The sequence below is a fragment of the Microtus oregoni genome, unplaced genomic scaffold (assembly GCF_018167655.1).
Source record: "Microtus oregoni isolate MIOR12 unplaced genomic scaffold, Mior012 000005F_ref0000423, whole genome shotgun sequence".
Taxonomy (NCBI): Eukaryota; Metazoa; Chordata; class Mammalia; order Rodentia; family Cricetidae; genus Microtus; species Microtus oregoni.
This window is the reverse complement of record NW_024543064.1, coordinates 11,994,318-12,198,622: the sequence shown is the minus strand read 5'-3', so window position 1 is coordinate 12,198,622 and position 204,305 is coordinate 11,994,318. Positions and strand designations below refer to the sequence as shown.

At 48.0% G+C, this 204,305-nt stretch overlaps 6 protein-coding genes and 1 non-coding gene across 11 annotated transcripts; 5 read left to right on the top strand and 2 right to left on the bottom strand.

Annotated features, from left to right (window-relative positions):
- Window positions 1-11,450: 11,450 nt before the first annotated feature.
- Window positions 11,451-35,177, top strand: Spata21 (spermatogenesis associated 21). The gene is made up of 13 exons (XM_041652626.1): window positions 11,451-11,576; window positions 13,796-13,941; window positions 16,446-16,635; window positions 17,920-18,185; window positions 19,907-19,955; window positions 23,015-23,463; window positions 23,974-24,065; window positions 25,237-25,374; window positions 27,822-27,893; window positions 28,005-28,122; window positions 33,802-33,980; window positions 34,542-34,725; window positions 35,120-35,177. Exons 1-13 carry the CDS (start codon window positions 11,451-11,453, stop codon window positions 35,175-35,177), a joined length of 2,067 nt encoding a protein of 688 aa, XP_041508560.1.
- Window positions 35,178-35,613: 436 nt separating this feature from the next.
- Szrd1 (SUZ RNA binding domain containing 1) lies at window positions 35,614-63,626 on the bottom strand. 4 transcript variants are annotated; one of them, XM_041652384.1, is made up of 4 exons: window positions 63,554-63,626; window positions 43,061-43,110; window positions 41,252-41,506; window positions 35,614-38,534 (listed from the first exon to the last, which is right to left on the bottom strand). In XM_041652384.1, exons 1-4 carry the CDS (start codon window positions 63,602-63,604, stop codon window positions 38,432-38,434), a joined length of 459 nt encoding a protein of 152 aa, XP_041508318.1. In that variant the 5' UTR covers window positions 63,605-63,626; the 3' UTR covers window positions 35,614-38,431. The 4 variants fall into 4 exon arrangements, with proteins under 4 accessions (XP_041508318.1, XP_041508319.1, XP_041508321.1 ...); XM_041652385.1 differs by having other exon boundaries at window positions 41,252-41,503; window positions 63,554-63,625; XM_041652387.1 differs by lacking the exon at window positions 43,061-43,110 and having other exon boundaries at window positions 41,252-41,503.
- Window positions 63,627-75,829: 12,203 nt separating this feature from the next.
- On the top strand, window positions 75,830-141,496 carry Fbxo42 (F-box protein 42). The gene is made up of 10 exons (XM_041651742.1): window positions 75,830-76,081; window positions 99,484-99,749; window positions 104,287-104,403; window positions 113,840-113,974; window positions 128,534-128,687; window positions 129,647-129,757; window positions 134,992-135,088; window positions 135,474-135,530; window positions 136,167-136,283; window positions 136,703-141,496. Exons 2-10 carry the CDS (start codon window positions 99,500-99,502, stop codon window positions 137,816-137,818), a joined length of 2,154 nt encoding a protein of 717 aa, XP_041507676.1. The 5' UTR covers window positions 75,830-76,081; window positions 99,484-99,499; the 3' UTR covers window positions 137,819-141,496.
- Window positions 92,640-92,746, bottom strand: LOC121448989. Its single transcript, XR_005974449.1, has one exon. It is a non-coding gene; the product is annotated as a U6 spliceosomal RNA (small nuclear RNA).
- A 6,074-nt stretch (window positions 141,497-147,570) lies between the features above and the next one.
- Window positions 147,571-152,176, top strand: Cplane2 (ciliogenesis and planar polarity effector 2). 2 transcript variants are annotated; one of them, XM_041652705.1, is made up of 6 exons: window positions 147,571-147,784; window positions 147,945-148,094; window positions 150,376-150,528; window positions 151,003-151,127; window positions 151,383-151,519; window positions 151,691-152,176. In XM_041652705.1, the coding sequence occupies exons 2-6, from the start codon at window positions 147,983-147,985 to the stop codon at window positions 151,938-151,940; spliced, it is 777 nt and encodes a 258-aa protein (XP_041508639.1). In that variant the 5' UTR covers window positions 147,571-147,784; window positions 147,945-147,982; the 3' UTR covers window positions 151,941-152,176. The 2 variants fall into 2 exon arrangements, with proteins under 2 accessions (XP_041508639.1, XP_041508641.1); XM_041652707.1 differs by lacking the exon at window positions 150,376-150,528.
- A 1,327-nt stretch (window positions 152,177-153,503) lies between these two features.
- Window positions 153,504-154,361, top strand: LOC121448533 (cortistatin-like). The gene is made up of 2 exons (XM_041652617.1): window positions 153,504-153,548; window positions 154,155-154,361. The coding sequence occupies exons 1-2, from the start codon at window positions 153,504-153,506 to the stop codon at window positions 154,359-154,361; spliced, it is 252 nt and encodes an 83-aa protein (XP_041508551.1).
- Window positions 154,362-160,001: 5,640 nt separating this feature from the next.
- On the top strand, window positions 160,002-172,427 carry Arhgef19 (Rho guanine nucleotide exchange factor 19). The gene is made up of 16 exons (XM_041652545.1): window positions 160,002-160,114; window positions 163,352-163,798; window positions 164,136-164,417; window positions 164,569-164,677; window positions 164,745-164,821; window positions 165,007-165,269; window positions 166,149-166,309; window positions 166,391-166,543; window positions 166,682-166,811; window positions 167,352-167,426; window positions 167,516-167,605; window positions 167,935-168,095; window positions 169,344-169,502; window positions 169,811-169,890; window positions 171,227-171,331; window positions 171,659-172,427. Exons 2-16 carry the CDS (start codon window positions 163,381-163,383, stop codon window positions 171,814-171,816), a joined length of 2,421 nt encoding a protein of 806 aa, XP_041508479.1. The 5' UTR covers window positions 160,002-160,114; window positions 163,352-163,380; the 3' UTR covers window positions 171,817-172,427.
- Window positions 172,428-204,305: the final 31,878 nt, after the last annotated feature.

The window sequence follows — 204,305 nt, the reverse complement described above, 5'->3', positions numbered from 1 at the left end:
AGATGGATACTTAATATTAGCTATAAATGCTCACCCATATCTTAGGCTTATACCATTAGCTCTTTTTTTTAAATATGTATTTATTTATTTATTTGTTATGTATACAATATTCTGTCTGTGTGTATGCCTGCTGGCCAGAAGAGGGCACCAGACCCCATTACAGGTGGTTGTGAGCCACCATGTGGTTGCTGGGAATTGAACTCAGGACCTTTGGAAGAGCAGGCAATGCTCTTAACCACTGAGCCATCTCTCCAGCCCCATCCCATTAGCTCTTATAACTTAATTTAATCTGTTTCTTTTCATCTATGTTTTGTCTTGGGGCTTTTTACCTTTAATTTTTTATGTCCTACTTTTCGAACTTCTTTCATGTCTGGATGGATGGCATTGGCAGCCCAGCTGGCTGGCCAGCCCTGGTTGTCTCCTTCTCCTTCTCCCTTATTCCCTTCACTCTTCCTCCCCAACCCAGATTCCTCCTCCTATTTATTCTCTCTGCCTGCCAGCCCCACCTTTTACTGTAATGCCTAGGTATTGGCCATTCAGATTTGTTTTTTGTTTTTTTTTTTTAGATAGGTTTCTCTGTATAGAACTTGCTTTGTAGACCAGGCTGGCCTTGAACTCGCAGAGATCTGCCTTCTGAGTGCTGGGATTAAAGGCCTGTGCCACCACCATCCGGCTCAAAAAAAGATATTTTGATAAAGGCTTAAGGACAAGGGTTAGTGATGGAGGAAGGTCATTGGTTAATTAATAAAGAAACTGCTTGGCCCTTTAATAGGACAGAAAATTAGGTAGGCAGAGTAAACAGAACAGAATGCTGGGAGAAAGAAGCTGAGTCAGGAAGTTGCCATGATTCTCCCACCCGACACAGCCTCAGGTTAAGATCTTCCCTGGTAAGCCACCTCGTGGGCTACACAGAATATTAGAAATGGGTTAGCGGGCAGCCGGGTGCCAGGGACGCAGCCCCACTGCTCCTATCACAACAGGTTAAGTGTTGGCAAAAAAAAAAAAAAAGAGTTCCACAATTGCCAGAATAGAGTATAACAAAGGTTTATTTATCTGGGGATAAACACACAGAAAGGATAGCAATCCATAGTCCTCTGAGAGCACTAGGAACTGGAACGGAATCCAGCAGCCAAGATAGCTGTGCACACTTTTGTCTAAATTTATAGTAAATGAGCTCATGCCCAAAGTGGGCTGGTATCTTAAATGCTATTGGCTGAAGGAGTTCCCACATCACCTCCACCTTTTGTCTAAATAGGGAAATTCCAAGCCTAATACAAAACTATATACAATAAGAACAAATATCAAGTATTGTCCAGGGAAAAGAAGAGGCAAAAACATACATAAAAATTAGAATTACAACCAGCATGAACAACATCAAACAAGACACATATGCTAAATGTTTTAATAGTTATCCTAGCTTAAAGAGTCTAAGTCTTATATTAAAAATGGCTTGAGCCGGGCGGTGGTGGCGCACGCCTTTAATCCCAGCACTTTAATCCCAGGCAGAGGCAGGCGGATCTCTGTGAGTTCGAGACCAGCCTGGTCTACAAGAGCTAGTTCCAGGACAGGCTCCAAAACCACAGAGAAACCCTGTCTCGAAAAACCAAAAAAAAAAAAAATGGCTTGGCTAAGTCATGAGAGGAAAGTAACTATGGCTATCTAGTCTTCAGCCCCTTCAAAGACCTGAGAAGGGAAATATTACTTGAGTAAACAGGAAGTGCATCAAGCAACATACAAAAGGTGCAAGAAATGACAGAGACAACTGGCTACCTGGGCAATCACCCAAAGTCTCATTTGCAACATTGGGGCAACCAACTTTGGCTAAGGCCTAGAGTAACTGACAGACCCTTTTCAGAAGCAGGAAATTTTCAAAACCGTCTTACCCTGTCTTGGCAAGGTTTGGCAATCTTTTTGCCTGTATCCTGCTTGTCCTATCCGGACACTGTGCATTTTGTCATTGGTTGAGGCAGGGGCAGTTCTTTGCCCAAAGGCCAGTTTTGTCAGGAAAAAAACAAGCTCCAAGTGGTGTTTCTTTGGTGCCCAACATTCTCTCAGGAATAGATAGGTGCTGCCAGGAGCAATCGCGTCTTACATCAACAGAACCCTAAGTTATTTAAATACTATTTTCTACAGTTCTCTGAAGTGTTTGCAGAATACCTATCCATCTGAAATATATCTCTTTACATCTAGAAAACCTAACTAATATGACTACAAGTTTAACTATTATAAATGACAACCTATTAATCTTTTTACCTATTACCTTTTTAAATAAGCTGCATAAACACAATACTTTAAATAAGAGCAAAAATGCATATTCATAGTATAACAAAATCAACCTTAAATATGTATCAATAATGAAGATCCATTTCAAGGCCAAGTATTCATCTCTATATCATATTCACCTTATTGGGTTTTTTTAATATTTATTTATTTGTTATATATAAAATATTCTTTCTGCGTTATGCCTGCAGGCCAGAAGAGGGCACCAGACCTCATTACAGATGGTTGTGAGCCACTATGTGGTTGCTGGGAATTGAACTCAGGACCTTTGGAAGAGCAGGCAACGCTCTTAACCGCTGAGCCATCTCTCCAGCCCCCCTTATTGGTTTTTTTAGAAACTGACTGTGACCATTAATCAACCCCCTTTAAATGAAAATCAACATTGATAAAAAATTATTTTGGGAATTTGCACATTGTTTTCTCCAAACTGCTTTCTGCTGTTTGTTGGGCAAAGTATTTTTAGGGTTCATGGAGACCTTTCGGGGGACTCTATGCACATTCCATCTTTATATGGCGTATCTTTCTTTACTCCTTTAATCTATGACTGTATGAACTCTTTTTTTTTTTTTTTTTTTTTTTTTTTTTTGGTTTTTCGAGACAGGGTTTCTCTGTGGTTTTGGAGCCTGTCCTGGAACTAGCTCTTGTAGACCAGGCTGGTCTCGAACTCACAGAGATCCGCCTGCCTCTGCCTCCCGAGTGCTGGGATTAAAGGCGTGCGCCACCACCGCCCGGCCTGTATGAACTCTTTTATATCATTTTTACTGTCTCTTTAAAACTATTTACTTCTTTTTATAACTGTCTATACCCCTTTTCCTCTCTCTCCTAAGTCTGCATACATTCTTTAACACACCATGTCTTGTTTAGAGGTCTTTTTGTCTAAATCTGTCTTATTGTGTATCTCTAATCATTTTATGACCAAGAGAGCCTTTTTTTTTTTAAATGCTAAGCGGGCATGGCTAGGACTAACTCTGCAGCCCTGCCTGTTTGTTCCACCCTATCCAACATGGTGGAGGCATGTTCACCACCTCTGCAAGCTGTGCTCACTTCTCCAGCTCCAGGGATGCAATGGGTCTATGTTGCCATTAAGCAACTAGTAGCATGCTTCTTACAAACCCCACTTAAGTGCAGGACCTCCCAAAAGAGCCAAAGTCCATGCTGCCAGCACAAACCAGGAAGCCTTCCCTTAAAGAAGCCATGCAGAGCCGGGCGGTGGTGGCGCACGCCTTTAATCCCAGCACTTGGGAGGCAGAGGCAGGCAGATCTTTGTGAGTTCGAGACCAGCCTGGTCTACAAGAGCTAGTTCCAGGACAGGCTCCAAAACCACAGAGATACCCTGTCTTGAAAAACCAAAAAAAGAAAAAGAAAGAAAAAGAAAAAAAAGAAGAAGAAGCCATGCAGTTTTTGCTGCTAAAGCTGACCCAGGAAGCCATCCCTTAAAGGAATCAGGTCTCTGCTTGCCTCTAGCAAACAGAGCCTATCTGGAAAAAAAGCAGCTTCCAATAATCTGCACTTGGCTCCCATTTTTGTGGGTCTAGAGGCCCTCTTTTTTTTTAAGCTATTTTTTAAATATTTATTTATTATGTATACAATATTCTGTGTGTATGCCTGCAGGCCAGAAGAGGGCACCAGACCCCATTACAGATGGTTGTGAGCCACCATGTGGTTGCTGGGAATTGAACTCAGGACCTTTGGAAGAGCAGGCAATGCTCTTAACCTCTGAGCCATCTTTCCAGCCCCTTTAAGCTATTTTTTAGGTCTTATGTGCATCCATGCCCCAGATGGTGGTGCTAATTTGTTGGCATACAGAAGAGTTCCACAATCACACAGAATGGAGTATAACAAAAGCTTATTTATCTGGGGATAAACTCACAGAATGTAGCAATCCACAGTCTTCTGAAAGCACTGGGAACTGGAACTGAATCCAGCAGCCAAGAGAGCCATGCACACTTTTGTCTGCATTTATAGTATGTGAGAGCCTGCCCAAAGAGGGCTGGTTCTTAAAGGCTATTGGTTGAAGGAGTTCCCACAGCACTTAGGAGAAAGAGAGGCAGAGAGAAAGGTGGGACTCATTCGAGGGCCTGAGGGTGGGCTTCTTAAAGAAAAACTGTAGGGAGTAAAACATATCCAAGGGTGGGTACTAACTCTCTCAAGTTGTATCTTAAAAGTTTGCCTGCCGGGCGGTGGTGGCGCACGCCTTAAATCCCAGCACTCTGGAGGCAGAGGCAGGCGGATCTCTGTGAGTTCGAGGCCAGCCTGGTCTACAAGAGCTAGTGCCAGGACAGGCTCCAAAGCTACAGAGAAACCCTGTCTCGAAAAACCAAGAAAAAAAAAGTTTGCCTAACAGTTCTTTCTCACTGGGCAGTGATGGCACATACCTTTAGTCCCAGAAGTCAGGATACAGAGGCGGCAGATTTCTGTGAGTTTGAGGCCAGCCTACATAGAGAGTTCCAGGAGAGTCAGGGATACAGAGAGAAACCTACCCTATCTCAAAAAAACAAAACAAAACAAAAAACACACAATATTTTCTTTATAAAAAATTGTTTCATGTGTACAGGTATTTTCCTGCATGTATGTCTGTTCACCTCATGCATACCTGGAACCCTTGGAGGCTAGAATAAGGCATCAGAAGCCCTAGAACTGGAACCATGGGTAATTGTGAATATCCATGTGGCTTCTGGGAATTGAATCTGGTTCCCCTGTAAGAGCAGCATTTGGGGACTAGAGAGATGGCTCAGTGACTTAAAACACTTTTTTTTTAATTATTTATTTATTTATTATGTACGCAGTGTTCTGCCAGCATGTATCCCTGCAGCCCAGAAGAGGGCACCAGATCTCCTTACGGATGGTTGTGAGCCACCATGTGGTTGCTGGGAATTGAACTCAGGACCTCTGGAAGAGCAGCCAGTGCTCTTAACCTCTGAGCCATCTCTCCAGCCCCCGACTTAAAACACTTTTAGCTCTTGCAGAAGAAAGGGGTTCAATTCACAGCCAACTTGGTGGCTTGAAGGTGGTGAACATATATACATGTAGACAAAACACTAACATAAGTAAATCTAAGAATTTTTTTTTAAAAGAACAGTAAGTTCTCTTAACCAACAAGCCATCTGTCCAAACCAATTTTTTTCCCTTTCTCTCTCTTTGGGTGAGACCAGAGAGTTTTGTGACTACACTTTGGTCAGGGATATTATCTGATAGGGTGAAGCCAGGACTCACTCTGGTAGCACAAGGGGCTGTGTACATATTCTTTCCCATAAATGGGGGTTTCTGAAGAGATTCCTAGAAAACTGGTTTATATCTTGGAAGAGAGCAAAACCTTAAGCATTGGTAATGTAACTGGAATTATTTTTTCTCTGCCAGTGAGAGACTTCAGGATTCCAAAAGGGGAAGGATCCTTTGACTCATGACCCTTAAATGTCTAAGTAGCAAGTTCAAGGCCAGGCAGGGGCTAAACAAGATCCACTCTCAAACAAAACATAAACAAAAAGAACGTCCACCATAACTTGAATCTTTTTGTTTTCATTTTGGTTCTGGGTTTGAGGTAGGGTCTCACGCATCTCAGGATGGCCTTGAACACCTGAGCCTCCTGTCCCCTGCTCTCACGTGCTGGGAGTCCAGGAGTTACCACATCTGGCTTTAAGTTGGAATTCTCATACAGTACTCTAAGGAATATGGTGTCAAATCCTCAAAACCCCTTTTACTCTTCTTTTTCTTTTTCTTTTTTTTCTTTTTCTTTCTTTCTTTCTTTTTTTTTTTTTTTTTTTTTTTGGTTTTTCGAGACAGGGTTTCTGGAACTAGCTCTTGTAGACCAGACTGGCCTCGAACTCACAGAGATCCGCCTGCCTCTGCCTCCCGAGTGCTGGGATTAAAGCCGTGCGCCACCAACGCCTGGCTCTTTTTTTTCTTTTTTGGTTTTTGGAGACAGAGTTTGTCTGTAGCTTTGGGGCCTGCCCTGGAACTCCCTCTGTAGACCAGACTAGCCTCAAACTCACAGTCTTCCTGTCTTTGCTTCCTGAGTGCTGGGATTAAAGGTGTGCACCCCACTGCCTCCTCCCCTATTCTCTTAGTGCACCTATTTTCATGGCACATCTACACAGTGTGCCGAGTCTTATCTGGGGTACTCTAACTGCAGTTGGTGATTCCCCAAAGACCCCTAACTCCCTCTGCTCCCCTCCACCCCATTTTTGGGAAGGAGACTAAGTCTTTTGTTGTTGTTGTTTGGTTTTTCAAGACAAGGTTTCTCTGCGTAGCACTGGCAGTCTTGGAACTCACTCTGTAGACCAGGCAGGCCTTGAACTCACAGAGATCCGCCCATCTTTGACTCCTGAGTGCTGGGATTAAATGCATGTGCCCCCATGCCCAGCATTATATAAGTTCTATAAAATAAGAATAACCTCACCTAGATTATTGGGGGAGGGGTTGCTAAGGACCCAACCTATGGCCTAACACTGGCCTAAGAGACAGAATTAAATTCCCATTTTTTGGAGTGGGGAGAGGGGTAAATGTCTTCATATGACTTAGGTTGCTCTTCTAGTATGTGTAGTAAAGGCTGGCCTTGAACTTCGGATATTCCTGCCACCCAGGTGCTGGGATTCCAGGTATACACAACCCTGTCTACTTTATACAGTTTGAAGACTGTGTGGTGGGCAAGCACTCTTACAACTGAGCTACATCTCCACCCCTAATTTTAAAAAAAGACTTATTTATTATGTATACAACATTCTGCTTCCATGTATGTCGGCATGCCAGAAGAGGGCGCCAGATCTCATTACAGAGAGTAGGAAAAGGGGCTGGAGAGATGGCTCAGTAGCGAAGAACACTGGCTGCTATTGCAGAGGACCCAGGTTCGGTTCTCAACACCCCAAAATTTCACAACCATCTGTAATCCAGCTCCAGGGGTTCAATGCACTCTTTTAGTACCTTGATATCTGCATTTACACACACACACACACACACACACACACACACACACCTTCAAAATAAATCTTCTTAAAAGGAATCATCGGGCTGGAGAAATGGCTCAGAGGTTAAAAGCCACTGTCTGTTCTTCCAGAGGTCCTGAGTTCAATTCCCAGCAACAACACAGTTGCTCACAGCCATCTGTAATGAGATCTGGTGCCCTCTCCGGGTCTGCAGGCAGAACACTGTATACATAACAATTAAATCTTAAGAAAACAAGGAAGCATCATTTGGATGCTTGCCATCACATCGATGAACCATGGGAGCACTAAGTTGTATGAGCATATTTCTGTAAAAAACCCAGAACAGCAAGTTCACAGCGCCAGAAAGATAATAGTTGCCAAGTCCAGCAGGAAGGCTGGTAGCGATGGCCAAGGGGTTTGGGATTCCTTTATGGGCTGAGATAAATGTCACTGGGAACCCAACCCTGTGACTGTGCTAATAGCCACTAAGTGACAAGTGGGCTTTCTTTAAAAATATATATATATTATATTACTTTTTTTTGTTTGTTTTCAAGACAGGGTTTCTCTGTGTAACAGTCCTAGCTGTCCTGGAATTCACTTTGTAGATCAGGCTGGCCTCGAACTCACAGAGATCCTCCTGCCTCTGCTTCCCGAGTGCTGGGATTAAAGGAGTGTGCTACCACCACCTGACTATATATTTTATTTAGTGTGTGTGTGTGTGCACATGTGTGTGTCACAGCACACTGGGTCATCTTGCCAGCCTGATCGGTGGACTTTCAATGATCATACTGTATGGTATGTGAGGTATAGCTCAAACAAAAATGGGGTCGGGTGTTCTGAAAGGAGTATGAAGCCTGTCTTTGCCACCCCACCCCAGTTCTTTCCCTGGAGTATGTGCCCCTCAGCCTGGCCAGAGAGTCTCCTCCTTGTCTAATCTGTCAGCTAGCTCCTGATGGACCTGGTCTTCCTTGGGGACTTCTGTTCCCTTAAAACTGTGGTTTGTAGGGATGGAGAGATGGCTCAGTGGTTAAGTGCACTGGCTGTGCTTCCAGAGGTCCTGAGTTCAAATCCCAGCAACCACATGATGACACATGGTAATGAGGTCTGGCGCCCTCTACTGCCTGCAGGCATACTGCTGGCAAAACACTGTATACATAACAAACCTTGGGTGGGGGAGGAATCTGTGGTTTGTAGAACACTAAGACCTGAGGATTCTGGGGTTGAGATGGAAACAGTGGACAAAGAAAGGTGTGTCTGGGGCCTGAGGAGATTTTTCCCAGAAGGGTCAGCCCCCTCTGGAGCAGCACAGCTCCAGAGAGGAGGGATGGTTAAGGGGTCCTTAATGGGAAAGAGGTGGGGGGAAAGTGACAAACCACAGGGGAAGAAAGGGAAACTTAGCCACAGCCACCTTTTCTCGTGCCATTTGAGAACCTGGGTCGCGTAGGAGCTGGGGTACAGGGTTTGGCTCACTGTGGGAAGGTAGGTGAGATAACAGAAGGGGTTTGGAGGGGCAGGAGGAGAAAGCTAGGGTCTGTGTCAGCCGAAATTATCTGTATCCCTGGGGTGTGTGAGAGGGCACCCTGGCACTTAAGTGATACAGACGATTGTCTTTAAACAGTAAATAAGGGGCCCATGCTTTCAATAGGCAGGGTAACCCTGTGAGCAGTGCCATCTGGGGAGTTGACAGATCTGGGTTTTACTCCACTTGGAGATGAGCAAGGTAGTGCTGGGCAAAACGCTGGGCGACTCTGAGCTGCTGTTTTCTCTACTACAGGAACCTCACAGGGCTGGGAAGAGAATCCTGCTGAAGAACTTCCAGTAGCGAGGAGGTCATTCCATGGACAGTAGCTGGCCTGCTGAGGCTTAGAAGAGAAGGTCTCCGAGAACCTCCAGGTCACAGGCTCTCCCTGTGGGGAGGGGGTATTGACCTCTGAGAACTAGTGGGTATGAGAAGCAGCCAAGGTGTTGCCATAGAAACGATGCTGATGTTGCCCTAAAGGAGCTTGGGCTGGGGAGATGGTTCAGCCAGTAAACAGCTTGCTTTGTAAGAATGAGGACCTGATTTCAGTTACCAAAACCCCTATCTTGATTTGTTTGTTAAAGGGGGGATATGGAGGAGTCAGAGAGGTAGGTGGTTTGGTGGTTAGAGCACTGTGTGTTCTTGCAGGGGACCAAGGTACAGAGAGAGACAGACAGACAGACAGAGAGGGGAAGGACTCAGTGACTGGAAGCCAGGATGGAATGGGTTGTGGGAGAAGCAGAAATGTGGACATGGGCACCTGGGGAAGAGGATGGAGACCACTTGGACTAGAACAGAACATGCCACCACTTCTGCCCTACGATATGGCCAGAAGTGAAGTCCCAGAGGGCAGGAAGTGGGAGATGCCTGTCTTCGTCACCATTCTATTTCTGTGAAGAGACACCATGACCTTATGAAAAAAAAAAAAAAGCATTTAACTAGGGCTTACTTATAGTTTCAGAGGCTTAGTCCTAGAGTGTCATGGTGGCAGGCAAGCACCAGAGCAGTAGCTGAGAGCTACATCCTGATCCCTAGGAGGGGAGAGGAAGGGAAGGGAAGGGAGGGGAGGAGAGGAGAACGGAGGGGAAGGGAGAGGAGGGGAGGGAAGGGGAGAGAATGGGAAGGGAGGGGAGAGGCAGGGAGAGGAGAGGAGAGGAGGGGAGGGGAGAGAATGGGAGGGGAGAGGAGGGGAATAGAGAGGAGGGGAAGGGAGGGGAGAGAATGGGAGAGGAGAGGAGAGGAGGGGAGGGGAAAAGAATGGAGGGGAGGAGAGAGGAGGGGAGGGAAGGGGAGGGGACAGGAAAGGAGGGGAGAGGAGGGGAAAGGGTAAGAGAAGAGAGGAGAAAGGAGAGGAGGAGATACTCCAGGCTTAGCTTGGACTTTTTTTTTTTTTTTTGAGACAGGGTTTCTCTGTGGTTTTGGAGCCTGTCCTGGAACTAGCTCTTGTAGACCAGGCTGGTCTCGAACTCACAGAGATCCGCCTGCCTCTGCCTTCCAAGTGCTGGGATTAAAGGCGTGCGCCACCACCGCCCGGCTAGCTTGGACTTTTGAAACCCCAAAGCCCACCCCCAGTGACACACTTCTTCCAACAGAGCCACACCTCCTATTTCTTTTAATCTTTTCAAATAGTGCAACTCTTTGGTGACTAAATATTCAAATATACGAGCCTATGGGGACCATTCTCATCCAAACCACCACAGACCCTAAGGAAGTTTAATAAAAGGGGGCAAGGCATATGGGTGCTGTGTTTGACAAGTTACCGTTGCCAATGGAAACTTGGCATCCAATGGACGTATGTCTCAGCTGTTTGTAGAAAAATGGGGTTTTCATTGAAGCAGCAGTGGCATCAAGGTCTCTCTCTCACATGTGTTCTCTCTCTCTCTCTCTCTCTCTCTCTCTCTCTCTCTCTCTCTGAGGTCCAAGCTGGCCTCCAAATCACTATGTAGCCAAGGATGACCTTGAATTCATTTTTTTTTAATTTTTTTTATTTTTCGAGACAGGGTTTCTCCGTAGCTTTTGGTTCCTGTCCTGGAACTAGCTCTTGTAGACCAGGCTGGCCTCGAACTCACAGAGATCCACCTGCCTCTGCCTCCCAAGTGCTGGGATTAAAGCAATCACCGCCCGGCTTGACCTTGAATTCTTGATTCCCTGTCTCCACTTTCTGGAATCATAGGCCCAGGCCACCACATCCGGTTATGAGGGCTTGTGTAAGCTAGGCAAGCACACCACCAATTTTGCTACACCCCAGCTCCTAATGGGCAGGCTTTTAAGTGTCCACTAGGGTTTTAAAGGTTCTGAGATGTCCTGCAAGACACTCTATGCTTGGTTTCGATGAGGCCAGGCTTCCATTCCTGCTAGCTCAGGCCGGCTTGAGGATGGAGCAGGACAGAGCTGTGGGAAAAGAGCCCAAGATCTGGCGTTTGCAGCAGTCCTACGGCCGAACCTATTCTAGACCTTGGGCGTGTTTCCTGAGCCTCTTCCTCAGGCTAACTATGGAAATTAAAGAATCCGATGAGCTCTTGCTACATAGGACTGGCTCCTACTTAAGTGCAGGCTCCTTTTTGACAGGCTGGGCCTGCTCCTTCTAGTCCAGACCTGCTCACCCCAGGCTTCAGGTGCAGCACAGATGCAGCCATGGGGTCTCGGGCCCTGTAAGTGGGAGTTTGACTGGATCTCTCCTTGGTAACAGCAGCTCATGCCCCTGGCTTGGGAATCTTGCTGGCTCCAGAACGATGGAAAACAGAAACATCCAGATACACCCAGAGAACAAGGAGGAAGCTCCAGCGGTCCAACCAAGTCCTGGCCTGAATTCCACCAAAAAGAAGATGGATTTGGAGTGCACTGTGTCAGTCAGTCAGGTGGGTGGGCCTTCACTTCCAGTTCTCATCTCCATCCCTAGCGCTGGTCTCCTCCTTTCCTTTTGTTGTTGTTTGGTTTTTCAAGACACAGTTTCTCTGTGTAGCTCTGGCTGTGCTGGAATGCTCTGTATACCAGGCTGGCCTCGAACACACAGATCCACCTGCCTCTGCCTCCCGAGTGCTGGGATTAAAGACCACGAAGCACCCCATCGAGCCCCCAGGCATTTCTTCATCTGGTCAAGCTGACAACAAGTCCACCCTCTGTGGACACCTGTCACCTGCCATCCAAGCATGTCCCTAACCCTTCCCACAAAGCCACCATGTTAAATATTCCAGCAAGGCATGACTCCATTAGGGGAAGCAGAGCCCTCATGATCCGGCTGCTTTCCTGAAACCAACCAGCTGTTAATCCCAGATGGGAGTCTGTGGGCCACACGTCACACATGTTTAGTCTTTTAAAGGAACCCTTGGCGAACACTCTGGGCCTTCTTTACCACCTCCTACTCATTTTCTCAGCAAGCAAACATGGGGTTCTGACCCTGCCACCTAATTAGCTCTGTGACCTCGAGGCATCTCTGAACCCCTTTCATCATTTTGTGTGTGTGTTTGTCATGGTAAGTAGAACCTGGACTAAGTGTGTTGAGGCCCTGCCTCGCTGTAGTCACCCACTAGAGTTGGCTCCCACCAGAATCATCTGGAAAAAAAAAACAAAACGAAACTTCATTCATGGGGCTAGAGAGATGGCTCTGCAGTTAAGCGCACTGACTGCTCTTCCAGAGGACCCAGGTTCAATTTCCAGCACCCACATGGCAGCTCATAGCTGTCTCGAACTCCAGTTTCTGGGGATCTGACACCCTCACACAGACACACATGCAGGCAAAACACCAATGCACATAAAGTAAAAACAAGTAGATAAAAGAGAAAGTTCATCCATTAGTTAATGAGCTACGTGAGGTTCGCTGACCTCTGAGGCTAGGAGTTATGTTGGTTTACGCTCCACCCTACTGGCAACTGATGGACAAGATGGAGATTAAAAATAAAAAACCCAGGGGTGGGTGTTGTAAAATATTATTTTAAGGTGTGTTGCTTTTGTTTATGCTCTGGAATGTTTAATGATGCAAAGATGTGTTTGATTAAATAAAATTCACCTGCAGCCACGAGGCTGCGTTAGCAAGTAGCTGACGGGAAGTTGTAGGGAGGAGCCAGGTGGAGAAGAATTTTTTGTTTTTGTTTTTTGAGACAGGGTTTTTTTGTGTAGCCCTGACTGTCCTGGAACTAGCTCTTTAGACCAGGCTGGCCTTGAACTTGCAGAGATCCACCTGCCTCTGCCTTCTAAGTGCTAGGATTAAAGGTGCTTGCCACCACCACCCAGCTGGAAAAGGTTTATAAGGAGGGGCGAGGAGAAGCATGAGAACTTCTTGGGAGACGTGAGGAGGTGGGCTGCTTGCTATTTAGCCCCTCTGAGGAGCAGAAGTGTACTTCAACCTTTGAATCGTGAGTTCTTTAGAAGGACAGAGATTTAGACAAGTTTGTCTTTGAAAGAGTTGGTGCCTGAGGGAACAAAATGTCGTCAGCTGCATCTTTGCAGCTAAACTGCTGCTGATAGCGGCCAAGGGACAGTTGCTGGCTAGGACAGTTGTATCTTAAAAGGCAGCAATAATTAAAAAAGAAAACAACAGGTGGGCCATGGTGGAACACACCCGTTGCCTTAGGATTCAGGCTGCTGCAAAAAGATGGTCAAGTTTAAAGCCAGCCTAGGCTATAAACCACAACCACTATCTCAAAAAACTAAAAAATGCTGGGCAGTGGTGGCGCACGCTTTAATCCCAGCACTCAGGAGGCAGAGGCAGGTAGATTTCTGAGTTCAATGCCAACCTTGTCTACAGAGCAAGTTCTAAGACAGTCGAGGCTACACAAAGAAACCCTGTCTAAGAAGTCCAGCATCTGGGTCATGGGACGATGGTGCTGTGTGGGAGACATCACTCTTCAACACAACCCTTGGGCTCATATTCCAGTTGGTCTACAGTTTTATGCCAGAGTTCACAACGCTAAGCAGCAGGGCCAGGCCCACCACCTACCTCCAGGCGCCCCTGGTCTTTCTTGTCCTCTCTCTCCAGCATCTCCCCAACATAGGCAGACACAGGAGGATGCACAAAGAGGAACAGAAGATGGCCCCAGCACCTCACCCTTGAGCCAACCCACTCACGTCTCTGTTTCAGGCTGGGCTTGCAGATGCCAAGGAAAAGGAGAGAGAAAAGCAGCCTGTAGCTCCCAGAGGACCAGAGGAGGAGCTCGGACACACAGGATCACTCCAGAAGGGGCCAGGGGAGCTTGAGACCCAGGAACAGCTCTCAGCAAGACCAGAGTGAGTTGCGGGGGACATCCCAGAAAAGGGGGAGACTGAGATCTAGTGGCTGCAACACTCCATGCTTCTCCCCACCTTCCTACTTCTCCCATCTCTTCCCCACCCACCCCTGCAGAGATCAAACCCAGTTGTTAGCTTGGCAAGTGTTCCCTCACTGATCGGAAGCCCTTGACCCAGTTCAGAGCACCAATCAAACTAAATTCTTTTTGTTTTTGTTTTTTTTACATAATTTATTTTTACTTTATGTGTGTTGGTGTTTTGTCTGCATGTATGTCTGTGTAAGGGTGTCAGATCTTGGAGTTACAGATAGTTGTAAGCTGCCATGTGGGTGCTGGGAATTGAATTTGGGTCCTCTGGAAGAGCAGTCAGTGCTCTTAATCACTGAGCCACCTCTCCAAACCTCTTTTGCTTTTGTTTGTTTTGAGACAGGGTTTCTCTGTGTAGCCCTGGCTGTCAACACTATCTCGAAAAACTAAAAAAAAAAAAGAAAAAAGAAAAAAGTAAAGTGCACATAACAGAAATATTTCTAAGTATTTCAGGCTGGAGAGATGGCTCAGGAGTTAAGAGCACTAGCTGCTCTTCCAGAGGTCCTGAGTTCAATTCCCAGCAACCACATGGTGGCTCACAACCATCTGTAATGGGATCTGGTGCCCTCTTCTGGCAGGTGTACACGCAGAGCACTCATAAAGATATAAACAAATTAAAAGAGAAGAAATGTTTCATTATTGCTATATGTTAAGATATGGGATTTTTTTGGTTTCGCTTTGTTTTGTTTTGAGGCAGGGTTTCTATATTATGTAGCCCTTGATGTCCTGGAACTAGCTCTTGTAAACCAGGCTGGCCTCGAACTCACAGAGATCCTCCTGCCTCTGTCTCCCGAGTGCTGGGATTAAAGGTGTGTGCCCACCACTCACCTAGGATATGGAATTTTATATGCTCACTCAAAAGTGTGTTTATTGCAGGGAGGAGGGACTCGTGAGGCCCCACTCCTCCTGAGGACCTTAGGCAGTCCATGGCTGCCAGGGAGGGAAAACATTCCTTCAGTGATGTCGCTGATGTGGAGGTGCCCGTGTGTCACCTGTGCTCCTGTCTGCAACCCTCATGAAAGTCATTCAGTCATCAACAAAAAACAGACCTGAAATGAAAAGGGGGACTGGGTGCGGGGAGAGGGAGTGGAAGGGGAAGAGAAGGTAATGAGGGGAGAACATCATCATTTTTATATCCATGTATCAATGTCAAAACGAAACCCGTTCCAATGAATTTAAATAAACTTAAAAATATACTAATGGTTTAATCCCAGCACTCGGGAGGCAGAGGCAGGCGGATCTCTGTGAGTTCGAGACCAGCCTGGTCTACAGAGCTAGTTCCAGGACAGGCTCCAAAGCCACAGAGAAACCCTGTCTCGAAAAACCAAAAAAAAAAAAACCAAAAAAAATATATATATACTAATGGAAACATAAAAAGGAAAGTATGCAGATGAAGGCTTTTTAGCATGCTAATTATGCACTGTGAATATGTAGAATACGAAGTCATGTGAAGACAGCCATTTGTTGAATCCCCTGACAGTGGGTTATGCATTAGAGAGAGCTTCAAGGAGAAAGCTCCAGGCAGGCAGTGACACGCACCTGTGACCCCAGCACAGAGGTGGCTAAGGCAGGAGGACTAGGAGTTCGAGGCCAGCCCAGGCAACAGAGCAAAACCCTGTCTAAGGAAGGAAGGGAAGAAAGGAGGGAGCCAAAGGGCTGGTGAAGAACAGAAACTCAGAGTAAAGAGGCTAGGGACACAGATTCCAATCCTGAGGCTACCTTCAGCTTTATGACCCTGTGCCCAAGTCTCTTGACCCAGTTCGTGTGTGTGTGTGTGTGTGTGTGTGTGTTTGAACCCAGGACCTTGTGCATGCCAGGCAAGTATTATACCAAAGAACTATATCCCCAGTCCAACATAAAGTCCTCTCCTTCTTTCTCTCCCTCTTTCTCCATCTGTCTCCCTCTCTCTCGATCATAGTGAGAGTATCTCATGCATTCAGGCTGGCTTTGAATTTACCATGTGGCTGAGACTATCTTTAGATCCTGACATTCCCCCCTCCACCTCCTTAGTACTGGGGTTACAGGTGTGCACCACCAGAACCCCCTTCTCTTTCTAAAAAAACACTGGAGAGATGGCTCAGTGGTTAAGACCACTGACTGTTCTAAAGGACCAGGGTTTGATTCCCAGCACCCACAAAGCAACTCAAACTGTAATTTCAAGATCTAACATCCTCACACACAGACATACATGAAAGCAAGACAAAATAAAAATAAATCTTTTTTTTTTAAAAAAAAAGATTTAGAGTGTAACCACCTCAACATTGACATTAAGGTGCTGAGACTCAGGTGTGTATCCGTCCCTCACTTATTCTCCCAGGCAATAAGTATGTAACCCTAAGATGCATAGTCCTGGACAGAGTTCTGAGAGAGCCGCACCCAGGCTGGGGTGAAGTATCTGTTGTCTGTTCTTTCCACAAGGAGCCAGTCATCTTTGGAAACTGAGGAAGGGCCAAAGGATCTACAAGCTGACCAGGAGCAAGCCCAGCCTGGCGAGGAGTGTGTGACCTCAGAAGAGCAGCCGCCACAGCCAACCATGCCAACCAAGGACCAACAGGAGGGATGGCAGAGCGCCAAGGCCAAAGAGATTCATCCCACTGAGAGCTGCCTGGTAACCCTGGGAGATCAGGAAGAGGGAACTTGTGTTGGTGGAGGCTGTGCACTGGAGCTGGCAGATGCTCAGTCTCCCTGGGTCTCTGGATGGTTCTGGCAGTTGGAATCACAGTGTTCCCCTCAGGTCTTGTTTACAGAGAGCCCCTCTGGGTGTCTTGGGGACAGGGCAGGACGAGGGTTGTATGACGGATGATGCTGGGTTTAAGAGAATGACTGTGACATATCTCACCCCGTGTTCACTGAGCCTTTGCAAGACATGCTGGCCGTTCCAAAACTTATTAACAAACAGACTTTTTACTTCCTTATTTTTCTCATTTCTACATTCATTTATAGAAGAAAACAATGTAACACAGCCCAATACAATACTCTTGGTTCTTCCTTCTCCCCTCCCTTTTTAATGAGACAAGGTTTCTCTGTGTAGCCCTGGATGTCCTGGAACTTGCTCTGTAGACCAGGCTGGTCTCACACTTACAGAGCTCCGCCTGCCTCAGCCTCCTGACTGCTGGGATTAAAGGCATATATTCTTGGTTTTTCTTCATATTGAAGCCTAGCCCCAAATCCCAAATCAGCATCATTTTTTTTTAAGACAGGGTAGTGATGGCGTACGCCTTTAATCCCAGTACTCGGGAGACAGAGGCAGGTAGATCTCTGAGTTTGAGGCTAACCTGGTCTACATAGTGAGTTCTAGCACAGCCAGGGTTACATAGACCCTTTCCCAAAGCAAGAACAAAACAAAAACAACGAAATATATATGTGTGCATATATACATATATTACAATACAAAATACACACACAAACACACACATATACACATATGTATAAAATTGGGCTGGAGAGATGGCTCAGAGTTAGGAGCATTGGCTGCTCTTCCAGAGGACTAGAGTTCAGTTCCCAGAATCCCACACAGTAACTCATAACCACCTGTAACTCTAGGATCCAATGTCGTCTGGCCTCCAAGTGCACATACATACATTCACACAGATACATACACATAAATAAAACATCTTTGGGCCAGGTGGTAATGGCACATGCCTTTAATCCTAGCAACTGGGAGTCAGAAAGCAGGCAGATCTCTGAGAATTCAAGGCCAGCTTGGTCTACAGAGTGAGTTCCAGGTCAGCCAGGGCTATGCAGAGAAACCCTGTCTCGAAACCCACCCCCTCAAAAAAAAATGTTTAGAAAAAATATACCATATAATAGAAGAAGTATGTGGAGGTTTGTCCTTCGAAACTCCCTTTAGGAAGTCAGAAGTACTTCTCAGGTCATCATCTTAATTTCCCAGGCTCTCCCCACTCAAGGAGACACAGATCATCATCTGGAAAAGCCATGCGCCTCCGGCAGCAGGAGTCAGCCACTGGAGGATGACCTCCCCAGTAACGCAAGCCTCCCACAGGTCAGGCTGCAGAAGCCCATGCCAACACCCAGCTTGGGGACACACAAGGACAGTCCCCAGGAGGCAGTGACACCCAAACCCACTGCGACTGTGGAGGAAAAAAAGGCCCGTCCTGTCTTGTCATTGGCACCAATCCCTCGACCACACAAAGAGGGGTAAGTCATCTTTCAGGGCCACCTCTGCCCTGCTTGCTGCTCCCTCACCTGTGGTGACTCTTCAGCTAAGTGACACTGGAGATGGGACCAGGGAGCCTGTAGTAGGAGCGGTGGGCTATGTTCCTGGCACCCGGCCGCCCGCATGGCTAGCTTTATACCAGAAATAATTACATGGAAACTATATTCTTTTAAACACTGCCTGGCCCATTAGTTTCAGCCTCTTATTGGCTACCTCTTACATATTGATCTAACCCATTTCTAATAATCTGTGTAGCCCACGAGGTGGCTTACGGGGAAGATCTTAACCTGCGTCTGTCTGGAGTGGGAGAATCATGGTGACTCCTTGACTCAGCTTCTTTCTCCCAGCATTCTGTTCTGTTTACTCCACCCACCTAAGGGTTGGCCTATCAAATGGGCCAACGCAGTTTCTTTATTAATTAACCAATGAGAGCAACAGATTAGAAAGAAATCACTCCCACATCATTTCCCCTTTTTTGTTTAAACAAAAAGGCTTTCATTTTATTTATTTATTTTTATTTATTTATTTTTAAACTTTTTATTTATTTATTTAACTTTATTATGTTCGTTGGTGTGAAGGTGTCATATCTCGTGGAACTGCACTTTCAGACAGTTGTGAGCTGCCATGTGGGTGCTGGGAATCGAACCCGGGTCCTCTGGAAGAGCAGTCAGTGCTCTTAACCGCTGAGCCATCTCTCCAGCCCCAAGGCTTTCACTTTAACATAGTAAGATTACATATAACAAAACAGTTATCAAGCAAGAATTATCCCCACATCAGGAGCCAGCTCAGCTGGTCAAGGGCTTACTCTGTAAGCATGAGGACCTGCGATTAATTTCCCAGGAAGAAAGCTGGGCCCAGAGGCACATGCTTGTAATCCCAGCACTAGAGAGACGGCAACAGGTGGATCCTGGGACTATGACTGGCCAGCTAGCCTAGCCAGTTCCAGGCCAATGAGAGGCCATGTCTCAAAACAACATGGAGGTTGAGGAGATGGTTCAGTGGGTAAAGACACTTGCTGCTAACCTGAAGACCTAAGCTCAATCCCCAGGAAGGAGGAAACCAATTTGTATAGGTTGTCCTCTGACCTCCACACTTGGGCTGCGGAATGTGCATGTGCGCGTGCACACACACACACACCTGCGTCAGTGAGATGGCCCAGAAGGTAAAAGTGCTTGCCACTAAGTATGGTGATCCACTGAATCCCACTGTCTGTCTGTCCTCCTCTGATTGACACCCTACAGACCCACTGAATCCCACTGTCTGTCTTTCCTCCTCTGATTGACACCCCACAGACCCACTGAATCCCACTGTCTGTCTGTCCTATTCTGACTGACATCCCATAGACCCACTGAACCCCACTGTCTGTCTGTCCTCCTCTGATTTCCACATTTGTGCTCACACAAGATGAGCAAACACATGTACTTTTTAAAAAGCTACATATATAAAAACAGTATGGTGTTTTCCATTTCTGGCTCATGAAACACCTTGGTTAAGTTGCACGCTGCCAGGCCTCAGTTTCCCCATCTTTGGTCTGTGGGTCTGTCTGCATGCAGGTAAGGCAATGAAGGTGCACTGAGGTGAAAACAAAGGGGCAAGGCTAGGGTAGCAGGCCTGAGTGTGCTGGGGGTTCGGGGCCAGTGTAAGGTGCAAGCCCTGACTTGAAACCCTGCCCCTCATGGGGGGTGGGTTCTTCTTTGTTTAGAGGTGAAGCTGCGGAGACCAAGGCAGCACCAAGGCCTCTTCCTCCACCAGTAAGTCGAATCAGAGTGGGGATGGGAGAGGGGGGAAGGAAGTTGGGGAAGGCTAGAGGGAAAATGGTAGACAGAGAAACATTTTCAGGCAAACTGGGGTAAGTGTAAGTGTAAACCTATGCATGTGTTATGTGTTTGATCTATAGTTTATTCATTTTTAAATTACAAATCCTAATGTCCTATTGTGCATGTACAAGCTCACCACATGTCCATACCACAGGAGTGGAGGATCTCTCCCTCCATCATGTGGACCCTGGGGATCAAACTCAAGTCAGGGTTGGTGGCAAGTGCCTCTACCTGCTAAGCCATCTCAAAAAGTCAAATTATGGGTTTTTGAGATGGATCTCCTATAACCCAGGCTGCCCTAAAACCCCCTATGTAGTTGAGAATGATCCCCAAACCCTAACCCCTCTGGTTTCTGCTTCCCAGGCGCTGGGAGTATGTGTGTATGCTACTGGGGGCCTTGGTGTGTCTGCCTGGAGTTGGCAGTCAAAATGGATCACACTCGAGAGCCCTTGAGTCCATCCCAGAACTGCTCCACATTGGCATAGAGTCCTACTGCCCTCTGCCCTCAGTTCCAATCTGCTTCTCTGAATATCTGCTGGCTTCTAGCCAGCCCCATGCCACCAGGTCTGCCACTTTTCTTCTGGTCTCTTGAGTTGATGGTACAAGCTTAGACTTTCCACCTACCATCATCCTCAGCCCTTACCACACCTGCCTATCTTCACACCACATCCCCAGCCACACCCCAGCCCTGAACATTCCAGGTGCAGCACAATGTACAAGGCTTGCCACTGGCTTCTTTCTGGAGTTACCACGTGCGTGATTTATTTAGCTGATGCCCAGCGACGTCACCCTCTACCTCCATTCCACCATGTCCTTGCAGCCTCCAGCCATTGCCACTGAAGAAAATAGGATGAAAAGATCCAGCTTCAGGGTTGAAAAGATGGCTCAGTGGGTAAGAGCACTGGCTGCTCTTCCCGAGGACCTGAGTTCATTCCCAGCACTCACAGGGCATCTCACAACTATCTGTAACTCCAGGATCCAACACCCTGACACCAGAGGACCTGAGTTCGTTCCCAGCACTCACAGGGCATCTCACAACTATCTGTAACTCCAGGATCCAACACCCTCACACAGACATAGATGCAGGCAAAACACCAATGCACACAAAATAAAAATAAATAATTGAAAAGAGAAAGAAAGAATAAAAGAAAAGAAACAAAGGAAGAAAGGAAAGGAAGGAAGGAAGGAAGGAAAAAGAGAAAGAGAAAGAAAGAAAGAAAGAAAAGAAAGAAAGAAAGAAAGAAAGAAAGAAGGAAAGGAAGAAGGAAGGGAAGGAAGGAAAAAAGGAAGAAAGAAAAGATCCAGCCTCAGTCAGGCCTTTAATCCCAGCACTCAGGAGGCAGATCAAGACCAGTCTGGTCTATAGAGTTCCAGGACAGTCAGGGATACACAGAGACCCTGTCTCAAAAACAAAAACTAAAGAAAGAAAAAAAAAGAATAAAGAAACAACCATGAAGCCTTGAAACTCCCAGCTTAAATATCCAAGCTCAGATGGCATGAGCTCTCCTCAGATCACAGACCAGAACAGGCCTTGTGGCCCCCACTGTAGTTGTTTGATTTTTATTTTTAACTCTTAGGGGATCCTCTACCCATTTCCCAATAAATACACAGAGACTTATTCTTACTTATGAATGCCCAGCCTTTGCTTCGCTTGTTTCTAACTAGCTTTTTTTTTAAAAAAAAAAAAAAAACTTTAATTTTTTTTTGTTTTTTTTTGTTTTGTTTTGTTTTTTTGTTTTTTTTCGAGACAGGGTTCCTCTGTAGCTTTGGGGCCTGTCCTGAAACTACCTCTTGTAGACCAAGCTGATCTCGAACTCACAGAGATCCGCCTGCCTCTCCCTCCTGGGTGCTGGATTAAAGGTGTGCGCCACCACTGCTGGCTACTTTTCTTTTCATATCTTTCCTTCTTACTCTGTGGCTGGCTGTGTGGCTGGCCTCTGGCGTCCTCCTCTCCTCCTTTTCTCACTCCTCCCTGAGTCTAGATTTCTCCTCCTATTCTCTCTGCCTGACAATCCTGCCCATTTGTTTCTCCTGCCTAGCTATTGGCCGATCAGCTCTTTATTAGACCCAATCAGCTGTTTTAGACAGGCAAAGTAGCACAGTTTTAAAGAGTTAAATAAATGCAACATTTTAAAAAAAAAGGCAATACATCTTTGCATCATTAAACAAACATTTCACAGCATAAAAAATGTAACACACCTTAAACTATATTCCCTAATACTAGAGTTACAGATTTAGAACCTCCAGTAGAAGCTGGGATTAAAGGTGTGCAGCACCATGGCCAGCTTTGCTTTACTTTTACAAAAGAGAGAACTAAGGATGGGCCTCAGAGGTGCAAGCACTCCTATCATCAGCCAGACCTTAGGCTTGATCCTTAGCATCAAGAAAAGGATACTGACAGGAATGAGTGATGGAAAAATGCCAGGATGCTGATGGGAGTAAGTGATGGAGAAAGACTGAGATGCTGACAGGAGTAAGTGGTGGAGAAAGACTGAGATGCTGAGGGGAGTAAGTGATGGAGAAAGACTGAGATGCTGAGGGGAGTAAGTGATGGAGAAAGACTGAGATGCTGAGGAGAGTAAGTGATGGAGAAAGACTGAGATGCTGACAGGAGTAAGTGATGGAGAAAGGCTGGGCTAAAGAAGGTATGTTGACCCAGGGATGGGAGGACCAGATGTAGGTATGGTTGGCTCTATGGAATGAATGAGGAACAACAGTTGAAGTGCTCATATGTGCTGGGACACCTGTGTGAAATAGGCATCAGGAGTGAGGCAAGGTCACTGCCAGCTGTGTGAGCTGCAATGAAGGAACTTGGCTCACTCAGGAACATAGCTTGGGTCCCGGGGTGGCACATGGAGATCTGGAGTATCTCCACCACAGTTTTGGAGAGGAAAGGACAGTCTGAACATCCTCAGTCGTTCTGCAGGAGGTTAGCAGCTCTGTAGCCAGTCTGGCTGGCTTCTGGTATCCCACATGCCTTCACCTGCCCTCAGGAGGAAAGAAACATTGAGAAGAAGGAGCTGGGCCAAGGGCAGAAGCAACGGCAGCAGGCTTCAGCAGCTGCAGGAACTCATGCATCTGGGAACTCCCGTCGGGGCTTCATGAAGTGCCTCCTGGAGGTGGAGGAGCAGGAAGAAGTCACCCATCGGAGGACTTTGAAAGCCCGGACCCTGACAACCCGGAGGTCACCCAGGACTTCTGTCTCCACCTCAGGCCCCATCAGAAACTCAGTCCCCACCTTGCCTCTGACCTTGCCTGAACCCTCCACCTCAGCTCCAACTACTGTCCCACTGTGGGTCAGACCACCAGCCCCTGGGCAAGCCCCTGCCTCTGTGGGGTCCCCTAGTTCAGTCCTGTCAGCTCCCACCCAGGACCTGAGCTGGAGATGGCCAGAGTTCTTGCCCCAGGGCAGTGAGAGAAGCCTGAACTATGCCAAGACATGGTAGGAGCCACCTCCCCATCTAGACAGGGTCCCACGCTTACAGTCTATGTCCAGCGTGGGCCCTCGCATCTCCTTCTACACTCTCAGGAGTCCCCCCCTCAACTCTATCTCCTTTCTGTGCTTCCCAGCAAGGGTCTCCCAAGTTCCAGGTCCCTTTTCCAAGCCCTCCTTCCCTCCTTTCTCTTCTTCCTGGTGCTGGAGGTGAAAGCCAGGGTTTCACACATACTAGACAAACACTCCACCCCTGTAGTGCACCCCCAGTTCCCCCCACCATCTAGTCTCCCCACTCCTGCCACCACCACCATCAAATGAACCACCTATGGCTTTGCCTCATTCCCTTGGGTCTGCCTCTCCTGTCACTTGTGACTGCTGACCACCAAAGTCCCTCAGAATTTCCCTAACCTGTGCTGCCCTGGCTTCCTCTCCCCTGCCTTGGGTAACCTGGGCAGAGGCAGGGGCAGAGGCAGGCAGGAGGTGGTTGCAAACTTTCCTGGGTCTATTGTTCTGCAGGCAGGAGCCAGAAGAGCATGGCCTCTTCAAACTCTACCAGAGTTGGGAGGAGCAGCGGTCTGAGGAGCACCTCACCCTGAAGCAAGAGGAAGGTGAGCACCTACACCACTGCCCTGCTGACCCACTGTCTCATCACACCAAGCAGTGTCCCCAGCGGGGGGTCAACTGCACTTGGCCTAGGACACAGAAGAGGAGGTGGGCCACCTCCCCCACTCCAAGCTACTCTTTAGAGGCAGCTTAGAGGAGAGACAGGGTCCCCCAAGAACCTTGCCCATCCTAAATAACCCCTCTCCATTTAACAAGGCTACCAGCCCTGAACAAGCCCCTACTTCCCATCACACCCTGCCCCACTAACAAAACTGAACAGTGCTGAACTCCTACCCTGGGTAAGGTCTCTATGGTCCTTGGGGATGCCCTTTGACCCTACTTTCTCATCCTGGGCTGTCCCTAGAAGAATGGATGTATACTATTGTGGGATATTTGATCACACTGTAAACCCCAAGATTGTGTTAATAAAATCAACCTTGGGTCAAGAGGTGGAACCAGCAACTGGTTAACAAGAAGTAGCCATAGAGAGTAAGAGGGAGTCCAGAAAATGGACTAGAAATGCACAGGAAGTAGGAGGGAGGGACTTTGGGTTTGGCGGTCCTTTTTGGTGTGGGACTACAAAAGAGAAGCTCTCTTTCTGAGATGCTAAGGAAAACGGTTGGCTGGTTGCTCTCAGCCTCTCTGAGCTAGCAGGTTTTCTCCCCAGCATCTGACTCCTGAGTCTTTACTGGTAAAATCTGTAAGATTCGAGATTAAGTTTAAAAGCGATGAACCCTCCTGTTTCACACTTCCTTCCCAAGGTCTAGAACCTTCTTGGCCAGAGCAGCTCTTTTCCTCAGATCTTCCAGAATGTTGTCATTGACCCACGGGAATAAAACCGAGGAACAGGGCTGGATACCAACATCTTCCTTGTGGCACACGCACGCATGCACCAAGCACACCACGCATATTACACACACCCCACATGCCACACAAAAGCTAAAAGAAGCCGGGCGGTGGTGGCGCATGCCTTTAATCCCAGCACTCGGGAGGCAGAGGCAGGTGGATCTCTGTGAGTTCGAGGCCAGCCTGGTCTACAAGAGCTAGTTCCAGGACAGGAACCAAAAGCTACGGAGAAACCCTGTCTCGGAAAAAAAAAAAAAAAAAAAAAAAAAAAAAAGCTAAAAGGAAGAAACGCAGGAGTGACTCACTTGGTCACCCTGTGTCCCTTGACAGCCTTCCGCAGCTACTTTGAGATCTTCAACGGCCCTGGTGAGGTGGATGCGCGGAGCCTCAAGAACATCTTGCTCCTAATTGGCTTCGCCCTTACCCCAGCACAGGTGGAAGAGGCCCTGATGAGTGCCGATGTCAATGGTGAGCAAGGGGTCTTCCCTGAGTTCCAGCTAGGGGCTGCACCCACATGTGGGCTCCTTGATGGAAGGATCCTTCCTGGCATAAACCCTCAGGGTCAGCGTCCAGTGACCCTAACATCTGAACCCATTGGGTTTGCATTTTTCTTCCACCCCGGGGCTCACCAAGGCTCTAGCAAGCTGGGCCTGGTTCCGGAAGTTGATGTTCCCAAAATCACTGTACAATGCCATCTCTGGGAATCCAGAGGTGACCAGGACCCCCCTCTCCTGACCAATGGTGTAAGTGACCTCAGCTGGCTCTGCACATCAAGTGTCCTCCATGACCCTTGCATGTCTTTTACCAGCCTTATGGCTTTGGTCAAGTCACTACAGCTTGCTAGGCCTCAGCTTCTCTGTGCTATTGGGAGCAACATCCTCATCAAGTTCTCTCAGATAAAATGGGGGAGCCAGGCCGAGGGTGGGAGCCAGGCCTGCGGGTCAGGAGGCAGCAGCTGTTAGCATTACCCACGTGACGAGTATGGAATGCCTTCTGTGGCTATTCCTGTGCAGGGCTCCGAGAATAGAGATGTGTAGGACAAGCGAGCCCTGCGGTCCTCAAGGATTCCCAGACAGTTACTGCCACAGGGCAAGAGCTGACACAGAAGCAAAGCAGAGCAAACAGAAACAGCAGCTTGGAAGATGGGGGTCAGGAAGAAAGGCTTCCTGGAGGAGGTGCCACTCAAGCCAAGTGGTAAATCAAATAGGAGTCAGGCAAAAAGGAAGTAGTAGCTCCTGAGAAGTGAGCTTGAGGCACTTGTGTACGGTGGAGTGGAGTGTGGCCTGACACAGGGAAGAGAAGGGTCATGTGGGACCTGCATCCTGACCACCGCTCACGACTGCTCCTTCCGCCACTGCACAGAGTCCTCACACACATTTCAAGGGTGTGTGGCGAAGCAGCAGACTGTTGACCTAGGAAGACAGAGGTTCTGGGACTCAACCCTAGCTGACCTAGCTCTGCCGATGTGGATGGGGGGCAAGCACCTCAAGCCCTACCTGTGACCAGGGTTAAGTCCAAAGCATCCCGTCCCTGTTTTTACACCTTAGTCCATTGTCAAGAAGCTCAGAGAACATCAGTGGAGTTCCCATCAGATTGAACCCTGGGACTTGGCGTGGGACAAGTTGTGCAACTCTTGTCTCTCAGGGTCTTAAGTTCCAGGTGTCACATGTGTGACAGGGATTTAGGAGACAGTCTGGCGAGGGATCTGACTCGGTCTGAACCTCTGAGAAAGGGGAGGTGACGTGGCTTAGCTGCAAACACGCCCTGAGTTTGAGCCCTAGAACTCACATGTGGGAGGAGAACACCAACTCCCAGAAGATGAGTTCTCACTGCCACACCTGGGATGTGGCAAGCATATCGCCTCCCCTCACATAAAAGAAATAAAATGGAACAATGAGGAACCATGGCAGGAAGGGGGAGACATCTGTGACCAGGGAGCAGCACAGAGACCTCGAATGGGAGGAATATGGGCTTCTGGGCAGTATATCTTTCCTGCCAGGGAGGTTGGCATGAGATGAGGCTGTTAACAGAGTCCAACGGGTACTGCAGGGCCCTAAAGTCTAGCTAGAATCTGGTAGGTCATTCTCAGTAATGACAGTTGCTGGCCTTTAGTGGGCACATGCTATGTGTGCAGCCCTGCTGACTATCTCCACTCCATAGCGAGAAAACTAAACCATCCTGGGATTCAGAAACTTGACCCAAGTCACATGAATGGGAAATGGTGGACTTGGGTTTTCGACTCATAGTGCTGTCTCAAGAATGTAAGTACAAGCTGGGCAGTGGTGGCGCACGCCTTTAATCCCAGCACTCGGGAGGCAGAGGCAGGCGGATCTCTGTGAGTTCGAGGCCAGTCTGGTCTACAAGAGCTAGTGCCAGGACAGGCTCCAAAGCTACAAGTACAAGGGCTGGAGGGATGGCTCAGTGGTTAAGAGCACTGACAATTCTTCCAGAGGACCCGGGTTCGATGCCCAGCACCCACATGGCAACTCACAACTGTCTGTAATTCCAGTTCGAGGACCTGACAACCATGGCAAAATACCAATGCACATAAAATAAAAATAAGCTTAAAAAAAAGTACAAGATCCAGTAGTTTCTCATATTCCTTGACACAGTCTGTGTAGCTAAGGCTAGCATGGAGCTGGCTATGTAGCCAAGGATCACCCTGAAGTATTAACCTTCCTCCCTCTACCTCCAGGTTTACATGCATGCTAGGCAAACACTCTACCCACTGAGCTACAAGCCCTGTCCTGGTCCAACAGCCTCTAGCTACAAGATTGTAGCTTGAACTGGCACTGCCATTACAATTTGCCCCCTGGGTTGGGGTGGGGGAAGACACCAGGGCCACACCTAGCTTGCAGTACCTGGGCCTGTTGCAGAGGGTCCCTGTTCACCCTGTTATTTCTCTGACACTGCAGGAGACGGTCATGTGGATTTCAAAGACTTCTTGGCAGTAATGACAGACACCAAGCGTTTCTTCTGCTCTGTGGGTGAGCAGGGGTCAGCCCAGGGGAGTCAGAACTGGAAGCAGGACCTGGAGGCTGATGGGGTACATCAGAGGCCACCTAAGAGTAACAGCAGTCACTATTCCATGTCCCCAGAACAGAATGTCCTGATGGATATGTCGCCCCCGAACCCCTACACACTGTTCTTTGAGATCCTCTCTCTGCTGGTGGAGATGCTGGCCCTGCCGGAGGCGGCCCTAGAAGAGATCACAAAGTAAGAGGGGCCGGTTGGCTGAGGGTGGGAGACGGAGACAGAAGCGGCAGCTAGTGCTTCAGCAGCTAAAGATGATTGAGGGTTAAGACACTCAGGAGTCCCAATTAAACAGCCTTAACAGAAGAGGAATGCATCATTCAAATAGTCGGCCAGGGCCTCAGGAATGGCTGGATCCAGGACACTGGATGATACCATTAAAGTTTTATTTCTCCACCTCTCTATCTCAGGGTGCTGGCTTAAAGCTCAGCCAGGTTCTCCCAGTGGGAAGGGTGGTGATGGCAGCCCGATGCTCACAGTCCTCCTGGTTCAGCAGTTTCATCAGGACCACAGTGAACCTTCCTGAAGCACTAGAACACCCTCAGAAAGAGAATCTTGCAGGAAGGGTGATGGGCAGGCAGTGGACAGTTCAGCCTCCCAGAAGGGTAGTGGACAGGTCAGCCTCCAGAAAAGGGTAGTAGGCGGCTCACCCTCCAGGAAGGGTGGTGGGCAGGTCATGGACAGCCCAGGAAGATATGACTACAGGCTAAGTAAACATGATGTCTCTCAGGCTGAAAGTGACGGGTGGAGGTGGCAGGCCCAGCTGATCCCTGAACCTTGCCCTCACTTCCTGACCCTAATGAGCATATTTTAATACTTGCTGGTCATGTGGTGGATTTATTTTTAGCCTTTTGAGAATTCTCCACACTGATTTCCATCCCACCAGCACTGGGTAAGGGCTCTCCTTTCCCCACGTCCTCACCAGCATCTGCTGCCAGCTGTTTTCTTGGTCTTCATTATTCAAGGTGAAGTTCTCAAATTGCTGTTGCTGCTGCTGCTGAACACACCGAGGTCTTTCATAGCCACTTGTATTTCTTTTGAGGACTATTTACATCCTTGGCCCAGTTTTTAACTGGATGGTTTGTTTTCTTGACTCAGTTCTTTTTTGTTGTTTGGCTTTGTTTTTTTCAAGACAGGGTTTCTCTATGTAGCCCTAGCTGTCCTGGAACTCACTCTGTAGACCAGGCTGGCCTGGAACTCACAGAGACCCACGTGCCTCTGCCTTGTGAGCCCTGGGATTAAAGGTGTGCACCATCACTGCCTGGCTTTTGAGATCTCTGTATATTCTGATTATCACTCCTTGGCAGACGTACAGCAGGCACAGTCTCTCCAATTCTGCATGTTTCCTCTCCCCTCATCGTTCCCTTAGAGGAGTTAGGCAGGATTACAGCACTGGCATAAGACATCACAAGGGGGTTGGAGAGATGGCTCAGAGGTTAAGAGCACTGGCTGCTCTTCCAGAGGTCCTGAGTTCAATTCCCAGCAACCACATGGTGGCTCACAACCATCTGCACTGAGATCTGGTGCCCTCCTCTGGCGTGCGGGCATACATTGAGGCAGAATGTTGTATACATAATAAATAAATCTTAAAAAAAAATAAGACATCACAAGGGTCTCAGGAGACATTTTACTTTGTATAGCAGCCAATGTGATCAGCTAACATCACTCATTTTTGAGAAAACATCTATCAGATACCAGAGGATAACCATTGGTCTTCCTCCCGTTTCCTCCCACCCCCTTGAGACAGGGTCTCATGTAGCCCAGGATGGCAATCTCCTGTCTCAGATCCTCTAGTCTCTCAGGTTACCCATCCTGTCCCCTGGAGTCCCTCCTTCCCTTTTCACTCCATCCCTAAACTACACCTCTAGCCCAGGAATTAGTGGTTCTTTCTATAATGGAAGGTGGCCGCTTAGCTCCCAGCTTGTTTGCACAAGTGCATTTACTTCAGAAAGGACATCTTTACAAAATGCCTACAGGCTCTAAGAGACTGGGCCCCAGGGCACGAGGTGAGAGTTAACTTTTTCTTCCTTTTTTTGTGATAGGATCTGTGTTATCCCAGCTGGGCTGGAACCTGAACTCCTCCAGCTTCAACCTGTGCCCATAACTCCCAAAGGCTAATAACCTTAAATTGGCTGAGACTTGGAGATCAAGCTGGTCTACACAGTGAATTCCAGGCCAGCAGGGGCTGCAAAGTGAGACACTGTCTCAAAAAATAAAATAAAAATTCAAGTTTCACTAAGGGCACATGTAGCTCAGCTTTGACTCCAATTAGATACAGCTGAGGATGACCTTCAAATTCTGATGCTCCTGTCTCTAGGATTACTGGTGTGCACAACCATGCTTGGTTAATTTGGTGCAGAGGTCAAACCCAGGGGATTCATGCACGCTAGCCAAGTACTTCAAGTACTTCATCAGCTGACCAACCACCCCACTACACATATACAGTCAGACTTTTTTTGGACTGCCAGCTCTTGAATAATGACACAGAAACTTTTTATTAATTATGAAAGCTTGACCTTAGCTTAGGCTTGTTCCCAACCAGCTCTTATAATCTTATAACCTACATTAATTTGTTTATATTAATCTACATTCTGCCATGTGCTCCCCCCACATCAGATACTTCCCAGAGTTCTTATCTCTTCCCAGAAGTACTGCCTATCCTCTACCACCTAGCTATTGGCTGTTCAGTTCTTTATTAAGCCAATCAGAAGGTGTCTCAGGCAGGTGAGCTAAAACAGATATATCTTCACACAGCACGGCATTCAACAGCCTGCAACAGAAACACCTTTTCTCACTCTAAATGCAAATGAGTTCAAGCCATAAAGCTCAACAACTCTTACAATTTGGTGATTTCTTTGATCCAAGACTCATAACTGTTTCTGTGGCCACTATACAAACGCCAATACAAAGATGTATTCCCAGCACTCAGGAGGCAGAGGTAGGCGAATTTCTGAGTCCGAAGCCAACCTGTCTATCGAGTGAGTTCCAAGACAGCCTCAGCTACACAGAGAAACTGTCTCAAAAAGACAAAAAAGCATATCCCTACTTTGCTCACAAATTAGTTCCTGTCGCTTTGCAAGCCCTTCCCACGGAGCTACAGTTGGTCCAGTACGTTATTTTCTTGAACGACTCACCCTTTGGTTCTGCAAGTCTTCAAGAGAGTTGATTTTAGAACTGACTCCCTAATCCTAGCACTCAAGAGGTGGAGGCAGAAGGATCAGCAGCTCAAGGCCATCCTTGGCTACACTGAGTTAGAAGCCAACCTGGGCTACATGGGACTGTCAAGAACTACAAAGGCACAAGCCAGCTGTCTGTAGTGTGCACCAGGCCCTTTGCAGGGGCAGTGTGTGTGTGTGTGTGTGTGTGTGTGTGTGTGTGTGTGTAGGTACACCCAGGAGGCCAGGGAAGGTATCTGTAGCTGCAGTCACAAGCAGTTTTAAGCCACCTGACATGAGTGCTGGGGACTGAGCCTGGATAGTCTGAAGAACAGAAAGTGTTTTTAGCCACTGAGCCATCTCTCCGGTCCTGTTATGAACTCTTTTTGTCCCTCTACATTAGCACTGTTTTCCATGGACATACCTTCTTTTTTTGGGGTTCATGCCAGACCAAAGTTTCTTGACAACGAATGGGAGGCAGGGTTTCTAGGACTGTGCATGGCGGCCAGCGGCAGTGCATTTAGTCTTTGCTCACTGGGTAGTCTAGCTGGTACAGAAACCTATAGGGCAAGTCAGTTAAGGAGCAGGTCTCCAGTTGGCTACAATTTATACCAGTTCGAACTATTCTTGGACTAGAAGCAGCGAGCAAGGAGACAAAGCTGCCCAGGTACCCAGGTTCCTAGGGAAGCAGAGGGAAGAACAAGTGATATACTTTAGAGCTGACTGGCCCAGCTTCAGTCTGCCTTCTCAGTCCCAGAGCCAAAGTGACCCTCTCTATTCTTCTTTCCCTGTATTGTTTTGGGGGTAGCCTTGGTTTCACAGAAAAGACAGATTCAACCTCTGACTATGGGTAACTGTGGACTTGGCTTTTTTCTTTTGTTTTTAAAAGATTTATTATGTATACAGTGTTTTGTATAAGCACGTAGGAGGCAAGAGGTCAAAGGATCACCATGAGTTTGAGGCTAGCCTGGGCTAACAGCCAGTTCCAGGACAGCCAAGGCTATAAGACCAGTCTCTAAATAGAAATAATTTATTATGTATGGTGTTCTGCCTGCATGTATCCCTGTAGGCCAGAAGAGGGCACCAGATCTCATTACAGATGGTTGTGAGCCACCGTGTGGTGGCTGGGAATTGAACTTAGGGCCTCTGAGCCGTCTCCAGCCCAAAACTGGCTTTCTATCATCTCAACTCACTTTCCATGAGGAATAGGGAGGCCCCAGCAGAGCCAGCACCCAGTCCTGAGGGCCTGAAGAGCATACTCAGCCTTCATAGCACTCAGCAGCCATCAGGTTCCAGCTCCTCTGGCCTCCTTCCCACCTCCTGGCCTTTGCTTGTGCCATTCCTTGGCCATGAAGGCTGGAAGGCTCTTCCTCCAGACGGCTGTTGGGTTTGCTACCCGCCTCATCCGCTTATCACCATGAGCAAACAGCCCCTTGTCACTACCCCATCCCTTCCTTTCCCTCAGAGCATCCATCACTCCTCACACAGTGGTATCTTTTGAATATGGCCTAAGGCAGCCATTCTGTGTCCAGGCAGCTCACTCAGAGGGAGAAGGAAGGGAAGGGGGTAGGTGGCAGAGGGAGAAGCAAGACAAGGACGCATCACTAAGTTGCACACCCCTGGATCTGAAGAACTGTGTGCAGCATCTTGGGAAGAGAGGGGAATGCTTTATTATACCCTGGCCTCCAACTCCTGGCCCTTTAATTCCTGTGAACCTCTGCATTCCATGCGTCCGAAGCATCCTAGGGCAGCCTTTTGAGTCGTCCCTACAGAAATGAGTGCTGCAGCAGGGGCTGGAGTGAGAGGGGCTAACACATGCGCAGGGTCCTTGTGTGTGACAGCCCTTTGCTCCAGGCCAGCGAAAACAGTTAACACACTGTTTGCTGGGGTAGGCACTCAGTAAGGTAAAAGGCAAGTGATGAGCGGCTCATGAATGTCATGTCAGCACGAAGAAGAGGTCAAAGGATAAAATGAGTTGGAGGCCAGCCTGGGCTACAGCCAGTTCCAGAACAGCCAAGGCTATATAGGAAGATCTGTCTCCAAACAGAAGTAAAAAGCAAGCAGGCAAGCTTGGGGTGGGAGCCTGGCTAGCAGCTTAGATGAGGTGGAGCCCGCTGCATGGCTGGGTTTGTTGTTTCAAGACAAGGACTTCAGGTATCCCAGGATGGCCTAGAACTCACCTTGGCTACAGCCAAGGATGACTGCATTGCTGAGCCTCCCACATCTACCTCCTGAGTGCTAGGATTACAGGCACCTGCCACCATGCTCGGCCTAACGATTTACCAAGGTTTTCCGCAAGCTAGGCAAGCACTCTAGCAGTTGCGCCACATCCCCAGCCCTGCTTGGCTGGTTTACAAGCAGAAATGTATCTAAGCAAAAACATAAGTAACAGAAAGTGTGTAATACATACCAATCTCTACACGGCTGGTGCCGAGACGGGTCTCATCCCATGTGCAATCCTCCAGCATACACACATCCAGCCCCCATCTTAGCAGTGTGGCGGAGAGCTGAAGCTCAGACGTGAAGTGGCATGCAGCGACAGGGCAGACAGAACCATTTCCTTGTATTTCATAAGGGGACTACATCTCCTGACTCCCCAGGCTTCAGTACTGCCACAACTGGCCCAGCCAGAACTGGGGGGCGGGGGTCAGGAGGAAGGGGTGAATTAACCACAGCCAGGTTGAGCTACCAGGCCTTGCCTCCTCAGCTACTACCAGAAGAAGCTGAAGGAAGGCACCCCCAAGACCCGAGAGATGGAATCGACTATGGGCGGGCTGCGATCGAGGAAGAAAATGCCTTACAACTCTCAGCAGCAAGCAGACAGCTTAGAGGGCCCAGATCGAAGGGTCCTCAGGATCCTGAGCCGGCTGAAGCAGCAGAACTATGGTATGGACCCGTGAGCAGCCTGGGCTGGCAAGCAGATTCCCCTAGATGAAGCCCAGGAGTTAGCTGTGTGGGAACTGTGACCAAGTCGGGCTAGTCTATACCACCCAACATCCAGCTCCATGCTTTGAACTCGACCTTCCCACTGAGCTGAGGCTGTCCCAGGAACTACTGTGTGAGAGCCCGCCAGGGTCAGTTCTACTGCGCAGCCCTTTGCAGGTGTGCCCTATAATCTCCACACTCGACTGAAATGGGAACTAAGGAAACTTCAGTGACTTCCCCAGCTAGTATGCCGGCAAGGGCAGTTTGCACTTAGGTTCACCCCCAAATTGTGTGCCTATTCTCCTGGGCAAGCTTCTTTACGCTATGGCCAGCCTTGACTCTATGCTTAGCCCTCAGCATCGTACACATCCCTGTCATCTACTGTGCAGTGGATACCAATACCCTCTCCGTCTTTAGAGGCTCAGACATTAAGGGTTCGCCTAAATTCACTCTATTATGTGGCAAACCGAGGGTTTCACCAGGCTGGCCATGCTCCCAATTCTCGTTTCCCTCCTATTCCAGCTGCCAATATGCAGAGCCCCTATGCCCAGGTGCCCTGCATCCCACTCTGCCCACGGCTGGAGAAGAAGGCAGTCCGTCGAAAACAGGGTAGCCATAACCATTCGGTGCTGGATCAGTGTGTCTCTACAAGCCTGGGCCCTGACCTCCATGGCCTCTTCTTCCAGTCAGGACAGCAAGGAAGCAGGTGGGTACTGAGGGCCAGGGCCTCTTTCTAAGAGACTATGTTGGGAAATCCTTTACTCCAGGGAGGATGGATGGACAGACAGGGCAGGAAAGACAGCATCCTTTGCTGAAAGCCTGTGTCCTGAGCATTAAGCAGCTGTGACCCTAGTGTCCTCAGGATGGTGGTGTTCCCTGTTTCTCAAGCATGGGAACTCCTTGGTTGAATTACGGGAAGCTTAGAAAACTGGGAAGGAGATGTTCCCTTCAGAGTTCCTAGGGCTTGGGATCAGCCCCTCAGGTTCCACTCCATCCAGAAGCGGCCTCTCCCTGAGTACATGGGATGACTCATGAACCTGGCAGGAATAGGGGAAGAGGGCCAAATATGCCCTCTCTTTCTGCCCACCTCTCCTCCCCAGGGAACACAGCTCTGACAGCAGAAAGTGGCTTAGCTCCGTGCCAGCCCGAACCCACTGATCGTCTGGAATCCTGGCTCCAGAAGTTCAAGGCCTATAGACAGCTGGGCTGTGGGGCAGGGCATGGTTTTGGGAGTTTGCTTTCATGGCCTGGTAAGCCAATAAACACCAAGAACCTCAGCCTCCGCACTTGATGTTGGTCTCAGCCCCAGTTCTCACCACCCTACTTGACTTACAAAGCTCCAGCATGCCCCCCGCCCCCAGGTCAGAACCTAGGCAGGACTCACTGAAACTGTCTGGGGGAGTGGGGGGCTTCCTATGCAGCGCCCATCTCCCCACTCAAGAGTTGGGAGTCCTACAGTGATGGACTTAAGCCAAGTACACCAGAAAGCCTCAGCCTTAGGAAGCAGCCGACCTCTGCAAGAACAGGAACCCCCTCCAGGGCTGGACAAGCAACCACAGTTCGAGATAGGAAGCCAGAAAAGAGGACAAATGCCTGACAAGTTTAAAACATGTATTTAAAATACAATTTATAAAATGCTTAATCTGCCGACTCAGGAGCCCGCGGTGGGGGTTAGGGTGGGGAGCTGCCTGCTACACCAGCAGAGCGAGACTGCAGGGTGCGGCCCTCCCTCCCAGTCCCTTCTGTACAGATGCCCAAGGGTCCCCCCTGGGGTCATATGACCAGAAGCAGGACCCCAGAGGTTTTCTTGAGTCTCTGCTCACCAGGGAGACTGGATACAGCCCTGCCGGCCCATCCCTGAGCAGAGCACCCCAAGATGGGGCAGAGCAGGGTATGGCAGGGCAGGACAGGGCTGGGCGGGACAGGTGGGCTCTGGAAGGGGCTGATGGCAGCAGATAGGGTGTTGCCTCCTGCCTGCAGGTGGGGAGCACCCTGATTGAGGGGACTGAGAAGGGCTGGTCACCAGACCTGGACCCCCAGCTCCTTTGGTTATAGGCTGACATCAGAGTAGTGGCTCATGGGAAGCGGTTAGCTGGAAGGGCTGAGGCCTGGCTCGTTGGGTCCAGGAAGAGCTGGGGGAAGGGACAGTACCATGAAGGCAAACAAAGGGGCAGCAGCCTCAGGTTCCTGCCCCTCATCCCCCTGGGGATTTCCAAGCCAAAGCCTGCAACTTACTTAGAGACAGAAAGGAAGAAAAAAAAGAAAAGAACTTATGGAGTTATAGACAACTACAAAAAATGAAAGAAAAAAAAAACAAAAAAAATGAAAAAAAAAAAAAACCAAAACTAATAAATCACACACACACAGTGAAAAAATAAACCCACAAACACACACACACACACACACAATCCAAACGGTTTCCCATGCCCTCCCACCTCCCCCAACACATCTGTTTTCCTTTCTTCCTTTCTTTCCTTCTTTCTCTCGTTGTGCCAGTCACCTCTCCATCTAGGAGGTCAAATGCAAGATTGCTGGTGGGCAGGCACAAGTACACTATGGGCAGGGCCTTCTTTGGCCAGAGTGAGATGGGAGAGCCACTCCCACAAGCTCTCAATATGCAGACACCAGCTGCCCTTAGCTCCTACTAGAGGGGGTGGGGCAAGCAGGGTTTCTGCACCCTTCTCCAAAGGACAGTCTGTCCTCCAACCAGAAACCACTAGCCCCTGTGGGTGGGCCCTAGTCTATGAGCTAACAGCCAACTCCCTACTTGCATTTAAGGGGGTGGCCAGCCCTCCTCCTGAGGCTCTGCTCCAGCTGGCTTGCAGAAGGCCCCTGGTTTCAGGCAGGTCTATGGCCATGCTACGGAAGAGATTCTTCCCAAGGGGAGGATGTTGTGGGCGTAAGGGGCATAAGCCAGGGGACCCAAAGGTGGTAGGATCCTGCAAAACTCAGCTCATCACTTTAACCACCATAGCTGCCCTAATCCCACCCCACGCCACCCACTCCCAAACCTGTGTGCTGGCCAGGAGAGGGGAGGCTGTCAGGCTGGCTGAGGGATAAGGCGAAGGGCACAGGAAAGACTGCGAAGCCTGAGAGCACCCAGTGGACACAGCTGCCCTCTCAAGCCTCTCCCTATCAGGAACCAAAGCAAATCTCCAGGCTTGGGGACAGAAATGGCCTTCATACCAGCCTCATTCTGCTAAGAGAAAGGGCAGTCGAGGCCTCTGAGAGGCCTGTCAACCATCTATCTGCCTCTGCAATGCAAGTTCTCTTTCCCCAACCCTTCTCCAACCGTTCTACTGTGGTACTCGTTTCACTGGGGAAACGTACCAGTTTCTGAGCCAGGGCCATCACAGATGTGGCACGCCACATATCCTTAAGCTCTCCAGTCTTGCTGGAAGGGATGGCCTGGAGTTCTGAGTCAGGCTCCCCTGGGCTTGTGCTGACAGCAAGCACTGGACAAGTGCCACCACTGCCTGATTCTGAGCCCAGAGTGTGTCTCCTCCCCAACACTCCCTGTCCTGTCCGCCTCTAGACACAGCAAGCCTGGCTGGTAGGGAGCCACCCTGAGGGGTATGGGAAGGGGAAGTCTGTCACTTTCCCCATCTCCCACAATACTAGAGGTGGGGCTGGCGCCTCCCCCAGGCTCTCTGAGCTGTCTCTAGGTAACTTAGTTGGGACTTAGCTGGAGGAAGGCAATATAGGCACAGTGCTCATCTACTGGGGGCTCCAGAGCCCCGCCTTTTCTGGGCGGCAGTAGGAATACAGAAGCTAAGCTCACCAAAATCCTATTGGTTAATGTTTCTAGCAAATTTCCTAGAAACATCCTCAAGTGACTACCAAACTACCCTTCTCAATTAAAAATTCATTAAACTGCTGAAACCCCTTCCATGCACTTTTTCTTGCAAATCAGATATTTGTATAATAAACAAAAATAGGAAGAAAAAAAAAAGGAAAGGTATTTTCAATGGAACTTCCTTTTAAGTGATGGCGACATGCACTTGGGGTGGGTGGGGGAGTTTTCATTTGTCTTTTGAAATCCCAAATTAATGAGCATGATAAACTGTTATTGCTGGCACTGGCTTTACCCCAAGTGGCCAAGTGGCACTGTCTGACCCTCTACTCTGAGTCCTTGGTAGGTTCCCCCAATCCTCCCCTAATCCCCACCCTTTCCCTTTCTATTGACTTAGGACAGCCCTTGTCAACACGCCAATCACAGTGGGAAGGGGGGGAGGCAGAGGTCACAGTGCATGGGGTTCAAGGTCACAGTGGGCGGAGCAAGGGGGATCACAGTGCAAGTAAGTCAGGTCGTTCCCTCTGCTCAAGTCCAGACGTCTGCCACGGCAGTGCGACCCATGGCAGACAATCCAGGAGGCGATGGTGGCGGCAGCGGCATCCTTTCTTGCCTGCATTTATCTGCGCTGTTTGAAGCCTTGTGACCCATCAGGACCCAAAGGCTGTCTGATCACATTACTGGGCTGCCTGCTGTCTTCGGGTTGGGAGATCCTGGTTGGCCTAAAAGAAGATAAGAGGAAGAAGCCCTTGAGGATATAAAAAATGCTCAAATAATTGTTTTGTGTGTGTTGTTTGTTGAGTGTGGGGACATGTATGCACAAGTGTTTATGTCTGGCCAAATATTGTCAAGTGTCCTCCTCCCCTGCTCTCTATCTTATTCTTCAAGTCACTGAACCTGGAACTCACTGACTAGGTTGGCTGGTCAATGAGCTCCAGGGATCCTTTTAAGCCCTTCACACCCCTCTGCCCCACCCACTTGTAGCCTTGTTTGGCTTTTATGTGGGTGCTGGGGATTCAGGCTGGGGTCCTCATGCTTGTCTTACAGCACTAATGTCAACTGAGCCCCCTCCCAGCCTGAAGTCCCCAACCTTAAAAAAAAAAAAAAAAAAAAAATCAACCCATGACAGAGGTTGGGGTTAGCAGCCAACTGGAGATGCCAAGGCTGCTACTTTGGCAAGCAGACTAGGGACATTTTCCACTTTGGCAGCTCCTGTGGGAAGGAGGTAATGGTCCATGGTCTGTGTTAACTCCTAGCAGTTACAGCACTGCCCCCTTCTCATTTGTGAGCTGAGGGAGTGTGTGCACCCGATCCCATGGAGGGAGGAGTGGCTATGGCAGCACATCTCCCACAGAGCTAACAGACTGCTCCAGTGTTGGGCCCCTAGCTGTGCACTCAGGAGTGAACTGGCACCCACCTGTCTGCCTCCTGCTTCCCTCCAAACCACGAGGCTAGCTGCTGACTCCTAGTACTAGAGAAGACAGAAGGAAATGGACTTTTCCCACTCCAGACAGGTGCAGACTAAGAGGAGAAAACAGAACGGAGGTTCCTTCAAGACAAACAGCACTGGACATGGTGACACACGCCTGTAACAGTGCTAGGGAGGCTGAAGGACCACCCAGAGTGCAATGCTGGCTGGGCTACACTGAATTCTACGCTAGCATGTGTGAGAACCTGGTTCCAAAAAGCCAAAAAGCAACCAAAACATCACCAAGCAGGGATAGACAAGGAACTCAATCAACTGTCCAAGCCCAGAATAGCAAGCCAAAGACAGCCTCAGGGAAGAAGACTAGGGCCAGGCTCAGAGGCAGGCTGCCTGCCTAACCGGCTTTGAGGCCAACCATGCAGTCCCCAACACTGGGGAAAAAAGAAAGAACAGTCTGGTGTGGTGTGTTTGTACCCCTACCTCCGGGGAGGTTGAGACAGGACGACTGTCAGGTCAGCCTAGGCTACAGGGAAAAACTGTCTCAAAAGAGGCATACAAAAAGTATGGGCTGGATCTGTGTCTTAGCAGAGTGCTTGCCTAGCATGTATGCAGGCCTAGGTTGATTCCAGTTCTATGTAAACCAGGTGAGGTGGTACATGCCTGGAATCCCAGCGGTATGGAGGTAGAGAAAGAAGGACCAGCATTTAAGGTTATCCTTTATACAGTAGTGAGTCTGAGGCTAGCCTGAGCTACAGGAGACCCTTTCTCAAAAACAGGCTTTGTGTGTCCCCGTGTGCACTTCTGTGACATCTGGTATTTTCCTCAACCTTCAATTTCTTTTTTAAAAACAATTTTGAGCCGGGTGGTGGTGGCGCACGCCTTTAGTACCAGCACTTGGGAGGCAGAGGCAGGCGGATCTCTGTGAGTTCGAGACCAGCCTGGTCTACAAGAGCTAGTTCCAGGACAGACTCCAAAACCACAGAGAAACCCTGTCTCAAAAAACCAAAAACAATTTTGAACTGCGTGCATGTACACGGGCGTCCACGTGCACCCCAAAGCCTGAGTACGAAAGCCAGAGAACACCCGGCAGGTGGTGGGAAGGTTCCAGAAACTGGACTTAGGCAGCCAGGCTTGGCACCCTGTGCCCTTACCTGCTGAGCCATCTCAGCAGCCTGTGCCCAGCTTTCATGTAGGTACTGGGCATCCAAACTGAGGTTCCCAATGCTTGTGTGGCAAGCACTCTAAGACTGACTAAGCTGTGTGTCTTCAGCCTCCTAAGGCAGGTTTTTGGGTTTTTTTGATTGCCTCTTTTTTTGAGACAGAGTTTCTCTCTAGCTTTGGATGATCTGGAACTCACTCTGTAGACCAGCTTGGCCTCAAACTCATAAAGATCCTCCAGCCTCTGCCTCTCCAGTGCTGGGATTAAGCACTACCACCATCCAGTTCCAAAGGCATTTTTAACAAATGTTATATTATCAGAAAGAAACACACATAATACAAATCTAAAATAATAATAAAAAGACATAAGTGAAATATTAAAATTTTAGCAAAAACTCACACGGGTCTGCTGGAGACCCAGCACCTAAACACTGAACTTTTCTGGGGTCCTGGGCAGAACTTGGCACCTTAATGGCCATCTGTTCACTGGTAAGTATGTACCCAATGGCTGGCTGGCAAGACAGGTATGACCATTACCCTACTTCTCAGACCAGACATCAGGTGAAGTAGCTGTAAAGAGTGCGGCTGACAAAGCCCAAGTCAAAGCCCATCATCTGTTCCCTGTGCAGCCTGCTTCCTGGCGCCTGTAGCTGTGGAGGGGGCCCATCAGCCAACCACTTAACACCCTACAGTACCCCTTGGCTGAAGAGAGCTTCGCTAATACAGTACTTGCCTCTCAAGTTGAGGACCTCAGTTGGATTCCCAGAACCCACATAAAGGTACCCTGCAGGTTGGTGTGGGGTACACTCTACCTGTTCCTCCCGTTGCCCTGCCACTGCTGGCAGCCACACTCACCTGTCAAGGATGGGTTTCTCCTGCTCCTCCTCAGGGCTGGCACTGCCCAAGATCCGTCTCCTGGCCTCTGCGTACTCTGCCTCCCGCTGCGCTAGGGACTTGACTGGAAGGGCTGGCCTGCTGGTGGAGTTGGGGCTGCTGAGCACACCGTTGCTGGTGGGCCTCTTGAGGATGCGGATCTGTGGAGGGGGCCCCGTGGGAAGGCTATCGTCTTGAATCACAATGGGCACTTTGGGAGGAGATTTGGATTTCCTGCTGACAAAGAGCAAACACAACTTCACAAACCCCACAAGGACCGGAAGGCCCATCCAAGCCCACACCCTCCTCACCACTGTCCTCCTTCTAACTAGTCACGGCCCAGGACCACGACTGCACACCCACTCCTCAAACGTCACCTTGCCACTAGCTCTGCAGGGCACAGAACCTGCTCCACAGATCTAACTCTGCAGGGGCCAGTTCACCACCTTGTGTCCTAGGACGTCCTCTCTATGCGCACAACAGGCCCAGCAAGCACCGTTTGGCCCTTGACACCAAACATTCCATACCCAAAATCCAACGACTTTGATGAAAACCCCAGCTTCCCTACACAGACCAGAGAATGAGAGGCTAGTGAGCTGGGAGCCCCTCCGTCCAGGTCTCCTACAGCGTGTGCTCAAAATAAGACAATATATAGGCACCTGCTATGCCACCCTATCTGGCAACAGCAAGACATTTATCAAACTTTCTCTGCCTTCTGGCCAGTGACCTGTGCCTCTCAGAGACAGGCTGCACCAGACAAGCAAGTCACCTCCACACAAGAGCCTTTGAGCAGAGAAATCTCCCTTACTAGGGCTCTCTGTTCTGATGGGCAGCGGCGGGGCTAGGGCGAAGGCCGGTCCTAGAAACAGTGCTTGGCAAATGCTCAAAAGAAAAGCATTGTCCAAGGTTAGTGGATGTGCACATCAATGTCAGGTGGCCACAAGCAAAGGTGAAATTCCCCAAACACAAAGAGGCCAACAACACAGGGAGGAAGGAAACAGATGCCACAGATGAGAACTGGAGCAAGGCAAGATTAACACACCAGCCACCAGGCCACCCCAGACCTGTCACAACCACTGAGACCTTCGCCAGAGCCTGGGTTGTCAGGAAGGGTAGAAGCTACGTGCTCTGAGTCGAGTGGAAAGGTCCTGGAGGGGTGGGAGCAGCATGGAACAATGACCATAGGAAGCAGCTCCTGGGAAAAGGAAAGGAGCCAGCAGTCTCATCACAAACAGCAGGGAGTCTGGAAAGCCAGTGTGGGGCAGGGGCCTCCCAGAATCCCCTGGGGGAATGACGTAGCTGGTTCTACTCTGTTGCTTGTCCCTGTTACCTAAGCCCAGTACCCACTCTGAAACCCATTTTCCATGCTGCACGGATAGATGTGAGAGAGCAATTATTAAAGGTCTCGCAAGAATTTCCAAGAATCTTCCCTTCCAAGACACCTCAAAACAGCCTAAAGTGCACGCCAAAGGCCACAGAGAAGCCATCTGTCCAAACTCTTCATTACAGAAGATACCGATGTCCAGAGGGAAAAACAACTCACCCCACCTCAGAGTCACGGGGCAGTCACAGCTAAACCCAAACCTTGCCGCTGTCAATGAGATGACCTCACACAGAGCCCACCTAGCCTCATCCCAAAGCCTCAATCCAGGGTCCTGGTCTTCTACTGGGATTGAAGAGCTAGTGCCCAGGAGCCTAACCTTCTAAAGTTATCAGCCTGCTGGGGAACACTGCCTGCCCAGCTCTCCAGTGGCAGAGAGCATGAGCCTTCACGCCAGACATCAGCCTTACCTCTCCTTTTGTGAGATCTTCAGTTTTTTTTCCAACCGTCTGTCTATTTCCTAGAGGAAAAAAATGTATATAAAAGTGGAAAAAAATCTCTCTCAAATAAAACCTTAAGTCTCTATTTTTCCAAGCTAAGGGCAATGTCCTCTCTCTAGCCAGGGACATGGCTGTGTCCTCCTACTAGACCTGAGGTTTGGGGACCAGGTTCCCTCTGCAGATCCATCTCCCCTTAACCCCATGACCACACAACAGTTCTGGATCTCACCATTAGGCTGGGTTCTCTGCATAGCCTCCAGCCCCTCTCCTGGACTGTCCTTCAGAGTCACTCCACACCTACCTAGCCAAGTCTTGTCCCCACTCAACTGCTCAAGGACCATATCTGAATTCGGCCTCTCCCCTACCTCTAATCTCTTGTTCCTCTTTTGCACTAGAACAGGACTGAGCTATCAGTCTTCAGAACCCAATGAGCTGCCCCACTTGCCTGCAGCATCCTCAGCCCCTGTACGCCCTATTCAGCCTGCACAACCCAGGCGCCTCCTCTCCCTTGCAGTCTTCTGATCCCCCTGGTGCACTGAGCACCTACTCCTGGGGTTGACTTTCCCTTTTACAGCCCTTCACAGCCACAGTGTCAACCAGCTCAAAATCTAGTTTGTACTGACACAAGCAATCTGTGGCCAGCACTGAGGGAAAGGGGATAGGAGATAATCCTGCTGTTTGTCCCCAAAGTGGACCCAGGGAATCTGAGGGGGAATCAGAGGGAGACTTCTCACAGAACCTAATTACCACAAAGCCAGCACTGCAGACAAAGGATGAGCAGAGACCATTACCCCACACATTTAGGACCTCAGCCCGGGGGCCCTCTGTACTGAGCATCAGGGATTCCAGGTGCCTGCATGTGACGTGGAGGCAGGCTCTGTGTCTCACTTTGTGAGGACCAGTTCCTGGATGGAAGGAGCTATGTGCTCAGCAGTATTTGCTGGAGAGGACTCTCAGCCACAGGTGATTCTGCCTAAGAGGCATCTGGCAAGGTCAAGACATTTTTGGTTGTGATTACGGCAGGTGGGTGAGGTGGGGGCTGCTACTGGGTAGAGACTGTGGTACTGCTAAGTGTCCTGCAATACAGGGCAGCCTCCAGGTGAGGAACAGCTTCCAAAGTCAATGGTGCCCAAGATGGAGACCCTGTTTCTAAGACACCAGTGTCTCGGCACTCACCCACAAACCCAGCACTAAGGAAGTAGAGGCTGAGGGTGTGGGGGCAGGGGATAAGGAGTTCAAAGGCCACATTCCAAACCACAGCTACAGGGACAATTCCTCAGGAGGGGACCTGCTGTGTTCTACAAGGAAGGAGGCAGTTCAAGCTGGCCAGCTCTATCAGTGATTTACCTAAATATTGTCTATGAGGAGAATCTGCAAACTGAACAGCTGTTAGTCTTGAAGTGACTCTGGTGCTCAATCCACTGGTTGAGTCCTACAATCAAGCCAACTTTCTTTAATGGTGTTTTCTAAAAGGTTCTTTTCATCTTTCCTAATTTGTATCTCTTACAAAATATAAAATTCTACTATCAGAAGCTAGATTCAAGTACAAACATTATCACTCATTTTTGGCGAGGCACCGTCAAGTCTCTGGGGCACCTGGAAAGGCCAGAACACAGCTGAAATACAGTCAATGCACAGAAAAGACACAGAATGCTCTTGACAGAGACCCAGATTCTCTACCAAGCACAGCTCCTGCTATAACGGTATTAATTCTAGGAATTTACTCTAATGCAGTGCCATTTCAAGAGCAAATGCAATGTCTTACACAGCAACCTCTTTATTTGTGAGTGTGCAGGTGTGTCTGAGTGTATGTGTTGGCCTGTGCGGTACCCCGGAGTCCAGAAGGTGTCAGATTCCTTGTAACGAGAGTTACAGATGTTTATGAGCTGCCTAATTCGAGTGCTGGGATTTGAACTCTGAGTCATCTCTCCAGTCCTAAGCCCTCTATTAAGTTCCCCACTGCTGATTCCAGCTTCTCCAACTAATATAGTTTTCGCATCTGTGAAATTCAAACACTTTCAAACAGAATTTAAACCCAGCACCTGCTCCAGTCAAGAAAGGAGCTAAGTTTTATATATAAAGGGACATACCTGGGGCAAAAGCCTTCTAAATCATTGGCTCTGGGGCTGGAGAGAGCGTTCAGAGGTTAAGAGCACTGGCTGTCCTTCCAGAGGTCATGAATTCAATTCCCAGCAACCACATGGTGGCTCACAACCATCTATAATGAGATATGGTGCCCTCTTCTGGTGGGATCCATTCAGGCAGAACACTGTATTCACAGTAAATAAATCTTTTTTTAAAAAATATTTATTTATTTATTATGTATTGTGTCTGAGTATATGCCTGCAGGCCAGAAGAGGGCACCAGACCCCATTACAGATGGTTGTGAGCCACCATGTGGTTGCTGGGAATTGAACTCAGGACCTTTGGAAGAGCAGGCAATGCTCTTAACTGCTGAGCCATCTCTCCAGCCCAATAAATAAATCTTAAAAAACAAATATAACATTGGTCCCAGCTAAAGACAGGGACAGGCCACTGCCAAGGTTTGGCTGACAAGACAGGGTGTGTTTTGTGCTATTTTCAGAAGTTTCCAAGTCATGATTTTTACAGGGGAAACAATTCATCGATTCATTGTGTGGATTCTCACTTTCCTATGCCCACAAAGGTCAGAGGACAGACAGAGGAGAGCTGCCCTGATCCACCGAGTCTGTGCTTCCTTCTCTAGGGCTACTGGAATAACCATCTTCCCAGGACCTGCACATGGTGCAGGGCAGAAAGAAGCCCTTTATGAAGACACACCTGAGTAAATACGCCTCTGTCCCCAGCCAGTCACGCCCAGCAAATAAACGTGGCACGCTATTTTACTGTTTCTTGAAAGTCACACCCGACACTGAGATGAACTACTGGGAAAACCTTAAGATTTGATCCTGTCACCTTCCCAAGCCACACCACTGGCACTGCAAAAACTACAACTGCCGTGCCAGCCATCCTGCAGGCAGATGCCAGCCATCCTGCAGGCAGGGCCGCTTACAAAAGCGGAGGAAGCTCTCCCATTAGACACAGAATGAGACCCAAAGCCAAGCAACTCCGGTGGAGTGGAGCTGGCCACTGGCAGAGTGCTCAGACAGTGAGCAGAGGGAGACCTCTCTGCCAGCACCAGGTACACGGCTCTGGGCATTTGCTCCCAGGCTTGTTCTGAGAAACTGAGCTCAGTTACACCCTCTCACAGGACAGACTTTTCTATCTTCAAGGAAAATAGAAATCTCCTCCAGGAACCACACAGGCCTACACTGCTGTGTCATACAGGAAGCATCAGCTTGGAGATTCCAGTCTCAAATAAGGATCAAATTATCATTATTATTTTTATTTTTTTACAAAGATGCCCAGAGTCTTGATGGTGTTACCGAATCCCATGGCTAGGACAATAAACATTGAAGCCATGACTTTGTTCTGAGTGGACACGGGGCAAAAGGGGGCATAAATACTCCATGGGCAGCTGAGTATTCTCTGGGTGTAATGTGCCTCTCCTAAGTGGGTCCAACTCCATGTAAAAAAAGATCAGCTTCTAAACCGGACCCAGCTCCACTGGGCTATACCATGTGAACACTGAACATGGTAGATGATACCATGCCTGTGATCCCAGAGCAAGGAGACTAAGACAGGGTGGAATTCTGGCTCTTCCTTAGGGGTCCCGACTTCACTTATAGATAAAGCAAAAGACTTCATAAGGCAGAATGAATCCAGAAGGACTCCAGCCTACACAGAGCAAACTGGTCTCAAAAGAAAAACAAAAATGACAATAACACAGGCAGGCTATTCTTGGTCTGAAGAATCCCAAAGCCAGAAAAAGAGGAACCATGGGAGGAAGGGTGGTGTTTTGGCAGGTAAAGGAGTGTCTACACCTCCAGGTGAATGAACGCAAACACCAGCAGTTCCTAGTGAACCCACGGGAAGGAAAGTTCAGCTTCACTGCTGTTGATGCCCTTCCCCTCAGTGTGTGGACTGTAGAGCCTCTGGCAGGAAGCTGTGGTGGAAAGCAGGGGTATGATGGGGAAGAGCTCATTCTGGAGGAGGGGAAGAGCAAGGAAGGGCCTCAAATAGACTACTTTCTTATTTGAAAAAAAAAAAAAACTTTTACATGTTTTGCCTGCATGTATCTATGTATACTGTATGCAGAAGCCAGAAGAGAGGCTGAAGAAACGATGATTCTGCTGTTAGAACACTGATTGCTCTTCCTGAGTGCCCAGGTTCGAATCCCAGCACCCATACAACAGGTCTCAACTGTCTGTATCTACAGTCCCAGGAAATCTAACGTTTTCTTCTGGTCTTGCACACATTTGTACAAACACATACACTGACAGAATACCTATACACACACACACGAGCGCACACACACATATAATAAGCTTGGCACACACTTTTAGTTCCAGGAACCCAAGGCTATTTATACAATAAGACCCTGTCTCAATAAATAGATTTTTAAAGTTTAACACTGACGGTGTGAATGTACTTGTCATGGTGCATGTCTGAAAGGCAGAGACTATCTTTCAGGAGCTGGTTCTCTCCTACCATGTGGGTCAGGCATCGCAGCAGTGAGCCTTTACCCGCTGAACTGCCTCCCCAGTCCCGGCCTACTTTTACAAAACTGTTATAACCTGTGTGGGAACAGGGAAGACAAAAAGGGCAGGGGTATGTGTGAAAGGCAAGGCCAATTACACAGAAGGTTTGTTCCTATGACATTCAGAGGTGGATAGAGCCAGGGATGGTGGCTTATGCCTGAGACACTAGCACTTGAAAGGCTGAGGCTGGAGGTTCACCATAAGTTAGACATCAGTCTAGATCACATAGTGAGCTCCAAGTCAACCTGGGCCATAGAGTGAGGCACTAAATCAGAAAATAAAAAATAAAACAAAAACAATGAGCTGGAGAGATGGCTCAATGGGTAAATTGAGGACCTGAGTTCTGATCCCTAGCACCCAAGTAAAAGCTGGGCACACCATACAAGCCTATACCCCAGTCCTGTGGGTGGAGGTGATCAGGTCCTAGGAGCTTGATGGCGCTTGCTGGTTAGCTAGCCTAGCTGAAATGATGAGCTAAGATTAATGAGTGACCCCGTCACATGCGCACACACACACAAATGTATGAATGAGGGGGAGATTGATAAAGTCAACCTCTAGCCTCCAATCCCCACCCCACCCTGAGACAGGGTCTCTCTGTGTAGCCTTGGCTGTCCTGCGAATCACTTTGTAAACCAGGCTGGCCTTGAACTCACAGATCCGCCTGCCTCTGCCTCCTGAGTGCTGGGATTAAATGCGTGCGCCATCACATCCCAGCTTGACCTCCAAATTTGCACGCACAGGTAAGTCACCAGACTTACACCACACACACACAAAGATGTTGGCCAGACACGATGGCACGCATATACCTGTAATTCCAGCACTTGGGAGAATGAGAAAGTACTGCCACAAGTTTCCAGCCAGTCTGGGCTCCATGGCAAGACTGCATCACAAAAAATTAACAGCAGGCTGGAGAGACTGCTTGCTTGGTAGTTAAAAGTGCTTGCTGCTCTTGCGGAGACCCGAGCTCTAGCACCCATACGAGACCCGAGCTCTAGCACCCATACCAGGTGGCTTACTGTCTGTAACTCTAGCTCCAGGGGATCTGAAGCTCTCTTTTGGCCTTGGTTGGCCCCTGCTTGCATGTGTACATACTCGGACACAATATATGCATACAAATAATAAAATTAATCTTTCAAAAATGGGGCTGGAGCTGGGTGGTGGTAGCACATGCCTTCAATCTCAGCACTTGGGAGGCAGAGGCAGGAGGATCTCTGTGAGTTCAAGGCCAGCCTGGTCTACAGAACAAGTTACAGGACAGCGAGAGGTATACAGAAGAAACCCTGTCATGTAAAGAAGAAAAAAAAATGGGGCTGGAGAGATAGCTCAGAGGTTAAGAGCACTGACTGCTCTTCTGGTCATAGATTCAATTCCCAGCACCCACATGACAGCTCAGAACCATCTATAACTGTAATCCCATGGGATCCAATGCTTTCTTCTGGTACACAGACATACATGCAGACAAAATCTTTAAAAAACCAAAAGCCAGTCAGGTTTTTCTACTTGGGGAGCAGAGGCAGGCAGATCTCTGTGAGTTCGAGGCCAGTCTGGGCTATAAGACTTAGTTCCAGGACAGGCTCCAAAGCTACAGCAAAACCCTGTCTCGAAAAAACCAAAAAAAAAAAAAAAACCAAAAAAAAAACACAACAACAAACAAACAAACAAACAAAAACCACCACCACATTAAAAGGTGGATGAGACAGAACTCAGTAAGGTGAGAAGGAGAGAGGAAGGAGGAAGGGCAGAGGACAGAAGTCGGGCTATTTGGGGCCTCTGTGTGAAGAGCAGCAGACAGTACTACTGCAGCTGTCCTGTCTCGACAGGAAAGGTCAGGAAATGTTTCATCAGTTCATTCAGGGGTAGCGAAGCCCTGAGGGACAGAGTTAAACCAGCCATGCCCACAGAAGAACATGCCCAAATACTCCCCAGGAACTCTGCAAGAGAGGGAGGGAGTAACTTGTCCTTTCTGGGGCTTAAACTGCTGTTGCCAGCTCCCCACCCCTGCCACAGTATCCAGCCAAAGGAGAAGACGGTGAGCCCTCTCATCCCACCATAGCAGCTAACATGACTTCTTTGGTGACTACTGCAACCAACCAACCTAACCCTTAAGAGTCTCAAGCTGCTTTCAATGAGGTTTTGGCTCTAGATTAGAAAATGCCCCCTTTTATTAGCAATACAGTCAGTAACTTTCCTCGGGTAACTTCTACCATCTTTGTCAGTTTCTGGCTTTTCTCTCACACTCAAGGAATGACCACTGACCGTGAGTTTCCTGAAAGTGAGTATGTTCCAGAGCTGGGTGGACAGCAGGTAAGTCTCCAAACTGACCAGGACCAGTACAAGCGTATGTGTCGGGAGAAATGCAAAGAAGACATCATAGGGCTGGCCCAGTGTCACCTGGCACACCTTTAATCCCAGCACTGGAGAAATAGAGGCAAGGCAGGCAGACCTCTGTGCCAGTCTGGTCTATATAGCTACTTCTGGGCCCACAACAGACATTGGTAGCCATGTCCTTGGTTCAGGGTGGCCAGTGTCATGACCCAGTAGAGTTGTGGTCCTGGCTAAGGCGCCTCATGGTTCCCATAAACTTGGGAAGGATCCTGGCTCTTCCTGAGGGTCTCAATTTCACTTAGGGACAAAGCAAAGAAATTCAGAAGATCAGAGAAGTATGGTGTGTTTTCCCAGCTTTTGAGAGCCTAAGGCAGGAGGATTAATTTGAAACTGAGGCCAGCATGGGCTACAGGTAAGACTGTTCCAACAACTTCATAAGGAGAACCATTCTGTAACAGCAAGTCTGCTCTACGACAGAACAGTCAGAAGGTCCTGCACCTTTAAAGGGTCATCTCTAGTCCAGATGTGCGGCCCACAGAGCCCATTTCTCTAGTCCAGATGTGCAGCCCACAGAGCCCATTTCTCTAGTCCAGATGTGCAGCCCACAGAGCCCATTTCTCCAGTCCAGATGTGCAGCCCACAGAGCCCATTTCTGTGCCTGTGCTTCAGTCCTGCAGTTTTACATGTCGGCCAGGAGCAGAGACACTGGCTCGGATTGACTGGGCTAGCTGTCCCTGCTCATTCTACTACTGGAACCACCCCCATCCTTGGGGAAGCACCCAAAATTCAGGTTCAAAAATTAAGCAAATGTCCAAGATAGTCTAAATCATTATAAACACTACTATATGTGCTTTTCATGCCTTTAAAAATTATAAAAGCAAACCTGAAAAAAAAATCCAACTATGTACAGGCTAAGTTAAAGTTCACAACAAAAAGCCAAAAACTTGAGGGATTGAGAGAAATGTTCTCTGAGAGGCTGAGGCCACGGGCACTCACAGTACAGATTTGGGTAAGCCTATTTTCCGTTCCACTTCCCACGAAACACCCCTCCCTTTGTTACTCCCACAGTGAGGGAAAACATTCCACTTTAATTAAGTGGGTCACCACAGGGCACAGGATCTGGCTCTGACTCCCTCTGAGGAAGCCTAGGCTTTGTCAGTCGGGGTCTTCGTGCTTCTCCTTCTCAAATGAGGGGAGAGAGTTGGAAAGCATGGTTTGATAGATGTCCTCAGCTTGGGGGCCAGAGGTGAGTAGGCCACAGAAGCTGTGTGCTGTGTGAGCAGTATTGTGCAAGACCAGAGCACGGAGAGCCAGCCATACTGCTGTACAATTCAGGAAGCGTGGAACAGATAAAAGCAAGGGGGAGGGGGGAGGCAGGGGAAAGGAGGATGAAAAGATTAATAGCAGGAAAGAAAGAAAAGAAGACGCTTCCCAAAGGGTGGCGCCTCTGGACAGGTTGGTATTACCTGTCAGGGAAAGGTTCCCCGAAACCTCCTTCCTGCCAAGCACTCAGCGCTCAGGGTGTCTGCACTGAGAGACCCTGGAGAACCCTCGGGGCACCCTTTACCCCCACACTAGCTCTAGTCGTGCATCTCAAGCTGCAAGTGCCAAGTGTACACCAGAGTTCCCTCTCACTTTAGAGTGCAAAATAGCAGTTATAATCTTTTAATGATTAAAAAATTAATTTTAGGGGCTGGAGAGATGGCTCAGAGGTTTCAATTCCCAGCAACCACATGGTGGCTCACAACCATCTATAATGAGATCCGGTGCCCTCTTCTGGCCTTCAGGCATACATACAGACAGAATATTGTATACATAATAAATAAATAAATATAAAAAAATTAATTTTATTTATTGTATTTTATGTGTGAGTATGTATGCTCTACCATCTGTGTGCTTGCTGACTGTGGAGGCCAGGAGACAGCATAGAATCCCCTGGAACTGGAGTTACAGGGTGTTGTAAGCCACCACACAGATGCTGGGAATAGAACCCAGGTCCTATGCAAAAGCAACAAGAGTTCTTAACCACTGGGCCATCGCTCTAGCTCCATATTTAAAAATCTTTAATATGGAGTGCATGATGGAATAATACCACTCTGATACATTGAGTAAAATTTAAAACATTAGCCTGGTTGTGGTAGATGGAGCTCTGTAAGATCTAGGCCAGCCAGGGCTATATGATGAGCCTATCTTAAAATAAAATTAAACACGCCAGGTAAGATAACACACACCTTTAATTCCAGCACTCAGGAAGCAAAGGCAGGTGCATTCCTGTGAATTTAATGATAACCTGGTCTACTTAGTAAGTTCCAGGACAACTAAAGGTATATAATAGAGACTCTATCTCAAAATACTGAAAGAAGGAAGGAAGCACTTTGTGGCTCACGTGGCACCTTCCTCTGGACATGGTTTTATGATCAGAATAAGACAGTCTCAGTACAAAGGGTTGGTTTCTTTTATTTATTGTTTATTTGTTTGTTTCAAGACAGGTCTCACTATGTAGCTTTGGCTGTCTTGGAACTCATATATAGACCAGGCTGGCCTCGAACTCAGAAATCCACCTGCATCTGCCTCCCAGGTGTGGATTAGAGGCCCGTTTCTATGTTCAGCCTTTCTTTTCTTTTTTTTTAAATAACTTATTTAACTTTAAGTGATTGGTATGGAGGTTTCAGATCCCTTGGAGTTGGAATAATAGACAGTTGTGAGCTGCCATGTGGGTGTTGGGTTCCAGGTCCTCTGGAAGAACAGCCAGCGCTTCAACCACTAAGCCATCTCTCCAGCCTCCCTTTCTTTCTATGCTTATTTATCTTACACCTTCTACCATGTTGTGTCTTGCAAGGTGTGGCAGAAAGTGCCTCAACTCACTGAGCCATTCCATTGGCCCTGGGTTGGTTTCCTTGGAGATAGGGCCTTGCTTGTAGGTAGGCCCTATCTCAAACTCACAGTAATCCTCTGCCTCAGCCTCCCAAGTGCTGGGATTACAGACATGTACCACAGCACCTGACTATACTGTCCAAACCTTGTATAGGTTCACTGTTTTACGAACACTGATATATATTTAGTGTCAGATCGACTTGGACTTTAAGAAGTAACAACCCATGACTGTGGGACCACCCCAGCCTGCTTCATGTACCATTTTAGCAGTTCAGGCCAAAGACGCTAATTCCTGTTTACAGGCCACTTAAACAGCTCAGGATCAGTTCTGTTTTCAAAATACATACTAAACTTTCTTCCCAATGACAATCCAAATCACCAACATCCCCTGGTTCTTGCCCATTCCATCTGTATTCCCCATAGCAGCCAGAGTGAGACTTAAAACCGACCATGGTTTCCTACTGTACAGCAATACCATCTACTATTTCCACCAAACCTGGCTCCCAGCGACTCCAGCCTCACAGGCCACCTTCCCTCCCCATCTAGCCACCATACTGGCCTCCACTGTTCAGCAGGCAAAACCAATTCCAATCCATCCCAAGGCTCACGCACTCAGTGTTCCCTCCTGAAATGCCCTGGTAGGTTTGCATAGCTATCCGTGCACTGAAGTATTATTTTTTACTCTGTTCTGGTATTTTTGGGTTTGGTTTTTATTCTTTGAGACAGGGTCTTTCTACATAGCCTTGGCTGGAACTCACTATGTGACCAAGGCCTCAAACTTAAGAGACCCACCTGTCCCTGGAACTGAGAGCACTCCTGCCCCAGCGTCCCAAAACTCGAGATCCAGGTGCAGACACCCCACAGTTCTCTCACCTTTGGCTTCTCAACCCCAGGTTTATACTGCACTCTGCCCAGGCATCACTACTCTCTGTGCCCCTGCTGAGTGTTTATGAAGCATACGCCAGCCATCTCACCCAGCAGAGTTCTGAGAGCAGACGCTTCATGCACCACACTTGGCCCAAGAGCCTAACACAATGCCCGACACACCAATTTGTTAATAGTCCTGATGGAGCAATTTTAGACCTGTCCCAACTCTACAGATGGAAAAGAACCAATTCTGAGAGTTATGTCACAACCACAGTTCCAGATGACTAAAGCCAGGATCTCAGCTGGGCTTATCAGTGTCCAAGGAGGTGATTACACACTTTCAAACTGGAGCTAAGGTTGGCTGGGGTGCAGTTCAGAGGCAGAACACGGGCTAGGCAAGAGTGAGACTTGTACCCTCCAATGAGTACGTGGACTTGTGTGTATGCAGCCCTTGGTGGGATAGCAGGATCTGTATCCTCTAACACGGCACCTTCCCAGGTCACCATCTCCAATCCCTGCCACAACCATGGGGTGTAACCAAGCCTTGTGGCGACTTGACAAATGACACACAACTGGTGATGGAATCAACCAGTTTTTATACCCAGGCAGGCCAGGTTCAAACGAATCCAGGTTTCCCAACAAGGGCAGGATGACTTCATGGTCAGTCAGGCAGGCTACAAAAGGAAATAGTTCTTCAGCAGAAACCAGACCCAGGAATTTAAAAAGACCCCAGCAGAGAGGGCCTCAGAAAGTGAAAACTGCAGCCCTGGTTTGACTTTGGACACTTCATCAGTCTCAGTGTGGGAGGGAATTTGTGCAGGGCAAATAAAACAGGGCAAAGTCTACAGCACTCCGCTCTGTGAGGCTTCATTTACTTGTTTATTTTAATTCTTTTACCAGTTTGGTTTTCACACAGCACTGAGCAACAAGACTTGTAGAGAAGAAACAGAATATCAGTCCTCTGAGACCGCAAGCCAGAGAGACCCCTGGGCAGGCTTAGGACCTGGGAGCCCTCAGGCTGTGCTGCCAGGGGCAGTGACTGTAACACCCACAGGGAGCACAGCTCTCACCCCAGCCTTCACCGGCCCTGGGTCCAATCCAGCAATCAGGTTTTACAAACCAGGGTGAAGCTGAGAGGCAGGAAGCAGCTGCCCCAGAACCAGACCTGGCATGAAGCCCTCGGTTTCTAAGGCCACACACGGAAGAAGCAGGGAAGCAACCATTCTTCCTCATGAAGACACCTTGCCACTTCTCCCAAGGAAACTCCCAAGTGGGCAGGCTTTGGAGGACTAATCAAGCTACTATGACACCACCTCCAATTTTATTTGAACACCCAAGGGTGCTCCTATCAGTCTAGCTTGAATCAATCAGTGACACTCAGCAGGCAGAAGAGAACACAAATGGATCATGAGACACACAAAGAGGGGACTCCAGGAGAGGAGAGCAACCAGGACCCAAGTGAAGGCAATCAAGCCCAATAATCCTGAGCAAAAAGTATTTATAGTCTTTCACCTGGCCAACAAGTTATCTCAAGCCAGATGAAGAAAGGGAAGTCGAGGCAGGGGCCCACGTGGGCTACACAGTGAGACAAAATAAAGGAAGGAGTGTTTTGTTTACAATTTCCACCAGCCAGTACCTCTCAGGCAGTCACATTTTGGGTGTTAAAAAGGGCTCTTAAGTGTTCAACTCAAAGGCAACCCTGTTAAGAAGCAGGTCAAGGCCATGTGGGGGAGGGGCCTCTAAGAACTCAACAACAGAGCTTGCTGAAGCACTTCATCAGTGAACCACCTGGTCACAAGCAAATGCTGACAATCTCAACAGGACTCAGGACCAAACCCACCACCCCGTTTCTTCTCTTTGACCTCGGAGGTCAGTGACGATGACCACAAAGGCCTAGCGAGCACTCACTCTACTGTCTCACAGACCCTTCCACAAAGGGGCTGTAGGATCTGGGTGATAGTTCTGTTCACCAGACAGCCGTGCAAAAAAGAACTGACAGCAGGAGGGTCATCATTGCTTTGTGTCCTGGCTGGTTTTATGTCACAAGCTAGAGTCAGAGAGAAGGGAGCCTCAGTGGAGAAAGGGCCTCCAGAAGATCCAGCTGTAAGGCATTTTCATAATTAGTGACTGATGGGCGAGGGCCCAGCCCATTGTAGGTGACGCCATCCCTGGGCTGGTGGTCCTGGGTTTTATAAGAAAACAGCCTAATTCCCGCCCCCCCCCCCCAAAGGTATATGCCTTTAAGACCAGCACTCAGGAGGCAGAGGCAGGCAGATCTATGAGTTCAAGGTCAGCCTGCAGTACAGAGTGAGCTCCAGGATAGCCAGGGCTACATAGAGAAACCCTGTCTCAAAAAATACCAATGCATAAATAAGTAAATGAATAAGAGAGATAATCCTGACCTCTCCAGACTCCTATACAACTCATCCAAGCACCAAGGACTCGCCTAACCACACTTCCTATTCTTTTAGGAACAGAATGCCTTACTTCCTGTGTACAGAGGGGATGTCTCAGCACCAGGGACAAGATAAAATATACACAAAGCACTGATGGGATTTACTTCCAATTCCTGTGGTGTCTGTTTTTTTAATTTTAATGTTTGGATCAACATCCTGCAAGAATAAGATGTTAGGAAGCCGTGTGTCAGGGCCTAACACAGTTCAAACTATTCATGTATCGACATTTCTGGAGTTACTAAGAGTGCTTCTGATGGCTGCCTGGCAGAGCTCTCCCCAGTCACCACAGCACTACCTAAAAACAGCAGAGGGCTGCGGCTGTAAGCCAGTGCTACTTATGTCTACTATGTACAAGGCTCTCAATTCAATCCTTAGCACCACAAAAAGAAATAATAAATTAATTTTTAAAAGACTGTGTACTGTGTACTTTGGCCGGCAGTGGTGAAGCACACCTTTAATCCCAGCACTTGGGAGGCAGAGGCAGGTGGATCTCTGTGAGTTTAAGGCCAGCCTGTTCTACAGAGCAAGTTATGCAGAGAAACCCTGTCCTGAAAAACAAGAAAAAAATTCTGTACTTTGGCCACAGGCAGGTAAAGTATTTAAACACAACTTCCTCCTAGGAACCAACAAGTCTGTCTCTGTCTTCAACAGGAGAAATAAATAATCTATGTTATTGTTATGTCAGTGAGGGAAACATTAAGAAAACACACTGTACATTGTGGAGGCCAGCTACCTGGCCCAGCGAGGGACTGATGTTCATTCAGGGTAACCAATGTCCTCTAGAGGAGATGAAGGGACCGTTAAGAGGTCTGGCCCCAAGAACACGTCTGGGTCACTACATCTCCACAATAGCAACATTTTCTTGCAGGGTTTCACCAACAGCTTTAGAGAACCACGATTCTCTCCTGCAGAAGGCAAGGCCTGCAGTCCACTGCAACCATGGCAGCTCCCTGAGTGCCCAGAGCACGCTGAGAACAGGCCCCTCGTGCAGCTCCAGTGAAAAGGGCCGGGAGCCACTGCTGAAAAGCTCATTATCCTCCTTTCTCTGAGGCCGGGAAAGCAGGATCTCTCTCCAGAGTTCAGGAACAGCCACTTCACAGCCATCATGACTATACTGACCAAAAGATCTCCAGAAAAGCTCTTCTGAGAGCAAGCACTGCAGGTCCCAGGACTCAGACGAGGAACTGCTGAGAAGCCTTCAGATTTGGCAGACCTGGGTGTCCTCTTTACCGAAAAGATAAACAGAAGGGAACTGGTACCAGAGAGCCCCAAACTAACTCATCTGTTGTTTTGTGCCCGCTACACAGTCAACTGCACACATTCAAAAGTGACAACAGCTACGCCTTGCAGAACATGGCCACTCCCCCAAAGGTAAAGATTTAATTTCTTAAATGAAAATCCAACTACATCTTGCCTCTGCTAAAGGAAGGGGAGCAGGGAGGCACTATTTAAAAGTTTCCACTGCTTTGCGGACAAAGTTGCAGCTCCCAGAAGCAAGTTCAAAGCACCCCTGCAAGCCTCTCTGGCTCCATCTTTTTCCACTGAGCCCTGCCAACCTTAGTGCCTCCAGCCAGAGGAAATACTTGCAGTGTTCCCAGCTCTCCCCACACGGCCTTATCCACGTATGCACTGGCCACATTACCACCTGCCCAGGGACCAGACAGGACGGCTCCGCTCAGCTCAGCCTTCAAATCTTCTTTTATTTATTGTTCCTCTTTTTTCCTGAGACAATCTCCCTGTGTTACCCAGGCTGGCCTCAAACTCATGATGCCAGCTTCCTGGCTCTTGGTCTTTCAAAGTCCACGACAGCATAAGCTCCCACACAAGACCTTCTGTGCACCCCATTTGTGCTTCTACAAAGCGTTGTTGTTCTCTTACTGGACAAGGCCATAATGCCCAATGCACACTGATATGTTCATGGATGGGTTTTTCTTTTTTGTTCTTCTTGTTTTTTTTTTTTCTTTTTGGGTTTTTCAAGACAGGGTTTCTCTGTAGCTTTGGAGACTGTCCTGGAACTCATTCTGTAGAGACGCACCTGTCTCTGCCTCCCCAGTGCTGGGATTAGAGGCATGTGCCACCACCAACCAGCCTCCATGGACACTTTCTTATGGGCTTTCACACTACCAAGCATCACTGATGGGGCAATGTCCGGATGACTGGCTCACTCGGGTGTAAAGTAAACATACATCTGAATTCTCAATCCGGAAGACCAGTGACCTAGTTATCCTTTAACTTGCACAAGACATTTTCTTGGGCTTGGAACTGAGCTCAGCAGTAGAGCCTCTACCGGCACACATGAGGCCCTAGGTTTCATTCTTAGTACAGCCAATTAAAAGGGGGTGGAAGAGCTTGAGTGGAGGTACATATTTATAATCCTAGCGGCAGGAAGACCTTAAGTTTAAGGGCGCCACAAAGACCCTACTTTTAAAAAAGAAGACTGTACAGTGGTAAAGGCACTCAATACCTGAGTTCAGCCCTGGGAAGCCACATGGTGGAAGGGGAACCAACTCCTGCAAGCCGTTTTCTGACCTCCACATACAAGCCCAACCCCCATAATAAATAAGTATGAAAAAAAGATACATTTTCTTCCCATTAGCTGCTTAATTTGAGAAAGAAAAAAATACAAAGGAAATCTTAGGGACATAAGGAAATGAGAGGCTGACAATACTTTATAACTACAAACCTAACTTCATCTATCCTTATTCTATACCTTATTCTAGCTGAAGGGCTCATCACCAACAAGATTAGTTTGGCCATGTTTTATAGATTTCTTTTGTTTAAACAATTGGTGTATATAAACTAGTTTCAAACCATCAGAAACGAGGCTAGGCATGATGGTGCATGCCTTTAATCTCAGCAGAGGCAGGTGGATCTTTGTGAGTTCGAAATCAGCCCGATCTACATAGTGAGTTTCAGGACAGTGGGGGAGAGACACTGTCTAGAAGAACAATTGCTGATCTAGTTTCTGGAGCAGGAAGATGCCTTCCAATTACAAACCACTCTCATTGCCATTTGAGTTTTGCTGAAGATAGAGGACTCAATTCAAAATTTGAAGCAGGGGAGAAGGTATATGGCAGGGGCAGTGCCTGTGCTTAGCGTGGGAAAGGCCCGGTTATCCTCAGGGAACTCCCTATATCAACAGGGTCTGAACCAACAGTGACTCGCTTCTCCATTTCACCTCCCCACCGGGAATGTTTTTAAAGAAGCATTTCTATGGGGAAAGGCACGTTACACTCTCTGAACTGTCTTTAGCGTGTGGCTGTGATCCTTCTGAAGAAACACCCAAAGGAGCAACTGCACAGAAGGGAAGCACCCACAGACGAGCAGCAGCTTGTTTACAGAATACCCAAGGCAATTCAGGCTGACCCTTCCTCAGTGGAACGACCACTCTATACTGGGGAAAAGACACTCAAGAAGGGAAAAAAATGACTTCAGATCCTGACATGGAAAGACATTCTGACATGACCCAACTTCGTAGAGTTAGAAGGCAGCGATCCCAAGGATAACGGCGCTTCTGGATCCACGGAGTCTGGTCATTCAATTTTACAATCAGCCAACTCCCATTTGATAATTTTTTTTAAAGATTTATTTACTTATTATGTGTACAACATTCCTTCCATGTGTGCCCGCATGCCAGAAGGGGGCGCCAGGTCTCACTGTAGATGGCTGTGAGCCACCATGTGGTTGCTGGGAATTGAACTCAGGACCTCTGGAAGAGCAGTCAGTGCTCTTAACCTCTGAGCCATCTCTCCAGCCCCCCATTTGATAATTTTTTAAAAGATTTATTTATTTATTATGTATACAACATTCTGCCTCCATGTGTGCCCGCACGCCAGAGGAGGGCACCAGATCTCATTACAGATGGTTGTGAGCCACCATGTGGTTGCTGGGAATTAAACTCAGGACCTCTACAAGAGCAGCCAGTGCTCTTAACCTCTGAGCCATCTCTCCAGCCCCGCCCCCCATTTGATAATCTTCTCTCCGCTTCCACCCAAGTTTTCTTCTACTTGTTTGTTTTGCTTTTTTCGTTTTCGAAGACTGGGCATATTCAAAACTCATTACCAGTAGGGAGACCAGGTAACCTGCAACTAAGCATTTTTATGCCAGCAACTGCCTGCATCTGAAAACTATGGAGAGTCCACTGGATGTGGTGATGTGGACATGCTTCACTCCTCCTCAGCCTCCTCCTCCAAAGGTGCACATTAAGGGAATCAAATTCATGACCGACTTCAGAGGCCAGGTGGGGTAGCCCACGCCTGTAATCCAGCCTTTAGAAATACAGAAGGCTGAGTTGGGACTATTCCTTTGCATTTGAGCCAGCCTGAGCTACAGTGTGAAAGGCTGACGCTTGCAGACAAAACAAAAACATTCAAATGAACACCTGAAGCCTGGCACTTGGGAGGCAAAGACAGGTGGATCTCTGAGAGTTTAAGGATAACCAGATCTAGGCAGTGGATTCCAGGACAGTCAGAACTACACACTGAAACCTTATGTGGCAGTTTGAATGAGAATGGCCCCCTAGACTCCTAGGTTTGAATAATTGGCCCCAGTCTATGAAACTGTTTGGGAAGGACTAGGGGGTCTGGCCTTTGAGTCAGTGTCCTGTTCTCTGCCAGGTGCCTCAGGATCAGAACGTTAAGCTCTTAGGTCCAGCACCAAGCCTGCCTGCCATACACCCCCTGCCATGATGGTCAAGAACCCTCTGAAACTTTAATTAAGAGTTGCCTTCCTCACGGTGTATCACTTCACAATGAAAGGACAGTAACTAAGACACTGTCTCAAAAACAAAGCAAACATTAAAAATGAAAGCCGGTGGCTGGAGAGCCGCTCCCCGGGCTTAGGGAGTGCTTGCTGCTCTTGCAGAAGACTGGAGTTTCACCCCCAGCACTCCCCATCAAGTGGCTCACAATGGCCAGGGGACCCGACGACATCTGGCATCTTCCCGCACCTACACACTCCTGAGCACAGCATGCATAGCTCACTTTCTCAACTGAAAAAGAAGAACGCTAGGAGTGGCACACACCTGGATCCCAGCACTCCTCTCGGGAAGTCAAAGCAGGGCAGGCAGATCAGCCTGGTCTACAGAGTAAGTTCCAGGCCAGGCAGGACTACACAGTGAGACCCCGCCTTAAAAACAAAACAAAAAGCCCAGGACAGGGGAGCAACTCAAGAGTCTGTGTTCAGCATATATGTAGCCAGGGGATCTGATGAACAACATGGAAAAATAAAAAGAAATAAATAAAAGAAACAGATAAAGACAAACTCAAGTCTTTTCAAGGTAAAAAGGTAGCAAAATGGTAGCAAAGGAAGTCCGTTTTAAAATTGGTCTTGGAGTCAAATCCCCAAACCTCAATTTCCTGTCTAGAAAAGCAGAGCAGTTTCCAGGCAATTTATTTCGAAACTAAATAAAAAGATACATATAATCATGCCGCATGCCTTTAATCACAGCACTTGGGAAGCCAAAGCGGATGGATCTCTGAGTTCCAGGTTAGTATAGTCTACAGAGCAAGTTTCACAATAGTCAGGGCTACATGAAACCTGCAAAGACCAGGGTTTTATTTTTTTTTATTTTATTTTATTTTTTTGCTTTTTTCGAGACAGGGTTTCTCTGTGGTTTTGGAGCCTGTCCTGGAACTAGCTCTTGTAGACCAGGCTGGTCTCGAACTCACAGAAATCCGCCTGCCTCTGCCTCCCGAGTGAAGACCAGGGTTTTAAAACCCTGTCTCAAACAAACAAACAAATGTAATTAGAAAAAAAACCAAGGTTTTTCTTTTTCTTTTATTTTTTTATGCAGGGGTGACACGAGGGTGTCTGAGTGACTCACCCCTAGCAGCAGTCCATAAATGCCTCTACCGGAAACTGGGCATCTTCTGGCCAAGTCACTACTGTGCACACTTCCTAACATATAGCACACACTCAAAAATATTTGTGGAATGAGTAAATATCCAAATGACAACCTGTTGCTCTCTATAAAACCCTTTAACTTGCTGGGTGTGGAGGCACACATCTTTAATCTCAGCACTCGGGGAGGCAGAAGCAGGCAGACCTTTGTGAATTCAAGGACAGCCTGGTCTATATGGTGAGTTCCAGGGCAGCCAGGGCTACAGCCAAAAAACAAAAACCCTGTAGCTTTTTTGATTCAAGCTGGAAGGGTATCTTAAAACTATTAAACAATCTCTGAACCACGCACTCCTTCAAATACTCGATTATGTTAAGTGGGGAAACATCACCAATCTTTCAAGAAATGCTGAACCAGCGGAAAAAACTTCGAAGCCAAGTTTCAACATTCCTGTGAAGATACACCCGCTGCTGCACTGATCCGAAGCGCCAGGCTCAGACAGACCCAGCTTCTTTCTACCCTGGCGTGTACGACTCCTCAAACACAAGCTTTTGCGATGCATGTCACCGGAGCCTAGCACGGCACAGGCGCGGACACATGGTCACCCACCAGAGAGACGTTTCCGTCTCCAGGAGGATTACCGTCAAACCTCAAACTCTGAAATTACCACATTCATCACCAACCTAGTAAATGAGTTCCTACTTGAGCTAATTTTTTTCCCCCTGTAACTTTTGGAGGCAAGCAAAAACTCCCAATCATTCCGATCAGTAACCTTCCCCTTCTCCTCGCAGGCATGGGGCTATCTTACAAATCACACCCTTCCTCCCTTTCCTCCACCCAGGCGAACCTACTCCGAGATCCTCCCCATTACGCAGATCTTTGGGGTGGGTGTCGGGAAAGAGCGGATGCTAGCTGAGTTTAGGGGAGCTCTGCTGAGGTCCCCAGGAAACCAACTGCCTCGGGCTCTCGGAGTAAAACTGAGAGGAAAAAAAAGAAAAAGAAAAAAATCCAGGCTCGCCCACGGAGGCGGAAGGCAGATAGCGGCGGGGGATTTCGGTTCAGCGCCTAGTGGTCCCAGAGGACACATGGTTGCTTGCTCCCCGCTGTCTGGGGCCTCCTCCCGCTCTTCCTCAGAGTCAGGCACGCCGCCCGAGACCCTCCTTCAGCAGACAGAGAACACGAACTTTAAAATGGTTTCTGGGGTGCGGGGACCAAAGAGAGTGGCCCGGGGTAGAGGGTGGGGCGCCCTAAGCAACGCGCACACCGCTGGACGGAGAGGCACCCCGCAAAGGTAGAGGGAGAAATGGAACGCGGCCCCTTTAAGAGGCCTTCACGGCGCTCCGGGACCGGGAGCCTCTCTTCTTCCTCCGGCCCGGTATGTGAGACCCTTCCTGGGGAAAAACTCTCCCCAGACCCGCTCACCGGAGGCTTCCCTCACGCCGGGTCCGCCCGGCCCTGCCACGGGGCGACAGCTCCTCCTTACCCCGCTGTCTGCCGCCTCCTCCCAGCTCTCAGCGACCTCCTCATCTTCCATCTTACTCGCCGCTTTCCCTCCTCCCCCCAACCCCTCCCCGCGCCTGCGCCTTGCAGCGCGCCTGGGTCGCGGGCGGAGGCACGCAGGGCTTTCCTCAATGGACCACGCCCCCTTGCCCAGCCCGGAAGAGGTTGCCTGCCAAGTCCTCGGCGAACCTGGTCCGCCATCGTGGAAGAGGGCGGCGAAGGGCGAGGGCGTCCATCTTTCTTGAGGTCAACGCTCAGGCTGGTTTACGGGATTAGAGTTCAAGTGAAGTGCTTGAGTTCGAGAACTGTGTACTTTGGAACTGCCTTCTCTAAGATCAGGCAACTATCGAAAAAAACATCTTTTTCCCTCCAAAATTTTAATCTCAAAGGAAAAAAAAGAGCGAGTCCATAAATTTGTGTAAGCTACAGGTTATGTCTTTTGTTCTACACCATTCTGAAAACATTGCTGTACTTCAACAAAGGATTTAAAATATCACCTATAGCCGGGCGGTGGTGGCGCACGCCTTTAATCCCAGCACTCGGGAGGCAGAGGCAGGTGGATCTCTGTGAGTTCGAGACCAGCCTGGTCTACAAGAGCTAGTTCCAGGACAGGCTCCAAAACCACAGAGAAACACTGTCTCGAAAAAAACCAAAAAATAATAATAATAATAATAATAATAATAAATAAAATAAAATATCACCTATAAAGATAACTTTGGATTAGTCGGGCTGTGGTGTGGCGCATCTTTAATCCCAGCATTTGGGAAACAGAGGCAGGTGGATCTCTGTGAGTTCGAGTCCAGCCTGCTCTACTAAGTGAGTTCCAGGACAACCAGAGTGACACAGAGAAATCCTATCATGAAAAAACAAAACAAACAAACAAATAAATAAAACACTGTATTGTTTCTAGGGCTGGAGACGTGGCTCAGCGGTTAAGAGCAATGACTGCTCATACAGAGGATCCAGGTTCATTTCCCAGTACCCACATGGCAACTCACAACCGTTTATAATTCCAAGAACTGATGCCATCACCCAGACATTTATCCAGGCAAAACACCAATGCACATCAAGTAAAATTATTAAAAAACAAACAAACAATGCCGGGCGGTAGTGGGGCACGCCTTTAATCCCAGCACTCGGGAGGCAGAGGATTTCTGTGAGTTAGAGGCCAGCCTGGTCTACAAGAGCTAGTTCCAGGACAGGCTCCAAAGCTACAGAGAAACCCTGTCTCGAAAAACTTAAAACAAACAAACAAACAAAAAAACCCAGTATTCTAGGGACTGGACTCCGGAGGACCCAGGGTCAGTTCATAACCAGTTCTGGGGCACCAGAGGCCCTCTTCTGGCCGCTGTAGTCACCAAGCATGTGCGTGGTGCACAGTGTTAAAATTTTTAGTTAGGCTCTAAAGACCCTGGCAAATCCGCAACTGAAGTTGATCAAGACAGACCAGCGTGGTGAAGTGATTGATTAAAGGAAAAATAAAAAAGCAGCAAGTAGAAAAGATTGAGATAATGATGGCTGAAGGCGGTGAAAATTCGGCCATTTAGTAGCAGGCCTGGAAGAGTTCCGGATGATGACCCCAGAGCAACAGCTCGAGTTAAAGGCTGCACGGACCCATATCCCGCACATCAGAATGTGGAAGAAGCTTGGAAGAAGCTGAGGGGCAGAGAGACGCATGGGAAGTACTGTTTGGTTAGAAGCCTGACGTTTTTCTGTACGGGGTATTTTTTTTCTTGCATTAAGTCCTGGGCTCCAGTCTATAATTTGTTATTTTTTTGGCTACCAGCTGTGTGTTTCATAATATGAGGATATCGTTCTTTTTCGGCAGTTGCATATATTTTGCTTCATATAATTTAATGTGTCAGATAAATAAATTCAAGGCGGGGGGGGGGGTTAGTTAGACCAGGCCTTTAATCAAACAACTCAGGCGGTAGAAGCAGGCAGATCTCTGTGAATGCCAGGTCAGTCTGGAGAACATAGGAAGACCATGTTTCAAGAAAAAAATTCAGGGCTGGAACGATGGCTCAGCAGTTAAGAGCACTGGCTGCTCTTCCAGAGGTCCTGAGTTCAATTCCCAGCAACCATATGGTGGCTCACAACCATCTGTAATGAGATCTGGCGCCCTCTTCTGGCCTGCAGGGACACATGGAGGCAGAATGTTGTATACATAATAAATAAATGAATCTTAAAGAAAAGAAAAAGTTCATAATATTGCATCCAAACTCAAACAGAATTCCCTGCCACTGAAGTTCTTCTGGGTCTTTTTTTTTTTTAAGATTTATTTATTATGTATACAACTTTCTGCCTCCATTTATACCCACACGCCAGAGGAGGGCGCCAGATCTCTTTACAGATGGTTGTGAGCCACCATGTGGTTGCTGGGAACTGAACTCAGGACCTCTGGAAGAGCAGACAGTGCTTTTTTTTTTTTTTTTGGTTTTTTTTTTTTTTTTTTTTTTGGTTTTTCGAGACAGGGTTTCTCTCTGCGGCTTTGGAGCCTGTCCTGGAACTAGCTCTGTAGACCAGGCTGGCCTCGAACTCAGAGATCCACCTGCCTCTGCCTCCCGAGTGCTGGGATTAAAGGCGTGCGCCACCACCGCCCGGCTAGATTTTTTTTTAAAAAAAAGGTTTATATGGATGTTTTGCCGGGCATACCTACAGATCATGTGGAGGCCAGATCCCCTAAATCTGGAGTTAATGAATTCTTTTGAGCTACTGTGTGGGTGTTAAGAACTGAACCCAGGTCCTCCTCAAGAGCAGTAAGTGCTCTTAAATATTGAGCCATTTATCCAGCCTCAGAGTGGAGTCCTTGCTTAGCATACTCATGCACAAATACTCTGAGTTCTGTCCATAGCATCCCACTCAAAAACCGTGCTTCTACTAGATGGTGGTGGCACACGCCTTTAATCCCAGCATTTGGGAGGCAGAGGCAGCTGGGTCTCTGTGAGTTCGAGGCCAGCCTGGTCTACAGAGCAAATGCCAGGACAGCAAGGCTACACAGAGAAACCCTGTCTCAAAAAACAAAACAAAACAAAAAAATAAGAGCTGGAGAGTTGGTTCAGTGGTTAAGAGCATTGACTGCTGTTCTTTCAGAGGTCCTGAGTTCAATTCCCAGCAACAACATGGTGGCTCACAACCATCTATAATGAATGTTGGTGACCTTTTCTGGCTTGCAGGCATACATGCCCTACTGTAACAAAATAATAACACCAAAAAAAGGTGAACTTCTACCAACACTTGGAGTTTGAACAAATCCTGTGATCTTATGAAACTTATATAAAGTTTCTGTGCCTCAATTTCCCTAAGTATAGAAATAATCATAGCGACTTCAAAGCTGTATCAAGCCACTCCACTGAGGGCTAAGGACATAACTCAGTGGTCAAGCACTTACCTAAGATATCTGAAGCCTAGGTTGGTTGTTTGTTTGTTTGATTGGTTGGTTGGTTGGTTTGGATTTTTTTGAGACAGGGTTTTTCTGTATAGCTCTGGTTGTCCTAGAACTCGATCTATAGACCAGGCTGGTCTCAAACTCACAGAGATCTGCCTGCCTCTACCTCCCTAGTGATGAGAAGGAAGCCTAGGTTTAGTACTACACCTTATTACACTGGAGACTCCCAACCAATATCTGACTCACTGTAAAAATTCTAAGGGTTATGACTGGGGAGGGGGCAGCTTGCCAGTCTGAGGAAGATTTACAGTTCTCTTTTCTCTGATCCTTTTTCCCAAATACAGAGGGTGGGGAGCAAGCACCCTGTGTTTTCACGTCAGGGACAGGCTCTGTGTCCTTTGCGCTATTAAAAACACGCTGCTCGCTGGGCGGTGGTGGTGCACGTCTTTAATCCCAGCACTTGGGAGGCAGAGGCAGGCGGATCTCTGTGAGTTCGAGGCCAGCCTGGTCTACAAAGAGCTAGTTCCGGGACAGGCTCCGAAGCTACAGAGAAACCCTGTCTTGAAAAACCAAAAAATAAAAAATAAAAAAATAAATAAAAAACACGCTGCTCCACAGGGCACCCTTCAGCTGCTGTAGCCAAGCTAGCTGGCTTGGAATGTGTGTTTTTGCCCTCATGGTTTTGGGGAGTCACTAGTCTTAGTAGAATAACAGCTCCTTGTTGTGACAAATCTTAGGGATTATAATTGTAACCAAGTTGGTAAAATGTTACTAGCTGTTATCTCCTAGTCGAGTGACCTGTTTACCAATTCCCTAATTTCACAGTTTCCTGTATTGTTGACTCCAGGTCTGTCCTCGCTCCAAGCCCTTACCTAGAACCTTCTGCTCTCGGCCTCCACTTGTACACTGAAGACTTCCTAGATGTTTCTGATTCCAGTCCTGTCCCATTCATGTCTCCCCGCCCCACCCCGCCCCGCCCCCATGAACAGGGTCTCACTGTGAGACCATCTTCAAGAAAGGATGTCATCTTGCCCTTCTCTGGGGACTGTATTTATATGTGATAGAGTCCTCCGTGAATCTGATTTATTGCTTTGTTTTGTTTTTCGAGACAGGGTTTCTTTGTAGCTTTTGGAGCCTGTCCTGGAACTAGCATGAATCTGTTTTAAAGTGTGTGCGCGCGAGTGTGTTTGTGTGCGCCTTTTCACATGTGTACATGTGTGTGGAGGTCAGAGATTGCATAGCATGTGTCTCCCTTGTCATTCTCCACGATATATATCGAGGCACTTTAAACCTTAGCTGCAGGATTCAGCTCCCTGAGGATGCCGTCTCCATCTCTCGCCCGTTCAGGGATTACAGGTGTGTCTTTATTTGGTGCTGGGATCCGAATTCCATTTTTACATTTACACAGCAAGTTCATTACCAGGTGAGCCCTCTCTGGAGCCTCTGAGTTCATTTTTTGAAGTGAATTCTCCTGTGTCTTGGAACAGCAAAGTTAATGAAATTCTCAAAGGACAACTAAAAAGGCCTACAGGTGGAACATCAGATTATCGGTAATTTTTGGCCTTGTAGTTACAGAGTGCTGCCAGCAGAGGGAGACCGTTTCTTACAATTCCTCTGTGGCAGACAACTTTTAAAAGTAGGACAATCTTTAGTTGTGGTTTTCAAGAGAACCAGAAAGATCTAAATCTTTGGAATCATTTGAGGATGCTGTAAAGATAATAACGTTAGTTCCACTAAGTGGGAAACCAAGAGGCCATCCCTAATTAATCACAGCAGCCTCTTGAGACTTTGGGCAAGTCCTTTCCTTGCTTGGTCTGTTTTCTTCTCTACAAAAGGAGGGCATGGGGCAGAAAACTCCACGGTTGAGAACACGGGGGCAGTTTCATTTTTCAAGGGGAAGCCCCCAAAGTTGAGATCGTGACAAGATTCGTGTATTGGCAGAGACCCTAAGGCATGTGCTTCTGTTTCTCGTGAAATGCCCGTAGCCACAGTTCATGTTTGGTGTGTAAGTTAAGAAATCACCGTCAAACCTGCGGTGTGGAATACAAGCACAGAGCCTGTGGTGAGACAACCACCGACCCAAGCTGAGGGAAAGCACACAGTTAAACATGTGGTGGGCGTGTGAACAGACAGGAGTGTGCTTGCACCCACCGTGTACATTCAGAAGAAGAAAAGCAAATGCTGGACTGTTCTCTTTTTCTCTTTAAGAAAAAAAAAGTCCAGGCGGTGGTGGTGCACATCTTTAGTCCTAGCACTCGGGAGGCAGAGACAGGCAGATCTCTATGAGTTCAAGGCCAGCCTGGTCTACAGAGTGAGTTCCAGAACAGGTTTCAAAGCTAGACAAAAAAACCCTGTCCTGAAAAACCAAAAACAGAAAAGAAAAGAAAAAAGAAACAAAACAAAAATATAGGCTCCACAACTATACAGAGAAATCCTATCTTGAAACAGAAAAAAAAAACAAAAAAAAAAGAGAAGAAAAAGAAAAAAAGGTTAGTTTGAGAAGGATGTACTAGGGGCTGGAGAGATGGCTCAGTGGTTGAGAGCACTGACTGCTTTTCCAGAGGTCTTGAGTTCAATTCCCAGCAACCACATGGTGGCTCACAGCCATCTGTAGTAAGGTTTGGTGCTCTCTTCTGGCCTGTAGGCATACATGTACACAAAATATTGTATATATAATAAATAAATATTTAAAAAAAAAAGAAGGGCCGGGCGGTGGTGGCGCATGCCTTTAATCCCAGCACTTGGGAGGCAGAGGCAGGAGGATCTCTGTGAGTTCGAGACCAGCCTGGTTTACAAGAGCTAGTTCCAGGACAGGCTCCAAAACCACAGAGAAACCCTGTCTCGAAAAACCAAAAAAAAAAAAAAAATTAAAAAAAAATAAATAAAAAGAAGGGTGTACTAGTGCATGCCTTTGGTCCCAGCACTATGGAGGCAAAGGAAGATATTTGTGAGTTTGAGCTTACATAGCAAGTTCCAGAAGAGCCAGCGTTATGTAGAGCCTTTTCAACGAAACAAAAATGATGAAATATATACAAGGATTTTTTTCTCCCATTTATTTGCACCTGTAAAATCTCTGGAAAGATAAAAGGGGCATAACAGAAGTTGACTTGGTGCTAGGAGGGTGTTGACCCAGAGGGGTGTGACAGAGATTGATTTAGTGTGTGGGAGGGTGTTGACCAAGTAACTGAGGGGCTACTAGTTAAACTTTTTAATGTCTGCAGAGCCAAAGATTCTAGGCAGGCTCTATACCACTGAGCCATGTTCTTAGCTCCAATTTATGTTTTGTTATGCTTCCTTTTGTGATTTTGAATGTTGTATGATGGGTATATGTAACCTATCCTAAATAACTAAAACCACAAAATGTATTTCTGTAATTATTTGGACAGACTCTAAGGAAAATGTATTTAAACTTACTGGAAAATCTGAGCCACATCTTTCTTCCCAGTCTCATCCCTGTCCCCAAACTTCCTATGGCTGAGAGACAATTCTGAACCATTGTCACATAATCTCTCTATCCAGCCTCCATAACCATAGAGACGACAGCCGATCTTCCTGATGGTCCAGTTCCCATGTCATCAGGCTTACCTGCAGTCTGTCGGAACTCTTGCAGAGTTCAAGAGCCTCTGCTTTGAAGCCACAAGAAGCATCTGGGTTTGAACCCTGTTGTTTTGGTGAGCTTCTTAATCTTGAGAATCCTGTTTCTGCATCTAGACAATAAGCACATTAGTGGCACCCATTTAGCAGTGTTGGGTACCTGATAAAATGATCGGTAAGTGAGGCTGGGGAGATGGCTTATTGGTGAAGTGCTTACAACACAAGCTTGAGGACCTGAGTTCAAATCCCCAGAACTACATAAATCTGGGCACAGTGGCAGGTATTTGTAATCCCAGTGTGCCTACAGTGGGGCAGGAGAATCCTGGATATTTATGGGCTAGCTAGACTGGAGTACTCTACAGGGGACAACAAAGAACCCCTGTCTCAAATGAGGTGGAAGGCAAGGTTAGTTCAGATACCTGAAGCTGTCCTCGGGTTTCTACACACATAGCATGAGCACGCAAGCGTGCAAGCACATGCATCCTCTCACACACATCATAAAAATAAAAACCGACAGAAAAATGTCAACTATGGTTAATATTAAATAATCTGCTTTAATAACACTTTTCTGTATGTTGCAATTAATACAAACATAGATTTATTTTCTTGCAAGAGCTCCTTATGAGTCATGGACCTTATCAGTTTTACTTACGTCACAGGCTGGTGAGATGACTCAGCAGACAAAGGCACTTGTTGCCACTCGTGATCACTTCAGTGTGATCCCTGGAACCATGTGGTTGAAGGAGGCTGTGGTTGTCCTGTGACTTCCATACACCCCACCTCACATCACATACACTCTCGGTAATAAAGGTTAAAATGTTATATATACATTATACATATATTCATATGAATATATATTTGTATATGTATATATCGGGCCAGGCATGATGATTCATGGCTATAAACAATCCCAGTACTAGGGAAGAAGAGATAGGAGGATCACTTTTTTTAAAAAAATATTTATTTATTATTATGTATACAACATTCTGTGTGTATGCCCGTAGGCCAGAAGAGGGCACCAGACCACATTACAGATGGTTGTGAGCCACCATGTGGTTGCTGAGAATTGAACTCAGGACCTTTGGAAGAGCAGACAATGCTCTTAACCTCTGAGCCATCTCTCCAGCCCCTAGGAGGATCACTTTTAAGTTCAAAGCCACTATATAGAAGTGTCAGGCTAGTCTATTTTACAACATAAGACTTCTTGTCAAAAACCCTCCAAATGCCTTAAGTGTGATGGCAACACTTTAATCCCAGTACTTGGGAAGCAGAGGTGGACAAATCCTTATGAGTTTGAGGCCATTCTGGTCTATCAAGAGAACTCAAGGCAAACCAGAACCATACAGTAAGACCTCATCTCAAACAAGCAAACAAATAAAAAAAAACCCGAGCAAATAAACAGAAAGACACATCCCAAACTCTGGTACATAGTAGGTGCTCACTAAATAGACATTTCCTAAATCCTCTCTTACTCCCAGTCCATTCTTCATTCAACAATTATCTAGTGAGATCCTACTGGTGTTAGTCCATATGTGTCAGATGTTGATGATCAAGCTTTTTGTCAAAATAACAAAACCCACAGGGCGGTGGTGATGCACACCTTTAATCCCAGCATCTGGGAGGCAGAGGTAGGAGGATCTCTGAGTTTAAGGCCAACCTGATCTATAGAGTGAGTTCCAGGACAAGCTAAGGCTACATAGAGAAATCCTGTCTCCAAAATAGCAGAACAAAAAAACAAAAAAAAAAAAGGGCATACCTTTAATCTCAGCACCTGGCAGGGAGAGACGACTGAGTTTTCCTGTCCCAGGAGCTGCTTCCAAATAACTGACACAGAGGCTTAATATCACTTATAAATGCTCAGCCAGTAGCTCAGGCTTGTTACTAGCTAACTCCTACATTTAAATTAGCCCATATTTCTAGTTATGTTTGGCCATGTGGCTCATGGCTTGTTAACTCACTTTCTACATGTCATGCTTGCTTGGTGGCTGACAGGTCCCTCTGTTTTTCTCTCTCTCCTCTCCCGACTCTGCCCTTCCTCCTCTCATCATTCTCTCTGCGTTAGGCTGCCTCGCCCAGTCTCTTTTTGGCCTGCTATCGGCCTGCCAATTGGTTTTTTTAATAGCAAAGAACATATTCCACAGCATTTCCCCCTTTTGTCTAATTTTTAAAAAAGGAAAGTTAAAACTTTTAACAGATTTCTGTGAATTTTGAGACTAGCTGGAATTGAAATCTACGTAGTGAGTTTTAGGACATCCAGAGTTACATAGCCTGTCTTAAAAAAGAAAAGAAAAGAGGGCTGGAGAGATGACTAAGTGGTTAAAAGCATTGACTGCTCCTCCAGAGGTCCTGAGTTCAATTCCCAGCAACCATATGGTGGCTCACAACCACCGGTAATAAGATCTGGTGCCAACTTCTGTCTGCAGGGACACATGCAAGCAGACCATTGTATATATAATAAAAATAAATTTAAAAAAAGAAAAGAAAAAGGTATGTCTGTGGGCCATGTGTATATGTAGTACCTACAGAAGGCATCAGATTCTTTGGAACTGGACTTAGGCAGTTAGGAGCCACCTTGTGTATGCTGGGAATTGAACCCGGGTCCTTTGAAAGAGTTTCCAGTGCTTTTAATTGCCGACCATATCTCCAGCTTCTGGAACCCACATTTCATTCATTCATTCATTCGTTTTTTTTTTTTTTTTTTTTAGATTTATTTATTTTTGAGACAGGGTTTCTCTGTGTAACAGCCCTGGCTGTCCTGAAACTCACTCTGTATACCAGGCTGGCCTTGAACTCACAGAAAGTTCCCTACTTCCCTCTACTTCCCGAGTGCTGGGATTAAAGGCAGGCGCCACTACCGCCTGCCTGGCTTGGAACCTACATTTTGAAAAGGAATCAATGATTTATTTTGTAGTAGAGGGGCATGATGGTCATTTTGACTGGATGTGAAGTCATCTAAAAGACAGATGTGTCTCATGTGTGTGTGTGTGTGTGTGTGTGTGTGTATGAGTATGTGTATGGGTGCCCAAGAGGCCAAATAGTGCATCAGATCCTCTGGAGCTGGAATAGACGATTGTGAGCTGCCTGTGGGTGCTGGCAACTGGCCTAGGGTCTTCCTGTATTGCTCTTGCAGAAGGGCCTACATTCAATCCCCAGCACCCACATGGTGGTGGTGGTGGTGGCGGAGTCACAACTGCTTTTATTTTATTATTTTTTTATTTTTTATTTTTTTTGATTTTTCGAGACAGGGTTTCTCTGCGGTTTTGGAGCCTGTTCTGGAACTAGCTCTTGTAGAATCTCACAGAGATTCGCCTGCCTCTGCCTCCCAAGTGCTGGGATTAAAGGCGTGCGCCACCACCGCCCAGCCACAACTGCTTTTAATTTTAATTTCAGCTCCAGGGGATCTGACATCCTCTTCTGGCCTCCATGGACACTCCCATACGTGGTGCACACAAGACACTCATGCGCACACAGTATTTATTTGTGCATGCGTACACATGTGTGCAGGCTTACAACTGACGTTGTTGAGGATGAAGTATAGCGTGAATTCTAATTGGCCTTAATAATCAAAACTCAGAGTCAGATATTGGGGGGTGTAAGCTGAAGAATCAGAGAGACAGAGCAGCCAGCCACTGGAGAGTACTTACCTTTACCAATGCTCAGACTGAAGGGGCAATCCTGTTTCTATGATTCCTCGGACTGCATCTCAGACTGCTCCTGAGACTGCATATGAGCCCGTCTCCTCCCACCTTATATTCTTCTCTCTGCCCAGCCGTATCACTCCTGTCTCCTCTTCCCTAGTGCTGGGATTAAAGGCATGGGATCCCAAGTGCTGGGATCACCTTGGTGTGAGCTCTGTTTCTCTTTTAGAGGCAGATTCAATCTCGGGTAGCCCAGGATGGCCTTGAACTCACAGAGGTCTATCTGCCACTATCTTCCCAAGTACTGGCATTCAAGGTGTGTGCCACCACTGCCTGGCCTCTATGGCTAACTAGTGGCTTAGCTCTGCACTCTGATCTTCAGGTAAGCTTTATTTGTTAGAGCACAAAGTATCACCACAATGATGTCAGAGGCCAAGACTTCTTTCTTTTTTGGAGACAGGGTCTCATTATGCTGACTTTAAACTCAGAAATCTACCTACCTCTGCCTCCTGAGTGCTGGGATGAACAGTAAACTATCATGCCAAACCAGTGGAATTTCTTAAATGAGTTTCTCACACACTGTATGCCAGGGGGTTTTGTAATACTCGTTTGAGGAACACAAATCCTTCACAGACTGAGGCTCCTCAAACTTGTTTCGAACTCCTGGGATCAAGCAATTCTTGCCCTTAAGCCTCCTGCATAGCTGGGACTTAAAGGAGTGCCACCAAGCTTTGTGGAGTTTGGCTTCTGACCCAGTCTTATGTCCCAAGAACTAGCCTAGGAGGTCTAGTTTAATCCCAGGGCAATTTGTTTGGTGTTTCAGGGTGCTCCTGTTGCACAAGAGGTGAAGCCCTTGAGTTCCCTGTATTTGGCATTTACTTAAACCAAACCTGTAGGGATAGATGCTGGAAGGTTTTTACCTACATATAGATTTTTTTCTTTTGTTTTTCGAGACAGAATTTCTCTAGGAAGCCCTTCCTGTCCTGGAATTAGCTCTGTAGACCAGGCTGGCCCTGAACTCACAGAGATCCCCCCTGTCTCTGCCTCCCGAGTGCTGGGATTAAAGGCATTCGCCACCACTGCCCGGCCACAGGGTTTTCACTAGGGAAACTTTGCGAGCCCCCACACCCTGGTGATGGCAACAGTGGAAAGCACAGAGAAAGAGAGAGGCCTGTTTCCTCCGGGGCCCCTGCTCCACGTGCGTAGTTTTGGGCCTGGGTTTCCTCATTTATTTAAAAAAAAAAGAAAGAAAGAAAGAAAAAAAAGGGTGGTAGCAGCATAGCTGTTGCTCCAGTTTCCAAAGGCGTCTAACGCGGTGAGAATACTCTCTCTGGCGACGTCAAAAAGCACTGCCATTCGTCACTGCCCTTCTCTGGGCTCAGTGGTTACCCTGGGGCACAAATGACTTAATCTGACAAGCCTTTATAGTGTCAAACCAACAGGAAAATAGCCCAGGTACCCGCGCCGCCGGGCTATTCCAGACAGAGTGCTGGAATGCTGCGTTCCCTGCCGCCCTTCTCAATATGGCGCCGCCCAGCGGCCACCGCGCGCAGGCCAGCCGCGCTGACGTGTGTGCGTGCGCGCGCGCTTCCTCTGCGCCCCGCCCCGGCGCATGCGTACTGCGCGCTGTCTTCTCCCAGCCTGAGCAGCGGCGGTGGCGGCGGCGGCAGCGGCGGCATCGGGGACGGCGTCGGCGGCGGCAGCCGCGGCGGCGTTTGAGTGGCGGAAGATGGCGGCTCCGGGCGGTCCCGGGTCCCGCCAGCCGTGAAGATTCCCCGAGCACGGCAAGCACCGGCCTCAGGCAGAGCGGCTGTGCTCTGGCCCTGGCCCTGGCTCCTTCGCCGTCGTCGCCGGAGACGCCAAGCCGAGAGCGCCGAGCGGGCTGGGCCAGGTGAGGCCTCTCCCGGTGCGGGGCCGCAGCCGGGTGCCGACGCCTCCTGCACTTTATGCCCGGGGATCCCGGGACACCCCGAATCCGGCGCGGGCTCTGTGTCCTGCGCGGGCGTGGGTCTTGGCGGGCCTGGGGGCTTGCTGTCGTCATCCTCGCTTCCCCTGGCTGAGGTGGGGATGGGTGCAGACCTGTGCCCTCTCCTCAGCAGGGCGGTTCTGGTCCTCACCCGGGCCGGGAGAGGATGCATGGCCAGGGCAAGAATGGCTTTCGGGGTGTCATCGAGCCTCACCCCGCCCCCCTGAAACCCTTAAGTCCTCGGAGAAGAGCGGGAGACGGCTGCCTTCCCGAATTGGGGTTGCGGCGGCGAGAGGCCGGCGTCTCGGAAGCTGCAGCTGCAGAGAAATGATTTTTTTGGAATCGGCTGACGAATTGAAACCCAAGCAGTTCCTTTCCTGACCCCTAGCCGTTTGGGTGTTCTCTTAGGAGTGGGAACTGCGGCTCTCCTTGCTGGAGACAGCAGTCCACGTTGTGACTGAGGAAGGCTTCCCCTGGTGAGAATTGTCTGCTCAGAACTGTGGAGGGTGGGAGCGGGTTCGTAGATCCAGAGACAACAATTGGGTGAGATCCTAATAGTCTCAGCCAAGAAACTTCAGATGCTGGAGTTGGTTCGAAACCTTTGGAACAACCGATTGCTTTGTCTGTTGGATCTTCTGGAAAATAAACGCTTCGTTTCGTTTCTCAATGGCCACAATGTTTGTACTTTTCTTTGGTAGCCTTCCGGTGGATCTAGGTGCAGAACCAGACATATAGCCGGTTTTCACTTGCTGGAGGCAACACTGTACTATTTTGTTGTTGTTTTTCTTGGAACAACTTTTTGTTGTTGTTGAAACGCTAGTAATTGAGTGACTTTGGTTTTGTTTTTCGGGTAGAGAAGCCGGTTTGATGCCTGGTGGCCTTTTTAGTGAGGAAGAATGGCTTCCGCTGGAATTGTGCTCCTGTGAATTGTTGGGACCATCTCTTTTGCTTGGATACACCAAGCGTCTTTTGTAACAAATCGGGCTTTGCTTGTGCTTAAGAATGATGACATCATGGATTTAAAGGGACAAGGAAAATTGCCGGAGACACCATCACTTAGAATTCAGTCTGTAGCTCTTAAGTTGCACAGGGATGTTCTCTGTCAGATTTCTAACTGAGCTTATTCAGTTGTCTAGTGTGGCTGGGTGTCTCTTCTGTTGCATGTTGATCAGTTTATATCCTGTAACTGTTTGCTTTAGATAAACCCAACTTAATATAACATTCAATCTACACTGAGCCTTGAGTGTTTTTTGCATTTCAGCCAGCTTTTAAGGACAACTATTAAGTTAAAATACAATTACTTCATTTAATATTAGCTAATTCTTTGGCTGTCCCCCCCTTTCCTAAATCAACGTTTTCTATAGAAATGTGTAGATTTCCTCAGTATCTTTGCTAAAGCTGTAGACTTGACCTAGAAGTAGGAAATCGGAGGGTCATTCTGTGTGTTACCTGGAGTCAGCAGTGGTTTGACATGTTCCTTGGCGTCATCTGCTACATTGCTGTGCTACGTAATCATCAGGTATTGATGGAACTCCGTGGCATTGTTTCAGCTTTATTTCCTTACCTGTCTTGTGTACAAAAAGAGAAAGATTAGGAAAAACAGCTGAGGATACTTTTTTAAAAAAAATAGAAGTCATTTTATGTGTACAGGTGTTTTGTCTGCATGCATTTTTTTTTTGTTTGTTTGTTTTATCTCGAGACAGGATTTCTCTGTAGCTTTGGAGCTCGTCCTAGAACTAGCTCTTGTAGCCCAGGCTGGCCTTGAACTCACAGAGATCCACCTGTCTCTGCCTCCCGAGTTCTAGGATTAAAGACATGCACCACCACTGCCTGGCTTCTGCATGCATGCACATTTATGTGTACCATGTGTATGCCTGGTGCCATGAATACCCTGGAACTGGAGTTGTAGACAGTTGTGAGCTGCCATGTGGGTGCTGGGAATTGAATCTTGGTCCTCTAGAAGCTCTTAACTGCTGAACTTTGCTCCAGCCCCTGGATTTTTTTTTTTAATTTTTATTAAAAAATGTGTGCGTGTGTGCCTGCGCATGAGAGAGAAAGGCAGAAAGAAAGAGAGGGACAGGGATAGAGCTAATCCATGTATCTGGAGCTAGAGTTCCAGGCAGTTGTGAGCCACCTGGTATGGATACTAGGCGTTGAACTTGAATCTGCAAGAGCAACAGGCACTTTTAACCACTGAGCCATCTCTAGCCCTAGGGTGCTTCTTCATGTTGATTTCTGGAAGGGCTTTATCAAATATCATTTTATGTAGCTGTGTGATAGCTGCCTTCTGTAAAGAGCAGGCAAAGAAAGAAAGACCTAGAGGTGAAGAGTACGTGATCATGTGTTTTCAGGGTGTCTTAGTGAATTAGCAATTCTTTATAAAACCTAAAGCCGTTTAGTTCAATAATGGTGTTCCCTCTTTACAAGATTGTAAAGTAGATAAAAAGATAATGTTTGTGAAAGCGCTCTGAAAAATGTATACTTTGAAATATGTAGGATAGTGGTCATGACAGTGCAGGCCATTGATCTCAGCACTCATGAGGTATAGGTAGGCGAATCTCTGTTTTCTAGGCCACCCTGGGCTACGTACCAAGTTCCAGGCTAGTCTGGACTTCATAATGAGACCCTGGCTTTAAAAAAAAAAGTACAGTACAAGGAAAATAGAAGATTATCTCTTCAATAAAGCATCTATTAGCCCCCCTCTATGTGTTGGGTACTGATGATTCTAAGGACAACTTCTTATCTAAAAGTTGGCTAGAGCCTGTTTGGAAAGCCAGACAAGAAAATCAGTTGCTTATTGTAGTACAATAAGTGCATTTGTCCAACCTGGAGAAGGGAGGTTCTCAGAGCTGGGGTGATTTTTCCTCTCTTTTCTAGTAATTTGTTTTTTTTTTAAAGTTATTTTAGATTTATTTTATTTTATGGGTATGAATTTTTTTCTGAATGCTTGTGTGTTCACCATATACTTGTGTGGTTCCCTCAGAGTTTAGAAGAGGACATGGGACTCCCCAAAACTGGAGTGGTGGATGACTGTGAACCACCATGTAGGTGCTAGGAATCCAACCCTCTGGAAGAGCAGATGGTACTCTTAACCACTGAGACATCTCTCCAGCTCTGGAATTTGTTGATTTCTTGTCTCAATGTGTATGTAGCTTGTGTCAGCCCAGGTCCTCACCATCCTCCTCCTGACTTCCCCAGGGCTGGGATTCTAGGTGTGGACAGGCACACGTGGCTTAGGAAAACTTAATTTTTTTTTTTTTTGGTCCTGGGTTCTTTCCCGTTTTATTCATTCACTGTCATGATGCTTCCTTCACAGCCTGTCCCAGTTAGGCTTTCTGAGTTGTCAAAGATCCAGCAGTCTTGGGAGAGCCTTTGTGAGTGAGTCACAGGCACAGGCAGGAAGCATTCTCTCAGTGAACGTCCCTTAGGTTCTGAACGAGGAAACTTCAGAGTTACACTTTTTATTTATTTAATTTTGGATACACTGGCATACGAGCAATGTGTTTCAGTTGTTTCTACAGGGATGGCTGCCCCAGCCTTGCAAACAAGACAGCTATTTTGTCACTGATCTACATCCCCAGCCCTGTTTTATGTTTTTATTTTTGTTTTTTCAGTGTTTGTGGGTCTTTTGCCTACATGTAGGTTTGTGCACTATGTACATTCCTGGTGCCCACAGAGGCCAGAAGAGAGCATTGGATCCTGTGAAATTGGAGTTGCAGAAGGTTTTGAGCTGCCATGTGGTGCTGAAAATCCAATTCAGGATGCTTTTAATTTTGTTGCTCCAACCCTCTCTCCTCCCCCTGATTGTTTGTTTGTTTGTTTGTGACAGATTTAGTTGGTCCCAAGTTGGCCTGGAGCTTGCCATCTTCCTGTCATCCTAAACTCTGTAGGTTTGGGGTTACAGATATCTGCAGTATGTCTACCATTGTATATTTTCACTGGCCTTGAACTCACTGTGTAGCAGAAGACTACCTGGGATTTCTGATCCTCTTGCCTCTGCCTCCCTACCACTAGGGAGGCCTGTACTACCACACCCGATTTATTTGGAGCTGAGAATCCAGCTGTAGGCTGTGTGTGCATGCTAGACAAGCACTTACCAGTGAGCCACATACCCAGCCTCTTATTACTCTGTATTGTGACGGTTTGTTACATGGAAGAAGGATATGACCTGTGTATATAAGTCATTTTAAAATTACCTTGAATTGAATGCATAATACATGTTATTTCTGAAATTGTTCCTGTGACATTACAAGTCTTGGAAATTATGACTTAGTGGCATTCCTGTTGCTTGAATTTTGCATTTCCTTACTGATGCATATGTTAGTGGGCAAATTGTTGTGAATTCTAGATGTTCTTGTATTAAATTTTTTTGCCTTGATTTGTAAAAAATATTCATTTTCTTTTTCTCAGTGTTACTCTATTTTGCTTCAAAAGGTGAAAGTATTTTATGGTACTTTGAGATGGTGTGTTTTTATGTGCAAATATGAATCTGATAAACATGTAGGTATTATGTAAAATTTTATTGTTCTGGACTGTAGCTTAGCTTAGCTAACTCACACGTCTTCTTTCTTTTCTTCCTTGACTCCCTCCCTCCCTTCCTTCTGAATTGAACCGGGGACTTGTGCATGCTCTAGTCACAGCCCCCGCTCTACACTTTCCCGCTGGGGTATGTCCTCAGCCCCTGACAGTAACTGTTTCACATTTCAACATAGGCTAGGCTAGGCAGTTTTGAGGCAGTTAGCTTCTACAAGGGCAAACGGGTTTTAATTTTAGCTAGTAACATTCCTCAGACTAGTTAGCCATGCTCTTTCAAATGCTCCTTTATTCTCTAGGCTGTTTAGATTTTATTTTTGCTCTTCATTATAAAGTTTCTTTTAAAAATTTAAATTTAAAAATCGAATACCAGGCAGTGGTAGTGCACACCTTTAATCCCAGTACTCGGGAGGGAGAGGCAGGAGGATCTCTGTGAGTTCGAGGCCAGCCTGGCGTACAGAGCGAGTTCCAGAACAGCTCCAAAGCTACATAGAGAAACCCTGTCTCAAAAAAACCAAAAGAAAAAAAATTAAAAAGTTCTCTGTCTCTGTCCCTCTCTCTCTCCTCTCTCTCTCTCTCTCTCTCTCTCTCTCTTTCTCTCTTTGTATGTGTGTGTGTCTATGTCTGTCTGTCTGTCTGATGAAACCTGAAAATCCCAAGTTGGCTAGACTGTCTGGTGAGCAAGCCCGCATTCGGACTACAGGTACATGCTGCTCTGCCCTGACTTTTGTGTGGGTGGTGGTCTGAATTCAATATTTTCCCACTGAGCTGTCTCCTGAGCCTTAATTGTGGGAGGGTATAATTCAGACATTTCTAGAAGTAGGCTGTGTAAGTCACCTGCCGTGTACTTTAAAAATGTTAGAACTGTTTCCAGTATTCAGAAGCTGGGGCAGGGCAGAATGGAGAATGTACATTTGATGAGCGTGGCCTGTTTGAGATGGATAATGTGCACAATTAGCAGAAGGACTTAATGCCACCAAGCTATAGACTTTATACACTTTAAAACACTAGTGAGTGGAATCGTTCATTACAAGAAAAAGTTCATACAGGGTAGGGAGGGGGAACTTGAGAAATGCCTTGGCAATTAAGAACACTTGGCTGTTCCTCCAGAAGAGCTGGGTTCAGTTCCTAGCACCCAACAATTGTCTGTAACTTCAGTTCTATGGTACCTGATCTCCTCTTCTGGCCACCAAGGGCACTGCATGCAAAAAGTGTACAGATATTCATGTAGGCAACAATACATTAATTCACATAAAATAAAAAGTAAATCTAAGAAAGTTTTACTTTTTTTCTTTTTTGTTTTTTTGGGACAGGATTTCTTTGTGTAGTCCTAGCTGTCCTGGAACTCACTCTGTAGACCAGGCTGGCCTTGAACTCACTGAACTCTGTAGACCAGGCTTGCCTCAGACTGCCTCCCCAGTGCTGGGATTAAAGGTGTGTTCTACCACTGCTGGACTAGGCTAATCTAAGGAAGTTTTTTTTAAAAAAATATTTATTTATTATGTATACAATATTCTGTCTGTGTGTATGTCTGCAGGCCAGAAGAGGGCACCAGACCTCATTCCAGATGGTTGTAAGCCACCATGTGGTTGCTGGGAATTGAACTCAGGACCTTTGGAAGAGCAGGCAATGCTCTTAACCACTGAGCCATCTCTCCAGCCCCTAAGGAAGTTTTTAAAGAGGTCTGGGGATGTAGCTCAGTGAGGGAGTGTTTGTTTAGCAAGCACAAGGCTCTACTGAGTTCAATCCTCAGCATTCCTTCTCTCCCCACCCAAGTAATAAAAGCAAAGAACATATTAGGGCTGGAGAGATGACTCAACAGTGTGTTCCCAGTACCCATTATTAGGCAGCTCACAACCACCTGTAACCCCAGCTCCAACTCTTTATTTCTCTGGCCTCTAGGTACCTGCACTCAGTCCTACACATATACTTAATTAAAAACAAATCTTTTTAAAATTTTTCTTAAAGATTAATTTATTTATTATGTATAGTGTTCTGTCTGCATGTGTGCCTGCATGACAAAAAAGGGTGCTAGATCTCATTATAGATGGTTGTGAGCCACCATGTGGTTGCTGGGAATTGAACTCAGGACCTCTGGAAGATCAGCCAATGTTCTTAACCTCCAAGCCATCTTTCCAATCTTTCCAGCCCCTAAAAACAAATCTTAATAAAATGTCATGCTAATGACCTAATGACCTTTTGATTTAAAGAACAAGTGTTCAGGGGGTTGAGATAGTGTCTCACTTTTTATTCAGTATGGGTGGCCTGAAAGGCATTTACTTTGTATCCCAGGCTGACCTTGAACCTTTTTTTTTTTTTTGATGCAGGGTCTATTATGTATCTGACTGGCCTGGAACTCTCTATGTAGATCAGGCTGGTCTCAGACTCATAGAGCTCCATGAGCCTCTGCTTCTCAAGTGCTGGGAGTAAAGGCATATGCCACCACGTGCAGCTGGCATTTCCTATTTGTAATCCCAGCAGTCAGGATGTTAAGGCAGGGGATTGTTGTTAGTTTGAGGCCAAACTGGGCTATAAAGTAAGACCCTGGCTCAACCTCACCCTTTCCATCAAGTTGGGAGGAGTGTCTGGGAAATCTCTGCTTGCTGATCAGTTGAAACTGAGCTGACATGAAGGAATGAGTGGACACTATTCTAGCAGCTTTATATCTTTTCCACGTGTCTATTCAATGTGTTTAACTTTGTCTTTGTATTAACTTCTTCAGTGTGAAGTACCTAGTGGAATCATCTAGGAACAATACTTCATGAGACTGTAATCTGAGCACTCAGTGGCTGAAGCAGGAGGTTTGGCTGTTCTGGACTGTAGAGAGAGCTCGTCTACCATGTCTAAGATTGATTCCCCTGCATTGAAAAAGAAAACCAAAAGATACAGTTAGAACTTGAGGTGCTTCTGCTTACTTGTTTGTCAGTACAGCCCACACTGATGCACTCTATTTGTCTAGCATCACTCCTGTTAGAAGTAAACCCAGAGCCTTGAACATGGTAACCACTGAACTAAACCCCACCCCATTTCAAATTTTGATTTATATATTGCAGCTTTGATGAAGTTGCATACTAAATGTGGTATTGTATACCTGTATTCCCAGCACTTGGGAAGCTGAGGCAGGAGTATAGCGAGTCACTGGCTAAACTTGGCTTCACAGACCCTGTGGGGGGAGGGACAATAATAACAGGATAGCTAAGTCCTTAGAATCTCGGTGTTGTCCCTCTCTTGTGTGGACTGTTGTGTGGTACGAGGTGTCAGCCTTACTGTAGAGTTTGTAAACGGATAGATCCATAGTAGTGAATGTGAAACAGTGAAACAAGGAGTATTTATTATAGTAGGGCACTTTCTTACCTGGGGTTTTTTTTTCAAGAATTTGGCTGGGCAGTGTCTTTAAAAAAAACCAAGAAAAAAAAAAGAATTTATCATGTCTGTCTGCCTGTCTGTGTTCCATACTAGGGTGGAATTGGGGCCTTTGCATAGGTAAGTGTTCTGTCTTTTTCTTTAAGTTTTTACTCAGCATATAAAGTACTGGGTATCATTTTGAAATTTTCATATGCATGTATCATTTTACTTCTCATGTTTGCCCCTCTTCCAAATATTTCTAAAATTTGTTACTTTCTTATTTTATTTTTTTTTTTATTTTTGAGACATGGTTTCTCTGTATAACATCCCTAGCTGTCCTAGAACTCGATTTGGAAATCAGGCTGGCCTCGAACTCACAGAGATCCACCTGCCTCTGCCTCCTGAGTGCTGGGATTAAGGACATGCACTACTATGCCTGGTTACATTTTTTGAGTGTGGAGGTGCCATGGTACAACCTGTGGAAGTTATTTCTCTTCTTCCACCATGTGGGTCCTGTTGTTAGAACTCAGTCGTTGGTTGTCGAAAGACCCTTGATGTGTCATCTCCATAGAAACTGGTCAGCAAGAGGGAAGTGAGCATGTCTTACTCTGCCCTTTAAGTGCTAACCCTTAAACCTGAATTGTAGTATTGCTGACTGTAGCCATCCCTGCTTTCCCACCTGTAGTAGTACATTATATTGTTTTTTGTTTGTTTGTTTGTTTGGTTGGTTGGTTTTTTTTTTTTTTTTTTGGTTTTTCGAGACAGGGTTTCTCTGTGGTTTTGGAGCCTGTCCTGGAACTAGCTTTTGTAGACCAGGCTGGTCTCGAACTCACAGAGATCCACCTGCCTCTGCCTCCCAAGTGCTGGGATTAAAGACATGCGCCACTCCCCACAGAGTACATTATATTGTTGCAAGGAGGAAGGGCTGCTTGTTTGTCCCAGCTGCCCAGAACTGAAATAATCACACAGAAACCATATTAATTAAATCACTGCTTGGCCCATTAGCTCTAACTTCTTATTGGCTAACTCTTATATTAGTTTAACCCATTTCTATTAATCTGTGTATCGCCACATGGCTGTGGCTTACCCAGTAAAGTTCCCAGCGTTCGTCTCCGATGGCTCCATGGCTTCCTCCAACTCTGCCCATCTTTCTCCCAGCATACAGCCTAGCTTTCTCTGCCTAGTTCTGTTCTTCCCTGCCATAGGTTCAAAGCAGTTCTTTATTTATTAACCAATTAAAGCAACACATAGAAGGACCTCCTACACCATTTCCTCTTTGTTTAAACAAAAAGGAAGGCTTTAACTTTAACATAGCAACATTTCATATAACAAAACAGTTATCAAGCAAGGATTATAGTTACAATATTTATATCTACTTTTTATCTATTTTTTAACTTCATTAAAGACTCCAGAAGGGGGGCTGGAGAGAGGTTAAAAGCACTGGCTGCTCTTCCTATGGTCCTGAGTTCAATTCCCAGCAACCACATGGCGGCTGACAAACATCTGTAATGAGATCTGGTGCCCTCTTCTGGCATGGAGGTGTATAGGCTGGAGGAACATTGTATATATAATGAATAAATTTATTTAAAAAAAAAAAACTCCAGAAGGATATAATATTACTTAAGTAAACAGGAAGTGCATTGTAAGCTACTTCCAGAACTCTAGAATTGACAGTCACCCAAAGTTTTTCTGTACCGTTGGGGCATCCATCTTTTTAGCCTACAGGCCCATAGTATCCAGCAGACTTTTCCACAAAGCAGGAAATTTCAAAGACAGTTCCACCTATACTGGCAGTTTGTCTGTCACATTTTTCTGTGTCTTGCAGAATGTCTAGCCCACTCTTTTATGAAGCAGGAATCCCGAAGGATCATCTCACCTTTAGGCAAGTTTAGCAGTCATTTCTCTGTGGGTCCTGCATGTCCAGTTTATCAAGAAGTCTAAACAAGAGCAGCTTTTTGCCCAAATGGGTAGCCAACTCCATAAGGAGCCTCTTCGGTGCCCATCATCCTCTTGAAGCAGATGTGTCTTGTTGTCATGAAAAGTCTTTCGTTCTTAAACATTTTAAATGCCATATTCTGTAGTCTTTGAAAGGTTTGAAGAATGCCTATCCATCTGAAATACATCTTTGTACATCTAGAAAACCTAACTAACATGACTACAAACTTGACTATTATAGATGACTATCTATTACATTACATTTTAAAGTGAGCTGCACAAACACAATACCTTAATCAAGGTATTGTAGATATATATATATATATACACACAGTATAACAAAACTGACCTTAAATTTGTATCAGTAGATCAAGATCCATACCCATGCAAATCTCTACAGCATTATATGGGGTGACACAGAAAACTGAGGACAATCTGTAATAGCACTTTCCATGTATCTGGGCATGGTTCTTTTTGTTTTTGTGATAGTCTCCTATAATCCCAGCTGGACTGGAATGCATTATGTAGATGGAGCTGGCCTTCAATTTGCAGTAGTCCTTGGTCCTGGGGAAGAGAGCATGAGTCAAGGCTGGACACTATCTTTTTGTTTGTTTGTTTGTTTTGTTTTGTTTTATTTTTTAAGCTGGTCTCACTATGTACCACGGGCTGTTCTGGAACTCACTAGGTAGATCAGACTGGCTTCAAACCACAGAGATTTACCTATCTCTGTCTCCCAAGTACTGGGTGGGATTAAAGGGGTGACTGACACCTGGCTAGACCCTGTATCTTGAAGCTTACTTACTACCTTAGAGCAAAATTCTAGCTGTGCATGTTACATCTTATTATCTTCCTGCTATTTATTGACTCCCATGGAAACTGTAGCAATGAGAAATGAAGTGTGGGTTTTAATTAGGCAGGTGATTAGTGGGTAGAATCTAACTTGTGAGGTGGTGAAAAGGAGAAGCTCTCTGCATGGTTGCACTGGCTTTGGTCTTGTAGGCCACCTCACTCAAGTGCTCACAAGTTCTAAGATGGCGGCAGCTCCTGTGTAAGGGATCGAAGGTCAGAAGGAGCCGAGAGGCCTGCCACTCACCAAGCAGAGAGGGATACTTCAGAAGTGGGGGTGGCAAACAAGAATAGAAGTCAGAGGTTCAAAGAGATCTAAGGACGTCTGAGGACCAGGGGATGAATGAAATCTGTGGGAAAGGCCACTAATCTCACTGGTAATCCCCTGGGCACAACAAGGTATATACTGGCTGATCATTCTAGTTTTTGTTTGTTTGGGTCATTGTTTCTCCATATAACCTAGGCTGGCTTTATACTTGCTCTGTATCCTCAGGCTGACCTAGAACTCAAGATCCTCTTGTCATAGCTCCCGTGATGCTGAGATTACAGGCATCCATGCCCCCGCCCCAACCAAACAGTAGAATACACCAGTTAGGTATCCTCTGATCCAGTCATTCTTTTAATTCTGACACTACCCGGAGGCAGTGGTAGTTTCAGATACCAAGGTTGAAGGTTCACAGCTGCCAGAGTGACCCCCTCCCCACTCAGATGCCAACTGTAAGTCTGGTTTTTCATGTTCTTTGGGCTCACAGAACCCCTACAAACACTACATATACTACTTTATTATAAAGATAGGGATGGAGCTCTGGATTGCTGGTGGACTGCTACAGCATGAGGATCTGCCTTTGGTCCCATATAACAAACTAGATGTGATTTCACACAGGAACACAGCTCCCAGCACTGAGCTGGGCCCTGGTAGGAGGATTGCTTGAGTTTGCTGGCCACCAGTCCTCTTCCTTCTTCTTCTCCTCTTCTTTCTTTTAAGGCAGAATATTTTAGAGCCCAGGCTGGCCTCCAACTCTCTATTATAGTAGAGCATGACTTTGAGCTCCCGAGCTACTGTCTCAGCCTCCTGAGAGTTGGGGTTACAGGCTTGTACTGTTGTAATAGGAGCGGTGGGCTGCGTCCCCGGCACCCAGCCGCCCACACGGCTAGCTTTACCCGAAATAATTACACGGAAACTGTATTCTTTTAAACACTGCCTGGCCCATTAGTTCCAGTTTCTTATTGGCTAGCTCTTACATATCGATCTAACCCATTTCTAATAATCTGTGTAGCTCCACGAGCTGGCTTACCAGGGAAGATCTTAACCTGCGTCTCTCTGGAGTGGGAGAATCATGGTGACTCCTTGACTCAGCTTCTTTCTCCCAGCATTCTGTTCTGTTTACTCTGCCTACCTAATTTTCTGTCCTCTTAAAGGGCCAAGGCAGTCTCTTTATTTAACCAATGAAATCAACACAAAACAGCAGACTCCCACATCATTGTACTACTGTTCCTAGTGTCTTTTTTAGTTTGATTGATTAAATCACTGGCCATTGGTGATCAAGTTAGCAGTTGGAGGGTGGGCCAACATGCTCACCTTTTTTTTTTTTTGTTTTTTTTTTTGTTGTTTTTCGAGACAGGGTTTCTCTGTAGCTTTGGAGCCTCCCTTTGTAGACCAGGCTGGCCTCGAACTCACAGAGATCCACCTGCCTCTGCCTGCCAAATGCTGGGATTAAAGGCGTGCGCCACCACCGCCCGGCAACGTGCTCACCTTCTAATCATGCCTTAATTTTGCCTGTGATCAGCCCCAATCTGGAAGCTCTTGGGGCTGCAAGTTGTAAGTCAGCTTATTAGTACAGAAAGAGTCTACTTTGGAAATGCTTTGGTTTTTAGGAGTTGTATGCCAGGAAACAGAAGAAAGACCAATTATATATTATAATTATCACAGTCACACAGGAATTCTTAGCATTCAGCATTTCAAGGTTATATTTTACATCTAGTCATTAACATTAATTTTGTCAGTAAAGGACTTTATGGTCATTCATTAGAGTATCGACAGCCAGGCATGGTAGTACATGCCAGTGATCCCAGCACTGGCGAGCCAGAGACAGGCAGATCAATGTAAATTTGTGACCAGCCTCAATCCTGTGGAGTTCCTGCCTTAAACAACAAAGCACAGGGGCTGTTGCTGTGACTCAGCAGTTAAGAGCATTGGCTGCTCTTGCAGATGACCTGGGTTTGGTTCCCACCATCCACATGGCGGCTCACAACCATCTGTAACTTCAGTTCCAGGGCATCTGATATCCTCTTCTGACTTCCACAGGCAATAGATGCACATGTGTGGTGATATTTTTGTGTTTTAACAAATGAAGCTTGCCTGAAGATGAAGTGAGGCCAGACAGTGGTGACACACACCTTTAATCCCAGTATCAGGGAGGTGGAGATGGGAAATGATGTGGCTGGGTGGAGAGAGGAATATAAGGTGGAAGGAGACAGGAACTCAGTGTAGTCCAAAGTAGCAGTCTGAAACAGTCTGAGCATACAGTCTAAGTATTAGTACAGATAGGATCGCCCCTTCAGTTTGAGGATTCGGCAGAGGTAAAAGGTCTCTTTTTTAACTGTCTGCACTGCTTCTCTGGTTTTTCAGCTTTCACCCACTAATATCTGACTATGGGTTTTATTTATTAAGAACAATTAGAATTTTATCACATATGTGATACACAAACATATGTAGACAAAACACTAATACACATAAAATAAGGTGATAAAACAGCAACTAAGGGTGTTAACATTGCTGGGGAGTATAACAGTTGATAGAGCGCTTGCTATGGGTTTCATCCCCAACACTATAAGAAAGCAAAATATTGATATTGATAAATTCCTATTAGTATGCTAGAGAGGTGAGGTTTTAAAGGCGAGCAGGCTTCCTGGTGACATCTGTTGGAGGTTAGCAAAGGTTAAAAGTTCATTGATGTTAAATGTTTGTAAGCCCAAATTCCTTGCAGAAGAGTCTTTAGCTGTCTGTGGAGCCCACTCATCTCCACCTAAGGTCAGTTTAAATTATGTGAGTAACGAAAGGGGAAGTTGAGGCCAGCAGAGCTACTGTAGTGAGCTCTAGACTAGGGCAACCAAAGCTGTGGGACCCAGTTGTAGCGTTGCTTCTCCCATTATAGCCACCTCCATTTTGCAGGTTTTTATTACAAGGAATGTGCTCAAAGCTGCCTCTGCACATGTGCTGTGTGTATATGACTGCAGTGGAAAGATGCCTTAAAATTACCTTAAGCCCCTCTCCTGTTTGCATATTTAAGTGGATAAATGTTGCCAAATGAAGTACTTCAAGTTTTCTGCCCTCTGTTTTCCTTATGCCTATGCGGTAGCAGAATGCCATTGCAGATGCAGCTCTAGGAGATGTTAGGAAAGAATAGTTCACTCTGCAGAGCTGGTGTACAGAGCACAGTGAATTAGGTTAATAAACTGATCCTTGTGTGGGCAGACCTGCTGTGGATGAGTGAGCTGCTCTGCTCCTCTTAAACTGAAGCCTTGAAGTGGTGGGCTTATGATGTCCCACGTTCCTCTGCATCATGAGTTTTCTGGCCTGTATAACTTTGGAATAAGGTTTGGACTTTTTCTTCAGTGGCATTAAACTAATATATGAGACTCTATTAGTAAAACACCAAGCTCTGTGGAATAGGGTTATGAAACTCTGTGACTTGACTTAATAAAGTTCCATTGATATAATCAGTTGCCGTTTATTAGATAAAAGTAAAATACAGTGTTAGGTAATTAAATCTTATTAATAATCTAGACCTGAATAATGTAGTGAGAGAGCTGGACATGGAGGCACAGGCAATCAGGAAGCTGAGACAGGAGGATTATAAATTCTAGACTAGCCTGGACTGGATAGAGACCGAGTTTGGAAGGGGGGGCACTGTTTGTAAATTCCCTTTTGATTTGTACTGTATTTTACAACCAAAGCCTTCTGCTTAAAGTTAAAGTTTATACCAAATTATTATTTTTATCTTTTTGTATATTTTTAATAATTTTATTTTATGTGCATTGGTGTGAAGGTATCAGATCCCTGGACTAGAGTTACAGACAGTTGTAAGCTGCCATAAAGGTGCGAAAATTGAACCCAGGCCGGGCGGTGGTGGCGCATGCCTTTAATCCCAGCACTTGGGAGGCAGAGGCAGGCGGATCTCTGTGAGTTCGAGGCCGGCCTGGTCTACAAGAGCTAGTTCCAGGACAGGAACCAAAAAGCTACGGAGGAACCCTATCTCGAAAATAAAAAAAAAAAAAAAAGAAAAAAGAAAAGAAAATTGAACCCAACCCAGGTCCTCTGGAAGAACAGCCAGTGCTCTTAACTATTGAGTCATCTCTCCAGCCTCTATATGCCAAATTATTATAAACAGGGTTGTCCTATACTTTGTATCATCTTCTCTTAGGTATAGAAGTTCAGGGCTAGTAAGGTGGCTGTTCGGGTAAAGGCATCTGCTGCACAAACTTGGCATCCTGAGTTCAGTCTCTGCAACCCTCAGCCTTCATAGGGGTGGAAGGAGAGTTGTCTTCTGACCTCCACATATATTCATCTCCCCCATCAATAATAAACTTACCTATAAAAAAGGAAAATTAGGACTGGAGAGATGGCTCAGCAGTTAAGAGCACTGCCTGCTCTTCCAAAGGTCCTGCGTTCAATTCCCAGCAACCACATGGTGGCTCACAACCATCTGTAATGAGATCTGGTGCCTTCTTCTGGCCTGCAGGCATACATGCAGACAGAATACTGAGAATACTGTACACATAATAAATAAATAAATCTTTTAAAAAAAAGGAAAAAAAGAAAATTAAGCTCTCAGGTGTAGTGGCACAAGCCTCTAATCACACAGCCCTCTGACCGCTAAGTCAAGAGGAACGTGGATTCAAGATTGACTTAGGCTATATGAGACCTTGTCTTAAAAAAAAAAAATGTGGAGAGAGCTAGTGTCTCCATTTTTGGCTGAAGATGTGGCTTGCTTAGTGGTAGTTACTAGGTATGTGCAAAATCCCAGGTTCAGTCCTCAGTACTGCATAAGGGTGGGAGGTTACAGGTCTCAAAAAATAGAAGTTTGAGCCCAGCCGTGGTGGCACTCACCTTTACTCCCAACACTTGGGAAGTAGAGGCAGGTGGATCTCTGTGAATTTGAGGCCAGCCTGGTCTACACTGTTAGTTCCAGTACAGCTAGGACCATACACAGAGAAACCCTCTCTCAAAAAATAAAACAAAAATAACAACAAAAAGTTTGAACATTACAGTTTGGTGTAATAGGAGGCTATTTGTTCATTTCCCAGCAGCCCAGACCTGAAGTAATCACACAGAAACTATATTAATTACAACACTGCTTGGCCAATGACTTAGACATATTTCTGGCTAACTCTTATGTCTTAAATTAACCTATTCCTATTATTTTGTATTTTGCCAGGAGACTCATAGCTTATCAGTAAGGTTCTGGGACGTCTGTCTCCTTCGGCAGCTACATGGCGTCTCTTTGACTCTGCCTGCTTTCTCTCTGGATTTCCTACCTGGTTTTATTCTGCCCTGCCATAGGCCCAAAGCAGATTCTTTATTAATCAATGGTAATAAAACATATTCATGGCATACAGTGGGGAATCCCACATCAGTGTGATTATGCTTTTCTACAAAGTACAGGAAGTTGAGTCTAGAACGCATGGTTCTTCATAAGAAAAATTTGGAACCTAGAGTGTGTCCAATGATTGTTGAAACCAGTGTTCTTTTTTTTTCTTAGTTACATGAAAAACTTAGCAATAATAAAGGTGATGGTTAAATAGTACCACTCATTATATAGTAAAAAATATGGAACACTTCACGAATTTGCGTGTCATCCTTGCGCAGGGGCCATGCTAATCTTCTCTGTATCGTTCCAATTTTAGTATATGTGCTGCCGAAGCGAGCACGAAACCAGTGTTCTTTATATCAGCATATGCTTAGTGATAGCAAATCCTTTGGCTGCTGCAGACAAGGAGAATGAGTAGCTGTGAGGCTGGTCCATTTCTACAGCCTCTTATAGGTCCTAAGGCACTTTTATTTAATATTGACCATTGTAAAGAATAGTATGATTTGGGACTGGAGAGATAGCCATATGGTTAAGAGCAATGGTTGTTTTTCCAGAGGATCCAGTTCCATTCTTAGCATACACACATGGCAGCTCACAGCAGTCTGTAACTCCAGTTTCAGGGGGCCTAAAACTCTCTTCTGACCTCCAGGGGCACAAGACACACACATGGAACACCAGGCACACATGGTACACAGACATACCTTGTAGATAAAACATCCATTCACATAAAATATTATGTGTGTGTGTGTGTATGTATAAAGTATGATTTGAGCATGGTGCCACTTGCTTGAAGTGGCAGCACTTTGGAGATTGAGGCAGGAGGATCACAAATTTGAGGATAGTTTATCTAAGCTACATAGAAAGTTCTAGGCCTGGACTATGTCAGAAGACTGTCCCAAACACAAAGAATACTGATGGTTAGTACAGTAACACAGATAGGTAATTTGAGGACATACTTTGTTTTCCTATTTTATTGAAGGGAATCTGTATTGGGTGACAGACATGTTAACCATTGAAAAAAAACCCCACTCTTGCTGACATCTGTTATTAAATGTGGAATGCTTAATAGAGCCACTCCGTGGTGTCTGTATCAGAGGAACTCAGTTTGCTAATAGCAGCAGTACAGCAGTGATTATGCCAAAACATTCTATTCCTGTTGTTGCTCTTAAATCATTGACTGCCAGGAGTGAAGGAGTCTCCCGATTATGAGCCTCTGTTACTATAGATATTTTAATTTTGCGAATGTGGTCATAACATCTGTTTGAGTGCTGAATGGATTTTACCCTTTTCTCTAGTGTGTTTTTCTAACTGGAAAGTTACCAGTTTAAGAAATATTAATTTGGGGGGCACTGGAGAGATGGCTCAGAGGTTAGGAGCACTGGCTGCTCTTCCAGAGGTCCTGAGTTCAATTCCCAGCAACCACATGGTGGCTCACAACCATCTGTAATGAGATCTAGCGCCCTCCTCTGGCGTGTGGGCATACATTGAGGCAGAATGTTGTATACATAATAAATAAATAAATCTTTAAAAAAAAGAAATATTAATTTGGAACCCTTCCATCCCCACTTTCCTATTGATGTTCTAAAATCCTACCTGTTAGCCAAGCTGAGTTGAGCACATCTTACCACAGTGTTCCCTGCCTCCTTTGGGCTGTTCAAGCTTGATACCACACACAAATTAGCATATACTGCTCTGTGCTATTGCTCATCTATGTGTTATTAGCTACTAGTGGGATCATTCTCTCTTTGTATCTGCTGTGAGATCCAAACAGTATTAATAATTGAAACAATTGTATTTATGTGTGTCTGTCCCAATATGTGCATGCCACAGTGGATGTGAGAGGGCAACTTTTAAGAGTTGACTTTCTTCACCATGGCACCCAAGGATAGAACTCAAGTTGTTAGGTTTGTATGACAAATGCTTTTTCCATCTCCCTGACCCTGAAATGTAGTATTTTGGTCCATGTATGTTGGGAGAAGGCAGTTAGTTTATTCCTGGCTGCTCAGCCCTGAAATAATCACACAGAAACTGTATTATTTGCAATACTGTTTGGCCAATAGCTAACTAGTTCTTTTTTTTAAATTTATTTATTTATTAAAGATTTCTGTCTCTTCCCCGCTGCCACCTCCCATTTCCCTCCCCCTCCCCCCAATAAAGTCCCCCTCCCTCGTCAGCCCAAAGAGCGATCAGGGGCTAACTAGTTCTTTATACCTAGAATTAACCCATTTCCATTTATTTATTTATTGGTTTTTTGAGACAGGGTTTCTCTGTGGCTTTGGAGCCTGTCCTGGAACTAGCTCTTGTAGACCAGGCTGGCCTTGAACTCACAGTGATCCGCCTGCCTCTGCCTCCCCGAGTGCTGGGATTAAAGGCGTGCGCCACCACCGCGCCCCTGCTTGTTCTTTGGTGCAGGTAGAGGAGATAGGAGAGAAACGTGTGGGAACTGTCTCTTTCCTTCTACTATTTCGGTTCTGGAGATTGGACTGAGGTCATCAAGCTTGGGGTAAAGTGTCTACCCATTGAACCATCTCACTTACCTTTCAATCTTGTCTGAGACAGGGCCTCCCATCGAAGCTGGAATTCAGTGGTGCAACTAGTATGGCCAGTTAGCAACCTCTTGGCAAATAAAACTGGCATTCTCAAAAACAAACAAAAAACCCAACAACAAACAAATAAAAAACTCTTCTGGTGTAGGAGTTCCTTCTGTTTGTGTGTTGCTTTCATTGGTTGATGAATAAAAAAACTGCCTTGGCCTAGTTGATAGGACAGAACTTAGGTAGGCAGGGAAGACAGAACTGAAGGCTGGGAGGAAGAAAGCAGAGTCAGGAAAGCCGCCAGAGTCAGACATGCCGAATCTTTCCCGGTAAGACACTGCCACATGGCGATATACAGATTAATAGAAATGGGTTAAATCAAGATGTAAGAGTTAGTCAATAAGAGGCTAGAGATAATGGGCCAAGCAGTGATTTAATACAATTTCTGTGTGATTATTTTGGGGCTAAGGCGGCTGGGAAGAACAAGCGGGCTCTCTCCTTATTACACTCTTTCTGCTCCCCTCTTTAAACTTCAGAATTTAAGGGACATAAACCCATATTATTTTTGTCCAGCAGACTACTGGTACTCAGTGATGTACAGGGGGTGGGGTGGGGGGGATTTGCTGTCGTGTGACTCAGTTCTGTTGTAAAGTGATGCGAGGTCAGCATACAGGTGCTCCGAGTGTGTAATAGTCTGAATGTAATCGGCCCCCCCATAAGCTCATGGGGAGTGTCACTATTAGGAGGTGTGGCCTTGTTGGAGGAAGTTGTATCACTGTGGGGGTGGGCTTTGAGGTAAAGTCTCATAATATGCTCAAGGCATGCCCAGTGTCTCAGTTCACTTCCTGTTGCCTTTGGATCAAGATGTAGAATTCTCAGCACCTTCTGCAACACCATGTCTGCCTGCACACTGCCATGCTCCCTGCCAGGATGACTGAACCTCTGAAACTGACACCTCAATGAAATGTTTCCGGTCATGGTATCTCTTCACAGAAATGGAAACTCTTACGTTCTGGGCGAATTATCTAGAAACCTCATTCTCACTGGGATGCCCCATGGAAGGCAAAGAAGCCCAGTTAAACAGCCCATCTTCAAGGTCTAGGTCTGTTGCGTTGACTTGAGATTGTGAGTTTTTCCAAAGACCCTGACTTTGGGGAAATGAAGAGCTCTGACACTAGTGAGGATGAGCTCTTGTCTTTGTAAATAGCTTCATGAAAATCACATTCCTTGAGTTAATGCATTTATGTGGGAAATGCTTTAGGCCAAATGAAAACAAAACAAAATTCAGAGCATTAAAAACTGCCTCTGTGTCCTCGGGGGTTGTGAGTGCTTGGTGGAGGAAGTGAAAAGGAAGCACTGTGTGAATTGGTGCAGGCATGCAGTACCAAGGAGAGGCACCTGGCACCTGTGTCAGGGCGGAGCCAGCAAGCCTTTAAGGCATGGCACTGATGCTTCCCTGAACCATACGAAGGTTGACACTGAAATCTCCTTAAAACTTACAGAGGCCGTGGGAATGCTGCTGCACAGATTTGCTAATTGTGCTTTTAGGAGATTTGGACAGGAGATAAATTGTTTACTCTTGTATGAGAAAAATGGAAATGGAAATGACCTTCTATAGCCTCTGATTCAGTTGTTCTGAAGCCGATCTGGACTCACTGTCAGTGTTGTGCCGGGGCTGGAAGATGTATCTGAAGTAGATATGAAAAATTGCCTCACCCAGCGGGTTTTTTTCTTGGACTTTTTTCTTTGGTGAGTTTAGGGTAGAGTGACGTCAATGTAGCTCAGTAAATTAGAGAATGGAATCAGTTGTGTGCATGTAGAAATGAAAACAGGAACAAAACTCTTTAGGAACTTAGGGGACTGGTGAGGGGGTGAGAATGGGAGTCGTAGGGGAAGCAGTAAGCTCAGTACATCATGTGCCTTACACCTTATAATTCTAACATTTGGAAAGCTGAGGCAGGAGGATAACTGTGAGTTCAAAAAGAGTCTGGGCTACAGGATGTCTCAAAAAAAAAAAAAAGCAAGCAATAGGACCTAGAGATGGCTCAGAAGCACTCTTTTAATGCCTTTAATGCCAGTACTTGGGAGGCAGAGGCAAGTGGATCTATGAGTTCAAGGTTAGCTTGATCTATAGAGTGAATCCCATAATAGCCAGGGCTTTTACACAGAGAAGTCCTATCTCAAAAAACCAAGACCCCCTCCCAATAGAAAGAAAATAAAAAAGCTATATTTCTTGTGAAAAATTCAACTACATTGTTTGCCTCTTTGAAGTTTGCCAGAGCTTTGCTGTAAGTTTTCTTGGAGTGGTCCCTAGCCAGTGCCTTAGCCGAGGAGCGATACAGGAGCTTCACCCTGTCCATCCTTCACCAGACTCTTCTAACTAGCTGTCTCAGTAAGGTCTGTGAGACAGGCTTGGTAAGCTTGGCATCATGATCTATGTCTCCTCTTATCTGAGCCCTGCTCTCCCACATCCCTTAGAAAATTTACTCAGCACTAAACCTTTTCGATCATAATTCTATTTAGTATCTTCTCCTTTTGGTCTAACCGGGACACAATTCTCTTTTTGAGACAGGGTCTCACTGGGTCGTCCTGGCTGGCCTTAGCTCACAAGTTCCTCCTGCCTCTTCACCTCTCAAGTATTGGGATTAAAGGTGTGAACCACTACACCTGTTCTTATATAAATGACATTTCCTTAATTTTACTGTTTTTACCTTAGGCTTTATATATGGAAATGATTTATTTGCCTTTGTGTATGATACAGATTTTTCTTTTTAGAAATTTCTGGGAATAGAGTTATGCACAAAAGGAAATGTAAACTGTCTACTCTCTCCACTAGAGATAACTACTAGCAAGAGCATATTCTGAGCAGCTCTCATGAGTGCACGAATATTTAGCCCATGAATTTTTCACAGACAGAACACTCCTGTTCCCAATTAGGAACAGAATATTACCAGCACTTTTGGAACTTTGAGTGTTAATCATTGTTCTCGCTTATAATAGCACAAATTAGCTTTGAATTTGCGTAAATAGTCGTGTAGTATGCATTCTACCCTCTTTGCTGAGTGTTGCTTGTGAGACATGTGTATGTGACATGTACCTGTCATTTTTGACTTCATGGGTTTCCATTGTGAATGACAGTTCACACTATTGATTCTATTTATTAAGTATACAGTAGTCTGTCTGCATATGTCCCTGCAGGCCAGAAGAGGGCACCATATTTCATTACAGATGGTTGTGAGCCACCATGTGGTTGCTGGGAATTGAACTCAGGACCTTTGGAAGTGTAGCCAGTGCTCTTAACCTCTGAGCCATCTCTCCAGCCCTATTGATTCTCTTGTTAGGCATTTGGGTTTTTATTTTTATTGCCTAGATTTGTCGTATTTTCTATTGTCCATATTGCTTTATAGTTTGCAGTTTAGCCAATTAAGCCTGTTCTTAGAACAGTCACTTTCCTCTAATTAAATTGTCCTGTGTTAGGTCAAGCACTCTAAGCATGCACTTTACTGTGAACCATACCCCCTTTCAAACTGATACCCCCCCCCCCCCCCCCCGCACACACACACACACACACACACCAGGTCTCATTCTGTACATTAGGCTAGTCTGCTGGGACACAGGTGTCTGCCACTGTGCCTGTCTTAAAGCTTCTGGGATTTTTTTGGTTTGGTTTGTTTGGCTTGGTTTTTTTGAGACATGGTTTCTTTGTGTAGCCCTGGTTGTCCTAGAACTCACTCTGTAGACCAGGCTGGTCTCCAACTCAGATATTCACCTGACTCTGCCTCCCAAGTGTTGGAATTAAAGATGTGCACCCCAACCCCAGCTTAAATTGCTGTTTCTAAACTCAGATCTTCCCAGTGTTCTTCTGTTCTTTTGTAGAACGCAGTTAGTTTTTCCTTTTCAGTGGGAGTTTTGGGGTCATTGAATGTTCCTTGAATCATGTATTAGTCAGATCTAAAAGAGTTAAAGAAATTATGAAAGAACAGGTTTTCCAAGTTGTTTTTTCTTTTGTTTGTTTGAAATGAGGTCTCACCATGTAGTTTTGTTGGCCTAGAACTCACTATGTAGGATTAAAGGTGTTACCATGCCACTCTTGGTGGTGGGTTTTTTCTTTTGTTTTTAAGATGATTTTTAATGTGTTTGAGTGTTCACCTGCATGTGTGGTCTGTGTACCAACACATGTGCGCAGTTTCCATAGAGGCCAGAAGATGGTGCTGGGCCCTGAAATTGGAGTTCAGGGTATTGTGAGCCACTTTGTAGTGCTGGGAACCAAACCTGGGCCTTGTGTGTGGAGTGCTTTTAACTCTGAGCCTTCTCCCTAGCCCCAGTTTCCTTTTTTTAAGGTTACACTAGAACTTGAGGAAGGAGAATGTGATGATGAACTTGGCATTTGACCTCTGTCGAATTAAGGTGGTCTCATCTAGTGTGAGGACGTGCTGGAGCAATTTCATGCTGTGTAGGAAGTAATCCACAAGCCACTTGGGTGCTCAGTTGCTTCTGTGCTTCTGAAAGTTGTTCCCTAATACTTATTTCTTACCCACTACAGCTTCAAGTGGGATGTCATGGCCAGCTCCTCGGACAGTGAGGATGACAGTTTCATGGCTGTGGACCAAGAAGAAACTGTACTGGAAGGAACAATGGAGCAAGAAGAGGAATCCCACCCAGTGTTGGAAGTTGAAGAGACAAGACATAATAGGTCCATGTCTGAGCTGCCAGAAGAAGTTTTGGAGTATATCCTGTCCTTCCTTTCACCGTATCAGGAGCATAAAACTGCAGCTCTGGTCTGCAAACAGTGGTATCGGCTTATCAAAGGTACTATGGGAAAGACAGGTTCTTTCAAGTGTATGTGTGTGTGTGTCTGTGTATATACTACATGTGTGCAAGTATCCCTGGAGGCCAGAAGAGGGCATCAGATGCCTTGGATCTTGAGATATAGAAGGCTTTGAGCCACCTAATGTGGGAGCTGGGTTTGAACTCAGTCCACTGGAAGAGCCGCAAGAGTTCCTAACTGCAAAGCCCTGGTTATGTCAGCTATTATTGAGTAACTTAGTTTTAGACTCCCCCCTTTTTTTATTATTACTATTATTATTATTATTATTTTTTCGAGATAGGGTTTCTTTGTAGTTTTGGAGAATGTCCGGGAACCAGTTCTTGTAGACCAGGCTGGCCTCAAACTCACAGAGATCCGCCTGTCTCTACCTCCTGAGTTCTGGGATTAAAGGCGTGTGCCACCACTGCCTGGGTTTGACTCCCCCTTTTTAAATTTATTTTTATTAATTGAAAACTTATACAATATATTCTAATCATGATTTCCCCTCTAGCATTTCCTCCCAGATTCTCCCTACTTTTCCCTTTTCCACTCTTCCAACACTACTCCTTTTTCTTTTTTTCCAACTTTTCTTCTTTCTTTTCTTTCTTTCTGTGTTTTTTTTTTTTTTTTTTTTTTTTTGAGACACAGTTTCTCTGTGTAGTTTTGGAGCCTGTCCTGGAATTTGCTCTGTAGACCAGGCTGGCCTTGAACTCACAGAGATCTGCCTCCCAAGTGCTAGGATTAAAAGCATATATCACCACTGCCAGGCCCAACATAATATTTTTATTGATTATTTGGGAATTTTACATCATACACTCTGATCATACTCACTTCGCAGTCCTCCAGAGTCCGCCCTCTGCCTTTGTGACCTCCCCTGCCCCCAGAAAAAGAAGCAAACAAAAGAAAAACATGTCCAGTGTGTGTTGCCCATATATTCACTGGAGCATGGTTAGACTCCCAGTGGCCAGCCCCTTAAAGAAAATTGAGTCTGGGCTGGAGAGGTGGCCCAGCAGTTTAGAGAACTGGCTACTCATCCAGAGGTTCTGAGTTCAAGTCCCAGCACCCACATGGTGACTCATAACCATCTGTAATGAGATCTGGTGCCCTCTTTCTGACCTGCAGGCAGAACACACTATACATCATAAATAAAGAAAATCTTTAAGAAAAAAGAAAAATTTTAAAAAAAGAAAAGAAAACTGAGTTCTTCTCCACTTGGCACCCCCACAAGAAGCCATCAGTTGTGGAGAGCTACACGTCAGCATCCTTATCACAGTATTTTTTTTTAAGATTTATTTATCTATTATGTACACACTGTTCTGCCTGTAAACTAGAAGAGGGCACCAGATCTCACCACGGATGGCCGTGAACCACTGTGTGGATGCCAGGAACTGAACTCAGGACTCCTGGGAGAGCAGCCAGCTCTCCCAACCCTTGAGCCATCTCTCCAGCCCTCCTTATCACAATTTTTTTAAAGAGATCCCTTTGATCACTGTGTTGACATCCGTGGTCTGTACAGCCACTGGAGTCCATGCTGAGGCCAGAGATTGTGTGGATGTCCGTGGTCCTTACTGTTGCTGGAAACCATGTAGAAGTCGATGATTGTGCTCTTGCTGACTGTAAAGGCAGGGAAGCTACCTTTGCGGTAGTCTCAATGACTGCAGACTCATAGTTGAGAAAGAGGAACATAAAAGTCTCCAGTGCAACCACTACCTCATCCCCCAAAAAAGTAACAGGCTGGGCAGAAAGCTACTGAAGAAAACTCTTAGGCTCCCTTTTTCTTTTCTCCCTTAAAGACATTGTTGTAAAAATTAGTATTAGATAAGTTAACACATTTTTCTTATCTTGGTTAATTTTATAAACAGCTAGAATATTAATATAAAATAGAATACAGTTGTTTAATAATAGTAATAGTAGTATTTAATTCATTTGCAGTTTCAAAATGATGGTTGTTTTGTTTTTGAAGATTGATTTATTTGGCTAGGTGGTGCTGGCGCACTCCTGTAATCCCAGCACTCTAGGAGGCAGAGGCAGGTGAATCTCTGAGTTTGAGGCCAGCCTGATTTGCAAAGCGAGTTTCAGGACAGCAGAGCTGTTACATAAAGAAACCCTATCTGGAAAAATCGGTGTTTTTGTCTGCATGTATTGTCTGTGCTCCATGTACAACACCTGGTGCCTGTGGAGATCAGAAGAGGGCATCATATCTCTAGCACTGGAGTTAGAGGCAGCTGTGGGCCTGGTGTGTTGGCTGTACCTGTGTGTTGTATGTACTTGTTAGTGTGGGTGTATGCATGTGTGTACAAGGATGTGGAGCTGGAGGTAGACTTCCAGTGTCTTTCCTCGTGTGCTCTTGACCTTCCATTTTTTAAATAATGTTTTTATGAAGCAGAAGTGGGGGATAATTGGATCTCTGTGAGTTCGAGGTCAGCCAGGGCTACACAGTGAGACTCTGTCTTCATAAGGAAAAAAGAAAGACCCTTTCTCAAAAATATAAAAGTGGGACTACAATGCTCCCTTGAGCCTGGGCCCACACTTGGTTGTACCTGTGCTCTCAGTGTCTCTGAGTACACTCTCGAGGTCGCTTATGATTGTGTGTCTGTCAGAGTGTAGGCCAGTGTGTGGGTGTCTTCAGAGGTCAGAGGTGTCAACTTTCCCCAGAGCTCCATACTCACTACACAATACATTTTTTTCCTTTTGGTTTTTCAAGTTAGATTTCTTCTGTGTAGCCCTGGCTGTCCTAGAACTCATTCTCTAGACCAGGCTGGCCTCAAACTCTACCTCTGCCTTCTGCGTGCTGAGATTAAAGGTGTGCGCCACCACTACCTGGCAACCATCTGCTTCTAAAGCACAGTGTTTGCTGATCTTGCAGAGGACCAAGTAGGATTTCATCACCCTCTTGATGGTTCACAATCATGTGACGCTCCAGCTCCACAGCATCTGACCAGTCTCTGGCTTTGCCAAGCACCACATGCACACAAAAAACCAAAAACAAACAAAATAGGACTTTAATGAAATTAGTTATTAGAATGATGCATTAAAAACTAGATTGTTCCACAAGCATGAAGCTTTTACTTTTTAAAATCCACCGCATAAACACATATACTTTTTGACACAAGGTTTCCTTGTGTATGGTTCAGGCTAGACTTGACCTTATCATCCTACATCTCAGCTTGGCCTAATGCTCTGCTTTAAGAGGAATTTTAGATTCACTGTCACTAGTGGAAGGAACAGAATTTGCATTCTGCCTATTCCCCTGTTCACTGATAGCCTCCATTCTTCTTAACACTGCCCACGGCAGTAGTACCTTGTTGCAGCTGAAGAATCTTGTATTGGAAGATCACCACCACCCAGAGACCATCATTTATTTCAGAGTTCAATCTTGGTGGTGTCCATATTATAAATTTAGACAAGTATGTAATGTCATATATTTACCTTTGGAGTAAAGCTCTCAACCTGTTTAGGGTCTCACCATGTAATGTGGCTGCCCTCTAACTCACAGTGATTCACCTGCCTCTGCCCTTCTAAATGCTGAACTAAAGGTATAGTACCACTATGCCTGGAAAACTCATAACTTTATAAAGTTATTTATTAATTTTATATGTATGTGTGTGTAACTTGGGTGTATGTATGTGCACCATGTGTGTGTAGGTGCCTTTGGAGGCCAGCAGAGGGCATTGGATCCTCTGCAACTGGAGTTACAGGCAGTTTTGAGCCACCCAGCATGTTGGAAAGTGAGCCTGGGTCTTCTGCAAGGACAGTAAGTGCTCTTAACCGCTGCACCAACTCTCCAACCCTAAGCTCCTAATTTTTAACTATATATTTTTATTTCATGTGTATGGTCGTTTTGCCTGCATGTATGTCTGTGTAACACATGTACGCCTGCTGTCCTCTGAGGCCAAAAGCATACGTTGGAGCTGAGTCTCTATGTAGGTGCTCAGATGTGAACGTGGGTCCTCTAGAAGAGCAACCAAGTGCTCTTAACCACTAAGCCATCACTCCAGCCTACCCAAGCTCTTACCTTTTAAGACACAGTCCTCAGACACACACTCAACATTTCGTAATCTATTATATAATAATCTCCTTCTACGTTTTTCTTAAACTGGAGGATTCCTGCTAACGGCAGAGCTTTTTGAGCAGCGGGTACATTACAGATACTGCTTCATCGCATTCCTTCACAAAGATAAATTATTCCCACCCCTTTGCTTTGTAGTAAATGCTACCAATTATCTTTATTGCTACGGGATATAACTGAGAGTGGACAAGGGTTATCATATGAGCTGATTTAGTAACTTTGCACACATCTCTGAATCTCCTGTACCTTGGTAAAATGTAGTTCTTTCAATTTTGACATTCCTTGATTCCATTTTTCTTTGAATGAAAATGAGAGAATTTGGACTTCCTCAAAACATTTATGGCCTATACAAGTGATAAAGTAGTTAAAAGACACAATTTTAATGATCCCTCTACACACACACACACACACACACACACACACACACATTAGGTATCCAAGCTGACGCCTTTGACTTTGTTCATCTTTAGGTGTAGCCCACCAGTGTTACCATGGTTTTATGAAGGCTGTCCAGGAAGGAAACATTCAGTGGGAGAGCAGGACTTACCCTTATCCTGGAACCCCCATCACGCAGCGCTTCTCCCACAGTGAGTATCCACATTGGGAAAGCAGGTCCCACACTGCCCGTGATTGTGTTTCTAGACACTGTTTTGCAGGCGTGCATTTTGTTTGGCATTTTAATTAAGAGAATGTAAAATGAGAGTTTCTAACAGAGTTAGGAAAAAGTGAGTCTAAACATGTTGTGAAGGCTGACGTGTAACTAACTAAGTGGCAGAGTGCTTGCCCACCTAGGCCCAGGGTTCAATCCCTGACACCTCAACAAATGAATTGCTGGGGCTTATTAATTTTATATTGTTCTTCATTCGATTCTCCACCAACCCCAGCCTCCTAAAGGACAGGATTTCAGGCATGTGCCTCCATACCTGGTTATATTTTGAGCTTTTGGTAGGAAGGAGCATGTAGTTATTACCTGTGTCATAAAAAAAGTGATTCCAAAACTGAGCAGCTTAAAACAGTATTTCTTAACCTGTTCTTGAAGGTGTGGGACTTGGAGATGGTGTACTGAGTTCTGGTTTAGGAATGTTTCATAGAGTGGCCATCATTGCTATCCAGAGATTCCCTGTCCTGAAGCTTTACTTGGGACTGGGCTACCTCTTCAAAGGAGGCCTCAGTGTCTTATTGCATGGACCTCTAGCTAGAGCCAGGCACAGTCAGCTGCGTACTGTAGAGCAGGTATCCAAGATGGAAGGAAGCCAGGCTATCTATCTCTTCACCCTCTGAAGTGAGTACATCTCTTCCTTTCTGTTCCATTGACCACACAAGGACGGTAGGGGTTATAAACACCAGGAGGTGAAGATCCTTCAGTGCTACTTACCCCAGATTGCTATACTTATGTCTGGTGAGGTTCAGAAATAGTTATGATTCATTTCTTGCTTTGAGGCTAGATGAAAACAGACCAGGAAGGCAGGTAAAGTGTTGTGTGCCACTCTCAAAAAGCTGGTTTTATACTGGTGCTGCTCTATCCTGTTCGAAGAAGGACATCTTTGAGACCTGTGGGACTCACTGAAGTCAAAACTGTGAGTGTGTGACCATGGAAGACCCTGGTTACAAAAGTAGTTGAGGACAGGTGAGTTGGCTCAGTGGGTACAGGAGCCCACTGTCAAGCTGTTACATTCGTCCCATCTCTAGGACCCACATGGTGGAGGAGAACTGGCTCTTGCTGGTTATCCTTTAACTGTGAGTTGTCCTCTGACCGTGCTGTGGCACGGGTCCCTTCCCCAAGTGAACAATCAATAAATATAATGAGAGAAAAGAGAATAGTTTAGTGGTACTGCCTTGATCCGTGCTGAAACAGCAGTCTACCCCAGTGCTCCTGAGGTGTTTGTGCTACTGCCAGCACAGAGAGAAGTGGCGAGCATGCCTATCAGGACAGCAGGGACAGGAGAGTTTCAAGACTAGCTGGACTGTTTAGCAGAACCCTGTCTTAGAAGCAGAAAGCAAGTGCTATCATCATTTCTGCTGTTATTGAAAGAGTTTTGAAATGTTCTCAACTGTTTATGGAGTTTGCAGATCATGATTCAGAATGGGTAGACTGGATGATATTCTGTCAGGGTCCATATTTGTTTCAGTGTGTGTTACAGATAGAGGAAGAGGTGCTGACAGGGCTTCTGAAGACTGTTGCTCTGGATTTTGTAAGGCTGGGGATTGATGTCAGGGCTTCTTGCTGAGGGCAAGCTCTTTCCCGCTGAGCTCTGCCCCAGCCCTGAGACTGCCCCACAGTGAGGGAGGAGTGAGTCTGGATGGTCAGTCAGCTGGGCCACCACAGCAGCGCACTGGAGGCCTCGGCTTCTGAAGGGGAGGCTTCCCTCCCCCACACTGCTGGACCTTGCAGCCCCCGGAGATTAGAGGCCCTCTGGCAAGGGTGGCTCATCATGCTGCTTGAAATCCAGGAAAGAGCCACAGGGTAATTTTGTAAAAAAGAAAAAAGGAAGAAAGAAAGAAAGAAAGGAAGGAAGAAAGGAAGAAAGAAAAAAATCCTGTTTCGTTTTTCTTCTGGTCTGTTTTTTCCATGTGTCCTGTACACTGCCCAGCTAACTGACAACTGAAAAGGACCATTACAGAGAAAAGGGCAACTTGCAAAATAGATTAAAAACTAAGAATTCCAGGACTGGTGAGAAGGCTCAACAGGTAAAAGTACTTACAACCAAGCCTGACAGCCTGGGTTTGATCCCTAGGACCCAGATTGTAGATGGAGAGAACTAATTCCCAAAAATTGTTTTCTCACCTCCACACATGCACCTTGGCATACATGTTCTTATTTAAGGCCGCAGAATAAATAAATAAGGAAGGAAATAAAGAACTTTTTTTTTTTGGAGACAGGAAATTTCTCTGTGTAGCCTTTGCTATCCTGGAACTCACTCTGAAGACCTGGCTGGCCTTGGACACACAGATATCTGCCTTCTTCTGCCTCCCAAGTGCTGGGATGTGCCACCACCACCTGGCTAATAAATGTAATTTTATTTTATTTTTTATTTTTTTGGTTTTTTGAGACAGGGTTTCTCTGTGGTTTTGGAGCCTGTCCTGGAACTAGCTCTTGTAGACCAGGCTGGCCTCGAACTCACAGAGATCCGCCTGCCTCTGCCTCCCGAGTGCTGGGATTAAAGGTGTGCGCCACCACCGCCTGGCTATAAATGTGATTTTTTTTTTTTTTTTGGTTTTTCGAGACAGGGTTGCCCTCTTCTGGCCTGCGGTCATACACACAGACAGAATATTGTATACATAATAAATAAATAAATAAATAAAATGTAATTTTAAAATTAAAAGAAAATTAAGGGTTTAATTTCCCCCCTTGGCACCTTCCTTTTTCTATTGTGTATCTATTCTTGATCCCTCAGTTTTCTTTCATATCCCTAATTCATGTAGATTCAAGATCTGCATTTTTGATTCTTCACTTGTTACCATGGAAATACTAGATGTTTCATAATTAGTTAGCTAAAAGTAGAGCTCAGTGGCCCCCTATTTCCAATTTTCTCCCTTCCTTAATTTAGCAAATGTCACCATCATCTTAAATGAGGTATTGCACTCACACTCAGTTCCCGCCCTCAAGATCCAAGCTGGCTGTGGTGGTACATGCTTGCAGTCCCAGCTTTTGGTGGTGGAGCCAGGAGGATCAGGAGTTCAAGGCCCAGCCCTAGCTATTTAGTGAGTTTGGGGTATGCCTGGGCTACCTGAGATTCTGTGTAAAACAAGAAAACAAAAAGCCAAGTTTCTGTTCTGTCTCAAACCTTTTCTTTTTTCCTGTCACTCTTAATCCATAATCTGATACTACATCTCAGTGCCATCACAATATAGCCCTCGTTTTTCCTCTTGTGCTGGAGGTTAAACCCCAAGCCTCAAGCAAAGCAAACATGAACTGAGTACTCTCTGCCCCCTGTACATTTCTAAGTGTCTTCTTTCCTTCTCTCCATCTCAAGCTGGGTGCAACTAAGCTAGACCCTGCTCCTTATAAAAACAGAAAAAGCCATGCTGTTCACGCCCCACCCTGAGCCCTCCGCTGGGGAGACTGCACCATCCCTCTGCCCTTCTGACACCTGCACTTTCCTCTTTACATTGTCTCTGCCAGTGAAGCTCTGTCAGCAGCAAAGCCAAGTTCCCTGGGTTTCTTACTCAGTTTGCTTGTAAGATGTACATAGCAAATACTGTTGGTGCTATAGGTTGCTGAAAAATTAGTCGAGATCACTTGTCAAAACATTGTTTAGGCTGTTGAATGTGAGTATGCTGTCTCTTCTACAGGTGGTTGTGTACTTGAGGAGAGTGACATTGGAGACACCCTTGTACTCCTTTACATCTGGTTCACAGCTAGCTCTAGAATTATGCCTTGTGATGAGAAATCACTCCATGCACATAGAGAAAAATAAAGGAAAAGCTCTTTAGTATAATGAATGGCAGACTTGGCTAATGCCCAAAGAAGAACCAGCCCTGAATAGATTTCTCTAGCTTACACACACCTGAGGCTTATGCATCTCACATACACTGTCATCTGTAAACCTCTCTCCGGCCCCATGTTACACTTTGAATAATTTAAATAGAGTTAGGAGACTGCAAGTCTGGTCACTTAGGCAGATGGGAGATCTACATAGCAAAGGTATTGCCAGAATTATTTTTTAGTATACCAGTGTTATTATTTTTCAAATAGTTGTTACCCAGGGTCATCTTGCTCACCTGGCAGAATTATGCTTTTTTTAAAAAAGAGAACTGAGGGGCTATATGGCAGGCCAGGGCTTAACATTGGTTATGAACCTGTGTTGCCCCCTCGAATTCATATGGTGAAGGACCTAATGGCTGATTGTAAGTCAGGGTTGCCTCTTTTGTTGTAAGAGTGAGCCTAATGGCTCGTTAATACATCCTGACTCCAAAGTTGTGCTTTCGGGTATTTAGGAGGCGGCTGTTTTATGTGTCCTGATGTCTCCTAAGCAAATCTACTAGCAGAACCTTTGTAACATCAGTTCTGTTGGAGTATCATACATTAGTATGAAGACATTTTAATACTTGTTGAGATGTGTAGGCTTAATCACAACAAATATGGGCCAGTGAGATGGCTTAGCAGGGAAAGGCACCTACCACTAGGACAGAAGACCTCAGCTCAGTTCCCAGGACCCACACAGAAGAGAGAACCAACTCCTGCAAGTTCTCTGGCTCCTACACACCTGCCTTGGCATGCATACACACACACACACACACACACACACACACACACACGATTAATTTTTAAAAAATTAAAAAGCCGCCGGGCGGTGGTGGCGCACGCCTTTAATCCCAGCACTCGGGAGGCAGAGGCAGGCGGATCTCTGTGAGTTCGAGACCAGCCTGGTCTACAAGAGCTAGTTCCAGGACAGGCTCCAAAACCACAGAGAAACCCTGTCTCGAAAAACCAAAAAAAAAAAAAAAAAAAATTAAAAAGCCATAGACACAAAAAATACGTGTTCTGTACAAGATCTTTCCTGTGTTAAAAGCCTGGTACAGAAAAGGCAGGTGAAATGAAAAAGGCCAGTTTTGTAATCTTTAGTGAATGTCTGCAAGTCTGTTCACGCCAGCCTTGGTTAGTGGAGGATACCCGAGTCAGATTACTGTAGAGAATCCCCAACATTGAAGTGTTTCGACTTCTCATATAGTCAGGTAGTTCCACACACTGCTGATCTGGCACCTGCAGGAGTCTGCAGGCCCAGGCTGGATCACCACCCTCGCCTGTCCTGAGTTATGTAATTATAGACCTTATCAAATATGTCCCAGCTTGTAGATGGGAGACACATAACAGCGTAGTCTCTTTCTGCATGGGATAAATGCCTCAGGACCTTTCCCTGGTGACAGTAGGGAAACAAAAGAGAGTTTAACATCTGAAAGTTTGCAAAGCTAGAGCGTGCAGCTCACTCAGGGAACATTTGGGAATTGTTCCAGGTACCATGGAAATCCAGATTCCTGAAGCTCTTGCTCTTGAGATGATTGTAGTTCAGTAGGAGTCTTTTCTGGTCTGCAAAGAACTGTTGAGTTGCATGTGTACACTTAGATTGTGGCTGTGTGGTTTGTCTTTGAATAGAGACTGTCGACAATTTGAGATAGGTCTCTTTGTCATAGCTGTTCACAGAACAAATGAACTTACTTGGGAGATTTGACGGTTGGAGCACAGAGCTTCTCCGTTTCTCAGTGCAGTGTTCACACTGCCGTGAGCTCTTAAGTATGGTGACATCCAGAGGTCCAGAATTCGGGTGGAGAACTTGAGTAAAAGGCAAGTAACAGTTGTGTGAGACTGAGATTGCTCGCCCACTGCCATCACTACTTCAGTGTCTCAGGTAAAGACAAGCTGTAAGCAGAGTTCAATGGGATGCTTATTAGAATATTTAGAAATATTAGAAAATAGTATCCTATTTTCTTTGTGGGTTTTGAGATCGTCTCACTATGTAGCCCTAGCTGGCCTGGAATTCATTTTCTAGACCACGTTGTCTCAAACTGTATGCACTGTGTCCAATAGTGTGATATGTTCTTGTTCTGCTTTATCTCAGCTTCACTAATACTTGACCAGTGGTCACTGAAACTCAGCTGTGTGTCACTTGACTCTTAGTACCTTAGCTTTGGGCCTCGTGTTCCTGCTTCAAAAACCTTTGTTCAGAGAGAAACAGGAAAATGTAGCCTGCCCTATTTTAGTATAGGATTAAAATACATGAGAAGGACCTCATGGGGCCCAACTGGCTGAGTTTTCAATCCAAATAGAGGAGAAGAATGTTTGCTAACTCTTTGAAAAATAAAGGCACTCTGCTCTTTTGCTACATGAAGGAAGCTGCTGCTATGAGTTTGTATATAGACTCCGGCAACTTAAACTAGCCTTGACTATCCTCGTAGGAAATCAGGGACTTGCCTCGTCTATTATTTATTTAGTGTGTGTGCGTGCATGCACATGCATGTGCACTACCATGTGGTTCCCAGGCCATCAGGCTTGTTGGAAAGCATCTTTACTAGCTGAGCCATTTTGCTAACCCAGATTTGCTTTATCAAATATCATTGTAATAAATATTATATTTCAAAAGTTCTAGAATACTGCTAGTTCTTCATGATTGCTCCATCATTGGAATTACTAGTTCATTCCAAGTCTGAGGGAATCCAGGTTTGTAATCCATACCTGTAATCCTAATATTCAGGAGGCTGTGGCAGGAGAATCATCACAAGCTCAAGCCAAGCTTGGGCTATATAGTGAGACCCTGTCTTTGTGGGAGCAAGATAACCTGGAGCTGGTGAGTTTCTTTAATAGAGACCCAGATGTAGCCCCAGGAATCTTCCTTATTCCTCTCATGCCCTTTAACTTAGTTCTTTGTTATTTACAGTGCTTAGCAAATGTGAGCAATGGGATTTTACTAGACTCTACTTTTTACTCTATTTGTTTTTATTACTTTCTCTTATTTTTTTTTATTTTTATTTTTTTATTTTTTGGTTTTTCGAGACAGGGTTTCTCTGTGGCTTTGGAGCCTGTCCTGGAACTAGCTCTGTAGACCAGGCTGGTCTCGAACTCACAGAGATCCACCTGCCTCTGCCTCCCGAGTGCTGGGATTAAAGGTGTGTGCCACCATTGCCCGGCAGCTGACTAGCCTGATACTTGAGCTGTTAGACTATGCTAGACTCTACTTTAAAATAGACTTTCTTGTTGTGAAGACAAAGTAACTCATTTAGATAGAATTTAAAAAATTATTATTTAAAAGATTTTAAATTATTTTATTATATGTGTATGGATATTTTGCCTACATGTATGTCTTTGAGCCATGTGCATGCAGTGCCCTCGAATGTCATAAGAGAGTGTCAAATTCCTGGACCTGGAATTTTGGATGTTAGGAGCCTCTATGTGGGTATGGGGTTGAATCGCAATCCTCTGGAAGAACAGTCAGGGCTTTTAACTTCTGAGCTGTTACTTTAGCCACTCAAAATTATTTTAAACCAAAAACAAGGGTCCATAGACAGGTTAACATTTAAAGGCCAGGTGTGGTCGCACGCACCTTTAATCCCAGCACTCAGGAAGCAGAGCCAGGCGATTCTCTATGTGATCTAGACTAGCCTAGTCTCCAGAGTGATTTCCAAGACAACTAGGGCTACATAGACTCTGTCTCAAAAAAAGGCCAAACCAGACCATAACCCTTAAAGCTCCGTATATCCCTGCCATGAGTGCCAGACAAGTGGTCGAGTCAGTCTGTGGCAGCCTTGCATTTATCATTACTGCTGTGACATCTGCAGTCATTACTGGGGCAGCTACTAAAGCACACAGCTTCATTCATATAGTTACCTGCCTGACAGCCCCCTGAGTTAAGAGAACTGGTAACTTCCAGAGCTAGTGCACACCGCTGCTGTAACTGTAACTAGCAGCCGATACAGGCAGCCGATACAGGCTGGGGTGCGGTGGAGGAGTGGGTCCCTTTTTCTGACTTGACTAAGTGGCATTGTAATTGAAAAGAGACCTGAAAGTAGTGGTTTGTGAGATTGAACTGCACCTGCAGCTAAGCACTAGTGTTGCAGACTATGCATTTTTTTTTACTCTGTCCTTCAGTTCATGTGACACCGGCTATTGGTTTCATATGAGAGATGAGGGGTAACTCACCTGTGTGGCGTGATGTAGACACAAAGAGCTTTGCTCAGTCTCTCCCAAGCCCAGCTGGTAAACATGAGGCTGCAGGGCTTGTGTTCATTGTTCCTAAGGACAGCAGCTGGATGAGCCTTCAGGGAGATGCCGGCAAAGTTCAGCTTTCCCACCTCTCATCTGAACTTGGATAGGTCTTTCTGGGTTTAGCCCTTTTCTTTGCCTCTGTTTCTTAGAAAAGCTCCGGTGATATAATTGACTACTAACCGTGGCCTTGGTTCTCTTCTAGTATTTCCTACTGCCCTGATTTAGTCCACACCAACCAGCATGCCTAGGAGTCCAATAGCTTTCTGCTGTTCCCTTTGATTGCTTTGGGCTTGAACTGCTGTTCCCTTTGATTGCTTTGGGCTTGAACTGCTGTTCCCTTTGCTGTACTTTGACTTCATGAAACCCCACCTTGCTTTAGTCATGTTGGTGTCTGTGTGGTTTTCACAGCACTGCTTAGAATGTTTCCACAGTTGTCATGTTTTATATAAATACTTGTGCTTTAGGTTTCAGTGGAAGACAGAGGGAGAACATCTGTGGACGCTGGCTTTGCCTTGCTTTAGGACACAGGATGCAGTTTAGATAGTGATGTAGCTGGATTCAAAGAAGTTTTACTCTCAAGCAGCTGCCATCTGAATGCATATTGCTCTTCCTGGAATTCTGCCATCTTGTTCCATGATGTCGTTAGTTTTCTTAGTGCTCAGAAATATGATGTTTAGAGCTGGAAAGATGGCTTGCCAGTTAAGAGCACCAATGGACTGCTCTTCCAGAAGATTTGGATTCAGTTCCCAGCATCTACACAGCAACTAATAACTGTGACTCCAGTTCAGGGGATCTAGTATCCTCTTCTGAACTCCATGAGCACTGCACATACATGGCGCACGTTACCTTCGTGCAAGAAAGACACCTATAAACATAAAATAAAAATAGATCTTTAAAAAATTTCAAAATAAATTTTAAAAAATACTCGTAGCTTTTCTCTGGACTTTCTTTGCAAGAATAATGTGATATTGATCAATCTGAGGACAGTATGTGGAGATCGGAATTTGATGTCTGGTACAGAGGAGTTGTTGAACATGTGGAATATTAGAGTTTTGAAAAATAATGGTTTAAGCCGGGCGGTGGTGGCGCACGCCTTTAATCCCAGCACTCGGGAGGCAGAGGAAGGCGGATCTCTGTGAGTTCGAGACCAGCCTGGTCTACAAGAGCTAGTTCCAGGAGAGGCTCCAAAACCACAGAGAAACCCTGTCTCGAAAAACCAAAAAAAAAAAAAAAAAAAAAAAAGAAAAATAATGGTTTAAGTTACTGAAAATACCTCTAAATTAAGCTGCAGTCACTTGTTTCTTTCTTCCACCCCGCCCGTGTAGGTGCATGCTATTATGATGCCAATCAGTCTATGTATGTCTTTGGAGGCTGTACTCAGAGCAGTTGCAATGCTGCCTTCAATGACCTCTGGAGGCTCGACCTAAATAGCAAAGAGTGGATTCGACCATTGGCTTCAGGTAAGTGATGGACTGCTGCTTTCTGCCTTCTCACAGAAGCCTTCTTTTTTTTTTTTTGTTTTGTTTTGTTTTGTTTTTCAAGACAGGGTTTCCAAAAAAAAAAAAAAAAAAAGACAGGGTTTCTCTGTGGCTTTGGAGCCTGTCCTGGAACTAGCTCTTGTAGACCAGGCTGGTCTCGAACTCAACAGAGATCCGCCTGCCTCTGCCTCCTGAGTGCTGGGATTAAAGGCGTGCACCACCACCGCCCAGCTTCACAGAAGCCTTCTTGGCATGGACTCAAGCATATGTTACTGGTGTCTTAGGTTCCTTATTAAATCTTCTGTGTAAATACCCAGGCTCATATGCTCATCTAAGTCTTTGCATTGACAATAAAGTTGTGGCTGGGTTTAGTGAAGTATATCTTTAATCCCAGCACTTGGGAGGCAGAGGCAAATGGTTCTCCGTGAGTGTTAGGCCAGCCTGATCTACATAGAGAGTTCTAGGACAACCAGAACTACATAAAGAGACCCTGTCTCAAAATTAAAAAAATAAAAATACTATTGGCACCTGTCCAGAATCACTGTGCCAGTGTGTGAATCGATTGGTGTGGTTTTCTCAGGTATCTGCACAGGTGTGATTTGTGTTTGGAATGAGTCGAAGAGCAGAAAGCGACATGAGAACTGTAGTTGACTGACAGGAGCTATTGTCCCAGGGCTGAGGTCTTTGAATAACACTTGTTCTTGCCAGCTCAGATATTCGGGAGTGTATGGGACGTGCCTCTGCTGGTTACTCAGGAGTGTGGGAAGATTCCATAGGAGGTGCATTCCTTCCCCGTCCCAGGGTGGCAGAATTACGCTGAAAAACAGATTCCTCTTCTCCTTTTGATTTAATCTTTCCTTTGAAAAAGACAGTTATTTTGGTACTCATGAGATTCCCATCAGTTTGAAGTGTCAGTCATAAGATTGGAGCTGCTGGTGCCGTGGAGAAATTGAGCCCCCCTCCCCCCAGGAGGGTGTAAAATGCTCTGCTAGATCCATTGGCAGGCTTTCCCCTAACACTCTTCTTTTGGCTCTTCAAGGTTGGAACTCAGTCTCAACACCAAGGAGACTTGGGTTTTTTTTTCTTTGGGCTCTTTCCATTTACTTCATCCATGCCATACTGGTTGGGGTCGGCTGGGTCTTTTAGAAAGGGCCCTGGTGAGGAGGCAGGAGCTTCATTTCTGGCATGATCTCAGTCCTCAGTGACTGTGAGTTATGGCACCTCTCAAAGGTGTGGACTGGGTGATCCTGTCTTAAAGGCTGGGGAAGCCAGTTCACGTTCCCTGTGTTTACAGAACCACTGCTATGAAGTTGTGCCCAGAGGCTGAGATCTGCTCCCTGCAGTGAACCAATAGAGCCGGGGCATGTAGACAGGGTCACTGGAGTACTTGGAGAGGAAGAGGGTGGGCTTTGTGCAGCTCTATATAAAAATATTGAAAATATGGCTAAATTTCCTCTTACAGACAATTTGAAGGCTAGTACTGTTTCAGGGCTCAGGATTTTATGTTTGGGAAGGTCTCCTTTTCTAGTTCCCTTGTTTCCTATTCATTTAGTGAAGTATTATTCAATAAATATATGGAGTCACAAATTCTTCTTTTTTAAAAAAACATATACTTTATGTGTTTTGCTCGCATGCATGTATGTGAACCATGTGCATGCTTGTTGGATCCACTGGAACTGAACTTACAAATGATTGTCAGTCATCACCTGAACACTGGGAATTGAACTCCAGTCCTCTGCAAAAGCAACAGATGTTCTTAGCTGCTGAGCCATCTCTCCAGCCCTTGAGTCACAGATTCTAAAATACAAAGCATTGAGGCTCAGTGGTTGAGAGCATTTGCTGCTCTTTCAAAGGAGCCAAGTTCTTTTCCCAGCACCCTCATGGTAACCATCACAACAGTCTATAAGTCCAATTCCAGAGGATCCAACACCTTGCACAGGCATCAGACACATACGTGCAGATAAAATACACATGTACATCAAATAAATAGACAAAAATTTTAAATGCAGAACATCTTTTCAGCTTCAGTACCCTGTGGCCACTGTACCTGGCATAGGGCCCAGCTGCCACTTCAGAGCAGGCTCGATTGTCCCAGTCCCTTCCCCTTCCCTTCCCCTCCTCTCCCCTCTCCTTCCCCTTCCTTCCACTTCCCTTCCTCCTTCTTCCTAGAACTTGTCCAAACCCCAGGTGTTGGTAGGAACCCACTTATTTTTATGTCATTTGCATTGGTGTTTTGTCTGCATAAGACATCTATATGAGGGCGCCAGATTCCGGGAACTAGAGTTTTAGACAGGTGTGAGCTGCCATATGGGTGCTGGGAATCATACTCAGTCTTCTGGAAGAGCTGCCAGTGCTCTGAACCATTGAGCCGTCTCTCCAGCCCTTAATATCATTGTTTTATTTTTCTGTTTTGTTTTGCAAATTTGTGAATGAGAAAACTTGATTCTACCTTTAAATGCACGGATTGCCAAAATGTCATTTGCGTTTTCTTCTATGCTGAAAGTCCTTCATCCTCTGACTTTGAGTCATTTAGTCCAATTCAGGTGCTGTTATAATTCTTTTTTATTTGAGTTAAGATCCCACAGTGTCACTGAAAATAAGCAGAATTCTCCGCGTTTAAGTCCACACCATCATTGCTCCTGGGTTCCCTGTGCAGTAACACTCTCAGGTCATCCAGCACTGCCTCTGCTTACTCTCAGGAGTCTATGGAACCTCCAAACACTATGGTTTATTGTAATGAGTCTCTCTGTCCCTCCAGCCAGTTCCCAGATAATGACATAGAGACTTCTTATTAATTATGAAAGGTTGGCCTATAGCTTAGCCTTGTTCCTAACTAGATATTATAACTTAAATTAACCCACATATATTAATCTCCATTCTATCACGTGGTGTTACCTCTCTTCCCTCTTGCACCTCCTTTTTCCTCTCTGTGTTACCTGTGCACCTCAATTCTCCTTTTTCTTTCCCTGAAAATCCCACCTATATCCACTGCTTAGCTATTGGCGTTCAGCTTTTTATTACATCAAACATGGCAATATATCTTCACAACAGTTCATGGCACAATGAACTTCATTTTGTATGTTGTCTTATATATCTCCAGTGCCACCTAAGATGTTAACCCTTCTTTTATGCACTGAACTGTAGAAAGCTGATTCTGACTGTGGAGATACAGGTCTTATCCTGAGTCACTTTTAACTTATGCTTTCTCCGTGTGGTGGTTTGAATGAGACTAGAGTATTTGAAGACTTGGTGGTTCATAGTCTGTTGTGGAAAGGGCTGCTTGCTCTTGCTAGGCAGATGAGCACTATGATTGGTCGTGTATTGACTTATAGGTGTCAGCTGAATTCTAGAGGAGACCGCTTCATCCTTCAGAGCTCAAAGCCAGCTGTCTCCCAGCCCTTGGGAAATGAGGTTAAACTACCCTTCCAGGAGACTACTTTTCAAATGAATAGTGCCCTGGGACTTCCTCTCTCCCAGTCTCTGCCAGTACCTTTATATTGAGTGTGTCTTTTACTCATTATTGCTATTTTAATAAGCTTTCTGAATCTTAAAATGCTATTTGAGGGGCTGGAGAGATGGCTCAGCAGTTAAGAGCACTGAGTGCTCTTCTAGAAGTCCTGAGTTCAATTCCCAACAACCACATGGTGGTTCACAACCGGCTGTAATGAGATCTGGTGCCTTCTTCTGGCCTACATGCATAATAAGTAAATGATTCTTTAAAAAAATGTTATTTGAGTGGCATATGTCTGTGACACGATGACTGCATTTTATGTGAGGAATGATTGCTTTAGAAAGAACCACACTTGGAGCTGGCAAGTTGGCGCAACGGTTAAGAGCATTGGCTGCTGCTCTTCCAGAGGACCTGGGTTCAATTCCCAACACCCACATAGCAGCTCACAACTATTTGTAACTCTAGTTCCAAGGGATCTGTCTCCCTCCCACAGACATGCATGAAGGTAAAAAAACTAATGCACATAAAATAAAAATAAATTTAAAAAAATAATAGTGGGTGGTCATGGTTCACACCTTTAATCCCAGCACTTGAGAGGTAGAGGCAAGGGATCTCTGTGAGTTCGAGGCCAGCCTGATCTACAAAGTGAGTTCCAGGATAGACTCTAGAGCTACACAGAGAAACCCTGTCTCAAAACCAAAATAAATAAATAAATAAGCAAGCAAATTAAAAACAATACCTCACTAAAAATCCACACTTGTGTGTGTGTGTGTGTGTGTGTGTGTGTGCGCGTGCATGCGCACTTGCATACATTCATGCACTGTGGCACGTGTATGTAGCTTAGAGGCCAGTGTTTCTAAGTTGGTTCTCCTTTCTCCATGGAGGTTCCAGGGTTTGAACCCAGGTCATCCCAGTGAATTATCTTGCTAGTCCCTAAGAATGACTTCTTAACAACCCACACCAAAGAGTTTTAACTCTGCTTAGAGTTATTTATGAGTTAAGTAGCCTATGGAATCATGTAACAACAGTGGGAAAATGTTTACAGAGTGCTCTACCAGTTTTGATGTTGGCTGTTTTGTTTTGTTTGAAGCAGGATCTCACTATATAGACCTGGCTGGCCTGGAACTCACAGAGATCCACCTACAACTTTCTCAGGAGTGCTGGGATTAGAGGCGTACACCACTATGCCGGCTTCTTTTCTTTTCTTTTCTTTTCTTTTCTTTTTTTTCTCTTGAGATTTATTGGCCTGGTGAGGAGTGGTGCTGGAGAGATGGCTCAACAGTTAAAGTACTAGCTTCTCTTGCAGAGGATCCAAGTTTGATTGTCAACACCCTTTTGGCATCTCACAACTGTCCGTAACTCCAGTTCCAGGGGACCTTCTTCTGTTCTCTGGGCACCAGCACTCATATCTGCACAAATATACACATGCGGGTAAAACACTCGCACTAAAAGTGAAGTGCTTTAAAGGGCGTCTCAAAGGAGGCAGGTGAGGAAAGACGCCTGGGTGGGAAGGGACACAGAAGGTCCGTGTGTCCCTGGAGCCTCTCCACCTACTCAACCACCCAGAAGCTTCCATACAGATTTCCTTGCATGTGAGGTGCTGGCAATACAACCAGGCCTCATTCAGTGCTCCTGGTCCCTTAGCAGCATTCCTCCCTCCTAGGTATGGGGCAGGACCCCTTCCAAAATGGAGCTCTCATCATCTAATGTCAGGCAAGGCAGGCCAGAACATTGCCTTATGGCAACTCCAGTACAGGACAATTCCTATGCCTCAGGTCGGCGAGGAGAAGTTCTAGTTTCTGTGGCTGGAGCCAGGAGCAAGAACCATGGACAGCAACCAAACCATCTCTCTATCACAGCAGCCATGAGTGTTTACCTAGTTTAAGATACAAATTAGTCCATTTTATGTGTATTGATAAATTATATTTTAAAGACAGTGTTTTTCTGTTACCCTAGCTGTACTAGAACGAGCTCCCTATGTAGGTCAGACTAGCATCAAACTCAGAGATCCTCCTGCCTCCGCCTCCCAAGTACTAGGATTAAAGGTGTGGGCCCTCAAAGCCCACCTCCACAGTGACACACTTCATTCAACAAGACCTACTCTAACAAGGCCACACCTCCCATTAGTGCCACTCCCTTTGGGGGGTCCATTTTCTTCAGACCACCACAACCACTGAGCTATCTCTAGCCCCAAGACTGGATTTTTATGTGCACCAATTTTGATGGCTCCAATGTCCTTTTATTCAAAAAGCATTTCAGTTGGGCTCTAAGTGGGTGGAGACTTGGAATAGCCCCAGTTTACCACGTTGGGCATGAAATGTTTTGTTCTGTAGAGGGCTAGTGAGCACATAAACACTAAACTGGGGTCTTCCGTATGGGACACCCTGACACAGGAGACACAGAAGCAAGCAGAACCTTGTGTGGTACAGGGCTAGGGCTGTGGGTGTCCGTGAATGGCAGCAGAATGGGCACTGTGTCCTGAAGACGAGGGTGGGAGTGCCTGAGAAGGGATGGTCTTCCTGGACTTGAGTGGGTCTGTCCCCTGACCGGGGCTGGATGCGGCCAATATGGTCCATGGTTGGCTATCATCATTTCCATCTAATGCTGCCAACTCCATCTGTTAGGATACTGGATGTGGTGGGCTCAGGGTACAGCCTCTTCTCCCGCTTTTGCTAGAATCCAGGGACTACAGGAGTGTGTGTGTCCATGCCTCCATCCCTCTGCTTCCCTCTTGCATTTGTAGGTGGGCATGCTCTGTCCTGTAGGGAGGCAAGAGGGCACAAGCAAGAGAAGCACCTCTCATGGGGTAGGTATGGCCTTGGTCTGCTTCTACCCGCCTTGCTGGCAGGCAGTGGATCCTCAGGCAAGCAGAGCACAGACCAGAAGGAAATGGGCTTGATTAGAGGGCTTCTCTACCTTTCATTAGCTGACTTTGGCTCCTCTTACTGTGTTTGGAGGCACTGTTTATTGATCTTACTCTTCTTGGGTGGCAGCTTTGCCTCGTTTCCTCTGACCCAGAGCAGCCCTGGGATAGTCCGTGCCTATGGTTTCAGGGTGTGTGGGGAAGAGCAGAGGGAAGAAAGGAATTTTTGTTTATAAAGTTCAGATCCTGGGATTTTTCTAGAAGACATGCTTTTTGGAGGTGGGTAGTATTCTGTGCTGCTGGAGAGAAGAGCCAGAACTGCCCCATACAGATCTGTGGTAACCTTTGGTCCCCCTGGGGAGAATGAATAGACTGGCATATTTCAGGGCTAGTGGGCCTTCCTGTTCTCCAGGCGGGGAGGTCTGTGACTAACATTGGCTTCACTGTGTATGGAGCCACTTGAAAGGTGCCCCTGACTAGGCCTGCAATTAACAAGTTATCAGATGCAACCTCTCCTGCCCTAGAAATTGTATCAAAAGAGAGCTTGCAGTGGAATCAAGGAGCCGTTACTGTTTTTTATGTTAATTTTTAGCTGGTAAGTATTTCCCTGCTCATGCAATGGTCTTTCATGTGGCTTTGTTTATTGGCACTGGGAACAACACCATGGAATTCTTTATGCTCATGATGGCCTGCTTCTCATGGCGGGTACTGCAGTCCTTGCCATTGGGGTGCTCATAAACTATGCAGGGATGTTTTTAAGGCATGGGTGTGGGTGTAAGAGTGAAAATGTGTATCTTTGGTTTGCCATGGGAGCACATGCCTGTAATTCCATCACTGCAGAGCCTGACACTAGACGATTGAAGCACATTCAAGGTCTCCCTGGCTCACAAAACACTTGGGAAGATCACATCTCAAAACAAAGTCACATAGTGAAACCTTGTATGTGTGTGCCCGTCTGTGTCTGTGTCCTCGAGCTTTAACGTCAGTGAGGTTTTGTTTAATTTAATGGCTTGTCTGATCTTGCTGAAACTGAGGAATAAAATAGAGATGGGAGAAATTGGAGAGACAGGTTTATACTAAGAAATTTTTAGCTGGGCGGTGGTGGTGCACATCTTTAATCCCAGCACTTGGGAGGTAGAGGCAGGCGGATCTCTGTAAATTTGAGGCCAGCTTGGTCTACAGAGGGAGTTCCAGGACAGCTAAGGCTACACAGAGAAACCCTGTCTCGAAAAACCAAACCAAACAAACAAAGGAAATGTTTAAAACTAGAAGTGGTGGGGCTGGAGAGATGGCTCAGAGGTTAAGAGCACTGACTGCTCTTCCAAAGGTCCTAAGTTCAATTCCCAGCAACCACGTAGGGGCTCACAACCATCTATAATGAGATCTGGTGCCCTCTTCTGGCATGCGAGCATACATGGAAGGAATGTTGCATACATAATAAATAAATAAATCTTTAAAAAAACAAAAACAAAAAAAAAACTAGAAGTGGTGATATACACCCTAATCCCAGCACTTAGAAGCCAGAGCTAGACGGGTCTCAGTGAGTTTCAGGCCAGCCTGGTTTACAAAGCGAGTTCCAGAACAGTCAGAGGACTACTCAGAGAAACCCTGTCTCAAAAACCTAAAAATAAATAAGTAAAAATAAAAAAGAGATGTTGAGATGGCAACCACTGCCTCCAGGCTCTGCCATGATTACAGGGAACCAGCTCTGTCCCAGCACAGGAGGGACCTGTCATCAGTAGGCTTCGATGATGGGGTTCAGTTCATCAGATGTTTTTATAGGAAATAGCCCCTCTGCCTCAGGATACTCTGTTATTGGCAGATGCTGAGCAGGTCATTTTAGCACAGTGTATATAAGTAAACCATTGGGTTAAGTTAGGTGACAGGTGACGCCTTTCCCTCCAAGGCCTTTAGCCCAGCACAGACAGAAGTTCTGGGGACCACATGAGTGCAGTGCCATTCATAAAGATCTGACGAGGGCATTGGATTCCCAGGAGCGGGGGTTACTGGCAGTGTGGGTACTGGTAACTGAACTCCATCCCTTGCAAGACCAGTGAGCACTCTTAACCAGTGCACCATCTTTCCATCTCCAAGAGAACAATGTTCACTGTTGGTTTCAGGGCATTTTAGACCATGCCCCCTGTTTTTTACTTTGCTGCTTTCCTTTTGGAGTGGCATGTTGTTGAGTCCCATTCTTAGACATACCTGTGACATGTCCCTAATATCTAGTCCTAGATCAGTTTTCAAAATTGCCAGCTATTAAATCACACATACAACTGGAAATCTTTTGTCAGTAGTGGGGACAATCTGGTTTGGTTTTTTTTTTAATTTATATTGTAATATACTTCAGTGACTAGTGAAATATTTATATATTAAAAAAATTTTAGTTTATGTTAGTAACTCTTTAATCAGAACATTTGTAAAGTGAAACCCATTTTGGATTTATGTCATTATCCCATTATTGAAATGAAAGGAGTCCAGATAGTCACAAGAAGAGGAGTGGTAAATGAATATGAGTTTGTGTGTATTATAAAATGGAATCATAGCCAGGCGTGGTGGCACATCTGTTCAAGCCCAGCACTTAGGAGGCAGAGACAGGTGGATCTGGCTAGCCTGATCTGCAGAGCAAGTTCCAGGGCACTGAGAAACCATGACTTGAAAAACCAAAAATAAATAAATATAATAGATAATCAAATAGAAATCAAAGGGATTCATTAGAGTGACTTACGCCATAGGGACTAGGTGGTCCAACAGTGGCTGTCTGCACACTGGAGAAGCTGAGGACACTGTTCAGCCCACAGTCCAGAAGCCTCAGCAGTCCCAACCTGATGCTGCAAGCATGGAAGATGCCTAGAGAGCCAGTGGCCTTCAGTCCTGATTGGAAGGCTGAAGAAGCTGGGAGCTGATGTGAGCATCAGGGATGTGCACATTGATCAGCTTCCAAGTGCTAGGAGTCCGCCATGCCCCCCAGCAGGAGGATTCTTAATCCTGAGTCTGTCCTTGATGTTTAATCACGATGAACTGGAACCAACAAGAGATGCATCTGCTGGTAGGTCCATGAGGAAGGGTTATCTGAGAACGGAAGACCCTCGGGATGGTGGTACCCTCCAAAGGGAGCCCCTGTATATAAAGAAAGCAGAGGAAAAAGCATTGCCTGCTCCCTGCCTGCCAACCTGAATTCCATCTCTGAAGCCCACAGAATAGAAGGAAGGAAGGAGCTACAAGGTATCCTGTGACCTCCACACAAGTACTTTGACAAATGTGTAACTACTACCACACACATACCACATGAATAAATAAAAACGTGCTAATTTTTTTTACTTATTTAAATCTTAAAACTAAGATTAAAATCCTTTTGTTGAGACTATAAATGATTTTTGAGGAAATGATGGGATTGTAAATCTCCTTCTTGGCTGTTAGTGTCATGAACCCCTGTGGGTTCAACCCACACACATCAATCGTTAACCAAGAAAATGTCCTACAGACTTTCCCACAGGCAGTCTGTTGGAGGCATTTTCTCAATTGAAGTCTCTCTTCCCAGACAAAATACCTGTGCAGTGCTGATTCTTTCTTTTGCTCAGGGATCTTATTTTTTTTTTTTTGTTTTTTTTTTTTGTTTTTTCGAGACAGGGTTTCTCTGTGGCTTTGGAGCCTCTCCTGGAACTAGCTCTGTAGACCAGGCTGGTCTCGAACTCACAGAGATCCGCCTACCTCTGCCTCCCGAGTGCTGGGATTAAAGGCGTGCGCCACCACCGCCCGGCTTGCTCAGGGATCTTATTAACCCCAGAAATGGAATCCCTGGCTCACTATAGGTGCTCTAGAGATTTTTATGTAGATTACCAGGTTTGTTTTAAAAATTGTGTTTTGAGAAGCTGGAGAGATAGATCAGTAGTTGACAGCACATATTACTCTTGCAGAGAATTCAAGTTTAGTTCTCAGTGTCCATGTTGTCAGACAGCAGGGGTCTGCAACTCTAGCTCCAGGGAGGCTGATGCCTTTGATTGCCAAGGGCACACATACACACTTGCACAGAAATACTAAAATAAACTTAATTTTTTTTTTAAAAAAAAAAGACTCATTTGTTTGTTTGTTTGTTTATTCTGTATAGTATATATTTAGTATGTATCCCTGCAGGCCAGAAGAGGGCACCACATCTTATTACAGATGGTTGTGGCTGGGAATTGAACTTTGGAAGAGCCAGGCAGTGGTGGTGCACACCTTTAATCCTAGCACTCAGGAGGCAGAAGCAGGTGGACTTTGTGAGTTCGAGGCCTCCCTGGTCTACAAGAGCTAGTTCCAGGACAGTTTCCAAACCTATACAGAAACCCTATCTCAAAAAAATATATATATTTTTAATTTATTTTATGTGCTTGAATATTCTGCCTACATGCGCATCACCATGTGTGTGTTTGATACCTATGGGGTCCAGAAGAGGGCATCAAATCCCCTTGAACTGGAGTTAACATGTTGTGAGCAGCCAGCCAGGTGTGGTAATTGAACCTTGATCCTCTGAAAGAGCAGTCGTTGTTTGTAGTTTTTGTTGTTATTGTTGTTTACTATTTGGGGGTCTGCCACCCAGCTCCAAAATAAATACACTGAGATTTATTCTTACTTATGAGTGCCCAGCCTTAGCTTGGCTTGTTTCTAGCCAGCTCTTCTAACCTAAATTAGCCCATTTCTCTTTAACTATGTTTTAACCCTGGGCTTTTTTCTTTTATTAATTTTTTTTTTTAAGATTTAAAAAAAATTATTATGTATACAGTGTTCTCCCTGTTCTGGCCCTGCAGGCCAGAAGAGGGCACCAGACCTCATTGTGCATAGTTGTGAGCCACCTTATGGCTGCTGGGAATTGAACTCAGAACCTCTGGAAGAGCAGGCAGTGCCCTTAACCTCTGAGCCATCTCTCTAGCCCCACCTTTCTTTATTCTATTCTTTTTTTCTTACTCTATGGCTGACTGGGTGGCTGGCCTCTGACATCCTCCTCTCCTCTTTTTCTCACTCATTGCTCACTCTCTTCCCTGGATTTCTCCTCCTGTTTATTCTTTCTGCCTGTCAGCCCTGCCTATTATTCTCTCCTGTCTCACTATTGACCATTTAGCTCTTTATTAGACCAGTCAGGTGTTTTAGACAGGCAAAGTAACATAGCTCTACAGAGTTAAACAAATGCAGCATAAAACAATGTAACACATCTTTGCATCATTAAACAAATGTTCTATAGCATAAACAAATGTAATACAACTTACACTAATATTCCACAACATTTCTCTTTTTTTTTTGTCTAAATAAAAATGAAAAGGTTTTAACTTTAACACAGTAAAACTACATACAGCAAAAAGTTATCTAGTAAGAGTTACATTTACAATATTCAGCCCATTTATATTTAGCAAATTCAGAGAAAATACTCTATTATTTGTCTTATCTTAGGGATTCCAAAGTTTTATACCTAATTTACTTTCTGTCATAACTAAGGGAAACTAAAACTATTTAGTCTTTAACTCCGTTAAATATCCCAGAAGGATGTAATACTACCTACCAACAGAGACATCTAACTGCTTGGGCATTCACTCAGAGTTCCTCTGCAACATTGGGGCATCCATCTTTGGCCTACAGCCCTAGAATATCTGGCAGACTTTTCAGTGAAGCAGGAAGTTTGAAGGACTGTCCCAACTTGTATTGGCAAAGTTTATCAGTCACTTCCCTCTGTCTTGCAGAATATCTGGTAGACTCTTCTGAGAAACAGGAATCTTAGAGGACTGTCCAACTTTGCCTTTTTCCTGTGTCTCGCTTGTCCAGTCGGTACAGCCTACAATCAACAGTCAAGGCAAGAGCAGCTTCTTGCCCAAATGGCTAGCCTTGCCACATTGAAAGCAAATTTCATATGGAGATTCTTCGTTGCTCATCATCCTTATATGTAAATTGGTGCTACCAGGAGCAGATGTGTTTCATTGTCATGACAAACCTTAGGTTATTAAATCTTAAGTGCCATATTCTGCAGGTCTTCGAAGTTTTTGAAAATCATCTGTCTAAAATATACCTGTTTAGGGCTGGAGAGATGGCTCAGTGGTTAAGAGCATTGCCTGCCCTTCCAAAGGTCCTGAGTTCAATTCCCGGCAACCACATGGTGGCTCACAACCATCTGTAAAGAGGTCTGGTGCCCTCTTCTGGCCTGCAGACATGCACACAGACAGAATATTGTATACATAATAAATAAATAAATATTTAAAAAAAATATATATACCTGTTTAACTTTGAAAATATCCCTAATGGTTTGATTATATATGTTTGATTATTGTATATTAACTACTAACCTCTTTTCTTAATTATATATTACATTTTTAAATGAGCTGCATAAGCACAATACCCCAAACAAGAGTAAAAACATATATACAGTATAACAAAAATAACTTTAAATTTCTAGCAGTATACTAAAATCCATGCTAATGCAAAAATATCTGAGATTAATAGTTGTCTTTTTAGACTATATTTCTCTAAATGATAACAAACATCCATAACCCACCAAATAACCCAAACCACCCACCCTACCTCTTGGAAATGTAGGTAGTATGTTCTCTAGACTGCTTCCTGTTATCTGTGGGTGAAAGCATCTTTAGAGGTCCCTAAAAAATTGAGATAATGGCCAAGTCCTGGGAAGACCAGCTGTCTGTAACCTTTGTTGATACTATCATCTGTCAAGCTTCAAGAGGTCTCCCCCATCAAACCTGATCACTTGAAAGAATTCACAGCCTCTCCTTTTCTTGTGGAAACAAACACAAAACCTCTTCTCCAATGTAACATTTTTTTAACTTCTTTTTTTTAAGTTCAGATAGCCCTAAAGTGTCTAGGTTGGTTAGGTGAAGCAGTTCATAGTCCTGGGTCTGTCAGCCACTATTGTTTGTTCATCAACACTCAAAAAATTCAGTGTCAGCACAGTGCTGTATAGGACCAGACTCCCTGTGTGCTTCCCATTTCTGTGTGGCTTATTCTTTTTTACATTACTTTTACTCTCTCTTTAAAAACTATTATTTTTAAAAATTATTTCTTTCTATGACTATCTATATCCTTTCTTAAGCCTACATGTATATTTAAACACATTGTAACTTGTATAAGGGTTTTTTTGTGTACAAACCTGCTTTACTATGTATCTCTAGCCTTTTTTGACCGTGTGAGCAAAAAATTGCTAGCTATAGCTGGTTCTGCCTCTGCAGCTTTGGTGGCTAGCTCTGCCCCCTCCTCCGGTCTGTGAAAGCCAGGCTGAAAGCTCACTGCCCAGTTGGAGGTAGGTGACTGAGAGCCGCATTCAGTCTCCCAGCTCTGAAGTGGCAATGTCCTGTCCTGCCCTGTGGCAGGCATTTATTACTTAGTTTTTTGTTTCTACTTAATGTGGAAAAGGCTGTTTAAGTACTCTGCTGTATGGCAGAGCTTCTTAAAGAACCGTTTCTGGTTTTTCTTTTGCTTAACTTTCTCAAACTCTATGTGGAAATTCAGGTCCCTGGTTGGAATGTCAAAATATAGTTGTTGTTTTTTGTTTTGTTTGTTTTGTTTTTAAACTCTCGGCGGGGGGGGGGGGGGGCACCACCCAGCTTCCAGATAAATACACAGAGACTTACCTTGCTTATGAGTACCCAACCTTAGCTTGGCTTGATTCTAGCCAGCTTTTCTAGCTTAAATTATTCCATTTCTCTTTAACTGTGTATTGCCTCTGGGCATTTCAACCTTTATTCTCTATATCTTTCTTTCCTCCTTGCTCCGCAGCTGGCTGTGTGGCTGGATGGCTGGCCCCTGGTGTCTTCCTCTCCTCCTTTTCTCAGTCCTCGCTCGCTCTCTTCCGTAGATTTCTCCTATTTATTCTCTCTGCCTGCCAGCCCCACATAGTTCTCTCTCCTGCCTTGCTATTGGTCATTCAACTCTTTATTAGACCAATCAGGTATTTTAGGCAGGCACAGTAACACAGTTTTGCAGAGTTTAAACAAATGCAACATAAAAGAATGCAACACATCTTTGCATCATTAAACAGGTGTTCCACAACATAAACTAATGTAACACACCTTAAACTGATACTCCACAGCAATGCTCCTAACTGTTGAGCCAGTTAAGAAACCCAGCTTCTCTCTCTTCTGCTGTGTGACATTGGTTCCTTCCTTGTTTTTCCAAGGAAAGATGACCTGTAGCTAGCCTAATGAATTGTATGTTCCTAAATCCTAACCATGGTGCTGTTGCCTTTTCCTAGGGTCCTATCCTTCCCCCAAAGCTGGAGCCACTCTAGTCGTATATAAGGACTTGCTAGTGCTATTTGGTGGCTGGACGAGACCAAGTCCCTATCCCTTACACCAACCAGAGAGGTTCTTTGATGAAATTCACACATACTCACCATCTAAAAATTGGTAAGCCACGAAGATAATCCATCCTATATCTGGAAGAAATGGGTTTCATTGTGTCACATGTGTGTGTGTGTTTGCATGCTGCAGCATGTATGTAGAGGTCAGAGAACAACTCCAGGAGCCGTTTTTCTCCTTTAATCATGTGAGTCCTATGGATCGGGTTCAGGTTGTCAGGCTTGGTGGCAAGTGCCCTTGCCAATCAAGCTATCTGCTGGACCAAGAAAGGGGTTTAAATCAATGGATTCTTTTTTGTGTGTGTGCCAAGAATCCCTTGGAGGGACTGAAGGGAGGACTAGAGCTCCCTTCTCCAGAGGATCCAGCTCCCTTCTCTGGACTCTGCCCCCCACAGCATACAGTCAGATAGACACACATTAATCTGAAAGTAAATATTTGTAAACTTATTAATAAAACAAGAGAATCCCTTGAAGAGGTTGATGGAAGCTAAAGTTTTGCTCGTGCAGAGGGCGCACATCAGGAGCTTGCTTCTGGGTTGAGACCTTTGCAGCGCCGTTTCCGCAGGAGGAGAAGCAGGGGAGGGCCGTTGTCTCTGAGGAAAGTGGCTCCTTTCCAGGAGCAGTGTGCGTGGAGACCCTGTGTACTGCCGCAGTCTTGGGCCACACAGGTTATTTCTCAGACATGCCTGTCTTATTTTGTGTTTCTAGATAGCCCTGGCTGTCCTGGAACTCACTATTGTAGACCAGGCTGGCCTCAAAGTCACAGAGATCCTCCTGTCTTCCCCTCCTGAGTGCTGGATTTAAAGGTGTGCACCACCACACTTGACAGACACGTCTCTTTCTTTTTTATGTGCATTTGCCTACATGTATGTGTGTGTGTGTCTAGCAGATGTCTGCTAGAAAACAGGCTGTCTTTCTTAGTGGATGCCACTACTCCTTTTGTGCCTTATACTTTCAAGATGGAGTAGGTGGTTCTGACTTTTGCTTCTTCCCTCTGCTTTCCATTAGGTGGAACTGCATTGTTACTACCCATGGGCCTCCTCCCATGGCTGGCCATTCCTCCTGTGTGATAGGTGATAAAATGATTGTCTTTGGTGGCTCTTTAGGATCCCGGCAAATGTAAGTATTTCTGATTTGCTTCATGCTAATGTAAAGATAGAAACTCCTGGTCGTAACAGGCCAGAAAAGTGAACTAGGCACAGCCTTGTCCCTGAACAAAGTTCTCCGTAACCTAGTTAACTACTTTACCCCAGCGTTTAGTTCTTCAGTCTCTCCATCACATACCAAATTTTCTCCTTAAAGCCAAGGTTAAGTGGAATTTCTTTCTGTTAATCCAGTGGGGTCAAGTTTTTGTGAAGCTTCCCCCTTGTCTTCTGTCTTGCGCCTATAGAAGGTCACTTTCCAAAAAGCATGATGCTCTGTTGCCCAGCTCAGGTCCTCCAGGAGGAGAGGTATAGTCACTGGATGGGTAGAAATCATGAACTTTCCCATTGGGTTAAGGAGATTGGGAGAGTGAGTTAGAAACAAGAAACTGTCAGGGAAGCTGCTCCCCAGCCACTGCCTTCCAGGGTTGCCCAGTCCTGTGAAGTTCAGGGCCAGACCAGCAGTCTGTCTGCATTACTGTGAGTGGGAGCACAGGAGTTTTCTGTTGAGCCATCAAGAAAACAGACCCAAGCTTGCTCTCTGACAGGACTCATGAGGTTTCTGTTTTAAAATAGTTATGGGGGGGGGGGGGGGGACTGGAGAGATGACTCAGTGGTTAAGAGCATTGCCTGCTCTTCCAAAGGTCCTGAGTTCAATTCCCGACAATCACATGGTGGCTCACAACCATCTGTAATGAGGTCTGGTACCCTCTTCTGGCCTACAGACATACACACAAACAGAATATTGTATACATAACCAACAAACAAACAAATAAATAAATAAATAGTTATGGAGGGGCTAGAGAGATGGCTCAGAGGTTAAGAGCACTGGCTGCTCTTCCAGAGGTCCTGAGTTCAATTCCGAGTTCCTACATGGCAGCTCACACCTGTTCCAGGGCTTCTGACACCGCATACAGACATACATGCAGGCAAAACATTAATGCTCTTGTGGAAATTTATAATAATAATAATACAAAAAAATTAATGCTCATAAAATAAAATAATAAATTATAAGAAGAGTTCAGCTTAGTCTACAAAAAAGTTATGGAGTTTAGGGTTATCCTAGGCTACATAGCACATTTGAGGCCAGCCTGGGCTATATGAAAATCTGACTTTAAAAAAAAAAAGTAAAACAAAAATGTAAATTAAATAAAAAATATTTGTGGAAAGAAACAAAAGGAACTGCCCTCCAAATGAGAGGACTTAGGGTTTAAGTTTGGGAGTACCTACTTTCTGTCTTTGTGTGTAAGTAGAAGACCTTAAAGAGATAACACTGGAGACTGCAGCCAGGACTCAGCCCTTGCCCTGCTGTCTGGCCTTGAATTCATGCAGTCCTTGACCTTGTGAGTGCTAGGATTGCAGTGGGGGTGGGAGATGTCCAAGCCAAAGTGCTGCTCCTTTCCTTTGTCAGGGAGAGTAGGTGTTTTGAGACAGGAACTCTCTTGCTGACCTGACTAACCTTGTACTCACTGTGACCTGCCTGCCTTTGCCTGTGACCAAAGGTGTGTGCCGCCATACCCAACACTGCTGCCCTCTGGAGTTGAATGTAGCAGTTGGTTCTTAATAAAATCAAAGCTTTTAAGCCAGGTTGTGGTGTTGCAAACCTTTAATCCCAGCCTTGGGAGGCAGAGGCAGGTGGATCTCTGTCAGTCCCAGGTCAGCCTGGTCTACAGAGTGAGTTTCAGGACAGCCAGAGCTGCGTAGAGAAACCTATCTTGATAAACAAAAACCTGAAGCTTTTACGAGCACTGTGAAATACTCCTGCACCATGATAGATACCTTTAGAACCAGTTTTTTGTCTCGTGGTTTTTGTTTTTAGAAGCTGCTTCCTGCTTGTACTTTGGGTCCAAGGTATGGAAGTGCACTCACCTCAGCTAAGACCTTATGACCACAGAGAAATAAAAGGTTGGAAGGTCTCAGGATGGGTTCAGTGTTAAGTGACTGCTGAGACGCTTGTATAATATAAATTGTGTGTGTGTGTTATTTATTTATGCATTTATTTGGTTGTTTTTTCCAGATAGGGTGTTGAGGGAGCTGCGGGCCTGCTTTTCGTCCCGTCCGGCTCCCGCACAGCTAGTTTTGTTTTTTGTTTTTTTGTTTTTTTGTTTTTAATTTTCGAGACAGGGTTTCTCCGCAGCTTTTTGGTTCCTGTCCTGGAACTAGCTCTTGTAGACCAGGCTGGCCTCGAACTCACAGAGATCCACCTGCCTCTGCCTCCCAAGTGCTGGGATTAAAGGCGGGCGCCACCACTGCCCGGCCCGCACAGCTAGTTTTACACCAGAAATAACAACACACAAACTGTATTCATTTAAACACTGCTTGGCCCATTAGCTCTAGCCCTTACCGGCTAATTCTCATATCCCGATCAACCCATCTCTAATAATCTGTGTAGCAACAGTCTTACCAGGAAAGATTCAGCATGTCTGACCTGGCAGCTTGCTTCATCGCGTCTGCCCGGGAGAGGGGAGCATGGCCTCTGCTCCAGAGAGCAGACCTGTCGAGTCTGAGCTCACTTCCTCTTCCTCCCAGCATTCTGTTCTGCCTACTCCACCCACCTAAGGGATGGCCTTTCAAAATGGGCCAAGGCAGTTTGTTTATTACCAATGACCTTCCTCCATCATTTCCCCTTTTTCTGTTTAAACAAAAAGGAAAGGCTTTAACTTTAACATAGCAAAATTACATATAACAAAACAGTTATCAAGTAAAAATTACAATATTTACATCTATTTTATCTTTATCATAACTAAGGAAAACTATAACTATTTTTCAACTCCATCAAAGACTCCAGAAAGATACAATATTACCTAAGCAAACAAGAAATAAGCAACTTCCAAACTCTAGAAATGACAGAGACATCTTGCTGCCTAGACAGTCACCCAAAGTTTCTCTGTACCGTTGGGGCATCCATCTTCGGCCTACAGGCCCATGGTATCCAGCAGACATTTCCATGAAGCAGGAAAATTCAAAGGCAGTTCAGTCACTATCTGCTGTGTCCTGCAAAATATCTCACAGACTCTTTCATGAATCAGGAACCCCGAAAGATCATCTCACCTTTAGGCAAGTTCAGTAGTCCTCTCTCTGCGGGTTCTCTGTGTCTAGTTTATGCAATAGTCCAGGCAAGAGCAGTTTCTTGCCCAAATGGCTATCAAACTCCATAAGGTGCCTCTTTGATGCCCATCTTCCTCTTGAAGTAGATTGGTGCTGCCAGGAGCAGAGTGTCTCATTGTCATGAAAAGTCCTAAGTTATTAAAACATTTAAAATGCCATATTCTGGGCTGGAGAGATGGCTCAGTAGTTAAGAGCATTGCCTGCTCTTCCAAAGGGCCTGAGTTCAATTCCCAGCAACCACATGGTGGCTCACAACCATCTGTAAAGAGGTCTGGCGCCCTCTTCTGGCCTTCAGGCATACACACAGAATACTGTATACATAATAAATGAATAAATATTTAAAAAAATAAAATAAAATGCCATATTCTATAATCTTTGAAAGATATGAAGAATGCCTATCTAAAATATATCTATGTACATCTAGAAAATCTTAACTAACATGACTACAAGCTTGACTATTATTGATTATCCATTAACAACCTATATACATTACATTTTTAAGTGAACTACACAATCACAATACCTTAATCAAGATCAGAAATACATATACATATAACAAAATTGACCTTAAATCTCTATCAATAAAGCAAAATCTATACTATTGCAAATTATTCATATCCATATCATATCCCCTTTAAATGTAAAAGAACATTTATAAACAATATTTGGGAACATGGGCGCAGTTATTTCTCTCCAAACTGCTTCCTGTTGAATGGGGGCGCTGTTATTCTTTTATGGTGTAACCTGTGTGCCAGGGTCATCTCAGTCGGCAGTTGAGTGAAGCAATTTTCTGAAGGTGTTCACAGCAACCCTTCAGGAGGGTGTGGTCCATCACACCATATTGGAATAGAAGAAATCCACAGACTCTCACCCTCTGTGAAAACAAAATAAGAAACTCCTTTCCAAAGCATCACGTCCTTAGATCCAAATTTCAAAGTCAAGGCATTTTCAAAATATCTATGTTGGATTAATTCAGCAGCATTTATAAACAAATATCTTTTGGCAGCTGTTGCTCTTTTCTCAGCATTCAAACAATTCAAAGAGAGCATAATAGCATACAGTATCAAGATTCTCTGTTTATTTTCCATCTTTGTACAGCTTTATTTTAACTCTATTTTGTTTATTTTTACTTTTTAACTTTTTGCTTTTTGAGACAGGTTCTCCATATATCTTTGACCTGGAATAACTCTGTAGACCAGGCTGTCCTTGAACTCTTAGAGATACACCTGTCTCTGCCTCCCAGGCATTGGGATTAAAGGTGTATGCTACCACACCTTGAAGTCACAGAGGTCAATCTCCCTCTGCCTCCCAAGCGTTGGGATTAAAGGTGTGTACTACCATACCCAACAACTCTCTTCCTTTTTTTTTGTTACTTTTAAGAACTTTTAACTTTTAGCTTGCATATATTTTTAACACACTGTAAATCATTTAAACATTTTCTTTGACTTTGAATCTTTCTTTTACTGTATATGTCTCTTTTTTGACCACATGAGTCTTTAATTTACCAAGCAATATCAGTAGGACTAAAGCTGTGGCTTTGAAGGCTGGATCCAGCCCATTCCTTAGCTTTCCAGCCTCATGGCTGAGGTACTGGCTGTAGCCATGTTTACTGCCACAACTCTATGGCATTTCAAGGTCCCTGCCAGCAAGTAAGTTGCAGTATTATGTCCACAGACAACACGCAAGTCCTCTCTCTGTAGTCTGCCCGCAGCTCCTACTACAACAGGGTTTTTCTGTGTAGCCCCGGCTGTCCTGGAACTCACTCTGGCTGGCTTAAACTCTGGTCTCTGGCCCCCTTCCCCACTGGCATGTACCTTGTTTCTGTCAGTTTTGAAGATCAGCAATGTTTCTGTTCCATAGGAAAGGAAAGCAAAGGTAGAGAAAATAAAGTCTCTTGTTTAGGATGCAAAACTAGGTAGGGTTCAGCCATGGTCTTTTTTTCTTCTGAAGTCCCTGGACTTTGAGGAAATCATCTCTGAAGGCTGTTTGTATGAAAGTGATGTAAATTTTCCCCCTGGGCACAGGCATCAGAAACTCCCAGCCACCGCTGTGCTCTCTGGAGCTTCCAACTAGTTTCCTCACGACTGTGTTCTTGTCTCACAGGAGCAATGAAGTCTGGGTCCTGGACCTGGAGCAGTGGGCGTGGTCCAAGCCGAACATCTCTGGCCCCAGCCCTCATCCCCGAGGTGGCCAGTCTCAGGTGCTAAAGATTTTGACTATTGAGCAGGCACTGTAGTTAGTATCTTTATGGGAGTGAGGTGAGGTACCCTGTGCACTGAGCCAAAGAGAATTTCTCTTTTTCTTTTCTTTTGTTCTGTTTGTTCTCAGCTTCTATTGCTGTATTACTTAGAGTGGCCTTAGTGGGTTTTTTTTAAAAGAGAATTCTTCACTGATTAACACACTTGTATTAATTTTTTTTAAGTTAGAATATGTCTGTTAAAGGGTCATCAGTTCAAAGGTCTCGAATTGATGTGGGTTGGGTAGAGTAGGCAGCTGGAACACTCAGTTGGGAGCTGGGCGTGGCATTTGTGTACGTCACTGAAGTGTCCTTGTAGGTTTATTTTAAATTTCTTCATCTTTCCCAGATTGTTATAGATGATGCAACTATCCTAATCCTCGGCGGCTGTGGCGGTCCCAATGCCGTGAGTATCAGTACCACTCACTCTGCCTCAGCTGCTCAGTGAGACAGAGCCCTAGGGCATGCTGACTCAGAGAGCACCCTTGCATTCCGAGGGTAGTGCTCATGTTTTCCGCCCTTTCCTGTTCTCTTTTTTTGGGGGGTGGGGGGTGGGGGTGGGGTGAGAGGTTCTTTTAATCAGAAACATTGGTCTCTTATTCACTCCTCGATTCTTCCTGGCTCTGTTTCCTCTTTGAGTTGTAAGATTCGCCCGTTAAGGGGGCAGTGGGATAGAAAATAGGTGGAAAGCTGAAGTCCACATGGAATTACTTTAGAATGCGGACTGAGAAAGTCAATGGACATATCATGTCTCCCCTGCATGCACGCACGTACACTAGTTACGGTTGGTGTGTGGGTCATGTATGAGTGAGTGGAGGCAGGAGTCAAAGGCACAGACAGAGCTGAATGTGAATAGCTGAGGTCTTAGGATGTCTGTCCTGCAAAACCACACACTTTAAACCAGGCAGCACGGCTTTAAGACGACAGTCTGTCACACAATAGATAGATACATGTAAATAGACGTAACACAGTGTGAGACAGCGGTTGTGTGTGTCGGAGCACCTGACAACCCTGACTCCTGTCCTTGCTCCTTCTCTTGCAGCTGTTCAAAGATGCCTGGCTGCTGCACATGCACCCAGGTCCCTGGGCCTGGCAGCCACTCAAGGTAGAAAACGAAGACCACGGTGCACCAGAACTATGGTGCCACCCAGCCTGCCGGGTAAGCAAGGATGGAGCAGCCAGCGGGAAATGTCCTAAACTGGAAAACCAAATTTGTTAAGCTGACAGAAGTAGAAAACAGTTTGGTGTCACATGCTCTTTCAGTATTTACCATCTCCTTGAGCCGCTTGGAAGGAGGATGTAGGTGCACATCCTCTCCTCTGACTTCTAGCTTTAAGGATCCAATTGTCTGCAGAGTGTTCCCCAGGTCCCTCAGAGCTCCTGTTCCACAGCCGTAACGGGCGGCACCTCACACTGTAGTGCAGTTGCTCAGGGCTACCTGCCTTCCTAGCCAGGACCGCTGTTCCTTTCAGCCCCTCAGTCCCGGCCTTTCCCACTGCCTGTATTAGACAGTGGGATGGTTGCCAAGAATGATGAGAACTGTAGGCGAGGCTGTGAGCACAGTCCTTTGTTTTCCAGGTGGGACAGTGTGTGGTGGTCTTCAGCCAGGCTCCTAGTGGGAGAGCACCGCTCAGCCCCAGTTTGAACTCTCGCCCATCACCCATCAGTGCCACTCCTCCAGCCCTGGTTCCTGAAGCCCGAGAGTACCGCTCCCAGTCCCCAGTGAGGAGTATGGATGAAGCTCCTTGTGTCAATGGCCGCTGGGGAACACTGAGGCCCAGGGCTCAAAGACAGACTCCGTCAGGTTCCCGGGAAGGGAGCCTCTCCCCAGCCAGAGGAGATGGCTCTCCCATCCTCAATGGTGGAACCTTGTCTCCAGGAACAGCAGCTGTCGGGGGTGCTTCCTTAGACAGCCCTGTACAGGTAGTATCTCCAAGCACTCCATCTGCCTCTGAAGGATATGACCTAAAAATGGGACTTTCTCTAGCCCCCCGACGAGGGTCTCTACCAGATCAGAAGGACTTGAGGTTAGGTTCCATTGATCTGAATTGGGACCTGAAGTCTGCTTCCAACAGCAGTCACGTGGATGGTACAGACAACAGGACAGTTGCAGGGAGTGTGAGACACCCTCCAGAACAGACCAATGGTGTTCACACCCCACCACACGTGGCCAGTGCCCTTGCAGGGGCTGTATCTCCCAGTGCCCTGCGGCGGAGTTTGGAAGCCATCAAAGCGATGTCATCCAAAGGCCCCTCAGCATCGGCCACATTAAGTCCTCCTCTTGGGTCTTCTCCAAGCTCTCCTGGGAGTCAAAACCTGAGCAGTGGAGAAACAGTACCCATCCCCCGCCCAGGACCAGCCCAAGGAGATGGTCATTCTTTACCCCCCATTGCTCGCCGTCTGGGCCACCACCCTCCACAGTCCCTCAATGTTGGCAAACCCTTGTACCAGAGTATGAACTGTAAGCCCATGCAGATGTATGTTCTGGACATTAAAGACACCAAGGAGAAAGGCCGGGTCAAATGGAAAGTGTTTACTAGCAGTTCCGTGGTCGGACCTCCGGAGACCAGCCTGCACACAGTGGTGCAGGGCCGAGGAGAGCTTATCATATTTGGGGGGCTCATGGACAAGAAGCAGAATGTGAAGTACTATCCAAAAACAAACGCCTTGTACTTTGTGCGAGCAAAGAGATAATGTGTTCAAAATCCCTTTTCGTTTGGAATTTTCCAGTGTATAAGCATCTGGACTGAGACTTGGGAAAACAACATGACTCCCACAAACCAAAACTCCAATTCCAGGCCTAACTCACTCCAGGCTGGGATCAAATCTCCATTAAGGAAAAGATTATATATAAATATATACAGATATATTATATACCCAACTCTGTTTACAAGTAAAGGTGAGATCTTCGTCCTGGTTCAGATGAGCTGTTGCGGAGGCTGTGCTGGCCTTTTCTGTTGTGCTGATCACCAGGCCAGGAAGTTAGGGAAAGACAAACAGCATTAACTTCCCACGAGAAGCAAGCTGAAGAGCCCCCTGTGATCTCTGTGGCCTTCTCATACAGACGCCGCGCTGCAGGGTCAAAGTCAGTTAACAGAAAAAGTTCTGTCCCCTCCTGTTTGAACCACAGAGGACTTGTGATGGCTCTGCAGAAGCACCCTGTGCCTGGTCCCTTCTGTGATCCAGAGAAGTCACCCAACAAGAAATACTGTTCCCCACATGCTGGAGTCACGGTGAAACAATGTTTAGAGAGCCGCCATCTGTCTGCCTCCTTCCTGTCCATCGGTCCTCTTGAGTTCTTCCCACATGTCTCAGCAAACATGCAGTGTCCAATTATGAGATTTTTCTGACAATCGTGTTTGGTTGCAAGTTGCCAAAAAAACATACTGTTTTCCTTTTAGAATTGGGTCCTCAGAGGCCCCTTTTCTGTCTGTAGGCTGTTCCCCTGCCCTTCAGTGGTTTGCTTTGGTTTGGGATGGTTTATTTCACTTTTTGTTTTGTTTTGAGCATTTGGTCTTTTTAAAAAACATCAGGACTTCCATTGCTCCAGCTTCTCTTACAAAACTCCAGTGTCTGTAGACGTCAGATTTCTCAAGCCTTCCACCGCAGTGTGGGGGTACACACCTGTGACCCTAACACTCAGAGCAGAGGCCGGATGATGGGGCTAGCCTGGGTTATATGATGAGACCCTGTCTCAACAAAACAAAGTAAAATTAAGATGCCAATATCAGTAAAACAACACAAAACTCAGAAGCATAAGAAGATACCCCCACCTACCCTAGGCAGGTTCTCACTATGAAGCATAAGACACACACCCCCACCCTAGGCAGGTTCTCACTGTAGCTCACAGAGACTCTCCTGCCTTCGCCTCCCGAATGTTGGGAGGAAAGATACGTGCCACTAGGCCCAGCCCCAAAGATTCCTTTTTCTCTGTGTTTCTTTTATCTCCGTTGCACTGGGCACACCTGTCCCTGTTAGTAAAATGTAAGAGTTGGTCTTAAAGGGGAATCTGGGAACAGTTCCTCCCAGAAAGGGTCTCCTGACTTGTGACACCTTCTGCTGTGCTGTTGGCAAGTGACAACACTTGGAGATGACCTGGGGGCAGCACTATCTGTCCTTCCTGCTCTCTTGTTTGCACCTTAGTCCCCAGCAGGCTTTGTACTTTCACTTCAGTCCAGATAAGGGCGGCCTCCCAGGAGAGGGTTCGTGTTGTTCAGAGGCGCTGGAAATGACTAGACTTGAAGCAGCCTGTGCATAGGAGATAGCAAAGAAGATTATTTTAAATGGCCGTGCAACTCTGGATTTTGGTGGCTTTTTGTCAATGATGAAGGATTTTCATTTTGCCTTTAAAACCAAAACTAAAACAATGAAGGCGTGTTTCACAGCCCCACCCACTCTCCTTTTTTCTTGTCAGCTTCTCCCAGACACAAGACCACTGCTGCTGGCCCCACCTGTCTGAGAGCTGTGTCTGCTTCATGCTCAGTCTTCCCTTAGCCATTCGCTCTGCTCTGGTGGTCTTGGCAGGAAAGCCCCCTGTGGGAGCCCAGGGAAGGCCTGTGCTCTGGAGCTGCTCCCGAGGGAACACCCGTGTGCCTACTTCTGCGTGTCCCACCGCTCCGGCTCCCTGCTTTGTCATTTCTGCCAGTCCTTAGCCAAGACTGTTTGATCCTGTGGGGCCCTGCCTTATGAGGCGAGGCCAGCAGATGAGCAACCTGGTATTACTGAACCCTGGCTGTGATGTTTGCATGTGGACGGTGCCCCTGGACTTGGTTTCTACTTAAATACCAAGTATTCAGACACTTGGAAGTTTAAAATCTCCACTTTGTAGTCTTTCTTTTTCCCCTGTGGCCTTCCTAAGCTGGCTGTCAACTGTTGATTCTCCTGCTTTTCCCAAGTAGGCAGGCAACAGAAATATTAACCTCTTCGAAAGCAATGGGTTCCTCAGAACTCTCGGGTCCTGGGGCTGGCTGCACTGCTGAGAGCCCGGTATCTGCAGTTCCTCCAGAGGAAACAGAGCTAGCCTTGTGTGCAGCCAGCGGTGCAGGACCCAGCAGTGCAGGACTTGGTAGTCCCTGAGCTCTGGGGATATGTGCCGTGGGAAAGTGACTCCACAGTGACGATGGTGTCTTCCCAGCCCTGGGAGACTGTGTGGCAGGACTTCCGGTGTCTCCGCAGAGGTCGGCATTCCCACAACACCGTTAGTTCAAATTTAACCACAACTCCTTTTTTTGACACGATACCAATTTTGTCTTAAAATTCACTGAGAGACATGAGACAATATTTTGTTTGAACCCTCAGGAGCACCTAAAGCAAATATTTATCAGTATTTAAGTATTTAAATACATCTTGTTTCTACTTGAAGCTTTAACCCTTTCCATTCCTACAAGTGTGCCTTTGAGAGCCCTCGGTCATATTAACCAGTCATTTCGCTGGCCTCTCCCGTGTGAGAGTTCTGGGCACTGCTCCACCCCTGCACAGAGCCTCCTGTTTGTCCACACACCATGCAGCAGAGAGCATTGGTTTTCATTCCTCTTTCCACCTTTCTTCCTTGCTTGGGGTGAGCTCGTCACAACCCCACCTCGCGCCACATTTTGGGATCATCAGTAAGGTGTAGTAAGAGTTTGTTTAAGGTAATGGTGGAACTTGCTCCCCCCGCCCCCCCCCCCCAGCCTCTGTGGGTTGATTGACTTTAATGTTTGAGCCACAAACTGTGGAAGAGCGGTCTTGGAACTCCTTAAATACAGCAGAGAAGAGGAGGAAGCCGCATTGCGGGAACAGCCACTGGCAACAGAACAAGGGGGTCCTGATCCTCCCTTGCTTTACCACATCTTTCTGGGTTCATTCTGCTTTGCTTTTCCCCTTCAAAGTGAATCACCTGCTTGGTGTGTCCGTCTGTCTGTCCTTGTCCTCTTGGTGACCCCAGCATGGTGATGTACTCTGCTTTATGTTATCTCACCAGCGCATACGATGGTGGGGAGGAGCTGAAGGGGGCCAGGAAAGGAAACCTGGCCTCAGGTACTGCGTACAGCATGTTCTGCTGCCACCATTGGTGGCCTCTCACCGCCGTCCTCATGGATGAAAGCCAGCCTGTTGGGCTCCACTGTGCTCGCTCCACTCGCTCTGTCCCCTTCTACCAACCAGGGCTCATGTCAGTGCGCACCCACCGTGCCCTGGCGAAGCTGGTGCTGTGAGTGATGTTTCCATACCACTCAGGGGTGCCAGATGGCTCACCCTGATCGTCATTTTAGGCACATCACAGTGTAGGAATGAAAATGGAACCCATGGATATTTAAATCTGTCAACTTCATTTTTGTTAATGTTTTCCCCTGATGACTTTTTAGCAGTTTAACAAATAAAACAAAAATGGACTGACTTGTCTGGACTGTTCTATTAGTACAGGAGAGAAAGGGGGACTCCCCGGGTGGAGGGCAGTGGGAGGAAACCAGTGGCTGGAAGGTTGATTGCTGTCCCTGTCTCCACCATGCCTGAAGGACTTGGCATCGCTGATCTTTGGTCTCACCCTGAGATGGAGCCCCAAGGGAAGTGCAGAGCACACAGCAAATAGGACCTGGGTGCTGCTGCCCCTGCTTTTCTCCTTTACCCTGGGGTGCAGGTCTTACCAGCTGTGGGGTGGTCATTTCCACCCTCTGGGTTCAGAAGGGTGTGCTGCAGGAGTAGAGGAAGCACGCCAGCAGTGTGCTTCGCATATGGTAAGTTGTCACCCACGGGAGCCCTCCCCCCACTCCATGCACAGGCCCAGCGCAGTACTCAGCCAGGGTGGCCTCCCTTGTCTCAGTGTAAATGACCAGGAAGAGAGACAGCACAGACTCCCCCAGCCCAGGCCACTATCCTGAGCCCATAGGAACCTGAGAAAAATCCCTAAAAGCAGAGGGCCTAGAGCACCCATGGGCCTGGCAAAATAGGGGCACTGTCTCCAAACCTACCAAGCTAGCCACATGACTGGGGCTTCCCCTTGCTGCTTCTCTCCCTCCACCCCAAAGGACAGCATCTCTTACCTGTGTTAGCTCTTCTACAGCGTTGCCAGGGAATGGGTGTGAGGGGTGGTTCCACCCTTGCTGCGAGTTTTTGAGTGGACACTGATGAGCTGCTGGGTGACAGCTGGTTCATGCATCAGGTCAGGAATGAGCTCTCCCTGCGCCTTCGACTCTTGAAACTACTTGACTCTTCAGACTCAGAGGGTCTTAGAAGTGAGAGGGCTTATAATACAGGCTTTTAACCGAAATAGACTTGGAACCAGAGATGAGCTGGGATAAGCCTCCTCACTTCTTTGATCCTCAGGCTGTCAGTAAAGCAGTGTTAGGAAGCCGTGCGCTAGCAATTTAGCTGGAACCAGGCAAGACTTTTGAATAGATGTGATTCCCCAAATGGCCACTTGGGGGAGCCCTGGGAAAGACTTTGCACCTGCATGGTCCGTGTGTGTGTGTGTGTGTGTGTGTGTGTGTGTGTGTGTGTGTGTGTGTCTCCAACATAGTAAGGAAAGAGACAAGATGGCTTGCCCATTGTTCCCTTTTCCGAACCCTGGTTGACACTCCCTGAACAGCCTGCCTCAATTTCAGAGTGCCACCCCCAGGCTAACCCTTGCAGGCCCAGCACAAACCCACCCCCACCCCAGTGTTGTCTGCCCCAGCCCCCAGCTGTGGGAAACTCAGTATCTCTCTGAAGCCAGGCTCTGGGCTGTAGATGCTGTCATATATACAAACAAAGCCAAGCTGGTGTCTCCCCGACACCAGGGACCACATGCCCGCCCCCTGCAGGATAAAAAGAAGGACTGCTGCAAACACTTGGCAGGAAGGCACGGACTATTGTCTGTGGAGGGTGGCATTGACCTGGGGACCCTTTACTGACCCTCATCCCCAGGCAGTGGCACATACTAACTCACTCCTGGTGGAGCTTCCGGCTTCCTCACAAATGTTCTCCCCTCAACAGTCAGCAGCAGATCAGGGGAACCATTCCATCCAAACCCAGCTTAGTGAACAATGAGTTGTTGGGCTTACATGTAGGAGCATGGGTGGGGTTCTTTGCAAGAGCACAGGTGACCCCCAAACAGTGGCTACACTGAAAAGTCCCACCGCAGTATGAGTAATGAACTCCCCCAAACTGTGGAGATGGCATCCGCCTTTAGTTAATTTTCCTTCTATATACTCCACTTCCTGAGACCACATACAGTTGGGGCACAGTTACATATAGTTGGGTAGGAGTGCATGACAGAGTGGCTGGGACCTCCAGTGAAGATCGAGTGTCCTTCCTCACCCCTCCTGTGAGGGACTGTCAGCAGGCCTGATCTTGGGGGGAGGTCGCTTCTCCATAGATAGTCACAGGTACTCTGATTATGTTAGTAACGGCTGTTGGGATTGGCAGACTGTTCCTGGACTATATGACGGCCTGAGTTCATCCTCTCGGATGTAGCTGGAAAGATGCCCACCTGAATCCTCACCAGGAGGAGAGACCAGACCAGACCAGCACCAAAGGGTTCAGTGCAGAGTTCTCCCTGGCCTCTCTTAGATGGCCTCTGAGAGAGTGACCCTCCCACCGAGGCTTCCCTGGCATTTGAGCCAGCCTCCTCCAACACTGAACACGAGCCCCAAGGCTGGGGAAGCAAGAGATTTCAAAAAAGAAGAGGCTGGGCACTTGAGAGATAGAGGCAGGTCGGTCTCTGAGTTCCAGACTAGCCTTGGTACATAGAGCATTCCAGGACAGCCAGGAATGTGTAGGGAGACCCTGACTCAAGAGAGAGAGAGGGAGAGAGAGAGAGAGAGAGAGAGAGAGAGAGGAATTAGAGTTTACCTGGAAATTGCTGAACTGAAATGACTGATTCAGGGATGCATTAAAATGAGACGAGGTCTGGTGGTGGCGGCACACGCCTTTAATCCCAGCACTTAGGAGGTAGAGAGCAGTTGGCTTTCTGTGAGTTCAAGGCCAGCCTGGTCTACAGAGTGAGTTCCAGGACAGCCAGGGCTACACAGAGAAACCCTGCCTCAAAAATAAATAAATAAATATTTTTAAAAGTTACCACACACAAAAAAAGACTTTTATTCTGATCTGTGTGTGTGTATACACCTGTATGTGCCTGTGTGTCTGTACCTTCATAAATAAACGTGTATCACAGTCAAAAGCTAACTTGTGGGAATAGGTTCTCTCAATTTACCTTATGGGGCCCCAGAGTTTCCCCTTCCACTATGTGGGTCCCAGGGATCAAACTCAGATCACCATGCCTGGCCACAAGTGCTCTGCCCTACACAGCCATGTAGCCCAGCGGATCCCAGGAAGCCTCAGGAGAGACAAGTCTGAGCTGGGAGCAGACCAGAGAAGCTGGTCATGGGAAGATCTTGAAGAAAGAGTGTAGGTAGGGTATCAGGAACAATGGCCCTGGGGCAGCATGAAGTCCACACACTGAAGGAGGAAAAGGCAGTGTAGCTGGTATATCTGAGTGAGGGGAGGGTGGGCTGGTGGGCCTACCGGCCACAGTGAGAGAACAGAGCGTGAGTATTCTAGATGAAGCAAGGAACCACTCGCTGCACAGGAGTAGCTGCCCAGGCTGAGGGTGGCAAGGGTGGCCACCCCTGTTCTCAGCTACCTGTCACTGGGGACCTCAGCTATTGTCCTGTCTCAGCCTCTTTGAGGTTTTCCTCAGTTCAAGCTTGTCACTGTTATAGCTGGGTGGCATCCAGGCTCTGTGTATGTGTGTGTGCATGTGCCTGTGTATGTGTGTGTGTGTGCCTGTGTGTGTGTGTGTGTGTGTGTGTGTGTGTGTGTGTAAGTAGTACCCACAAAGGCCAAAGGTGGTGACAGGTCCCCTGCTCTATCTCTATGGCTGACAGTTCCAACTGGCCTGGCCATTCACATCCTACACCCACTGTCTGTTGTCACCTCCAGCTAGTGCCCACCCAGCCCTCTTTCCGGAGCTCTTTCTCTGATACTCTGGTCTGCATGTCCTTTCCCTCTCAGGGGAAGCACTATCTGTCCATTGGCTGGATAGACATGACGTCAGGCTGGTACCATTGACTGTGCTGGCTGTGCTTTTAGTTTGGAGAGTGGCTAGCCAAGGCTGCATAGTGAGGCCCTGTATCAAAAATAAAACACTGGGGGAGCTGGAGAGATGGCTCAGCGGTTAAGAGCATTGCTTGCTCTTCCGGAGGTCCTGAGTTCAATTCCCAGCAACCACATGGTGGCTCACAACCATCTGTAATGAGGTCTGGTGCCCTCTTCAGGCCTGCAGACATACACACAGACAGAACATTGTATACATAATAAATAAAATTAAAAAAAAATAATAATAAAAATAAATAAATAAAACACTGGGGGGTCCCTTTAATCCCATCACTCGAGGGGCAGAGGCAAGTGGATCTCTGTGAGTTCAAGGCCAGGTCTGGTCTACAGAGCAAGTTCCAGAACAAGCTTCAAAGTTACACAGAAAAACCCTGTGTCGAAAAACTAAAACTAAAACAAACAAACAAAAAAAAAAAAACAACAACAACAAAGAGCGAGAGCAGCAGAACCTGGTGTGGTGGCACACACTTAGCTTTTTGGGTTTTTGGTTTTTTGTTGTTGGTTTGGTTTCGAGACAGGGTTTCTCTGTGCAGCCCTGGCTGCCCTGGAACTCCCTCTATAGACCAGGCATACATGCAGGCAGAACACTGAACACATAATAAATAAATCTTTAGAAAAAAGAATAAATAAATAAATGTCCAGACTCCCATTTCCCCCTAGACCCCAGGACAGAATTTCCCTGTGTTCACAGACTCTATGCTCCCATCAAGTGTCTTCTCCTGAGCTCAGGCAATGAATACTGATGAACTCCTCACCCTCTGGCCACCAGCTGCTCTATCCACCCGCCTCCCTGTCTGTGCCCAAGAGGACCTGACAGCTGCGCCAGGACCCCCCACGTTAACACCAGCGCCCTCTGCCGTTTGCTGCACTTTCTCACCCCCCCCCCCCCCCATTATGTCTCCCACAAGTCAGACCTGGCGAGGCTGGATGTGAAGTGTAGAAGCCCAAAGACAATTCAGATCAGCCCTCCTGGCCTGTGGAGAGCCATGCACAGCTATGGATCACCCTGGCTGGGCAGATTACCAAACATTCCAGAAGGAACCCAGGAGCTTGAGCAATGGATTCCAGCCACAGAGTCCTGTACAAATGGTTTCCTCTTGTACTTCTGCCTCCAAGCAGAGTAAGCCAGTGAGGAAAGCTCCCTCCTTTGCACCCTCCTCCCTTCCCTACCCAGTGAGACACAAACCTCTCTCTTGAAGGTTTGCGGCCCTCTTCCTGCTTTTAGCTTCACTAGCCCCTCCTAGGTGCTGGGGTGAAGTACTGAAAACCCAAAACCCAATCTGGCTGAATGGATAGTGTTTTCAGAGTCAGGTAACCCGGGCTTCTGAGTCTGTTTTTCCACTGACTATTGTGTGGCAGGTGTAACCCCAGACAAGCTATGTCATTCCTCGGGTTTTCTTCATCTGTAATAGAAAAGACATGGTACTGTTTATACGGGGATGAATGGCCGTAGACTCCAGTGCAGTAACCTCCTCCAAGCCCCCTTAAGTCATTCATAGCAAAGCAGTGGCTGGCCCTACTTGAAGACACACTGAGCGAGATACCGGAGAAGGGTAACTGTAATAGACGCCTCTCAGAGCTGGTCCCTTTGTCCTGTCCAGTTCACATCATTCACCGAGCAGCCCGCTTCTGGGTTGCTCACAGACCCAGGCCGGAGCATCCAGGCTCACCCTTGCTTCCACAGCTCCTACTAGATGCTGAGCACACAGTAGGGGCTTGGTCACCACTGAATGAAAGGAATGAATGAATCAATTAGTAAACAAATGACTCTTTATTCGGACCTCTTACAAAAGTCCCTTGACTTCTCAGTCCAGAGGTGTTTGATGGTGGACCTGCTGAGCAGGAACGATGGGGTTGTGACATTAGTAACAACAAATAACTAAAGCCCGCTGAGCTGTGTTGCCCAGACACTGTGGTAAAGAACGCTATGAGGAAAAAAAGGGGGGGGGGGCAAGTATAGTGGTGCACACCTTTAACCCCAGTACTAGAGAGGCAGAGGCAGTATTTTTGTGAGTTCGAGGCCATCCTCGTCTGCATTGGAAGTTTCAGTCTAGCCAGGGAGGATACACAGTGAGACTGTCTAAAAAAGGAAGAAAGAAAGAAAGAAAGAAAGAAAAGGAAAAAAAGCATTTAATGTTAACATCCACTTTGTAGAAGAAAGTGAGGCACAGAGGACTGAGGAAGCCTCCTTCCTGGAGGAGATGCCTACGTTTGAGAGGAAAATCTGAGCCCAGACTGGTAAAGCCAAAGAAGACCCAGCTGAGGGATGGAACTGCAGATCTTGCGGAACCCACAAAGACCAGCCTGAATTCAGGGGCCCCGCCTCTCTCTGCGTCGCCACGGCAACATCCTGCACATGCGCCTCACGGACCGCGTCTCGGCCTGGCGGAAGCGGGCCCTGCGGGCTGGGCAAGCACACAGAGCGGGCTTTTAAAGGGATCATTCCCTACTCCTGCTTGCTTGCTCGCCCGGACTGTGAAAGTTGGTGGTCACGGGAGTCGGAGGGTAGGAGGCAGAGGTGAAGCCGGGCTGTGAGACCCTCGGAAGGCGACAAGGCAGAAGAGGCTTGTGGAAATACCTTCCTAGGACAAGGTTGGGCTGTTTCCCCAGAGAGCGATGTGGAGGAGTGGGGCTATGGAAATGCACCTTCGGGTGGGGAGCCAGGCTTCAAGGGGGAGCCAGAAAGAGATTAAGAGGAACCATGGGGCCGGTTTGGGATAAAAGTTAACCCTCTCTCCACTCCTATTCCCAGTATTCTGCCACATCCTAACCTCACTGGCGTGCTCAACCATGGCCAGACCTCCCGCGCACGGTTCGGTGATTGTCCCAGACTGGCATGAAACCGTCGAGGGCAAGGAGTACTTAGCCTGCATCCTGCGCAAGAATCGCCGGCGGGAGTTTGGTAAGTGCCTCCCCTCCTCACCTCGCCAAACACCACATACCACACTTGTGCGCTCTTGACACTCCCTGGGGTAACAGAAACAGGACAGTGGGACCTGCCCAACAGCAGCCCTCACCGTCGAGGTCCCCTGGATGCAATCTCTCTAGGGCCCCCTCCCCCAAATCTGCTTAAAGCTAATTCCACCAGCAGAGCCAGGAACATGGAAACAGCCCATGCCTGCCAATAGCAATGTCACCAGAGATGCTGTTGACTGAGAGCCCTCCTCACCTGGAGTTACGCCCTCTGCTGGGCGCTTTGCACAGTGACCCACTGAGCAGCCTTTTTCTAGAAGACAGGGTTTCACTATATAGCCCAAACTCGTTATGTAGACCAGGCTAGCTTTGAACTCAGAGATCCACCTGCTTCTGCCTACCAAGTGCTGGGATTAAAGGCATGTGCCACCATTCAACTTTCTTCTCTTTTCTTTATTTCTCTCTCTATTTGTTTTTGTTTTGTTTTGTTTTCAAGACAGGGGTTCTCTATGTAGCTTTGGAGCCTGTCCTGGCACTTGTTCTGTAGACCAGGCTAGCCTCAGACTCACAGAGATCTGCCTGCCTCTGCCTCCTGAGTGCTGGGATTAAAGGCTAAAGGCGTGAACCACCGACGCCTGGTGGGTTTTTTTTTTGTTGTTGTTGTTGTTGTTGTTTTGTTTTGAGACAGGATTTCTTTATGTAGTCCCTGGTTGTCCTGAAACTGACTCTGCAGACCAGGCTGGCCTCGAATTCACAGACCCGCCTACCTCTGCCTCCCCAGCCCTGGGATTAGGCATATGCCACCGGGCCAGGCCTATTCAACATTCTTAGCAGAACAGTTAAGAGACGTGCTTAGGGTCATACCCTAATGAGGAAAGGAGAACCCTTCAGTGCCTTGCTGGCCTTGCTATCTAAGGTGAGGCATTGATGTGCCCCTGAATTAAGCCACATTACCCAAGCAAGGCCCTGATTCAGGCCAAGAGGCATGACATCAGCTTTGGGAGTCCAGCACCAGCAGGCTTCAGACCAAAGCTACTGGAGAGGCTGAGGCAAGAGGATCACGAATTCAGGGATTGCCATGGCAACATAGAAAAAGTCTGTCTCATGAGGCTGGGATATAGCTCAATGGTAGAGCTGTCACCTAGCATGCAGAGGGCTGTTCTGTCCCTGGCGCCTCAAAAACCAGCTCAGAACTTAGGACTTCAAATCATTAGGTTATGGAATATCATCGTTTTGACATTTTTATGTTCAAGGTTTTATTACTAACTATTCTTTGTGGGTATGAGTGTTTTACATGCATGCATATCTGTGCAGCACCTGCATGCAGTGCCCTCGAGGTTAGAAGAGGAGGGCAGATCCCCTGAGACTGCAGCTACCGATGGTTGTGAGCCACCATGTGGGTGCTGGGCACGGAACCTGGCTCCTCTAGAAGAGCAGCTGGTGCTCTTCACCACTGACCGATCGCTCCAGCCCCTGTGTGCAGGTTTTAAGAACTCATGAAGATCTCAACGAATTGGTTTTATGGGATTTATTTCTAGTAACTGGAAATACTTGTGCTTATATTTCTCTGTTAAAGGAGAAATTCTACAGCACCCTGTTTTTGTGTATGAGAAATCCAGATTGAATAGTAACAATAAAAAATATTTCAAAGCCAGTGGCGGTGGCACATGCCTTTAATTCCAGCACTCGGGAGGCAGAGGCAGGTGTATCTCTGTGAGTTCCAGGCCAGCCTGGTCTATAAAGCAAGTTCCAGGACAAGCAGGGATACACAGAGAAACCTTATCTCAAAAAAAAAAAAAAAAATTTCCATCATCAAACTTAAAAGGGGCCTGAAAAGGCTGGAGAGGTGGCTCAGCAGTTAAGAGCACTGGCTGCTCTTCCAGAGAACCCAGATTTGATTCCCAGAGCATACACAGCAGCTCACAACTCTCTGTAACTCCAGTGGTAGTGAATACAACACCCCCTCTGGTCTCTGCAGGCACCGGGCACACATATGATACACAGACATACACGCAAGCAAAACACCCAGTGCTTTGTGTGCCCAGAGGGGATGTCATCCAGGCTCCGGGCAAAGCTCTCAAGCATCTCGCAATTTGAACAGATCAGCTATGAGATCCTAGGTCGTCTCTGTGTATTCTGGGCCTCTGTAGAGCTGGGTCGAAGGCAGAGAGCCAAGCTGGCTAGTTAACTTTAGATATAGGGTATCTCTCCCAGGGTCTGAGCAAGAGCAGAATTAACTCCCCAGCTCCCTGGGTCCCTCCTTGCCACAGGGTTGCTGGAACGGCCAGTGCTACCCCCTTCAGTGGCCATTGATACTGCCAGCTACAAGATCTTTGTGTCCGGAAAGAGTGGTGTGGGCAAGACCGCACTGGTGGCGAAGCTGGCAGGCCTGGAAGTGCCTGTAGTGCACCATGAGACCACTGGTGAGTGGCTCCAACCCTCAGCCTATCCTTGGTAGCCTTCCCTGAGACTCCCTGAGACAGAGGCAAGAACCCTGCTCCAGACTGCCTTAGCATGGGTTTATACATAACAATGCCATTTCCTCTGTGGCCTTGGGAAGTCATGTTGTTTGGGTTGGTGCTAGAGACAGCACTGGCGGCTGGTTGGCATAAAGGTAGATGCCCATCCCCCAGCTGTGTTTCTTTTTGATCCATCCTACATCCCAGGACATTTGAGGTCTCCTCCCTCCCGCTTTCTTGTGGCACAGGCCAATCCCACATGGCCTACCAAGGACTCCTGTTCCTTCCTGCTCTGAGGATTCTCCCAGGTCAGGGACCATGCCTTCCACGTCAGGGTGGTGACCCACAAGGTGGACATGTAGCTCTTCCTCATGCCCCTTCCCAGTCCCGCCCCACCCCACATCCCACTTCTGATTGGCTGATCCCAATTCTCCTCAGGTATTCAAACTACTGTGGTGTTTTGGCCGGCCAAGCTAAAGGCCAGCGACCGTGTGGTCATGTTCCGCTTTGAGTTCTGGGACTGTGGCGAGTCTGCCCTCAAGAAATTTGATCACATGTTGCCGGTGAGCTGGGCAGGTGGGCCTGGGTGGACTTTGGGTGGGGCTTGTCAGAGACCCGCCCTGTCTACGGGAACCTGGCTTGGATATTAGTTACCTGAGGGCGGTCGGTGTACTCTGACTAGCCCCAGGACCTGTGTTCCAGCCACTCTCTGCTCTGGGCCTCAGTTTCTCAGTCTGTGGAAGGAGAAGATGCCACTGATCCTTCTTGGGGGCCTCTAGGCCCACGGAGTCACGTGGTCACATGTCCTGTGTCCTCAGGCTTGCAAAGAGAATGCAGACGCCTTCCTGTTCCTCTTTTCTTTCACTGACCGAGCCTCCTTCGAAGACCTTCCTGGACAGTTAACCCGTGTAGCCAGCGAAGCCCCTGGGGTCGTCAAGATGGTCATTGGCTCCAAGTATCCTTTGAGTGGCCCATAGGATGCACACCTGTCACCCTGTGAGGTCCAAGCCATGGGCTTTTCTTTAAAGGGAGGCCCCTGGGTGTGGCCTCTAGAGAGGAGGCCAAGGCTGAGTGTGCTGGGGTGCTGAGCAGAGCCTCTTGGCTAGGAGCCTTAACCCTCCTCCAGGTTTGACCAGTACATGCACACAGACGTACCAGAGCGAGACCTCACGGCCTTCCGGCAGACCTGGCAACTGCCCTTGTTACGGGTGAAGAGTGTGCCAGGGCGGCGGCTGGCAGATGGGCGTACACTGGATGGTCGGGCTGGGCTGGTTGACGTTGCGCATGTGCTCAACGGCCTTGCAGAGCAGTTGTGGCACCAGGACCAGGTGGCAGCCGGCCTGCTCCCCAGCTCCCCAGAGAATGCTCCTGGCTGAAGGGTGATGGCTCTTGAGTAGAGACAGGGACTGATGATCCCCACTCCCGTCTCTTGGGTGACCCAGGATTGATGGTGGGACCTAGGGCCCAAGGCTGATGCAAGAACACTGTTCTGGGGGCTGGAGAGATGGCTCAGAGGTTAAGAGCATTGCCTGCTCTTCCAAAGGTCCTGAGTTCAATTCCCAGCAACCACATGATGGCTCACAACCATCTGTAATGGGGTCTGGTTCCCCCTTCTGGCCTGCAGGCATACACACAGAATATTGTATACATAATAAATAAATAAATAAATATTAAAAAAAAAAAAAGAACACTGTTCTGTCCTCGGGACTGGCTGGGGAGGGCCTTCACCTGACTGTCAGATGGAGACACAAGGCTCCAGAGCTGGAAGGTCTCCCAGCCCCACAGCCCTTCACCCTTCTGCAGCACCCACCGAGGTCTCAGAAGGACCCTGGACCTCTCTTGACTTCAGCCAGGAGCATTATTGGTTGAAATAACACCACTTGCTCTAACAGATAAACTCTGACATCTCAGCGGCTGAACTCTGTCGATTTGTTTTGTTTTGGTTGGTTTTTTGTTCCTTTGGCTCCCTGCACCGACTCAGAGCATTGTTCCCAGTTTATTAGCATCCCGGGCAGCAGACACGGAATGAGTGCATATAGAAGGCCACCGGAGGAGGATGGGGTTACCTCAGGGCTCGAGTCTCTCCAGGTCCCTCAGCGGTTCAGAGTACTGGTTACTCTACCAAAGGACTCAGGTTTGGTTCCCAGAATCCACATTGCGGCTCCTAAGGGTTTGTAATTCCATTTCCAGGGGATCCAGCATTCTCTTCTGGCTTCCTCAGGCCCCAGGCACATTTGAGGCACACCACTCTATATGACTCCAGTTCACGGGGATTTGATTTCTGAGGGCACCAGGCACACACTTGGTGCACAGACATACATGCAGCTCAAATACTGTATACACAAAATAATAATAAAGTTATTAAAAAAAAAAACTAGTGTTGCATCCTGATCACAACCTTGCTGTGTGTGGTCACATGGGACACCCATGGTGATCTATCCAGACCCCTTACAGCAGCCTGCAAAACCCTGTTCCATCCTGCCTCGACCGGTTCTCCCTGACTGGCACTACTGGATCCTTGAATAGAACACATTTACTTACACCCAGTGCCTTTGCACTGTGTCCTGCCGGGATTCCCTCCACTCGGACTTTATGTTGGTTTAGGCATCAGCATTGACACCGCCTTCATAAGGACCCGCGGAATCCCTAGAGGCCCTGTCCCTTGAGCTTCCTCACGTTTATCGCTCTAGTTTGTTGTCTGTCTTCTGCCACTAGAATGAACTCTAGGTGAACAGAGACCTGGTATGTCATGCCATGCCAGCTACCCTACCGCTGGTGTCTTTAACATGTAGAAGGTGCTCAGTAAATGGTTGTTGAATGAATCCATGAATCTCGCTCTCCATCTATCGAGCCATTCAAACACTAGTCGTTTAGTGGTTAGTGTTTTCAGAAAGCAAACCCATTATTTTAACAGGGAATTTAATATAATATTTGGATAGATGGATGCTGGAAAACTGAAAAAGCAGAAAGGGAGCCGGGCGATGGTAGCGCACGTCTTTAATCCCAGCACTCGGGAGGCAGAGGCAGGCGGATCTCTGTGAGTTTGAGACCTGCCTGGTCTACAGAGCTAGTTCCAGGACAGGAACCAAAACCACAGAGAAACCCTGTCTCGAAAATTAAAAAAAAAAAAAAAAAAAACCAGCAGCAAGTTAAATGAACCTGTCTGCCTGGGGTGTCTGAGCCGTCAGTCACCTGGGCAGCTCTCTCTGAGCTAAGGACCTCAGCAAAGAGTGTTAGAAGGGAGAGGTCAGCAATTCACTCATCGGTATTTTGAGACAAGGTCTCACTCTGTAGCTCTGTCTAGCCTCAAACTCACACTAATCCAGCTTCCTTTGCCCACCAGTGCTGAGGAAGACCTGTGCTATCATGGCTGGGAAAATTAGCAAAAAAAAAAAAAATTATTTGTCCGTTTCCCTCTGCACAGCAGTTTCTCTAGGATTCTCCAGATGCAGCCTTTGAAAGAAGTGTGGTTTGTTAAGGAGAAGCTTGCCATCTGGAAGGAAGCCTGGGAGGGAGCGGCGGACTCTCCTGAGGCCGACTGTCCAGGGCTTGCTTCACTCTACCTTGTCCTTGCTTCTCTGAAAACACAGGAAGCTGCGGAAGGGAAGAGGGCCAGCCTCCTGACTTTCCTTGCCTGGTGGCACGGGTGGACCTCCCAAGCCAGCTCCAGCGCCCTCATCGGAGGGGATACCAGTGAGGTGTCTAGGCGACAGGAAAGCCCACCTCTCCAGCAGCCCCCACGCTGGGATAAAAAGCCCTGCAAGAACTTCTGGAAAACCTTCTCCTCTTGCAAATAACCCCGCCCTGGCCACCCCTGGAAATGCATCCATAGTCTGAATAAAGAGTGTCAGGCAGCATGGAGCTTTCCTAAGTCAACTTTTCTTCGCAGGCCATGTGAAAATTACTAAATTTCAGTAATGGCCACTACAAATATTGGTGAAATAAGGAACTGGAAACCCATAGGGAACCCTCCAACTCAAAATTTGGTGGTGCTTGCCAGAGTGTATCCAGCAGGACCACTGGGCTTCCATCCTGGTTCTGGGAGAGAGGGCTTCTCTTCTCTCAATTGAAAACAGCTAAAATTGTGTGTGTGTGTGTGTGTGTGTGTGTGTGTACACAGCACACAATTTTTTCAACAAGGTCTGTGTGTAAGCTCAGGCTAACTTCAAACTTCCAGTGTAGCCAAGAATGACCTTGAAATGACCCTCCTGCCTCTACTCCTCAAAGGCTCAAGGTAGCATTTTTAAGAGTTCCAAACAGCGTCTTCGGTTTATTTTTGGCTTTTGGAGATTGGGTCTCACATATAGCCCACTTGGTCTTGAACTCACAGCCTGTCTTCATCTCTTGAGTGCTGGGATTACAGATGCACCCTTGCAGCCAGCTCTATTCCAGTCTGTTTTAATATGAGTTGTTTAATTTAAAGTCTCCCCAGACCTGAGGCAGAGTGCGTGCCCACAGCCACAGGGTCTCCCCTGCTCCTCAGCACTGAAGTTCACAAGCCAGTGAGCAACACTGCTCAACCAGCACCCTGGTTATTCCTCATAGTTTAGCTAAAATTAATTTTGAAACTAATGTTGTGCTGTTAAACTGACACCATGCTGACATGCTTATAAAAGTTATATTCAAATTCGCTCTGCAGAAGTTTTAATTAGAAATATTGATTTGTTACATTTCTTTTCCCCGCCTGTAGCTTCAGTTTTACTTTGTGAGAAAAGACATCTAACAAAAGCATCACACTGAGCAGCGCTGCCCCATCCAGCCATTTGGAGACGGGGAATCACGGTTTAGCCGTGGCTGGCCCGCGCCTTGGTGTGCAGACCAGGCTGGCCTCCAGTGCACATTGAGCCGCCTCTTTCTGCCTCTCATGTGCTGGGACTTGGGGTGTGTACCACATTGCCTGGCTTGCCTTGACTTCTGAGACAGGTACCCCCAAAATCCAGTATCCATGATGAATGAGAGAAAGGGGGGGAGGCCATGACTGCTCCTAGGTGTGGTGGAGAACGTTTACCGTAGATAAAAGCCAGAGCACAGCCAGAGGCAGGAACAACTGGGAGAGTCCAGAGTGACGTGACCAGGCTGAGCTGGGCCATGTGAAGAGATGGGGAGTGAGGGGGAAGCAGGTGCAGCAGCCAGGAGGCCAAAGATAAAAGGGGAGGTTACCAAAATGCCTGGATTATATAGGAAGAGCCTCTGGGGAAGGGCAACCCAGCCCCTAGGCTGAAGAGTTCAGGGCAGAGGGCAGGTGTGCCAGCCATATCCTGTAACAGGTAGGGACTGAGGGATGCTGGGAGAACCTGGCAGCCAGATCGGCTTTGATGAGTTAGACACCTCAGCTGCTTGTCCCGGGCTTGAAACTTAACACACACTTAATGCGCAATTGTCACGGCAGCTTTTCATTTTAATTTCCAGTGAATAACAGATGAGAGGCCTTTCTGTGTCTGATCTGACAGTGAGCAGCACTGACCTCCCAGCTAAGCAGGATTTTGGTCTTCCCGAGGAAGCAGAAGAGAAATCACTATTCCCAAGTATAGTATGTTTTAATTCTTCCCCATAGCCCTGAAATCCTTTCCGGTCCTACACACTTGAACTGTTGAGCCACGGTCATTAGGAGAAACACTAAGTGTGAAGGCTCGAGATGCTAAACTTTTGTTCACTGCGCACGTGGCGTCAGCACGGCTGCACACAACAGTTCTCTAATCCACTGTGTTGCTTCCAGGGATCAACCCAGGGTTCTCAGGCTTGGGAGCGATCGCCTTTAATCACTGAGTTGTCTTGCAGACTACCAAGACTGTGGCAGGTTGGGTGTGGTGGTTTAGGGCGGTGATTGCTGCCCTCAGGAGATTGAGACAGGTGGGTTGCTGTGAGTTCAGGATCAGCCTTGGCAGTGGCTGAAGGCCACTGCAGTGGGTGGGTCTTTCTTTCAGTGTGTGGCGAAAGGCTGGGACTCTACTGCCTAGGTGTGAACCACAAAGCATACAGTTCTGCATCTAGAATTACGTCGGTTTCTGAGAGTTGGACCTAAAGTGGGGGAAAAGCCCAAGGCTGGCTCACCAGGATGAGCTTCATCCTCTTCTCTGGACACCAGGGAGCGGACTCCAACTGTGATTGCTGACTTGGCTCTGTGCTCCTCAGAGCTGAGCCCGGCTGGCCTGGCCGTAATTACTAGCTGAGTATGGCAACATGGTGATGGATGGAGCTGCATCTCAATCTGCACAGCAGCCTAGGGACCAGTGCTGGGTCCGTGTCCTGGTGGCCGCTGTCCGGCTGAATGGGTAGAGAGGCTCCAGGTCTTGAATTTTTTTTTCTAGAACAGAGGTGTACTAGTGTTTTAAATTCACCTGGAGTCTTCTCTGCACTGTCCTTGAGGCTGTGAACTTACCTTAGTATGCCCCCCTGGAAGACAATAAAGCTAATGATCCTGCCAGGTAGTCTGTTGGTTCAGGCTACCTAAGTTCAGGACTTTGTTGTTGGCCTCAGCTGTGTTAGACTGTCTGTGGTTTGCAGGTATTTGGCCTTGATATGCTCACAGGGGGTGGCACTATTAGGAGGTGTGGTTCTGTTGGAGTGGGTGTGGCCTTGGAGGAATGTGTCACTGTAGAGGTGGGCTTTGAGGTTTTCCATGCTCAGGACACCATCCAGTGTCTCAGTTAACTTCTTGTGGCCTGCAAGATGCAGGACTCTAAGCCACTCCTCCAGCACCGTGTCTACCTGCGGGCTGCCATGATGATAATGGACTAAACCTCTGCAAACTGTAAGTGAGCCACCCCAATTAAATGTTTTTTTTTTTTTTTTAAAGATTTATTTATTAATTATGTATACAGCGTTCTGCCTGCATGTACACCTGCAGGCCAGAAGGGGGCACCAGGTATCATTACAGATGGTTGTGAGCCACCATGTGGTTGCTGGGAATTGAACTCAGGACCTCTGGAAGAACAGTCAGTGCTCTTAACCTCTGAGCCATCTCTCCAGCCCCCCCAATTAAATGTTTTCCTTGTAAGAGCTGCTGTGCCAGGCAGTGGTGGTGCATGCTTTTAACCTCAGCACTTGGGAGGCAGAGGCAGGCAGATCTGTGACTTCAAGATCAGCCTGGTCTACAGAATGAGTTCCAGGACAGACTCCAAAGCTACAAAGAAACCCTGTCTCAGAAAAAAAAAAAAAAAACGTAACTGAGGATGGATCGTTTCTACTTGGTCTTGTCCTTTACCAAACCCTGACCATGATACACCCCTTTTACCTTGACTTCTCAGAGGGCGGGGGAAGGGTCTCAGCTCTGGAGAGCTAGTTTCACCCGCTTCACGCGACCCTGTGCAGTGGAGGCGGAGGCACAGCCCCCTAAAGTTATCTAGAGCTCCTGCCCTACCCACTACAAGGTCGGAGCCCTCTGGTTTCCAGCGAGGGGTACAGGGTGGTTTTATTTGGGCAGATGAGAAGGTTGGAGATTTTTCTCCACCTTTTTCCTGCTCTCCGTGGGATGTTGACTTAACCCTATCTCCCCTCACCTACTTTGGCCAGCATCTTCTTGAAGTGTAACGGTGCTCAGGGAGGGCAAAGTAGAGAGGAGGAATAGAGGACTCCACTATGAATTTAAAGTCATCAATAAGAGGCTAAAGAACCCACTCCCAAGAAGAGTTCCCTGGGATCTGGGCATGCAGGTTTGGCATGCAAGAGGGTCTGAGTTCAACCCCCAGCATTGTGTGTGGTGGAGTTCTGTGTAATCCCAGCATTCAAAAAGGTAGAGGCGGGAAGCTCAACACGCTAAGATCCTCCTCTACATACCAAGTTTGAAAAAAAGAAGTCAGCTATCAGCTAGGCATCTCCCAATACACAGTCAGTGGGTAAGGATGTAGGCTCGGGGCGGGGTCAGACAGACCTGGATCTCAATACTGGCTATTCTTTTCTTTCTTTTCTTTTTTAACTTATTTATTTGTTGTGTACACTATAGTCTGCCCACATGCATGCCCGCAGGCCAGAAGAGGGCACCAGATCTCATTACAGATGGTTGTAAGCCACCATGTGGTTGCTGAGAATTGAATTCAGGACCTTTAGACAAGTAGGCAGTGCTCTTAACCACTGAGCCATCTCTCCAGCCCTCTTTCTTTTTTTTAAGATTTATTCATTTTTACTTTTTATGTGTATGAGTGCTTCGCCTGCGTGCATGTAACTGTGTGCACCCTGTACACGCCTAGCGCCCATGAAAGCCAGAAGAAGGTGTCAGATAATCTGAAACTGGAGTGACACACGGTGTGAGCCACCCTGTGAACGCTAGGGACCGAGTCTAGCTCCTCTGCAAGAGCAGCACAGACTCTTAACCACTGAGCCATCTCTCCAGCCCCTGGCTGTTCTTGTTAATTAAGTCCCTAGAACCTCACTGTCACCTTCTGTAAAGGGTGTGTGTGGAGGGGAAACCGCACAGATGGGACAGTGCTCATGTGTAGGGGCACAAGCCTTGTGTACTCACTCCCCTGCTACATGGTAGCAGCCACGGTAGGGGCTTCACAGGGTCCTGACAGACAGTAAGTGAATCCATGCACGTGAAGTGCTTGGCATGCAGGAAGCGTACTGGTTATTAACCCCATGGGCATCATCTTCATACCTACCCTACATACGCCTCTGAATAGCGCCCAATTGGCAATTTCAAGGTGCTCACACAAATGGTCGGTACACTAGGAGATAGGAAGCAGCTCTATGTTTTCCACAGACTTGGCAAAGTTGTGTGCCTGGCACCGAGCATGGACCCCCCCCTCCACCCTCACCCCTCCAACCTCTTATGGAGGCTGCCTTGGCTTCGGCTGTTTCCTTGGCCTTACTGAGAACTCTCTCCAGGTAGGCGTCTGGACTCTGGGAAGATTCCATTGGGGAGGCAGCTGCTACAGACCCAGAGGCTGGTCATTCCAGCAGACAGGGGTCAGTGGTGAGGAGTGGCCATACTGGAGGGGCTATCCAGAAAGGGCCCTCCAGAAGATAACTAGCTTCCAAGATTGACTTCTATCTCCCAGGCATGGGAGACAGTCATGTGTCCCCAATTTTCAGAGGTGGGATAGGTTCAGAGAGGGGCAGAGGAGGTCTCAGAATCCCTGAGGGGGATTCCAGGTTTGGAGGTTCCTTTGCAACCCTTCCAGGACGTCCTTCACTCCTACAAAATCCCCGCCTCTCCCCAGTACTTGGAAAGCTCCAAAAAGGGGTGTCTTACCTCTTAGGAGCAGAACCCTGCTAACCCCATCTTTAGGCAGCTGTCTGGGGTCCCTCAGAGCCTCTGGGAGGCATAGGACTCCCATTGTTCCAGCCCCCTCTTGTACCCGACTGGCCAAACCGGTTCTGGGGAAGGGGGGCGGGGAGCAGGCACGTCGAGACAGCCGCCTGCCTCTGCAAGGCTCCCTCACCCTCGCTTCCCCCCTCCCTGCCCCACACAATACCCAGGAGCTTGCATTGTCCAGCATTGGAGCCATGCTGGCATGGTCCTTTGAGGACTTGGCTACAACCCCATTGCCCCCAGGGTGGCCTGGAGCCCTGGACTGTACCAGCCGCTGGACGGAGGAGCTCCCTGGCTGAGGTAGGGCCCTGGGTCAACAGCCCAACCTCCTCTTGCTGTGTCCCGAGGGAGTCCTTTGTGCTGTGCCGCCTGCCCGCTGCTTCTAGCTTCAACCCGTTCTTGGCCTCCTGGGGCTCTGCTTGACTTGGAACCCCCTTTCCAGACAAGACTGCCATCTAGATTTTGTCCCTTAAGGAGAAAGGGAGTCTGGAAGGTCTGTTCTCTGAACAGGGAGTCAAGGGGTACTAAGAAGGGAAGGAAAAGCTGGGTACCGCGGGGCCAGAGGTGCTGTCCCGGACAACGGCAATGCTTTGGGATGCTCTGACACCTTGCTAGATAGACCTGTTGCCCTCTCTAACTAATAGTGCCTCTGCACAGACCACTCCCTGGCCTCTGCCAATCCTTCTTAGCCTGCAGAGACACCTTTGACACAGGCTTCATAGAGGAGAGTTCTGGGGGACCTCAGGGTCACTTGACACACAAGGACACCAAGGCCCAAGGAAGGGCTTTATAATTTGCCTAGGGCCTCACAGGACTGGCCAGTGTCAACACAGGACCTTGAACCTGGTTTCCAGAGTGACCCTTGCCTTGTGAGCACTCCTCTGTCTTGGGGTCACATCTAGAGCCAGCCACTTGAAGCCAGTCCTTCCTGACCTTTTATTTTAATGGAAAAGTGCTACACAGTCTTAAACCCGGCTTGGACCCAAATTACCAACATCAAGGCTAGGTGGGCTGTTGCCTGAAAAGCTACTTGAATGGTGTCTCGGCTTGACGGGCCATTGCCACAGCCGCTGGGTCAGGGGCACAGTGGGGCTGACCCACTCCCACACTTTCTGCCACCCTTTTTATAATTTTTTTTTTTTAATTTCGTATTCCAGAAAGCCCTGCACATTCCCTTAGCACCCTGGCCTTCTCCTCTGAGGTCTTAACTGAAGTTGCTCCGGCCTTAAGTTCCAGTGTTTTGGTGATTTACCTTATAAATCACAGGAGAGGGGCTCATTTCCTGTTCTCCAGGGGCTTCTAGGGCAGGGTGTGTTCTTATGCCTAAGAGAGACCCGTGTGGTGAACAGAGACTAACTGTGTCCCCTCCCACTTGTTACTACCACTGGCTGCTGGCCCAAGCCATTCCCCGCACCCCAAAGACTGAGAAAATGACCCCACTGGGGGACTGGCTATCGATGACAAGCCTCCCACCGTGCCCTGTGCCCGAGGCACCTCCTGTGCTCTGCCATTAATTCTTGTATTAGCAGTGAGGAAGTTGGTGCTAGCTCTCCTACAATGCTGGCTGAGGAAACCGAGGTTCACAGTGGCTTACCCAGCTGAGCACGGTAGTCTTGAGGGGCGAAGGCTAAATCAGGGAGTGAGTGAGGTACGGCTGTTGTTTTTGTTTGGGGGAGGGCCTCTGAGGACCAGTCAGTCTTCACCTCAGGCCTCCTAAGGCAGGGGTACGGGGAGAAGCAGGTGAGATACAAAGCAGGAGACTCAACCGTCCTCTACTAGGCCTACCCAGATGCTGTCTCTGGTTCAGGCTGGAGATTACTGCCCCATCTTTGTACTGGGTCCTTGCGGGTTTTAGCCTTGCAACCTTGAGCTGAGACCTACACCAGGAAGCCTTCCTGATGTACTCAGATTGGGCTGGGCCCAGCCCCCTACTGTGTTAGTGCCTGTGGCTTGTTTCTTGCCAACTCAGATTATAACCGCTTTTGGTTTTTGGCTCTCCCACCAGACTGGCAACCCCACTGGGCATGAGCTATTATTTGTTCATCTGTCTTCCTGTTTTTTGTTTGTTTGTATTTTTCCTGGATTTCCCATCGGCCTGGGCATCTGGTCACATCGGAAATCCTCGGTGTCTCCTGGTGTCTCAGGCTCTGGGCCTCAAGCGACTCAGCCTCTGTGGTTTCTCTTCTTCAGTCTCCCAGAGTCGCTTCCCGAGCTGTTGTCTCCAAGGCCGCTATTTCTCTGGGTCTCCCTCTCGTTTCTGTCAGACTGGGCACTGCTCCTTTGGCCCAAGGGGCCTCTGCAAGGGTCCTTGCTGCCCAGACTGCCCGCAACGCAGCCAGGCAAGTGTAGGCCCCCGCCCAGCCCCAGCCCGCTGCCTGCTCCCTCCCTCTCCTCGCCTCACCACAGGGTTTGATGAATCAAACCCTTTGTCTGGGTGGGATCTCCCCCAGCCAGCTGGGCAGAGAGAGGGCTTCCCCTGCCGGAGCAGGCAGGCAGCATCAGCAGCAGGCTTCGGTCTCTGCTGAAGAGGTGAGGGGCGAGAGGGAGGCCACAGAGGGCTCTGGGGCAGAGGCGGAAGGGGCTTGGACCTCTGGGCTCATCATTCTGTCCTGGGGTACTGGCAGACTGCCTGGGGATGGCATCCTGCCCAGAAACGGCCCATTCTGCCTGGTTTGATCTAGTGTCTGGGAGCTGGGACGGGGATAAGCCCCTCTGTCATCCCAAACTGGGGATTGGGCATCTCCTTGCTCTTCCCTGGGAGGGACTAATCTGGGTGGTGGCCTGCCTGCCAGTCTGTGACCCTGCCAGCCAGCCTGGCAAGGGTGTAGGCATCACTCAGCAAGAAGGCCTCAAGCCTGGGTATGGAAGGGGGTGGATAACTTCAGAACAAGGACATTGGGCCCGTATGTATCTGCATCCTGGTGTGTGTGTGTGTGTCTGCCTGGAGCCGTGTGAGGAAGCTTGTGTGTGTGTGTGTGTGTATGTGTGCGTGTCACTGAAAATTTCTAAGCCTATGTTACAAATCAAAACAAAAAAAAAAGTATGTGTCTATCCGCATTTGAGATGTCTCAAGTTATCTATGAAAGTATGTGTGCCGGATGAGAATGTGTGGCTGTGTGTTGGAACATGAATTTGTGTGACAACGTATGTTATCTATATGTCCGGTCACATGTCAATGTGTATTAGAAATTGTACAAGGTGATTGACAACGCAGATGTGGAAGTCGTGACGCCTGTGTGGAAATCCTGGCTCTACTAGTCGGTAGATAACCACTGTGCCTCCCTCTCCTCTTCTATCAAATGGGGGTAACGGCATCGGTGCGGAAGGCTGGTGGAGATTAACTGAGGGGCTACACGGGTGTTGCTCATTTAATAAGTACTGACTAACACTGACGATTACTAAAAGGGCATGTGAGTGTGTTTGTGTAGCTGCGCACACTTGTGCCCGCCAGAGGGGTTGCCCGGGCCCCCAGGACATGATGGCTCACCAGCACTGCCTGTTGTACTATATCTGGATCTCATCCCTTCTCCCCTCCAGGCCCAGGAGGGTGGCAGAGCAAAGGAGGAATGGACTGTGGGCCACCCGCAACCCTCCAGCCTCACCTGGCTGGACCACCTGGCACTGCCCGCCGCCCGGTAGCTGTGTGCCAGCAGGAAAGCCTGTCTTTCGTGGAACTGCCCTCTCTGCAGCCCCCAAGCCCAGTGTGTGTGGATCTTTTCCCCATTGCGCCTGAGGAGCTTCAAGCTCCTGGTAGTCGTTGGTCCCTGGCGACCCCTGCCCCTCTCCAAGGACTGTCATGGCCACCTTCCCCAGGAAGCCCAGATTCCCATATCTCCAGCAGTGGAGGAATGAGACCCAGCAGGGCTGGCAGCTGGCCCCACTGTCCTGGTGCCCAGCCCCCAACTCTGGTGGGACCCTGGAGCTCCCAACACATGCAGCCCCAGCGCAGGGCCAGCCATGGTGGCTCAGAGAAGAAGTCAGCCTGTGAGTCACCCTGGTGGGGGGGTGGGTCTTTTGGGGCAGCTGGGGGGGGGGACTGGGAGGCTCTTTTTGAACTCTCTAAACTTCAGAATGTCCCAAAAGACAGGACAAGTTTTACCGACAAGGGAAAGATGGCTCATAGGGTCCAAATGACTTGCCAACATTACATAACCAGTTTGGCTGCCGCTGTTCCAGTTCCCTTGCTCTCTGTGGTCAGGACCTCTGATATCCTGTTGCCCTGGGACATCTCATTTTGATGCTCAGGGTCATGCCACCACAACAAGAAGGAAGACGGGACAGACTACAGTGGAGGGCAGCTGTTATTTTACCCCACCCCTAGGGCGCAAGATCCAGGTATATCATAATGAAGAGGCCACTGGTGGCACCGAGACCGCCATGGGTCTTCTAGAGACTGGCCAGGCTACACATGAGCAGGCTCTATGTGCGGAAGAGCCCAGGCCACAGGAACTTTCCAGAAGCACCAGAGTGGGCCTTGAGGCTCAGGAGCGAAGGCGCTTCTCAGCCTCCGAACTGATGACGAGGCTTCACTCATCTCTGCGCCTGGGTCGCACGGCCACCAGGGCCCTGACCTCGGGGTCAGGTGCTGGAATCACCCGAGAAGGTAATCAGCTATTTTTCTATTTTTCCGGGCACTGAGGGCAGCCTGAGCCAGGCGTGCAGGGCGCAGCCTACCTACCGGTGTTAACATCGGGTGATCGGCCCCACGCACGTCGTTCTCTAGATCACCCACTCCCGGCTCTTGCTTTCTCTAGGGAAACTGCCTGTGAGGGAATCCCGAAGAGCGGAGATGAGGGTGGACAGTGTGTCGCTGCCAGCACCTGCTGACCCAAATGAGGTCCACGATGGTCTACTGGAGCCCAGGTACCTACCTCTCTCTTGGGGTTCGGGTTGGGGAGGGATGCAAAGAGGTCCTGACACTCTTTCCTAGGCTGGACACGCATGAAAAACCCTCTCAGGATCCCAGCAGCGCCACCGAGCGGCGCCAGTCCCGCTTCCTCCTTAACTGTATGTGCAGAGTTGCTGCGAAGGCGGGGGTGGGCGTGGGGGGCGGAGGGGATGGGACCGGGGCTTTGGAATCTGGGGAGTCTGCTTTTGGGAAATTGAGGTGGGTTGGCATGCAGTTGGTGCCCAGTTAGTGTTTCTAGCTTGGGTAAATGAGATCCTGAGATCCCGTCTCCCGCCCCGCCCAGCTGTCCTCTACCAGGAGTACAGCGACGTGGCCAGCGCGCGCGAGTTGCGGCGGCAGCAGCGCGAGGAGGAGGGCCCTGGGGACGGGGCGGAGGGCGCGGAGGAGGGGCCCGGGCCACCACGCGCCAACCTTTCCCCGAGCAGCTCCTTTCGCGCGCAGCGCTCTGCCCGAGGCTCCACCTTCTCGCTGTGGCAGGACATCCCCGACGTGCGCGGCAGCGGCGTCCTGGCCACGCTGAGCCTGCGCGACTGCAAACTGCAGGAGGTGAGGGGCGGGGCTAGAGGCAGGAGATGGGGACTCACGGGGAATTAGGGACTGTCCAGGTGGAGAAGGGGTGGGAGGACCTGGGAAAAGACTCGAGAGCCCGGCCTGGAAGCCAGGAAAAGGGGTGGGCAGAGTGGAGCCTCGTATGGGGCGAGGCCAGAAGCAGGTGATGGGGACCTTAGGGAGATGAAGGGCTTGTCGACTAGCAGTGGAAAGTGGCGGGGGAGGGCAGCATCTGTGCAGCCAGGAGAAGAGCCCGGAGGGTCTAAGACAGGGAGAAGCCTATGTCAGGAGCGGGACCAGAAGTAGTTGATCAGGAGACTCAGCTGGACCCAGGAACTGTCAAAGCGAAGGGTGGGGGAGAAGAAGTGGGAAGGTAGGGCTCCTAGAAGTCAGCTGGGAAGCTGGAGTGGGATCGGAGGGGCGGAGCCTAGGACGGGGCGGGGTCAAGGTCCGGTGCTGGGGACTTAGTAGGGGGTGAAGCGTGTCAACGCGGAGAGTGGGTGGGAGGACCAGGGAAAGCTTGGGTCCTCGGGTGCCAGGGGGAAGCCAGGACAGAGAGCTAGGTCAAGGACAGGACGGAGCAACACAGGAGCGGGGCCGTTGGAGAGCGCCCTCCCCGGTTGGGGGCGTGGCCAAGGGCAGGTGCTGGGCGTAGCCGAGCGCCACCGGCAGCGCTTGCTCTTGGGAAAGACTTCTAGTAGCGGAGCTTGTCAGCTGGCAGCTTTGGGCGCGCCCAGGCCCCACCTGGCGCCAGATTATCCGTAGGGCTGGGAAGGGGCAGGGCAGTGGTGTCTATTGAGGTCTCATCCTGTTGGGAGAGTTGAGACCCTGATCCTTGGCGGCCTGACTTTGCTCCCGGCCTCCACCCTCCCTTAGGCCAAATTTGAGCTGATCACCTCGGAGGCCTCCTACATCCATAGCCTGTCGGTGGCTGTGGGCCACTTCTTAGGCTCCGCGGAGCTGAGCGAGTGTCTGGGGACTCAGGACAAGCAGTGGCTATTTTCCAAACTGCCCGAGGTCAAGAGCACCAGTGAGAGGTGAGCAAGTGGCCCGGCCTGGCTAAGGGTGGGCACAGATGTCTGTAGTGGCGCTGTCCTTGACCTTGGCTCGCCTGGCAGGTTTCTTCACGACCTGGAACAGCGTCTAGAGGCCGACGTGCTGCGCTTCAGCGTGTGCGATGTCGTTCTGCAGCACTGCCCTGCCTTCCGCCGGGTCTACCTGCCCTACGTCACCAACCAGGCCTATCAGGAGCGCACCTACCAGCGCCTCCTGTAGGAGGGGCTCTGCGGTGGGGAGGGGGGCTTGGGTGGATGTAGGTGCAGAGGATCGGGTGGGACAGGTCCATCTGTGAGGCGTGGGGTGATGTGCAGAGAGCCACCTGTGACAGCACCTTCCTGCCCACTGTCCAGCCTAGAGAACCCCAAGTTTCCCGGCATCCTGGCCCGCCTAGAAGAGTCTCCCGTGTGCCAGCGGCTGCCTCTCACCTCCTTCCTCATCCTACCCTTCCAGAGGGTCACCCGCCTCAAGATGCTGGTAGAGGTAGCTCACTTCAGGAAGGGCGGGGAGGGAAAGGCTGGCCTGCCACCTGTGGTTGTTTTCGTTGTTATATCACGTTTGTCTTCCATTTTATCATATATTAATTATGAATAATAGGGTCCATTGTGACATTTCCATACACACATACCCATCTCCCTCTTCCCTTGTGTCCCCTCCCACTGGTCTTCTTCCTCTTCCCGGGTGACCCCTCCTTCTACTCTCATGTCTGTTTTGTGTGTGACCCAGTGAGTTTCAATAGGGCGTCTTAATGCAAGTGAGAACATGGGTGCCTTACTAGTGACCACCGTACCCAAGAACGTGTCTCTCTCTCTCTCTCTCTCTCTCCTCTCTCTCTCTCGCTCTCGTTCTCTTTCTCTTTCTCTCTTGCTCTCTCTCTCTCTCTCTCCCCTCTCTCTCTCGCTCTCGCTCTCTCTTTCTCTTTCTCTCTTGCTCTCTCTCTCGCTCTCTCTCTTGCTCTCTCTCTCCTCTCTCTCTCTCTCTCGCTCTCTCTCGCTCTCTCTTGCTCTCGCTCTTGCCCACCAGAACATTTTGAAGCGGACAGCACCAGGCTCCCAAGATGAGGACATGGCCACCAAGGCTTTCAGTGCACTCAAGGAGGTGAGCTCAGGGACTGGAGCTGTGGGCTCCTGAGGCCTCCCCTTCTCCTGGTGGGAGCCCAGATAACTCCCCACCCATCCCATCCCCAGCTGGTGCAGGAATGCAATGCCAGCGTGCAGTCCATGAAGAGGACTGAGGAACTCATTCACCTGAGTAAGAAGATCCACTTCGAGGGCAAGGTAGGGGAAAGCCCTTGCTGGGCTGGAGAGATGGCTCAGGGCTTAGAGCACTGGCTACTCTTCCAGAGGTCCTGAGTTCAATTCCCAGCACCCACATGGTGGCTCATAACCATCTATAACAGGATCTGATGCCCTCTTCTAACATGCTGGTATACATGCAGAGCCTCCATTCATAGAATATAAATACATTATAAAAAAATTTAAAAGAGGAAAGCTCTTGCTTCCTCCTTCCTCTGGGGACAGGGGGCCGGTAGTCACTGCCCATGATCTCCCTGGTCTGGACTCACCGCTGCTTCACCTGCCCTCCCTAATTGTCTATCTTTCTCCAGATCTTTCCACTGATCTCACAGGCCCGCTGGCTGGTGAGGCACGGGGAGCTGGTGGAATTGGCCCCCCTGCCGGCCGCACCGCCTGCCAAGCTGAAGCTGTCCAGCAAAGCCGTGTACCTTCACCTCTTCAATGACTGCCTGCTACTGTCCCGGAGGAAAGAGTGGGTGCTGGGAATATTTTTTAAATTAATATTTGTTATATGCGCACGGGTGTTTTGCCCACATGTATGTCTGTCTGTGCACTACCATGTGCGTTCAATCCCCAAAGCAGGGTATCAGATCCCCTGGAACTGGAGCTAGGGACAGTGGTGAGCTGCCTTGTGGGTGCTGGCTTCTGAACTCATCCCCTCGGAGGAGCAACAGGTGCTCTTAACCCCTGAGCCATCTCTCCAGCCCTTAGGATGGGCTTTGAAGAGTAAGAGTTTTGCGTTGAGAAGTGGTTTGGAAAAGACAGAAAAACTGTGTCGGAACAGAATGTGACTGGGGCATGGAGAAGCCAGGCAGTGGACCAGAGGAGAAAGAGCAGAAAGCCAGGATGGTGGCGCATGCCTTTAGTCCTGGCACTCAGGAGGCAGAGACAGAGATGGAGGGCAGCCATCCAAGTTCCAGGCCACAAGGGCTCTATAGTGAGGGCCTGTCTCCGAATAAATACACGAACAAATCAAAGAGAGGGGCGAGAAAAGGGAGCGGAGATTTTGAAGTCGCCGTGGAGGCTGGGCTCGTTCTGAGGGCAGGAGTGGGGTGTGCAGAGGAGCCGCATTCTGCTTCTGGCGGATTTGAAGGGTGGAGGGGTGGGAGGGACCAGAAACTCTTTTCCAGGCGAGCACAGATGGCCTAGAGGTGGCAGGTGCTTCAGGATGGGCAGATGCAGGAACGGGATGGCAGAGGAGGGGCCTGCTCCCTCTAGTGCATGTATGCGGGGAGGTGGACATGATGGTGGGGACTCGTGCACAGCGCAGCGTTGCTGGAGGGGAGCTGGGCCCTGTTTCTCTGCTAGGGTAACAAGCCCAGGATGCTGCCCTGCCTCCCAGCCTCTTTCCCTGCAAGGCCAGCAGCACCTGGTTCTGACTTCAGAACGGAGAAGCAGCTTCTGCTGGCTTGGTGCAAGTCACATGGGAGTCCATTTGGAGGCAGGGAAGGGTGCAAAAACAAGTATACCTGGGCTGGGGGCCTGGCTTCTGTTATCTTCTGCCAGCAGAAACCCAGGCAGTTGCACTCACAGCAATCCTCCTGTCTTAGCACCCTGAGCTCTGTTTAGATACCCTGATGAGAGGGCACCCAGTGAAGCCAGGCCTGGAGAAGCAAATGATCTTTCCTCCTCTTCCCTTCAGCTCACCTGGTCCTGGCGTGGCTCGGAGGGTAGGACCCAGGCTCTGTTGACCCTCCCTGCCCTGTTGTCTGTCCTCCAGGCTCGGGAAGTTTGCTGTTTTCGTCCATGCCAATATGGCTGAGCTGCAGGTTCGAGACCTGAGCCTGAAGCTACAGGGCATCCCAGGTCATGTGTTCCTGCTCCGGCTGCTGCATGGGCAGCGTGCCAGGCACCAGCTGCTGCTGAGAGCGCGTACTGAGTAAGCACTCCAAACCCCAAGCAAGGGTTGTGCTGAACCCCTGGGGCAGAGAGCGAGTCTGGATGGTGGGAGCAGTCCCTAAATTATGGCAGGTGGCATCGGGCACTGTGCCCCTCTATCAGGGAGGTAGCATGAGGCTGGAGTGCCCAGAGCTGGCATGAGGAAGAAGTGGGGTAGGAACATAGGCCTGGAGACTTGCGTGTAGCCCAGGATATCTGGACCTAACCCTAGCTCTGCCAGCTCAGGTTCCCAACCCCGCTCTGAGTCACTGTACTTTGCCTGTTATGACCACACCTCCCCCTCTGTAGAAGTGAGAAGCAACGATGGATCTCAGCCTTGCGCCCATCCAGCCCCCAGGAGGACAAGGAGGTCACCTGTGATGGAGAAGGTAGGACCCAGAACTCTCTGGGGTGGCTCTGAAGGCCACTGGGGGCTGGGTAGGATACACCCCATATGAACAGATAACCCATTTTGCAGACTATGAAAGAGAGATTCAGAGAGGCCGAGGGCCTCTTCTGGGTCCTCCCAGCTAGACAGAGCTGGATCTGGAGCCCACTGCTGTCTGTCTGTCTGTCTGCATTGGTTGTGAAGCAGATAGGCCTGGTGTGTACAGGGTGTGGGATGCAGGGTGAAAATGACGGCGTTAACAGGGTGAAGGATGCTCAGCTCCCTTGGATGTGATGTAAGGCTGGCAAGGCAGACTCCATCTATTGGGAAAGGATCTTGGTGGTGGGTAGGAGGTAGCCATAGACAGTGTTTGAACAGAGGCACGGTGTTGGATTATAGGTCTATGGAGCTGGAGTGGGGGCCGGGGAGAGACCTACTCCCAACAAGTACTTGCTGTGGGTGAGGCCAGGGACTGGACTCTGTAATTTCACTCATTTTATTTAATCCCAGTAGTGCTCCTGTTAGCTAGATTCACCGTCTTCAGTTTTTTTTACACCTCTGAAAACTGAGGTTCAGAAAAGTTAAATAATTTACCCAAGGTCACATAGTCAGCAGCTGAGCTGGGAATGGGGCCAAGTCTGGTCCCCCTCCCTCCCTCCCTCCCTCCCTCCCTCCCTCCCTTCCTTCTTTCTTCCCTTTTTGAGACGGAGTCTTGCTGTGTAGCCCAGTCTGGCCTTGAATTCAGAGCTAACGTCCTACCTCAGTTTCCCCTTGTACTGGTATTACAAGGATGAGCTGCCGCACCCAGCTCAAAATTGTTTGCGATGCTCAAGCCCATCTACTCTTCACAAAAAATAAAGCAGGGCAGATTCTCTGACTTGGGCTCAGAGTCCCACTAAGGCTGAGGACAAGCCCCCTACTCCAAACAGAGGCCACTGGGAAATGGCCCTGGGGGGTGGAGAAAGGACCTCTGGGCAGTTGCTCAGAGACCACAGGAGCCCCATGTGGCTGGAGCTGCATGAACCTGAGTAGAAAGAGGGTGGGAAGAAGAGCTGAGCCCAAGTGGGCAGTGTCCGCGCGTGAAGTCTGTGGGTCCTGAATAGGTCTTTAGATTTGAACTTTAGACACCCAGAGGACTGTCGAGGGGTACGTGGTGGGCATCTGGGGTTTGTATGGGAGTCTAGAGATCAACACAAGATGTTGCAGCAAGCTGGGGAGGTCAGCATCCATGGCCGGGAGCCTCAGGTTGGGGAAACTCATGCCTAGGATGGGCAGAGGAGCAACTGTGGCTCCCTCCCCTGACCTGGGGTCTCCTGGACCCCCCTCTTGGCTCTCAGACCGCCCCCAGGTCCAGTGTGTGAGGACCTATAAGGCCCTGCAGCCGGATGAATTGACTTTGGAGAAGACAGACATCCTGGCAGTGAAGACCCGGACCAGTGATGGTGAGAGCCAGGCCTTCCCAACAGCCCTTTGGAGGGGCAGAAGGAGGGGCAAGTGACCAACCTATCACAGGGAGAGGATGTGCAAATGGTGATCAGCCACAGTATTTGGGAATCCAGTTAGACCAAAGAAGGAACTTCCTGCTGGAGAATGGAGAATGACGGGGGAGAGTGGGAAATAGCCTCCTCAGAGAGGTGGAGTCCTTCCAGGGGCTGGTGACGCTAGGGTAACATCACCTGGCCCCCAGACTGGCGTCAGGCCCAGTTATTCCTTCCCAGGCCTGCCCAGCAGCCCTTCCGTGTCCCTGACACTGACTGCTGTGTCCCTAGGCTGGCTGGAGGGTGTGCGCCTGGCAGATGGTGAAAAGGGGTGGGTGCCGCAGGCCCATGTGGAGGAGATCAGCAGCCTCAGCGCTCGACTTCGCAACCTCCGAGAGAACAAGCGGGTGACCAGTGCCAGCAGCAAGCGGGAGGACCCTCCTGCCTGACGCTCCCCTGGGGCCCTACTGGGTCCCTTTCCCTGCTGTGGGCTTCTGTGTGTCTGGAGGCTTCTCTATAGGCACTGGGTGATAACAGTTCTGTAAATAAGCCCTGGCTGCCTCTGCTTGATGTCTGACCCCAGGGCCTTTGCACTGACTTCTCTGCCTGGGGAGCTCTGTCCCATCAGGAGGGTGTTGCCTGATCTCGCTGTCACCTGTCTCCAGGTGCCCCGAGGGCAGAGGAGCCTGTGTCTACCTGCTACTTTCCCCTCCGAGTAGCAAAGTGTCAAATCCAAGCAGGCTTGAATATTAAAATGACTCCATGAGTTTTTGTACTTGCCTCTTGCCGCTTGTGCTAAGAAAGCACCACCAGCTGGGCGGGCCTTGACCACTGCAGCTCCGAGGCCGGGGTTTAAAGTCCACCTGGGGTCCCAGGAGAGAGTTGTTCTTTGCCTCTGTGTGCTTGGTGGTTGCAGTGAACTGCACCCGCAGCCGGACCCCAGGCCCACTCCATGTTCTCTGCCTCCTGCTGTGAGCCTATGGCTACATTGGAGTCCACCTGGACCATCTTGCCATCGCAGTCTTGGCAAAACCATCTGACCCCACACTTCTCCCATGTTCTTCTGTTTAAAAACATTTTTTAAAGATTTATTTTATTTATCTATTTGGGGTTTTGTTTGTTTGTTTAGTTTTGATACAGGGTTTCTCTGTGTGACAGCCAGCCCTGGTTTTCTTGGAACTTGCTTTGTAGACCAGGCTGGCCTCAAACTCGGAGATCCACCTGCCTCTGCCTCCCAACTGCTGAGATTAAAGGCGTGTGATTTATTTTATTTTATGTGTATAGATGTTTTACCTGCATATAGGTATGTACACCATGTGCATGCAGTCCCTGGGAAGGCCAGAAGAGGGCAACAGATTCCTTGAAACTGTAGTTATGAATGGTTGTGAGACACCATGTGAGGGCTGGAGACCAAACCCAGGTCCTAGCCAGTGCACTTAACCCCTGAGCCACCTCTCCAGCCCCCAACATAGACTTTAAAGTATGAAACATTTGCCAGGTGGTAGTTGCACATACCTTTGATCCCAGCACTCGGGAGGCAGAGGCAGGGGGGTCTCTGAATTTGAGGCCAGCCTGGTCTACAAAGCTAATTCCAGGATAGCCAGGGTTACACAGAGAAACTGTCTCAAAAGAAAAAAAATCAAAACACAAAAACAAAAAGATGTGACATTCATAAGTCCTGGGAATAAGGACATAAACATATATTGTAGATATTTTTCAGTCCATCACAGATCTCAACAAAAGGGAGAGAGGAAACTGAGCCTGAGTCAAGGCTGGATCAAGTGGCTTGTTGCTGTCACTGAAGACCCAGCTATTCCTGTCCCTCCACTCTGCTCTTCCAATGCAGCTTCCTCCACAGGCTTCTACAGACCCTGCATGGAAGAAAACTGTCAGAATTTCCAGGTGGAGTCCTAGAATTCTCTGTGATTGGACTAGCTTGGATCCCATGGTTTCTTCTGGTCTCATCTAGGCCTACTGTGTGATGTTAGGCCCTACTAAGTGTGGTAGCTTTCTGTCATTGCAACCAAGTGCCTGAAACAGTCAGCTTAAGAAGAAAAGTTTCTTTTAAATCCCCAGAGTTTTCAGTCCAGAGTCAGCTGGCCCTGGTGCTTTGGGCCTGTGGGGAGCCCAGTAGTTCATGGTGGGCATACTTGGCAGACAGGGAGATGTGGGGGTCTCTGTATCCCTCCAAGGCCATGCTCCCAATGACCCAATACCTCCCAGGTAGACTTGCCATTGTCCGCCACCTCTAACACTGCCTCAGGATGCTACACTTCAGTACCTTGGCTTCTGGGTACACTCAGATGCCAACGGTAACCCTAGGCAACCCTAGACTGTGTGCACAGGCTTGAGAGGCAAGCCGCGCAGGGTCTACCCTGGAGTCCCGTGGGTCTCTGAGTGAAAACCACTGCTGGGGCACCCCTGCTGATCCAGAGGGTGAAACAGCTGGGAATAATGGCTGTGAGCAGTTGGGGTTTGGGGCCTTCTTCAGGTCTTAGAAAATGAGGGCGAGACCAGCCTGGTCTACAAGAGCTAGTTCCAAGACAGGCTCCAAAACCACAGAGAAACCCTGTCTCGAAAAACCAAAAAAAAAAAAGAAAAGAAAAGAAAATGAGGGGACCCAGGCATGGTGGTGCATACCTGGAACCCCAGCACTAGAGAGACAGAGGCAGGTGGATTTCTGTGAGTTCCAGAACAGCCAGAGCTACGTAGTGAAACTCTGTTCTGTAGTGAGGTTTTGTTTGTGCTCTAGCAAATAAAGCTTGCCTGAAGATCAGAGGACAGAGCTAACCACTAGCTAATCATAGAGGTCTGGAGGTCTGTACAGACAGACAGGAAGTGATATGGCTGGGCAGGGAGAGGAATATAAGGCGGGAGGAGTTAGCAAGGTCAGAGTTGGCTGTGGCTTGCTCCTTTGTCTCTGATCTTTCAGCATTTACCCCGATATCTGGATCCAGGTTTTTATTATTAAGACCAATTAGAACTGTTCCCCAAAAGGGGGGGGGAGGGACAGAAGGCATTAGTAGCCCTAGCCATGGGTGGGCCAGGAAGGAATGCTGAGTAGGGCTTTAGGACAATGTAGGATAGGTCTTTCTCTTTCTCCTGCTTGTCCTGATTGGCTCTACCTCTGACCCTGCATCCCAGTCGCTCTTTGGTTTTCTTGGTGTTTTTAGGTAGGGCCATGTAGTCCAGGCTAGCTCAAACTCCCAGTGTAACCTAGGATGACCCTGCACAGGAGTCCTTCCTTTTGCCTGCACCTCCCGGCGCTGGGAACTGACTCAGGTTCCTGTGGTGCTGAGGAGGGGACCCGGCTTTGTGTAGGAGGCAAGCCTCCTAACTGAGAAGCATCCTTGGCCGCAGAACTGGCTTCTGTGTTTATGGTTTCGGACCCTCCCTAAAACCCAGGTGGGCCTCCTTCCTTTCCACTCTCCCCACATGACTGCGAGTTGCCCGGGTTTCACGCTGGCTACTCTGCCATCTCCTGTCCACCCTCTCACTTCCCTGTCTGCCGGACTCAGCTTCTCAGTTTTCCCTTGTTTTTCCTGACCTGGGCAATTTTGAGGCATTCTGGTTGGTATTTTTTAGACGATCCTGCAATTTGGGTGTATCTGATGTTTTTCTCATGACGAAGCAGGAGTTACTGCGGCTTTGGGCAAAAACCCCACAGAGGTAAACAGAGTCCTCTGCTCATGAGGTCAGGAGGCACGTGATGGCCGCGTGGCTCACCACCAGGGTTGATTTTTTTTTCCTTTCCTCCCCACCCCCTCTCTTTTAGCATGGTAGCCCAGGCTAGCTTCAAACTCAAGGTGATCCTCAGACATCTTCTTCCCTTCCCAAGTGCTGTCATGACAGGGATGAACCTCCAAGCCTAGATGATGTTGATTTAAAAAGAAAAGCTTAAGAGAGGGTCTCAGTGTGGCCTGATCCTCCGGCCTCCCCCTCTGAGTGCTCAGATAACAGACACAGGCCGTGACACCCCACGTTCAAAAACCATTTTGAGGGGAGATGCTAGAGATGTTTGGCTCACCTTCCTCTCTCCCTCCTTCCCTCTCCCTCCCTCCCTCTCTTCTTCCTTGCTAGGTTGGGGATGGAACCCAGAGCCCCACACAAGCCTGGCAAACCTGTAGCACTGGCCTAGACCCAAAGCCCTGCTGGAACAGGCGTCTCCAGTGTCCTTTGTGTTCTTCCACAAGGCAGGTCCACCCCTTCACCTCTTTCATCCTGTCTGCCTGGCCTGTCTGTCACCAGGACTCCTTAGTCTTTGGATTGTGCTCCATTGTCATAGTGTTGACTTTTATTTGAGCTGTTCTAGCTGACTGGGTGTGGCAGTGCACACCTACAACCCCAGCATTCCCTTGGAAGGGTGAGGGGCTCAGTCAGGATGGCAGCAAGGAGGCCAGTCTGAGCTACATAGACAGGCCAGGCTGTAGAAGAGACAACCCTGAGCTCTCTGGGGTTCATCCTGGCCTATGTGTGTAGCATCCCCTTCAGAGCTCGCACTCCAGGGTGCTGCAGACTCGAGTTCTGCCCAGGAAGAGTGCGGCTCTTTCCACATTTTGGACAGTAAAGTTATCTATTCCTGCTGAGACACTACGGCCTCTGGTCCTCAGGCAGAGGGGAAATTCATCTATACGTTACACGTATTTATTCTATATTTTTTACTTATGGGGAGGGGCTGTGTGTGCCACAGTGCTTGTGTGGGGATCAGAGGGCAGCAGAGAGAAACAGAGCAGTTTCTCTTCCACCTGTGGGTTTCTGTGGACTGAACTCAGGCCATCAAGCTTGGTGGCAAGCACCTTTGCCACCTTGCTGAGCCAACTTGCTGGCCCAAATTCATATATTTTATATCCACATACCATGAATCTAAGAAGACATCAAGCCCCTTTAAGGCTTTCTGCTTCAGGGATGACAATGGCAGAGCCCAGAGGGATAAAGAGACAAGCCATGCTCTGGAAGACAACACAGACAAAGGTGCCTTTGTGGGCAGAGCTTCTGGCTTTCCTCCCTCCAGCCCCGAGGACTCCAGACACTCAGGCCAAGAGTGGGAGTCCCGAGTGGAGTGTGGACCAGGCCTCTGAGATCCTCCAGTGCTGAGTCTCACTGCACAGGGGCAACCGAGGCTGGCACCTCTCATGGAGTAGGGCAGAAGGAGCTGCATGAATAATTCCTGCACTCAGGAGTGAGCACAGGCAGGTGAGCCCTGAGTTCTTGGCCAGTCTGGTCTACATAGTGAGTACCATGTCAGCCAAAACCATGCAGTGAGATCCTGTAAGGACCTGACTTTGCAAACTCCATTTTATAAAGTTTTTAATATTATATTATTATGTATACAATATCCTTTCTGCGTGTATGTCTGAAGGCCAGAAGAGGGCACCAGACCTCATTACAGATGGGGTTGTGAGCCACCATGTGGTTGCTGGGAATCGAACTCAGGACCTTTGGCTCGTCTCTCCAGCCCACAAACTCCATTTTAAAGAAGGGGCTTCCTCTTAGGCCATATAATGAGCTGGGGGGGGGGTGATCTCAGCTTCAGAAATGCGCTGCCACAGCAGAAATCTGAACAGATGCCCTAAAAATGCCCAATTAAGAAGATAGGGAGCAGGGCCATAAAGTTTAACGAGGTCCAGATGTTCTTGGGAGACATCCTGTCCTTGAACATACCTTGTCAGTAATTTATGGCTCTTTGTTAGTTAGTTTTTTGTGCCCAAAAACTGACCAATGGTTTCAGAAACTACCTTATCCTATGTCCTTCTTACCCAATCCCAAAATGGCAGGACATAAACTTTCCTGGTTACGGTGTTTCCCTTTTAAAAGTTCTCCGCTCCCAGGGCCCACGTCACACTTCCTGCACCCACCATGCTGGGGTGCTGGAAAGGTGCAGGTCCAAACTTAAGCTTGAATATTATTAAAAACCCTCATGTAATTTGCATTGGAAATCTGGCTTCGTGAATTCATTTGGGGACCATCTTGGGCATAACCATCCTGTGTTCAAAAAACAAAGGAGAAAGCCGGGCGGTGGTGGCGCACACCTTTAATCCCAGCACTCGGGAGGCAGAGGCAGGCGGATCTCTGTGAGTTCGAGGCCAGCCTGGTCTACAAAGGGAGTTCCAGGACAGGCTCCAAAGCTACAGAGAAACCCTGTCTCGAAAAACAAAAACAAACAAACAAACAAACAACAAAAAAAAAAAAAGGGGAGAGACTGGAGAGATGGCTCAGAGGTTAAGAGCACTGGCTGCTCTTCAGAGGTCCTAAGCTCAATTCCCAGGACCACATAGTGGCTCACACCCATCTGGTAATGAGATCTGGTGCCCTCTTCCAGTATGCAGGCAGAACACTGTATACATAATAAATAAATAAATATTTTAAAAAAGAAAAAGACTAAAAATAAAACAAAACCAAATAAACAAATGAGAATGTGGGGCAGTGGTGGCACACACCACCACACACCTTTAATCCCAGCGTTGGGGAGGCAGAGCAGAGGGAGGTGGATCTCTGAGTTGAAAGCCAGCCTGGTCTACAAAGCAAGTTCCAGGACAGCTAAGACTGTTACATAGAGAAACCCTGTCTCCAGGGGAAAAATAAATAAATAATAAAAAGGAGAAAAATAGAGGAAGGAAGCTCCCTGGCATCTGGGTTTCCTGGCACCTCTGGACTCAACTGGCAGAGGGTTCAGGCTACTCTGGCAGCCTGAACTGATCTGGCACATGCAGTTAAGCAGTAACCAATGTTACTAGAAGCTTTCCAAGGGGCCCACACCCCACTTTCCACCTGCCCCCTCCAGGGTATATCTCTCTCTGAGATGTGAACCCAGGGCCCTGACTCTGCCTGCTGCAGGAGGGGAACAGGCTGTCTGCAGGACAGGACGCGGGCACGGCAGGGTGGGGACAGAGGTCTGGTTCCACTACCATCTGTCTAGCTGGGCTCCAAGCCTTGGCTTTCAGGAGTTGGCTTGAAAGGCTGCTGGTACTTCCTCTCCACCAGTATTATTTCTGCCTTTGCCTAAGGCCCTGCTGCCCTGACCCTTCCCCTGGTCACCAAACTCAGCCATTGTTTGGAAGGCTTTGTCCTGATGTGAGGCTGTTGGGAAAGACCTTTACTAAAATTAGAGTTCAGCTCACACGTTTAGCACAAGGAGGCCCCGATCGCATCTCTGCTCCACACCCAAACAAAGGGAGGGGGCACATAAAAACTTTCCATTTTGGCCAGGCTTGCGAGTACATGCCTGTAATCCCAGCACTCAGGAGGCAGAGGCAGGAAGATTGTCCGTCTAGTGAGTTCCAGGTCAGCCAAAACTACACAGATCCTACCTCAAAGAGGGCCTAGGGAGATAGCCCAGTGACAGGAGGGGACCAGTGTGGGTCTCAGCACCCATGTCCTGTGAGTCACCATCGCCCGTGCGGTAGTTTAAATGAGATGCCTCTCATAGGCTCAGATATTGGAACTCTTGGCCCCAGTTTGGTAGCACTATCTGGGCAGGTTTAGGATGTGTGGCTTTGCTTGAGGAGGTGTGTCACTGAGGGTGGGCATTTCAAACTGTGCGCCAGTGTCAGTGCTCTCTCTGGTTTGTGCCTAAGGTTCACCTCCAGCATCTGCTCCAGCCACCAGGACTGCTGCCTCTGCTCCATTATCTTGGACTCTAGCCCTCTGGGACCATAAGCCCCAAATAAATCCTTCCTTCTCAAATGCCATCGTCATGTTTTATATCCCAGGGATAGAAAAGTAACCGAAGTGACCTGTAACTCCAGCTCCAGTGGATCTGACGCCCTCTTCTGGCCTTTGTTGACACCTGCACTCAGATGCATGTACACACACACACACACAAATAAATGAAAATCATAAAACAAATCTTCAGAAAAAAAGTGAAAAACAGGACTAGCAAGATGGCCCTTTTAGTAAAGGCACTCGCTCGCTACCAAGTCTGTTGACAGGTTCTGTATTCAGGACACACATGACGGAAAATAAAAGCTGATTCCTGTAAATTGTCCTGTGTCTTCCATACATACACACACACACACACACACACACACACACACACACACACACACGCACACATGTATAAGAAAGAAGTTCTTTAGAGCAACAATTTTTAAATTGAAAAACATGGGCTGGAGATGAGTGCGTAACAGTTTACTCCAAGATAGAAACATTCCATCCTACAGGGAAGCTCTTGAAACAGGGAGGTAAAAAACTCAGAACAGCTGGGGTGTGTGTGCCATGTTTAAGGGGAGGGTATGCCTTTAATCCCAGCACTCGGGAGGCAGAGGCAGGTGGGTTCTGTGAGTTTGAGGCCAGCCTGGTCTACAAAGCAAGACCAAGGATGGCCAGAGCTGTTAAAAGAAACTCTTGAAAAACCAAATTAAAAGGCTGGAGAGATGACTCAGAGGTTAAGAGCACTGGCTGCTCTTCCAGAGGTCCTGAGTTCATTTCCCAGCAACCACTTGGTGGTTCACAACCATCTATAATGAGATCTGTTGCTCTCTTCTGGCCTGCAGCAGACATAACAGCAGAACACTGTGTACCAAATAAATAAATAAATCTTTAAAAAAAAGAAAATAGTAATAAAACCCCCAGTCCATTTCCACAGTGCCCGGTGACCTCTCTGAGAACCAGTGAGTCCAGCTTCAGCCTTTGGAGACTCTAGAGCAGTGGTTCTCACCCTGTGGGTCGCAACCCCTTTGAGGGTAGCTTATCAGATAGTTACATTACAATTCATAACAGTAGCAACATTGCAGTTAGAAAGTAGCAACAAAATAATTGTATGACTTGGGGTCACCACAGCACAACTGTATTAAAGTGTCACAGCTTTAAAAAAAGTTGAGGACCACTGCCCTAGAGCATCGGGCAGCACAGGGCCCTCTGCACTGTGTTCTTGGTTGGTTCTCTCATGCCGTCCCTCTCTCTTCCTCTTGCTGTCTTTCCAATCCCCCTTATTCTCTCTATGTTTCTACTTCTGTGTCTCTGTCTCTTTGTGTCTGTCTCTCTCTGTGTGTCTCTGTCTGTCGGTCTCTCTCTGTATGTCTCTGACTGTGTCTCTGTATGTCTCTGTCTTTCTCTCTGTTTTTCTGAACTCTACAGATTTGTGTCTTCTACTGGAAAGGGAGCTCAATTCTTAACCTCAGCCTGTGTGACTCCCCCTGCTGGGTTCACAGGGAGGTGCAGGGGTTCCGGGCTCTCAGGAGAATTTGAGAGGCAGTGGGATATTCCTAAACGGGCTGTGAGAGGCTGGCTCTCAAAACAGCTCCCTGCATCCGCTGAGCTGCTCCTCCCCATGAGTCAGCGGCTGCTGCCCTCCTTGGCGCGTACCCAACGGAAAGGGTCCGGATGTCCCCACAGAGCTGTTCACAGTACTAACCACTGACTGTCAAAATAGCAGAAGCCACCAGATTCTTGTCAATGTTAAAATGACAATTATGGTGTCACACAGCAAAACACTTACAGAGATGAGAATAAAACACAGCGCTAGACTTAGATGGGACACGAGAGAGCCAGACCACAGAGAGGCATTCTCTGGAGTTCAGGAAACTGTCTGAGCAACACAGCAAGGTCCTATCTAAAGAAGAAAGTAAATGGGGCACAAGAGACAGCTCTTGCAGAGACCCTGGGTTCAATTCCCAGCATCCACATGGTGGCCTCCAACTGTAACTCCAGTTCCAGGAGACCTGACGCCCTCTTCTGCTGCCATGGGTACTGTACACACTTTGTACCATACATACATGCAGGCCAAGGAAAATCGTTTTTAAAAAGAAGTAAAACCAATTCATGATTGCGATATTCTGGATCTGAAATGTCCCCAGTGGCGTGGGCTGAAGGTTTTGTCCAGCCTGTGGCATTACAGGGAGGTGGAGCCTGCTGGGAGAGAGTTTATTGTCGTTAGTAAGTCTTTGGTGGCATCCCCTGAAGGAGATAGGGCGACTCTGGCCCCTTTTCTCTTTTCTTTCGTTTTTTTTTTTTTTTTTTTTGGTTTTTCGAGACAGGATTTCTCTGTAGCTTTGGAGCCTGTCCTGGAACTCCCTTTGTAGACCAGGCTGGCCTCGAACTCACAGAGATCCGCCTGCCTCTGCCTCCCAAGTGCTGGGATTAAAGGTGTGCGCCACCACCGCCCGGCCTCTTTCGTTTTTTTTAAAAAAAAAGATTTATTTATTTATTATGTATTCAGTGTTCTGCCTGCATGTGTCCCTAAAGACCAGAAGAGGGCACCAGATCTCATTACAGATGGTTGTGAGACATGTGGTTGCTGGGAATTGAACTCGGGACCTTTGGAAGAGCAGGCAAAGCTCTTAACCACTGAGCCATCTCTCCAGCCCCCTTCTCTCTTTTCTTGTGTTTGTTAGCTGCCATAATCCATCAGGAGGCTGGTCTTTTTCAAGATTCATTTTTTACTTTTCCTGTTTGTTTATTTGTTTTTGAGACAGAGTTTCTCTGTGTAGCCCTGGCTGTCCTGGAATTCGCTCTTTAGACCAGGCTGCCCTCAAACTCAGAGATCCTTCTGCCTCTCCCTCTCAAGTGCTGGGATTAAAGGCGTGCACCACCACCGCCCGGCTTCATTTTTACTTTTATTTATTCATATGTGTGTGCAGGTGCCATAGGCCAGTAGAAGGCATCGGATCACCTGGAACTGGAGTTACAGGCAGTCATGAGTCAATCAGTGAGATGGGAGCTGACTCAACTTAGGTCACTGTTTAAAAATGGTTGGGGGGGCTGGAGAGATGGCTCAGTGGTTAAGAGCATCGCCTGCTCTTCCAAAGGTCCTGAGTTCAATTCCCAGCAACCACATGGTGGCTCACAACCATCTGTAATGAGGTCTGGTGCCCTCTTCTGGCCTGGAGACATACACACAAACAGAATATTGTATACATAATAAATAAATAAAAAAAAAAAAGCAATAAAAATGGTTGGGGGCGGGGCTAGAGAGATGGCTCAGAGGTTAAGAGCATTTACTGCTCTTCCAGAGGACCTGAGTTCAAGTTCCAGCAAACACATGGTGGCTCACAACCATCTATCTGATGCTCTCTTCTGCCGTGCAAGCAAACATGCAGACTGAACACTGCATAGATAATAAATTTATAAATTAATTAATAATTAATGGTTTTGAGATGATAGTGGCAGTGGTGAATCTCTGTGAGTTCAAGGCCAGCCTGGTCTACAGACAGAGTTCTAGGACAGCCAGGACTGTTACACTAAAATAAAAAAATAAATAAATGAAATAAAACATAAAAACGCTTTCTGTAAGCCTCCCTGCAGACCTTCAAGGCTTTCTCCTCACAGTTCAGGTATCAAGCGCTACTTACTCGCCGCCTGATGACTGCTGCGCATGCGCTCTCCCTGCTTCCCCTCCTCCCCACCCCCAACACCATGGTTCGCTGTTGCCTCATTTGTAGGTTCATTTACTGTCATTTTCCCTTTTGGGTTGTGAAGTCTATGAGGGCAGGGACTTCGACTGCCCTCCAGTGCTGTGGTAGACGAGGGCTGGTGGGTCAGGGTTACATCCAAACTGGCAGAATCCCAGGACTGAGCCACTCGCCACCCCCAGGGCCTCTGCTCCCCACTTCCCGAAGCAACTCCACTTCCCATGTGGAGCACCGTGGTGCCAGTGTGGCAAGAGTATCCTCGGGCTGTGGGAGAGGTTGAGCAGTCCTGGGCACGGAGAGACCAGCTTGGCCACTCTTGCCACTTTGGCCTGGGTTTGAACTTGGGCTGAGCTCTCACTTCCTGTTCCTGAGTGTCTCTTTCCTGTTCCAAGGTACCGGTCTCAAGTGTCCTCCCCAGGTCAGATTTCTGACACTCCTGGGAGAAAGAACAAAAGGAAACGGGTGACACGGCCGCGGGAGGGACCCTAGTCTGACACCGGCGGGGTTTACCTACTGTGGGGACTGTCACAAACAGCTGGGTGGGTGGAGGAAGTGGAACTGAATCCTTGCCACTGAACACCGGGATGTACAGTCATCTGCTTGGGCGGGGCTCAGGGGGAAAAGCAGGACGGCCATTGCAAGATGCTGTCTGCTGTCGGCCCCTGAGCTGAGAATGGTCGCTGGCCTGGCCTGGTGGTCCTATGCTGGTGTGAGCACGGGTGGCAAGGTTGGGGCTCTGGGTGGTGGTGGCAGGGGCTCCAGGTTGGGTTATAAAAGGGCTGCTTGGGGTGTGGGACAATGGGCCAGGGCTGGAGACCAGTTCTGAGCCCTGACTTTCATATTAGATGGGGATAACAATGTGAATTGAAGGTAGAGTTTAATCCAGCCAAGAGTTGTGACGGTGCACGCCTGTAATCCCGGCCCATGGGAAGCTGGAACTCAAAGATGGAGAGTTTGAGGCCAGCCTGGGCTACACAGCAAGAGAGGCCATGTCTCAAAAAACAAAAAACAAAAAACAAAAAAACAAAAACAAAACAACAACAACAACAAAAAAAAAACTATTAATAAAGCCAGGTGTGGTGGTAGATGCCTGTAGTACCTGGGCCATTAAGAGGATCAGGAATTCAAGGTCACCCTTGGCTGTCCCCCAGAAAAGACAAGAGAAGGATGGAAAGATGCCTCAGCAGTGAAGGGCACTTGTGCTTTTCAGAGGACAGGGGTTCAGTTCCCAGCATCTGACTCCCTCTCCTGTCCTTTGTCCTGAACACACACGTCTACACACATACATAGACACACAAAAATTTTTTTTTGTTGTTGTTGTTTTTGTTTTGTTTTTCGAGACAAGGTTTCTCTGTAGCTTTGATGCCTGTCCTGGAACTAGCTCTTGTAGACCAGGCTGGCCTCGAACTCACAGAGATCCACCTGCCTCTGCCTCCCGAGTGCTGGGATTAAAGGCGTGCGCCACCACCGCCCGGCCACAAATTTTTTTTTAAATATTTATTTATTATGTACACAATATTCTGTCTGTGTGTATGTCTGCAGGCCAGAAGAGGGCACCAGATCTCATTATAGATGGTTGTGAGCCACCATGTGGTTGCCGGGAATTGAACTCAGGACCTTTGGAAGAGCAGGCAATGCTCCTAACCACTGAGCCATCTCTCCAGCCCCACAAAATTTTTAAAACAAAATGAATGAATAGGGCTAACAGGATGGCCCAGCGGGTTGAAGAGCTTGCAGGAGCCTGATGACCTGAGTTTGGTCCTGGAACACACAGTCAGGGAGAACTGGCTCCTGAAAGAGTCCCTCTGACCTTCAATCTCATACAGCGGTGTTGTGGGGTTGTGGGGTATGTGCACACTGTGTGGATATATATATATATATATATATATATATATATATATATATACATATATGGCTGTGGCTGGTTTAATAAGGAGCTCAATGGTCAGTAACTAGGCAGGAGGTGTAAGCGGGACTTCTGGGCAGAGAGAGAGGACCTAGATGAATCTAGGCTCAAAAGACACCATGGAGACGTGGGATGAGTGAGACACACAGAATGGGATAGAGGTAAACGCCATATCACCATGTTATAAGCTATATATGACTAAGTTATAAGTGCTACCGGGACAAGCCCAAGCTAAGTCTGAGCTTTCATAATTAATAAGAATTCTCCACGTCCTTATTTGGGAGCTGGCTGCCGGAGCAGAGGAAGACTCGTTGCACAGTGGCCCACCTGTGCCTGTCCTTAACACATATGTCATACATACATGTATATATACGTATATACATGAATAAGACCTGGAGAAAGCGGTGTGCAAATGGCGGGTGTCAGGGTCTTACAACAGGGATTCTTAGGTACTATGCCCATCATGTTGTCTGCCATCCAACCTCGGCTCCAGGCATCGGGTCTCTTAGTTCTTCCTACCCCCCATTTTTGTTATCCTGTTCTACAGCTGGGACCGTGAAAGGTCACCTGCCAAGACCACCTTCGGCTCTGATGACAGCCCCTCTGAGGGCTGAGGGGATGGCCCGCTTGTAGAGACACTTGCCACCAAGCCTGACCGCCTGAGTTCGGTTCCTGGACCCGCATGGACGGAGAGAACACACTCCCAAAGTTGTCGTCTAACCTCCACAAGTGTGCGTCCCCTGCCACAAAACAACACCGAAGTGGTCCTGTCTGGTTTCAGCCGGAAGCTGTCCTCAGTTCTGTGTATCCTAAGACTGATGGAGGGTGTATTCCACAAACGATAAGACCACAACATCCTACCAGGCAACAAAGGTTTGTATCTCCTTAGGAGCGGCAGTTCTTCTAGGTAGCCACCAGGGGGAAGCAGAAGCTCGGGTTGGGCTGGAGGACCTGCACGCCACACCCTGTGGTCTCCCCGTGCTGGTGGTTGGAGTTGGCATGATGTTGAATTGGGTCGTGGGGATAGAGTAAGCTGCAGCAGGCTGGACGGGGGCTAAGGGAAGGCAATGTCTCTGGGATCAGAGCTGCAAGTCTGGAAGAAGCTTTTCCTAAAGGTTCATGACCCGTGGCCTGGGCTGCCCAAGCAGCTTGCCCAAGTTCTTGGCAGAGCAGTTGCCAACATGGACAGTGGTTTACCCGCATATCAGGCTGTTTACCAAAGCGCCTCCTTTAGCAGCAACCCCAAGAGCCAGTTCTATTTGCATCGTCTCAATCTGACCAAGCAGGAAACCAGATCTCAGAAAGAGGCTGTGGCTAGCCTGAGCTCACACAGCAAACAACTCCTACCTGACCAATGGTCTCCCTCTGAAGCCTTTTGTGTGAGTGTGTGCTATGATGTGTGTATGGGGTGTGTGTGTGATGTATGTATGGGGTTTAGGGTGTGTGTGTGTGTGAGAGAGAGAGAGAGAGAGAGAGAGAACAGAAAGTGTGTAATGTGGTGTGTGTGTGTGTGTGTGTGTGTGTGTGTGAGAGAGAGAGAGAGAGAGAGAGAGAGAGAGAGAGAGAACAGAAAGTGTGTAGTGGTATGTGTGTGTGTGTATGTGAGAGAGAGAGAGAGAGAGAGAAAGAGAACAGGAAGTGTGTAGTGTGGTGTGTGTGTGTGTGTGAGAGAGAGAGAACAGAAAGTGTGTAGTGGTGTGTGTGTGTGTATGTGTGTGTGTGAGGTATACAGAGAGTTGAGTGTGTGGAGGCCACAGACGTCCTGAGTGATTGTCCACCTTATCCCTTTGATAAGGGTCTCACTAAACCTGGAGCTCCCATTTCAGTTTGTCTGCCTTGCCAGAATCCCGTGAGAGTCTCCTGCCTCAGCCCCTCATAGGTCTATGGTTACAGGTATGTGCTTAGCTATACCCGGCTTTTTACATGAGCCCGGGCAACCAGGTTCAGGTCTTCATGCTCACCCAGCGAGCATTCCTACCCAGTGAGCCACCATCTCCCAGCCAGGGAGCTTGCCCCTACCTCCCCACATCCCAGCTCTTGAAGCCCATGCGTGCGGTTCTCACACCAGCTTTGACGGTTGGCAGCTGGGGATGGGGGGGGACCAGTGCTGAGGCCCCCTCAGATGGGCTATCAAGAGTAGCCTCCCCCTGACTGTGTCCCTTTCTGGGGAGCTACATGCTGCTGCTGACTAGCTGCAGTGGGAATATTACTCCAGGGAAATCAGCTTCTCCCCCCCCCCCCCCCCCGCACCTGCCAGTCAGCTCTCCATGCTCTCCCAGCCCTGCCCAGAGGTTTCCGTGTTTGCCATCACTGTCCCGTGAACAGTAGCCTGCTGAGGCTGAGAGCCACCGTGGTGAATAGTACACGGAAGCCCGCCCACCCCCTCCCACCCCCGCTTCAGTCCCTCCACTTTGCCCCCCTCTGCCCATGCCCCAACTGGGTGTGAGGACCTTTGTAATCTGTAGCAGGCCACAGTCCCTGATCCCATTATCCCCTCCAGGGTGTGACAAATGACTGTGACTGGCCCGCCAGGTGCCTGAGGACTGGGATGCTCCTGAACTCCATCCCTCTGCGACCCAGCTGGCCAGTGGGATGTCTCAGGGCCTAATCCCATGGAGTTCTTTGAGTCCCTGAAGTTGGTCCTCACTGCAGAGTAGCTCTGAGGTCCCTACGGACTTGGCACGGAAGACAGTCCTACAGATTCCTTCCACACTGCCCCTCAGGGTGGGGCCAGATGAGTCTCTGCAGAAGGCAAGTGGGGGCATGTCCCAGAGGCTGTGCGGTGTGGGTAAGGTGGGCATTCAGGCCCCGCCCTGCCCTTATAGGTCCAGAGTGGCTCAGGACCTTGGCATGCAGAGGAAGCGCCAGCATGCTCATGGTGTGTGGGAAAGTAAGGGGAATTGAACTCGGGGCTATGTGTATGCCCGGCAAGCACTCTGTCAACTTCGCAGGGCAGGAGGGGTGTCCACACCTCCCTCTCCCCAAACAGGTGCCTCCCTCCCCAGCGCCGCCCACCCCCACCCCCTGTAGCTGCTGTTTTCCAGGAAAAAGCCAGTGTAATCCCTGAGTCAGCCATATAGTTGGTATTGTCCTAGTGGCCCCACAGGACAAGCCTGCTGCTTCTAGGGCCTGCCCAGGGGCCCTGGCCTGGCCAGATTCCCGTTACCCGCCCTATACTGTGGCTCCTGACGGTGCCCAGCCCTGCCTCCCTGTCTCTGGTCCCACCCTGTGGCCCCAGCATCACCTCATGCCCAGCCCAGCTTCTCTCCAATTCCACAGGCCAATCCTGTTGTCTCTGGGTAGGCTCAGGTGTCAAATCTGGATTTGAGTGCGTGGCCATTTGCTGTACAGTCTTGGGTTAGCCCCCTGGCTTCTCTGAGCCACAGTTTCCATGGGAACGAGAAGATAACCACCATGTGATGCTGTCAAAAGTATATTAAGTGTCCCGGATGGTGCTGGGCATGAGGAGGGGACTCAGGAAATGGCTCTTACAGAATCCTGGCGGGTTCTTCCCCAGCCCAACCTGTTCTCCAAGGGCCTGTGAGGAAGGAGGAAGCAGAGCGTGGGACTTTCTGCTCCGTGCTGCTAGCTGTCAATCAGTTCCCTTGGAAGCTCAACTGTGTCCTGGGCTCTCCCTCAACAGGCGCTGGGCCTCTAGCTGCAGGCAAGCTTGAGCCCCAGGTCTGGGGCCTTGGCCTTCTAGAGCCCGAGGTATGGTAAATAGGATTGGAACTTCGGAGAATCCAGAAGAGGAGAGAAGCATGGGGATGTAGCTCAGTTAGCAGAGTGCTTGCTTGGCATACCCAGAATCTTGAGTTCAATTCCCAGCATTTCATGAATGGCTCTGACTGTGGCCCGGGGTATAAGCCAGTGTCTGAAGAAAGAATTTCCACTCGAGACATTGTGGATGAGGGGCCAGGAGGGGACCTTTCCCATCAAATCCCAGAACATCTTGGAGTGAGGGAAGGGAAAGGGCCCGGAGCAGAGAGTATCAAGAGAGCTATGATAAGACCCAACAAGGGATGCTCTGCACTCAGAGGTGAAGTCAATAGTTTGATGTCAGCCAGGCAGTGGTGGTGCACACCTTTAATCTCAGCACTCAGGAGGCAGAGAGGCAGGTGGATCTCTCAGTTGGAGGCCAACCTGGTCTACAGAGAGAGTTCCAGGATATCCAGGGCTATACAGAGAAACCCTGCCTCAAAAAAAAAAAAAAAAAAAAAACCCAACACAACAAAAGGAGTTCAGTGTCATCTCAGCTACATACAGAGGTCAAGGCCAGACTCTGTTGAAGATTAATGATAAAGGTGGTGACGGTGGTGAAGGTGGTGGTGGCGGCGGTGGTGGGGGTGGAGCTGGACCTGGTGGCACAAATCTGTAGCTTTAGCTCCTGGGAATCTGAGGAAGGATGATCAAAAATTCAGGGCTAGCCTGGACCACGTAGTGAGGACTTGTCCCAAACTCAAAGTGAAAAGAGACTTGAGGGTGTGTAGCTCCACGGTAGGGGTAGGGTGCCTACCCAGCACGCTGGAGGCCTGGGTTCAGTCATTCTTAGGGCTTCGGTGCTGGCCAAGGAGCCGTCTAAGGGGCTTAGAGCCCACACCCTGGTTCTGGTCTCAGCATGTCATCCTGATACAGGCAGCTCCTTTACTGTTTGAGGTTTGGAGGAATTAAAGAATTGGAAGAGTCATTAGCAGCTTGGTGGCATAGTCCGGGAACGGGAGAGTGGCCTGGGAGGCGGGAACCGGCTAGGTACCTGGGGATTACCCAAGGTATGACTGGTGAGGATGGAGGACTACGGGAGTGGTCGGCTGAATGAGGAAGTGAATCAGTGAATGAGTGAATGAATGAATGTGAATGTGTGAGCTAGTGCTTAAATGATGATGTCATCAGAGGCTTTTATGGCTCTTACTAAGCACCTGGGATTGTCCCAAGCTCTTGTGTGAATTTACTGATCTGGAGAAAGAACGATTACTGTCTTCGTTTCAGGGATGGTAGCACAGAGAGGTTCAGTAATTTGCCCACAGCCACAGAGTTTGTATGTGTCTTTGTGAGGAGGGCTGGACCCAGGCAGACTGGCTCCTAAGTCTCCAAGAGGGACCGTGAGGAACAGACACCCACATCCACAAGGGATGGAAAGATGGGTGTAGGCTTCAGACTCCAGTCCTTCACTCCTCATCCACTCTCCATGTCTCCAGGCACCTGCTAAGTCATCCCCTCACCGTTACGGCTACGGGACTACAGAGGGTGACGTTAAATAAATCCCGTCCTGCTTGGCTACAGTTAGTCCTTCAGGGTTCATCTCAGATGCTGCCTCCTCTGGGAAGCCTTGTCCAGGTTCTGAGGAGAAGCCCCCATGCCTGACTCCCTGCTATCTCTTCCCTTGGGCTTCCTTCCCTGCTCTTCCCAGCCACGAGTTCTTGGGATACACTAGGTAATCCATAAGTACCTTAATGGCCCTCCCGTTGGTGCTGCGCATTCCAGCTCTCTTGGTCCTCTCTGTTTCCCCGGCCCTTTCTCTTCCCTCACTCCAGCCAGGATGTTCTGGGATTTGGTGGAAGAGGGGCTGACATCCCCTACTGCACCCCTTCCCATGCCATGATCTGTTGGAATGGAAACTCCCCAGACACAATCTCCTGCCCTGGGCCACAGTCAGCAGGGTTGAAATTCACGCTGCCCCGGAGAAGGGCTGGTCAGCCCTGGCTCAGCAGCCAGGGGCAGCCTCTTCCTTCCCTGGCCTAGTGTTTGTTTTCAAATTCCTGAGGCCTGTGTCAGCCTTGCCAACAGCAGAGTCCGCTGGCCCCGGGCTTGCCTTCACTTCCTTCCTTTCCTTGCTTGACCAGGCTGGTCTGCAGGGTGGGGCACCAGGCCAAGCCTCTCCCTCTCACTGTCCACCAGTAAGGGCCAGAGAGCTGGCGAGCTGGGGAGATGGAAAACTGGTGGGACATGGGAGAGGGAGCCCAGCAGCCTTTCAGACCTCCTGAAGATAGCATTTGCTGCGTGGGAACAGTGCAGACTTGGAGGGCCAGAATTCTGGGGGTCAGAATTAATTAGTTATCTTCAAGCCTGTGTGTACTGGGCTGGGGGAGCCTTGGGCGGGGGCATTGTCCCCCAGCCTCTGTGCATGGCCCGGTCAGGACTAGGAGCCCCAGTATAGGGAAAAAGGATCATACACAGTTCCTTCCCGTCAGGGATCTGGGAGCAGCTAGGTGGTGGGTCTCAGACAGTACCTCTCATGTCAGCGTTGCTGGGGGAGCTAGACAGAAACAGAGTCCGGAACCCTAGTCCCCATGCTGACTCTATGGGTCTAAGCCAGGCCTAGGAATCTGCATCTTACCTGGAGACTTTAATGTGGGATGCCCAAGAAGCTGAAGGGCAATAACTGGAAGCTTGAAAGGCAAACGCACACACCTTTAACCCCAGCACTCAGGATCTGTGAGTTCAAGACCAGCCTGGTCTATAGATGGAGTTCCAGAACATCCAGGGCTACCCAGAGAAGCCTGTCTCAAAAGAAAGGAAGAAAGAGAGAAAGAAGGAAGGAAGGAAGGAAGGAAAGGTAAATGCTAAGTAGTTGAGGATGACCTTGAATTCCTGGTACCCCTGCCTCAAGCCGTGCTGGGATGGTGGGCATGTGCCTCATACCCGGTTTGTGCATCGTTGTGGATGGAATCCACGGCTGTGTCTTCTAGGCAGTTACTCTAGCAACCAAATTACCTACAGCTCAGCTCCTCAACATTTATTTGTTTATCTATTTATTCATCTGTTTATTTATTTAATGACAAGGTCTTGCTGTGTAGACCTGGCCAGCCCCGTGTGACAATCCTGTTTCTGCCTCCTGAGTGCCGGGATTCCAGGCATGTACCAACACATCCCACTGCTGCCTAAGTCCACTACAGTGGACAAAATTAAAGGCAGTTTTTCTTTGTTTGCGGTAGCCGCCTTCGGAGCGTTAACGGCCCTGGAAGTGAGAGGCCAGGAGATTGTGCAAAGCAGTTACAGAACACGCCCACCCACCTGGCCTTCCACCCAGCGTGAACTCTGCACAGCACTGCTCCAGAATGTCAACAAAGCCAGGGATGTCCGCCCCGCCGACTTGATTGTCGCTGTGCTGTGGCACCCAGTGAAGCACTCAAAATAAAACTAGAAATCAGGGCCGGGCGGTGGTGGCGCACGCCTTTAATCCCAGCACTTGGGAGGCAGAGCCAGGCGGATCTCTGTGAGTTCGAGACCAGCCTGGTCTACAAGAGCTAGTTCCAGGACAGGCTCCAAAGCCACAGAGAAACCCTGTCTCGAAAAACCAAAAAAAAAAAAAACTAGAAATCAGTTAACAGCTTCTCTCTCTCTTATTATTTGAGGGGGGCACAGGGCACGGGGTCTTACTATGTCACACTGGCTGGCCTGGAACTAATTATAGAAACAAGAACTTGGTGTGTACATCAGGCTGACCTTGAACACGCTGAGATCTTCCTGCCTCTGCCTCCCTGAGTGCTGGAACTAAAGGGGTATGCAACCAAGGCCAGCTCTACATTTCTTTTTTTTTTTTTTGGTTTTTCGAGACAGGGTTTCTCTGTGGCTTTGGAGCCTGTCCTGGAACTAGCTCTGTAGACCAGGCTGGTCTCAAACTCTCAGAGATCTGCCTGCCTCTACCTCCCGAGTGCTGGGATTAAAGGCGTGTGCCACCATCGCCCGGCCCAGCTCTACATTTCTTCACCTCATTTTTTTCTCTTTTTCCTTCTTGGGAGACAGGGTTTCTCTGTGTAACAGCTCTCGTTTTGTACTTGAACTCACAGAGATCTGCCTGCCTCTACCTCCTGAGTGCTCAGACTAAAGGCATGCATGACCACAGCCTGACTACATTTCTTAATGTAAAAAAAAAATCCTTTTATTACATGTAGGTATGTGTGTATATCTCTGTGTGTATGTCTGCAAGTCATGGCATGTGTGGAGGTCAAAGGACAGCTTGAGGGACTCGGTTCTCCCCTTCCACCTTGTCGGGGGACTGAGAGCTCACTCCGTCAGGCTTGGCAGAAAGTTCCTTTACTCACTGAGCCATCCACCAGTCCAGCTTGGGTCTTTATTGTGGTAGAATAAACACAGTATAAAACTGATTATTTTCATCCTTCATTTTGGTTTTTCTCTTTAGAGACAGGGCCTTGCTATGTAGCCCAGGAAGGATGGTCTTGAATCTGCCATCCTCCTGCCTCAGCCTCCTGAGGGCTAAGGTTACTGGCATGCACCGCCATGCCCAGTCATTCTCCCCAAGTTCAAACGTGCAGGTTTTCCATGTGGCAGAAGGTGACCAGGCAGGGTGGATGTCCCATGCTTTGTTCCCGGGGGTGTGAGCTGCTGACCTATTGAGTTCTGGCTGGACTGACGGGTCCAGCGTCCTCTGCTGGGGCCTCGTTACATCGGTAGATGGGGAGAGACACTGGAAACCCCCCTTTCATGATGCCATTTTATAGGCAGAAAGGCTGAGGGCTCGAGAACACAGGAAGGCAGGGCCGGGACTGAAGCAGGGCGCAAAGCATAAATCCAGATGACATTGTCCTCCCAGACACTTCACTTAGGGACTACGCAGGTATGAATGGCTGAGTGAGTGAGTGACAGAATAGATGGAATAGCCCAGTGAGCCCCATGAGCAGGCGAAGCAGCAGACCCCAGAGGTTAAGTGAGGTACCTGGCAAATATTTACATAGTTGATGACACAGTGTCACAGGGCAGGGCTTGCTGTCCATCCTGGTCCTGTCCTGGGGCTCTGAACCTGCCAGCCCTTTCATCTCTGCCCCAGAGGGACAGTCAGGACCATTCCTTACCCCGACAGGAAATTGTCTTTTGACAGAGTCGAAAGAGAAGGAAATTCTCATTGACAAGGACGTGGAAGGCATTCCCTTGGTTTTTCAGGCCACGGGCTCAGATCTGTCACCTGGCCTGAGACCAGGGATCAGTGTGTCTGAGCTTAAACTTTTGAAGGCAGGGATCCCTCTGGGACATTTGCAAAAGGGGTGGCCTCCAGCCAGGGCCTGGTAAATGTTTAACACCAGGCTCTCCAGAAGAGAAGTAGGGAGGGAGTGGGGAGGAAGAAGAAAAGAGGGACTGGAGAGGGAGGGAGAGAGGGAGGGAAGATAAGAAGGAAAGAAGGGAGGGAGGGAGGGAAGATAAGAAGGAAGGGAGGGAGGGAAGATAAGGAAGGAAGGAAGGAAGGAAGGAAGGGAGGGAAGGAGGGAGGGAGAAAGGGGAAAAGGGAGGGAAGGAAGGAAGAAAGAGAGAGAAGGAGGAGGGAGGGAAGGAAGTAGGGGAGCTCCATCAAATGTGTTCATGTGGCTCCCCCACTTTTCTGCCCCATTATGGCCATGTTCAGAGATTAAGCAGAGAAGGGGAGAAGTCCCCTCTACTACCAGGCATCCCTCCCACCCCTAGCCCTGGCATGACTCCAGGGCTCCAAGGAATTCAGCCTTGACAGTAGTGTCCACTTGAGGGGCTCCTCACACACTGCGCTCCTCTCCTCTAGATGGTGGCATCCAAGGTCCTTGCAAACCCTGGAGGGGGGGCGGGCCTGAGTACCTTAAGTCTGGGGGGTTGAGGTCATGCTGAGGGGGAGCCTCTTCACTTTGGGAGACAGGCTGCATTCCTGACTAGTGGCTCAGAGTTTCCTTCCGCAGAAGGAGATGGGAACATGAAGCATACGACAGGAGGATGGCACTCCACGCGGGGCAAGCCTTACTTACACAGATGGGGAAGCTGCTGCCAGGAAGGACGAAGGTCACGTCCGAAGTCACAGGAGGACCTGTGACTCAGCCCCTGAATTGTCCGGCTCTCTCCCCACTGCCTGGCACAAGAAACAAGAAGGAGTGGGAGAGGCTACCGTGTGGCTGTCCTGCTGGGAGGGGTGACCAGCAGGCCTGGTATTTCCATGGAGTTCCTTGTGCTAGGTGACCACCTCAGGAAGAGGGTGTCAACCTCTTGGGAAGCACAGCTTCCTGTAGGAAGACCCAGGGACCCAAGAAGCACAGAGATGAACGTGACCCTGAGTCCCAGTTGGGAAGCCTCCATCCCCTTTGTGATGAGAGGGCTGTGTCTGCCTGATTTTGCCTCTTACTCCCATGTAGCCCAAGGCAGCCGTGGGTCCCTGGTATCCCTCTTTGGTGCTGGGATGATCCACACGGCCCTCCTTCCTCTGTGATAGGCAAGCCCTCCGTTTTGTTTTAAAACTATTTCCAAGCCGGGCGGTGGTGGCGCACGCCTTTAATCCCAGCACTCGGGAGGCAGAGGCAGGCGGATCTCTGAGTTCGAGACCAGCCTGGTCTACAAGAGCTAGTTCCAGGACAGGCTCCAAAGAAAACCACAGAGAAACCCTGTCTCGAAAAAACCAACAAAAAACATAAACAAAAACTATTTCCAGCTTCAGAGCTGCATTCTAGATGATCAGTGTAGACCAAAGACATGGGAAAGCAGATTTGACTGGGAGCTGGGGTGCAGACAGTCAGGGCCAGGACACCCTCCTGGGACTGAAGTCTGGGCTGCACCAGAGTTTCCCAAGCTGGCGAGGTTGTCGCATTTACCACCTGGAAGCAAGGAAGAAAGATAGGAAAAGAGAGGGAAAAAATCCAGAGACAGAATGAGATAGAGAAGAGATAGACACAGAAAGGGAGGCCCAGAGGCCGGCAGAGGAGGCTGTGATAGAGAACATGGGGTGGGGGTGGGGAAGCACATGCTTCACTCAGGGTTCTTTTTGTTAAATACCGCTGACCCTAAAGTCTGCTATTGATAGCTGGCCACAGCCCAGGAGTGTGACCTTGGGGGCTCCTGTCCCCTTGCCTGGAAATGAAGTTATGGCTGTCTGCCTTAGCCTCCTTTACATGGGGATCTTGTCCCCTGACACTGGCTCCGGCCTGAGGGTTCCTGGCGAGAGGACTCCCCCAACAAAGAAGACCCCGATGTTCTCAGATGCCCCCCAGGTGACCCACAGCTCATCATTCCTGGTTGGGAGAAGCCGGCCTGAGAAAGCCTAGGGCTGAAGATAGGCAAAGGCTGCAGCTGGAAGCCACTGAGAGGTACAGGCTGGATTCTCCGCTTTAACTTAGGGTCTGATCAGCAAGGTCCGGACAGTTCAAGCAGGCAAGGGCTCCCCGTTTCTCCCTAGGAACACAGCCCCCAGCACTGTAACACGGGGGCCCTTGGCTGGAAGTGAGGTGTGCATGTTCCCAGGCTGTGGAGGTGTTGGGAGGCAGAGGGGTGGCAGCAGGTTGGCTCTAGCACCGGATCTGCTTGATCTGAGTCACCCACCACCACACCTGCACACCAAGGCACACCACACCTGCACACCAAGGCACACCACACCTGCACACCAAGGCACACCACACCTGCACACCAAGGCACACCACACCTGCACACCAAGGCACACGTGTTCGCATTCAGACCCAACCTTTGCTATGGTCTAAGTCCCACTCACTGAACTTCAGAGAATCCTCAACCAGCCCTTGGTGGCATCCATTGCCATGTCTCCTTTAGTTGCATTTAGTGTGTGTGTGCATGCATGTGTGTGTATGAGTGTGCGAGTGTGTATATGTTTATGCATGTGTGTATGTGTATATGTCTCTGTGTGTATGTCTCTGTGTGTACTTGTGTGTGTGCATGTGTGTTTGCGCATGCCTCTGTGTGTGTCTGTGTATTGTGTACGTGCTTGTGTGTGTGTCTGTGTGTATGTGTACATGTCTGTGTGTATATGTCTCTGTGTGTGCTTATGTGTGTGTCTGTGTATGTGTACATGTCTGTGTGTATATGTCTCTGTGTGTGCTTGTGTGTGCGCATGTGTGTTTGTGCATGTCTCTGTGTGTGTCTGTATGTGTATGTGTGTACGTGTGTGTCTGTGTGCATGTGTGTATATCTGTGTGTGTATGTATGTGTGTCTGTGTGCATGTGTGTGTCTGTGTGTATTTCCCATGAAGCATACATATGTGCACATGTACTCCTTTGTGGATGGACTCAGTTCTCTCCTTCCACCCACCCCATGGGGCCCAGAGATTAAACTCAAGTCACTAGACTTTAGTAGCTTCACCCAGTGAGCCATCTCACCAGGCCTCCAGGTCCCATTTCAGTGAGCAGTGAGTCAGGAACTCAGCGGCATTAAAACAGGCCTGGCAGAAATGACAATATTCCAAAGAGACGCCTGCGTCTCTCAAAGTGACTATCAGACTATTGAAACAGTGGACTCCAAATAAATAGGAATTTCCTCAGGAATCTCATAATGGGAGAAGGCAGAGGCCCCGCCTGGACTGGGAGGGAGCTTGTCTCCTGGAAAGAGATTCAAGTTCTACCAACTTGCTGGACCACCGTAGAGGATGAGGCTAAAGCCCAGACAATGATGGACTGGTGGTGGTGGGCAGGACGCACCTCAACCCAGACTGCTTAGCTGTGTATCCTTGGCCCTTCCTCTAACCTTTAGTCTCCTTTCAGGACCCCTGGACAGAAGTGGGGAGTCTGTGCTTTGTCCCTATTTCCAATGTGACCACTGAATAAGCTTCCTTTTTCTGCTTTCCACATTTTTGTTGCTGTTTTTCAAGACAGGGTTTCTCTGTGTAGCCCTGACCGTCCTACTCACCCTGTAGATCAGGCTGACCTCTGCCTCCTGGGTGCTGGGATTAAAGGCATGTACCCCACCACCAAACAGCCTGCTTTCTACTTTTAATTGGCTTATTGAGGACGGGTGTCAGGACCTGACTTGGGGTACAGGTTGTGACCCTCAAGTTAGCAGGGTCAAGCCCATGCGACAGTCTTCCAGTGATGGAAGTGGAGTCAGAATTCTAGTTCCTTGACCACCACAACCTCACACCCAGGGAAGGGGACAGTGCCCAGGGTACGGTTCCTATTGCAGGGCCCAGAAGGGGTGCAGGACACCCCTCAGGTTTCCAGGAGGGACCTCTCAGATAACAGCTGATCCTAGGGTTGAAGACCACCCAGATCCAGGCTTGACGGTGAATGGTGAGTGGAGGCCACAGTTCCTCCCTTGGCTGGGCCGGCAGCCCTGGGCCGGCAGCTCCTCCAGGCCCTGGAGAGCTTAACTTACTTTACAGAACTGGACTCAGAACCTTGAGGGGAAGCAAAGGTGGGCAGACCTGGGGCACTAATGGAGGCGGTGAGGGGCTGGGTGCACACCTGGATGGACTCAGATTGTCCATGAACAATGAGCTGGGTACATCCTGGACTCCATTGGTATTGGTAGCACAGCTAAAGTCCCTCTAATTCAGACATCAAAATCTCAGTATCTGTGGTGCCACAAGGGTGCCCAATCAAGTTCAAATTTTGGATTTCCAGAAGAAGGATGCTCAGCCTTGAAAAAGTCTAGACAAATATTATAAAATCTGAAATAGTTCTGGTCCAGAGAGGGTGGGAGGTCTACCCAATATCACACAGCAAGACAGAGACCAAATTAGCCAGCAGGTCCAGGAGGCCCTGCCCAGAGTCAAGTCAAGGCTTCTACTATTCCTGAAAAAGCTGTTGCCCTCTCTGCTCCTGAGAAACAGGAAAAAGGACAGAAAAGGACAAAGGGGGCCAGAGGAAGAGGAGACCTGAGAGGGAAGAAAGAGGAAAGAGGGAGGCCTCCTTAGGGGAAGGAGAAGGGTCCTCACTGGGACAGAGTGCCTGGAAGACAGGAGATGAAAACCAGCTGGGCACTGGGGGCACACACCTTTAATCCCAGCACTCAGGAGGCAGAGCCAGGCGGATCTCTGTGAATTTGAGGCCAGCCTGGTCTACAAAGCGTCCAAGACAGGTTCCAAAGCTACAGAGAAACCCTGTCTTGAAAAAAACAACAACAACAACAAAAATAAAAACAAACAAACAAAACAACAACAAATACCAGCAACCAGGATTTCTCTACTTAAATCCTCAACGGTCCCTGTGGGGGGGGGGTTGCCTAAGTGGGAAAGTGTCTGGGTGTGGTGCTGAGGCTCTGGTAGGTGTGGAGGATGGAGCAAGGCTGTCACCAGCAGCCTAGCCTGGAATTTGGCTGCACTGCGCTGTGCTGCCTCAGGGAGATAAATCCCTCTCTGGGTCGGAGCCCCTCCCTCCAGGATCTCAAAACCTCAAGACTCCCCTCACCCTCTCATGGGGTGTGGAACCTGTAACTGAGGGTCCCCCTCATGAGCTGATTCCCTAGCGGAGCAGCCTTTGGTGCTATGTCTTCTTTTCAGCTAAAATCTTAGGTTTGGGCTGGTCTTGTCCAAGGTCACGTAGACTAACGATTTCAGAGTCTATTGACCTCCGCTTAGGCCCCCTCCTCTGAGGTCTGCTTCTGGTCCCTTGCTGCCGCCAACTGAACCCAGAGTCGAGGCTGAGGCAAAGCTCCCTCTTGCCCAGTGTCAGGGTAGCAGAAGGAAGGTGAGACAGCTTACCTGCCCCCCACGTCCCACCCCTAATGCTGTGGCAGCCCCCAGGAATGCTGCTGCATTCTTGCGGTGGGGTGTGGCTGTCCACAGCTCTGTTTGCCCAAGGCCTGGCCGGGTTGCTAAGTAAGCCATAGCTCCGGGTGCTGAGTCAGCAAGCTGGGTGCCCATCATTCTCTGGCAACCCAGTCACCAGTTAGGTAGAGTCAGAGGCGACTGGAACTCTCTGCTTCCCCGGGAGGAGGGAGGTGGGGTGCCTGAAGGCTCAAAAGTGGGGACAGCAGCAGCAGAAAGGGGTGGGCGGAGCTGGGGCCCAGCGGTCTGGGTGGGGGTGCTAAGAACTTGGCGGTCACCGCGTGTGTTTCAGGGACCGAGCTGAGGAGTTTGGACCCAGAGGAAGGGGGCTGCTTTGCTGTGCACCTGCATCTGGCCCTGACCGGCGCCGAGCTGGCTGCTGTGTCCCGCTTTCTTATCGCATGTAATAAAACTGACTCAGTCCATTCCTTACCCTTGATTTTGCGCATGGAGAAACCGAGATGTAACCCGGGATTGGCAATGAGAGCCTCGAAGCCCCTCTCCCTCTGGTTCTCAGCTTCCCAAACTGGCTGGGGTTCACAGAAGGTCTCTATGTCCCGGAAGCAGGGCAAGAGAACTCCCGAGGGATCCGGAGGACAGATGCTACCCCTCGCCGGCCTCTCCCGAGGGCTGCCTTTGATCATCCGGCGGCACCGGCAGCCCGATTTTCCTTATCTTTATGGGCAGCACCTTGGCCTGCCGCCTCCCCACCCCAGCCTGGCATCCTGAGGGTAACACAGGACTCCCTCCGGAGAAACCAGAGTGGAGCGGAGTGGAGCAGAAGGCCAGAGCCAACGGGCCAAGAGCCATCGGAAGTCTGGATGCAGGCTTTCAGGGCCAGATCTTGTACCTGTGGGTCTGCTGACAGCAGAATGGGCAGGGTGTGGGCCCTGGGTGCCAGGGTGGGGCAGACAGAGTGAGGTGCGGGGGTCATGAGGCCAGGAGTTTCGATAGCTGGTTTTGGTGACTTTTGATAAGAAAGGAATGGCAGTCGTTGGGAGATGGGGCCGTTAGGGTGGGGGTGACTTTAAGGTAGCCGAGCACACTTTACACCATTGTCCAGTCCAGATCTGAGGCCCTGCCGCCCCCCTGCCTGGCTGCCCCCCAGAACGGATGACATTGACTTGAGTCAGGGCTCCAGGTGGCATGGTCTGCGGGACCTATGGCCCCTTCTCTGAGAGGCTGACCGTGGGGCGGTGTCTGACAAGGTGGGCCTCAGCCCTGGAAGCGTCTCAGGTCTCTGGATGGACTAAACACTCCATCACTGGGAAGGCCTGCGCTCTGTGTGTGGGGGGGCATTGCCCTCCCCTTGGGGAGTTCACAGGCAAAGGGTGGAGGCAGGCAGAACTGGGGGAAGCCAGGCCTCACCTTCCTGGGGTCAGGTCTGGATGAGGACAGGTTCACAGGAGAGGAGTCTCCCCCAGGTGGGCCTGAGGCATGTGTTCAGGTCATAACACACACACACACACACACACACAGCAGATGCTCAGTGCAAAACAGTTATTAGCATTGCTCCCTAGGGAGAGGGGAGTCAAGACAGAATGTCGATTACAGGGCAGCGGCAGCAGCAGGCAGCCGCCCTCCCTCCCCAGCTCCCCACCACACACCTACACAGACACTCTGCCCTGCCCGTGCACCCACAGGAGCACACTGGTAGCATTCTGTGTGTGTGCATGTGTGTGTGTTCATGTATGTGCAGATGCTTATGTGTGGAAGTCAGAGGACACCTGGAATGTCCTCCTTCAGGTTTTCACCCTTTCGTCTGAGATAGGGTTTTTCGCTGGCCTGGAGCAAGTAGCCAGTGCTCAATTATAAATGTATTCTACCACAACTGACTTTTTTTCTTTTCGAGACAAGGTTTCTCTGTGAAATAGTCTTGGCTATCCTGGAATTCACTCTGTAGACCAGGCTGGCCTCAAACTCACAGAGATCCACCTGCCTCTGCCTCCCGAGTGCTGGGATTATAGGCAGCGTGCACCACCCCTTCCCCAGCCGCACAACTGGTTTTTTATGTTGGTACTAGGGATTGACTTCAGTCTTCATGTTTGCAAGGCCAGTGTTTGTCAACTAAACTATTTCATCAGCCTCCCCCCCTCCCCATTATCGTTATTATTATTTTAGAGACAGGATCTCAGGGCTAAAGAGGTGGCTCAAGGGATAAGAGTCCTGGCTGTTCTTCCAGAGGATTCAAGTTCTGTTCCCAGGCGCACTACCACCTGTTACTCCAGTTCTAGGGGATCCAATGCCCTCTTTTGACTTCTGAGGGCACCAGGCACACACATGGTGCACACATATACACGCAGGCTGAACACCTATACATATAAAAATAAAATAAATAAATCTAAAGAAAAGAAAGGACTTCATGTACCCAAGGATGGCCTCCAGCTAAGGATCGTCCTTTCTCTGCCTCTTAAGCAGGATTGTAAGAGTGTGTCTGTCACAGCTGGCTTTTTTCTTGTAGTTTTTTGAGTTAGCCCTGGCTGGCCTGGAACTCACTATGTAGTTCAGGCTAACCTGGAACTCAGCCCAATCCTTTTGCCCTCACCCTCTGAATGCTGGGATCACAGATCCCCATCATCACACTCGCCCAGTTTGGGTTGAGCCAGCCCAGGGCTTCTGCGTGTTAGGCAAGCGCCTGGCCACCTGAGCTACACCCCCAGCCTTGGTTGTATGACTGAGCAAACCTTTCATCTCTCCGTGCCTGTTTCTGTACAGGGTGCTAGCAGTGGCCTGTCTGGTGCAGTTTCTCTGGGTCCCAATGCTCAGATGTAGAATGCCGCTGCATGTGCGGGCCCAAACTTTCACCTGACTCCGCAGCCTGGCTCCACCCCGCCCTCAGGGCTCACAGGTCTTGTGCTTCACAGAAGGGCCCACTCATGTGTCCACAACACAGAGGAACTGACCAGCACTCCAAGAGAAGAAGCCTTTGCCCCCTCCACCAGCACTTTGCTATCTCCAGGGCAGACCCCAAGTCAGCCAGGCCCCACAGGGTTCAAAGTTCCCGGGAGCTCCACAGAGCTGGCTTCAAATGCTCCCTCAGCCCTTCATTCAGCCTCCTCACTTGTAAAACGGGGAGGTGTGCAGTCTTCGGGATGGACTCTGTGAGAGGGGGTCCATAGTGTGACATGCGTGGGGTTCCAGGGTCAAAGCCAGATGCTCAAGCACACTGGCCGTGTGGCCTCTGGAAGACAGGACCTCTGGAGCTGTAAGAAGACCTAACAGGTGCCTTCAACAAGCCTGTCATGTTCTAGACCCTCAGACTGACAAGGAAGTAAATCCATTTCCATTCCCAGGAATGCATCAGTAGCCAGTTTTGAGTCAATGCAAGGTACATTGGAGAGGTAGGGTGCCTGAGAAGGAACAGAGTTGCCGTTTGGCCAGGGCGTAATGTTTGTCAAGTGACTGCCCCTTGACTCGGTTTTCCCATTTATAAAATGGGAATGAGGGGGCTGGAGAGATGGCTCAGAGGTTAAGAGCACTGACTGCTCTTCCAGAACTCTTCCTGAGTTCAATTCCCAGCAACCACTTGGTGGCTCACAACCATCTGTAATGAGGTCTGGTGCCCTCTTCTGGCTTGCAGGCATACACACAGAATATTGTATACATAATAAATAAACAAATATTTTTAAAAAAATTAAAAAAATTAAAATTAAAAAAAAATTAAAATGGGAATGAATTGACTACCTGACTGGGCTGCGGTCCACATTCAAGAGATAGAGATATGGGCACACAGCCCGAGGGGATGATGGCTGTGGTGGCTGCCACTCTGGAGAGTTATTATCTCTGGGTCCCTTTCTCTCCTTCTAAGCTTGTGTTGGGAAGGGTCTCAGAGTCTGGCCAAGGTTGTCTGTTCCCATAGCAGAGTCTGGCCCTGGAGTCGGTCACTAAATCTCAAGGCTAGGGAAGAGGCTGAGAAAGACTCCTGAATGTGTTCACAGCAAGACAAGGCAATCCTTATCAGCCTGGCTTTGGGCATTTCTGGTGGGACAAGTGGCGGGAACGGACTGGTCTGTAGGAAAGGGCGGTGAGTCGGGGCACTCAGCTGGATGGGGAAGGCAAGGTTATAGACCATGTCTGATGACCTAAGGCTCTTCAGGATATGGGATTTGGAGGTCCCTTAGACTCAAAGAGTCCCACTCAGGGCCACGAGAGTGGCACTCACAGGCGTTGTGTGGTGCCGCAGGCTCTGGGGGCAGAGGCCAGCTGGAGCCTGCATTCCTGATGTGTAGGTCAAAGCCAGGGCTGGCTGTGGGGTGTAGCTCAGGGAAGGTTTCCGTGCAAGGCGTGCTACTCAGCTTCCTTCTGTCTCCTTCCCACTTTAGTACTGAATTGCAAGAGCCAGCCTGGTACCAGACTCTTCCTTCCCTTTAAAATAATTCTTAAAAATTACTTTCATTTTATTTTGGAGACAGAGTCTCACTGTAGCCTTGACTAGCCTGGAACTCGCCATGTATACTAAGCTGGTGCCTCAAACTCAGAGATCCCCTTGCTTCTGCCTCCCAAGTGCTGTGCTTGCAAGAGCCATGGAGGCAGGCATGTGGAGGCATGTGGAGGTCAGAGGGTAAAGAGTGGGACTCTGTCCTCTTTCACATGTGGGCTCCAGGATTGAACTGAAGAAATCACAGAAGGGGAAACTGAGGCCAGGTGTTTTGTTTCGTTGTTGTTTTTCCTAGCTGGTCCTTGGTTCATTGGAGGAGTTGGTATGAGGACAAAAGATAACAGTTGCAAAAGGCATTCTGGTGCTAGGCTTGAGGTCAAGGTTCACAGCGCGAGCTAAGACCATTGTTGGGCTTCGTAAGAAAGCACCAGTCCCACCCCGGCCCCCTGAAGGTGACAGTGTCTGAAGGCTTCCTGGAGGAGGTGACTCTCAAAGGCGCTGGGGAGAGGGGCGGAGAAGGACGGCAGGGGGCCGGGAACCACCTGGAGGAGGAAGCTGGTGGAGATTTTCAGAGAGCACAGCAGGAGCGTCCGGTGACCTCAGGCAGGTCCCACCAGCCTCTGCCTCCGCGGAGGATGCGCCCCGTTTCCAAGACGACGGAGGCAGAGGCTCTGCAGGCCGCGACCCCCTTTACGAGCCGCAGAGCTGGTTCCTCTCTGCGGGGCGCAGACTCGGCGGTGCAATAAACCTTACGTCAAAGGCAGCACCTGCGGGTCGGAAGCCGGGGCGGCCGGTGCGAGACGAGGCGGGGCTTCTGCCCTAGGTCTGTGGCCTCCCTCTCCTCCCCCATTGC

What these genes read in the sequence shown, in the direction of transcription:
- Spata21 (XM_041652626.1), top strand. Translation starts at nt 11,451, where the DNA reads ATGGAAAACAGAAACATCCAGATACACCCAGAGAACAAGGAGGAAGCT. An exon ending in ATCCCACTGAGAGCTGCCTG is followed by an intron (nt 16,636 to 17,919) that starts GTAACCCTGGGA and finishes TTAATTTCCCAG; the next exon opens with GCTCTCCCCACTCAAGGAGA. An exon ending in GCCCTAGAAGAGATCACAAA is followed by an intron (nt 28,123 to 33,801) that starts GTAAGAGGGGCC and finishes TTGCCTCCTCAG; the next exon opens with CTACTACCAGAAGAAGCTGA.
- Szrd1 (XM_041652384.1), bottom strand. Translation starts at nt 63,604, where the DNA reads ATGGAAGATGAGGAGGTCGCTGAGAGCTGGGAGGAGGCGGCAGACAGC. An exon ending in AAGATCTCACAAAAGGAGAG is followed by an intron (nt 41,507 to 43,060) that starts GTAAGGCTGATG and finishes GCTCTTTGTCAG; the next exon opens with CAGGAAATCCAAATCTCCTC. An exon ending in GAGAAACCCATCCTTGACAG is followed by an intron (nt 38,535 to 41,251) that starts GTGAGTGTGGCT and finishes ATCTTCTTTTAG; the next exon opens with GCCAACCAGGATCTCCCAAC.
- Fbxo42 (XM_041651742.1), top strand. Translation starts at nt 99,500, where the DNA reads ATGGCCAGCTCCTCGGACAGTGAGGATGACAGTTTCATGGCTGTGGAC. An exon ending in GTGGTATCGGCTTATCAAAG is followed by an intron (nt 99,750 to 104,286) that starts GTACTATGGGAA and finishes GTTCATCTTTAG; the next exon opens with GTGTAGCCCACCAGTGTTAC. An exon ending in CCCGAGGTGGCCAGTCTCAG is followed by an intron (nt 135,089 to 135,473) that starts GTGCTAAAGATT and finishes CATCTTTCCCAG; the next exon opens with ATTGTTATAGATGATGCAAC.
- Arhgef19 (XM_041652545.1), top strand. Translation starts at nt 163,381, where the DNA reads ATGGACTGTGGGCCACCCGCAACCCTCCAGCCTCACCTGGCTGGACCA. An exon ending in GCGACTGCAAACTGCAGGAG is followed by an intron (nt 165,270 to 166,148) that starts GTGAGGGGCGGG and finishes ACCCTCCCTTAG; the next exon opens with GCCAAATTTGAGCTGATCAC. An exon ending in GCCTCAAGATGCTGGTAGAG is followed by an intron (nt 166,812 to 167,351) that starts GTAGCTCACTTC and finishes CTTGCCCACCAG; the next exon opens with AACATTTTGAAGCGGACAGC.
- Cplane2 (XM_041652705.1), top strand. Translation starts at nt 147,983, where the DNA reads ATGGCCAGACCTCCCGCGCACGGTTCGGTGATTGTCCCAGACTGGCAT. An exon ending in GAATCGCCGGCGGGAGTTTG is followed by an intron (nt 148,095 to 150,375) that starts GTAAGTGCCTCC and finishes TCCTTGCCACAG; the next exon opens with GGTTGCTGGAACGGCCAGTG. An exon ending in AGTGCACCATGAGACCACTG is followed by an intron (nt 150,529 to 151,002) that starts GTGAGTGGCTCC and finishes AATTCTCCTCAG; the next exon opens with GTATTCAAACTACTGTGGTG.
- LOC121448533 (XM_041652617.1), top strand. Translation starts at nt 153,504, where the DNA reads ATGGATGCTGGAAAACTGAAAAAGCAGAAAGGGAGCCGGGCGATG. An exon ending in AGAAAGGGAGCCGGGCGATG is followed by an intron (nt 153,549 to 154,154) that starts GTAGCGCACGTC and finishes CTGAAAACACAG; the next exon opens with GAAGCTGCGGAAGGGAAGAG.